The 266,353-nt window shown below is 39.8% G+C and overlaps 24 protein-coding genes across 34 annotated transcripts; 12 read left to right on the top strand and 12 right to left on the bottom strand.

Moving 5' to 3' along the window:
* Positions 1-2,575: 2,575 nt before the first annotated feature.
* LOC131974450 (beta-crystallin B3-like) lies at positions 2,576-4,006 on the bottom strand. The gene is made up of 5 exons (XM_059336760.1): positions 3,917-4,006; positions 3,479-3,597; positions 3,230-3,362; positions 2,939-3,081; positions 2,576-2,831 (listed from the first exon to the last, which is right to left on the bottom strand). Exons 1-5 carry the CDS (start codon positions 3,989-3,991, stop codon positions 2,576-2,578), a joined length of 726 nt encoding a protein of 241 aa, XP_059192743.1. The 5' UTR covers positions 3,992-4,006.
* Positions 4,007-6,033: 2,027 nt separating this feature from the next.
* si:ch73-138n13.1 (calponin homology domain-containing protein DDB_G0272472) lies at positions 6,034-37,425 on the bottom strand. 2 transcript variants are annotated; one of them, XM_059337578.1, is made up of 13 exons: positions 37,254-37,425; positions 34,776-34,938; positions 31,333-32,669; positions 31,132-31,222; positions 27,027-29,828; positions 23,786-23,911; positions 11,586-11,701; positions 9,158-9,317; positions 8,888-9,044; positions 8,551-8,684; positions 7,869-8,011; positions 7,691-7,778; positions 6,034-7,599 (listed from the first exon to the last, which is right to left on the bottom strand). In XM_059337578.1, the coding sequence occupies exons 3-12, from the start codon at positions 32,652-32,654 to the stop codon at positions 7,703-7,705; spliced, it is 5,127 nt and encodes a 1,708-aa protein (XP_059193561.1). In that variant the 5' UTR covers positions 32,655-32,669; positions 34,776-34,938; positions 37,254-37,425; the 3' UTR covers positions 6,034-7,599; positions 7,691-7,702. The 2 variants fall into 2 exon arrangements, with proteins under 2 accessions (XP_059193561.1, XP_059193560.1); XM_059337577.1 differs by having other exon boundaries at positions 34,776-34,869; positions 37,254-37,423.
* A 791-nt stretch (positions 37,426-38,216) lies between these two features.
* rnf10 (ring finger protein 10) lies at positions 38,217-46,231 on the bottom strand. The gene is made up of 17 exons (XM_059337611.1): positions 45,646-46,231; positions 44,667-44,851; positions 44,354-44,559; positions 44,182-44,272; positions 43,883-44,067; positions 43,624-43,760; positions 43,203-43,357; positions 42,754-42,885; positions 42,394-42,646; positions 41,892-42,025; positions 41,564-41,681; positions 41,359-41,460; positions 41,122-41,259; positions 40,928-41,019; positions 40,733-40,790; positions 39,485-39,649; positions 38,217-39,380 (listed from the first exon to the last, which is right to left on the bottom strand). Exons 1-17 carry the CDS (start codon positions 45,803-45,805, stop codon positions 39,307-39,309), a joined length of 2,385 nt encoding a protein of 794 aa, XP_059193594.1. The 5' UTR covers positions 45,806-46,231; the 3' UTR covers positions 38,217-39,306.
* A 942-nt stretch (positions 46,232-47,173) lies between these two features.
* Positions 47,174-49,092, bottom strand: pop5 (POP5 homolog, ribonuclease P/MRP subunit). The gene is made up of 5 exons (XM_059337376.1): positions 49,024-49,092; positions 48,799-48,941; positions 48,230-48,379; positions 48,041-48,124; positions 47,174-47,739 (listed from the first exon to the last, which is right to left on the bottom strand). The coding sequence occupies exons 1-5, from the start codon at positions 49,041-49,043 to the stop codon at positions 47,633-47,635; spliced, it is 504 nt and encodes a 167-aa protein (XP_059193359.1). The 5' UTR covers positions 49,044-49,092; the 3' UTR covers positions 47,174-47,632.
* A 2,250-nt stretch (positions 49,093-51,342) lies between these two features.
* unc119.1 (unc-119 homolog 1) lies at positions 51,343-58,525 on the top strand. Its single transcript, XM_059337515.1, has 5 exons — positions 51,343-51,682; positions 52,989-53,102; positions 55,055-55,163; positions 55,279-55,451; positions 55,593-58,525. The coding sequence occupies exons 1-5, from the start codon at positions 51,448-51,450 to the stop codon at positions 55,703-55,705; spliced, it is 744 nt and encodes a 247-aa protein (XP_059193498.1). The 5' UTR covers positions 51,343-51,447; the 3' UTR covers positions 55,706-58,525.
* Positions 58,526-59,150: 625 nt separating this feature from the next.
* Positions 59,151-61,331, top strand: c7h12orf43 (chromosome 7 C12orf43 homolog). Of its 2 annotated transcripts, none has more exons than XM_059337875.1 (6): positions 59,151-59,307; positions 59,578-59,608; positions 59,866-59,964; positions 60,281-60,369; positions 60,487-60,550; positions 60,628-61,331. In XM_059337875.1, the coding sequence occupies exons 1-6, from the start codon at positions 59,190-59,192 to the stop codon at positions 60,989-60,991; spliced, it is 765 nt and encodes a 254-aa protein (XP_059193858.1). In that variant the 5' UTR covers positions 59,151-59,189; the 3' UTR covers positions 60,992-61,331. The 2 variants fall into 2 exon arrangements, with proteins under 2 accessions (XP_059193858.1, XP_059193856.1); XM_059337873.1 differs by having other exon boundaries at positions 59,152-59,307; positions 60,463-60,550.
* Positions 61,332-61,476: 145 nt separating this feature from the next.
* hnf1a (HNF1 homeobox a) lies at positions 61,477-68,156 on the bottom strand. Its single transcript, XM_059337872.1, has 10 exons — positions 67,513-68,156; positions 66,364-66,563; positions 66,070-66,250; positions 65,243-65,445; positions 64,804-64,946; positions 64,570-64,711; positions 64,297-64,485; positions 64,101-64,219; positions 63,929-64,013; positions 61,477-61,674 (listed from the first exon to the last, which is right to left on the bottom strand). The coding sequence occupies exons 1-10, from the start codon at positions 67,815-67,817 to the stop codon at positions 61,544-61,546; spliced, it is 1,698 nt and encodes a 565-aa protein (XP_059193855.1). The 5' UTR covers positions 67,818-68,156; the 3' UTR covers positions 61,477-61,543.
* Positions 68,157-74,733: 6,577 nt separating this feature from the next.
* On the top strand, positions 74,734-95,206 carry msi1b (musashi RNA binding protein 1b). Of its 2 annotated transcripts, none has more exons than XM_059337557.1 (15): positions 74,734-74,982; positions 75,276-75,316; positions 75,826-75,907; positions 76,060-76,144; positions 82,201-82,242; positions 84,069-84,161; positions 87,146-87,194; positions 87,675-87,757; positions 87,834-87,951; positions 89,773-89,853; positions 91,209-91,265; positions 91,609-91,671; positions 91,857-92,011; positions 93,909-93,954; positions 94,043-95,206. In XM_059337557.1, exons 1-14 carry the CDS (start codon positions 74,924-74,926, stop codon positions 93,948-93,950), a joined length of 1,050 nt encoding a protein of 349 aa, XP_059193540.1. In that variant the 5' UTR covers positions 74,734-74,923; the 3' UTR covers positions 93,951-93,954; positions 94,043-95,206. The 2 variants fall into 2 exon arrangements, with proteins under 2 accessions (XP_059193540.1, XP_059193539.1); XM_059337556.1 differs by having other exon boundaries at positions 94,038-95,206.
* A 1,823-nt stretch (positions 95,207-97,029) lies between these two features.
* LOC131974458 (transmembrane protein 233) lies at positions 97,030-98,721 on the top strand. Its single transcript, XM_059336771.1, has 2 exons — positions 97,030-97,188; positions 98,581-98,721. The coding sequence occupies exons 1-2, from the start codon at positions 97,030-97,032 to the stop codon at positions 98,719-98,721; spliced, it is 300 nt and encodes a 99-aa protein (XP_059192754.1).
* A 3,064-nt stretch (positions 98,722-101,785) lies between these two features.
* On the top strand, positions 101,786-108,384 carry prkab1b (protein kinase, AMP-activated, beta 1 non-catalytic subunit, b). Its single transcript, XM_059337160.1, has 9 exons — positions 101,786-101,913; positions 102,013-102,151; positions 102,485-102,632; positions 103,777-103,946; positions 104,037-104,130; positions 104,272-104,386; positions 105,231-105,364; positions 105,483-105,551; positions 106,240-108,384. The coding sequence occupies exons 3-9, from the start codon at positions 102,486-102,488 to the stop codon at positions 106,315-106,317; spliced, it is 807 nt and encodes a 268-aa protein (XP_059193143.1). The 5' UTR covers positions 101,786-101,913; positions 102,013-102,151; position 102,485; the 3' UTR covers positions 106,318-108,384.
* LOC131974728 (phospholipase A2, minor isoenzyme-like) lies at positions 106,844-109,955 on the bottom strand. Of its 3 annotated transcripts, none has more exons than XM_059337164.1 (5): positions 109,825-109,955; positions 108,289-108,391; positions 108,005-108,158; positions 107,789-107,916; positions 106,844-107,115 (listed from the first exon to the last, which is right to left on the bottom strand). In XM_059337164.1, the coding sequence occupies exons 2-5, from the start codon at positions 108,323-108,325 to the stop codon at positions 106,991-106,993; spliced, it is 444 nt and encodes a 147-aa protein (XP_059193147.1). In that variant the 5' UTR covers positions 108,326-108,391; positions 109,825-109,955; the 3' UTR covers positions 106,844-106,990. The 3 variants fall into 3 exon arrangements, with proteins under 3 accessions (XP_059193147.1, XP_059193149.1, XP_059193148.1); XM_059337166.1 differs by having other exon boundaries at positions 108,005-108,155; XM_059337165.1 differs by having other exon boundaries at positions 108,289-108,365; positions 109,825-109,843.
* Positions 109,568-112,563, top strand: LOC131974729 (phospholipase A2 GL16-1-like). The gene is made up of 3 exons (XM_059337167.1): positions 109,568-109,697; positions 112,047-112,180; positions 112,345-112,563. Exons 1-3 carry the CDS (start codon positions 109,591-109,593, stop codon positions 112,461-112,463), a joined length of 360 nt encoding a protein of 119 aa, XP_059193150.1. The 5' UTR covers positions 109,568-109,590; the 3' UTR covers positions 112,464-112,563.
* Positions 112,511-116,360, bottom strand: asgrl1 (asialoglycoprotein receptor-like 1). Of its 2 annotated transcripts, XM_059337162.1 has the most exons (8): positions 116,298-116,360; positions 115,712-115,786; positions 115,542-115,634; positions 113,898-113,984; positions 113,759-113,809; positions 113,532-113,671; positions 112,881-112,996; positions 112,511-112,777 (listed from the first exon to the last, which is right to left on the bottom strand). In XM_059337162.1, exons 2-8 carry the CDS (start codon positions 115,782-115,784, stop codon positions 112,624-112,626), a joined length of 714 nt encoding a protein of 237 aa, XP_059193145.1. In that variant the 5' UTR covers positions 115,785-115,786; positions 116,298-116,360; the 3' UTR covers positions 112,511-112,623. The 2 variants fall into 2 exon arrangements, with proteins under 2 accessions (XP_059193145.1, XP_059193146.1); XM_059337163.1 differs by lacking the exon at positions 116,298-116,360 and having other exon boundaries at positions 115,542-115,625.
* A 3,939-nt stretch (positions 116,361-120,299) lies between these two features.
* Positions 120,300-122,814, top strand: LOC131974805 (cytochrome c oxidase subunit 6A, mitochondrial). The gene is made up of 3 exons (XM_059337282.1): positions 120,300-120,459; positions 122,244-122,389; positions 122,507-122,814. Exons 1-3 carry the CDS (start codon positions 120,360-120,362, stop codon positions 122,594-122,596), a joined length of 336 nt encoding a protein of 111 aa, XP_059193265.1. The 5' UTR covers positions 120,300-120,359; the 3' UTR covers positions 122,597-122,814.
* A 1,361-nt stretch (positions 122,815-124,175) lies between these two features.
* On the top strand, positions 124,176-128,064 carry LOC131974890 (uncharacterized). Its single transcript, XM_059337388.1, has 7 exons — positions 124,176-124,568; positions 124,681-124,855; positions 125,681-125,751; positions 125,839-126,009; positions 126,091-126,188; positions 126,268-126,327; positions 126,412-128,064. Exons 1-7 carry the CDS (start codon positions 124,553-124,555, stop codon positions 126,553-126,555), a joined length of 735 nt encoding a protein of 244 aa, XP_059193371.1. The 5' UTR covers positions 124,176-124,552; the 3' UTR covers positions 126,556-128,064.
* Positions 128,065-129,704: 1,640 nt separating this feature from the next.
* On the top strand, positions 129,705-140,874 carry hps4 (HPS4 biogenesis of lysosomal organelles complex 3 subunit 2). Of its 2 annotated transcripts, none has more exons than XM_059336535.1 (12): positions 129,705-130,151; positions 130,583-130,673; positions 131,810-131,953; positions 132,055-132,162; positions 132,287-132,403; positions 132,771-132,865; positions 132,940-133,012; positions 134,491-134,606; positions 134,732-135,353; positions 138,573-138,699; positions 138,829-138,855; positions 139,036-139,147. In XM_059336535.1, exons 1-11 carry the CDS (start codon positions 130,120-130,122, stop codon positions 138,852-138,854), a joined length of 1,551 nt encoding a protein of 516 aa, XP_059192518.1. In that variant the 5' UTR covers positions 129,705-130,119; the 3' UTR covers position 138,855; positions 139,036-139,147. The 2 variants fall into 2 exon arrangements, with proteins under 2 accessions (XP_059192518.1, XP_059192517.1); XM_059336534.1 differs by lacking the exon at positions 138,829-138,855 and adding an exon at positions 139,428-140,874 and having other exon boundaries at positions 129,708-130,151.
* Positions 140,875-141,111: 237 nt separating this feature from the next.
* si:ch211-170d8.2 (uncharacterized protein LOC571755 homolog) lies at positions 141,112-144,509 on the top strand. The gene is made up of 3 exons (XM_059336536.1): positions 141,112-141,884; positions 143,111-143,255; positions 143,353-144,509. The coding sequence occupies exons 1-3, from the start codon at positions 141,458-141,460 to the stop codon at positions 143,699-143,701; spliced, it is 921 nt and encodes a 306-aa protein (XP_059192519.1). The 5' UTR covers positions 141,112-141,457; the 3' UTR covers positions 143,702-144,509.
* A 1,046-nt stretch (positions 144,510-145,555) lies between these two features.
* On the bottom strand, positions 145,556-154,234 carry mlec (malectin). Its single transcript, XM_059336537.1, has 6 exons — positions 154,005-154,234; positions 153,366-153,588; positions 152,689-152,867; positions 152,250-152,426; positions 150,200-150,257; positions 145,556-149,411 (listed from the first exon to the last, which is right to left on the bottom strand). Exons 2-6 carry the CDS (start codon positions 153,565-153,567, stop codon positions 149,164-149,166), a joined length of 864 nt encoding a protein of 287 aa, XP_059192520.1. The 5' UTR covers positions 153,568-153,588; positions 154,005-154,234; the 3' UTR covers positions 145,556-149,163.
* A 3,099-nt stretch (positions 154,235-157,333) lies between these two features.
* cabp1a (calcium binding protein 1a) lies at positions 157,334-168,778 on the bottom strand. Of its 3 annotated transcripts, XM_059338202.1 has the most exons (8): positions 163,701-163,870; positions 162,584-162,769; positions 160,020-160,050; positions 159,107-159,250; positions 158,909-159,018; positions 158,716-158,790; positions 158,547-158,619; positions 157,334-158,180 (listed from the first exon to the last, which is right to left on the bottom strand). In XM_059338202.1, exons 1-8 carry the CDS (start codon positions 163,839-163,841, stop codon positions 158,155-158,157), a joined length of 786 nt encoding a protein of 261 aa, XP_059194185.1. In that variant the 5' UTR covers positions 163,842-163,870; the 3' UTR covers positions 157,334-158,154. The 3 variants fall into 3 exon arrangements, with proteins under 3 accessions (XP_059194185.1, XP_059194183.1, XP_059194184.1); XM_059338200.1 differs by lacking the exons at positions 162,584-162,769; positions 163,701-163,870 and adding an exon at positions 167,838-168,778; XM_059338201.1 differs by lacking the exon at positions 162,584-162,769 and having other exon boundaries at positions 163,701-163,836.
* Positions 168,779-171,846: 3,068 nt separating this feature from the next.
* On the bottom strand, positions 171,847-178,002 carry asphd2 (aspartate beta-hydroxylase domain containing 2). Of its 2 annotated transcripts, none has more exons than XM_059337558.1 (4): positions 177,699-178,002; positions 175,455-176,648; positions 174,891-175,004; positions 171,847-174,702 (listed from the first exon to the last, which is right to left on the bottom strand). In XM_059337558.1, the coding sequence occupies exons 2-4, from the start codon at positions 176,317-176,319 to the stop codon at positions 174,572-174,574; spliced, it is 1,110 nt and encodes a 369-aa protein (XP_059193541.1). In that variant the 5' UTR covers positions 176,320-176,648; positions 177,699-178,002; the 3' UTR covers positions 171,847-174,571. The 2 variants fall into 2 exon arrangements, with proteins under 2 accessions (XP_059193541.1, XP_059193542.1); XM_059337559.1 differs by having other exon boundaries at positions 177,703-178,002.
* Positions 178,003-180,117: 2,115 nt separating this feature from the next.
* ggt5a (gamma-glutamyltransferase 5a) lies at positions 180,118-188,328 on the top strand. Its single transcript, XM_059337300.1, has 12 exons — positions 180,118-180,390; positions 180,747-180,874; positions 180,962-181,057; positions 182,304-182,490; positions 182,591-182,751; positions 182,993-183,139; positions 183,350-183,480; positions 185,104-185,288; positions 185,549-185,640; positions 187,008-187,114; positions 187,295-187,405; positions 187,489-188,328. The coding sequence occupies exons 1-12, from the start codon at positions 180,215-180,217 to the stop codon at positions 187,633-187,635; spliced, it is 1,668 nt and encodes a 555-aa protein (XP_059193283.1). The 5' UTR covers positions 180,118-180,214; the 3' UTR covers positions 187,636-188,328.
* A 3,648-nt stretch (positions 188,329-191,976) lies between these two features.
* On the bottom strand, positions 191,977-206,273 carry lrrc75ba (leucine rich repeat containing 75Ba). Its single transcript, XM_059338213.1, has 4 exons — positions 205,717-206,273; positions 201,310-201,438; positions 200,267-200,379; positions 191,977-192,870 (listed from the first exon to the last, which is right to left on the bottom strand). Exons 1-4 carry the CDS (start codon positions 205,996-205,998, stop codon positions 192,264-192,266), a joined length of 1,131 nt encoding a protein of 376 aa, XP_059194196.1. The 5' UTR covers positions 205,999-206,273; the 3' UTR covers positions 191,977-192,263.
* Positions 206,274-213,373: 7,100 nt separating this feature from the next.
* ggt1a (gamma-glutamyltransferase 1a) lies at positions 213,374-221,083 on the top strand. The gene is made up of 12 exons (XM_059337547.1): positions 213,374-213,546; positions 213,652-213,782; positions 213,874-213,963; positions 214,348-214,540; positions 216,131-216,291; positions 216,478-216,627; positions 217,079-217,215; positions 218,003-218,190; positions 218,307-218,434; positions 218,886-218,998; positions 219,091-219,204; positions 220,937-221,083. The coding sequence occupies exons 1-12, from the start codon at positions 213,374-213,376 to the stop codon at positions 221,081-221,083; spliced, it is 1,725 nt and encodes a 574-aa protein (XP_059193530.1).
* A 2,037-nt stretch (positions 221,084-223,120) lies between these two features.
* anapc5 (anaphase promoting complex subunit 5) lies at positions 223,121-235,367 on the bottom strand. Its single transcript, XM_059337862.1, has 17 exons — positions 234,837-235,367; positions 233,985-234,064; positions 232,984-233,087; positions 232,626-232,869; positions 232,331-232,397; positions 232,060-232,161; positions 230,882-231,072; positions 230,723-230,804; positions 230,533-230,625; positions 228,474-228,655; positions 227,710-227,845; positions 227,475-227,549; positions 226,178-226,299; positions 225,979-226,086; positions 225,632-225,779; positions 225,353-225,515; positions 223,121-225,250 (listed from the first exon to the last, which is right to left on the bottom strand). The coding sequence occupies exons 1-17, from the start codon at positions 235,032-235,034 to the stop codon at positions 225,030-225,032; spliced, it is 2,316 nt and encodes a 771-aa protein (XP_059193845.1). The 5' UTR covers positions 235,035-235,367; the 3' UTR covers positions 223,121-225,029.
* Positions 235,368-266,353: the final 30,986 nt, after the last annotated feature.

Here is a 266,353-nt window from a genome sequence, read left to right as displayed (position 1 = left end):
TACCAATGTCGCTGTCACAGCTGGCAATTACACAAGCTACACCACAGTACTGGTTTAGGCTGTGATCACAAAAGATACACTTTTCACCCTCTGGCAAAGGATGTTTGAGCCAGAAGTGATTTTTATCTATCTAAAATTTTAACCTTTACCATTCCTAGAAATACAGTATTATTACTATACTACTATTATACTATTATCCCTATTACTAAAGAGTTTAAGCTCCTCTGCACATCTGCTAGTAGAAGTATTCAGGTATGGGTCTAGAATTACATCTTAGCTGATCACAGCTCTGCTGTGTTGCAGCTCCAGGTGTGTGAAACTGACCTTGCACCGACCTCGGTGAAGAAGTACAAATACCTGTATGCAGGTAAAATACATTTTAAAAAGTACCCCAGCTTCCTCTGGTTCTTTTAGTTGTTTTTGCATTTAAAAAAACATCTGCTGGCAACATTCAACATACGTTTTTAAGAGGCTAGATCTGAAAAGTTCCACCTCCTGTAGACAATTGTACCTCATAAAATACAGGACATAAACTGAGTCATTGTTTATTGTTTATTGAATGGATCCCCATAAGCTGACGCCTTGGCGACTGCTAGTCTTCCTGGGGTCTCTAAAAAGACATAGAACATGACATACAAACAACATAAACAAAAACAGTACATACAATAAAAAAAAACAATAACAAACACGATTCATACATAAATGCAATACTGTTAAAAAAAATTGTACATTCATATTTACCCGACAAATGTTATACTGTAAAAATCGTTAATTCAGATGTCTATGGTGTCAATATCAGCTGTATACACTTATAATTCATCATTTCATTAGAGAACATTTAAAAGGAAGGATCATCAGGCTACAGATATAGCAAAAAGAAATAAAGTAAGAAAAAATAAATCGCAACATATTAGTAATCAGTCATATGGTGGGCGGCATCAAGTGTGTCTTAAGTAATTTTTTGAATGACAATTTGTTTTGCGTGATAGAGATGTGAGGAGGCAAAGAGTTCCATGACATTAATTAACAGACATAAATGGCTCAGTAAACAGTTTGGTGCATTCAAATGCAGTTCTGTCTTTTAAATGAATCTCATATAAGGCACAAAGTGGAATGTGTTTTTGTGAGAAGAGTTTGAGAATTACTACAATACTCAAATTTTTAGGCAAATTAATGAATCTTAGTGATGGAAGACATCTTATGTTTTTTCCACTTCATTACCTTAAAATATCAGTTCAATAGACAAAACACAGCTGTGTATGATCATGCCACCTTATCTGATGAAGGTCAGGTCTGAACCTACTATCACTGTTTATGAAGAATATGTAAAGCTGGGCGTGTATCGAGAGTTCTTTAAAAATCAGCTGTAAAAATCAGCTTCATGTTGTTGTACAACATGTTTTGTTTCTAAGTGTTTGAGTTCATGTCAAGAAGCCTTTATGCTCCAGTAAAAAACTCAGATTTAAATGCTTGGAAAGTGATACTGGAGCCCAAACTTAGTCCAAACTACACTAAGAGAATTACAGGAATATATAATAATCCACCTCGTTTGTACAGTATGTAGTGTAGACTGACTGAAAGCCTTTCTCAGAGCTTCCTTCTTGTGATCCAGTGTGGTAGACATTAGTAAGCTACAGATGTGTTCACAGCTGGCAAGCTGCATGTTTTTTGCAAGTATGAGCAAGTTCATTACTAACGTGAGAGAATCTGAAGGTTAGGGAGCACTGCAGGAGACAGACGAAGACATATGCATGTTAAAATGCAGGCCTGTGTCAGTCTACTATGTTTTTAATAACGTTATGAAGATATTTTGGAATAGTACATCATCTACTAAATAATAGCTTGCATGTGCAATTTTATGTCATAAAAAGTAATAATGTCTGCAGATAGAATCTATTAGGATCTCAGCTCATTATTATCAGAAGACTTATATTAAACTTACCAAACTAAACTCATAATTGAGCAATTTTTACATGAGTATTTCAGTTCCTAATGTTAACTTGGTGAGCATTCGTCATGAGGATCATCAACCATAAATGCACAATGATGACTATGGAAGGGAATGCAGTGCACTCTGTTTTAATAGCAAGCAAGCATACATAAAGTATGACATCACTTCCATTGCTGTTAAGCAGATGCATATCCACATATCACTGAATAAGTCGTGCTCCTAATGCTGCATGAGGCTTTGAGCTGTCTGGCTAAAATGGGAAAACACAAGCAGTAAAAGTGGCACGCATGACTTGAAAATAAATTCAGCTAAAAACACATCTGCAGTTTATCTTAAGGAAAAATATCTGCCAAATATAGGCTACATTATTTCCACACGGATGTCAGTTCTACATCTCTGATTTTCCAAATCTTTAGCATCTCAGATAACGCCATTTCCACCTTGACTTACAAATATAACATCACCAACAAGCAGCGCCAACTCCAGGTCAAACAACTTTTATTTGCCACTGAAACATAACATGGCACTCCTCATTGGGCACAAGCAGCGTTTGTCATGGTTAGGTTAAGGCAGAGGGCAGGCACTGTCGGCAGCGTGGGTGGGGAGGCTGCGGGAGGATCCTGTTCAGCTGGCTCCAGCTGTGGCGGGTGGGGCAGGAGGTGCTGGGGCGGGGTCGGGGTCGGGGCCGGGTCCTGGGCCGGGAGCTGGAGCTGGGTCTGGGACAATGAAACAGCCCCTCTTGTGCCACTGCATGTCCCGCACACGTCTGACAGACTGGATCTGAGGTGCAGGGGCCTCCCAGTCGTTCCAGTGCTTGAAATCTCCTCGCTCAAAGATAAATTGGCGCCCCCTGTAGCCTGGGTACATGTAGCCGACCCATCTGGAGGAAGGGGAAAAGTTATTTGCGGCAGGTAGAAGAGAAAAAGAAGACAAACACAAGAAAGGAAGTGACATATGGATCAAAGGGGAATGTAGGGAGGTTCTTACGTTCCGTTAAGAGCCTTGACGCTCGCCACACGATCCTGAAAACCATGGCCCCACAAACTGGGCACATCATCATCCACAATCTCCATCTTTCTACCAGTAAATCCAGGGTTCTCATACAGGTGTAGCTTGTGATCTGCACTGTCCTATAGAGGAGAAACGGACACACCGACAAGTCAAATGTCTGCAGTAGATGTAGATTAGATCAAACAATGAGTTTGTAGGGAAGTATTGTGTGGGAACATTTATAGAGTTTTATGGCTGCAGTGTTTTGTATTGAGACTAATCACCCACCACTTTAAGTGGCCTTAGAGATAAGAGGGAGTAGCTGTTCTGACTGTTGGTCCAGGTGTCCCAGCGTGGATACTCGCCCTTCTCCAGAATAAACTGCTCCCCTGTGAAGCCATGCCGATCATAACCCGCCCAGCTGAGAGGAAAAATAACATGGAAACAAAAGCAAAAGGAGTTTTAGTGTACTGATAGTATGATGAAGTTATCTAGGAAACTATTTTTTAAGCAATTAATCACTGAAGCACTACTTACGGTCCTGACTCAACTATGACAGATCCGACCTTCTCCAGTCCTTTCTCCGTCACATCTTTACACTCTGCAGAAAACTCGGCCTTGCAGCCCTGGAAGTTCTCAAACTCAAACAGCAACACCTGGATCACACAGAGGGGTCATAAAGTGGATGTTTACCAGCATGGCAACGATACAGAGAGAAGTCATAGGGTGTGGTTTGGATAGAGGCCGTTAGAAAGTGGCTTATAATGTTCAGAAAGACTTGTGCTAACACTCTGAATGTTCAGATGTCTGGTCACACTGGATCACACCAGATTTTTAGGGATTACAGCAAGAAGAATTTGTAAGCCTGAAAAGTTGTCCAGGAGAAAATGTGTAAAATATATTAAATTAAGTACTGTATGAATTAAAAAACTGAGAACCTTAAACCCAGAGATTTCCACCTCTGTTCAGATGTACCTTATATGTGGCTCCAGCTCCACCCTGGCTCTTCCCAGCAGCCAGCTGCTCCGGGGCACTCTGCTGCTCCGACATCCTCCTGATCCACTGCTCCTCCACTTTGTGGCAGCAGCACACACACAGACAGAGCACCATCCATCATGCATGCATATTCAAGCACACACACAGGAACAGAAACAAGGAGGGAAAGCTCAATGTCACAGCTGCATATTATAACTCGGCCTTGAATTGGAGGATTGTATTCACTTTGACCCAAAATAAAGGAGCAATAGTTTGCCACAAATTCTGTTACAATTCTATTAACTGATTATGGTAGAAGGATTTGATCACTATCCCTTAAAGTACAAACCTATTAGTCCTTTACAGTAGGTTCCATTACAATCCATGATACCAAAATCATCCAAACCTGTGTCTCCACTTGTTGCAGCATCATCTAACTCCATTGCATTGGATTTATTACAGCGACTGTGTCCCGAGTGAGGTTTTTACCTGGGTATGCCTGCTAGGAAGTGGTACTGTCCCTCTTTTTCGGTGCCACTTGGTGTTTGGTGGGGTTGAGCCATTAGAGGGCAGGGACAGGGGGGGTATTTATGGTTTATTTCTGGCCACAACAGCAGAAAAGGGGGAGCTGTTGATACAGCAAGTCTGTCGCTCACATTGTGTCCGTAACGCTGCCTCTCAATAGGCAGCTGTGTTGGCACACGCTGCCCTGCCTGTCCGCCTGGCTGCCAGTGAGCACTGTGTGCGGGCACAGGGAGAGAGAGCCAAGAGGATTCAGCAAACAGCCCCGCTCAGCACAAACACACACAAACATACACACACTCTGGGACTACACCCAGTCTCAACCACACCAAAATGCAGCACACTTTTCTCACAAATTCGGGTTAGTATTATCAGTAGTAGTGCTGGAATGATTAGTAATGATTAGTCGATCAAAAAATATAACCGAATATAAACGATTTTGGCAATCGATTAATCGTTAGTCATTTTTCATGCAGAAATGAAAGAAATTGCTGTTTTCAGCCTCTCAAATGTGGAGGTTTTCTGCTTTTTGTTTTATATCATTAATTAATTCATTAATTATCCTTAACTGCTTATCCGAACTTGGTTGGCAGGGAGCTGGACCCAATCCCAGCTGACATTGGGCGAGAGGCGAGGTACACCCTGGACAGGTCGCCAGGCTATCACAGGGCTGCCACATTGAGACAGACTCCTACGGGCTCTTAAGAGTCATCTATTTAACCTATGCTGTATGTCTTTGAACTGTGGGAGGAAGGCGGTGGACCTGGAGAGAACCCACACTGACGTCAAACATACGACCCTGTGCCGACCACTACAGCACCACGTAGCCCTGTTTTATATCTTATTTAATATCTTTGAGTTATGGACAAAACAACATTTAAGGACATCACCTTGGACTTTGAGAAATTGAGATGGGCATTTTTAACTTTCTGATATTTTATAGAACAAATGATTGATCCAGCAACATAAAAAATTACCAGCAGATTAATCCAGTGGTTCTCAACCTTGGGGTCTTGAGCCCTAAGGAGGTCGCAAGATCATTTCTGGGGGTTACAAGGTGATGTGGATAAAAAAATAAACATTTTACAACATACTTCAACAGTTTTGTTTAATTATTACTGTGTGGATTTGGTAGAATTCATGCTTTATTAAGATTTCTTTATTTATCAGGGTTACGGTTATATCAGGAAGTCTTGCATCACAGAAAGAGTGCATAAAAAAATCCAGTGCTTAAAGAGAAACAATACTAATAATCACTCAAATTCAGCAGGGGGATAGCATTGCTGTTTACGCCTGTTTGCAGCTCTCTCGTCACTATTGTGATGAGGGGTCACAAACACACAGTATTCTGGGGGGTCACGACACATACTACTACTGGATTAATCCAACAGTAAAAATTATTATTTGCAGCTCTGGTCAGCAAGATCAAATGTTTCCATTTTCAGTTTTGACTGTTGAGTAAGCCTGCAGTGGTTTCATCTAAAAATGTCCAAACTCAGCACACGCAGCAATCACAGCAGTACCAGGATGGAAACGGAGAATGGATGTCTTAATATTCACAAAGTCAGAGAAACACCAGACAGACACATTGAAGCTCAAGTCAAGTAAATTTTATTAAGAATGTATTCACTTTAAGACACTGGCCAGTACAACACAGTGCAATATACATCTTTACGTTCAAATAAAAAAAAAAAAGACAAAGAAGGACATACAAAATAAACCCTCAAATTTCATGACAAAAAGTATGTCATGTACAAAGAAACCAGGGACGATCACTCCGAAGACTCGATCGACACATTCACTTGCATTGCGTGAGCACTCCGACAACACAGGAGACGAGACATGGCCGACAAGAGGGGGCAGAGGTCAGTGCTGTAGTGCATCAAGTGACAAAGTGCTTTATAGAAGCGCAGTGTGAGTGGCTGGATGGCAAACATGAGGAGGAAGAATACAGTGGAGTTGAAAAGCAGGTGCAAATTCTTTTTTGGAGTATATAGAGTCATTATAACAACGTAGTGAAAAAAAACATCCCTCCACTGGAGTCAATACCCCGACACTCTGACGCCGGTCAGTTTAAGCAAAGCCTGGTTTGATAGAAAAGATTGTGCATGCACATTACTGGGGACAAAATTGAGGAAAATTGCACATTCGTTGGGGAAAAAACAGGAGTGTTTGAGGGCTGCAAGGTGAACGTATGGCTTATAATGAATGCTTACAGCTACAATCATTCAACCTGTTGAAGAAGGAAGACAGGCTATTTAGTGTTTTTCATATAAAAGATTGAAGAGTACTTGTGCTGACAAGGAGTGTTCATGATTGACATATGCAAAGTCACTTGGCCAAAAGTCCCCCGCCCCTCTTCCACAAAAGATACTGAGACAAACACATATATACAGTATGCAGCAACTGTGACACTGTTAGGGTTTGTGGAGTGTAACAAAGTCTACTGTAGTGATGCATCTTTCAAAACTAGCTCTGTCTCTGTTAAATCAATGATAATACAAATATAACATCTCCTGATTACAGTTACTAACATGATATACACTCTCGCTGGCAATCAAGTCAGCAGTGATTTGTTCAAGAAGGAAAATCATTAGTGTCTGAAATGTTATCCTATGGCGATGCTTGTGTGACTCCCATCAACAACCTCCACTGACTGATAACACGCATGTCTAACGCAGACACAGCCAACTCGTATAAGTCGGGTAACTAAATACAAACATCTTGAAGAGGAAGATTGACTGTCCTCCAGCAAGTCCAGGGTAAAGAGGCATCGTGGTCCCACAAGTTAACCATTTCCTGAAAGGCCGCCTGACAGGAAATAATTGCCAATAATCGCCTTTTCTCCTCCGCCCCAAACGTCACCTGGTCCCTATTAAAGTGTTCATGTGAAGAGCCTCCTTTGACAGGTTCAAGCTTGAAATGGATAAAGCAGAGCAGCCTGATGTGTTTTCCTCCTTGCTTGTTTTTCTTTTTTTCCGTAAGACAGAGACTCTCCGTGAAAAAAGGCACCATGCACATTTATCAACCCAGATGGGAAGAGAACAAAAAAAAAAAAAACTGAAAAAAAAAATACATCAGCAGCTGTAGATTCACCTCTCCTACTCTCTGGGTCGAACGTTAAGGCTTCTGTTTCATATAGATTAATCTGTTAAGGCAACCTAGAAGAGAGCGTGAGAGGATAACAGGTGTCAAAAGTGGAAATAATTGTGTTATCTCTTCATATTGTTTAATATAAGACAGTATTCTCACCTTATTCATTTCTTAGCTCTCATTTTCATACTGACTCAAGCGTTTCTTGGACTTCAGCTCTTTCAGCCACTGGGGTGAGTCTTCCCCACTACACGGATAACACACAGACAGCAACCTAAATGCAGGGACCAGCAGATAAACAAGTTCTTGTCCACAAAGAAAAACAAAGTTCTCTTACCCATTCTCTTTCCCACCAGGTTGGGGCAGCACACGCGCTGCTCTGGGAAGGTAGGGGGACTTGGGAGAGCGAGAAAGCTGAGAAGGAGAGGGAGTAGGTCCATCGATTTGATTGTCAGAGTCACCCCTCTTCTTCAGCTGTGCCTGACAACAGGAACGGGACACATTTTGAAACTTTTTAAACCCCTTCACTTCACAAAGACTAATACTGGGTTTATGATTTTAAATTTTTCAATAATATATTTATGCATATGGCATAAAAGTTTTGGCATGGGTGTGATGTTTACCTGTTTTTTATTTTGGAAATTCAACCTCTGCTTCAGTTCTTTTTTTTTTTTTTTAAATTGGACACTCACAAAAAAATAAAACTGTGTCAAAGTTATTGCTAATGTTAAACATACCTCAGACTGTGAAAAAATCCCCCGTTAGCATAAACACAGAATATTTAATATTTTCACGATAAAAAAAATTGCATTGTTTAAACAACAAGGGTAAATTCTTGAAAATTAATGTTTTTTATGACCTGGACTGAATTTGGTTAGAATTCTGACCACAGTGAATATGGAGAATAATATTAATATGTCATTATATGGAACAAGAATTAGGAATAAAAAATAAGAAAATATCACTAAATGTATACAATAGATGATAAGAGAGGCCAAACCAATGGGAGGGGGGCTCACTTTTAAAGCTGAGGTGTCCATCCCAGGGAACAGGGCGACCCTCTGTGGCTGAGAGGAAACAGCAGCGCTGGCGTCTGCTCCTTTGGCCTGCTCCTCTGAGTCCGAGTCATCCTCCTTGCTCTCGACTTTTGCCTCTGTCACAGGGAGAAGACATATTGATCTCATAAGCGAGCATACAGTTAAGTGTGTTAAAAAGACATACGAGATGGGGACAGTTAGACATTCGGTCCTCTGTTTTCTGAGAAGTTAACAGTGTATTTGGACAACAAAGATAAACTTCTGAGTTCATCTGATGGAATAGAACCAATCAAAATTGTTGCCCGTCTTTGGTGCTAACCTGTGGAGTCTCTGTAAAGCCAGTCTTCAGTGGCTCCTTCCTCTGACGGGGCAGCAGTCTGACGGGCAGCTCTGGAGGGTCGTGTCCGCGGGGCTCGTTTCTTACCCAGCTGGGCTCTGGAGCGGAGAGCACTGGTGTCTAACAGAACGGCCGGGGCCTGGACATCAAGACAAGAGAGAAATACATCAGCCAACGCGTATAGGTATAGTGTTAAACCTTACTATTTGATTAGGAAACATCTTAAAAAGAGCAATGGATATGAGAGCATACATCAGGGAAAGGGAGTGGCTGACTCTCAGATGAGGGATCGAGACCATCCAGAGCATCAGTATCCAACAGTGAGGCAGGATCTCCTATCGTGTGTGGGGGAGTGGGCTTCTTCGGTGAGGGGCTGAGATTGCTTTCTGAACTTGGAGTTGCAGGAGTGAGGCTGAAATAAAGTAAAAGGGAAAAAAAGTATTTAACACCTCTGAAAACAACTGTGTGGTTGCTGTAACCACAGTTACAATCAAGTAGAGTCTGAGTCATACGTTTCCTTTTGTTGACTTGACTGTGGAAAGCTGTGATTTAGCTGACGCACTGAAAAACAAACTGCAAGCCTAGACAAAAGTGATCTATATAAAAGAATACATGTAACAGACTACAATTTTAGGTTTTTTTTAAACAAATCTAAATTGAACGACTATCCATTGTTAATGGTGTTGGTTAATGTTGTGATATTATTTTCTGACCACAGGAGGTCAGTGACAGATTGCAGTGTAATGTGAGGTAACTGCTGACACAGAAGAGCAAACTGTCTGTGTTATTGAGAGTTATTTTAACTTTTTATCATTAAGAACAAATCAACTGCTATAACATTTATTGTCAAAAGGCGGTATTTTACTCATAGATACTTCCTAGTTTCATTAATATTTCCATAGCACACTTCCACACCAGAGCTATAGTATAGAGTTTCTATACATTGCCATGTTAAACATGAAAATCTTTAGATTCTTTTGGACTGAGACAATTCTTTTCTATATTTAACTACTTTAATATTCGTGTTATCGGGTCTGAATTGAGTGTAGATACATTACATATACGAACCAGTATTACAGTTGTGCCAGTGGTCTTAAACACTTGATTGATTCTGACTTTTTAAGCCAACAAATGGTAATGTTAGACTTCAGTGTTATCTTAGTTGCACAAGCCTACAGCCAGATTTCAATTAAGTCCAGTTTAATCCCCTTGTTATAAACCACTTATTTGGAAATTAAAAAATTACCTTAATCATTTGTTGTTAACAAGCATTACACTGCATATATTTCCCATTTCAACCTTTACTGACTTTGATAACCTAACAGGAACCTAAAGGACCTTTGGGTTTGAAAAATTAAGCCAATGCAGTTCCTTGTGTGGCCACTTGAGGCGGGCTCCAAAAGGGAGTAAATCCTCACTGACATGTTTACAGTCTGGTGTAAAAACATTTTTTGGTCTCTAAAGCCTGATTTCCACCGGGCGCGTTACTGCAGCGTCACACATGACGTTGCAAATAGGTAACACTCTAATCAATGAGAGCATTTCCACCGGGCGCGTAGCGTAACGTTACTGCAGCGTCGCGTCAGCGTCTCTACGCGAGCATTAGGTAGGACTTCTATTTCTCCGCGAGACGCTGCCAAATCGCGTGAATCTCAACAGAGCAGATCACACCAGACAGGAAGTCCGACTCAGAATCAGCGTAAAACACTTCCGCCCCTTTCAAAATAAAACACAGTACGCAGTTCATGCAGCCTAAAACTACTTCACATCAACATTATGTTATGACCGGGGCACCAGATCAGCAATCAATCAATCAAAGGGTCGGCAAAGAGGATCGGCGACACGGACGACAAGAGACTGATTGTTGAAGTGGAACATCATACAATCATTTATGACATAACATATTGTTTTTATAAGGATAGATGGTCAGATCAACAGATCTTTCACCTCAGAGAAGCAAAGTAAGTTGGTTTTTGTTGTTGTTGTTTACTTTATACACACAGTTTATCCATAGACTGTATAAATAGAGTTTAAAGTTTAGCACGGGATCTTGCGGTCTCCCGTATGGTCAGGATTATCGCGTGATCTTGTTATCTCGCGTGTATACGGCTGGCTCGCTAAGCTGACGTGCTGCTGCTGTAACGCGCCCGGTGTGAATTGACAGATGCAGCAAAAAAGCTGTGGAAACGTGCTGCTGCTGTAACGCGTCCGGTGGAAATCCCCAGTAACGCTAACTTCCCCATTCAAGACAACTATGAGGCAGGTGAATTTATATATAACCTGCTTGTTTATTGCAGGTGCATTGCTGCTTTGAGTGACAGGCTGCTGTCCTTACAGTTGGCTCGCTGCTGCATTCAGCTCACCTCTGCTCCACCTTTTTGGCCCTTTTTAGGATTAGCCAGGAGTAAGGAGGAGTCAGGCACTGCCAAGATGACAACAGCCAGAGCAACAGGAGCCACACACTTTGAGCTCCATTTCTGCTCTTTGGAAATCTATAGTTGACGTCACAAAGACTATGTCCATATTTTATACAGTCTGTAGCTAACCATAGTTGCATTTGCATGCTTTGTTGCAGTGCTATGAACAATTATGATTCTTTGGGAACTCTGAGTACTTGTGTACTTGTTAACACACTAAACATAAATAAACACATATGACATCATGACAACAGTGTGTTTACCTGTCATCAGTGCGCAGCCCCGTCTCCCAGGTCCCATACTGACTGTCAGTGTCACGGGCGGGTGTTCCCTCCTCCGTCCCCTCCTCTTCACCACTGCCACTTTGTTTCTGCTGCACCTGAAAGCAAGAGGGAGAGAACAATTACTAATGAATGAGAAGGAATCAAACTGGATTGAGTTAAATAACCAACGAGGTTTAAGAGACACCAATACCAGCTCTTATTTGACATCTATATCCTTGTAAAGTTTGGTAAATATTTGTCAATTTATATTTTTATTGCTAACCCAAGTTCATACAGTAGGTAGTTAATCAATGTCATCAGTGGTACTGACGTGCTGTGCTGCTAATAGAGCTTCATCATGTAAAGCTTGAGCAGCCAGCAGTGGTACAGTAATGAAAAGGTGAAGGGATGAGTTAATGGAGACAGGACCAGAGTGGGGACAAAAAACGGAGATGGGTGGGTGGGTGATTGAGTGTGTGTTTGCTGTCTACTGAACCATGCCTCTTTTAATGAGGCTGGTACAGAGGACATACTGTCTCAAAAGCACACAGGGCTCACAGAGGCACGCCTGCGCATGAACTGATAACCCTGGCCTATATAGGAAAAAACAATAGAAAATCCTTCTGTCCTCAGATGTTGCCTGAGGGGTGGACGGAGAAATGTGATACACCTGGCTCTGTAATTGCCCAGGTTTGTAGACTATGAGAGCAGTTCACTAGTGATGTTTGTGTGAGCTGGGACAGTAGATCAGAGTTCTCATTCTTAGAGCTTCATGAATGCTATCCTTGTTTTCTTTGTGTACGTGAGAGCAGAGATACAAGTCTACTTGAAAAAGAGCGCAAGAAACACAATGAGATGGAGAGCACATTTGAGGTAGAGTGTGACTGTGATACATTTGGATAAAGGGGGTAAAACATGGCTGAAGAGAGTGAGAAAAAAAGAACAGCAGTGCAGGATGTCATTCATCAGCTAAGCCTTTCCTGACAGGAAAAAAAGAAGAGAGAACGGTGAGAATGGCATTCAACACCACTCCCTGCAACTGAGAAAGCACTTGTTCTCAAGTTCATCCTCTTCTCAAGGATTTACGGCACTCACACTTTTCATGTTGACATCACAGGGTCGCACCACTTACCCTTTAATACACACACTTCAGAGTCCTGCTTCCACTAACAATGAACAAAACCTCTCATCCAAATCACTGTAGGTGGAACACTTAACCACATACTCCACTTATCTATTGATCTTGAGGTCATTTAAATGCTAATTTAGCTAGATGTGTAAAATGGCCAACAGAGAGTACCACAGTAAGTCTGAACTATAGAAACATGAGCGATTCATTTACTGCCATATCACCAGAAGGAAAAGATCAATAACACATCTATTGCATTGGTGCTGTTCTGACAAATGCAGCCTTGATGATTTTTTCATTAACAATGCGTACAACATATTGTGGCCCAGAAGTAAATGTAAAGTGCTAGCTGGATTGTCTAGGGGCAGAGTATGTTTGAAAAGAACGATTTCTTATGACATGTTGTGGGAGGGCAACATTTTTTAAAGCTGTTCCAAGCGACAACAGGAGCGGTGTCACAAGTCCCTTTCAAACATGCACTGCAACCCTGAACATATCTAGAGTAGACATTTCCTGGAGTAGCTGTATGTGAAAAAAAAGTCCTATGGAAAGTAATGTCCTGTTGAGCCCATGTGTGAATAGAGCAGGTCATTGTCCAGGTAATTGTAAGCGAGGGTGTGCTCATAACGTTTCTTTTACGATGCCACTGGCACAAATAATAAAAACAAATGGGCGAAGGGTCATATACACAAAGATGCCAACGATGATAATGATGTCTGATGATAAGAACTGAAAGCCAAATCCAAGAAACGGCAACAGACTGTTAATGACGAAATGATGAACCGCTGTGTGACTTGCACCCCACACCTAAAGGAAATGGAATATTTCCCGTCAGTGAGAAACCCGCCTGACATGGACAATCTCCTGTTGTATACTATACGTATGAAAGGGAAACTCCAGCTGTAACCTGATTCTCTGGACAGAGATAACATCTATAAACCATTAAAACATATTGCTATGGGGGCAATTTTCAAACAGTCTCCCATGAAAGGCACTCAGAGTGTTTTTCTTAGTTGTATGAACAACAAAATGACAGAAAAAGTTGTGGGAAAAATTCAAACCCTGACAACCTTCTCACCTCAGCACACCTGGTCAGTCTTTGTGTGAAATGGATTAGCTTGGTGAATTGTTGGTTTTGGAAAATAAATTGTTGGAAGCAGCTCTCAACAGCTAAGGATCTCACCATCCGAAAGGTGTGGGTGAAGGAGGTTTCAGACATTGTTTAACCATCCGACAAGTACTTCAGTTAGAGCATACTAGCTCCTTGAAGGTCCTTTATTGTAAAAAGTGAGATTTCCATGTCTTTCGGATTATCAAGCAGGTCTAGGTCCTGTATCAATACCGTGAAAGAAATTTCTTCCATAAGGTTGTGATGATACAACTTTACCATGCAATATATAGGTAGACAGTGCCATTGTCATTTCTTGGCTGCAATGATGGTGCAGAGACACTAGAAGACACAAAAGATCCAGAAACACTCACCAATCAGATCAGACTGGGCTTTTTTGAGAGGGAGGCTTAAAGAGACAGATATTTAAACAGAATACAGACAGACAGTGTGAGAAAAAAAAAAATTGAACCTGAAAATGAGCATATGTCCCCTTTAGCAGTGTCTGAAAACACAGCAAAAGTGTGACGGCTGCTGCAGACAATTTTTGTATTTATCACAAACATACCATCATGCCAATTAAATATATAAACTGAACAGGTGGCAGAGGTTGAAATGCTCACTCAGTTCCAGCTGGATACCTCTGTATTATGTCATCCTTCACTCTTCTACCTGTCACTGCACTCTGCAATCACTGTTGTCAAAATGCCAAAAAAATCTTGAAACCAGCTCTCGTAAAATACTGGTGGTAAAAATTTCAATCCTATGTTTGCAAGTGTGTTACTCAACCTAAACCCGCCCAGAACACACCCTCACCTCATCAGCATAGAAGACAAACATTGCCTTTGCAGGAACATGTTGAAGAGAGGTGCCATTACAGAGCAGCTAGAAGAAAAGACTTATGGCAGGCTGCTCAAAGCAGAAGTTGTAAAGCCCTTTTAGAGGCCCTTTCATAATCTCATAGCATTTATTATTCAGTAAAATAGAGGCTTTTAACAGCACTGAATCTCAATTTGATTACCTTCTCTTTGGTGCAGTCTGCAATAATCTACACGCAATGCCATGTTAGACAGGTTTATTGGCCAAACAATACAAACAAAAAACTTTCAAGCACTAAGATCAGTCCAATTGTTCCGCTGAAAGGACACTCACAGGTGCAGGCTCTGCTATCAACCACAAACATGAAGAATATAGTTCTCAGTGAGGAGGCTTTACTGAACCAACAGGTCCAGTAGCAATGATTTATAGTTGTCAGGAGGAAGGCTTTTCCTTAATAACATTAGCAATAGCCAGCTTCGCCGAGACAGGAAGGGTGTGTCGGGGGAAACAAAAAAACAAAGAGCGGATGAATGGAAGGATGAAGGAGAGAAAGGGCTGATCACTACATAAGGCTGAGTGATAATCTGAGGAGGAAGGGGCTGGAGCGAAGCCTTGGAAACTACTGCTTGATAACACACTGATCGCCGGGTGCCACACATAACCTGACGACACACTCACACAGGATGCAGAAACAGCAGTCTATGGATCGGTCCAACCTCAACACTTAAATGGAAAGTGACATATTGCATTGAAATGGGAAGGGCTCTGTTGTAAAGCACCTAACAGATGGTCTTACATCAGAGCTGAGAACACAGCACCTACTGCAGATATAATAAGTGTGTTTACATGAAGTCAGCATCAAAGACGCAAGCTTATAACCCAATTAAAAGCACTGTAGAAGAATGAGTGTGCAATCTAGGATCCCAATCAGTGCTGCAATCTTTACAGTGTGAGCTGAATCAGACCTTGCAAACCATAGAACTCTCTGTATGATTGTGGTATCAGCTAATCCAAGTTATTGTAAATCGGATTTGACATGACCGTCTCCATTAACTGACAACATTATACTTGTAGTACGCCACCACTCCCCATTCTCTACTCATCTGCTCTTATCAATCTGGCCAGGGTGGAGTGGGAAAATATTCTCTATATGCACTCATGCACACAGCAGTAATCAATATCAATATCCTACAGATATTCACAACAACTGCTCCCGAGGGCGCTAATCTCTTGTCAACAAATGGGCATTCTAGCCGCATGTCAGAGGGCTTACATTAAGGCGAACTCTGCTAGGCAAACCCAACAGCACTGTGTTATTCTTTCATTACATAAGTGTTTCATACAGACTCAGGGTTCAGTGCTGTACAAAGCGTTCAGTAAGAACAGAAGGAAAGAATGTAAAAACCTGACTTGGCTTAAAAATGTTACTCAGAGAGCACTGGACCTGACTTAAAGGATTATTCTCATTTATTTCTGCCTGGTGTTTGTTTTTCTGGTTTCTAGCTAATGTTTGAGTTTAATTTTTGCCTCTTAACTGTCAAGATTGATTTGTCTCCAATTTGTATTAACTTGTCTGAGTGTGATTTTCATGTTGTTTAAGTAAGTTTATATTTCCCCTGATGGGATAATAAAGTTTCCCATGACTTGTTTTTTTTACAAATATTATCGATACATTTAATATTATACGATTTTAATGCTCCCTGAATTACCTAAACTGATTGTTATCATAGGTTTAAGGCTTATATCGATGTGTATCTACTAGGGTTTTGTGATATATTACAATTTTTTTAACCCTACATCATCAACCCAGCAAAATCGACAATGTCTGATATATTTGCACATGTTTGCGGTGCAGCCAAGTTGACTGAGTTAGATCTGAAAAATAGCTGACTGTACTTGCTGTCTCTCAGCTGTTGTTGGCCTCTTTGTACCACTAAGTTACAGAGTTTGCCACCCAGTCTTCTTGAACAGCCAGACCTATCTCCAAACTTGTTCGAACACTGTGCCAACTGCCCAGGGACTCACTCATTCTTCGGAGGCAGACCATAAAATCAGCAAAATAAAATAAATTGCCAATCACCAAACCCTAGTAACCACCACTCCTGACACCAGGCAGGTGATTTCAAAGCCTGGTCAATATTACACGTTAGCAGATCGTTGTAACATAACATCTGATATAACGCAAATGTCAAGTCAGAGTTCTTAAATTGTTTAGAGACTTGGAAACCTGTCATCTTGCATACTTATTTAAAGTTATGAGTGAATGTTGGCAAACCGATGTCTCAATCCAAGTGTGTGTGCCAATTCAGAGATTTAGTAGGGCAACAATAAACTCCGGAGATGAAAAATCTAAATATTAATGACGTTAACTAGATATTGGCTTATGGCGTAACAACTTTATTGGCTGGATTTCTGTTATTGCGGTCACTGCATGGCACAGGCTCATGCAAAAAGCACACAAATAAAACCATTAATCACTTTCAGCTGTCAAACACTGCTCAAGATGTCCATTATCCATGGCCGTGGTAACACACATCAGAGCCACAGGAGAGACCATTCTCTCTCAGCATCTGTGAAAGTGGCAAGTTTTCACTAGTATCCATTGTCATAATGCAGAGACCCACATAATAGTTCAGACACCAGAAGCATATTCCACTCAGTCTCTATTTCTGGACATAATAACTGGTTTGAACAATTTGGAGCTCAGGTAGAAATGGCTAATCCCAATTTCCACAGTCTCTGCCTCCTCCTATTCATTTACTGGCAACATAGAAACTGACCATTACCATTCAGCCATTATTGACCTCTTAGTGTCATTCGACCACTTAACACTGTCACAGTGGGGAGCTACATTGCTCCCAGAGACCACAAACACAGTAAGTGATGTCTAAGGCTAACTAGGACATGCCAAACCAACTGACAGCCAGATGGATGTCATGAAAACACCTCTTATCTTTAGGAGTTGTGACTCATGAGGTGTAGCACCACAGTTCAGCAAACAGGCGTAACCCAAAGATAGGAACAACTTCACTGTAATGTATCCGTATCCCTACATGGATTTCTAAATCTGTCCTTTATATAGAGTAGAGAGCAGGCTGGATTTCAGGGTGGAGACAAGTGATAGAAAGGAATCAGATTTATGTTCTCTTAATGAGCTAACAGTTATGGTAATACAAATACTTTTGTAGAATTTCTACTTTTCCTTCTTTTGTCAGTCCTTGTGCCTAATTTTATCACACACAAAAAAACAAATGATGACCTGGTGAACCAGTATAACAACAGCTTTGCTAAACAAAGAGAGACGGAAAAAGAATGGTTTACGTTTTGCCAAGGACAACATAAGGATAAGTGCTGAAAGCATAGAAAGAGATAGATGAGAAGCAGCAGAGAGGCAGATGGATAAGTTGTTGACATGTTTGGATGGAGACCAAATAGTTGAAGAAGGAGCAGCTGTTAACAGTGACATCACAGAACTGCATGGACATTGCTGCAAAATAACTTGAATTCCACTTGTTCTTTATTTAACTTCAGCAGATGTTGAAGTGATACTGCTGAACATATAGTAGACTGACTATGGTAACAAATTACTTAAGTGGCTAATACTGCTGATTATAGTTTGTGATTGGTATCAGTGGTGAAATATGGTACTGGTGCTTCCCTGGTGTGTGTGTGTGTTTGGACTTTAAATGTGTGTGTTGTCTTACAGCAGTGGGGGTGTTGGGTGCGGTGCGCCTGCGTAAGGACAGACGTTGCTGGCTGCGCAGTGAGAACCTGCGGATGGACTCCCTGCTTCTTGAGGCCAGGGAGCGCAGGGAGTTGGTTCTCTTGAAGTCCCCGGTCCCGTCCTCTCCCCGGCCTCCCCTCTCCACTGACAAAAAGCCGAGCGCCCCATGCAGGGAGCGGCGCACATTTCCTACCCATCCTGACACCTGAGTGTGGGCCACTGACAGCTTGTCCCCCAGATACTCCATCACAACCCACTACTGGCAAAGTCCTGCTGTGTCAGAATTAAGTCTGTGAACTGGGCTGTGACTCTTGTTATCACAGCAGCAGGGACTCATCAGAGTCTAGTTATGCTGGAGAGGCAGCAGTCCAGAGACAGTGTCGTGGGTATTCACTGGTGTGTGTTGCTGGGTCAATACTGCAGCAGCGAGGAAGGTGACAGAGAGAACAACAACACAGCTCAGCCGGTCCAAGGTGGCGATGCTGATGGCGTCTGCTGCTTACAGCACTGCAGCACAGATCATGCCAGTCAGTCTCTGGACCATAACAGGACTGAGCCTCTCCTAGTATTCACTTCTAAATGGTCTGTCTGCAGTGCAGTCCCACTGGAGCCGTCAGGACTCTGTTTCAACTCATCACTGTCAAGGCTCCAGCCTGACGGCCTGAGCTGAATTGTGAGGCTTTCTAATGTCTATTTCGATGCGCACAAGATATGCTGGCTATGATGTGGCACACCAACCAAGTGGGCACATAAAGGTTACCTAAGGCCAGTACTTACTATTAGTTATGCAGGACACTACTCTATGAGACAGCCTGAAAAATTGCTGCTCTGTCTTCCAACAAGTTTCTCAGCCATGTTTTTCTGGCTTTAAGCACAAACAACTACTCAAGTGCAGAAGTGACGAGCAATAATCACATCCTCAGCATACCATTTATGTTAACACAACATTCAGTTATCTCTTTTCAACAAATAGGTCAGGTGAGTATAGTCTTTTTTGTTTTTTTTAAACAATCCTCTGTGACACCTCTGCCAATTCTCCAGGTGGGAGCTTCAATGTCCGGATCCAAGCCTCAATCACAGCCGACCTGACAGCTCTCCCAGAGCTGATGATGATGCTGCTTTTCCTCCAAAACAAGGTCCAGGTTATAAGTTAAAAAATCCATTCATCTAACAAGACTACATTCCCAAGGTGCCCGATACTGTGTTACCCTTTGGCAAAAAAGCTGCTAGGAGAAATGGTGCAGGACAGCTGGTGGCAAAAGGAAAGCTGCTGTAGTCATTCGTATTCCATTAGAAAAACCAAAGGGCAACCAATGCAGTGCCAAACAGAGGAAACAGGAGAGAGCACTGTGGTGGGGAAGTCAAATCCATAGGAGAAAACAGGAACGGAGTGAAAATGTTTCCCTCCTCGCCTTTTTCTGCAGGTATGGGCAGGTAGGAGAAAATGCGTCAGCAGTGCTGCTCTCTGCACTCAGCGCTATAGGACTCACCGTCAAGGAGAAACTGGGTGGAGAGAGGGAGTGTGGAACAGAGTCAGGGAGTGAGAGAGAGAATGGGAGGTCCCTGATACAGAGCGGGAGGGAGAGAGGAGAAGGAGGGTGATATATGTTCTGCGGTGCTCTATCGCTCCAGTCTCATTCAGTTGCAGGGCAAGGCAGTGAAGTGTCACAGCCAGAATTGAAAAGCATGGAAACAAATGTTGAAGGAGGGATGAAAGATATAACATATTGGATGCGTTGCTGTTACACAGCATTTTCTTTCAAAAAAGACGCTAGAGAGAAAGTGGGGGTGACAGAGTGTAATACAATCTTATCGGAATGAGCACAAGTGCATGATCATGTTAAAGAGGGAACTATAAATAGATAGATTGGGCATGTATGAGAGAGATGAGTGAAAGGGCAGGTGCGGCTCTACCAGTGAAGTGAGAGTGTGTGCTCATTAACCAGTTTGTCAGCACAGTGGAGCCAAAAGCTAGAATCACAACAGTGGAGTGGATGTTTGTTTAAATCTCGCTTAGAGTCAAACTCATGCAAACAACAGAACAGACTAGAAAACACTTCCCAACTTCCATCTTTAACAGGTCTCTGTTATATGAACTGGTACCCTGAATAAAGCCACAGCAGGATATTCCAGATACACTTCAGAGAGTTAACCTCAGAGCAAACTGGGACAGAGGGCTCATAAAAGCTGAATCCCTGTCCACATATGCCCCCTACAGGTAATCTGATTAACATTTTTTGAAGTGCTGTGCTTAAGGCAATTCAGCTGTGAGGTTCTCAGTTTCCAACAGCACACAAACGGACCTCTCTCACGTACTCCTCAGCCTGAAATGGCTGCCTCTTCCAGGGTACCATTAAGGACAAGGTGACACAGCCTGAATAAGCTAAATTACTCATATTAACCATGAGTAACCATCAGGTTACAGCAGTGACATCAATGTTTTTACTTGTAGCAAGTGGTACCAAAAATTTGTTGTGATATGATTTTAAGTTTAATATTCTGTCTCAAACCTCAAAATTACAACATATATATATATATATAGATAATATTTATCTAAAATAGCATTTATAATTCATTAAAAGTGATTGATCCTTTAGATGATGGCACTTGTCCACAAAAAGTGAACTTTTGCTGGTTCCAGCTTCCTAAATTTGAAGATGTGTTCCTCTTCTCATTTAAAAAAAGAAAAAGAAAACTAGAAATACAACATATCTAAACTGTTGATTATTAGAGAAAGAAAGCAGTTTGACGACGTCACTTTAGCCTACTATAGTGGGTAAATTGCATTATTTTCCATCAACAAAGACAACAATTCACTCATTAACTAATCCAAAAAGACTTTATAATAGTTGATGGCGAAAATAATCACAAGCCTTAATAAAAAGATTATTTTTTATCATCCAAACATTCATCAAACATGTGTACATTTATCATCAAGCATGCATTGATTGCTAGCTTACATGAGAGCTGACAAAAGAGTTCGTACTGATTTTAACAGAATGATTAAATCAGAATTAGCCAATACAAAGACAATTTATATCTCAAGATGCGTCTTATTCCTGCTCCCAATTTCCCTAATATTCCCTCTCCGCAACTAAATGTCACTTACTGGGAAGTGAGTCATAGCCGCTCATCACTTCCCCTCTTCTGCTGACATCATCAATCTGTGCGCAGCCCCAGCTAGAAACTCAACCAGCGACCAGACAAAGGAGATGAAACCGGATGCAGCTAAAGTACATACAGCATGCTGTATATGATAACAACCTATTCTCAGTATTATACAAGAGTATGTAATAAGAGAGTTGTGCCATCACTTACCCAGAGGCATTGTGGAGTCAGGCAGCATGACCAAATGTACAACACAGCTCTCAGCCCGGTGCCCATCACTGCTCTGCCCCACTCACCAGCCTCAGACCATCCAACTTAAACCAATGACGTCACCACACAACTATGATCTCATCCATGTGAGTATGAGGAGCTTCAGCCACAAAATAAAACATAGGGAAATTAATTATATCTCATATCTTCTAACACTGATGGATTTTGGAATTAACCCTCTGAAAGTCACAAAACAGATTTGAAAGCTTAAAATAATGATATTTCATCAAAATCACTTTATTCTACAGATCATTTAAAATTTAACCCAAAATAAACTGTTAACATTAACCAGATCCTGTTTAAAAAAAACATTAAATTCTGCACTCCTTACAGGAATAGGAAACCATGAAGGAGTGAGTTTGAACAAATGTCTGTATTGAGAGCAAATGTAGACACACTGTTCCTGCAGTCCGATAAGTGATCATATACACCCACCGGCCACTTTATTACATACACCTGTTCAACTGCTCGTTAACGCAAATATCTAAAACTCAATACATTTAGGCATGTAGACATGGTGAAGACGAGCTGCTGAAGTTCAAACCAGCATCATAATGGGGAAGAAAGGTGATTTGAGTGACTTTGAATGTGGCATGGCTGTTGGTGCCAGATGGGCTGCTCTGAGTATTTTACAAACAGTGACCTACTGTAAATGATGTCTAGGCTTTACAGAGACTGGTCCAAAAAAGAGTAAACATCCAGTGAGCCTTGATGGCTTGTTGATGCCAGAGGCCAGAGGAGAATGGTCAGACTGGTTGGAAATGACAGAAAGGCAACAGTAACTCAAATAACCCGGTTTGCAGAAGAGCATCTCTGAACGCACAAGACATCCAACCTTGAAGCAGATGGGCAGCAGAAGGCCACCACCACTTTATCAGGTGCACATTTCACCTAATAAGGTAAGTGTGTCAGTACTACAGTAGTGTGCAATGTGTAAAATGACTAGACCATGGTTGCTTAATTTTAAACAAATATGAGGGGGTTAATTCCTGGTCAACAATCCACACCAACAGTGTTCATTAAAAAGCAGATGACTCACTCAGCTTATTTCACTGAAAACAGCAATGAACAACTACATACACTGACACCAGGAAGAGTGACCACACTGAAACACATCCACTAGGTGGTGGTAGTGACCTTAAACTCACGGTGACTTAATGTGAGCTCTGTATCATGCAGTGTGCAATTATGAGACACAATAAACTGTACTTCTGGTTTCACAGTATAGGCCCTACAATTACAGTCTCAATGACAAAGAGCCAACTGAACCCAACCCAGCTTATTAATAAACACTGCGCCTGGTTGAATGAAGATGATTTATCTGCGTATGTAATATGTATAGCTGCCAATATGCAGACATATTTTAGCTTCTCCGTTTCAAATTGGAAGAAATGGATGATAACTACAAGGTTAAAAGTTAGAAATAACCAATCAGCGCTGAGGAATACAGTCATACAAATATGACGTGTCTCATGGCTGCAGGCCCATTATCATTACAGGTCATTTCACTTCACAGCTTTCCCTGAGCCGTGCTGACAGGCTCCTAATAAACGAGCAGTGAGAACAGGTACTCATTAACCATTTGACTAATCCAATCCTGAATTACAGGCCTGAGAGGGTGCTTGGCTGCCACTCACCTGGAACGTGACGTGGGATGGGTGGAGGTGAGTCTAGAAGGCCGTGCCATCAACATTAGTCACCGACTCTTTACTACCTGAGCACAGCAGCATTCAGCTGCCAGTCAACCGACTGCATTCCTCTGACTTCAATACTGTCTGTCTTCAATGCACGAGACACACACTCTCTCAAAGATGAGCGTAAAACACACACTGTACAATGCAAGTGCACACAGATTTCCCTCTCTGTCTCCACAGATCTGTGTGAGAAACAGTCCTGATGAAAACAGTGATTAAAATAAAAGGCTCACAGCCAACCCTAAAACTGAAGTAAAGACTCAGACAGCAGTTTCTCATCTCTTCGAGTTCCATCTTTCATAGAACCCATTCGTGCTGTTAGAGAGGCAGAACTTCAGTCTGACTCACCCAGCTGTTGAGGTCCTGCTCTCGGTGGGCGCTGCGGCTCCTCATCCTGGAAAGGCTTCCCTCCACACCACTGGCTGAAGGAGCTGATCGTCGAGACACACTGCGGGATCGCATCCTGTTCAACTCCTAACACACACAGGAACCAGAGTTATCTCCATATCACCTTATACATATGTTTCCTGTTTACTACCATGCTTGGTGCTGTAGTGTAACGTGAATCTGTGAGAAATATTTATATACCTCATGGCAAAACAAAGAAATTTCCCCCGGGGATCAAAAAAGTATTTTTGATTCGGATTGAACCCACTCAGAATTACATTCAAACTTTTAAAAAAAGTTTTTCAGGTGCCAATTTGTTACTTTAATGGGTTTATTTTATCTTTATCTACACAGTGTAACTGCAAGTTGGACACCTTATTAACTGGTGGAATATTTTATTCAAAATAATAGCAGTCCAATGTGACTAACCAGATTAATCCAGGTTTTTAGTATATTTTTTTTATTGCTACATGGCAAACAAGGTACCAGTAGGTGCAGTTTCTCAGAAAACCAACAAGATCCAGCATTCATGATACGCAAGCTCTTAAGGCTGTGCAATTGGGCAATTAGTTTAAAGGGGTGTGTTCAAAAAAATAGCAGTGTCCGCCATTGACTTTACAAACTCAAAACTATTTTGTACAAACTTTTTTGTTTCTAGGATTTAGCAATCCTGTGAATCACTAAACTAATATTTAGTTGTATGACCGCAGTTTTTAACTGCTTCACATCTGTGTGGCATGGAGTCAACCAATTTGTGGCACCTTTCAGCTGTTATTCCACTCCAAGATTCTTTAACAACATTCCACAATTAATTTACATTTCTAGGTTTTGCTTCAGAAACAGCATTTTTAAAGTCAGCCCAAAAGTTCTCAATTGGATTAAGGTCCGGGGATCGGGCTGGCCACTCCATAACATCAATGATGTTGGTTTGGAACCAAGATTTTGCTCGTTTACAAGTGTGTTTGGGGTCATTGTCTTGTTGAAACACCCATTTCAAGGGCATGTCCTCTTCAGCATAAGGCAACATGACCTCTTCAAGTATTTTGACATATGCAAACTGATCCATGATCCCTGGTATGTGATAAATAGACCCAACACCATAGTAGGAGAAACATGCCCATATCATGATGCTGCACCACCATGCTTCACTGTCACTGTGTACTGTGGCTTGAATTCAGAGTTTGGGGCTCGTCTCACAAACTGTCTTGGACCCAAAAAGAACAATTTTACTCTCATCAGTCCACAAAATGTTCCTCTTCTGCACATGCCTTTTTTTAACAGAGGGACTTTGCGGGGGATTCTAGTAAATAGATTAGCTTCACACAGATGTTTTCTAACTGTCATAGCACTTACAGGTAACTCCAGACTGTCTTTGATCATCCTGGAGTTGATCATTGGCTGAGCCTTTGCCATTCTGCTTATTCTTCCATCCATTTTAATGGTTGTCTTCCGTTTTCTGCCCCGTGTCTCTGGTTTTGCTCTCCATTTTAAAGCATTGGAGACCATTGTAGCTGAACAGCCTATAATTGTTTGCACCTCTTTATACGTTTTTCCCTCTCCAATCAACTTTTTAATCAAAGTACGCTGTTCTTCTGAACAATGTCTTGAACGACCCATTTTCCTCAGGCTTTCAAACTCAAGAAATGCATGTTAAACTGTTGGCTTCATCCTTAAATAGGGGCCACCTGATTCACACCTGTTTTTTCACAAAATTGATGACCTAACTGATTGAATGCCACACTGCTATTTTTTTTAACACACTCCTTTCAACTAATCGCCCAATTGCACAGCCTTAAGAGCGTGCATATCACGAATGCTGGGTCTTGTTGGTTTTCTGAGAATCTACTACACCCACTGGTAACTTGTTTGCCATGTAGCAATAAAAAATATACTAAAAACCTGGATTAATCGGGTTAGTGACATTGGACTGCTATTATTTTGAACACTACTGTATATACCTCCTGTATAAAACATGTTGAGATTAAGTTTTCTAAAATGTTATAAAAAATCTAAATTTGACATCCAGTAAGCTTGTGTTGATTGCCGATCAGATAATATATTTGATTGATGGTCTTTTTAACTTACTTAAAAATGATAAATAATCTCTAGAACTTGCATCCTACTGTGCACATAGAGATGTTTCTGTTGGAGCTGCAGTCCGCCTGCTGAGCCCCGTTAATCGGCACGAGTGACGAGTAAATCTTAAGTCCTTAATTACAAACCGGTTTTGCTGTCTGTTCCATGGATCTGACACCTCACACCTCTGTTCTCCATATGCCTGCTCACCAAATCTTTGCTCTCCATAGGAGTAGTTAAAGTTATATGATTTGGATTGTAATGTTAAAGTTAAGATAATTATGTCAAACATAACGTGATGCTGTTGTTGCACCAAGCATAGACACACTGACTTTTAAAAGGCAGCTGTTGGTTGAATAGAGGACATTGTTATATCTTTTTTTATGTCTAAGACTAATGCTGCATTCACATGGATTCAGGCAGACAGTAGACAGACAACACCTTTTAGACAGTTGGGAATGCCATCCATATTGTACATTTAAGTTACTGGTATTCTCTGCCTGCCTCACCTAATTTTACTGTCCTACTCTCATCCACTAAAACATTATCCATTGCCGTCTACTGTCTGTCGGAAGCCATGTGAACGCAGCTTTGAACATCCGGGCATTTCTCTTGTGTGCTGTGATGTTAACTTTGCCCACACCCTCCTACTCTTGCTGTCGCCTGGCGATCAGATCCTTTTGTTGATCTCCAGTAAACATGTTTGGATAATATGAAAATAGAACCCAACCCAAGTATCCAGCGGACATGCAAAGCATGAAGATAATTTTTGTTCCATGAAAGAGAAATGGCAATGCTGGAACAATAGTCCTTTAGTTTGCAAGACCTGTTCATTAGGAACTGAGAATGATTTCAGTTTTATTTAAATGATTTTTGGTTGACATAAAACATCACATCATGGTGAAAATCAAGCATTCTAGTGGAGTATATGTTAACGAAAACAAATTGAGATCATAAAAAGTTATTGGTCAAAACTAATCATTTCCCAAACTTTGTAGGCACCCTGATCTTTAGGGGATTGTTGCTATAATAGTTTGTGGCAATATAAACTGTATTATAATGAATTAAATAAAAACATTTTATAGAATGTGCCACGGATATTATTTCATGTAGATCTCCAGCTCACCTGCGATCCCTGTGACCTCCTGTGGCTACGGACCTCCAACATGCTCTCTTGACGCTGTGGCTCCCTGGGGAGCCATATCTGCTCTGCAGGAGCGCTGCTGGAGACTCCACCTGGAGAGCCTCCACTCTTGGCCTCTGTCCGGGGAAGAGGGGCCAAGCGGAACTGCTCATCCATCACAGCAGACCAGGGCCTCTGTGGAGCCTGGAGCCGCTCCCCCTGCCTGAGGAGGAGCTGCTCTGGGCTCACTTTGTTGGCATGTTTTCTTGGTTCAGCCATAGGTTTGTCCACAGACATTTCAACAGTCCGCAGCTCCCACGGGTCCTGAGGAGACGTTGTCCACACTGGGCTTGTGAACCCTCCTGAAGTCTGTGAGGGCACCTTCCAGCTAACATCTACATCAGGTGTAGGCTGTAATCTAGCTCCAAACCCAGCGTCTACACCCTGAGTAGCAGAAACAGAAAACAAGTCTTTACTGGGGGAGAGCTGAGCTTGAGATGTGAAAGAGTCTATGTCGAGGATGGCAGGTTTGTATGACTCCTCTGCTCTCGGAGACGGCTCCTTCCACCGCGTTGAAGGGTCACTGCGCTGAGGAGATGCCTTTGAAAATGGGTCATTTCGGAGCACAGAGTCCAGATCCAACACTTGAGGCCTGAGAGCTGAGGACTCCAACCTTGCCCTCTCCTGTTCCTCTCTCTTCTGCTTTAGTCGCTGCCTCTCTGCTTCTTGCTGTTTGGCTATCTGTCTCATTTTCTCTGCCTCCTCCCTTTCCATCCTCTCCCTCAGTCTGTGTTTCTCCAGCTCCAAAATTTGTTGTCTGTCCCTCTCTGCCAGCTGCAGCTTTTCCAACTCCAAGAGCTGTCTTCTCTCCATCTCTTTAATTCTATCTAACTCCTCCTTCCTCTGCCTCTCCTTCTCCTGTTCTCGTTGTCTCAGCCTCTGGTTTTCTAACTCCTGTCTCTCAATATCTAGCTGTCTCTGTCTCTCAATATCTAGCAGTCTCTGTCTCTCCTTTTCTAACTCTCTTTGCCTCTGTCTCTCCAACTCTCTCTGCTTTTCCCTCTCCATCTCTCTCTGGTGCTCCTTCTCCATCTCCCGCTGTCTTTGCCTTTCTTTATCAAGCTCTTTCATTCTTAGCATTTCTTGTTCTAATGCCATCTGTCTTATTCTCTCTGCCTCCTCTCTCTCCTTCTTCTCTTTATGTCTCTGTTTCTCGAGCTCCAGGAGCTGCTGCCTCTCCTTTTCTTTCTGCTTCTGTTTTTCAAACTCCAAAAGCTGCAATCTCTCCAGCTCTTTAATTCTCTCCAGCTCCTCCATTTTCTGTTTCTCCTTTTGGATTTCTAGCAGATGCCTTTCCCTGTCCAGCTCTCTCTGCCTCTCTTCCTCCTTTTGTCTTTGTCTCTCTCTTTCCTGTTCTCGCAGTTTCTCTCGTTCAATCTTCCTCTGTCTCTCAAATTCTCGTTTTTCTTTCTCAAGTTGCCGTTGCCTCTCTTTTTCCTGTTCTCTTAGTCTTGCTCTCTCCAGTTCTTTCTGTTTCTCAAGCTCTAACTCTTTCTGCCTTTCCAGTGCGCGCTGTTTCTCCTCAAACTCCAGTTTCTCCTTCTCAAAGGCTTTTTGTCTTTGCCTTTCAAATTGTCTTTGCCTCTCCCTCTCCTTCATTCGTGCAAATTCTAAATGTTCTCTTTCTATATCCAGCTGTCTCTGTTTTTCCTTCTCAAGCACTTTTATTTTCGCCATGTGTCTTTCCGTCTCCTTTTGTAGTTCTCTTTTCCTTTCATCTTTCATCATTTCCTCCGTTGTCTCTTCGTCCGACGCTGACCTTATCTCCCTGTGCGACATGTGGCTCCTCATCAGCAACTCATCAACTTGAGCCTGAGAGGTTTTTCCAAAAGCTTCTTCTGATGATGGATTCTTCCTCATTGGAAGAACCTTCCCTTGAGAATTGCCCTGTGCAGACCTCACAGAGAAATCATCAAAGGGTGCAGTCATGTCCCCCATGTTTGCTCCTGTATCTACAGGAGAAACTGGCTCCTGTATTTGTCCAGTCAGAGCAAAGTAGGTCGCCCTGGGCTTTGGCTGTTCTTCCGCCTGCAGCATTTTCAAACGTTTAGGAGCAGCAGCCACTTCCTCCTGCTCGGCCTCTCTCTGTCTTTCTTGACCCATGGCCACTGGTCTTTCCCTTTGGGATTCCTTAAGCATCCCTGTCTCCACACCTGCCTCTTGCTCCAGACCTGCAGAGTTCCACTTCGGCAAAGCTCCCACTCTCAGGTATCGAGGCTGGTGTTCCGGCGTCATAGCTGACGCTGGTTCGGTCCTCTCTGCCACCGGCCTGCTGCCTTCGGAGCGCCGTGAGCGTAGTGTCATGGCCTTATCCTCCCTCTGAGCTGATGGGATGTTCTCACTCACTGCCCTGTTCTCTTCCACTCCCTGCACAGTGTCGAAGGCATGCGAAACCCGCAGAGGACTTGATGGTGATGCAGGCTCTCTGTAGGTGGCTGTGACCAGACTTCCCTCATCTTCTGCATTTCCTCTCTTAAACGACGGGCTGTTGAGCGAATCGTTAGCCTTGTTTACAGGCTTGCCCTCCTCCACCATCAGCACACTGTGTCTCTCCACAACATTTTCAAACAAGGATGCTCTCACTGTCTGTACGTCTCTGCTGGGACCACTTTCCTTGGAAGTGGCGCCAAACATCTGTCCTGTCTCAGGCATTTCAGGCGTGGAGGCCTTTTTGAGCTGCTCTGGGGAGTCTTTTAAATCCTCAAAAGTCTTCTGGTCACTGGGGGTGATAACCGACTCTTCAATCTAAGGACACACAAATGTATACTGAGAATTGTCAAGTGATAACAGCAAGCTTGCAACTTAACATCCATTTATTCATTTTCTTTTTCACATTTTGAACACAATATGTTTCAACAAATATGATCTGACAGAAATAAAAGCTTAAAAAACAAATGTGACTTGAAAACATAACAGAGGAAAAGCCCTTGCAAGAGTTAAAACGATTGAGTGAACTGTCGGAGTAGAAATGGTATCCCCTTTGTTGGCCTCATAACAGTGGGTGTGGTGCTGAGGTGGTAATCAAAGCCTCTCTGTGTTGACCTTTTCCCAGTGATCTCCTCTCTACGTGTTTCATAACCGGCAGCCACCGGGGATGATTAATGTGCCGGCTGTCTTAGGTTTCACAGCTTTGTACAACTGCAGCAGTGACAATTCTTTTTTCTGCCGTGCCCCATTTCCTCTAGGGAAAGTTTCTTTTCAACACAAGACAGACAGTGGATCTAAACACTCTTAGTTTGTGAAAGATGTATTTCACCATGGTTTACCAATTCATGTTTAATTTTCTAGTAGTAGTAAAACACACACAATATTGTTCATTCTGTCAACTTCCATCTCATTCAATCTGTTGTTCTGTCTTTTCTTCTTTTTGCTTTATACCTTTGTTTTTTATTTGGCAAGAGATGACAAGAAACACAATGAAATGCAACTCTGTTTAGAGGATAACACATGAAAGCAATCACTGTTTCTGTTAAAGCAACTACAAGGAGTTTTAACTTTTTATGAAACGCTTTTAATTGAACTTCTATAATTTTTAAATATGTTTACGAGGCCAGCAGTGACTGCCTAAGGGACTGCAATAGAGCACAGGCGAAACACAAGTCAACTCTGGTCACTCATAAAACAATGGAGAGAATTTGAGGATTTGAATGAAATCTGATCCTGACCCTCTTCCTTTTAACATTTGGCTTTGATCCAGTTTCAATGATGTTAGTTGCATTTGTTGAGCAAATCAAGCATCACAAAGCTTTCTACAATTATAAGCATGATGACCAACAAGCAACAAGGGAATAGACAGCAGTTTGTATAAAGTTGAGACTAGACCATCACTGTGCATTCTACCAACAGCTGTGTCAAAAAGGAAAAACAGAATTTAAAACTAGAATAGCATGGTCCCATTTCCAGGATTGTGAGGGCGTTCTTCTGAATTCACTGCATTTATGAGCTTAAAGTTGTAAAGTTAAAACAACATGGACCATATAAAGAAGACTATCTGTATATTATTGCTCAGAGCACTTGATAACTGTACAAAGCTTAGTCCCTTTCTTACCCTCCTCTGAGGATCTTTGATGATGTCATGGTAGTCTGTTGCCTCACTGAAGAAAACACTGCCAGTGTCTGGCGACCTCTCGGAAGAAAACCTGATGAACATATATCACACAAAGACAATAAGCCATGCATGACAATGGAACTTGTGGACAAAGACATGGGACAAAAGCAAAGCTGAGGAGACATAAAGAGCCGCTCTTACCTTTTAGTCAGGTCAAGGGGTAAGGGGCGGGGCTTCAGTGGTGGTTTCACAGCAGGGCCCTGGGTTGGTGTTGTGTCCTCTGTCAGCTGCTTGATAAGCTGTTTGACACCCACTGCTGGCTCGGGTTCAGGGACTGGCTGCACTGGAGAGTGAAGTTCTGTCCCTTGGCCTGTGACACCTGTCCCAGGAGAAGAGGATGAATCGAGGAGGAGACTGATTCGGGACTTGATGCTAACTGCAGGCTTATCCTCACCAGTCTCTTTCATTTCTTCTGTATTTTTGTTTCTTTGGTCTGAGACACCTGGATGAGCTCCACCATCAGTACTTTGTGGTGTGGTAGCCTTAGGGGTTTTCTCCTGCTCTCTCCTCTGTGGCAGTGCCTTATCCTCTGGAGTGTTCTCCTTAGTGTTTGCTTTGGGAGTTTTACGGTGCAGTGACAGACCGATTGACTCAAACTTGGATGTGAGATCAGCTGAAAGCGGCCGTCTTGCCCAGCGAGGTGCAGGAACTGGTTTGTCTGTCTGGGTTGGACTGTCAAGAAAAATGGCTGACACAGGTCTGGGCCTGGAGCCTCTGGGCTGTGGCCGCAGTGTTACTTCTGCCACAGCATTCGCCCTCTCCCCTTCTTCTTCCTCCTGCCCTACCTGAGCAAGAAAACCCATGGACTTGGCTCTGGTAATGGAGGGCCCACCTCTGCTGGATTTCATCTGGTCCTTCTCATCTTCATTTTTAGTGCTTCCAGACCACTCTGCTGCAGGAAGTTGTTTAAGACTCTTGGAATAGGCCAAGCTTGATGAACCAGGTTTTGGTCTCTCTGCTGCTAGAGGAAAAATGGGTTTACTGGGGTCTTCAGGGTCAAGAGGAGGAGCCGGTTTAAATGGTTGGACTACTGGCTTTGTTGTTTGTCCAGTGTTCAACTTATTAGATGTTTTAAAGGAGGTAGGGGAAGGTCGGTTGGGGTTGGTTGACACTGGCCTGGGTTTGCTAGTGGGAACTGATTGCTGTGGTTTTGGACTGCATTGAATCTCCGGTTTGTATCCAGGAAGGCGAGTGGACTCTGGTCGGGGTTTGGGTTGGGGCTTAGGAGCAAGTATGGGCTTAATAGTGGTGTTTCTCTCCACAGTAAAAGGTTTGGGAGTGAGCCGTGGCTTGGGGCCTGGGACAGGTTTGTTAGGTTCTGGAGTCATGATATGGGTCTGGCTGATGGGAGGCATCTCGATGTGGCTTTTATTGCTGGAGTCGGTCAGGGGACTCAGGTGAAGACGTCCTCCCACCACTGTCCTCCCTACCTCCCCTGTCTGAACTTCTACCTGTGCAGCCATGCTCTTCAACAGCACCTTGAAAGTAAAAAAGTCAATTTTATTATTAGCCTGATAGCACTCACAATATCTAACCTTTACTGTGGACTTTGTCTAGGGAGTGCCTTACACTGCAGTACAACTACACAGACGAGTGAGTAAGATATTTACACAAGGTTATTGATCACTCTAGCAGGTTAAAGCACAGGTAATGCTGCATGATACAACTAACAAATTACTGTTTTTATCATCAATCAAATTTTGGCATTTTGACAGGTCACCGTATGAAAAGCATAAGCGTAAATAATAGAATTAATGATGGCTGAATTCCATCTAGTTGCTTCAGTTTCATTGTCCTGGTATTGTGCATTCTGCTCACTGTCACACTGTCATGGCTTACTGGGACACTTGAAAAGAACAGAGCCATCATTATTGTTGTAAGTAGCACATGCGCCTTTCCTTCTTCAACCCAGATTCAAAAAAATGGGAAGCTGTGTAAAACATCAATAAAAACAGAATGGATCACATTCAGAATCACTATATATATATATATTTACAAAAAACAAAAGTTGCTCAGTTTGAACATTAAAAATTGTGCTTTTGAAATGTATTCAATGTAATGTAGGTTGAAAAGGATTTGCAAATCATTTAATTGTTGTTATTTAAATTTTACACAATGGCCCACATATTTTTGGAATCAGGGTTGCATGACAAGTCAACAATAATTTTTGTTTCTTTTTTTGGATGACTTCATTTACACTTATTTGAATGGAATCCTCTGGACACAACATTCATGGAGTGGTACGGGAGTCTCTTGAATAAATGATTAGAATTTCCTATAAATAAGGCTATTTTCACACCAAACATTTGCCTTATCACAGCAGATAAAACAAAGCTGAAACTAATAATATTAAGGATGGCTCAGGTCTGTTAAAGCAGTGGTTCTCAGCCAGGGATTTCAAGGATCCACACTTCTCCTTGAAGAAGTTCCAGAAAAATAAGAATAGTTTATTTTCACTATTTAATTCACTGCAGAGAGCCTAACATATGAATAACTATTCTAATCAAAGGTGTAATTTCCTCCATGCTTATCTCCTCAACTGTACTTGACAACTACAGAATTCCAGTCTTAATCATATTGAATAACCTAAATATTTTCAGATGGACCTAATGTGTATCAATTAAGGGGTCTTTGACATGAAAACGTTTCAGAAGCATTTAAGTGTCCCAGTGAGCCACCATGCTAATGCTAGTAATCATTGCGGTTATTAATTACATCTGTGCTTTTTCTGCAATAACGTATGAGAATGTCTGATGTAAAAAAGGGCTGCGGTTTCAGCACCAGTTGCATATTGATTCACTTCTGCTGTTGTGCATATTTAAATGTATTCCTTTTATTTTTGCATAGACTACATTTGTTTAGCTACATACTTTGTATATTTAGTAGGTATGTTAAAACCAGTTGACCTATGTTTTGTTCACATAAAAAATGTAATTGAACATAGAGCCTCTTTTGCTTTGTCTTTAGAATATTCTGTACTTGCAGAATGTGGTAGACATTTTAGCCTAATATACAACAAAACATTAGTAAAGCCTGGAATCAGTACAATTACTGGCTTTAGCTGACATAAACTGGTACAGTACAATCAGGACTGTGTACCTTTAAGGTGGATCCCGAGACACAGGAGGGGCTGGACAACCGTACAATGACGTTGTTTTCGTTTTCATGTTGTAACACAGGCAAATCAGGCTCAGACAGTGAATGGGCTTTCCACAGCAAACTCACACCAGACTGTCATTTAACTTTGAGCTCCTCCCCTCATGAACTTTCATATGTATATCTTGAACTGACTTTCCAATCTAAAATCGGGTAAAGTGATAAACGTGAGATAACTAAGATCATCTGACTCTGCTATTTTGGCACATTGTGACGATAATGAGTTTTATCAGTTGTTTCTATAGTGAAAACGTAGATAGAAAACATTACAACTACAGTACTTGTGTGTTAGCCCTTTAAGAGACTCCTTCACAGCTGATAATGCTTTCCACATGTTGCAGTGTCGAAATACACTTCACTATACAGACCAGCAACAGTTCTTTTGGAAAAATTACATGCTGGATTCAACTGATGCAAGACAATCTTACCTGACCAGATGTCAACCGTCTGCTGTCGATCTCTGGCTTTTGCTGTGACCAAGCAGCGATGTCATATCACACAGGAGGAAGGAGTTGGAGGAGCCTAAGAGGAACACACTTTGTGTCAAAAAAGCACACAAGCTTTCACCCGTCAACACTGCTGCGATTAAGGCTGTGGAAGACAAATCACAGCAGAGCTGCTACGGGCTGTCCAAATACTTTTCACTGTGGTGTTCTCACGCCTCCATACAGAAGCAAATAGATGATAATGTTTACACAGACCAGACATGAGTAAACACAGTCACACCCTTCATTTCAGCTGATGGCATAAGTCCAGACTTAAAAAACAACAAAAAATGTGAAGAAAGTCATTAACTTAATGCTGCTCAATGTTTACCTTTTCCTGTTCTTCTATTTGCATTATGACCTCTATGACTGCTCACCTGCCACTACTCACACACTCCTCATGATATCTATGTAAATTCAATCTGTGAATGTTGGAATTAGAAATGATAACAGCACTGTTTTATGCCCTTTTCTGTGTGAGCCATGGATTTCTGTCTGTCCATTTTCTGTGCACTGCATTTTATGTACAAGTTTCAACCACCTAGGTGCTAATTGCATAATTTTTATCGATAAAATAGCTGCATCAAAAATGGGAAATTTCAAGGAAACAGAGTGACACTGAAAAAACTCTGAAAATGTGACTTGTGCAGGCCTAATAGTGATTGAAAAGTTGAAAACTTGAACTTTAGATGTTGACAGGAAACGCCTTCGCTAAGATGGAATGCTAAACATTCACTGCGATGGCGGGTCGAGCAGCACAGCAGGGATTAGGAAAGTGTCTGCCTTATATAGCCTTAGACATATGAGTATTACACAAAAGACACTACTGAATGCCACAAACAGCAAAAGTCAACAAGTCTAATATCTGCATTATTTCTGGCATGTGGCAAGCATCTTTAAGAAGTAGGTGCATTAAAAAGTCAGAGACATGGCTTTGATTCTAGCAGGAAGCAAGTACATAAGGGGAGTAAGGCTCAGAGTGTTACTAGCAAAAGATATCAAGTCAGCAACCTGGTCCAGCCAGTTACACAGAGGACATTTCATAACATAGCCAACTTCATGCCAACTAGTCTATTAACAACTAAAAGAAGAACTACAGTATTTCTAGAGTGAGTTGTCACAGAGTGTACATTCCACAAACATGCAAAGTACCACTAGCAACATCCAAAGTCATAAGATCAGTTGTCTGCTGTCATTCAAGAACTTCATGTAAAGTTTGACCTGTCTTTAGTATTTATTTTTATTTTATTCAGTATGAATGGACATGATCCAATAGATAAGGTAAGGTTTATAGGGTTTTTTTCCTCTCGAATGAATGTAAATGTGCCACAGTTAACCAAAAGGCTATATTTAATGAGTATTTGACAAATCCTTCATACATACATACCCAAAATTAGATACAGCGATGGTATTTTATACTTTCTGGCTAAATCAAAATAACGTTAACCTACGACACTCGCTGATTTTAACAAATGACCCATGTACATTCATTTAATACATTTCATAACGGCTATTTCCACTGAAATAAGTCTGTCTCCGTCTACAAGTTTGCAACAAATGTTAGCTCTTCCTCCTGTCCTGTCCGCTCACCTAACGTTAGAGTACCTCGTATCGCGGACAGTACCCGGTCCAATTGAGCAAAAGACATAGTTGGCCTGCTCATTACAGGAGTGCATCTGGAGTCAATCTATTTATTGAAAATACACGTTTATTTACAGTAATAACTTTATTTATATATCATATGTAGACAAGCTGAGAAAGCCAGTTGAAAGTGCATTCATAGCAGCTTTCAGTGTTCCATTTATGTTTCTAGACCATTTTTAAAATGTGAATTTTCTTTCTACAATGAAAACTATTACTATTTTTAATTTACATGCAAATAGACTGTTTTGTACTTTTATTTATTTTTTTCTGCTGATTTTGTGTGTATAAATGGTAAAAAAGAAAAAAGAAAAAAAGGTACATTTCCATAGACACATGTGTCTTTTGTTTGTATTTTCGGTTCCTGGCAGCTTTATACTTTGTTATTTAAAATAAAATGAAAAATCTGACTGATAGCCAAGTTTTTGGCGAGAAAAAGGAGCCTTGCATGTGAAGTAAGTACAGACTGAAAGATGCTAAACAGAGACATAAATGAATGCATAGGAAGTTGACAAATTTGAACCAAAATCTCCTGGACTTCACAGGTTTAAAGCATAAAAACTACCCTCAAGCACTGAATGATCACGACGCATTGAGAATAGACATAGAGTTTAACTTATCTAATAATTCCGGAGACTTTAAATAGGAGGAAGGGATAAACGCATCAACAGCTTGCTGCTGGCTAGCAACGGCAAGCTAACAACTCAAGACTCGCAAAATGGAAACACTGACTGAACCTGTCTTTCTCTTGATGTTTGATCCAAACTGGAGACAACTTACCAAATGAGAAAGTCACTTTGCCTCTTCTTTTGTCGAAACGACTTTAAACACGATATGTCTCTCCAACTTAGACGAATAATTACGAGTCGTGACAGTTGGTTTATACAGCGGCTAGCAGAGCAGCTAACTTAGCTGGTTTAGTTAGCTGGCTGGCTATCCCGTCTCAGGTTGCAGTGTTGTTGACAGTCTAGACTAGACAGCGCGGAGCAAGCCGACTGACTGGTTAGCCCCTAAACCAGTGTCAAGCCAGCAAGCACCACAAATGTCTTCCGGTTACTACTTTCAAAATAAACTACAGCACAAACGTAAACTTAACTAATATTGGAGCCAGTTATAAAGTTAAGTTAAAATTGGTATAAGGACCAAGACCATTAACGGTCGTTGAAATGTTCATATGTCGATGAAGTAAGTTTTAATTTACAGGACATTTCTTTAATTCCCAAATTACCCCTCAGACGTACTCATATTTCACTTCCGGGCTGAATTTGGATGACTTGACGCATGTTTTGCTTCTACTAGACTGGATAATGTGATTGGGACAGAATTATCCCATTCTACATTAATCGTAATAATGGGCAATTAAGAAGAAAACTTAACATTACTTGACAGTTTAGAAAAAGTTAAATGAAACAAATAAATAAAATGCTAATGACTTTCTGAATGATGACCTTATGGTATACGGAACCTATATAATTAATGTATTTTAATAACTTTATGCATGCTATTCATGCCCGATCATGCACCTGCCCGATTTAAACAGGCATTTAATGTAAATGCTTCGTCTACGGCTGAGAGAACTTTATAACAAGGTTTTAGATTAGGCTTGTCAAGACTGCCCTCATGTGGAAAAAAATAAAAAATGCATCACAGGATGGCAGCAACTGTCTTTATTTCTGGTGACTTCTTGGGTTTGGTAATTCTTTATTGTTTAGCCTCGAGCTAAAAGCAACATCAAACAGTCAGTTTCTTGATTGTGCATAATTGTTTATTTAGTTCAACAGACTAGTCATGTTCACTAGTCTTTAAACTTGCTCAAAAATAAAGGTGAATTAAAGAACCCTCAAACAAAACAAATTTTCAATCCACTTTTCTTCAGGTTTCCAAAGCATTCTTTAAAACATCAGCAATTCTCCAACTTCACACATTTTCAACACTGAAATTAAACTGGGGGAGTAATGTTAAAAGTTAGTTAACCTTCTAAAAACGGAATATGACACAGAGGAGAAACTAAATGAAAGAAAGTGCGTATTTATGGTTTAACCACACAGGATATACTGGAGTTCTGTTGAACCAACAGACCTAATCTCTTTAATACAATACTGTGTTTTCACTTCCTCACAATGGTATTAGAACATCACATATTCATGTTATTGTTACAAAAGGCCATTGATGTCAATCCCGAAATCTATTCTGTTGAAGTGTAATGAAGTACTAACCCAAATTATTACCTGTGATGAACACTGAAATGTATGTTTTTATCCATTCTAAGTGGAGGTTCCACATTGATGTCTGAGCACTGAGCATCTTGAAAAAGATGTAAAAAGGTGCAACGTACGTGCAGCTGGCTGACTGCTACTCTTATATAAAGCACCAGTATTATCTTATCAATACTACTCATGGATCCTAGACGCTCAGAGTCAACTTCAGGAAAGTTGGACATCATATAGCAACCACATGTGATGAAAGTCTTGTATCTGGACACCCTAATAGCCAAAAGCATACATGAGATCCATCAGCTTGTTATATCTTGTTTTACTGAGCATCTCAGCAAATGTTACACATAAGGCGTTAAGTGCAACAGGAGGTTGCTGCAAAGCTTTGACCTAGTTGCACAACGCAAAAATTATGGAAATTAAACTGAAGACATGCCACCCAAACAATGGCTCAAGCCCATAGAACTATGACTAAAAGCAGCATGAACTTTGGCTACACACTAAAACCTTTTCTCCATAGCTTATCGTTCCAAGAAAAATCTGCATGGAAGTAAAAACACAAGCAGTGGGAAGATCAACTCAAGAAACATGAAATTGGATTAAATGAACTTCAGTGTTGTCTACTTTGTGTGAACCATGGATGTGCTGAACAGAAGTTTCTGCTTTTTCTTTTTCTTCTTGCCTCCTTTTTCATCTAAAAGACAAGACACCGAGGATGAGTGCAAGTTTTAAAACAGCTTAGCTTTAGAAAAATGAAACTTAAATTTATTAGATACATTTAATTGATAGATGCCAGACCTGGTACAACCACAGGTTGTGGAGGAGAAGCTTGACCACTGTCCAGCTGCAGAAGTGCCTTCTCAAAGGCCTGGCTGAAGGAGTTCTGGAAGCTGGGAACAGGGACTCGGTCCGACCCGTCACTCTCTCCATCGCTGTCTGCTGCTGGGGGCGCGAGCAGTGTATCTGCATGGCACAAGACACAACACTGAGTTCAGGAAGCCTTCAGGGAGTTGCATTGCTCAACAGCCGTGAAAAAACAGGCTTTACAGGAAATGCACAATAATACACCAAGCTCCAGTTCTTTCTCCCACATGCCTATCAGGACCTGCTACTTATACCAACTGACACAAGCACATGCAAGTACAGAGCAAACTATGAATATACAAATTTATTATTTTGTGAACAACAGCTTAACAGACCATTTAACAAGTCAAACATTGTTTCAGGATTAGTTTTATGATACATTATAATAGATTTTTCCTTTCATAACCAATTTAACATCTCAAAAGTGGCTCCTGGCTTAAGAAGAATCAGTCTGTTTGCTTTTTGCTATTTAGTGACAGAAGGCAGAGAAGAAAGGGCAGAGAGGGGAAGACATGCAGCACAGGGCCCCGGCCAAGACTCAAGCCTGTGCCACAGTGATAAGGACTCAGCCTTAGTATTACATGCTCTACCAGTGAGCAACGAGTTAATCAAATTTAATTTTAACATTTCGGTCACTAAAAATGTTTAGAGCATTCAGTTGTGCTTTTCTTGACCGGGTCTTGCTAACCAAGCTCACTAGCTAGAACTATATAAGACTTAGCATTTGCTATTCTAATGGTACCCGAGCCTGCCCTGCAGTTAAATTGTAACCACCCCAGAACCACAAAAAAAAAAAAAAAAAAAGGATTTAAAAAAAACAATGACCAATTCAAGCTTTAAAGTCCACAGACCAATGGGTGACTTCACAGTCGCTGCATGTACACGGTTATTCCGTCTTTATGCAGCCCATTATCAAGAGCCAGTCGGCAGTTGTGCATATTCCAAGCATTTCTTTAAATGGTTTGTTTAGATTAATCTAATTCAGGCAAGTATTACAATGCTCACAAAAAATGCAGGTGCATAAATGAACTCCTGTCCAGTGAATTTATAATTTTGTCATAAACTTATATCACACATTTGATACAAGTATTCAACGTTTTTAAATCAATGCCAACTTTAGCTTTTGCTGTTAAAATTGTTACTTTGCATTTTCAAGTCATCACATCTACAATGTTATTCTACCTTTCTTTGGAGTGATCCTGGGCCCAGCATCAGCTCTGGCTTTCCCATCTCTTAGCATCTATACAGGACACAGGACCATGTCAAGTGTTGGCTCCAACATTAGCACTTCAGTTATGTGATGCACTTCCCTTATGTCAAAAGCAGTCTCCGTGTATTATAGTGCTAATTTGGCATTTGCATATTTGCCATACACACCTGTGCAAAGGACATACAGTGGGAGTCATCCTCCACACTACCCACAATGGGTGAAGTGCTTTGTCCATTCAGACTTGGGAACCTAATCCCATCTAAAACAACAGAAGCAATGCTCAACTTAGTGTCCAAATGCTCAAGCATAAATAGCCACAGATTAAATTTAAAATAAATTGCAGAGAAGGAGCTGCTTTTACCAGAGGAAGGACTGCTGCTGAGGGGTGAAGGGGGAGCAAACATGAAGTCAGGCTGCACTGGGGGGCTGCTGTAGTGAGGAGGAGACCCGAATGCTGGGAAATGATGAAGGTTTTCCAGTCCAATATGCACCTCAGGATCTGGCGGACATATGATTGCAAATACAGTTACACATCTCTCATCTGTGTACATTATCCTGGAAGTATGATTTCACTTGTGATCTGATCAGCTGTACTTACATTTACCCTGCTTCTTATTCTCCTCGATTTCAATTCGCTTCTCTCTTCGCTTCTCATCCCTCACTTTCTTCTGCCTCAGACGCTTTCTCTTTTCCAAGTCATCTAGTGGTGTGGAGGAAAATGTATACAATACAACAGTTAGTCTATGAAATCCCTTTGCTACAACTGTAAATTTGCATTCTGAAAACAGGCAAAGTGTTCTGACCTGCAAATGTGTCCAGAGTTTCTTTGGACAGGATTGGCGGCTGTAGAGATAACTCACAGATGCTGAACTCACATGTGAGTGGCAGATGAGCCAGATATCGATGCCGACGACGGATATCCTGCAACAGACCCGTGCATTAAAAATCAGTTGAAGCAAAAACTGTTTCCATTTGACTTAAGCAGACTAACAGAAAGGCCATTATAGACTGTAAAAGCAGTTTTAGGTAGAAAATGACTGCCTTAAACTTGAAACGTCTGCCACTTTGTCTACTCATGTTCACCAAAATGATCAGAATATTATGTGATTAGGGTCTCCTTGTTTTGCTGACCTCAGTGACTGTGTGTCCCACAATTTCCACCACTGTAGCAGTGATGGAGTCAGGACTGGCCTCCAAGCTGCCGTATTCACGCAACAGACAGCGTACATTCACAGGATGCAGGAACATCTGCTGGCAGTCATCAGCTGGAGGGACAGACATTGGAGAAGGAAGGAAAGTTGATGAGGAAAAGTTTGAGTCAACACCGAAACTTAAGCGTAAGAGAAGAAATACGAAAAGCCTTTACAGCCGAGACAAACAGGCTGCATCTATTTAAAGGTCAGACTCCTTTATTGTTCAATGACTTAATGTACAAGATTTTCCAGCTATGGTAAAGTGTGTTACTGAATTATAATTCTTACAAACCACACAAGCTTTGTCAGCTTTGAATGAAGTAAGTAACATTTCCCTCACAGCAGCCAAGCTTGACGCAACTTAAAAATCAACTTCTGATGATTTCAGTGTGCCGGAGAAACCCTTTTAGGCCAAGGCAGGACAGCAGGGAATCACCCACCTTGGTAGAAATAGTAGTAGGGTCCGTGCACCACACTGGTTGAAGGGCGGGCTGACTCTGCCTGGGTGGCAGGACTTCCCTCATCAGGCTGGGGCTCTGGGGCTGAATCCACGATAGCCTCTGGAGGCTCCTCCAGCACACTCTCCAAAAGGCTTTCAGGGAAGCCTGGCAACTCTGCAGCGGCGTCCTCCTCTGGGACCTCTGCTATCTCTGCCACTTCGTCATCAAATGCAGAGGAGTACTGCAGCACAGGCTACAAGGGAAAGAGACAGGCACCTCTTACTAATCATAAGGACAAAGCAGTAGAAAAAAAATCTTCACCAGTTGATACAAGGTTGTCAAGAATGATTTTAGACTGACCTTGGTGCTGGTGCTGCTGTTAGTAACCACTTCCTCCACAGGAGAAGAAGGTTCTTCCAGAGTCAGAGAGGACAGGTCGAGGTTGTCCACTACACTTGCCTTTTGCTGCTTCAGCAGAGTTTCCTCTCGCTCCTAAACCAAAAAGACAAGCAGTTAGAGATGTGAATATCAGTCTACAGCTATGCCTGTTTTTATTCTGAGTTAAAGAGTAGATTTCGTATTCCAGCTGGAGACATGCAGGACAAAACATAGATTGATTTTACATTCAGTGGAAGAATAAAACCTTACTTGTTAACTACTTTGAGTGTTTGTCATGCCTGCTTGATTTGTATATTTTGAATGACACTCATTTCATATGGTGATTGTTTTCAAAACTATGTACTGTCTATTGCTACATTTATGACTACAGACAAAATAACCTGTCACAAAGAGGTTAAAGCTTTAGTGACCTGCAAAAGACAGAGGGCGCTCTGGGTAAAGCACCCGTGGGCATCCTCTTCCTGGTGCAGCTGAGACTGCAGCACAGCCTTCTCTTCTGCCACCAGGCTCAGAACCTGCGTCGGGGAGGTCAGCAGCAGCTTGGAGTATTGGCTAAGACTTGCATCTAGAAAACATGCGTGAATGGAAAGTAGGGGAATTAACCTCTTTAGGAGTTATACATATAGAAAACACTGAAAAGTGGAAATGTTTATTATTTCTTTGTATTGTACCTCTCTTGTATTTCTGAGAGATAAATTAATCCATCAATACAACTTATTTGAGGACATGAAAAGTCTGTATGTAGAAGGCGCTATAGATTTACTGTAAGACATATAAAATCATAATGAAGACCATGATATTTCAAGGAAAATAAAGATGCTTGTTTCTCACCTCCAAAGCGAACAGGCTCCTCCACCTTCACCCACTGAGAGCTAGGCATGGCCACCAGAGCCCCCTTCTCCCTCCGCATCAGGCGCATGGTGATTGTGTCACCAACCACATACTGCCTGGTCTCCATAGCAACCACACTGCAACAAGAAACCAACCAAAACTAAAAAAATGTGCCTGTATGTGAAGACATGTACACCTCTTTCACTGCTGTTATTTACTTCAGAAAGAGCCTACAAGGCTTTATAAATATCTCAGTTACCTCTTCAGGTCTGCAGTTTGAACTGCCTCATAGCAGATGGGACACTTGGACCAGGTCTTGTCACTAAGTGACAGGTAGTGCAGCATGCACGGCCAGCAGAAGATGTGCCCACACCGAGTGATGCGGGCTGCCAACGGAGGGTAGAGGCAGATCGGGCAAGACGGCACCTCATGACTATAGATGCGCTGTAGACAAACACAAACAGATCATCGTTCGTGGAACAGTATTTAAATTAATGCAGACTTTATTTCTTACACGTATTTACTGGCAGTACAGTTCAACAGATGACTGATACTCACCACTTGCTGTACACAGTCCCAGTTGACCAGAGTGTCTGGATCAGTGAAGTGAGCCTTGTAGTCCTGGTCATCAGTCACCACAAACTGGCAACTGAAACACAGAAAGTCAGTTAACTCCCACATGTTAATGTTCTCATTTTTATATTATGTATTATTTGGAGAGGCTGCTTACTTGGCCTGCAGAAAAAGCTCCTTGTTAAAGGGCTTGTGCTTGTGGCCCCATTTGTTTCGGCGGCCCCATCCGGAGTGGCCTCCATCTCCGATGCCACTGTTACCTCCACGGGGTTCAAAGGTGAAGTTTAGCAGGTGGTTGAGACTTATCTTTTTCGGTCCAGCAAATTGAGCCGGGCTAAACTCGGCCCGGCGTGTCTCTGCTACCTGGAGAGGCAGAAGTGGGTAAGAATCTGTATAACTGATGCTGGGCTTCTTTTCAAAGTTCAAACAAGATCTTTAATGAGATCTTCTTTAGAAAAATAAATACCAACCTCCTCACGTCGTCCTCCACCTGCAACTCCATACTGTCGTCCTCCACCTCTCTGAGGGGGTCTCTTGTCAAAATTCTTGCTTTTCTGTGAATTGGTGTGGCGAGGGCCTTGGAAACTGTCGGTTTTAGGAAAGGTGGGCTCACGCTTGCGGCTGTACCGCCTGGAGCCTCCATTATTTTTACTTTCTGGGGAACACACACACACACACATATATATATAAATATATACATATATATATATATATATACAAAATATGCACAGAAATAGTATCCTATAACATTTTCATTCTGCTGATGCCTGACTCTTTACCAGAAAGTACTGGACTAAAACAGTAAGTAATATGGGAAACTTTGTTATCTGGTTTCAACATGTTGTCATACTTGATTAAATCAGTTGTCATTAGTGCTAGGGCTATATACACACAGCATATTCTACACCTAGGACACAGGTCAACCTCTTTAATTTTTGTATTTTCTATCTTCAATGTTAGGTGTTCTACATTTTCTTAATCCAGGAACAACTTCCACACAATTTTAGATAACATATTTTGACCCTGCAAGCAATGGGAGAGGTATTCAAAATATGCATCAGACTAATTTAAACATACAAAAAACTTGTAAACATCTAAAGAGTGGCCTTACTGAGCGGTCAAACTTTATTTTTGCAAAAGTTAATTGTTAAAATGGGTCAGGTGTCTCTCTGCATCCATGCATATGACAACTGTGCTGCACAAATGCAGGGCGAAGGGTTACACAGACAATGCTGTGTGCAAACATTACCTAACGTTACGTTACAGTTCTGACTATCAGAGGGCCAAATGTTTTGACAGCGACGTCAGCCATACCAGATAAACACGCTCTGCGCTACTGCTAGGCCCCAGCAGGCCACAGGGCAGTGAGAGTTTAGCTGTAAGTGCAGATATTGGTTTTGACAACCTCAAGTGACGTTTACTGTATGTTGTGTATTAATGGGTTTTCACCTGTTTTGGGTTTAGAATCGCCCGGCGGTGGGCCTGTGGAGCTGGAACGGGGCGGAACCTTGGTGTTGGTGCTGCTGTTGGGGTTTTTCTCCATGTTTTTCTCCGTGCAGTGAGCGCTGGGGCCGAGCTCCGGGTAGAGAGCTGCTGAGCTCCCTAGCATCAAACAGAAAAACGAAAGGGGAAAGCGGGCTGCAGTGAGTGCGGGTCAGGCGACGAAGGCCCTGATTCATTTCTGTCAAACGCGGAGACCCCATCACGGCGACATCTTCACAATAAACAACCCGAAGAAAAAATAGAGACACGATTTCGGCGTCTCAAGTTAACTAGGTTGTAGAGAGGACGAAAGCTCGCCACGCGGGGCCAAGACCCCCCGAATTTAAGTCTTTTACACGTTAAGGAAACAAAATGCCCTTAACAAGGCGTTAAATGTTTTCCAAAGGATGGAAAACGAGAAAATTAAGAGATTTTGACCAAAAAATATATCCGCTACAACGAGCTTGTACTAATGGCGACGGGTCGCCAAATAGGAACCTGCGAGACCCGGATGTTTCTTCTATTGAGTGCAAAATCTACTTAGTAGAGGCCCGGCAAAGCATTGTGGGAAATGTAGTCGTAAAAGCGTCGCCGGCTTATGTAGCTTATAAACAGTCTATGGTAGCTACAGGCAGAGCCGTTGATTGATTGAACTCTCTCAACGGCACTGGGTACAGATACAACCATCGGTACATTCAAGTTAAATAGGATAACGTCACCATGTTAAAATAATCGCCTAACTCATTTTTTCAAGTTTCGGAAACAAAAAACTTCACCAAAAGTGTAACATATGACATTTATTGATCATTTCACTCAAAAAGGATGTAACAAAGGATGGATATTGGCATAGTAATAACACTGTGTGTAAATTATGTAACTTAAGAGAAATAAACGACTTAGGCAATTTTTTGAACATGCCTTTGTGACTTAAGCAAGATATGGTAACACTTTTTGAAGGTATCTACCTAAGAGAAGCCTGTCAGAAACATGACATGACAAATATCATGAGCATTAATGTTACTTCAAAGTGTCATTAATGTTCCTTACACATCCCATGTCATGTTTACGACAGGCTCATGTCACTCTTATGTAGACATCTTAGCGTAAAGTATTACCATATCTTGCTTAAGTCACAAAGGCATGTTCAAAAAATTGCCTAAGTCACATTTTATTTTGACTTAGGCATAATAAATCCGCTTAAGTCACACACTTGACATAGGTCATTATCCTAAAGGGGTAAAATCACATGATCTGATCAACTGAGGATGTAGGCGATTTTACCATAGGTGGCTGGCGTCATGAGGAGATGATTCAGGCAAAAAAAACAATTTTGACATTTGTGACGATATGGTAAATAAATAGATCGCCTAATATTAAGCCTATGCTAAAAAGACAATACTTTGTCAGCTGATATTTATATAATCTTTAATAAACTATTTTACAATTCTACAATAAGTGTGTACAGAATTTATTTTTTGGGGCACCACAAACACGGTATCTTTCAAAAATAGTGCTTTAATTTGTAAACAATATACACATGAGCACAAAACATAGAATAAATACAAAATAAGTTCATTGAAATATAAAACTTTTTTTCCAGACTCAGCCTGTAGTCTTGCTAAGTGATTGCAGTTTTATTTTTTAGACACTCTCAAACTGAGATAGTAATTCAGTAACAGCCTTCGGTCTTCTGAAGCTCGAACATGCGACCTTGCTGTTAAAGGATATTCATACCCTATCAACCCAAATCATGTGTATGACCGAAATTATAATGTGTTCCCCTGTTGAGGACAGATACAGTCAGTTTTCTTTAGTAGCAAGTTGACTGAGCAGCTGCAGCAGTTAACCATATTTCCACAGAGTTGGGTGAGCATTTCTTTAAATGCTTCATATCTTCCTTCCAATCAGTCCTGTAACAAATAGAGTCTGCTGTATTTTACTGCATGTGGGGAAGTCACTCTTCTTCATCTTCCTCAATCTCTGATTCCTCTTCAAATGCTTCCTTGTTTCCTCTAGTTAAGGAGCAGTCCAGTATGGCTTTCTGAACCTGCTGTTTTTCTTCTGCAAATGAAAAGAAAAGAAGAAACTAGTCACATGGAATTTTTCTTTGTCCACCTTGTATGCAATGTGTTGTATATAAGATGTGCCTCCAGCAAAATAACTTTTAAAATATCTTGAGTAAACGTAAGCTTCAATGCATTGTCTAAGATACATGTTAAGGAACTGGTAAACACTTAATTGTAATTTTAGGTTCAATTTTTGAAGTGTGAGCAAAGACATGGGCAAATAAATGAATGAAATGGACCACTACTGACTGTAAGTTCTTTATGAATATTATATAGTGTTCTATTAAAGTCCTTACCTTCATTTTTACATTTAGGGAGCATTCGGTGGAGCTGCTGGGTGTTGTATCGGATAAGAAACTTCTGACATGTCCTAATTGTTCCTAGAAATGAAGACAAACACTTTTTTATTGGTGTTTCATAAATATTTAAGATTATAAAAAGGTATGTCTGATTCATTATGAAATGTGTGTTGATGTTTTTCTTACCTCCCACATGCAAACAGTTAAGAAAACATGGGATTATCTGCCCACGATTTTCAATACTGGTAATGAAAGGCAAAGCAGACCAGAGGAGTTTGTAACACCTTTTGGGGAAACGCAGGAATACTATTCCAGTGTGAGCATTCAGATATTTCACTAAAAAGAAACACACAAACAGAGAACATTAAGAGATCAATTAGTACCACACTGCACAGAATGTACTGTTTGATAAGTGATTATTTTTATCTGATCACGTAAGAGTTTAAAGAATGGTGATATATACTTAATATTCCTATGCAAGGAAAACAAACTGCATCCGATGTGTTTTCAGGAAATTTATACCTAGAATTTAGAGTAATTGTCTACAGGACTAAGCTCACCTCATGTATCATTACTTAAAACACAGACCCCAGGTTCAAACTGTAATATTATATTAGTTTTAGTTTTGACTGTACGTTGTCTGATTAGTTGTCTGTATTTTTTTTATTTTGAACGCAGCACTTTTACTGGTAATGCAGTATGTTTTTTATTTTTTTCCAAGTGAAATGATCTAAGGCAATCTAACCACTGTTTACCAGAGAATCTGGTGCTGCAGAGCGCTGCCCCATAGTCCCCATGTAAGCGTGCCACTGCTGCCTTCACTGCCGCTGAAACAGCTCGGTCATCCAGCAGCAACAGGCGGCTCCTGTCTGTCACGTTGACTTCGCACAGTAGATACCTACAGTCATAAGACATTCATTCAGAAAAGAACGGTGAAGACACAAAATCTGAGCAAATAGTACATGAAAACCACATTGTACCTGGACTTCACGCGCACCATCGCAGCACTTCTCTTCTTCCGTGGGAACTTCCGTCAACAAAACTATCTACCACCCGGAAAGTTCACTAGCGCCACACGCTGGATAATAATGGTAATGGTGGGTGTGCTCGACACTATACACCGGGCAGCCCGAATTCGTATTTGGCTACTCAATAATACACACTGTTTTCCTAACGGGAAACAAAAACACTGAATGGTGATATCTTTCAAACAGACGGACGAGATGACGAATGAAAGCTTGTAAACTGAACGCAATGATAGGATTCAGCAAAAACACTCTTAACACTTGTTAGAAATGATCTGTTATTCTGTCTCTGTGCATGGGGATCACTATCTGATTGACTAGGTCACTGTCTGTTCATACGTACTTCACTAACTGCGTGTGTGCCCTCTCTCTATGCATTTATAGATTAATCATGTAAGATGCTTTTGATACAATGGTCATGTACTAATATTGTTTTAAAACTATGATTACTCTAGATGCATTTATTTTATCTGCCTAAACTTTCTGTGTCCTATTTAGAGTAAGATTCTATAATCACAAAAATATATAGTTTACATCTTATATCTTATGTGAACATTGCAAAATCTGTGTCCCCACTATCATCTCTGCAAGTCATAACAAGGCAGGAGGTTGTGTCTCAAAAGTTGTTCTAGGTCAGGTCACGGACTGGGTGTGCTGAAGCAGAAAGATATTTATTTATTTATTTATTTTAATATCAAACAGCAATACAATGCACAGTTACAAAGAAGAAGAAACGAGTTACAGAAAGATAAACAATGCAAAAAAAAATTTGAAGTAAATAATATTTAAAAAAATAAAATAGAAGAATAATTAAATGGAAAATAATGAAACAAAAACAAACAAATAAATAATAAAATAAACAGACGCAATATTACATGTTAAAGACATTAAATGCAGTGCATATTTTGGCAGTCTTCACAGCTTTTTTGTTTTGTAGACAGGAGAGAGTTGAGATATACTGTTCAAACTCTGACTTCAACAAAAAGAAATTTGTTTTTTTACTTGAAAACTTACATTTGTGTATATGGTATTTGGCAAAAAGAAAAAATAAATTTATAAGAAAATATGCATCCTCATCCTTCTTCTTGTGATCAAAACAGCCAAATATGACATCTTTATAATGCAAAGTAAAACCAGTGAAAATCTTTGTGATAACAAACGAGGCAATGTCCTTCAAGAGTTTGTATGTAAATTCACAAGACCAAAATAAATGTGAGATAGTTTCAGGGTGCAGATCACAAAAACCACATGAAGCAGAAAGATAACGGTCTTCTCTGCTTGGTGACATGATGTGTCCACAATATTGATTAAAACTGACTAAAATGGTTCGAGAGGGACGTACCTTCTGAAGAGTTCTACCTACATTCTGAGTAAAACCTCTTTTAGGAGATAAAAGAGGGTTCTAGGGACAGAAGGGGGGTCCTGACTTCATGAACTGATCCGCCTTAATCATGTGAATCAGGGAAGTGTAGTTTGAACCCAGAGACTCTGTAACTGCAAATTGCTTGATGTTTTGTTATAAAAAGTTATGTTAAACTGAGAACCTGGGCGTCTCCTGCTCATCATTCCCCATCAAACGATCTGCGCAGAGAAATAGGTGAGAGGATTTACTGTTGGAGTCAGATAATTTAATTTTAAAGGTTTCCTCAATGCATTTCTCAACACACTTTGTACGAAACACAAAACGAAGGCGAAACGGGAACATCTGGGCTTTAAACCACTCACACCCCCTTGGTAACTATGACAATGGAAGAGGGAGATAAAAGGGAGACATTAATACAAACTGAAAAGTGTAGTAGGGGAGGCAGGGTGTTATGGTGATAATAGAACAGAACAAATAATTATAAGTAGCACAGTAGGTTAAATAACACACTTAATATAATAGGAAAACATGCAACTGGTCAGTGTAATTGTGGGGAGAGGGAGACAGTAGAACATGCGGTAACAGTGTGTCCTGAGTATGAAAGGGAGAGGGAAAGGATGGAGGTAGGGATGCAGAAGACTGCTATAAGACTGAGGATACATTTTCAAAAATATAATAGAAGGTTCCCACCTTCTATCTAATCTAGAGAAGGGAGGAAAATCCTTCTGAGATTTCTTGCCATAACTGGACTAATTCAAAGAATATAACAGAAGGAAAGTATGAAAGAAGTTAAGTCCAGCAGATGGCGGTAAATGCAACGAAAAGGATGCCAACTGCCAATAAACACCAAAGAAGAAGAATAAGAAGGTAACTATGACAATCTACATCGTTCTTAGCCAATCGCGATCTTACTTTTTCGTCTCACATACACGTTTTACGCCATCTTGAAATTATAACCGCAGCTCAAGTCGCTCCCACAGCGAAAAGCACAACAACTCCGTTCATTAGAGCCCGTTATGAACGGTTCACGAAACAAACCAGCAACGACAGTCAGCAAAGGTGAGAAGGACGCAGACACCGGCTCAGAGACGAACCACAAGGATAGAAAGAGCGGTGGAGGAATGCTGAAGAAGCTGAAGTCGAGGCGCAGTCAGACGGATAAGTGGCCTGTGGTCACAGAGGATGAACTGCGGGCTTTGGGAAGAGATATCACCCCAGACAATGTCCTGGGTCTCCGGGCAGTCACGGAGGGTAAGTTATGTCAACGTTAACTTGATCTTTGTCGGTTAAATCTCACAGCTAATAGGGAACCAACAATGCTAATTGGGGCGAGGTGACGAGTTTTACGTCAGTTGACTAATGAGTATACTAATTTAATGATATACTACTGACTGTTAAAGTGGATAAACCAAACTAGCCCTTCTAACGTTATTTGTTTAACTATGTTTTGAGTTGGGCATCTCTAACTCTTTTGCGTTATCCAGAGAAGTAGGATGTATCCAGGGGCGTAGCAAGGAATTTGGGCCACCCAGAAGGAATTGATCAGCATATACTGTTTGGTTTCACTGACTTTCCTTTTGCAAAAGAAAAACAATATTATATCATCAATCTCATGATACAGTTAGCCAAATGGCATATCCATAAATGTCGTTACGTTAATCAAAAACCTCTCTTTCTTGTCTTTGAAAATGAAACCATACAATATGTTAAGTCTATTAAGAAATCTACCAACATGAAAGCTATAAAAACGTATGTACACGTTACAATGTTTTTGTATGAAAGCTTGCCTCTTTATTGTTGAAACTCCCTGACGGCGTTTTGTTGGTGTATTGTCTTGTATTGCACCATGTTGCTTTAATAAAGTTTTTTTTCTAAAAGGAATATTGATCAGGGCCCTCTGTCCTTTAAGCTGAAGTAATGACTTTTTTGACCACTGAGGGTAAGACGAACCAAATGTTTTAGTAAATACATGAAACCAAAAAACAATAAAAACTTGCAGTCATGTTTCCATTCACTTAACATTAAGCTTTATTTTGGTCTATTTTTTATTTTTTTCACCCCTTTCCCTTTGGTCTCCTGGAATTGTCACTACCTTCGCCAGTAACTGGTTTTAGTCAAACCCCAGGGTCTGTCATTGAACACCCAGTCCACAACAGTTGCAGCTAATGCTTAATACCTTCCATTGTGTTTCGCCTTTTCCCCAGACCAGACAACAATGGCATTACTTCCCTTCTCCCTCACAGTGCTTTGTTGAAAAGCTGGGAGCCTGAGTTATAGCATTACTCACCACTAGTGCAAGGTGCAGGAGCCAGAAAACAGATACTACTGAAACTCTAGTTGCTTATCGAGGGCTATCTCTGTTCTCGGAAGTAAGGGTGAGCCTTTGTGCTCAACAGTATTATATGATTTACATCAAAATTCATCTTATACTTATTGGTAAATCTAATTAAATACCAAAGACATACCTCTGCTAATGGTTAGCTTGCTTGCTGTCAGATAATGGACTATTTTAGTGTTTGTCTTAAAATGAACTCACTCTTTTATTTCATGTTTTCAGACTATCTGTGCAAACCTGAAGACAATATCTACAACATTGACTTCACACGTTTCAAAATCAGAGATCTGGAGACGGGAACAGTGCTGTTTGAGATTGCCAAACCTCCTAACAGCAGTAGGTGACATATTAACTTCTGTCTTTTCTCGATGCAACCATTTACAAAACACACAAAGTCTGTCTCAGGGAGATTTGTCTTATTCAACATGACAGTTTCTTGTTCAGCTAAAAAACTGTAAAGTTCTTTGATCTGTATTATCACTGGAAAGCAAACTCTTTCTAAGTTGATGAGTTTGTAGAAGCGGACGCAGCAGTCAGTTAAAGTCTACATGTGTTTTACAGACAACAAAGCACTGTATCACCAAGCATGAGAACGGCAGTCGTTATGTAAAGCTCTCATCCCATTGTCATATGCTCTCTCTGGTTTATCAGCAGAAAGTCCCACAAGAACAAGCAATGCATAAGCAATGTGTGATTTTTATTGCTTCCTTTTTTGCTTTATTATTGCTCTTACTTATTTTTAGAAATGCTGGTGAATGATGATTTGAATAATTATTTGATAAGACAGAACATTTGACATAATGTTGAGCAGTAACCTGTCATAGATTTCATAATGTGTATCTAGCATAATCTTCTTTATTGCACCTTTTCAGTAGCCTGGGAACCAGAATAGTCTGTGAGCTCATGTTTAATTTGCTCTGGCAGATAAATCAAAGATTTCCAGCTGACCATGCCCAGGTTGGGCCAATCACAGCCGTTATCCAGTATGGGTCGTGTATGAGAAGATGATTGACAACCTGCATAGCCTGTACACAAAATATGTTATGATGTCATCGGGGACACTATGGCAGGCATGAACCTAGTTTAGTGAAGAGGAGTGTTGTTGAGGCATTTTAGAGAACCACAAAGATGGCTCGAGCTTTCTGTTGAAGTACCATTGATGCTACACGAACACAGCTCATCTCTGGATGCTGTCACCAGGGCTTGAAGACCTCCGGCACGGTGCCGGAAATCTGGCTCGGGATTTTTTTTGGTGTTGTTTTATTTTTTTTTAATCATGTTTAAAAAAAAAAAAAAAAACCCTTACTTAGTTAGATCTGGGTATGACCGGGGAGGGCGGCATTACGGTGGATAGCGTATAGCCTGCCGGAAGGCGGCTCATCGGCGAGCGTTTCTTAGACCCACGTCATTACTATTTCTCAAGAAAGTGACTGGAGACAAATCCAGCGAGAAACAGCGATCTGTTTGTTTACAATAAGCACCGGACACTCGGTGCGCAGTTAGCGCGTACCGTTAATTCACGATCACTATATGATCATTGGAGACACTGTGCATAATAATTAGCCATGCTGCTTTGTTTATGATCATTTTCTGTGCACAGTTAACGACGGCGAAAACCATACGTCACCTCCAGAGTCTCTAAATCGCTCTGGGGGCTAACTTGTGGAGACACGCAGAGTGAGCGGACATTTGAGAGGGTGTGGCATGAGACTTTCCCGGTGGTAGTAGAAACACGGCTATACGGTCCGTGCGTGCGCTCTCCCACATTTCCACCGGGCGCGGAGCGGCTCCGCCGCGGGTTTGCTCCGTCCTCTGCCCGGCGTCAGTCCCCACCAGGCGCATAACGGCAGCGTAGCGAGCCAGCCGTATACACGCGAGATAACGAGAACACGCGATAATCCTGACCATACGGAAGACCGCGAGATCCCGTGATAAACTGTGCAAAAAATAATTTGGTGCCCTCTAGATGTTTGCTCTCATTTAGCTCTCAAAGTGCACAAAATAGATTCATTGTACTTAAAAATGTACAAATTTTCTCCCGGGGGGGGGAATGCCCCCGGACCCCCCTAGATGGTTTGGTTCGATACTTTTAATTGTCAGTACCATATCATTAATAACTTTGATCTGGATCTCCTTTTAACTGAATGCTAATATTTCATCATACATGATGCATCAGAGCCCCCCCCCCCATGCATAAAAAAAATTCAGGCACAGGAATTTCTTCTGCTTCAAGCCCTGTGTCACTCTTTCAACAAATGAAAGTGAGCTTAACCATTTTTCTGTATAAGGTCCTGCGGAGGGTGAAGAGGAGAGTGGAGATGCAGACACCAGTGCAGGTCGCTTTGTGCGATATCAGTTTACACCAGCCTTCCTCAAACTGTGCACTGTTGGTGCAACGTAAGTAAAGGAATCATAACATTCTGACCTGTAATAACTAAAAGCATAGAGATCAAACTTTTATTCCACCTGAATTATAAATGTTGTCTTCCCTCTTTCTGTTTCTAAACCTCAGTGTGGAGTTCACAGTGGGAGACCGGCCCATTAACAGCTTCCGTATGATCGAGCGGCATTACTTCCAGGGACGCCTTCTCAAGAACTTTGACTTTGATTTCGGTTTTTGCATTCCCAACAGCCGCAACACGTGTGAACATATTTATGAGTTTCCACCGCTTCCAGAAGACCTCAGTGAGTTGTTTTTGTTCAGCCACTAATTTCAAAGCTGTTGCATGCATATTTTCACTTAATAATACATATCTCAATCTTTGTTTCTTTTGTGTTCCATGTGTCCATTCTTCCCATCCTCTTTTCCTTCTTCTCCCTGACCAGTTCGTCAAATGGTGGCGCACCCTTACGAGACCAGATCAGACAGTTTCTACTTTGTGGACAACAAACTCATCATGCACAACAAGGCAGATTATGCCTACAATGGTGGTCTGTAAAACCCAAAGGATAAAATGTTTGCAATACTTCCCAGAGGATTGATTTCCTGCATTACAACCATTCAAAAGCTTCTTGTTGGGAAACAGAAGTATTCTCTCCTTTTGTGAACATTCCACCGAACGTGACAACATTCTTCAGGACCAACAGACCACATCTGCCTTCATATGAAAACATGGATCCATTCATCAGTACCTCATAGAGTTCGGTTTCTGGGACTCTGAGGAATGTTGGGTCAAATATTTCTCTGTTAAATCTGACTGAAACCTTTTTGTTCTGTCTCTCAGTTTGTCATACAAGTATCATGTTACACTTTTGCCTTAAGTTTCTTGCCGTCTCTGCTGGAAAGGGACACTTTTAGTAACAGACCTCTCATGGCAAAGCCTATAGACTGTGTTAGTTACATAACTTCATTTACATTAGTATATAGATGTTATCAGTCGACAATTGTGTTTCCTGTATGGGAAAGCGAGCATTAATAGATGTTTTACAGTATTGTTAGTCATAGATGGTCATGTAGCACAAGTTGACATTGTTTGAGTTTCATTACTTCATTTAAGGAGCAGTGTGTAGGATTTAGGCAGATCTACTGACACACATGGAATGTAATATTCAGAATTGTGTTTTCATTAGTGTATTATAACCTGAAACTAAGAATAGTTGTATTTCTGTTAGCCTAGAACAAGCTCTTCATATGTACATTGGGAACAGGTCCTCTTCCATGGAGTCCGCCATGTTTCCCCACCATGTTTCTGCAGTAGCCCAGAACAGACAAACCAAACACTGGCTCTATAGAGGGCCCTTTATTGTTTTTACATTAACTGAAGGCCACTGTAGGTTCTCCTACATGCTTGGAAAGGGAGGTTTGAGTGGAGGGATATTCAGTTGCTTGTAAGATGTAACCTCACTGCTGCATGCCACTAAATCCTACACACTGGTCCTTCAAATATCTACTATCAGTTGGGAGTCATTGGGACTGTTGGGACGTGTCTGATATTTAAGCTTGGTGTCTATTTAATAAGGAACATTTGGTGGAACAGTCTTCTCTTTCATAGGACTCTTTTAAAATTAAAATTAAAATCAAGAATAGCATGGCCTATTTGCCCAAAAAAAAGAGTTTTATACCAAGTCCTACCTGACTGTACTGTGATTGGCTAATAAATCGTTGCCTTGATGTGTCTTTGTGATTGCATGCTATGCAGATTTGGAGAACTGTGCTCGGCTTGTTTTCTGTAACCAGTGTAACATGAAAGCATGGTGGATTTGGCAAGCTAACCAGCCAGCCAGTAAATAAGTAAAATTTAACAACTTAATGTTTCAACCAAACAGTCTTGTTACATCGTAGAAAAGCACAATGCTGACTCCACATAATCCACCTATCACAGCACATGCCTTTTCTCTCATTTCAGTAGACTTGAAAGTAAGCCATAAGCTCATTAAAAAATCAGGGGAATTGGTGTTAATGACCAATTATCTGGCAGCAGCATGAGCTTTCCAAAGCTGTGTAAAGAGTATGTTGATGAAGCATCAAGTTGTTCATTAAGCCATTTAGCAGCTGGCTAGGTAGCTAGCTAGCTTTTGTTCTTTCGTGCTGTGGTGGTTACAGAAAAAATGTTGAACAAAGCTGTAACTGATATTCTGCACTGCATTCAATCACAAGGATGCCTTGAGGCAACAAGTACTAACCAATCACAACACAGAAGGGTTGGACAGGGTTGTAAGAAGTAAACACTGTTCACCCTGCTAATATCTGTTACAGTTTTTACAAAATCATTGGCTACAGGGTTTTGTCTTCCTGGTTTATCCACTCCAGTGTGTAAGCACATCGTTATTTAATCCCTTGAGGTCTGTCTTCCTGTTTTTTTTTGTGTTTTTTTTTTGGCACAACAGCACTGTGAATTCCACGCAACAGAGGTTGCCCTTTTTCTCTATTAAAAAATACCCTGTTTTAAGAATTATACTGATAGTTTGCATATTGTAGCCCATTTACTACCAACTGTGTCTTCCAGTCTAAATATCCACTGTGAATAGCTAGTTCCATTTCTCTGATTTTCATATTGTACAAACATGAATGGAAATAAGAGGCTGTCTGAGTGGCCGGAAAGAATTCTAAAACCTTGAAAATGGTCAGCATTGCTTTGACGCTATTATGTAATGGAGTTGAGATCATGCAAAACCACTGAGGCAGTCTGGAAGTAATTTTCAATTCACAAATGGTGGTTTTACTGAACTTTGTGACATTGATTCCTTGTGCCTTATATCCAGGTGTTCATTGTTGGGTTGTTTTTTTATGTAAGAGAACCTCGCGCATCATCCAGCTGTATGGCAGAAACAGCATTAAGCAGAAGGGAAGAGATTCCACTCTGTGTTGCAGTACTGCCTTGTGCAAAATGGGTGTCTTACATTCATATCTCTCTTATTTACTTCTTACTCTTAAGATTTACCAGTTTATGAAGCCCATTAAGTGTAATATCAGGCACCTACTTTGACAGCGATAGCCTTCGCTTATGAACCTATACATCCTCAATTCTTTTGTCGATTGGACTCAATGGATCAATATGTAGCAGCACTGGTGTTAGAGCTGGGAAGACTGCAATTTGTTGTAAAATCAGATCATATAATTGCCTTGAGAAGTGGGTACACTTTGAATATCTGCACAAAAATACTACATGACTGACCCAAAGAAAAAATGTATGGATCCACTCTGTAACCCGTTGCATTGACTCCTGCTTTTATATTGGCTAATTTTTTTTATTACAAATGATACATTCATGTCATATCAGATTTATTGTAAATAAAAATGGACTGCTTAAATTTTAAAAGCTAGTGCTCATTCTTAGTAAAATTAGGGATTTCTTCTAGCAGGCATGAATGGTAAATGAATGATCTATGATTTGATTATGTGGCCCGTCCACGACAAAAAGGAGGCTTTATATATATATATATATATATATATATATATATATATGTATATATATATATATATATATATATATATAAATCAGCTGTATGGGTGCTTCATGAAAAGTTATTAAACCAATACAATCTTGGATAATTGTAGCAAAGTGAATATTTTGGACATGACATGAATATGGCATCATAATTTCTCATAGTTAAAGTTTGCATTTAACTCTGATAACCACGACTCGACGTAAAAAAAAAAGAAAAATCTATAGCATTGTTTTTATTTTTATTTTTTCTTTGAATGACCAGTTTGCACAGCTCTTGTTTTCGGAGGTTTTTGACTTCCTTGTAAAGTAAAATGAGGATTTAAATAGAACTACCGTGACTTGTTTTATTTTTACTCTAATTCCGTTTTGTTCAAACCGTTTGTTTCTCAAAGTTGTATAAAAACTCATGAATAAAAGAACAAATTTGAGGAAAAGGGTTATTCATATCCACACAGTTCTACTTGACGAACAGACTTCATTACCCAGAATCCTCAGCTCAAAACAGACAACACCAGCGGCACGTGTTGGTTTTATCATGGCGGCCCCCGCTAAAAAGATGGTTGGTGTCTCTGACGACTCTAGCAGTAGTGACGACGAAGTGCTTAAAAGGTGTCAGGAGGCAGTTTGGGAAACACGAAGTGACAAGAAGAAAGGTAGACGTTTTTCTGTTATGTAGAAGTGTGAGACGAAGTGAACATTTCTGTACAGACTGATATAAAGTGCTACGACGGTAGCCTGGTGGGGAAAAGCCCACCCGTGATAAATCCAGGTACTAGTAGGCTACATGACTGTAATAAATGAACATTTTTATTGGACTGCAGAGATCATTGACTTAATGAGCATGCTACTCCATTAATAGCGGTTCTTACAGTATCTTATAAATGTATTGTTCGTGTTGATAACTGCTGCTGTCTTTGCTTCAGATGGGGACAGCAATGTGCAAAAGTCAAAGCGGTAAGCCTGTCAACATAACCTTTAATTATAAAACATCATTAGGAGGGAAGAAGAGCTAGTGGATAATAGTCTCTCTATCTGCACACAGTGTAATTAGTCTATATAATTTACTTTCCAGCTTCTGACAATAAGGAAGTTAAAATAGTTACAGAATCCCATTTATACCTAAAATAAAAGCATTGTTATGGTTTCAAATGCATTGAAATAATAAATACCAGGATTAAAATAAACTTAAATATTGTCTTTCTCTTCAAAAGTGTTGTTGTTGCTGACCATGAACACGATGGCAATGAGCTCCAGGTCACCCAGGGGTTTCGAACACACGTCTCTAAGAAGTTGGGACAGCTTCTTGACAGGTCAGTAGTTTGACTGCAGGGCTCCAAGCCTTTAACTTTGGTTGTCATTTAGCCTGACAACTGACCTTAGAGAAAAACATGTTTGAAGTATGACCTGGACGGTAAATGCATTTGGCCCAGCATGCTCAACATACACCCCAATAAGTGACACATCAAGTAGTTAAAACAATAAGTAAATGTACAACCATATTTTCAGTCTGGCTGATGCTTGTTTGCCAGCCTAGCAGTGTTGAATCCTTTACTGTCTAGATTAATTTATAATTTTAATGCAACAATCTTATAATTCTGTGACTTATAATGTGCCTGTAACTGTCAGTTCCATTACAGTGATGAAGGCTGAAACTTTGTCCTGTGCGGAATCAGTGAAATGTGCTGCTGCTGCTGCTGCTGATGATGATGATGAAGGTGAGGTGGCTTTTTATTTTTGCTGCTTTTATGGGATTCTGCTATCTTCTCTCTAAGCACCTGCTTATCTGCATGTTTCCTTTTCTAATTTAGGCTTTCGTCTGTTTTCTACGTCAGTCCCGGGACGGATGGCTGATGATCCTCCAGTCCCTGTGAGGCGTCGGCCTGCACCCAGCTCAAGGTTGTTATTATTATTATGTTTTTAATGAATTTGATTAATTTCTTAACATTAATAACACGTTCTTCTGTTGGTCACAGTGACAGCGATAGTGAGATGGAAACGAGGCTGAAGGAGGCAGCGGTGTCCCTCAAAGATCTTATGCCCACATTGTCAACGCCCCCCACACTCTCCACTCCCTCAGCAGAGCCTCCCTGCTCCGAAAAAATCAAGAAAAAGAAGAAAGTAGTAGAGGGAGAGGAGAGCCATGTTGTTAAAAAGAAAAAGAGGAAACGGAAGCAAGAAGAGAGTGAGCAGTTGGACTATGCAGGTTCTCCTCTTAATCAGTCAGGCAATCAAATAAATGGTAAGCACGGGGACTCAGAGCAGGAACACACACAAGTTAAGGTAAAACGGAAAAAGAAGAAGAAGCAGCAACCCACAGAAGAAGCAGCTTTGAACTGAATTTCTTATGACCAATCTTAGACTGTTTCTGGACGTTACTTTGTTATCCGGTCTGCCATAGTTTGTCACAAGCTTGAAATATATTTCCCAAAAGATTTAGAGGATATTTTAGAAAGCTGTGTGTTTCAGAACATATGATGAAGGTATACAGTGTATACACAAAAACGTTTTTTTTTTTCATTAAAAAGCTTTTTTTTAACTTTGTCATGAAAGACATTCATTATTGTGAAAAAGCGTTACAAGGCAGTGACATAAAAAATGCAGGTAACATGCGGTTTACAAGTTTCAACTTAATGTACAATTTCCTAAACGTTTTAATAAAAATACATTCTGGTGTTGATTTTTCAGTTGATTGTTGTATCAAAAGTGAATCTTCTCTAATGACAATCCTTGTTCGTATTACAGTTGGTAAGGATTTCAGCGAGTCTTTGAAGCATCAAAGCTGAATCGTCCCTGTGGCCCCCGTGTGAAATTTACACCAGAGGTAGCTGTCCATCCACAACGCCCTGCGACCAGCTGATAGTGAGGAGACACAGTGTTCCCAGAGCACCTTTACTGTGCAGTAGAGACCATTTGTGTAGGGATGTAGGAGCTGATGTCTGTTGGTGAAGGTGAGAGCAGGTGAGACTGATGACTTTCTGTTGTCTGAGAGTCAGGATACAGCTCCAGGCTCTCAGAGGAAGCTGTTGACAAAAAATAGAAAGTTGTTTATCTGATCTGGAAAGCTTTTGGCCCAATTGACTTATTTCCAGCACAGGGGGAAATATATTACAAAGACACTTCAGGCAGCTCTGTAAACTTTAAGGTGTTAATCTATGCAGTGTTGAGGGTGCACGGCAGGCACGGCTTTGAACAGTTTTACATCTATATAATACTTATTTTATACATGATAGTAGGGCTTTGTGTTTGTGGGTGTTTCTCTTTCTCTTTAAGTTTGTGCCTGAAATAGTCGGCAAATTGGCCTGTGTCTAAATTGTCAAAACTATTATTACACACTCACCAGCCACTATATTAGGTACACCTTGCTTGTACTGGGTTGGACCCCCTTTTACCTTCAGAACTGCCTAATTCTTCGTGGCATAGATTCAACAAGGTGCTGGGAAAATTCCTCAGAGATTTCGCTCCATATTGACATGGTAGCATCAAGCAGTTGCTGCAGATTTGTTGGCTGCACATCTATGACGCAAATCTTCCATTCCACCACACCCTAAAGGTGCTCTGTTGGATTGAGATCTGGTGACTGGAGGCCATTGGAGTACAGTGAACTCATTGTCATGTTCAAGAAATCAGTTTGAGATCATTTGAGCTTTGTGACATGGCATGTTCGCCTGCTGGAAGCAGCCATCAGGAGATGGTACACTGGTCATAAAGGGATGGACAATGTCAGCAACAATACTCAGAGAGGCTGTGGTGTTTAAACCATGCTCAGTTGGTACTAAGGGGCTCAAAGTGTACCAAGAAAATATCCCCCACTACCACCAGCCTGAACTGTTGATACAAGACAGGATGGAGCCATGCTTTCGCGTTGTTTATGCAAAATTCTGACCCTACCATCTGAATGTCGCAACTCGAGACTCATCAGACCAGGCAATGCTTTTCTAATCTTTTATTGTTTATTTGGTGAGCCCATGCAAATTGTAGGCTCAGTTTCCTGTTAGCAACAGGAATTGCACCGGGTGTGTTCTTCTGCTGCTGTAGCCCATCTGCTTCAAGGTTGGACGTGTTGTGATCAGAGATGGTCTTCTGCATACTTTGGTTCTCAACGGTTATTTGAGTGACTTATCTTTCTATCATCTCGAACCAGCCTGGCCATTCTCCTATGACCTCTAGCATCAACAATGCATTTTGGCTCACTGGATGTTTTCTCTTTTTTTGGCACCATAAATCATGTCACGTTCAAAGTCACTTAAATCACCTTTCTTCCCCACTCTGATGCTCACTTTGAACTTCAGCAGGTTGTTTTCACCATGTATAAATGCCTATATGCATTGGCTGTGTTAAAGTTGAACAGGTGTACCTAATACAGTGGAAGGTGAGTGTATAAGTGCTGCAAGAGAACTAGGACCTCAATTACACAGAGACTTCTACAATATACAATATAGGGCTCACACACTTCTGCCCACTGTAATCAAGCAAAATCTGTTGAAATGTAGAAGCAATGAAGAGGAACAAGGCGACTTGTATCACCACTAACGGAGGCAAAAATAATAATCCATTAAGCTATCTGCCTGGGAAGGCGGTGTGGAAAATATAGTATTTTTATTAACTACTTTGAACAAAATGGATAAGCAAAAATAACTTGGTTATTATATTAATTTTGTTTATTTTTTGCCGCTTCAAATCCAGTCTAGGAGGCGGCTGTAATACTACATGAGAACCAGAAACAGATTTAAATTTATCTCTTACTTAGCTGTGAGACTGTAAAAGAAAACGTTGCGTGCAATGAATTAATTTCACTCAAATGACAATACATGCATGCATGGGAAATGGCTTTCTTGAGAGAAATGAGATGATAATTTCCACTGTTATGCCTGTTTGTTAAATATGTAGCTTATAGAAATAAAATAAGTCTTCTATTTCTACAATGTTACTAGAGCCAGCAGTAAAGACTGGTAAAAGAAACAAGAAAATCAACAAGCAAAGCAAATAAATGTTTTCCCAAAACACTATACTGCTCCTTAAAAATTTGTGGGAGAACTTTGTTGAGCTTTTGATGAAGTTTAATTAGTCATTGTTGGTTCCAACAAAACATTATTTCAGAGCATTACAATTTCTCCAATCCATTGGATTAAGCCTTGCTTGATTGTGTCATACGGAATAGTAAATATGGCTCCTAAAAACCCCAAAAAATCAATTATAGGTCCCTTTGAAATGGACATCATCCCAAAGATGTGGTAGTAGGACGTAGATGTGAAGCGTGTGTTTACAGCTGTGTACCTGGCACAGGTGTTTGCGGCTGCAGGTGCAGAGATTCTTCTTGTAAAGGCGGGTCCGTCTGTTCCTCAGGATCCACTGTTAGAATCTACCAAAACGAAAATCAAAGACAGGTTTTACCAAAAAAGGATTACTTGTGCTTTAACAGTCCAACCAACCCCTCAGACCCAGTTACCTGTCTGACAGCAGTGAGGCTGGTCAGCGTCCCCAGGCTGCTGCCGCTGTCAGCGATGACCATGGCCTGAGACAGCAGACTGGACGAATGATACTGAGGCGAATCCGACTTGTTGTACACTGTTAACAAGGAACAGGTGGATGAATATTTCCTCAGTATAACACGTTAAACTCGTCGTATGTAGCTGTGGCCTTACTGTGACATGGCAGCTGCGCCATGGTTGCCATGAAGGGATTGGCCCCAATGTGACTCTGGAGCTGGTGTGATATTGGCTGCTGGGTAGAGGCGTGAAGCTGCTGCTGGAATGAGATTGGCTGGAGGGTGGTGAAACCGCCGGCTACATTGTTGATGACAGGCACAGTCTGAGGCTGTGTGGAGGCTAAACCTGTGGATCACAAGACACTGTTCTCAAAATTTTTCTTTTTATTCATAAAAAAAAAAGAGAGGAAACTAGAGAAGGGGATGTTACCGATGAGAAGTGAGGACTCCCCCAGGCTCATGACGCTGGGGAGTGATGCCATGATGAGGCCCTGTGAGGAAGCAGAGGAGGCGGACAGACTGTGCAGGGAGGTCAGAGTGCTTACTGGGGGCAGTGGGCCACCGCTGGACACCTGAGAACAACCAGAGGACAGCATGGTCAATATAGCAGCAGTACATACAGATAATCTGCAATATAAACTAGGACCATTGCACACGCTCTCACCAGCTTGGGGTTATGTGTCTCGAGGAGTGTGTGGCTGGGCTCCAGTTGGATAGGACTGACCACCAGACGTCCCACTCTCTCCCCTGCGCTACCTCTGGCTGAGCTCACGGCATCACACAGAATTTGGTGGCTGTATTTCACACCTAGAAAAACAAAAAGCCAGGCCCCATCAGGTTGACGTTTTACGCATTTTTTGGTTGATGGCTTCCAAATGCAGCATGACGTAAGTGAACACTATGAGCATCAGTACCAGAACCAGCACAGTCATGTTGACAAGAGTTTCCTGGTTATTGTATTCAAACCAATAGATCAAAAAGACGAGAGTCTTGAAATCCAGCATAGGCATCAACAGAGCACTTACTCGCTCCCTTTTTTTATTTCACTCTTGAATTTCAATTCACCACTCTTTAAGCTTGCCTGAGCATGGTTAGGGTATTACCGTGTTCTGGACTTGGTGGGAGGTTGGGGTGAGAAGAGGAGGCAGATTGGTTGGAATAAGGTGTGTCAAGAGCCAGTTTGTGACGGAAGGCCTCCTCTTTGCGTCGGTTGGCGAACCAGTTGTACACCCGGACTTCTGTAACCAGGTTGGAGCCCAGGCCGGCAAGCTGGGAGGGAGACACCCCTCTCTGATGACACTCTGCCCTGGGGGTGGAAGAGCACGCTGATACATACACTGTCTCTTTTGAGAGTGTGGCTTATTGGTATGTTTCTACCATAGACTGTATAAAATTAGTGGATGTAGCCTACAGATCTGAAAAGCCTTAAATTCTTTGTTATGGCCAGCAGGGGCCGATTCCACTGGTTGCAAGTCAAATTGTATAGAAGTCTATGAGAAAAAGACCCAACTTCTCTATTATTATTATATTACCTCAGTTATCCTTTTTTCCTAATGAGTTTATGGTCTCAATTGCTAGTTTCGGATCCTCTTCAACACAGCATGATGTTAATTTAGTAAATTATGGTCCCATTTTGAGTGTACTAGATGATTAAACAGGATGTTCTTTGGGCCATGGCTACTTTTCGATAATGTAGCTCGATTATTAGCTGCCACAGCAACATGTAAATCAGGTTAGAGCTGTAACAATGCTTATCTAAGCACCATGGACATTTGGGTGTTGTCTGTGTTTTCATCTTGAAACTTTGTGTTTTCAGTTCATTAAAGTTAATGCACCTAAAAATTGTCTTGTACAACAGTGTTAGGTGTACTAAAAGACAGCACACTCTAAGTGTCATTTTTCCGAAAATCCTGTTTTGTCCACATCTCACCTGTTACAGTCCTCCACTAACCCCTCTCTTTCCTCCTTGCTGGGGTTCTTCTGCCGGTCATAGGCGTGGAAAAGGATCTGCAGAGATGCGGGACCCCATTTGAACCTGTTCCTCCGTCCTTTCTTGGTCTCCTCTCCTTGCTCCTCCGCAGATGCAAGGCCATGTTTGGCGTTGGTGAATTCTGAAAGGGAATGGTGATTTTTTTAATTTCTCATTCTCTCTTTTTATTTCAGTCTTATACCTGCGATACGTGATGCATGTCTAAAAGCACAACTGATGGCCTTGTGTACTCACGCTGACTGATCTCGCACTGCTTCTTGACATACCAGGTGTACAGAGCGGCTCTCTTCTGGTTCTTCATGGGCGTGCCTTTGTTGAGGTGCTGGGAGAGATGGGACTGGTTGAGTCCTGTGGACTCCACCACCTCTCTCTGTGGGAGGTTGTGCTGCTGCATATAGCTTTTCACCATTTTAGCAACGTGCCAGGGGTCCTCCCTATTACATAAACACATTTTAGTATACTAACCCACCTTACATTCATGTGTATTTATATTTGAATGTGACAGGAATTAGTCCCTATTTCCGTAATATTTGGGTATTGGGTATTACAGTTTCCCTTTCTAGAAAAGTGTTTAACACTCTGTCACAACATTAGACACAAAACATGGCCACTCAGAGGGAAGTAGAGGGAGGCTTGTTGACAGAGAGAGATAAGAGAAAGCACACAGGGGCAAAGTCCAGCGCTTTCAGATCAGTGGAGGGGAAAAACGTGTAAAAGGTTTATGAGGCCTAATTTAACGCTTTCTAACAGTCAGGGCAGAGGCAGAAAGAATAAACAAAATTATAAAACTCTGACTTTATGAAAAATTCTGCACACAAACAATCTTCAGACATTGCTGTGCTGTGTAAAAAAACCCTGAATAGTATGTAAAACTTAGTATTACCATTACACTCAGTAACTAGTCTGTACATGTGCAGTCAGTGTATATCCTAAATGTCAGAAAACTTGCCCAAAAAGATGTAGAAATATCACCCATGCCTTATGTAAACATCGCCTCACAGGACCAGCCCTGCTCCATTAATCTTCACCTATGCATGTAGCTTATTTATTAAGAAATGGCCAGAGAATAATGATGGGGTGGGTAATTAGTAACTAGCAAAGGAGGAACCCTCTTTAAATTCGCCTCGGAAGCCAGATTGAAGAGAGGGAGAGAGGCAGACAGAGAAGCAGGAGAAGTAAGGAGGATTTGGTAGAGAAAGGGAACTGAGCTAAAGAAGAATAAAGACAAAAGTTAGAAAACTCAGGTGCTTAGTTTTAATATACAAGAGGGGGAATCAAACACAGTGTTGATGAAGTGGTCGAGGCTTTTTTTAATATATACCCTTCAGGTGTGAGTATGGCAGATTAAGGTGATTTTTCTGTTGGAGTTTGGGGTTTACTTACTGCAGTAGCTGGTCAACTTCAGCCCTCAGTTTGGCCGTCTCCTCAGGGGAAAGCTTCTCCAGCTCTCGGAATATAGGCGGTGGGAAATCCATTTCTCCTTCCTCGGAGCTCTCTCCATCCCCCCTCTCTCCCCCCTCGGCACCAGCACTCGCCCTGTCTCGCTCCAGTTCCCCTATGGCTTGGACCAGGACGTCCCGGGACAGCCCAGATCCTAACAGGGCCCAGACCAGCTGCTGCTGAAGTGCGGTCAGACGGCTCGGCTTCCCCTTGGCCGCCCCAGCCCTCTCCTCTATCCTCTCTTCCATTGCTCTGATGGCTTACCTCGCTGCCGCCACGCAAACAAACACTTTCATGTGCAAGCGTAAACCTCAGCCAGACAGGCAGCGTTGGGCCTCATTATATTTGTGGTCCCTCTTCAGATAAAAAGAACATATGCCTTCATTTTTCCAGTGTTGTATTTCCTCCCGATGTGTCCTGAGCTGCCTGGTTTTAGCTCTCCACCTGCTGTTTTGCTTTCAAAGGTCAATTTTCTTTTTTTTTTTAACCTTCCTCCTTTTCACCCCCTCCTCCTTACATGCGCCCTGTGAACTTTGTCCCCTCTCCCTCAGTCCCCAACAGTGACCAAAGTGCACTTTAAAAACAATAAATAAACTTGAGGGGATTTTGCAGTTGCATGCAGGCCTGCAGACGTAACAGATCTGCTCTTAAAGCAGAGCAACAAGACAAGTAAAGAAAACAACAGAAATTATGTGTGGCATATTTATATGTGTAGATATTTTAATTTCATAGTAAAACAGACTTTTGGGACACACAGAGAGGCTCTTCTTATCATTTTGTTTGAATTATGGATATTCCAAACTTAAATGCTGAAGAGTGTAGTTAAAATGTAACAATAAGGTACACACCATGAGAGAAACTGAGCAGAAATGTGGCTTGGTCTGTCCTACATGTCACTAGAGAGCGCTGTTGTGTCATGTTTACATCTGAACGACCCAGTTTCACCATGTCTCTGTAATTAACATTAGGGGCTGCTGTAGCATAATGTGACAGCTTTCCTGTTACAACTTGAATGGGCTATTAGTTTGCATATGTTGAATTATGTGTGTATGCAGGTTGGTATGTAATACATATGTAACATGCAATGGTGGAAGAACATCCCAGTTATTTATTTCAGTAAAAGTTTTCAGCCACAGTCTAAAAATTCTCCAGTATAAGTCCTGCATTTAAAATCTTGCTTAAGTTAGACTACAGATGTATGATCGACATGTACTAAAAGTATCGAAAGTGAAAGGAAAATTCTCTACTTAAACCATAGCATATTATTAAAACACTTAAATGACTGTGTAAATAGTATTTTATTCTTGTAGAGCTTCTTTATACTTCTTTCATACTTTACCAACCATACGTTACCAACCTAGAGTTCAGGCCACTTCCAAAAGGTCGTGAGATAAAGATTAGTGTGATAGGAAGGACAAATTTTAAAAAAGTGCTGTGACTCAAATCTGTAAACATTCTTTGGAGTGTCAGTATTTTTTGGGGGCCTTAAACATTGATTTAAATTAAACCATGTGAGACGTTAAGAGGGGAAATGTCTCTTTGTTGGAACTGCTTACAACTCAAAGATATTTGAGATGTGACAAGAGGTCCCCATTGGACACTGCTTTAATATAAAGGCTCAGGAACCACTGGTTTAGTATTTAACAATGTATTGTGCTTTATAAGCATATCATGTTTATTCTGTAAAAGTTTAATCGGCAAGGAAACTAGTAACTAACTCTCATGTTACATCATTGGAGTTAAAGTTGTGTTTAAAGTAGAAAGTAGCGTAAAATGAAAATACTCTGTAAGTACAACTACCTCAGAGTTGCACTTGACTACAGTACCAGAGGACACGTACTTATGAGACAGAAGGCTCCACCATCTCTCTCACATTGGAGTAAAACAAGTAGAGTAAACAAGTAGTCATTTTGTGGGTTTTTTTGTCTACTTAGTGTGTCTTTGTACTTCTTTTTGTCTCTTTGGTGTTATTGTGTGTGTGTGTGTGTGTGTGTGTGTGTGTGTGTGTGTGTGTGTGTGTGTGTGTGTGTGTGTGTGGGGTCATTTTTAGTCTTTGAGGTTATTTTGTGTCTCTTTGTAGTCGTTTTGTGTGTTTTTTGCAATTTTGTGTCTCCGAAGTTGTTGTTTTTTGTCTCTTTGGGGTTATTTCTGTGTGTATGTGTGGGGGGGGGGGGGGCATTTTTTGTCTTTAGATGGGTTTTTTGGGTTTTGTTGTGTCTCTTTTAGGTTACTTTGTATCTTTTTGTAGTCATTTTGTGTCTCTTCCTGATTGGTAGATGTGTTTATCAGAGTGACATTCTACAGGTGAAGGTGGCACCCCCCAGGTGCCAGGGGGGTCCTGACCAGTGTTGAATGTAACTAAGTACATTTACTCAAGTACTGTACTTAAGTACAATTTTGAGGTACTTTACTTGAGTATTTCTATTTTATGTAACTTTTTACTTCTACTCCACTACATTTAGCTGCCAGCTTTAGTTACTTTTCATCCATACTACACGGTGGTGTAGTGGTTAGCGCTCTTTTCTATTCCAACACTGGTAACATCCATACGCCTAAATGTCTATAGTTAGCTATTCTCACTTTGTATTTATACATTGTATTTTGCTCGTTAAGCATTCTGTGATTTCTTTTTGGTTTCAATAAGTGTTACATGGATATACTACTGTTATCACTACTATGTTTTTATGTTATAGTCCATTTGCTCACTTGTTATTTATCTCACTGTTTAAGCTTTTTTCCCACTCATCTACACAAAAACACATTTTGTTCACTTTATGGAGATGCTTGAAGGATCTGGCAGTCTAAATGTCACACAATGCAAGTATAATATACATTGTGTGCAGTGGAAGTTGTTTTTTTAGTTCCCTGATGTTATTTTTTAGTAAAAGGCCACTGTGAGCATAATTGTTGTCTTAAATCTTCCCCTACTGGTGGTGTTAACTTCAGAACTTTCTCCCTAAGCAGTACATGCCGACTTCTCTATGTTGAATACTATTTTTTGATTTCCGAATTCAAGATTTCTTTGTCTTTGATCCACTCTCTTGTTTTTTGTCAAAGAAAGTTAACAAGACCGAGAAGTTGGAAGTGGCCTGGAAAGGAAAGAGGGCAAAGTGAATGGGAGAAAACCTTTGAGAGTTAATGTAGTCCTTTATCTTTTCTCTCTTTTCAGTGTAAAACGCTCACTTTCTCTGCCTGGATCACCTTATACCATTCTCAGGTTCAGCCTATCAGCACCTTTTTGTGTAGAGCTCTTGTTACCCCACCCCACCCTTGGGAAGATGGCATTATACTGTATTTGGAAGGGTAACAGAGCTCCCTCTATCTCCCTGAGACATGCCACTGACCTGTAATTAAGTCCCATTGTACTATTCAGAGGAAACTCCTCACCAAAACGGACAGAGGGCAATGTGTGTGGATTTCCAACAGCTCAGATACTGCAGTGACTAATGCTCCACCACACAAGCCGGGTTTATCAAAATGGACCACATGCAGCACACATTAGGGCTTGCATTTTCCCTCTCCAGAGAACTCAAAGCTATGTTGATTGATAATGAGATACAATCCACACTGTCCATCTCTCATTAGTGAGCCTTTGCTGGCTGCTTCGGTCTGTGTTCTCACCGCTAGCTCTCTCTCTTTCTCTGCCTCAGCCTAGTGCCCTCCTCCCTCCAGCCCCGTCCCCACCATTCAACCCCATTGATCATGCATGCAGAAATTTAACACACCCCTTAATTCCTGTCCAAATAGCCCCCTGTCCCACTTCCAGAGCTTCATCTGCTCATCTGCAGAGGATAGAGTAGGCCTGTGTGTGCGGGCAGGACACTGGCTACAGCTCTCACTGAGGATAAACTGCGTTAAAGAGGACAATCACAAATCTAAATCTGTGCCCAAACATCCTGGGTTACACACTCTGATATGATATGTTGCTCTGATATGATTGTGTTTGTTTTGGAGACAAAACCAGCACTTTAAGTGTGTTCTAAGTCTGCTCCAGACTTTCCAAACTTTGCACCAAACTCAGAGCGTCGGGTAGGACAGCACCCATTTTACATTTGCCGTAAGTCAAAGCTGTCTTTGAGTTGCTCAGGCTATTGATTGGCCTTAACACTGGTCACATGTTGAGTCAGTGTTGAGAAGATTAGCCAGAGCTGGCTTTGGTACTAATTAAATACTTAAACCCCAGCAATGAATGAGCACACAGCACACAAACCTCCTGTTATACCACATCACATAAGCTGGTTTGCAATATGGAAGGTGTATAAAGACAGACAAACACATTGTTGCTTATAATGCCCAGAGCTTAAAACCAGGACACTGATATGAATCAACGCTATACATTCATGTAAAAGATATTAACGGGAAGCCTTTCATTGGTGAATTAAAAAGATTGTTAAAGTTATTGCAGACACACTACAGAAATATGTGAGTATATTCTAGGAACAGTGTGACCTCATGTTGACTTTATATTGTTTAAGGCTGCTACTGGAATTGATAAGTCATTTTTGTTGGCCAATAGTTGGGAAACTGATTCACTTTGTAACTTGTCTAACTTTTCCACTAACACTTTAAGGACAGCACAACATGTATTAGGGTCAGCATGGTCTGTTTTGAGCAAAAGTTGTTTGTAATATAATGTTGTAATAGATTGAATTATTAGCACATGATATTAATATCCTGACAAATACACTTATTGCATTTACATGTGGTGTCTCATAATGTGTCATAGATTTCTGCAAGACTTTCGTTGTAATCTTTCTTTTTTAAATACCTCTCAAACTAATTATATTACAAATGCAGATTAGTTCTTGTGACTTGTGAAATTGTGCCTGTTAACACTTTATCCGAAATAAAGACAGAAATTGTGTCAAGTAAATCACAATTGGCCCAAATGTGACAGGAAGTTATTAGATTCTGCCTTCATAATAAAGGCTTTTTTATATATAAGAAAAAGCAGCACGGTGAAGTTGAAAACTTCTGGCTATTAGAATCAGTTCTAAATGACTTATGATTTTGATTTTCCTTTCAGTTCAAGAGCTATTTGTAAATATCTTTTGTCTTTGTAATTAATGTTTTATCATTTGAAAACATTTGTTTTTAAGCTACTTTTTGAAAAATCCTGTATCAAAAAATATTTTCTTAATATGAAATATTTTTTAATACTATTTGGATTATATTTGGGTTTGTGTTAAATGTTTTGCATTAAATGTATTGAATTTATAATTGCATTATCCAAATACACAGACTAACTTAAATTGTGCTCCACTTAAAGCGGGCCAAATCTCCAACATGACATAAGAAAAAAAAAATGGAATTGGGGATGTTCCGTATTTTGTATTCACCCAAAACGTCAATTTAAAACATTTTTATATTTAAGGCCTGCAGCAAGAGTGCAGGACTAAACATCAAGATAAGTTTATTAGCAGCTATGCAGAGCATAAGCGGGTTGAATACCTAACCATAACTGTAAGTTATCTCACATTAAGTAAATAGAAATCAACAGTGATATTTAAGGGACTTCATTATGCTTACTTCCAGATTAGTTTAAAAATATTTTAGCAATAAAGAATAGAATTGTAAAATACAAATTCTGCATGCATTCATTCACATGCTATTTAGTCGATCCAGTATGGCAGGCAGGTAACTTTCAATTAATATCAGTAATCATAAATTGTAAATGAACTGCACTTGTATAGTGCTTTTATAGTCAGAGCAACCACTCAAAGCAGTTTTACAATCAAAATAAGTTGGGTTTTTTTTTTTACACATCTTTATAGAGACTTGTAAGGTCTCTATAAAAGACTTAGTTGCCTACTGTAGTAGTAATAGTAGTAATCCATCCCTGATCATGGATGGATTATGAAATAATGGGCCCCTGGGCACAGACAGGCAAAAGTCCCCACCCTCTTTACAACATAGGAGCAAGACAGATTTTTATTGTTCTTTACCATCTTTATGCATTACAACTCCCTCTGTGCTCATTTTGAGGCCTATTGTAGTTGTTTGTGTCACTTTGTGATTGTTTTGGTCTTTGTGTAGTTACTTTTATTTCTGTAGTGTTTTTGACCCTTTTTGTAGTCATTTTGCATCTTTTTTTGTTGTTGTATCTCTGTAGTCATTGTGTGTGTCTTTGTAGTTGTATTGTGTCTCTTTGTAGTTCAATCTCTTTGTAGTCATTTTTATGTTTCTTTGTGGTCATTTTGATTCTCATGACACCGGCCACCTATGGTAAAATTGCCTACATCATCAGTTTTTTGAGGATCAGATCATGATCAGATCATGTGATTTTACCCCTTTAAGATAATGGCCTATGTCAAGTGTGTGACTTAAGTGGATTTATTATGCCTAAGTCAAAATAAAATGGGACTTAGGCAATTTTTTGAACATGCCTTTGTGACGTAAGCAAGATATGGTAACACTTTATTTTTATAGTGTCTACATGAGAGTGACATGAGCGTGTCATAAACATGACATGGGGTGTGTATTTTATACAGGTCATGTAATTTTACCACTTTAAGATCATCACTTCTTTGACAATTTGCCACATTCATAGGCATCAGATAAGAACCCAGCAAAGAAGAGATTGTTTAGTTATCAGTTTAGTTTATCAGTGTTTTATTGTTGATACTAATATTGGTAATACTTTACTCTAAGGTGTCTACTTAAGAGTGACATGAGTGTGTCATAAACATGACATGGGATGTGTCATGAACATTAATGACACTTTGAAGTAACATTAATGCTCATGATACTTGTCATGTCATGTTTCTGACAGGCTTGTGTGACTCTTATGTAGACACCTTCAAAACCATATCTTGCTTAAGTCACAAAGGCATGTTCAAAAACTTGCCTAAGTCATTTATTTCTCTTATGCCAATAGCCATCCTTTGTTACATCCTTTTTGAGTGAAATGATAAATAAATGTCATATGTTACACTTTTGGTGAAGTTTGTTGTGTTTCCTGCAAAACTTGAAAAAATGAGTTAGGCGATTATTTTAACGGGATGACGTTGTGAAAAGTGAAAACCGCACCACTTGTTTTTATTTTTTTTATTTTGAAAGGCCGCAGCGGAAGCGGCGTGGTTGGCAGCTTCAGCCTTGGTGCCGGAGCCGCGTGCCTTGATGGTGGGATGAGAGAGAGAGAGAGAGAGAGAGAGAGAGAGAGAGAGCAGCGGGACTGAGTGACTGGAGGAGGAGGTGGAGTCTGTCCCAGCCTGCATCTGGCCCGCTCCCCTCTCTGTCACCCCGGGCCAAACCCGCCCAGCTCCTCTCACTCACTCTCCGTCTGTTCTCCCGCACGGCTCGGCTCGGATACACGCAGCACTCACTCACAACACACAGCGAGGACACACACGGAATGGAGACGGAAGGGAGCCAGAGCAGCCTGTCCACCACGGACTCCCCCCACGACCCCTGGTAACGAGAAAACTAACTTTAAAAAAAAACTCTTTTTCCTACCTCTGCTCTTAGAGCTCACACACAAACCGGCTATTCTGCGAAGGGACTCTGGTGCGCAGCCAGACTCACACACCTCCACACAGAGAGCCTTCATGTAAAATCAAAGATGAGACACTCTCAAATTCTGTCTTCACCTCTAGGGTTACACTTTCAAAACCTCTTACTGTGTAGGCCCATAAGTATTAAACTAACTGAATCGTCCCTTGATGAATTTGTAAATTATAAATTATATTTTCTCTTTTTTTCCACAGCAAAATGTTCATAGGTGGACTCAGCTGGCAAACAACACAAGGTAAATCTTTTTCCACCACTAAATGCCACTATGTGTTTAAAAATCCTGACATGAATCAAATGGAACTAATAGAAACTATTTTGGAAAAAAACATATTTCTTAATGTTTCTATTTGTTTATATTGCATTTGTTTATTTGTTTAATTTTTTTTTAGTTTTGAGTATGAATCCTGCTCCAGAATGAATGCACCCATTCAGAACTATCATAGGCTGAATGAGTGATTCTTAAAAGCGAATTAAAAAGCATGAAATTTGATTACGGAGTGTGTAATAAGACAAGAATTTTTTTTTTGAATTGTTATTCACTTTAAAGTTTTTTTGAGTACTGATCACGAGTCAGTTTATCTTTTAAAAAATGCATGAAGTTTGGTGAGGGAAATCTCAGCAGTGTGAAAAAGTTGTACTCTGCAGCCAAACCGCTTTGCTACTTTTGTATTAAAAAGTTGTCATTTCTTGTTAACCGTTTGATTCATCAATGTCTTCTCTCCACCTTGTTTGCTTGTTTCCCAGAGGGTTTGAAGGAGTACTTCTGCAAGTACGGCGAGGTGAAGGAGTGTATGGTGATGCGAGATCCGGTTACTAAGCGCTCGAGGTGAGGGAGCTGTGAGGCCGGCTTCTCCGCCGAAGCTGAAAGTTTATCTGACCTCCGTGATTCCTCCCTGCTCATAACGTATCATTACATGTCAACATCAGTTTCTGTGTCATTAATACCTTCTTCTCCCCCTCTCTCCCTAATGTCTGCAGAGGGTTTGGATTTGTCACCTTTGTTGATCAGGCCGGCGTGGATAAAGTTTTGGCCCAAACCAGGCACGAGTTGGACTCAAAAACAGTGAGTCCTCTGTATTTACTTCCCACCACCCACTAATCCCATCGCTCAGTGTTTGATTAGTGGATTTTCCAATAATCCGCTAGAGAGGTGTATCATTGCTACATTTTAGTATATTTACTAAGGTTCCACTATGCTGATGTTTTTCTAAAACTGCGTCTGTGTCCGCTGCCACACTTCAGATGAGAGTACTTTTACATGTCAGCAGTCAGACACATGAGAGAGTGTGCTCTCTCTTCAGCCAAACAGGGAATAAAATGTTACTCAGTGTCAATTTCCATAGAAGCAAGGGGGAACCGGACAGAGCTGCTCTCGCTGCCAATCTTTGATTTAGAATGAACCGAAACTTTCCTTCTGCTTTTTTCTGTCCCAAGGGGGAGCATTGACTCCCCAAAAAGTTTTTCAATGGAACAAGCAAATGCAACCTGAAACCATCAAGGTGTGAAAGCAGCAACAAACAAACTCCTCGCTGCTTCCTGTTGATCTCAGGAAGAATAAAACCGTGAATGTAGCCATGATAAATCCAGGGCCGTTCACTTATGTGAATTGTAACTTAAAATGCATTAATCGCCTGTGTTGCAGTGTGTGTGTGTGTGTGTGTGTGTGTGTGTGTGTGTGTGTGTGTGTGTGTGTGTGTGTGTGTGTCTTTTTGTCAGTAATGAATGTGGGCCGGTCTGGGAACAATGTGGCCCGTTGGTAGCCATAGGGACCACTGCCCCCACCTCTCCACTGTGGGAGTGGTGATGGCTGCTGGTTAGTCACTGTATTGAAATGAGGGGAGGCTATTTCTTCCTTCCCCTTTTGTGCTCTGACCGATGCACCTTCTCAAATCTTTGGAGGATAAGTGGAGGTGCTGGAGAACGGAAATGGAAGGAGGGGGGAGAAAAACAGCTTGATTGCTTTAGAAAGTTACAAGGAAATTCTATATTTTTTATTATGAATCCAGAAGTAGTCGGAATGGAAGTTTTAAGTATTTCCCTGGTCTCCTCCTCCTCAGTGCCCTATATGGCTGTAGTGTCACTTGCAGGCACAACAACCATGACAAGTAGCAGCATCATGGTTGGACGCCACTAACTCGCCATGGGGTTTGTTTCCATAGTGACCCCCCCTTCACAGTTGAAGAATGGCTCTGTCACAAAAGAAAAAAAAGGAGGATAACAATGCACATCATTTAAAATAAATTCTTGGATATTCTTGGATACTTCATTCTGAGAAGCGACTTATTAAGTGTATTTATGGCAGACTCCAGACATGACAATTTTCTCTTTTGAAATCTGAGTTTCTCCTCTTAACTTGTGCGTGTGTTAACGGCGCACAGCCTCGTGGGCCGCAGCAGGGCCTCCTGTGGCTGGCAGTTGGGTGTGTCGGTGGCGTTTGGTGGGGGCTGTGGCAGCCTCAGAGAGTGTGTTTGGCCTGGAGAGGGCTCAGTGATCAGCCACAGGGGTTGGATGGTGAGTAGAGTAGGCCTTTTTAGACTGCTCACCCTGCCCCCCTCTCCCCCCCCCCCCCCCCCTCTCTCTTTCTCTCTCTCTCTCATGCTAACAGGTTATCCTGTTAGAGAGGGAAGAGAAAAGTTCTCCAGTGGCAACAGAAAGAATGTGCCATGCTGTGACCGACTGAAACGCTCCGGCACTGGAATTAACGGAGCTTTGCACAGCCCAGAGGCTAAAGAGCAAATACAGTGCTGCAGAGGAATTTATTGGTACTTATTGTGTTGAAGGACAGATGCGGCCCGGTTTTGACCAGTATTGGAAGGCAGGCTTTACTGTGATTTATGTAACTGCTGCTCTGTTAGTTGCCCCTCTGGGTGCCCTCCCAGCTTCCTGCTATCTGTAAAGTTAGTGACGGCCGATGCAAACTGTACCTTTGCGGGACAAAGTTTCCATTCAATTGCAACTCCAAGGTGCACAGCGGAGAGGTTTAAAACAAAGCTCTTTGCAGAGCTGCATCAGGCACATTTGTGGCCCCCGTTAACCATTTCCATGCTGACCTGAGTGGAAAGAAAGAAGATGAGGGGGGAAGGCAGGATAACCCCATCTGTGATTAGTATAGCTCTCCTAACTAATAGGATTGAAGTCAACAAGCTTGAGTTCTTCAGAGATGTTGAGTGCTGCCCAATCGGCATGTTGCGTTAAGTGTGTTCGCAGCTCAGACTGTGACGGGCAGCGCACTCGACCAACTGTTGCATAGCTGGGATGTAGTTGGTTAAAGGGGATTGCCCTGATTTCATAAACCTCTCTTGGAATTACGTTCAGCTTCTTCCCTGTTACCTCGCTGTGAGTGCACAGAGGTTAGGCCTCTGACACCTTAAAGTGACTTCACATGTCTTTATATAGAGGAAAGTTAAAGACGCCCTCCAGACAGATTTTATGACATATAAAAACACTCTGCTTGGAATAATGATTTGTGTTTGCCTTTTTTCCCCCTCCGCACAAAAGTAAAATTACCTCATTAAAACTTCTCCAAAATATTAATTACTGGACTCAAGACATCTCTTACTTCACAAACAAAAGTCTATTCTCAGTGTGTGTGTGTGCACTGGAGGTTCTGAGTTTCCACATCACACTTGTGTACAGGGCCACAGAGTAGTTGTGATGTCACAAATTTTGCCTCTAAGTAATAATCTTTAAAGGATAGTTTGGATATGTCTAAGCTGGGTTGTATTGGAAGCTAGTAAATGTACTGCTGTGGATGAAAAAATTAACAGTTTCATTTTATCCACCTATGCTCTCTTCAAAGCTACCAGAATCCTACGTAAAAAAACAGTAATTTTACCTCACAGACCACAGGAGTTACTGGTCTACTGCTGCCTTGATCCGTTACTTTTAAAGAGTTGGTTTGGAATCCTCAGAGACACAAAATAACACAAGAAACTAAACTATCAAGGCATCGTTAGACCAACAGCTCCTGTGTTCTGTGAGCCAGAATTACTGTTTTTGTCAAAGGAGTCTGGTGGCTTTGAAGAGAGCATATGTAACAGCTTCTGTTTCACCCACATAAACTTAGTAAAGTAGTGAAAATACTGTAAATATAGCTTACACTTATCAACTGATATTTATATTTTTAGGTGGGCCTTATTTGGGCGTCTAACATATGTTTAGCTGCTGCCCCCATCCACAGCAGTACATTGCTTAGCTTCTTGCCTGTACTCCTGCCTGTTTCTCCAAACTGGGGGCGTGCTGACCGCCAATTACTGTAGGAAATACACATTCTACTTATAAGTACCTCATATAACCCCATTTCAAAAAATCCCACACTATCCCTTTAAACTCAGATTTTTCGGTAAGTACAAAGAGGCATCCCATCTCATCAGATGACTGTAAAAACACCCTTTTAATCAATTTCAGCACAATGAAGCTCAAACAACCTGGTAAAGTGACAATAATCCAAAAACATTTTTCGAGCGGACATCTCTTGACTTTGCAATGATCAACATTTTTTTTCCTCCACAAAACAAACCAATTTCATTAATGCAGCCACTTTATCTGTTTAATGTCCACAATTTCCTCCCCACGGATGTGCTGTGTGCTGCCATGTGTTTGATTTTGTTTGTTTGTGTGTGTCTGTTTGTTTTTGAATGTGCACAGGAGTGTTGGACATCAGGAGGGTTGGTGACCGGAGGTGACTATCAGAGTAGTCTAGCCACCATAGAAACTAAACAGTAGACTCTGCATCTGATCCTCCAGTCTTAGCCTATAGTCTTCTCACTCTGCTCTCTAGAAAAGAAATAAAAAGAAAATAAAACTTGCGGTGAACTTTTATTCAAGTAGAAACAACACTGTTACCCTTACTCTGGTAAACGCATGTGGTTTACCATAGAGGCTCTAGCTCTCTACTGTAGTTCAACTCTACCCTCTCATGGTTGCGGACTAATCTTAGCGCTGTACTGTCTCACCATCTGTTAGTGTAACAGCAGTACAGTGTGGAGTAGTCTAGTTGTTCTCTAGCTCTATTAGACCAGCATAGACTAATATAGACGTCTCAAATTCCAATTTTACAGCCTGTCTATGATTGCATCCTCATGGCATGGTGTTGTTCTCTCTCCAATCTTTGTTGACATTCAGTGGGCTCGACCACATTATGTGTCAGATTGCTATTGTTTGTTTTCATAGTTGTAGTGTTAAGGTTAATATGAAAAAAAGGTTAAGTTGGTGCTTTTTCCTTGGTGTAAATGTAAGGAGCTGCAGGGCACAGGACGATCCGGATCACCTAAAAGCAGGAGGATGATTGGTTCCTGTTGTTGTCATCACTTCAAAAGCAGAGGGAGGCACAAACAAACAAACACAAACAAACAAAGTTGGGCAGCTCTTGCCGTCTGTGTGGTTTGATTGACAGCTCCCTCTCCTCTGTCCACGTCTGGCTCTCCTCTCCTCTCCTCTCCTCTCCTCTCCTCTCCTCTCCTCTCCTCTCCTCTCCTCTCCTCTCCTCGCCGAGGTGAGGTGTGTTTGTGATTGTAGTGCCCGTGTGAGATTCCAGGAGATCACATGTCACATGGTTGTGACGAGAGAGGCAGGGGGTTCACTGGACATTCCCAGGCATTCCACCTGAGCACAGCTGCACACACACACCACTTATATATGTACGATCGCGTGCAACTCTTACATCATTCACGAACTAGACTATAAACACAAGCAAGCATACGTACAAAAAACACAAACATAGAGGCACAAACACACACTGAAGGTTGTATCCTTGTTTTTATCCTATTATAAATATGTGAAATAATATTTCACAGTAAACATCCAAAACAGATGTACAGCAACTAATGAATAGTGGATATTTTGTTTCACCCAAAGTATGAAAATAACATTTTCTCATTTACACCTCAGAAAGTTTTGGTTTTCCTTGCCCTGGTTTTTGATCAAAATCAACCATTGTTTCGGAAAAGAATCAAGACATTAGGTGTGTTTCTATCCACCTGTTTCTATCAACATTTTTAATTTGCACGTAAAAGCGCAGAAAATTTTGAAAAAAAGAAAATATAGCAAAAAAGTTTTTACACTTGGCCCGAGGTGGAAAAATTGGTGCAATGGAAACAAATTTAGCGGATAATTGATGATGAAGCATGTAAGAGGTGAAAAAATAGCGGCAGATTAAATGTGCAGTATGTAATTTTCTACTCCTCTCCAAAACAAATAGACCCAGTGATTTAAATCAATAAAAACACTGAATAAAGCAGTTTCACATTAAAATCTGTGTTTCTCCGATACTGTAGGCACAGAGGTAGAGTTGACTTATGCTTGCTCAGCTTGTTTCCCAAAGAACTAATATAGTTAAAACCACCAAGCTCTATGAATGTGGCTTAAAACTGGATAAAAAGTCAATTACTGCGTCCTTTTCTTCTACAATGCTATAATTGTTTTCCTTTGGAGAACTGGCCTCACACTGCTTATCTCAATGAACCGACTCCTAATAATCGCATAAAGCTAATAGATGGAAACAAGCATTCATTGCAAAATCGCAGATTTCTCGGTTTAATTTGGTTAAAGTTTTTAATTAATTTGGATGGAAACCTACAGATTGTTTCTGGAGAGGGTTGTTCCATTCTTTTAAATAAAACCAAACTATCATTTTATTTGACTATGATTTAATTTCTGGTTTATTGTATTTTCTGTTAGCCAATAACTCTTTGATTTATTATCACCTACTGGATGTTAAATGTATTCCCCTTTATGTCATCAACTACTACACACATGCACACAAATGACCACCTAATGACTGCAGCGCGTTCATACACAAAGTCCTAACCTGGTCTACTGTTTGAAACAGTTTATTATGAGAAATAATCACCAGTGTGTATTGATTTGAGAAGAAAATGTGCATTTGATGCCAACTTCTTCCAGATTTTCCCTCTGGAGGAAGCTAACATGATTTTGACATCATTGCTTTGATTTAGGATCGGTGAGTACAGGGTGCAGGATAACACGGATACATTACACCGTCTCTGATGAGTGGTTAAAGAATGGGAGATGAGGGTGTGATTGCAACAGGTTGCTGGTTCATCTATATCACAGCACAACACTAACCAGTCCTCTCCTTTTCTCTATTCTCCCCTGCAGATTGATCCAAAGGTTGCATTCCCTCGCAGAGCTCAGCCCAAGGTGAGTCAAAGCGTCTTCTTGTGTTGGTTGAATTGTTTGCAGCAGGTTAGTGTGTGTGTGTACGTCTTATCCGGGCTAATGCCTTGTAATCTGATGAACATGAGCAGCGCTGACATCACTCAGCCGTTACGTGATTGTGCGCTAACAAAAACATTCACAACTTTAGAGACAGTGTTTATTGTTGAACCTACAGAAATGACCGTATTGTGTTTCAGGTACGCTGTGTCCTGATCTCAGCCGGTTTGTCTCTTCCATTAACATAACACGCTGAGAAGTAGAAAGCATGAGCAAAGTGTTCACTAGTATGCAATTATAAATTTATCTACACAAAGAACAACATGAATCATTGACATTTCTGAATCTAAGGTTCATGGACAGTATCATCCCATGATGCAATACATGATGGAAATGAAAATGAATCATAGCTTAAAAAATATAAAAATAGGTCAGGCTTGCAGGAAACAAATAAATGTAGTGTTAAATTAAATTAAGCGCTTTATCTTGTATTTCTTGTATGCTTACTAACCAAACACTGTGTTAAATTGTATATTGTGTAGTGTTAGTATGACGTCCAACATGGTGCCTCGTATCTGATTCCTCACTTACTTCTAAGAAAATTGCATCCACTCACAGCAAGTTAACAACAAGATAAATTGCACCTAGATTATTTACATCATATATATATATATAATATATATATATAATGTTGTGCAGTTAGATGCTGCTCGTCTTTCTCTATGTGAGACTGAGCGAGTGTTTGTTCCAGCCAGGATTTGTTTTGTGTTCAATACAGGAAATAGTGCTAGATTGTGTGTCAGCAAACATTAAACACAAAACAGATTAGGTAACATTAAGAAAAAAAATGAATTAACATGTTTTGTCAGTCTGTCGGGGCTTCAGGGGCAAAGTGACAGTGGTTTTAACGTGATTCTCTTCAAGCCTCCCCCTCAAACACACACATACGCCTCACAGATAAATGAATATTAACCACGCTGCAAGCAAACACTTTCTATTTAATTCCTCTAAACAATAAATGACTCAGTGATTATTTATTGAGAGTAGGGCTGTCACAATATTAGATTTTCCCTCCACGATTATTGTGGCCAAAATAATTCACAATAGCAATGTAATAGCAATTTCCATAAACATTCAAAACTAAAAACGCTCACGCTCATATGAATTTTAAACTGTGTTTATTTAGTTTTGTGCCTTTTTTGGCAAATTAATTACACTTAAAATATGAGTTTAGGGAGGCACAAAGAGTGACCATAACTGTAACTTCACACAATATTAACACAAGTGTATTATTAACATGATCGCAGTATTTCATCTTTTGAATACCGCAGTTATCATCAATACCAGTTTATTTAGGGAAATACAATTATTTTTCTCTTTGTGAATACACCTATTGACCTGATGACTCGATCTTCACTAATGTTCAAAAATGTGTGTAATTACATTTTCATTCTTGTTGATAATCAGAAAATTATAAATACAATATGCCCACAGTTTTATTGTTTTCCTTTTGCAATTTGCAAAGAACGTCTTCTGCAGTTTCTTATCTAAATGAACTTTTAACGAGAGGATAGGGCCTATTGTACGTGTTTATTCAGTGTAGTAACAATTACAGCAACAGTAAAATATGTTACTGAGTAATGTACATTTGGCTACATTTGACACTCATAAAAAAAGACGGTTTATTTCAAAGTATTAAAGTGGAAGAGTTACCTACAATTGTGTGAAATTATTGTAATCCTTTAGGATGATAAGATGATAACAGTCAGTAGAAAAAGAAGTGTTCATCAGTTCCTTTTCTCCACTTACAGTTAGTGACTCGAACCAAGAAGATCTTTGTGGGAGGCCTGTCAGTGAACACAACCATTGAGGATGTGAAACAGTACTTCGACCAGTTCGGGAAGGTGAGTGATGTTTAAGAGAGCGTTAAAGTTGTTGGGATGTGGTGAAAATGTGAGACAGAACATCAGCGATCTTGATCTGAATGAATACGAGGATCATTTTGTCAGTTATAATGAATTCACATAAGTTTGTCTCGTTGCTTTTAGTGCAGAATCAAATCAACAGCTTAGGAACACGTAGTAGCCCAGCCGACTCTGATTCACCACTAATTCTCAGAGAAACCCTCCACTTTAAATCAAGCGACCGCCTTGAAGTGAAGGGGTTACTGCGAGGAGAAGGAGGAGGAGGAGGAGGGCGAGAAAGGAGGGAGAGAAAAACGCTTGGAGAGGGTAGGAAGGGAAAAATAACGAGGCTGAGAGGCTCCGGGAGCAGCAGGCGAAGTTAGGGGGACTTGAAGAGGGAGCAGGGAGAGAGAGAGGGGGGAGAAAAGTTTTGTAGTGAGTGTGTGGCGATGGTGAGGAAGGAGGAGGGATTATCAGAATCTGAATTAATCTGATGTAACAGCTGCTCCTACCCACAACCCCCTCCTGGCCCGTTACCGTGGTGACCTGGCTTGCCCATTGTCCCCAAGTAATTCTGTGGGTAAGGGGGTTTTGTTCTGAAGGAGGAGGGATGAGGTGGTGTTTGGGGGTGTTAGCATGAGTGTTGGGTGGGGGTCAACTCAGGAGTTTAGCCATAATATATATAACGCTGAAAAAAAACAACTTATCACACACCATTCATTTTTTATTTGTTTGTGTTTTCTTTTAGTTTCTATATAAAGTTTTGTTCTTATATTCTGAGCACTGTGACAGACATGAGGCAGAGCATAGATGATGGGCTGACAAAGGCACCGACAAGGGAGGGAGGGTCTGATTGAGAGAGGTTTGCGGAGGTGTAAGAGAGGGAACTGGGGCAAAGATGGGGTTTGAGGGGGGTTTACGGGGGCTATTATGCTTCAGTACAAAGCTAGACAAATATTTTAGTTTGTCCAGAAGTTATCTACATACTGGAAGTTTCACACTCCTAAATGTGTCTTCTAGTGTGAAACCGAACATCCTTAATATGTGATTTTCTGTGAGGTTTGGTTGGGCAAAATAAAGTCCACAAAACAAACAAACAAACAAACAAAAAAATCATGAAAAGTTTTTAATCAAATCGCAAGTGGACAATCTGCACCCCGAGCCCTTGAAACTTGTCAAAGTCACACATGTGAAGACTCCATTTTAGCCGCCGCGTTTTCCACGGCACTTTATTTTTCAGTGCCAAAGGTTTGGCCTCGAGTTTCCCCGTGCTCCCTTCTCAATCATAACGTCTAGATGAATTTTGCCGAGAGAGATATCGAGGGATGGACGGTGAAATGTAGGCTCCAGCCATCCATGGAAGTTCCTGATTAGACTGCCTCACTGGACCTTTTGTGTCCCGTCCTGGTGAGGACAAAGGAGCGCGGAGAGGGATGGGCAGGGGATAACAGGGAAGATGAGAGGTGGAAAAAAAAGGATAAGAGGGAATATTGTCCGGTGGTACGCCATTAAAAATGCCTGGTGTTTGAAATATCAAGCAATGATGTGTGTGATGTTGTGATGTTTTGATTGGGGCGATTCTGTTTTTGGATTTTCTGGGATCCTGTTTGTTTCCCTTAAGTTTTATTTTTAGTCAAATGCAGTCTTCTCTCCACACAATTGATCATTTAAAAATGTGCAGTTTCTACTGCCAGGCCTCTTTGATAAAAGTCTCCACTAAACGTCAGAAATATAGAGTGCTTTACCAGAGATAGAGGGTTGAACATGTTGCAGGCGTGGAGGAAATGTCAGGCTGGAAGGAAGCAGTGACTCGAGAGGCATCAGAGTAACAGGTCCCCTTTCACACTGACACTCCTCACTCACCTTTGACCTTTCTGCAGGCAAACTGCCCTTGGGGGTCCACATACACACACACACTAGCACACACTCACACTGTGAGTATGTGACTATGACAAATGATTCAGTGGACTATATCCAGGAAACTTATTATAGGGCACAGATTAATTTACCAAATGTTTATTTGGACCTCTGTGAGCAGACTGGGGCATGAACATGTCAGCTTTTTACAAGAGAGAGTGAGAAAAACAGCAGAAGAGTAGGTCAACTTTGACATAAGAAGCTCACTTTGTGTGTGTGTGTGTGTGTGTGTGTGTGTGTGTAGAATAGACACCTGTGTCTTTGCTCTATAAAGGGAGGCCGGGCCGGAGGGAGAGGTCAAAGGGAGAAGAGGAGGAGGAATTATGGCTGACTGTGCCAACAAACAAAGCCTCCGGGCCTCTTTGTTCTCCCTCTCCTTTTGTCTCTTCTTTCTCCTCCCTTTCCACTTTGACCCAATCCTTTTTTCCTTCTTCTTTCCCTCTCTTACAGGACTCAGTGCTCTCTTTCACCATATCTCCACCTGTCGCTATTCCTCTCGCTATCAGCTCTCCCCTCTCATCGAGTCTCCACCTGCCCACAGGATTCACCTTTCTTGCTTGTGACTGGCTCTTTTTTTTTTTTAGTTTCTCTCTTTGCAGCCCTCTTTGTCTCACTGGCACTCTCCCACTATTCACAAAGCATATTTGATGTTGGCCCGAGCTCTTTTTATATGGACTTTTTGTACAGTTGCCATGGGAATGTCAAACTTTGGAGGGGGGAAAGGCGGTTGATTATGGCCTCTCTGTGAGAAGGATTGTGACCGGGACAGTTTAGCAGCAAATACAACTTTTCATGCCACCCATTATGTCTGATAGTCATACACAGTGGCAGGGCTTGTTGTACTGTATTTCTTCATATTTTCCCGTCTTTGCCCCCCCAGGCCTCGTCTTCGTAACCTGTCGCTCCTCTCCACTCCTCCCCCTGCCTCCCTCTCCCCCCTCCTTTCTGTCCATCTGTTGCTGAGCCTCCCTGCAGAACTTGAGAAGGGCTGAGGTCAGGCAATATGCCGCGTGGCAAGAGAGAGAGAACGCCGCCTAAAAAAACTGTCTTGTTTGTCTCCCCCCTAGGTCGACGATGCCATGCTCATGTTCGACAAGACCACCAACAGACACAGAGGTGAGACGGAGTAAACCAACTTCCTGTCCGTTCAGTCCCTACATCTCTCCTTCTCTTCGTCGATTTACTACTCTTCCTCCAGTCCTTCCAGGGTATCTATTGATCCCCCTCTGCCCCCCCACGGGCCTCCTTCCTGTGGGCTGAGCTGGAGGAGACGAACGGGGCTAGTCTAATTAGCCAGTCCGTTAATCTGGATCAGGATAAAGCCTCCTTAAGCACCTCCTCCCCACCCTGGGACTGATCGATTATGACAGCCTACCAGCTTTGCCCGGGCCTTCTGGCCAGGAAGGGAGGGAAAAAAGGATGAGTGCAGGATAGCAGTATTGAAAGAGAGGGAAGGGGGGCAAATGTGTTAAGCGGCTATTACAGCGCTGATTACTGGAGACTATTAGCTGCACTGCTGCACAGAAAGGCCTACTGTCTAAATCCACCATACTGTGTGAAATATTCTTACCCATGAACTCGCTTTGTCCTCTCCAGGGTTCGGCTTCGTGACGTTTGAGAATGAGGACGTGGTGGAGAAAGTGTGCGAGATCCACTTCCACGAGATCAACAACAAAATGGTGAGCAGCGTGATTTGCGAGGAACAAATATCACCAGAAAGTAGAAGTACTGATGTGACTTTTTGTCTGGAAACAGGTGGAGTGTAAGAAAGCTCAGCCCAAGGAGGTGATGTCCCCCACGGGCTCAGCCAGGGGGCGCTCTCGTGTGATGCCCTATGGAATGGACGCCTTCATGCTGGGCATTGGTATGCTAGGTAAGATAGTATTGATCAGGACAGGAAGGATGTGGCTGCATACATGAGCATGACAATAAGTATTCCAGCACTGACTTAAAGGTCACATGGGGCCTCATGGGGAGAGGGATGACCACTTTACTGAGCTGCACGACGCAGGCCTCAACTCTCTACCATACATCCTCCATCATCTTCAGAAGTGGCATAAAAACTGTTTTGTAGAAACTGTTTACAGCTGTTATAGTTGCTTATAGCTGTTAGATATTAGTTATATGCAGGGTTTTTTATTGCATAGTCTCGCCTGCAGCCCATAATATGTAACTCTCCAGGCTAATAACAGCATGAAGGATGCAATGTCCCATTCCAAGCTCAATCATGTTTGATTACATATATGAAGAGGGTAACAGGGCTTATGCATAAACCCTAACAAGTTCATGATTATAATTTTTTTTTTCAATTTTCCTGCAATTTAAAAGAACTTGAACTATTTTGGTACATAAAGTAAAACTTACTTAAAGTGAATACAAACCTCAGTGCAGCCTTTTATCTGATCCGACAGCAAACTGGGCAGAGGCATATTAAATAAAGCAATACAATAAACAAAAATAAAAAACAGACTTGTTTAGCTTACAGTGCATCATGTTTTAAAGTGTAACAAGTTAACTGGATCAACGCTCAGTTAATTACTTTCTTGACGTAAAGGCTGTCCTCTCTGCTATCTCATTAGCCTAGCTACACCTTCCACTAGTACTCAGCTAATGTTATCATCCGAGGAGGCGGAAGGAAACAGAAACTGTGTGATGGAATTGGGGATTACCTTTTTTTGCGACCACAAAAGGAATACAGTAACATTTTAACAGCATCAGATTGCTTTTTTAAAACTAAATAACCGATTACTTGAGTTGTAAACTAATGTGTTATCCCCAGTGGCTTTTTATCCCTCCAGCTATACATATACATATACTATATACTAACATAACATTATTGTTTCATAAGTGTTCAAAGTGTTCTGAAAAGTTTGTTCTGAGTATTCTATTAATTTAGTTTTGGACTTCCACAAAGTTTTGGGACTCACAAGTGACAGGCTGGTTCCTACATTTCCCACAATGCGACCCCATCCAAATTCCAGGCTTTCTATGATCTTTTTGACATCTTCAGGGTTTTTTTCTTATTATTTTGGAAATCTCCCTCCGCATTTACAACTGTTTTTTATATCAAACTGACTATTACTCCTTATGACAAGTAAACTGAACCTCAGATGTAAAATTAGATTGGAATTCATTGGAATGGCCCTTTAAAAAAATCAGCCATCCCCATTGCTGCGAACATTATCCTCTACAGTAGGGCCCACTCATTAACAGGTCTTTATTGTACTCACAGTAGTCGGGACCTGTGCATATGAAACTTAACTTGGCACACCAATACTACCACCTACTGTTGAGTCTTAGAACTGCATCCCTCTTCAATGTTTCATTGCTTTGATGATTAGACAGTACAGATTAGTGGATATGCCACAAAAAATGCATTTAGCAGTGCTATCTTCTTGTGGTGCTTGTTAAAGACAACATTGTTGTTATTCCTATAAATGTTGTTCTGAGGCCAGCTCTCCAGGTGCTGTAGACAAAGAGAATCTGTGTGTAATGTGCACTGCTGAGAGTGAAAGACAAGACAAAGACAGTAAGCTGTCTTTGTGAAGAAATCCAGACCACAGGTGTAGAGTATCACAGACTGTACCAGGCCTCACTGTTGGGGGGCAGCACATCCACAAACCTGTTACTCACTTTGTGCATATGGTCTTTGTGTTTACAGTGATCCATGTTTACACTGATTGTGTTTCCACAGGTTATCCAGGCTTCCAGACAGCCACCTACACCAGTCGCAGCTATGCTGGCATCACTCCTGGATATACCTACCAGTTCCCTGGTAATCACAGCTCACTTTCTGCTCCTAATAGACTCTGACTCATTTTTTTTGTTACATTCACTGAGAAATAGATACAGCCATATTTAGTTAGCAGGTGCAAGTGTTCATCGTTGTAGGTGCATGGTTGATGGGCGAGACATAAAGCACAGACACTAAAATAATCCTCATCTCTCATAGTGTATACACACTTAAACATACATTACATTTAGGGGTGAAAATAGAAGTGAAATGAAAGATAAGCCTGTTAAAATTAAATTATCTTTTTTTCCCAAGATTTTTTTGGTTGGATTTGGATTTTTTAGCTTAATTAAATAGTAAAAAGAGAGAATGGAAGGGGGAGACAGAGGGGAAGACATGCAGCAAAGGGACCTCGGGTCAGATTCAACCCTGGGTCCACTGTGGCAAGAACTCAGCCTTAATGGTTTGCAGTTTTTTGACAAAAACAGAACCACACTCCTTTCAGCCATTTTATCTTGCAGAACAAAAGAGACGCTGCCTTATCCGTCTAAGTTTGTTTGTGTTACTGGGTCAACCTTTAAAACATCAAAGTCTCACAATCCGTATGCCAACAGGCTGACAGTCACAATGCTTAAATGCATAATAATATATAATAATATTTACAAGGTTCACCATGATAGTCTAGCATGTTAGCATGCTAGCATTTCCTAAATAGCTCTAAAATCAAAGAACAGCTGAGGCTGAAGGAAACGGCCTTAGACTTTATCCACTAGAGACCTTGAATATCTGAGCAAACATCACATAAATATACAGTTATACCTGCAGCACAGCTAAATATATACTAATATGTGCAGCAGGTGAACATGCTGTGGAGATGATTTTGGTGTCAGTGCTCGTTTCTGTGGATCAATAAACTTATGCAGTGCAGTTGTGTGTTGACCTGACAGCAGACACACTGTCACAAATACAAACATGTTTCCATAGAAGCACATGGGACACTGTGAGTGTAAATGACTGCTTGTAAATATCAGGGAGTGGAATTGCATCTCCTTAGCAGGTGTACGAATGTGTGTGAACATGTGTGCAAAAAATGTTTTACAAATCGTTGAAATCAAAGCACACTCTTGCATTGAAGATATTATTTAGTTTGTATGACAAAATTGTTACATTTGCTGTATTTCTTGCACTTTAAAAATGATTTTAACATCACTTTATTGACTATAAATCCATCCTTTAATTCCTGTTTGCATCCCTGAATCCTTGTGTATTCCAATATGTGCTGTCCATACCTCCTGCCGTCACCTCGGAGGTGTTTCCCTGCCTGTGTGTGTGTGTGTTTTGTCCTTGCTGGCGGTGGTGGCGTGTGTCTCAACAGCACTCTGATGTTTCTGTTTTAGAGTTCCACTTAGAGAGGACTCCCCTTCTGACTTCACCCCACCCCCCTGAGCTCACAGGTCAGTCAGTCCCTCCTCTGGACTTTACAAGCAGCATGTTGTCAGTCTGCTACACTCTTTGGATTGCATGTTTGTGTTTGTCAGTCCTCCTCGGTCTCCATCTGAAGGCAGGATTGCTGACAGTAATGAGGATGGTTTCACTTTAAAGGCTCCCTGCAGTGACCTCATCAATATTCCTTCTTTTGTTTTTCATATCATCATCAGCACTGAAAGTTTTTTTATTTGCATGTCCTTGATCATAAAGTTCCTGGGGTCACTGGAGTGAGACTTTAAATCTGTGTTATTGTTATGTTTTGGCACACCAAGAACTTTAACCTTGATCTTTGCCTTTCCGTCTCTTTAGCCATTCCTCTGACAGCATATGGACCAATGGCAGCAGCAGCGGCAGCAGCGGCAGTAGTTAGAGGTAAAGATATTGCTAACGTGTGAAGTTAAAAGGATAGAGAGAAGTGTGTTCGTATGGGGTGCAGTAGTTATCCATAGTCAGTGTATTACCTATAGTAGATAGTCATTTATAGATGGTTCAAAAAAGTGGGTATGCATATGATCGGTCACATGTAAATAAAATTGATGTTTTTATATGACTTCCAGGCTCCACCCCGTCTCGCTCAGCTGGATTTTTAGGTACGAGCAGCCCGGGGCCGATGGCGGACCTTTATGGAACAGCCAGTCAGGAGTCAGCTGTCAGCAGTTACCTCAGTGCTGCAAGCCCCGCCCCCAGCACTGGATTCAGCCACGGCTTGGGGGTAACTCATCATCTCTACTCATTACTTTATCATTTTAGGAACATTGACGGGGAGAATTCACATAAGGATTATGCAGCTTTTGCATCTGTTAAAAAATGCGCAAACAAGGCGAAAACAAACTTATTCCCAAATCCTCCGCCATGGTAGCCTGGCTAACACCAGACTATTCTCAAATGAGGGCTAGTCTGGCAACGAGCAATGTATTTTTCCGTAGAGGAGGTGTGGTTTACGATCCTCCAGAGCCGTTTATTGGACGCTTAGAATGTCTATCAAAAGCGTCTGTAGGTAGCTCTTAGCCAATCAGATCAGTTATACCAGATGACGTAGTAGAGCAACAGAAATGGATGTTTGTTGTGTGTGTGTCTGTGAGAGAGTGTTGCTTGCTGCTTTGCTTCTCCAGTTCTCGCTTTCTGCAAGATTATTTATTTTCACGCTTTATTCCCCCTCATGTCATTCAGCCACACACATCCACTGATTTTATGGGCAATAATCAAGCTGCTGCGGGCCTCTCGGCGGCTCCGCTGTCCGCGGTAGCGGGGCTCTTAGCCGTTAGCGGCTATTAGCTATTAGCGGCTATTAGCCGCTAACGGCACTAATAGCCGCTAGCGACGCTAATAGCCCCGCTACCATAACGCCGGTGATCTCAGCGGAGCCGCCGAGAGACCTTTCGCCTTTCAACTTTCGCTCTAAACTATTTAAAATACCATCTACAGCTAAAGAGAGTTTCGAGTCTGCTGGAGGCATGTTGGATCCGGAAAACTACAAGCTTCCAAGTGCCGAGTAGTACGCGTCATCGTCTTGCCGTCCCTCCCCGCTCTGTGATAGGATCCCTAAAACAGGGCTAAGATCTCCCTCTAGTTTCCAGACTCCGCCGCAGTTCGAAATTAAATTCGAGCGCGCAAGGCAGTCTGGGTATACCCAGGCTACCGCCATGGCTGAATTACACCCCTAACTGCACTGCCAAGCAAACTGCATCTCGATGCTCCGGTTCAATTTGAATGTATTTCAATGAAAAAAAGTCAAATTCACAAACACCAGCACTAATAGCCACACGCAGTTAGAACAAAATTATAAGCGTCTTCAGAGAGCTGGTGGTAAATGAAGCACATTTATCAGGACGAATATAAGGTAGACTCAAACTTGTTTACTTTGGTATTCAGTGACAGGACGCTTCTCTCAGCTCATCTACATGTCATTTTTGAAAATACATAGATTTCTGGCTCTTGTGATGTTCACAGCTGATGCACTCACATGTGCGTTATCTTTTGAATGTGGTGAAGAAGACAGAACATAAAATAATATTAGGTCCTGACCGATTGGGTGGCCTAATTCTGGAAATTAAAACAATCAATGGAGATGTAAATGCTCACTGCTTCTCTCTTATCTCTGAAGACACACTTATCTTTGCAGTTAAATTCAACCATTAATAAAACAGCATAAGGCCAGCCCAAATACATGTCCACTTTGGAGTTATTTAGGGCTTCACCCCTCACAACCCACACTTTAACCTGTAGTGCAACCATACTCTGCCACATTGCGCTCATCTTCAAAACTTTATGATGTTTTTTGCACTGTGATATAATTAGTGCAGTATTTTCTGTGAATAGGACCTTATGAAGGGGCAAATCCATTCTTTGTGAATTCGCTCCTCAGTTCTGTGTGAGACAAGTTTCTGACCCCATTTCTCATCATAATTCGCTGTTTACAACAAGTGTGTAATACACATTTCCACCACAAGAGGCTGAATTGCACCACTATAAATTAAAACTCACCCAGAAGAAAATATTAACGTTTTTGTTATGAGTATGATATCAACAAAGACCTACCGAAACTTATGTCCACCTGATTAATTGTTTCTGAGAATAAACTTGATAAACTTGTTTGCTTTCTTCTGCAGGGCCCTTTGATCGCCACGGCCTTCACTAACGGATATCACTGAGACTGTAAGTCATCATCTTGTTTTAAACATGTAAGACTGTAAGATGCGACTTAGCTGTGAGTAACCAGTTGATTTTTATTATATAAGTGCAGAGCTGTAGACTGAGAGCTGGAAGGAGTTGAAGCTGATTTGGAGCTGATCTGGCCTGTCTCTGTCCAGTCCACCTCTCCGGCTTGGGCAGCTGAACCTCCACCCTGGTGTCAGCCTGAACCCCGCCCACCCTACTGACGCCTCGCTAAACTCCACCTCCTGAGAAAAAAAGAGTGAAAAAGTTTATCACTTCATGTAATAGCAACACATACAGATGCTGTATTTTTAGTGTTTTTTTCTGTCGTTATGTTTCACCTTGCTGTTTTTTGTGATGGCTGCATTGTTTCTTTATCTGTTTTGACTGTGTTTTTTTTTTCTTTCGGGTTATTTGACCTCTGAACCTGATCTCTCTGAGATAGGAGGAGAAAAATCTCCAGGTGAAGCCTGTTTGAAGGTTAGGAGATGTAATTTGTACTGGAAAACTGTATATTTGTCACTAGTTCATACTGAATTTTAACAAAACATTTGTGATTAATACTATTTCTTGACATTGTGTCACAAAGTGTATATCTTGGTAGGTTTTTAACAAAGAATTGTTACACTAATAATGGTCAGACGACAAAGGGCATTAGTCGCAGTTACAGAATAGGCCTACATGAGCTGTACAATTTTGTAAAATATTGTAAATATGACTGGTTTCTGGGGGGGCTCAGCGATTGTTTGTGTGCGGGAGGTGGGAGGCTTTTGGAGATCAATCAGTATGTGTTGGAAAGCTTGACTGTTGCGTATCATAGTTTCACATGGAGGTCAAGAACATGTCTGTCAATATTAGAGCAGCCACATACTGTATTCCTCTCCATTTTTTAAAGGATGTGTCTGATTGTGTTAAAGTTGCCTCGGAGTGGAAACACTCTGAGGAGAGGAGGAGAGAGGCTGGAACAACACTTTACTTTTGGGGATAAATGGGTGTGAAAATGCTCCTCTATCAGGAGAGGGACAAAAAACATGCTGTTTTCTTACTTTGTCATATTGTTGTTTTAACTGTGATTTTCAATATGTGATGATTGTTTGTGAAGGAAAATGAAGGAGTAGTAAGCATGAGCAGTCATGCACAGTTAACACTGTTGTGACTGATTCGCTCTGCAAGTTGTGTTGATGTTTGCGTGAGCGCGTCATGGTTTTATACACATTGGGTTACAATGTGTTGGGTTTTTTTTTCTTTTTTTTCCTTTTTGTTTTTGGGGCGGGGGGGGGGGGGGGGGGGGGGTGGTACCTCAGTTGCAAATGTGAAATTTTAATCTGACTTTTTTATTATTACATTAACATTGATGTCAAAGTGTGGATGGTTGAACCTTTTAGAAAGGTGGCTTTTCCAACAGGAAAAGGGGGGGTCTTATTAACTCTTGTTTACCTGTCACCTCCCCCCCCGATCCATCACTGCATATCCACTGGAGGTCACAGGCTGTAACACTGTGGCCGCTCTTTTTAGACCAAAACAATTATGTTCAGAGCTATTAGGACGTTGCACTGGCCGATCACGATAAATGTGTTTTCCTTCGAATGTTAGCTTAAGAACAAAGCACTCTCGATCTACGCAGTACCAGGTTTTACATTTTGATACACTCGCTCACACTGCTGCGGGCTACCACGGTAGTTCATTCTTTGATGCTGTTTTCACTGAAAAATAACAATCTTGTCAACACTGTAACATTTTCTGATTTTCTTTTTCCTGTCATGTTTATTCCTTTGGAAAAAAAAAACTTTTTAAAATTCCTAATAAATTATTTTAAAACATTCCATTTATGCGTCCTGTTTGACTTTTTTTGCATTCAATTTTTTTTTTCTTTTAATGAGGAACAGAAATGTAAATTTGTCTAAAAAGACAAGAATGCGTTTCACATTTGTTAAGCAATTTTTCTATCTGACAAAGTTATCGAGGTTTAGGATTTTTGGCATCACTCTTTTGCATTAGATAGTGCTGTGTGGCCTTCTTCACAATTTGGTTTAAATAGTCTCAGATTCATGTAAGGTGAGAGGCTTTCACACATTTCCATGTCACATATAGTAGACACACCGACATAAAGTAACTCCATTTAACAACTGCTGATTTTATGGTTATGTATAATTGTATAAAAAAATGTATGTACAAAATAAATATACACTAAATTACGATAAATGAATAGTAAACTAATATACAAATATACTAAATTGTTATGAGTGTTTACTAATTTACTTTAATGTTGTACTAAATGAATACAACTTTTAATGATACATTTTCTAATGACTAATAACTTGTGACAAATTATAAATATATACAAAATGCGTATACATTTGTACTAAAATACTGTACATTTAGTATAAAAATATTACTAATTTGTGACAAATTATAAATGTGTACTTCTATGAATGTGTACTAAATTATTAGAAATGTACTAAATTACTGTTAATTTTGTATAAAAATACAAAAATGAATATTTGCTAATTTACTATAAAGTTGTACTAAATTAATACAAATTTGTACTATACATTTTCTATAAAAATATTTTAATTGTGTCAAATTATAAATCTGTATAAATGAATAGGCACTTATACCAAATTACTATAATTTCTTAATAGATTACTATGAATGTGTCCTAAATCAATACAAATTGTACTAAATTACTGTGAATGTGCACTAAATTATGATATATAGATACTACAAATTTGTGACACGTGTACTTAATATACAGTTTGTATTAAATTACTCTAAATTTAAAATAAATTACTATAAATATGTACAAAGTTACAGTACACTTTGTAAGTAATCAAAAGCTAATAATAAATATTAATAAATTAGAAAATCATAAAATAATCTGATTTGATTCCTCAGTAACAGCAGTGTGCAGTCTACTGTGATTCCAGCTCATCTCTCTCTGCTGGCTGATTTCTCTCTTCCATCATCACTGCTCCACTGCCTCCCCTCCCTCGCCTCCACCTCCATTCTCCCAGTGTCTCAGCTCTGTGCCTCGCCTCTCTGCTTTTACTGTCTCGGGGGGGACGGCAGCCGGTCATGGACACTCAGTCCTCGCTGGACGGGAGGGCTGACCACCTGAAATACGGGGAGGCTCAGGAGACTCCCCCTCTGAGGAACTATCTCTGTCTCACCATGTTCACCTGTTTTTGCCCTGCATGGCCCATCAATATTGTGGCGCTGGTTTTCTCTCTGTTGGTGAGTCATACAATCCTGAGAGTCTTCAGTTTCTGAACTTTCTTGGTTCGTCTTTATGAAGGGTTACAGCATGACGTACTTTGTTTTTATGAGGTTTCGTTTCTGCAGGCAGTAGATAAAAATCACTCAACAAGTGTCACGTCATATTTGATATACATAGATTAGAAAAGCAGGGACCAATGGTGGAAACATGGTAATACTATGGTATTACTACATGTCAGGCCTGAATATATAGTACATTAACACTTAATTGGCATTTATGTCTTGTCTATCTATGGATCAAGCAGCAAACATGTTATATATTGCTGCAAAGGACTCATAGCTGCACTTATTGTGATTTAAAGCAGAAATATACTTCCAGTCAGTGGTGAAAAAAGGATTCAGATCCTTTACTTCATTGAAAGTATTAATACCACACTGTGAAATTACTCCACTACAAGTAAAAGTCCTGCATACAAAACATACTTAAGTAAAAGTGCAAAAGTATCAGCATCAAAATGTACTTAAAGTATTAAAAGCAAAAGTACTCAATATGCCGAATGGACCCACTCAGATTGTTTTATATATATTCCAAATATGTTATTGGATTATTATTATTATTGATGCATTTATGTAAGCAGCATTCTCATTTTCTCAAGGTAGGGCTCATTTTAACTACTTAATATACTGTTTACTGAGGTTACATTTGTAAACGTGTCATGTTTTTTATGTTAGATCTCGACCTGAAGAGTAACTAAAGCTGGTAGCTAAATGTAAAAAGTACAATATTTGCCTCAAAATGTAGTGGGGTGGAAGTGCAAAGTTACATCAAATGGAAATACTTAAGTAAAATGCAAATACCTCAAAATTGTACTTGAGTAAATGTACTTAGTTATATTCCACCTGCTTCCAATTAACTACCAATTGGCAAACCATGTATGGTTCCATGTATAACAGCTGACTTTAATGTTTTATATGGTAAATACATCTGTGTTTCTATGAGAGGAAACCCCTTCTACAGATTTGACAATTTGCCACAGTAGTTTAAGTGTAAGATCAGAGCAGCACATATATGTTGGTCTCCAGTTTTTGAGCTATCTGAGGGGAGGCGGAGTTTTGTTGAGTCAACGTGCCAACAGCAGCTGTTGCATCGTTGTAGCTGTGAGTAACAAGATGAGGCATGAAGGCACACTGTTGCCATTGCTAAGGACATTGGCATCAACACAAATATGAATTAGAGATAACAAGAAAGGCAGGTGCAGGGTGGGGACTTTGGATGCAAAGAGAAGGGAATGATTTCCTCTCTAAATGTTCAGACACATGCTATTGGGGGGCTTCTTGGCTTATTGACACGGTGGGTGGGACTTCTTCACAGTACATGTCCATCCAAAGAACATTTCACTAACTCTACAGGCCCAAAAGAGCTATGACGAAGAGGACTATGATGGCTCCAAGCGTCTGGGTCGGAAAGCTCTCCACTTAGGGATTGTTTCTTTTGTCATCGGCCTTGTGATCGTCACTGCGTACACCGTCGTGCACTTTACCACGGTATGAACACAGCAGATACATGGTGCAAAACATTCAAGCAAGGATAGAGAGATTTCAAGTATCTTTTTCCTTCGCAGCACATGGTGTAACTTCTTGGAGAGGAAGAGGAGGTAGAGGAGATGATGGAGAGATCTGCTCCACAGGATGCAAAGCAGCTCTGCTTGGATCCAGGTTTTTTGCAAGAGCTGGAACTGTACTGCTGAATACTTCTTCTAAAATCTTTGTTTCAGCTATCATGTAAACTAAATCACAATAACACTTTTTTACAAATTGCAAAGTTAAAGGCATAAGATCCAATATTGGGCTTTACTGTAACTAAAGGCCTTTAATGGACTGTCCACTATATCTTATTGTTTACCGTGTTTACTGATAAAGGATTGCTGATATATTGTGATATAATCTTGCATGGCATGTTGAAATATTGCTTTGCTTTACTGAACATGTTGTGGATATAAAAAAGTAAAGTAAAATTACATGCAAAAAAACATGGTTTACTAGACAAATTCAAACTGTATATGCATTTTGAATGGAAAGGAGTTTTATTTTGAAATTTATGACACACGCTCATACATCCTGAGATTAAATAGAAATTATTTCAGAATGGCAGATTTCATTTCTTGAGCTGACCAAAATGTATTTATAAAGTGTCAAACAATGACACAATTAATATATTAGGACAGAAATGCAATACTGTAACATCCAATACTAGTAGAAGCAATCAATAGTATGATACAGCAACAATCTGGTAAAATACTGCGCAATAGTATTGGTCCAACTGGCCTCAGTTCAAACCCAATTTGGCACCTGTTGCTATTTTAATGAGTCAGAGGGATCATGTACTCTGATATGTAATATTAACACTGTTACAATGCTAAAAATAAGAGCACATAATCTTCAAGATGCCTAGTAATCCCGCACACTAATTACAGAGAAAATCAAAGTTTAATCATCATCTTATCAAGGTGCCGTGGTTGCTCACCCCCGTGACCCTGGAAGTGTCTGCAGTTCTTTAAATCCATGATTCGATTTGGATTTGAAAGCAGCTTCAAACATCTTTCATTTTAGCAGCGCAAAAACACAACTGTGTGGGCCTCCAGCAGTATGGTCTGCACTATCTGCCTTTAAAGTGTCTGATCCTCCTTTATCTTTGTTTTTGACATGTGTTAGTAGTTCCTGGTTCTCTGTCTGGTTATCATAAATGTTTTATACCAGAACACTTTTGCCCAAAAACTGATGATCAATTTATGGTTGTATGGTCGGACTGCAGCCATCTGTCCCGGACACTCATCACCATGTCAACTAATCAACACCTGCTAGTGAGCTGGATGAGACGACAGGGGAAGCTGCTGGATGGGTGCAGTAAAGCCCAAAAATATATTGAGGACAGGAAATGTCAAGCAGAGGATTCTCCCTGCCAAATCATCAACTTTTCTTCTATTTTAGGGGAGGGCTGTGTTTGGAGTATCTGAGCAGATATCATTCACAGCCTTCTTCCCTGGGTGGCAGCCTCAAGGTCGCCACAGCAACACAACAACTTCCTGATAGAAACCAGCTGAAGAAGCAGACCTCATCTGTTATTGATGAGGTCCACCTCATCCAGTGGAGGTTTTTTTATGGGGAAAAGGGGGGGAATTTGATGAAATTCAGTAGTGCCATTATTATTGTTAACAGTCATAATAACAAGCTACTGAAACAATGATTGCAGGTAGCCTACTGTAGCTCTTCTCTCCAACCCGGAGATGAGAAAAAGGTTGACCTTCCAACTTTACCAAAACTGAAATACTGCTGACTCTCGTTTTTTGTGTGTACAGTTAGAGGCTTTAAACTTGAAACACATGAAACAGGATAGCCGTGAGAATGCCTCAGAAATCAGTGTGATATGGCACAATTACACTCTCCTGCTGGGCAGCAGAAATCTTAAAGGGCTATCCTGACTATAGTCTGTTATACAGAACTCTCACTGTAAGCAGTACAAAAATAAAAAAATCTACGAGTCAAAATAGTTCTAAAATACAATACAACAAAATAACTAAAAATGAATATGCAGACCTTCCTCATTAGGGTACATGTAAAAATACATCAAACACATCTTGGTGGGGCCAAGATGTTATTCTGACAAAATCATCTAGACTGAGTATTTGAATGTTTTTTTAGGCCTACAGATGCAAATATAGATGCATGTAACACACAAGCAAAAAAACAACATTTTGAGAAAAAAATAATTTTGAATAGCAAGTATTTTTTCCTGCTTTCCTATTCTGGCAATGTCTCATTCTTATGCTGTGATAAGACCAATCTCGAATCGTATTGCCACCTCATCTTACTCGCGCAAGTTGGATAACAAACACGTTTCTGTCTTCATAATATCATAATCAGCTTGGTGAATTTCACCACCTTCTTCTGGAACTGCATGTGGTTGACTGCCTCTACTACATGCTACATACAACCCAAAATAATTGGATTTTGTTGTGATTAAACTGCAAAAAAAAAAAAAGGTGCCAAAAAGAATGAGAAATATGCCGCAATAACTACATCATGATCCTGATTTTTTTAAAGTCAGAATTCATGCTTTATCAGGTCTGTCTGCAAGACAGCAAGAAAACAACTTTTAAAATGTTAGTTTTCTGAACGGGGTTTCGATCAATCAAGGCTATGCCATGCAGGAGAATCTCACAGTTGGACTTTTGCAACACAGCTTCATGCGAATATCTGGCAAATACGTGAAAGACCGAATTTTGCCGCTTCCCTCGGATTAGGAACCACTGAATTACTCCCATTCGGGATATTTTTCTTTGTTTTCAATTTCTTTGGATTCTTTGAGAAATAAACCTGTTGTGGTCGTTTCTATCTCCTTGTCCTGAATGAAGTCTTTTTCCTGTGTCTATTTTCACGGTCGAATGCTGTAAATGCAAATACCCATTTGTTGTAAATCATCCAACTTACTCGATTTGCTGTTATTTTATAAATTAAAGTCGGATATCTGTATGCTATTCGCTTCTAAATCATTCGCTCACGTCACGACAGTATAATCGCTCGGCAACAATCGGGTTAAATTTTAACTCTCCCTGAGCTCGCGGACAGGAGGCGGAAGAGGTGTGTTTTCTTCACCAAACACACACACATACACAGAGGTTTCAACTTAATAGCGAAAACGCACAAAGTACAGCTGAGACCGGGAGACTAGAAGAAGAAATACAGGTAGAAAAAGGGAAAAGGAACAAAACAAAAAGTTGTGTTGAGTGTTTATGAGTTTCCAGTGAGCGGGAAGGTGAACTCTGCCCCGCTTCATGTTTGTAGTCCGAGAGGAAAACTTGTGCAGTCCAAAGACGGAAACAACAAGAGCTGCAGACGGTTTTACACAAACAGATGTGCACGAGACCAGACACCTCCGTTTGATAAGACTGCATCCAGCCAAACCTCACCTGTGAACATTTAGGTAGGTGTTTTCACACTGCTGTTATATTATGAAATAAACGCCAGTTAACTACATTTTCCAGGGGTCATATGACAGAGGAGCCGCGGTGGTGACCCAGGGACCACTGTGCGGCTCCTACTTATTGATGCACTAATAGCTCTTTTTGCACTATACCTGGATTGTTTGCTTTTATCCTTCCTGTAAGTAGCTTTGGATAAAAGCATCTGCTAAATGACTAAATGTAAATGTAGTGGTCTCTGCTCAGCGTGTCCTCTGGAGGACATGCAGAGACTTGATCATGATGTGTGTGTGCGCGTGTGTGTGTGTGTGTGTGTGTGTTGGTGTTTGATGCAGGATGGGGAACAGCAACAGTGACCGGTCCGGCGGGGGCCAGGGTGAGAGGTCATACAGAGATGGACAGCAAGGAGGGAAAGAGGCACGTCCCAACATCCTGCTGGACAGCACAGAGGACGGAGACCTGTTAGAGAGAGAAGACGCAAAGGTATAAGAATAATAAGTTATATCAGAACTGGTTTCATGTAGTTTGCTGTATGCTATAAAATCATTCCCATAGATACAGTTCATCTTTGTGGGTCCACATTAGTGTTTTGCATGTTTTTGCAAATCAGTCATAAACAGCATATTATTCATTTTAAGTAACTGTTTAGATTGATTTGCACCAGACAGTAAATCGTTCATGTTGAATCATTTTTAGCTTTTTATTTTGCCCAGTACAGCTAATAACATTTGTGACAGACACATCCTTAAAAAAGACATTTTTGGAAAATGTTGTTGCTGCATTCAGGTGCTGGTAAGAAAGCCCAGCTATTTGAAATTTTAGAACCACTTGCCAGAGGGCATTGCCTTCACATACAAAAATCAGATCTATAAGACAAAGAAAGGGCAAAAAGGAGGTCTTATAAGGGGGATAATGTGAATTTGATTCCTTGCAATAAAAAGCATGCTGTTCAACAACCTGGAAGGTGTTGCAGTTTCCTGAAAGAATTAAATTAAGAATTTACGGAACAATCCCATCTTCAGGAAACTGAACAGAAGTCACAAAATACTGATGAGATATGGCAAATTGAATTAAAATTTTAAAGCATTAGATAATTAGATATTATTCATTATGGTGCTATGAACGTAGTAGGCTGTACTCACCCAAACAAAGATTTAATGATAATAAACAAAATGAAACGTATATAAATTTGAAATAGGTGAAATTACAATAGTATGCAAGATCACAGCATATTATATATACAGTGTGTGCAAAATGTATATCATAGATATAGACAAGGTCGTACATTCTGTATGCATGGCCAAAGTCATACATCTTGTATATAAACCTTAGGGACAATCATTAAAACTACTCATCTAATCTATCAGTTAACATATGTAGCAAACAGAGTTTGATTTTTACAACTTACCTAAAACTCCAGACAGAAATCACATATGAAAAAGTCCAAGAGCTTTATGTTTTCTGTTTGTTCTGTTTTTAAAAAAGCATAAAATCACACAAAACAGTCGACTCCATCTTCAGCTCCCTCTCAGCTGATCGTTCAGTCAGGAAGTGTTGTGGATCAGATACAGAGGCTGAAGGTGCTCTCATTAACATGACAACAATACATTGATATCATGCTGCCCAGGCTCCACAGGAAATACAAGAATTTCTGGCCTGGCAGCAGGACATGGAGAGTGAAATCAAAAGTCCCACCCAGGCCAGACAGACCATGTTCAGGTGGCAGGGGGCGGCCAAAGAAGTCTTCGTGTCCGGTTCTTTCAACAACTGGGCCACCAAGATCCCTCTCAACAAAAGGTAGTTTGAATCCTGCAACTTCACAAGATTGTACATCTGGGATCTGTAAGAACTGATGGAAGTGTAACGCATGATGTCTTTTAAACCTAGTCAGAAAAACTTTGTGGCTATAGTGGATCTACCGGAGGGAGATCACCAGTACAAGTTCTGTGTGGACGGTCAGTGGACTTTGGATCCTACAGGGGTGAATGAAAGCTCAAGTTTTACAGATCAGCGACTTTTTGTATAATATGCACACATTTTATATTACCACTTACTTGTATTTTTCCATGCCTGCTCTGCACTCACGTGTCTGTATCAAATTTCTGTTTACACTCTCTGTCAGGCTGTGATGACCTCTAAAACTGGCACAGTTAATAATGTCATCCAGGTGAAGAGAAGCGACTTTGAGGTGTTTGATGCCCTCAGGATTGACTCGGAGGATTCTGCAGACATCTCAGGTACTGGCACCTGTATTTATTGATTAATAACTACTTTCAGGCTTGGCCAAATATTAAGATTTTGGCTTTAAATATTCAAATATAGGCCATATTATAAAAATGACTTGTATTACATTGGGGTGAGTGATTAATTTTAATTTTTTGTTCAATTATGATTTTGGCTTCCAATGATTATGACAAAAAAAATCAAGATGAAATTATTATTACTTTGTATTGTAATATATTCATACTTTTTTCATATATTGTTTTATTACATTCATTTAATTTGTTTGTTTTTCAGTTGAATTATAATTAAAGTTCAAGAAAATCCACTGTTAAATAATAATAATAATAATAATAATATTAAAAGTTAAATAAAAGCAGAATGTTTCCAAAGTCACTGAGCAATTGTGTTAAAACAATTGTGATATTGTGGGAGCATGTAATAGACGAGATTGAGGGACTTGAGTTTAGTCTGTTTACTCAGTAATGTTACAGCTCTGGCATTTCACTCAGTCAGCACAGTTCACAACTATCAAACATACTAACCAGCCCACCAAGCTGAAAGGTAGCTCTCCTGTAAACACTCCTCTTCATTCTCTTGTCCCGTCCTTAAAGGGGCAACAGCCTTTAGTGAATGTCTCTGTATTGTGGGTCACCACAATATCAAGATTAACCAATACAATATGTATTATGATTTTTGCCATAATAGAGCAGCCCTTGTGTGACACATAATCAGGTGTAGTAAAGCCAATGCAAATTATAAAGTTTAAATAAGTCCTAAAATTTTTTAACAAAGTCATCTTGAAGAATTATTTATTGTAATGTTGCAATGATTTAGTGTCGTGTGATCATTCTTTCCCAGATTTGTCCAGCTCTCCTCCCGGCCCCTACCTTCAGGATGCATATGTGATCAAGCCTGATGACAAGATCAAACAGCCTCCTATCTTACCTCCCCACCTGCTGCAGGTGCTGCTCAACAAAGACACAGGTGTCTCTGTAAGTACAGGCTCCATGCTGGAATACACGCCCGTCTCAATGCTACTCAGCAATGTAGAAACCTGTTACCACAGTATGCAATTCAATGAAATCCATCCTCTGTCTGAATCCTCGTCAGTGTGACCCGACGCTGCTTCCAGAGCCCAACCACGTGATGCTCAGTCACCTGTACGCCCTGTCCATCAAGGTAACAAATCCTCCTGGTTTTTCTGTTGTCCCTCACAGTAGCCGTGTTTCCATTAAAGTTAAATTAAATTTTGATAAGGTCACATTAAAGAAAATGCTAATTAGGAACGTTTCCATCAGCTGGTTTAGAGTGAATAAATGTACTTTGGTCAGAAGATGGCAATGTAATGTGTTGCTGTAATCCGCCAGTAAACTGTAGTAGAAGAAGAGATAATGCAGAAAGAAAACAGAAGAAGAGATTGAGCAAGAGAGAAAAAATCTAGCGAGCATAAAAACTTTAATGCGTTTAATGCATTTTTGTACGTTTTTTGGGAAATTTTGGTGGTTCCATCAAGCTTTTCTTGTGTGATTCTTCAAAATGTAAATTCATTGATAGAAACACGGCTAGTGAAACCAAGGGGATATTATGGAATAAAAAATATCTATCAGCACCAAATGGATATATGATGTTTGTGTTGGTCTGTGTCTCTGGTCTCCATAAAGGGATTTTTATTTAGCTTGAAACTAAAACCTAATTGTTGAGAGTTTTATTTACTAATTTCTGTCATTATTCAGTATGTTAATGCTGTCACTGACATTTTTCTTGCCAATACAATTTCACAATGAAGTCTTGGAAAAAGTCAAACAATTTCTGTTTGATCACTGTAAACTTCAGCTATAAAACTTATTTCCTTGTCATTGTCTTTTAGGACGGGGTGATGGTCCTCAGTGCAACGCACCGATACAAAAAGAAGTATGTGACCACTCTTCTCTACAAGCCGATATAATCTACACTATCCAGCATCTGGTTTTGCTCATAATTCATCTGGTGTTGTACACCTCTGCAACTTGGATTGTTTTGCTAAATCTGTTTTTACATGTTTTTATGTATTGAAAATATTTCAAAGTTAAACTTGTTGATTGATTTATGATGTAACCATAACTAACTACAACCTAGAGCTCACTTTGTTATAAGTTAGCATCAAGGAAAAACTCAGAGACATGAAAACAGCAGGTGGATGTTTTTCATATTTTCACTCAAACCTCACTTGACCCAGATGTGTCGCTAGATTTTTAGTTGATAAAGAGACTAAACACATGTTGCATAAGTGTGCCTGAACTTGACAAAGCCAAAGCATTGTGTGTTTCTTTACATATACTGTATAAGTGACCTGTAACTGTAAGAAACAAGGAAACATGGGTTATGGAAACAGGGTTATGGCGAGATAAGCACAGCTGCGACCTGTGCTACACACGCTCTCCATTAGTGAGCAAACAGGTATGAGGACTCAGAGAGGTTGAAATCCAACTGAACTTGCCTTTATTGAAAGTGATTCCTTTATGCAAAATCAAACTCCCTTTACATCCTATTTAGTGTAAAAAATTATAAAGAAATTAAAATGTAGGAAGAAATCTGTCAGAATTCCAACATTTTCTCATGTTTTTTGTGGGTTGTATAACTCAGTTGACACAGTGGACTTTGGGATCCACGTTCTTGTTTTCAGGGTTGTATGAGGTCTGAGCAAAGCAGTGAGCAGCCACCCGATCGCACTCACACACAGCAGCCTGGCACTTATTGTTGGACGCTGCGGAGACAGAGAAGAGTCAGGAAATGAACAGATAGCTAGCCGCTCAACAAATCGTCAGTGTGAAAGTACTATTGTTTGTTTGTAGTGCAGGTACTCCCAACTGCAGGATTCCTGGCTGTGCTGGAAATCAAAAATGCTTGAATATTATCATGGTGCTTTCAAGTACTTGGATTTGAATTTGAAAATGCTCGAAACTGCTTTAAATTTAAGATATATAGGATGCCAAGTGTAGTTGCTGTCATTAAACATAGATTTGGTTATGCACAATAACATATAATTAGTTGCGAAAAAGAAGTGAAATGATCAATACCATATGTACAGTATATAAATATGTACCATAGCTGTAAGATTAAAAAAAAGCTTTAAAATGCACCATGAAAAAAGTGCTTGAATTTGACTTTGGAATAGGTTAAGAAACTCAAACCTCAAACCCTGGCTGTGTGATGCCTATATATAGCTGTTTAAATATAGTTGTTTAAACGTACTCACTCACCGGGCCACACATACAGCCTTGTTTAATTTTCTCTGTTTGCAGTAAAGCTACAGTCTGATATTGAATGACTGCTCTCAATGAGAGACCAGCTGAAAAAAATCAACAGTCCAAAGTCCTTGAAAATATGTTAAATCTGATGATAAAATTAGTGCCATCAAAGTTAAGTCACAGTCTTACCAGAGCAGGTCACTTGTTGGTTTGAACAGGTGAAATCATAAACAAGAACATAGGGAAGGTCAGCAATAGCCGTGCATCCAGGAGCCTTTCTGCTTGCTTCATAGCATTTATCATGAACTTTACAGCACCTAAGAATACAAGAGGAAAGTTTGCACGTTTAGGAAAAGCTTACTTTTCTTTCATTTAAATTTCAGTCATGACTGTAAACAAATTTACATGTCCAGTTCATCAAGAGGGCTTCCGGTTCCCCCGAAGCCGCACCAGCAGCCGTACTCGTTATACTTCAGAGGGTTAACTCCAGGCTGAGCGCAGCTGATCAGACTCCCAAACTGCCATAAGGCCTTCGGGTGTGCTGCTGCCATACAGGCTGCTGAGGCAGTCAAATAAGAACACATGATGAACAAATCAAGAAAAAAGGAGCAGTAAAAATATAGATAGAGAAGTAGATGAGAGGCAACTATTTACGATAAGTGTTACTTTAAGGATATGCACAGTCTTACCAGTGAGAAGCAGCAGCAGAGGAGCTGTCAGATTCATGGCTTCAGTCAGGAAAACACAAGTTTTGGTGCAGCCTGGTCTTATATGACAGGAGGAGAGGGAAAACTAGAGATAAGAGGGAGGGGTGGGGGATGCAAATGAACGGTTGCCTAACAAATATATATATTATATTTCCAACCTGACAATTTAATTTACCTGCTATATATGCTATGCTATATATATAAATTAGGTCTTATCTTCTGTCTTCTTATCTAAATATGTGCTTATTTGCAAACATTTTCAAAACAGAAATCTAAACATTGGATATATTCCAACTGTGTTTTGGATGTTTTCTGTCTACTGATCAACATTGAGATGAACATGTAAAAATAGCCCAAAATCTTAGTGCAGTCTTTCAAGTGTTCTTTTTGTTACATTCAACATTCAGGTTGCAGTTCTGAAAGCCTTGTTCATTCTGTCAGTAGCAGAAGCTTTCAGGCAACTAAGGTATCCACAGGAAAACAACATGACAAGGTGGACAGGGACTTATTTTTTCTGCCCTCACAGGTTCAGCAGGAGATTTCCTTCCAATTTCCTTTTTAATTTTCCACAAAGTGTTTTAATTTCCTTTGGTAAAATTCCCTGATATAGTTGTTCTTTACTTTTTGTCACTCTGTCCTTGCTTGCCTTTGCTTTTCCCCTCTTTAAATAGAAAATTTAAAATAACTTTCCATCACACAGCTGTGTAAATAACTCACACTTGCTGGAGTTCCCACGACTTTCCACTGCACGTAACTCAAAACACAAAAGTTGTGTCAAGTGTGTTGACACAAAAGGAAACAATATGACAACAATGACGGAAAAAATAAACCAAATATGACTAAAAAAAAATAAGTAAAAAAGCATTAGTGTGTGTTTGCATATGAATGTGTATACGTCAGTGTTTGTATACACAGTACTCCACACATCCATACCTACATATTGCATAATGTATGGAGGCAGAGATAGTGTGACTCTTGGCAATTGGCCAAAAAAAGGACCACCTCTCATGTTAGGAGTCAATAAAATGCTTTAGCTTTACACTCCACATCATCACCTGCAACATGCTGCTGACTCACTCCCTGCTCATCCTCCTCCTCAGCCTCCCAGCCCGTGAGTATTCCAAAGTACTAAACCTCCCAGGATCACTTTGAGATTGTGCATCATGTCTGATTGCATCAGGGACGTTTTAATTTCATGGTGGTTTTGAGAGGGACACTAGCTTTGAGATGTCTCCATTGTGTCCCGTAGTGCTGTGTAACCGAGCTGTGTGGCAGTTCAGGGACATGATCCTCTGCACTGTACCTGACAGCTGGCCTATTCTGGACTACGCTGACTATGGCTGCTACTGTGGGCTGGGGGGTTCTGGCACACCTGTTGATGAGCTTGACAGGTAACCTGATGAAGCTGTATGTCCTTTTTTGCAGGTCCCTTCCTAACCCAGAACACATCCAACTTAAAATCCCAAAATAATTAAATCACAGTTATAAAAAAAAGCATCAAAACATTTTCTGACTTACCTCTGTGGTGTTGTGCCATGCAACAGTTTCAGTTTTATGTGCAAAGGTTGTGAAATATCCTCCTCTGAGACTCCTGCAGTCACTCCAAGACAATGGAGGTGGATGGAATGTTATTTGTGCTGCTCAAAGCACTGAAACATAGTACATAGTAAGTTTTAATAGGGTTTCTTCAGCAGAAAAAAAGCTTTGGTATATACCTATTATCTACTATATTTTACTTCTTCAATGTGTACATTAGCTAGCTTTCTTTGTCGCCTACAGTATGATATTAGACCTATGTTTGTGTATGTGTTAATTTTGGTTTGAAAAAGACATTTAAAGGTATCACCTTGGACTCTGTTGAACTGTGGTGGACAAAACTCAGTAGTTTTTTTTTATATTGTATTATTGGTTTATTCTATTAAACTAAGCTATAAACCATAAATATTATTAAATTAATTTTTAGTATGTTGTATACAAATATGCAAAGAGGAATGCCGCCTGTATGGATGTTAATGTTATTCAATGTCACGTCTTTATTCAATCCTATAGAACAGTGATTCCCAACAGGGGGGGCTCGACCGCCCAAGGGGGGCGCCAAAGATCCACGGGGGGTCGCAAAGCCCTCTTGATTTTAAGGGATTTAATAAATCTAATGTGTTAAATATAGATGAGTCAGCATTTAATTCATGAGTGGGACAAACCAACTTAAATGTTTATTCATTTATTTAAATAGAAAAATGACTATAGATAAATTTAAAAATAAAGGCTATATCATGAGAATAAGGACATGTGGAACATCCCTCCTGCAGTATACACAGGTAACCTCACCTAGTGGTAACCTCACCTAGCGGTAACCTCACCCAACTGTAACCTCACCTAACAACAGAAACACAGAGCTAATGGAAAAATGGCGAAGTGTCAGGGAGACGAAAATGCTGAATATCTCAAAAAGAAAAAGAGAGGGTACCATGAAAGTCACATTGAGTTCGGCTTCATAGAAGCAATGGACAATGGGGGGGTCGCCATGGTTTTCAATGGTAAAAATGTGGGTCCCTCAAGAAAAAGGTTGGGAACCACTGCTATAGAACCTAGTCCAGGCACAAAATCTGTCAAAACTGACAAACGAAGAACATCTGCAAGCCCAGCGAGCTGCCATGCTTCATAACAAGGAATCTCTATAAACAACTATCTGAGTAAGAATGCAGACTCTGTAGGTAAAGGGGCCATATCTTGGTATTGGAAGCACTGTGGTTTTCACTTGTTGATTGAGTATTGACCAATCATGTTTAAACAGGGCTTTGGTAGAGTGCTGGTAAACAGTCCATATGGAGAGCAAAATAGGCTGAAATCATTGGACAAATGCAATCTAAGATGCTAACATCTGACAACAATTTAGCTTTTTATTAGCTTAACTATCATAGCTAAACTATCTACTTCTGACCCGGTATCTCTGAAGTCCAACTCTTTTGTCACATCTCAAGTTGGCGTCTGTTATCTGTTTTCCAGATATCTGCTGACTACACAGGAACCCCAGTAATATTGGCCCTTGCTCCCAGAGGCTAAATGTTCGTCAGACAATAGCTGACGTGTTCTGAGATTGTAAAAGTAGTAACTAGTGTGCACTAGGACCCATCATAACTACCATACACCAATGAATGGACATCTTAGTATTCTTTGACACTTTATAGAATAAAAAAAAAAGAATCAGAAAAGAAATCAATAATGTTAATAAGCATTAGTTGTAGCCCTACTTAAATTAACATTTCTTAAAACTCAAGAAATGATAAAATTGAACCTTAAGATAGATAGATAGATAGATAGATAGATAGATAGATAGATAGATAGATAGATAGATAGATAGATAGATAGATAGATAGATTGATTGATTGATTGATTGATTGATTGATTGATTACTTTATTCATCCCCGAAGGGAAATTCCGTTGCCACAGCAATCCGGTATTTAAGTACAATAAAATACAATAGAATAAAATGTTGAGGTAGAATAAATAAAAACAACAAAAGAAAAAAACACAGAACAAGGACACTTAAGAAGTTAAAAAGAAGATAAGTTGGTAGGTAAGGTACAATGGCAAGATAATGGTAATTGTACTGATGATATGATGTTAATAATATTATTGTAACTAGACAGCATATAATAATAGTAGTGGGTGAGTTCCTCTATTGATATATGTAATGTAATGTAATGTAATGACCTGTTTATGCTGTGTGTGTGTTACAGATGCTGTCAGGTTCATGACCAGTGCTACAAGGCTGCCAATCGGCATGATGAATGCTGGCCCATCTTAGACAACCCCTACACTGAACTGTACAGCTACAGGTGTGACGAGGCCAGCAAGACCGTCACCTGTCTGGGTGAGTGTTAAACAGCGCTTTCAAACATTAATTTTTGTGATTACATTATATTAAGTTACATTTTTTCAAACTAAAATTATATTTGGGTAACTGACAGAAAAATAGGTGTTTTTTGCTCTCCTGATCCTTCACTGTCCTGCGACTCTCTTTTGTCTGTCATTTAGAACGCAACGATCCCTGTGAGAAGTTTATCTGTGAGTGTGACAGAGAAGCAGCCATGTGCTTCGCCAATGCAGATTATAATGAAGAAAATGCCCACCTTCCTAGTGCCCGCTGCAAGTAAGCAGAGGGACTAAAGAGTGTCTTTATTAAAGATTCTTAAAACAGGTGTCATTGTATTCATCATTACTATTTTATTGTCAAACCAAAACCTCACAATATACTGTGTATGCAAGGCCTGCATGTTGGTGAGGCTTCAGTGATTCAGACAGGTCTACTGTCTCTCATGCCTTGGCTTCACAGATGTATCGATAGTCCAGGCTACAGTCTGCGTCATTCCACATCTTGCGTTTGCGTATTCGAGAACTGTGAATCTGCCCACAGTCCTCTCCGTTCTCTCGATAGTCCCAGTCATCAGGCTGACCTTCATCCCAGAAACTAAACACAAACAGAGGAAGGAGGAGAAACAATTGACATGTGACACAAACGACCATTTGTACGTAGTTCTGGTAATTTTTTAAGAGCTTTAAATTTTTCTTACGTCTTGGTTGAACTGAAGTCAGTTCCATCCACCCAGCTCCAGTGTCCCTCATGTCGTCGCTCCACAAGTCCAACCCAGTAGTCATATCTGATTTGAACTATTTTCGAAATGTAGTCCTAAAAAAAAAACAGCAACAGCTTATTTGAGGCCTTTGTTACTGATACTGAGAAATGTTATGCTGTGCATGTGTGCTCCTTATCAGGGCCCTGTTCCTGCATATTCTTACAGTGGAGCCTCACAGTGGCGATGAGTCGGATTTATGGGTATACTATGCTGGATTTTCCTGAAGAAAAAAACCCCAATGTGTAGATTCATACAAAAATAATTCCATGTGACCCACTAGAAGTATGTAGTAGTGTTTGTATCTGAGAGACCCTGCCCTGCCTGTACGTGTCATTTCTTTTCACTTTACTGCATTCAGAATGTGTATGGGCATCAACCTTTTGCCACAGTACAATAAAAATTGCGAATACATTACAATTTTTTTTTCTAATTTAGCAAGATGAAATGCCAAGCGGATAAGGCTGATCAACAACAGAAATCTGGGGTTGGTTTTCACTTTTTGTTGAGCTAGAGAGGAGGGGTCATGTCTGAATGTTTTGTTAATAACAGGAGACGGTAATTCCCGCATAGTATGCCTTTAAACCTCACCAGTTCCTCCACACTATTGAAAACCAGCAGGTGTCCTCCATGTGTTTGGCACTGCTTCTCTGCACTGCTCCAGGTCAGGCTGGTGGTGGATATCAGGTAGCAGTTACTTTGGAAAGACACCCATCCTTCCCTACAGGTTCCTGGTTTGATGAAGATTAAGGCAAGTCAAAAGACAGGGAGAAACACTGAGTTCTGATTTTGTCAGTATAAAAGGATTCAGTGTTTACCTCTGACTGGGACAAGTTCCGGCAAGGGAACCTCCGGAGTAAATTCTGCACCTTTAATTTGGAAGCAACAATTATTTTTTTTTCAAAGTTGTACTGAAGGCATCAATTATTCATTTTTGTATACTAACTTTTACCTGACCTGAGCTGTGTGATGCAGTTGTGCCTCCATTGATGATTCTCTTAATGTTGAGTTTGACATCAGTGATTTCCTTGCTTAACTGGGAGACTTTGAGATACAAAACGGTGTTATATGGTTAGACAAAGAATATTAAATGGGTACACTGTATTAAAGATGCAGTAGGCCATATTATTTTATTATAATTTTAGTCAAAATAATTTATTTGATATTTTATTGAAGGATTCCGTTTAAGAAAAATGTGCGGCTGTCTGTTTCTGTTATTGTTCACCCATTTCAATTTATTTTTTAAAACAACCATAGACTGTATCTAAAGATGGACTTCACTTCCTCCAATACTATACTGCAGTATAGCAATCAGCCTCCAGGGGGCAATGGAGGTTGTTTGGTGTCACTTTTGGTGAGCAGTCATGCCATTTCTAGATATAGTCTATAAAAACAACTCGTCTCTGTTCCTCTCGCCTCAATCTGTACACCCTGTCTGAACTGTGCATGTGCAACTCTAATGAGTAAGAAAAGAAATGAGATGGTGCACTCTTAGCTACTTCTGTCATCAGCTGTGGAGAAAACAATGTGTTTAGTTGAGGGAGTTAGGGATTAAGACACTTTTCAAACAAGCTTTAACCTCTTCTGGATGTAGTCTGAATGATATCTGTGCCAAAACAATGTTAGCTAGTTTGCTAACAAGCTAAGTTGCAGCTTATGGAGACAAAAAAAATCAGTACAACTAGAAAAGTGAAAAAAATAACTAGTTAGCTAAATAACTAACGTTGGCTTGGTATTGCCTACACTCAAATCCCTCCTCAGACTGAAATTCAAACAAAAACTGAATCTATGTTGTTTTTTCTGGAGCTGATCACAACGTAAACCAGTGAGCCATCTTGCTTCCTTTACATTAAAATTTGCCCAATGTTTTTCTTGACAGGTTATGCACTAACAGTAACAGCCAACAGAAGCAATACAACATCAAGCACGACTAACAACGGGCTAGCCACAGCAAACATTATGCCCTGGAACAGAGTAAAGTATGGCTAGCTTAGTTAGCATTGCAAAGTTATCAATTAAGACTTAAAAACAATTTAGCTTCTAAATAAGCTTCTTCTTTTTACAGTCTGATGGGGTAAATGATGTCAGTACAATATTAGCTACTTTGCTAGTTTAGTTATAGAGACAGTAGAGTGTCAGTGAAACAAAAAAGGCTAAATGTGAAGAGGCTAAAGACACAGCTCTTTCGTAAATCTCACATAATTGAAATGGATAATGGGGAGTGATAAAATGGGTGTTAAATAAAAATAAAAAAGATCTATTTGCACTATTTGCACCGTCCTTGTACACTGCCTGACAGCACCTACGTCCTGTTGAACTCAAGTTAACCCCATGGCACTTACTCCTGTTGGCTTCTGACTAGTTTGAATGAAAGCGTCCACTGAATGAATCGTTTTGTGAATTAACTAGTTAACAAACCAGCTAACCACAGCAAAGTTACCTGGAACATATTTTAAGTGTATAGTCAGCTATCTCAAGCCCAGTAATGCATGAGCTGTGCATTATTATTGTATCTTTTCGTAGGGAGAGATCAGCAGAGTGATACAAGACAGAGAGACAAACTTTTGACAAACAGCTTCACTGGATAGTTTAAAGTCGTACATTTTACCCCAGTGACCATCAGCAGAATTAACAGCAGCACCACCAGGACTCCATAAAGGATATACACCACTATCTTCTTCATACCTGCAAACACTGACAGACATGTTAGTTTATAGTTGAAGGTGAGAGAAATTATTAAAATACAATGAAATGACATGTACATGTTTTACCTGTTTGTGCAGCCATTTTGGGCTCTCCATGGCTGTTATCAGGCGATCCAAACTGGTGATAGTCAGAATCCATTACTGAAAGAGAGCAGATCCTTTTTGCAGTTAATAGAAATTAATATTTCTAACTATATTGCTTTTCATCATTTAAAAGATGAAATAAAAGGTTACGGTTGATGGTTGAAGTGCTTAGATCATTCTGAGATTCTCAGAAAATAAGAGGTCAGCTAAATCTCCATTGTTTGTTTTTAAGCCGAATATGTTAACTATTAACGGCTCAATAAATAAAAGACAATTCTGCCTATAATGGCATATACTTGACTGTACAATAACGTAGTAACCTATATATATATAATACACATACAACAGCTAATTTTCCTAAATGATTTGATTTCAAATTCTAATTATGATATAAAACAAATCGTCTTTTATATCTCCACTCTTCAGAGGATGTGATGTAAAAATATTTCAGGGTGTTATTTGTACATGCATGACAAAGTAATGAATGCACATTTCTATAAATGTTGGAAAGAATTATTGTAAAGTCATTTCAATAGCACACATACAGCACTGAACATTTATCGCTTACCTTAATCATCCAGAATATCTCTGAATGTCTCTGGTTGGACTCTGACCGTTAGATCACACAAAGTCCTCCCCTTTAAAGAGAAACACTTCTGAATTTCAATTACAGAAAGTGCATTTTTATGTGCCTACAAACAGGTTTTTTTTTATCATTATATACTGTTCAATAACCAAACCCATGAGAGTTTAGAACAGTAATTTGAAACGTATTGTGCAACTCTGGTGAGGTAAAGCAGTGAGAATATTCTAAATATATTGACACTTAAATTGATATTGCAATTGTTTTTCATTGCTTAGCTTCTGTGTCTTTTTTTCCTGCCTGATACTCCAAACTGTTGAAATCTATGGAAACGTCATACAATTTCACCCTGAACAGTGTTAACTTCAGCTAAAAAATGTTTAATATCGGTTAGCGCTCTCAAGACTATCAATATCAATATATTTATCAATATCTATCCATCTATCTATCTATCTATCTATCTATCTATCTATCTATCTATCTATCTATCTATCTATCTATCTATCTATCTATCTATCTATCTATCTATCTATCTATCTATTGTGTGCTAGCCAGTTATGTAACATTACAGTGCATGAGGCAATGGTATACTTCAGCCTCTTGTGGTTGGAATGAGCATTAGAACAACAAACACTTGATCTTGAAAAATTATCCTCAATCAAAAATCCACCTGCATTATTTCTTTATTTATGACACAAAGCAACTTGTAAAACTGTAATGATTTGATGAGGAAGGATGCAACCAGTGCCACAGAAGCTCTCTCTGTAAAAATACAGATAATGTACAGTAAGTATGTGTAATAAAATATATCTGTAAAATCACTAGTTAAGTAACACCGTTTTACTTCAATTTGATGTTGTTTTGTAACTGTTTACTATTTCTCTTTTAAAATTTGTTTTTACAGTTTTTACATTTGAAATTACTGTAAAACAAAAGTTTTTGAATGATCCTGTAAACAAATCTATATTTTCCCATTATATCAACTTATGGATTACAACCTGTATTTTTAACTGCATTTTCTTGAAATGTACTCATTGTAGAAAAACCCCAATGTAAAAATAACATTTTTTTTTACAGTGTATGTAAGCAAACAGACATGTGGATGCAGACGCTGACAGAATCACTTACAGAATCCTGCTTGCCCGTTTCATTTCAATCCTTTGTGCAATATTAAGCTCCTTTTATATCCTATTTTGTGTAAAGAATTGTATAGAAATTATTTAAGAAATTAAAATGTAGTTTAAAAAAATGGTCAGAAATCCAACATTTTCTTGTGGGTTTTGTGGGTTGTATAACTCAGTCGGCACAGTGGACTTTGGGATCCTTGTTCTTGTTTTCAGATTTGTGGCCTGAGCAAAGCAGCCACCTGATTACACTCACAGTTTCCATTAGTCTAAATTTGACCCATTATTCGCCAACATATCAGGCCTGTCTTGTTATGTCTCTAGTTGGTGTCTCATGCCCCGTGTCACAGTTGTATTCATCCTGCAGGTAACCGTGTGTAGATCATGCCACATCATGTGTTCATTTCTTTCAGATTTGCAAATCATCCCACAGTCTTCTTTGATCTCTCTGTTGTCCCAGTTGTCAGGCCCACCTACTATATCCAAGAAACTGAACCCAAACTGATGTAGTCCAACATATGAAAACAATCATTTGTTTGTACATTTGGTCTTTAAAAAAAACAAAACTTTACATTTCTCTTACATTGGGATTGAGTGGAAGTCAGTTTTGCTCCACAAATCCAATCCAAAAGCTGTATTTGATATCAGCAATGCAGTCCTAGAAATAAAAAGATAGCAACAGGTCATTTTAGGTCTTTGTTGATTCTGAGAAATATTATACTGTGTATGTGTGCTCCTTATCAGATCCCTGTGTTTGCACATTCATACAGTGGAGCCTCACAATAGCAAATGGACAGCTCTACTTAAATGGAATACAATATTCATGATTATGTTTTCATTAGTGCAGAATCACCTGAAACAAGAATCTGTGTCTTTTTCTTAGCTTAGAGAGGCTTTTGCGTTTTTACATCACCTGAATGCTACTGTAGGTTCTCGTGCACCAACAAGAATGGTGGGGTTCTGCAGCTTCACATTAAAATGTATGGAACCAAAATGATGTAAACCTCACCAGTTCCTCCACAGTATAGGAAACCAGGAAAGACATCCATCCTTCCCTACATGTTTCTGGTATGATGAAGATTACGACAAGTCAGAGAGAGCCTTTTTCAGAAAAGCAAGCAAACACTGAATTCTGATTTAATTGATATGAAGAGATTCAGTGTCTACCTCCAACTGGAACAGGTTTCACCTGAACAGGTGAGGAAATACTTGCAAACACTGATGGGTATTTTTCACAGTTTAGGGTGACATCTAAAATTGTTGATTAAAAAATGGAATGACATGTACATGTTCATGAAGTTGCTCTGTGCTCTCCATGGATGGAGCTGCTATCAGATGACTGAAAGGGAGCAGAGGGATGTACCACAAAACAAGTTCAACAGAGCCATGGTTTATTTTCCTTAGCTGGCTCATCAAACCTGGGGCACCTATCAGTGAAAATGCAATGTTGGCTAACAGTTTGCGTCACCAACCCAGAGTTTCTTCTTCAGGATCTGTGCATCTAAGGGATGCATTGCCGCTTATTTATATTATTCTATTTTTTATGTATTAAAGTATTTTTCTATTTTTCTTACTGGTATTTTTAAGCTTTGTAATGTACTATTTTTTATTTTCTTCATAGCATTTAAAAAAAAAAAAATACTTTATTGTAAATAGTTTGTTGTAATAAAGATGTCTTATCTTGCCATAAAAAAGGGGACATTTAGTGCATCATTTGACTCTACTGGACAAACTGATCGCATTCTGCACACATCTGTTAAGAATGTTACAGCCAAAACACTGTTGCTGCAAGTGCAATTTTTCATTAAATATTAATTGCAGCTTCCTTGTCTCTTCATTTTACGGTGTGACTTTTTTCTGAATAACTTTATAATTTGGGTGAATATTTATTACCTTTTATTCTCACTTTTTCATGTGTGACTTTGTATATTGTAATTTTTTAGTAATTCACATGGTTTTCTTTTTTAGGTTTTTAAATGTTACCTATTAACTATGCATGTGTTGTAGGTTGTGCTCCATCTGCTGCTTTTGATCTTTTTTATCTTATTTGATGAAACTCAGCCGTGACTACTCTTTAAAAACTCCACTTACATTCCTACACTGCATTGCCTTGTGTTGATGTTTATAGTTTTCCAGATTTTCCTTGAATCATGGACTCAGAGTGACAGGAGACTTTTCCCCCCAATATATATCTTTATTGGGTTGTCAAGACATAATACATACTCAATCGGTAAGGGTACAATTCACCCATTTCCCCCCCTTTTAGAACCCCACCCACCCCAAACTATAAAGTCACATTCACATAAAATAAGCAAAAAAAAAAATAGTAATGATAATGAGCAAATACAACTCTCTCCCCCTCAAAGAAAAACAGGAGGGTTGAACAGTAGCCAAATAAACAATAACCAAAAAATTGGAAATACATACATAAATAATAATAATAATAATAATAATAATAAAATAATAACAACAACAACAACAAATAAATAAATGAATAAATAAAAATGAATGAATGAATGAATGAATAAATAAATAAATAAATAAATAAATAAATAAATAAATAAATAAATAAATAAATAAATAAATAAAGGGACATTTGGAGTAGGGATCCAGAATGGATTGGAAAAGACAAACAAAAATTAGCTATAACAATTTGTATATGTTGTGCCTAGAGTTCGACCAACAAATCAACACAACAAAAACAATTACTGGTCATTTCAAAGGTATATCAATTTATCTTGATTAGAACCATCTATCCTAATCATCTAAGGATGGAATGGACTCAATTCGGGAACGTTAGAGAAATTAAGAGTTTCTGCAGTTCACAGTCTCGCCGCTTGATGACGCAGTGGAGCTGTGTGGCCTGCACGTGACATCTCTGTACAAAGTCCTTCCGGTCTCTCTGCGGCTCTCAGAAAGGAAAATGGCGGCTCTCGGACGCTTGTCTCAATTGTTGCTCAGGTCTTCTTTGACCCAGTCCCGGCGTCAGCTTTCAGCTGCTGCCGGACACGGCGAGGACGCAGGTAACTTTAAAACCTCATGTTAATTATGTGGTTGTATTTAATGTAATTTCTTTACGACAACTTGAGACGCTTTGACTGTGACCTTGCTGGGCTAACGTTAGCTATCTTAGCATTAGCATAACATTGGCTTTTAGACATAAAGACACTTTCATTCCAGCCTGATACATCCTTAAGACAAACACACTGTCGCTCATGAGTTTTAGTGTAGCCTAAGTTTGTTGTAGTTCATTATTTACATGGTTAGGTAGTGGAGCAGTGTCACGAACCTGCAAGCTAACAAACTACCGAGTCCTATCAGGTCAATGGGTCCGCAGAAGGCTGACTGTCTAGATCTGTGTTCTATTCAGTACAGAACGCTATACAGAAGTAGAACAGTAGTTAATCTAAACTAATTCGTGCGCAAGATAACAGCAAAAACTTTAGACAGTGGTCAGAAATAACACTAGCAAGAGTAATTGAACAGGATCTTCATGAGCAACATAAGATTAATAGGGTATTTTCCGTATTTTAGTCTTTATTAATTATTAATGCTAGGGACAGACAGAAGCCCTTTGAGAGCAGAGAGTTTTGACTATGGTTTAGGAAGGTCACACTAACATGACTTGAGACAAAACAATAGAGCTGTTTATTATTAATAAGGAACACCTTCACTTTTCCAATCTTACTTTGTATTTAATTTGTTGGCTATTTATAGACCTTGCAGACCCTTGGTTCACTCACAAAAGTGATTTCTCTTGGGCAGAAATTGGCAGAGCTGTAGGTGTGTACGGACTGTGATTGAAAGATCCTCACACCTGTTAAGAATTACTCGGACAATTTTAATCTCATTTCTCAAAAGTAAATTGAAAAATAATTTTAAAAAGAAATCATGCACCTTTTCACTATGGAGTCCTAAATGTTTTACACAATCACATTCACTGAATCATGAAAATACTAACTTGTCTATTGAATTATATGAAAATGGACATGTGTTAGACCACTTTTAAATGTAAATCTAATTAATATTATGCAGTAAAAAGGTCAGATTAGCTATACCCACCCAGCTACTGGTGGGATACTACTCGTATATTTTAAATGCAGATCAAAAAGCTTGGAGTTGAATGTCACCTTAGTTGACGCCAACGTAAGTGGCTGAATAGTGCCTCTGGCCTGCATGATTACCAAACAGCAACATCTATTCAATAATGTCTAATATGATCTCCCCATCAATGTATACATTGATTGCTGTTTTTAGAATTATACGATTATGTTTAGATGTTGTGCATTACACATGTCAATGCTGTATATTGCACAGTGATTGTGGAAGCTGTGCTGCACTCCCCTTTTCATTGTTCATCTACTTTTATAGCATCTATTGGGAGTGATTATAATGTGCATCACAAAGATCATTAATTCAGACATGTCTTTAAGTTTTGAATGTTAGGACTGGCCTTTACTGGGAGGCAAGGGATTAAATGTGGGAGCGCCCCACCATGATAACATTTTCTTTTAAAAGCCAACTCGGCTGTGTCAATGTTTAAGATTGTTTGTATAATTTCAAACTTCATTGTTTTCTCTGTGCATCTTCATGAGTGTGAGCTCCCAGAGCTGTTAGCTGGTCACATGCCACATTTCAGATGTGGAATAACATTAGGTCTCCTAACTAACATTTATGCTGTCCAACATTTCCTGCTTTGTGAGTAACAAGTTAAGTCTAAAATAACTTTAAACCTAGTACTCTTTGTGTGGTAGTATTTTTAATTGCTTTTTCTGTAAAATTAATCGTTATCAACTTTCTCTTCCAGCCAGAACATGGAAGATCCTTACTTTCGTGGTTGCTCTACCAGGTGTTGCGGTGTGCATGTTGAACATGTACCTGAAGGAACAGCAACACCATGGTCATGAACAGCCAGAGTTTGTCCCCTACTCACACCTTCGCATTCGCAGCAAGGTCAGACTTTATGTGACTAAAATAATTCACTTAATTTTGTTTAAAAATGATCATGTTACTTTTATCAATTTTTACACTCCTGTTTTGCCTTATTTTTGTCATTTTTTTTCCCTACAGCGTTTTCCTTGGGGAGATGGCAACAAATCCCTTTTCCACAACCCCCATGTGAATGCCCTTCCTGACGGCTATGAGGGTCACGATGAGTAGTCCCTCCCTCCAGACCACATAACTGGCACAGGGACCAGTCCTCCATCAGCGTTTGTTACTGGACCACACTTCCATTTACAGTTTACATTTAATTTTTGTTGTATTTACCTCTGTGCTCTCAACACGGAGCACCCGAACCAACAGTTACTCTGGACCATTAAACAAAATGTCAGACTGAGACTAAATTAACATAAATAAAGTAACTATTATTACCTCAATCCATGTTTTGTTTGTTGTGCGTGTTGATGTGATGGAGTGTTTCAGGGTTTTCACCTTCAAAGTATTGTTTAAAAAAATAAAAACACGGTAAATATTTTTGACAGGTCATAGGAGTAAAATCCCATCAGGGTGGCTTTAAAATCTGCAGCACATGACACACTTCCTTTTCTGATCCTGGCTTCAGAAATGGGAAAAACTCCCCCAGATATCCCTTTTAACAGTGGGGGGGAATGAAATAAATCTCAGGAGGAGAAACTGAGCAGGGATGCCTCTTTGAGTAGAAATGCAATAGATGTGTGTACAGAATAGACCAAACATCCAGGTCCACCATATGACATGTTGGGGAAACGTAAGTTAAAAGAGAGGGAGGCACACAGAAGTGCACTTGGGACACAAACAACAGAGGGTTATTGAGAAGCAGTGGCTTTCATAAAGTTAACGTTATTCTCTTCATCAGGACTACCAGTTTAAATCATAAATTGAGACTACCAGCTGGCCAAATAATGAAGGAAAATGCAACTAATTGAAGGTTAATGCAAAAAGATGAGATTTGATTAAGATGAACAAGTATTATAAATTACCTGTTTGCGAAAGGCCCTTTACTATTTTTGAGTTGGGAAAGCACAGGTGATACCATTAAAACACTAACGATGGCTTTGTTCTATGTATTCCAGTGAGCATACACAAAACTAGGAACATAAAATGAAAGCCAGTAAATGGAATTCAACCATCGTGAATTTCATTATTTACAGTAAAAGGCCTTTTGCTGATGCTGTGGCATTAAAATACTGCATAACGACAGAAACGGGATATTCCAGTGGCCCTGGGGCTTGCTGACTTCTCTTTAATGCTAGGGACAGACAGAGGCCCTTTGACAGCAGAGAGTTTTGACTGGAGAATATGGTTTAGGAAGGTCACACTGACATGGCTTGAGATGAAACGATGGAGCTGTTATTAATAAGGAACACCTTCAATTTTCCAATTGAAAATATAGTGAATTAAATGGAGGTAATCAACAAACCTTGTGGTGTTACATTTCAGTCACAGTATGAAAAGCACAGGTGTGTTTAATACCAGTACATTGAGCTGCATTCCTTTTAGGGTAGGCCCAGGTATGTTGCATGGTGGCTCACTGGGACACTTAATGGAACTTATTTAATGGTATCATTTTCACCTGCACCTTTCCTACTATGGCATGTCCAAATGTGCTGTGAAAGGGATCTATAACCTGTTTTTCTTAAAGAAAAAGCACCACAGTAAAGCCCAATATGCATTTTATACAGCAGGCATTTTGTATCATTGTGTCCTTGAATTGTCCTCATATGCTATTTCAAACAATAACTTCAGTAATTGCATACAATAACAATGGTTAATATCAGTAGCCTATGATACGCTCGATCGCTTTCACGTGACGTGCTCTTTGTTACAGACTCCACCTCTTTTCTGTGAACGCGCTTTAAGCCGAATTAGAAAATCCTGGGTTAACAAAGCTCGCTGATATCCATCTTCATAACACCGGTTATCTTTCCCCGTTTCCGTCGCTTTGATGGCTGTTAGTTAATGTGAAGCGTGCTCTGACTACCTGTCGCATTCGTTGAGCTCGGATTTGTCTCGTTTGACGACCGTGGGTTACGATTTGATTACTAAATCTAGCATTGAAACATCTCGGATAACTGCGCGCACCCGCGCCGCCATAAAGGGGAGAGCAATCGCACGCCGAAACAAGGATCACAATCCATGAACACCGACAGAGGTGAGGAGAACCTGTTCACGAGTTCATAATATAAAATACCATACAACAACAATGGCATTATTGACTCATAAATATATTTTCACAGTTACTTTATTTCCGTGTGTTTGTATAGATTTCCAGATGATGAGGAAAAACGAGAGAGCACATTTTTTCAGCTCTAAAGAGCAGGAACTCATTTTGAAGTTGTATGAAGAAGAGAGAGAGATATTAACAGCCAAATCCAACACTACCAGTGCCTCTAAACTGAGGGAGGAAGCCTGGCAGAGGATTGCTGATAAAATCAATGTGTAAGAAGACATATTTTCAAGTGTGGTTATTTAAATTGATTTTATGTTCCAGTGAAAGTCGTCTTATATTTCAACATTCCAGTATTGTCACCATCGCTGACACATGAAAATTGTATTAGTGCTGGGCAATATTTCAATATGATGATTTATCCTCTTTATACGGAACCGTATCGTTTTGAAAAGATATATAGAGATATACACAATTACATCTAAAATCCCTAATCCAAAAAAGTTGGGATGTTGTGAAAAAACGGAAACAGAATGCATAAAATTCAGAATTCAGTGTATATTAAGAAAGAATAAGAGTTTATAATTTTAACGCAAGATATGTTGTCTTTGGACAATTTTCAATTATGTATGTATGTATATCAAAAAGGATTTGTTTTTTTTACTCAATGTTCCAAATTTCTTGGAAAATGTTTCATGTCAAACTATTAGAATATATGAGAATAACCCTGTGTAGTTAAATCAAACTATTATGAATAATATTAAACTTAATATGATTACTCTGTATTTGTGTGTATACGTGTAAAACATAGTTTATATTTTCTCAATTATTTTACTTAAAACTGTTTTGTTTAACTTTAACGTTAATTAAAATAGAAAATAAGACATACTTTTAATTCAAGTATTTAATAAAGACAGGAATATACAAACATATAATTTACCATGTGTTCATTTCATAGAGACCATTAATTTATTATTGAATTACCAGAAAATATACTATATTGTGATATATGCTGTTATCAAGATCTGAAATGACCTATATCGGGTTAGAAACCATATCGGCCAGCACTAAATTGTAATATTTGTCATGTTTCCCAGGGTATCGGACAGCGGCTACAAAAGGACATGGCAGCAAGTGAAAGTCAAACATAAAAATATTGTGCAAACAGGTAGCCTCATTATTGCACCTTTACATTTCCAATGATAGCTATATTTTCTACGGTAGTGTTTTATCTCTCAAATCTATCCATACACAGCTAAAAGAAGACAGGCAGAGGTGATGAGGACGGAGGGCGGGTCAGCAACCCCATCGCTGACCTCTGCAGAGGAGGATGTGCTGCAGCACAAAGACAGGCTGAGGGTGGAGGTCCTCCCTGGGGGGGCCTGTATAGAGCCACTGACTGGATCTGACAGCTCGTTTATAAGTGGTAGGAGTACTTAATGTGTGATTAAAACCCATTCAGGAGTTTCTCATAATCTAACCCAATCCTGGGCCCCGCCCCCCACAGTCTCAGGCCACCCTGTCCTCCTCCTGCCTGTAACAAAGACAGAACCAGAGAGCCTGAGCGGAGATGAGACAGACGTCAGTGACACTCAGTTTGAAGGGGTAAGTGCTTCTTAACATGTCATTTTGAGGGCTTTGTGTTTGTGAATACTAACAGACTGTTTTTTGTTTTTTTTTGCAGGATGTGCACAGCTTCCAGGAGAACTCAACGTGTGCTATGACTGGTGGAACAAGTGCTAAGGTAAGTTTAATGTGTCATTAGTGGGTAATAATGACAAGGAGTGAAAACAATAAGAGCTCATGTGGTGTTTCATGTATTTCACAGAGGCAGACAGAAGACTTAAGAGCCCTCTACTGCTGTTACCTCAAGAAGGAGATAGAGAACCGTGAGCAGCTGATGGCATACAGAGCACTAAAAATGAGGAAGATGGAGAAAGAAATTTTATTACTTGATAAGCAACTCATGTGACCATGTAAAGGAATGTTTGTTTTTTATCTTGTCTTATAATATGTTGAAATAATATTTGCTTCGGTCACATCATTTGTCGTATAAACTCATATGTTGGTTGGGAAGTTGGAATGGTGGGCAGCAATATCTCCTGCATACTGGCTGGACTAAATCAGCAACAATATTTGGATTTTGCATAATTAAAATGTTAGTTTAGAGGATACTTTACAGGATAAGGCAACAGAACAGGAGTGTGAGGTCTATGCTGCTTTTACTCTCACTTCTGCAGACCTTGGTTATAACAAGTGGTTATTTGAGTTACTGTTGCCTTTCTATCATCTCCAACCAGTCTGACCATTCTCCTCTGACCTCTGGCATCAACAAGCCATCAAGGCTCACTGGATTTTTACTCTTTTTTCAAGCCATTCTCTATAAACCCGAGAGATGCTTTACAGTAGATCATCAGTTTGTGAAATACTCAGAGCAGCCCGTCTGGCACCAACAACCATGCCACGTTCACGAGTCATTTAAATCGCCTTTCTTCATCAATCTGATGCTCGATTTGAACTTCAGCAGCTCGTCTTCAACATGTCTACATGCTTAAATGCATTGAGCTAAAAGGAATCTCAATCCTGTCACTCTGTTGCCCCCAAAAAGGTTCGAGGCCCATGGCAGGCGGAGCCGCTGTGTGAACTCTTTGCCCTGCTGGAGGATTCCTTTACCACATGAGTTACTGTGCATTGACACACTTCCTGTACTCCAGCACATTGGATTTTAAATGAATGATTTAAACAATGAATGGCGTAAAATTGAGGGTGCTTAACTCCACATCACATGAGCAGGGTCATTTTCTGACACAGTACTTGGACGGCTCAACTATAAGAAAGTCATTATATTGCATGTATGGTTGCTAATCCAATGCATTCAATGACATTTAGAGGTCTGGAACTGACATTATCTTCTACGCTGAGGCTCTGCCACACCTGTGCTGCTGCCATTTTTACTTCATGTTTATTTGAGATCAGGTGACTAACTTGGGTAGTCGAGACCAGTTTTTGGTGGCCTTGTACTATTAGGACACATTGTGGTCAAGCAGACATAACTTTGATTATGTAAAAACTGGTTTCCCCAGCCAGCAGGATATATGATACTTTATCCTCTGCATTAGAAAAAAATGGCAATTCTAATCTACCTGTACATTTACACTGTGAAAGAGCTTTCTATAATGTCTCTTTAAAATAACTGGCATTGGTTGATTTTCATTTCAAATGTATTTATTTTAATGATCAAATGTTTGCCTTATGTTACAATTGTATGCAAGGAAAGAACTGAAAAGCATTGTTTTAAACCTCAAATCTATAATTGCTCTTGAATTATTCAAAACTAACCTTTGTCATGTTATTATGTTTAGTATAATTATGAATTGCTGTATTTAGTTTAGAGTTTTTTGTGTTTTAACATTTATTTTTGTATGCAAAACATTCATGTGTGAAATGGAAGACATTATAATGTATTTCAAAGCTTTTGAAATCAATGACTGTTTTTTTCCCCTCCAGTTTGTTCAATATGCTCTACCATGGAATAGATGGTAAAAAAATATATGTTTTTTGAACAGGAGTTTTGGTAGATTTTTAATAATTCTCTGATTTCACTGTTGACTTAATTTGTGAAGCAGTTTTATTCTAGAGAGGCAGCTCTATTGAGAAATCGTCAACTGACTCCCACAGTCCAGCTCTCTGTATTTCCATGCAAACTGCAGGTTTCAGTCAGAGGTCTGCAGCCTCCGCTCTGCAGCACAAAGTGCTCTGCTCACATGCACGGAGGTTTGGGTAAATTCAAGATGGCGGGCCGTTTAGCGATTTATTGATAACACATTTCACCTCCAGCAAGTGTATCTGAGATATACAATTAAATCCTGACTTCAGATTAGCTGCTACACAAATGCAGGTCTGTCTAGCGAGCAGCTGCCTGCAGTTTGATCGCGCTTTAATCCAGCCATTGGCTGACTGAGCTGCGCGGTCACGGTCAACATCTGAAGCCATCCTCAATCGAGCATTGAAAATAGGATTCATCATGGCATCAAAGCGACAGTAAACATTCTTTATTTACGCGCTCTCTCGTGCATTTATAGTGCCATATATAGCCATGTCAGCAAATATGTGACATTCCCTCTATATAATATGGCTGGCGGGGTGATTCTTTCTTGATCAATAATTAAATTGAGGCAGAATTATAATGTAAACAATCTAAGTTTTTGTCTCTTTATAGTTGGTACAAATCTCTCTTTGGTTCTGTGTCTCTCTGTGCTTATTTTAGATCTCTTTCAAACATATTAAGACTCTTTGTAGTTGCTGACACTTTGGGCCCCTGGGGCTGTCCAGTAATCCATCCATTTATAATTATGTGTCAATAACCCTCATCTAGTCACTGTGAATTATAGTCTCGTTGTTTTGATAGAGCTTTTTGCAACACCAGAGTCTCCACACTGGGGAGGATATATTCATGCTCCACCTAAAGAAACATAAAACCTCCAACTGAAAAAAAAAAAAAAATGATGTTTTAAATTGTTGAAATCATGACAAAAACGTTCGGAAGTGGATTGGGGCCGAGTATGTAGTTTCATTTTGCAGTTCGAGAAAAAAGTCGACATGTTGAGAATAAAGTCAACTTTTTTCATTAAAAGTTGTAAAGATATTCACAGATTGACCCTGTGTCAATAAGTCATCAGAGAAATGGAACGTTTATCTGAACAGTTAGTTAAACTGCAAGCTACAACCTGATTTTTTTTAATCAGTCATAAAATGAGCAATTACCACAATATCACCACATTAAGTCTATTAGAAATATAAATAAGAAATAGTCAGTCAGTGACTTTTGAATACCAAAAGCCCTCAATAAATACAATACCCAGTAGTAATGTATTTAACCTTCTGCTGTGAGTGTAGCTACCATGTGCCTTTGTGGTGCCTTTTGAAATACATATAAACCTATATTACACCAGAGTATTACATTTTCAATAGTAGATCTGTCTGACAGAAGATCATGATTTTACATAGAAAGCTGCAGATTGAGGTAGCCGAAAGTAAAGTTGTAGTTTCACATTAAAATGCAGCTTCCACAGTAATAGGTCATTGATAATATAATATAACAAGCCTTTTACTTGTTATTATTCCTCAGTAAAATGTAAACCTATTTCTTCTACCGCTAGGTGCTTGTATGACTGGTTGTGTGTTTGTAGATGGCGCAGTAGTTTGTCCCTGTAAGCTTGCCATACTTTCACATGACTTCCACTACGTGACTGACCCGCATTCCTCAATTGGCACTAGCTCTGTCAGACTGACTCACTTTAGAGGCGAATTGAACCTATACAGTGGATGAAAACATTATCTGCAGTGTGCTGTGATACGTAATAGCTGTTTTTGTTAACTTGTCCGAACAGCTAGTCGTCGGAGGATTTGTAACATTTCAGCTAAAATCTTCACTTCTACTTTTTTGGCATCTTCAGCGCGTCGGGTAGGAAATACATGGATACAAGATAACTGATGACTGAGCTACATTTAGCTTTTTCTGGGCTTCGTGTCGGTGATGGCTGAGCTCATGCCGCCAGAATCAAGAAGGTAAGATGAGCTGAGACTCGTTTCTGGTTCAGAGACGAGCTGTTGTCTGCTGGAGTCTGCACTCACCTTCACTGTCTTTAGTTGGTGAAATCAATCTACCACACTGGTGTTTTAATTTTTTTTAACGTGAAATCTTCCGTCCTATTAACTAAAATGATGCAGATTATTAATGCAAACCAAACATACATGTTTTGCTCTAAACCTGACATGCACATTACAGGACATTCACAGGTTGTCCAGTCTATTCTGGCTGCAGATGTTTCTGTTACACCTGCAGCATCTCATATGCTGGAGCTTCACAACAACTAGTGCATGTTTGGTGGCTTTTTCTTATCAAGTATTTGAATAACACACTGCTGTGAAACCTCTCACATCTCTGTGTGCTTTTTGGAAAGATAAATACAGAATTTTGCCATTTGTTTATTTTGCAGGTGTAATTATTTCTTCCTTTATGATGGAACCAGAGTCAGAGGAGAGGGGGACCCTACAAGAGAGGGAATCTGCTACTTCTACCCTGAAGAGGTTTGTCTCCTAGAAAATGTTGTGAGTTTGGTTGTAGCAATTAGGGAAGCACAAGATACTGTATGTCAGGCCGATAAATTCTGTTATTATGTGTCATTCTGATAATGAAATGAAAGCTGATAAATACAGCTAATAATAGAAAGCCAAATAGCTTCGATTTGCTTTAACAGCACAGCACCTATACACTCTGATACAGCAGGAGGGGATGTGCTGATCAAGTGCTCCCAATCTGTGTAATTTAATATTCAATATTGGGTATCTGCCCATAATGAGTCAGATCCTTCTGTTTTCCTAGATACAGCTGCACTGGGCAAAATTCAAGCACATTGCAGTTATTAAAGTCAATCATATGTATATGCTAAACAACTAAATGGCTCTGCTTTGCATAAGAAAACTAGTCCAAGGTCTTGCTAATTTTTTGTTTTTGTTTTTTTACTTTTTCAGTCTTTATTTATTTTTACAATGTAACAAACCCTCTTTTTGGACTCTGTCTTGAGGGAATTTCTCCCTCCCCCTCCTCCCTTGACATGGCTGATTTTTACAGATTATGTCAAAGTATTTAATTTAAAGGCAAAATGCTCTATAAAAGCCAAGTATAGCACTGTGCAAACGTTTCAGGCAGGTGTGAAAAAATGCTTTCAAAAATAGAAATGTTAATAGTTTATTTTTATAAAAATGAACAAAATGCAAAGTGAGTGAACAGAAGAAAAATCTAAAACAAATCAATATTTGGTGTGACCATCCTTTGCCTTCAAACCAGCATCAGTTCTTCGAGGCATTCTATCACACCCGCCTAAGACTTTTGCACAGTACTGTATGTTTGTGAGGTTGTTTTTAGATGTACCTTACTTGAAGAGTAAAAAATGTTGTTTGTTTTTGTTGTGTTAACAACAGTGATGTCAGTAAGATCAGGTCAGAGCTATGGAATGTGAAATCACCTGTCTCTACCTTCATCTTTCCTTCCCTCAGATGTGCATGAACTTCTTTTTAAAATGTGAAATCATCAGTTCACAGTATCAGTTTTTAAAAATCCACATTGTGCATCCCTAGTAGCAATGCTTCATTCCAATGTGTCTGTATTTAACCCACAGTTTCTAGTCCTATAATCTCAGATTTGACCATTGTATTTCTGTCAGACTCCTTTAGATAAGCAAGAGCTGCTCTGTGGTCAGCTGGCTGGTGCAGGACGTTGTGTCTCTGAACTCTCCAACTCTCCTGTTCGCATACTGAGGCTGCGCCGCAACAAGTTTGCCATCCGTATGAAAGGTGACTTCTTTTGGGTGAGTAAGCACACAGGTGCAACTTTTTAAGAAGTTTCTGATTTTATTTTTTACCCTGAACATGAGTCTTTGATAGTATTTCTGATCTCTTTTTCCCCCAGGCTCTGGGCTGCTCAGTGGAAGTCCCCACCGTTAGTGTCTGTGAACTCCTGGATCAGCTCATAAACCTCTTTTGTTTCTACAATGGCCCGGTCCGACAAAGCTACCAGGTGACTTAAACCATAGTGGTCTTATATCTTCCTTAAGTCTAGTTTTTCCCTGACGGATTAAGATTTATTTCTAAACATCATATAAATTGCATTATAATTAACAGAATTCTCTTTTGCACTGCAGCGGAACAATCAGGAAACCCTGGCTGCTCGGTGGGCGCAGTACCTCTCACACCTGCAGTCAGGATCCTCAGAGCTTCAACACATCTTCAGCTGCTTGAGAACCATTGACTCAACTAATGTATGTACCAAATGTTTTACATTTTAACCTAATGCTGCTGTCAGACAGGATATGACTGTCACAATCTTGTGTGGTATTGTGTAACTTCTCAGTGTTTCTTGGCAACCACTCAGAGGCAAATTTCTGCACATTCATTGCCCTGAGAGAATAAATTCAGATGCGCACAAGCTGCCAAGCAAGGACCGAAAAATCCAGCATAAAATTTAAATTGTGCTTTAAAATAGCACATTTTGTGAAATCCCACTGTTGTTGCAATTTTCTATCTGAAACATGCCAAGTCTATCACATTATACAGTAGGTGACATAAAACATTATTTTCCCACATTTACGTTTCTGTGCTTTTAATTATTTGGATTTTTGTCCCCAGGTTGACCCACTTCTCTTGCTCAAAGCTGCCCTCATTCTTCAGGCCTGTCAGCGCTGCCCTCTGGTGTTAGCAGGCTGTATTCTCTTCAGAGGAAGGTGAGCTGACATTTTGACTTTATCCACCTGTTTCTGTAAATAAAATGTGACTTTCCTGCCTTTTTTGTCCGCAGAGTTGTAAGCACACAGATGTCTCCAGGTCTCACAATGAAGGTGGCAGTTCATGAGAGTGAAACATACACAAAGGTAGGACCAAATGCTGTCCTAAACAGTTGTGCATAAAACACTTGAAAGATGAACTAATCACTAACCTTACACGTTTCTCACAATCTTTTTGCACCCACTTTAAATGGGCTAAATAATGGAAAGGAAAAGTAACCCCTAAAGAAATACTTCCCCCTTAAAATGACCGTTTATATTCCGATTACTCACTTTGTGTTGCCTTAAATTCTTGAGGGAAACTTTATTTTTCTTGTGTGCCTCCCTGGGCAACTGAGAAAGAAAATCTTGATCAACGTAAGTAAAATGGGGCTGCAGTTATCAGCAAGGTTGCATCAAAAGTGTTAAAAGTCTCACATAACTCGTGCAGTATAATCCAAGTTTAATTTAAGTAGTCGTATACTCTCTACTTCCCCAACACGCCTGAACTAGCATTGAAGGAAGTGGTTAAAGTGTTGTAGGAATTGTACTATTTCTGCAAAAATGCATGTGTTTGGGAAGTCCTGAGCATATGAGTGGGTACATGACACTTAGACTATATTGCATGAGTTGTGTGAGAGATTGTAAATGGATGTTTTGATTGACTCTGGCTGTTAAAGTTAATTTTATTTATCAAGATTTTTTATTCTTATTGGGACAATTCGTTTGCCATGGAAGCATGCGAGAAAAACAAAGGTAAATTCAAGGTAACATAAGGGGAGTAAGAGGAGCAGGGAGCTTGAAACCCACTTCAGTAACCAGTCATTTGGACTATATTAGTGTTTGATATTAAAACAACTATTTTGGCCTTTTCATGGGGGACAGCCAGGCTATCTGTGTCATCATATATGGTATGTCACATATTATATAATGTATTAAGAATTACATAAGGTACTCCAAATTGTATTTGTATTTTATATATATATCCATAAAATTACATGTATATTTTTATTAAGTTAAATAAATACATCAGTAGTGAGTTTATATATATATATATATATATATATATAATATAAGTAAATATGTAAGTAATCACATTATATATTTAAAATTAACATGGTATGTACTACATTTGTATTTTGTAAGACAAAGATAATTGTTAATTACAACTATATATTTGGATACGTTTATGAAAATAATCAAATAAAATAATGTTTTTGAGGGTTCTAGCTATAAGGAAGCTAGATAAGTTAGTAACATTGACTGATAGAAACAGGGTGTCAATCTTTTATTGTGTTATGCTTTCTGTTTATGTGTGTTGTTATTATTTTCAGTATTGCCATTTTGTTTTCTTTATTACATGTTTGAAATACATTTAAATCAATCAATCTATTTCCAGTCTTTATGCTGGGCTAAGCTTGGGTTGCTGGCTCCACCTTGATATTCACTGTCACCCCTTTTCCACTGACTTATCTCCGGTTCTTGAACCAGTCCTGTAAGGAGTTCTTAGAACCTTGGTGCTGCTAATGTTGAACTAATCCTTCAAAGAAAAAGTCTTAAGCTATTTTTTTAAAATTTCGGCTCAGAGACCCAATGGACCGAGCGCCTTCAGCTCATTTGGCGGTGCTGTCAGCTCCACTACTGTGTTCCTGACTCTGTCTGAACATCAGTACCTGCAGTCTGCTCCCATCGACAAGCACAGGTAGCGTCTGCTCGAATTGGTTTCACTTCCTGTGAGAGAGGATATGACTCACACTACCTCTTTAAGATGTTTGTGTTACATTTCCAGAAAATTCTGAGCGTCTCAAACTGTTTTCTTCCCTCCAGTTCTCATTCTACTCCACACAAAAACACCACCATAAGGAAGATGCGGCTTTCAAGAACGTTATCTGACACTCCCTCCACTGAGTCAGAGCCATCTGATCCAGGTTCCTCCCAGTCCCCCCAGAAGGTTTCCTTCAGCCCTTGCTTGTCAGACAGCCCCGTGTTCAGCCCAGATCCATCCCAGAGCTCCGCCAATCCACTTGAGACTCCTTTTTCAAACGGAAAGCACTCCAGTGAAGGTGAGGAGGAGGCTCTGGAAGAGTCATATTATCACAGTTTTCACAGCAACGGAGGTGGAGGCAGTCCGATACATAACGAAGAAGACAGCTCAGTGTGTGGAGAAAACTCCCGTCTGAATGGAGTTGGAGGTGGAGACGCAGCTTGTGGGACAGTGTTTGGGAATTCACATGATGAGAAGGTTTGGGAAGAGAGCAGCAGAAGTGGCTGTGAGAGAGTTCAGGAGGCAGAGAGAGCAGATCCTCCTCCCTGCTCTAGTGCTTTTGAAGACCCGGAGGAGAGTCCACTGATCCCCATGACCCTGTACCTGCACCGGGTTAAAGGCCTGGTCCTGGCTCTGCTGGTGGAGCCACACTTCTTGAGTGACACGGCTTCTATGGAGGAAGTGGTGAGAAATGACCCTGATAACCATTTCCTCTCTTTTGAATGATCTTGAAAGTGTGTGAGCATAAAACTTCTCTTTAGTTTCTTTACAAATACAACAAAAAGAAGCTTGATGTAACACCAAGAACAGCAACAAGAATCCAATAGGATAGGATAGGATAAGGTAAGATAAGATAGACCAATAGTTGGTTCAGTTGCAGCAGCACAAGGACAGAAACTGATACAGTGTAGAAAGTAACAGAAATAAATAAAAAGAGGTACAAAAGCTTAAATAATAGGACAAATTGTCAGTAATGTGATTAATATCTGTAGAGTAAACAATTCTATGTAAACACTATACAATATATATGATTAAGTAATGGTTATTAGTATTTGTGTGTATTAATGTATCAGAATATAATTGCAGGAGTTAATATAACATATTAACATAATATGGCACATTATGATGGTATAGGCTATAAGAACAACCCAGATTCCAAAAAAAAGTTGGGACACTGTAAATTAGATCAGAATGCATTAGATTCATCATGAGTGTATAAAAGTTTTCTGTTTAAACATTAAATATGTTGTCTTTGAATTTAATTTTCACAGCGTCCCAACTTTTTTGGAATCAGGGTTGTAGTATGAGGTGTAATTTTATAAAGCATAGTATAACATTACATTTTGTCACCTTACCAAAATAATGGCCTTTAGTGACAAAATTGTCATGATGCAGGCCACCAGTTTTTTGTGTTTTCTGAAAAACATGAAAAAAATGACAAAGGCCATTTTTTAGGAGTGTGTTGATATGTAGTCTAATAAAACAATGTAACGTAGTGGACATTCTAAAATGCATGCCTCAACATCAGGTTGCCATCAGAAATTTTTTGACCTTTAGTTCAGTGGCAACCACTTCTTAACATATAAAAAAATCCTGCACCACCAAAAATAGGTCTGTGTTGCAGTAGTGATATTTGAATATGATAAGGAGACAACGCTGCACATGTGCACGGGCATCTGTTTTAAAGACATTGATGAAGCTGATTAAGTTGTTGTTGATTGTGGGGTGAAAAGTCTGACAAAGCTGTCAACATCATAAATAAATGTGCAAATTGATTCAACTGACAAAGAACCAACAAAAAATGTATTTGTGAAGGTTTGGATGGTGATGTATCCTGACATCTTTGAGCTTTGATACTGCAAAGCCTGAACAACACACACCTCAATAACATGACACATCAAGTTCACTGGCTCACGGTAGCAAACTGTTACACTTACTGTGATAAAGCCTTTATTCTTATATGTCACACTTTTATAATTAAGCTGATGTACAATAGTGTTCAAAATAATAGCAGTCCAATTAATCCAGGTTTTTAGTATATTTTTATTGCTTCATGGCAAACAAGGTACCAGTAGGTGTAGTAGATTCTCAGAAAACCAACAAGACCCAGCATTTGTGATATGCAGCTTTAGGCTGTGCAATTGGGCAATTAGTTGAAAGGGGTGTGTAGCAGTGTCTGCCGTTGACTTTGCAAACTCAAAACTATTTTGTACAAACTTTTTTGTTTCTAGGATTTAGCAATCCTGTGAATCACTAAACTAATATTTAGTTGTATGACCACAGTTTTTTTTATAACTGCTTCACATCTGTGACAACATTCCACAATTCATTTACATTTCTTGGTTCTGCTTCAGAAACAGCATTTTTGATGTCACCCCACAAGTTCTCAATTGGATTAAGGTCCGGGGATTGGGCTGGCCACTCCATAACATCAATGTTATTGGTTTGAAACCAAGATTTTGCTGGTTTACTAGTGTGTTTGGGGTCATTGTCTTGTTGAAACACCCATTTCAAGGGCATGCCCTCTTCAGCATGAGGCAACATGACCTCTTCAAGTATTTTGACATATGCAAACTGATCCATGATCCCTGGTATGTGATAAATAGGCCCAACACCATAGTAGGAGAAACATGCCCATATCATGATGCTTCACTGTCTTCACTGTGTACTGTGGCTTGAATTCAGAGCTTGGGGCTCGTCTCACAAACTGTCTGCAGCCCTTGGACCCAAAAAGAACAATTTTACTCTCATCAGTCCACAAAATGTTCCTTCATTTCTCTTTAGGCCAGTTGATGTGTTCTTTGGCAAATTGTAACCTCTTCTGCACATGCCTTTTTTTAACAGAGGGATTTGCGGGGGATTCTTGTAAATAGATTAGCTTCACACAGATGTCTTCTAACTGTCACAGCACTTACAGGTAACTCCAGACTGTCTTTGATCATCCTGGAGCTGATCATTGGCTGAGCCTTTGCCATTCTGCTTATTCTTCCATCCATTTTGATGGTTGTCTTCCATTTTCTGCCATGTGTCTCTAGTTTTGCTCTCCATTTTAAAGCATTGGAGATCATTTTAGCCTATAATTGTTTTCCCATCTCCAATCAACTTTTTAATCAAAGTACGCTGTTCATCTGAACATGTCTTGAACGACCCATTTTCCTCAGGCTTTCAAAGAGAAATGCATGTTCAACAAGTGCTGGCTTCATCCTTAAATAGGGGCCACCAGATTCACACCTGTTTTTTCACAAAATTGATGACCTCACTGATTGAATGCCACACTGCTATTTTTTTTTTTAGCACACCCCTTTTCAACTAATTGCCCAATTGCACAGCCTTAAGAGCTTGCATATAATGAATGCTGGGTCTTGTTGGTTTTCTGAGAATCTACTGCACCTACTGGTAACTTGTCTGCCATGTAGCAATAAAAATATACTAAAAACCTGGATTAATCTGGTTAGTCACATTGGACTGCTATTATTTTGAACACTACTGTATAACTGTACACTGTCATTACTGTAAAACTCAGTTTCAGCTACCAAAAGCTGAAGCCTGAGTGCACTGTTAAAGGTATTGTTGAGCCCCATATGCATATAGTATTGTACAGCAATGTAACAGAATTTATTAGCCTATTAAAGATAATATGGTATCATATGATAAAGCAAAATATATTACTGATAAGAATATATGAGCAGTATTATGAGTTGTATAATCAGTCCAGCATAGAGACATGTAGAGGAAGAGGTGTGTGTGTGTATTTGTGTGTCTATATGTGGTTATAGTTTCTGGTATCTGCTGCTGTCTGATGGCAGCATGTACAAATGTGTGCCTGAGCATGTTTTGTGTGTGGCTGAAGTGCACTTATTTAGCCATTGTAATGCTAACATACGCCTCTGCCTTTATGTCCAGTATCACAGCAGCCTGGCGTCACTCAACGGACTGGAGGCCCACTTGAGGACCATCTCTCCAGGGGCCCCAGGGGCTCCAGGACCCTACATCTTTGCCCATTTTGACAGCATTCAGTGCACGCTGACATGTGAGGCTCCCCTAACCCTCCGCTGCACCGTGTCTCCTCTCCTCCTTCACCTCTTCTTTGCATTCATCTGTACTCACTTTGCACCTTTTCCTGCATTTCTAAAATCTCTGATAATTCTGTCTTTTCCAGTTTCCCAGTTTTCACTTTTCTTCTAGAGTGAGTATCTTCTGCCTCACCATCTCTACATGGGGGGGGGGGTAGTTTATATTTGTCTTTGCATGAGCTAACGGCTAATTAGTAAGACTGTGATCAGCATTCTTTTGTGCAGCAGACATGCCTGTCCAGGTTAATGTGCCGCTGTGGAACTGAGTCTCCTGTTATTGTGTGTCTCTGCAGCCAACCTGTCTGGTCGACCAGGGGGAGCCCCGGAGCGTCCCTTTGTCAGAGCCACATCACTTCTTCACTCGCATTTCTGTAACACTGAAACTCTGCAGGAGGCTATTATCAGGTCAGTACGGCAGTGACGTGGTGATGGTGCTGGTTGGGGGGTTTCTCGTGCATTTCATAGCTGGTGGAGTCGGGGGTGGGGGTGGGATGTGTTACTTCATCTTCTCTATCATCTCTTCAACAATCCCTAAATGTTCTTCCTCTGGATCACACTCCCAACAACTCACATTTACAGGAAAAGAAAGTTCTATTGTTTTTGTCTCTTTATGTCGCTTTGCTCTTCAGTGTTGCATGTCACCATCCTGCTTGCTTGAAATGTAAATGTGACATTCTCACCGCAGGAGTGCTGGAGCTGCAGTGTATGGAACCCGCAGCGTGGCCCAGGAAACTTACTTCCAGCAGCACGGGGGATCGCTGAGGAACTCCGGCATCCCTAACCACCAGGACAGTGCTTTCTTACTGCCCAGCAAGGCCCGACACAGACTGCTGAAACACGGAGTTAACCTGCTCTGACGGGACGCCAGTGTTCAAGAGGAGCTTGATTTTGTTAAAATATGAAGTGAGTAACTTTTAAATCAACTCAGAAATATTGAGAATCTGATTTAAAGCTTCTTCTGTTTTGTCACTGCCGTTAAGGTTCATGCAAGGTCTTGGAAGTTCGAAAAATGCTTACCGTTAAGTTTTCAAGATTAGGAATATGCTTGTATTTCAATATACTCCTTGGAAAAATGCTTTTCAAAAAAATGCTTTTCAGCATAATCCGTTGCAGATTTTTGATATTTAAAAGCTGTCTGTTCGTTGACACCATTAAACAGTCACTCATCTGTCAGCGTTCATAGAGATATAAGTCCCTTGTTGATCCCTTATCCTGGAAGTTAGAAGGCATTAAATAATCATAATCAAAACATTGAAAGTTAATATTAACAGCTGGTAAAATAAACAAGTGGCAATATACATTGATAGCTCTGGGTATAATAAGGAATTTTGTGAACTTTATTTTCACAGTTACATTACTTGTAATTTAAATGTGACAATAAAGGCATCAAAAGCCTGTAAAGTTTTGGTTTTAGCACCTTGAAAGTGCTTCAAAAGTGCCTGAATTTCAATCTTCTTTATAAAGAAAAGCCTGTTCCCACAGCAGATTGTGTGAAGTTAGCATAAACTGTGCTATGAAACCTTATGGTACTCACATTTATAGCAGAACTTTTTCTGTAAAAAGTTTAATATTCATAAACACCAGAGAGGAGGGTTAGTAAATTAAATTTTGTTTACAAGGTTTTTAATCACAGTTTCCTTTATTTCTCTGCGTTTTTTTAGCTCAACTGGTCACACACACATTATTTTTTGTATCCAAGCACAATTTTATTTCTTATTATAAGCACTTGTTTACACACATTTTCCAACTTTCCAACAGATATTTTCTGTTTAGTCACATCCTTAATGCGGCAAATGTATGTATTTATGCATTTATTAGGAAATTTAGATTACAGCCAAATTAAACCTTTATACTATATAACTTTTGTACAGAATCATGCTTTCATTGCTGCACACACTGTACAAGTGTATTAGTTTATTTCACAGATATATAAAAAATAATCTCAAATAGCTTTTATAAAAATGTCTATTTATTGCAAATCAACTGCGTTATAACTATTTGCCTTTAGGTTTTTTTTTCATTGAAAGTGTCGTTAAAGAAAGTCTGTATTGTGCAGTTTGCTCTGAAGAGACCCTCTGTGATACACTGTAGTGCATTATTAGTGGAATTAAATGAATACATGATCCTCTCACTGTTGAGTCTTGTGAGCTACTTTTGTAAATGCTTGTTTAAAACCACAGGGGCTACACGGTCTTATTAGGGCCATCAGCGGCCTGCATGTGACCCTGCAATCCTGACCCCATTGTTTCCACCTCAGGCTTAATGCGTCGTTTCGAAATGGTTACAACTGGGCCCAAGAAGGACGTGCGCGAGGCTATTTAAAAAAGCCAAACGCATTCATAAAATGTTATTATTCATGTTCTGTGCCGATGTTTCTGCGCTATATGTGTTGTAAATAAGGAGGTTCTTGATGTCCCAGATATGGAGTCATTAGAGTCATTAGCTGAGTGGCTGAATTTGAATGGTTGGGGTCGGCGCTCTTCGGGGCGCCTCATTATGCAGGCGCATTAAAAGGAAGCGATGGGGGGCAAATGGGTGGTTAAGGGCTCGAACAAAAAGAGGGGCAGGGACTGTGAGGAGGGTCAGGATTCAAATTCTAAGTGGTAAGATGTCCCCATTGTCAGTGGGGTATAAAGCAGGCAGATAGAGAAGGTTGGCACAACAGAGAAGCTACCCACCAGTGAAGATCATACCCCAGGATTTAGAAATATCACCATGCCTTCCTCGCGCAGCATTTGGATTGCTCTATTTCTCCTCTCGGTGATGACATGTGACATTGGAGTATTTGGTCGCGCAGTAGACACGCTGGAGTTTCTGTCAAAGCCGCTAAAAGCTGCAGATGAATCCTCCAGGGCAACTTTACGCACGGACGCGTCGAGGCGGGGGAGACGCGGGGCCGCGGAGACGCACCGGGAGCAATGCGCAGAGCTGGCTGCGCCTTGGCTGGATAACAAGCAACGAGCCCCCGAGGATAATGCAACAGTACTGCAGCTCCGGGTTCGGCCTTTTTCCCCGGGAGGCTCTCAGGGCCTGGTGTTCCCAGGGAAGTCTCTGTTCAGCTTCGTGCGGCGGGTTTACCGCTGCTGTCAGGAAGGAGTCAGCTGCAGGAGCGTCAAGGGGATTCAAGGGCGCTTGAGAGGAGGTAAGACAAAGTAGATCCAGATAAAACTCATGCCATGTCACAAACTTTTTACCCATACTGTAGAACCATAGTTGGGAGGTAACTTAGAACATTCAAACAAGTACTGTACAGTTTGAGGTACATACTAGAATATTTCCATTTTTTATACTCCAGTACATTTAATTGTCACCTTTAGCTACTAGATACAATTTCAGATTAATTATACAAAATATAGTCAATAAAATGAGCTCCAGCTTTACTAGGTGTAACATTAAAGAGAAGGATGCAATATTGTATCAATAGTTATAATCTAATAATACAGTGTATATTATTTTGAAATTGGCCATTCTGCATGAGTGCTTTTAGTACTTTAAGTATATCTTTGATGCTGATAAGTTTGGACTTTTACTTGTAAAGGAGTATTAGAATGAGTATTTAAACTGCAGTGTTGCTACTTTAACTTGAAGAGATCGGAGAACTTCTTTCACCACTGTGTAGAACTGAAATTTGTTGCATTTAATTTGGTAGACATGCTGATTTAAAGACACAGTGGTGGGCTTAAGAGCTCAAAAAGGGAAGATCGGTACTGTAACCACAGGAACTGATGTATGCATAAGTAGCCCGATAGATCATCAACAGGGCTGTGAGGCTGCAAACCTACAATTGTGACTAATTCTTCCATTGCGTCAAAACACGAATGTCATTACTTACATTTAGATTGCATGTAACGTTATTTCTTGAGCATGAAACGGGCTCATTAGATTTGGTATCAAGATATCTACAGCATAAAAAGCTATATGCAAATTGACTTACATTTCCTTTGCTTGCCAGTTAACCTGCAGAGAGGATAGCAATCAATGAGAGCAGAAAAGAGATGCAACATCAAACAGACATACAGTATTGAAAGAGTGACACTGCAGGAATGTCATGAGCTGCAGGAGTGAAAGCTGGAGTGCTTGAAAAGCAGCTTGGAGGACATTAATGGCTTGATTAAGCAACTGTATAGAGGACAGTGTTATCTGCATATAAATGAGTTTTAGCTGGCTTAATGTCCCCTCCAAGAAGTGTTGAGATGTCCTGCTGACAGATTAACAAGGTATTAGAAGTGAAAACGCCTCCGTGGTGGAGATCCCATTCTGATCCCTGCAATTTATGAAACAAAATGCATGAATGTATGTGCTGCTCCGAAATGCTGCGTCTTAAACTGCAGTGACTCTGACAGACTCCTGACTGCTCCTCCTCCTCAGGCACAGATGTGGAGTTTCTCCTCAACAGGGAGGTATTATCGTTGACGGTCATGAGGGCAGAGCTGCACCTCCAGCTGTCCAACCCACAACATCTGGACATCCATCCTGTGCTTTCATCTATGGCAAAGCGAGACCTTCCTACAAGGTAAAAACCAATGCATCATTTCAGTGTAAATGCCTCCAACGACACAAAGTTGATGGTTTCTTTGAGTGTTAGGTTGTAACCCGGTTGTTTCTTTTAGGTATGCTCTGTGGTCACGGGGCAACACAGTGGAGCTGAGAGTAGATCTGCTGTTCCTCTTCCAAAGTCTGCAGGAGGCGGCAGGTGGTGCCGGAGGGGGTCCCAGCTTGGTGAACATTCGGCGGGCAGTGTTTTCTTCCAGGGGGTATCCACTGGGAGAAAAGCCCGCTGCTCCTGGGGCTCTGCAGGACACCGATGGGGATGTGAGGGGGGATGGGGTCGCCAGCCCGCTGCATGCTCAGGAGCTGGGCCTGGTCCTGGGCTGCAGTCAGGCTGGATCGGGGGTGTCCTGTGGAACTGGTGGTGTTCACCTCTCACACACACCTTTCATAGCTCTGTACTACAGATAAAGTCCACCTGAGACTGGACTTTGCATGGAAACATTTAATCTATTTTCTAAAGGACACACAGCCTCAAAGCTTAAAAAATGATGCACTTCTATGTCAAATCTATTAATTTATAAATGTTATTATTGGGTAAAATATATATACGTTTGTGAATAGTGAATATGATATACTGTGACTTTATGGAGTCAGTCTTTGGTTATTAAAGCTTAATCTAACAATGCCTTGTTACATAAGTGTGTGGACACGTTCTGTTCGGCTGACTTTGTTCAGCTGTGCTCCTCTTTTGGATATTCTGCTCCCAACACCTTTTAGATATGTGCTTCTATTTAAGGAGGTTTTTACAGTTGGTGTGAAAAGGTGGAAAGAGCAACACCTGGGCAAACAAAGGGCCTGCACATGTGGTGTGACCCTGCTGAATTTAGCTCTGGATTCTCTGCTCATTCGTCAGAAAAAATTGTTAAACTGGTGAAATCCCTGGGTTTTTAAAGTCTTGGGCATCGCTTTAAAAACGTGTCCCTGATGTCCTGAGAGAGCACATATGTCTGCATAAAAAGCTGCCATAAAATTATATAATTTTGTTTTCCCACTTTCCTGAGTTAAAGCTTTTAACAACTTTTGTCCTGATTCTAACTATGAAATATTCATCAATTTTCAGATTTTTAACCCTTTAAATGCTAGTTTGTTTGCAATTTGTCACTGTTGTTTTTTATCCAAGAAAAAACACAAAACAGAATTATTTACTGAATGCTAAATTTAGTAGATTTTTATTTTTCATAGTTTGGGAAATATAAATTATTAATACAACATACATTATGAAGCATTTTGTGTCCTCTTTTTCCCCCATCAAAGATTTTCCACTTTCACAGTTAAGTTTTACAAATTTTATTTCATTTTCAGAACTTTTTTCAATGCCAGTTTGTTTACATCATTTTAATGTAACGAAACAAACAAATAGAAAAATTATTTTCTGTACACTAGATGTGAGGGTAAATGCATTTTTTCCCTTTCACAGTATGGGGCTGGGTTATGTCAATGATAAGCAACAAGGTTGATTTTGATAGGGTTTTTCTGTATAGTGTCAGTTTAAAAAACTTGTTACCATAGGACAAACATTTCCCCTTAATGAAACTACTTAAATTCCAATATTATTGTTAAATACTACATAACTTCCAAATATTTATTACTTTTCAAAATTTTAACCTTTTAATGAGTTTCGTTTCATAATGCTGTTGTTTTAAATGAAAAAATACAAACAAATGTCATTTTAAAAAAAACAACTAAATGCATGGGGGAATTTATATTTATTTATAAATCTGTGATATGTAAATGATTAGGAACAAAACTGATTTTAATGCATTTAATGTCACAATAATAATGCAGTATGAACCTGGTGGCCATAGGCAAATATGACAGAATTCCTAATCTGGTTTTGAAATGTAAAACCAAAATTTCGAAGCCAAGACTCATAGTCTCATAGAATAGACTAATGAGCTTATGCTGTAATGGCTGTAAGATCAATAGCTTTTAATAGGACATTTCTGAGTCTGTATTATGGCTACACAGTTCACTGTAAATTTACTGGAGCACAAAAAAGAAAGAAACCTCACACCCTTGCCTAAATGTTATAGAAATTAAAACTATTAAAAAGCCAAAAATGTCCCTAGTAATGAACAAGTTTGGTTGCGTATTTCCAAAATGCTTCACACTTGAGATGCTGATGATTCACAGGAACAGCTCTGTCATAAGACCGATCAAATTAGTCACAAGGCTAATGTCAAATACCAAGTAACCTCCATAAGTACTCAAGAAAACTCTGTTTCCTTATCAGTGTCAGAGTGGAAAAACAGCAGCACCACATTCTGATAAAATAGCACATTTATTAAAAAGAGACAGCATTTATCAGCATTTGTCATTTTGCAGATATATGCCACATCAGAGATCAGGGGTCTCAAATACATTTCTCAGTCCACCTGTTGCTGCCTACAGCCCCCAGAGGAGCATTTACTCACCCAGCACATGTATATCTATACAGTAGGACTCATAATAAGCGCACACTCACTGTCTCACACACTCGCGCTGTGTGATCGGTGGCTATCAGACCTTGTTGTTTGTGTGTGTCGTGGTCTGCTGCCTGGACGATGACACGTTGGCAGATGTTCTGCTGTTCAAATTTGTCTCAATTTAAATTCATCTCACATGTTCAGTTGCTTTTGAAAATGAGAAAACAAGGAGAAATTGCAACAACTTAACTTAATTACAGAGCAATGAAAATGACTTTTTAGGATGACATGGCAGGGGAATAATAATGGGGACAACAAATCTGATGACAAGTCATGACATGTTTTCCTCCCTTGGTTTATTCACTGCTTTACCAGGAGAGAAAAAAAGGATGAAAGAAATGAAGAACCTTAAGTGTCACATTTTGACACCGTGTTTAAGAATTTGGATGGTATGGCGGCAATTCTTTGGTTCTTGTGTTAAAAAATACAGAGCAGATCTTCATTCCACTCTAGTTCATTCAAACTGAGATGTGCTGACAATAACAGGTCCAAAAAAGCTGGAGAGGAGCTAAATACTGAAGTGCTGGACAGAAACATTTCACACAGTTCTTTTACTAACCTTTCCTTGTGTTTTTGACTGGCTTTGCTCCTAGAAAAACTGAGGTTAACGACAGACTTGAGATATTAGAATTGTTCTGATTGTGTGGAATGAAAATCGCCCAGATATGTGTTTTGACATAAGGGGGAAAAAAAGAAAAGAAGCCAATCAGATATAAGCCAACAAAAGAGCAACCTCAAGGCGAATGATGGTAAAGCACAATGTATTCAATAATTCAAGGCAACAAAGACAAACACAAAAAAACAACATGATTTTAAAATACATGAGGCAGTGCAAAATGTCACACCAATAAAATATTAAGTTTTAAAAACTCAAAAACAGAACAGATCCTGAGGAAAAAAATTCAACATACAAATCCAAGCGTATTATAAAATATCTCCAGATCAGCCCCACTCTGATTTAAATTATATAGAATAGAATGGAAGATCCCATATTTTCAGACATAATCTCATTTATTTGACTTTCAGACAGTCAGTTCATCTGGCTGCCCATTAAATTTCTTTTATACTCTGTACCAACAACCGTTCCTCCCCAGAAGAAAGGCCACAAAGTCTTCCTCAAGAGAAACAAAAAACAAAAATACCCCAACACCCCAGCTATAACACAAAAGTGATGAGAACAAAACGGTTGTCACACGATCAAAAAAGTGTGATTTTGTACCTTATATACACACGCAACTGTGTGGACTTGCAGAGGAACAGAACACGATGACTTTGGTGCTGAATTGAATGAAGTTTTTGCATCTTTTCAGAGGGAAAAAAAGGTGCTTATGTCTTAAATATGAGCTTGAAATAAAAACAAACAAAAACAACAAAAAATCCCAAAACCGTCAAAAACTGATCAAATATTTCTTCTTGCTCACCATGAATCAAAATGGGAAGGAGAATTGAGGAGTGAGGAAGGATCCACAACACCTGAATTATTAAACGTGTTTCAAGTACTGCATATGGCAAAAGCAATACTGGCAGGGGGTGTCGCAGGACATTTAAGACGCATTAGTGAAACAGGCAAAGTTACAAAATCGTCTCGGAGTAGAGCTAAGCACTTAAGGGAGGTAACTAGATACATAAATAGGAGGGTTCACAACACAACTCCACTAAAAATGAAGAACAAAGCTGCTTTTCAGACCGCATGGAAAGCAAAAGCTGAGACTAAAACACAGGTGAGAGGGACTCTGATAACGTGGCCGGGTAGGAAAAAAGGCTCAAAGATAGATTCAGAGAAATAGGTTTGCCCCCAGTTTGCGCAATCAATTCAAGGACAGGAACAAGTAGCTTAATTGCACTGAAAAATTCACACTGAATTAACAAAATGTCCACATTAAAAAAATTAAGACAACAGATTTGAAAAGGCATATTACAAATGTGGAAAATGCAATAAATGATTTATAACAACTAAACATTTGATTTTATGCTTATTATTATTATTGATGTGCTTTCTCATGAACTTGTGGAACCACACAGAGCAACTGTGGGGATGTATGAGACGAGTGCATTGACTGGCACAGATTCTCACGGTTTATTATAGAAACACTGAGCTGCAGCCTGTTTGTTCATGGCCCGTCAGAGTCAACACAGACATTTATGACAAAAAACAAAACAAAAAAATGATATCTTAACTGTCCTCCCAGTCAATTCTCAATTCAATTTTGATGAGTGGTGGTACTGTATGTCCAAATATATCCAATTGGCAAAGAGGCCTCACAGAATTGTATTTTGCAAGCTATTTATCAAATTAAACAGGCCACCAAGTTTTCCTTTTCTAACAAAATAAAAAAAAAAAAAAAAGACATTCTTTGGTGAAACCAAAAGGCAGGCATGCATACGTAATGAATAGAAAAAAGGCAAAGATCACAGAAAATACAGCGACGTAAAGATCCTGACTCACTTGAGCCTAAGCGTTTCACAGCATCAGCTTTGACTCTGGTGGTTAAACATTCTCACTTTGTAATGTTTCAACCTTAAAATTGATCCTTCCTTGGTAAAAAAAAAAAAAAAGCAAAAAAAAAAAGCAAAAAAAAAAAAAAAGGACTTTGAATTTGGGATCCACAAAGCCAAATAAGTCATGCATTACCACACATAACCAACAGATTGTGGAAACTAATCTGTGTTTATGTAAAGGCAAGCCGACTTAAGACAGCAGACAGCAAACAACCCTGCAAGCTACACAACTGGTTCAATGCAATTACTTTCTTCTCTTAACAACTTATGGCGAGTAGATGATGGCACGTCAACAAAGGACTAATTAGTTCTGAGTGGAAAAACCAAAAACTGAGTAAAATGGGGGCCTCTCAAATGGCAGCTGTATTTCCACTAACCTATTCTGTTTAACCAATTTCTAAGCAGCACCACTTCCAATTTGAGGGTAACATGTCTGACCAGATGTGGAGCAGGAGTGTTAAACACCCAGTACAAAACGATGCTTTAAGTTTAGAAAACGGGCCCAGATCACTCGCTCCTGAGCATCCCATAGCTGCTGAAATGTGGTTTCAAACCGTGAAGACTGGCATCTGTAAATCCTGCGCAGTCTCTGAGTGGAAATGACTAACATTGTTCAACAGTGTCCGCAGAGGTGGATGCGAAAAACACATTCACAAAGAAGCGCACAGCACTCACTTCCTACATCTCCTTTTTCTTTGCTTCGCCGCGAACTGGCTTTCCGGAAAGTTATTGTCTCTTTTTTTGTCCTGCGTCATCGAGATTTTCTCCGAGCTCCCTCCTGTGTGTATGCCTTTACCTTTGCTGCTGTTGTCACCTTGACCCCCCCTCCCCCACCCCCTCTCTCCCTCTCCACAGTCTCACGTCCGTCTCGTCTGTTTCACGTCCCCTTCGATTGCTAGTTGGAGCTCACAGCCGACAGAGGCAGAACAGTGTGGGGATGAACACCCCGAACGCCACCAGGATGGGAAACATTAGGCTGCTGTTGTCTGCTGCGTATGGGTTTGGTGTTCGGGGGCCGGACTGGACCCTGTTCTTGTTACCTGCTGGGAGCTTTTTCTTCGCACCCTCCTCGCCTCCCTCACTTTCCTCCTCGTCATCCTCATCTTCCTCAGGCTGCTTCCCCAAGCCAGGGTGAGGCTCAAGTTTTGGCACATCTGTTCAGTAAAACAGCATAGAAGAGGTTAGATCACATGGTGCACTGTATAATGATACGGTTACAAGTTCATTTCCACTATACGGTTTGGCTTGACTCTGTATTAGTACCAGGTAGGGCTGCACAATATCTATCTATCTTTATATATTATATAGGATTTGGGTTTGTATGATATGACACTAGATATCTAGATATAGATTTTGGATAGCGTAATATGGCATGAGTGTTGTCTTTTCCCAGTCATACAGGCTAAATGACAGTAAAATGATGTCATTTTCTGAACTAACCAGACTGTTATAGCTGTTTTATTACTTACCTTAACCCACTTTGTCATCATATTGACATTACGGATGACCATTTATCCAAAATCCCATTGTGTAAATATATTTGTAAAACCACAAATACTCAACCCTACACTAGTAGTGTACTAGAAATTTTCATTGCAGATAGCAGGCAGACAACGTAATTGGTGTTCTTATCTGAACAGATGCCACATGGAAATGCAGTGGCACCATGCAAAACAACACTTGTGTAATCATTTCCCCAGCAACCACACAGAAAAATTGTGCCACTTGTTCGGTGTGGTTTTGTAAGCTACTATTTAAAAACATTTTTTTTTTAAAGAGTTCTTCCAAGCAAGGTGAGTTGACTACCATTGTGCTATACCATGCAGTGGAAACTACTGTACTAAAAGTTGCATCTCTGGTTGAGCAAAAAGTTGTAATCTGATCAACATACTGAGTTTTTATGCTAAATGGTAGAATACATGTTATCAGTCTCTGGACTCACTTTCTGTTGTCCCCTTCATGACATAGAGAGCGCAGACCTTGGGGTTGTCATAATAACCCTGAAACAAAAGTAAGTGAAAAGAAAGGTGATTTAATAACATACAGGAGAGATGATGAGCGTTGTTTTTAACAATCTTTATCAATTTCAGGAAACACTGAATTATTGGATGGAGCACCCTTAAAGAAGTATGGTTCTCAATTTGACACAAACACAACCGTTAAAAATGTATTCCTTGTTTCTCATCCCTTGCTTTCTTCTAAATTTATCCCAGTGTGATGAAAGAATCAACATTCGGTGCAGGTGGGTTTCTGCTGAACAAGTGGACAGTGCAAAACAAAAACACCTGTGCTAGATAGATTTTGTCATTTCATTGTTAAAACTATTCGTTTGCAGAAATAGTGGACGGTGTGTCCCACTTGTATATTTCTAAAAGAGAGAAAATGCAGAGAGGGCCAGGGATCTACGAAAAAATAAAAAGAAGAGGAATGAGGTCACTGCAGAAAAACTTTATTGAAGTATGCCACCCTAGAAATTTAGCCTACAGCCACATGTTCAAACCCACTGGCAAAGTCTTTCATTTTGTCAAAAGAATCCAGGACTTAAAAGGAATACTGATACATGCATTATTCCTATGGCTTGCAGCAAGTTACTTTAATAACAATCACTGCCCTCAATAACGCTTTTGGATTTGGACATTGTATAGAGTAGCTCTAGTTTATTTGTTTTAGTCATAGTTTGAGTTTTGCAGCAGAAGAAATTAAACCTATGACGATGAACAAGTCCTCCACACTCAATAAAAAGTAAAGCAAATGGTAACAGAAGTACAGTATCACAAGGTGCTGTATTGATTGCAAGGAGGATAAAAAGCAAAATATAATACACATCAGGTTGTGTCTAAAAATTAGAGCACTGGGGTTGGATAATGTAAAGGGGAGACATTCAAATATAATTTCTAACGTGGAGATTTTAGATGCATTACCAGACAGTAAAATGTGAAAAGGAACAAAGACACAATTATTAACCTCATTACAAAGATAGCAATAAATAATAAGCCATCTATTTGTTCAGAGTGACTGATTTATGGCCCGCATAGCTTATTCAGAGATGGGCTACAGGCGCCACAGCCATCCCACCTAAACAGCAGATATTTTTGGATATCGGCATGTCCTTTCCTAAATCACAGGAAATGGAAACAAAGGCGAGCAACCACTAACTTGAAGAAAGGCTAAACAGCGGAAAATAGAAAACCGGATTCAAAGACAGTAGATGTTTGTTGGGAACTAGAGAGCAAAGTTAATTGTTGCACTACATGACAAGTAAACAAATACAATCAAATGTGAGAGTGTCGTCAGTCGTTTCCATGGCCCACACACACAGCAACTGCCTGTCAATGGCGCATTCAGGGTTCATTATGGAAATGTTCACAATGGAAATGTGCTGTTGATTTTACATTGTGTTTGAATAAGAGTTACTTTTCTATCAAGTTATGATGGTAATTTTCCACATGGCTTAAGGCTGAACTGAATGCCATCATATTAAAAGGAACAGCTGATATCACATAGCCAGCCTAGATAAGATTTTGAGTCAATTCAGTGGCCTCTAACTGATATCAGACGATATGTCCATTTTTAATCAGTTACATTTATATTAAGCAATTGGTGTAGCAGGACTGTCGTGACATAATATTGACTGCATAAAATATTTACAGTTTTATTTCTCAATTGAAGACCAAATAACGATTTGAAATTAAGAGGTCTTCTATGATTTTTGATACAAATTCACATGGCTTAATTGCTTCTAAAAATACTGTCTCTTTAATTGCTTCCTCACCAGAAGGTTGGCACGACCAGAAAATCAACCAAATAGCTATTACTGATTCAGGGCCTGGAACTGAACCAACCTGTTTGAACTGGATCAACCAATTACAAAAGAAGCTGTCAAAGTGTTTTATAACTGTCAAGAGTAAAACAAGCAAATTCCTGACTCCCTCTGAAGGACAAAAGCATGAATAAATCTCCCAGCTAATTTGAAGGAAAAAGAAAAAGCTTACCTTTACAAACTCCACAGTGAGCTTGCCATTGAAAGTAGAAACCTCGTCTTGCACGCTCAGCTTGCCACGTCGAATAGAAAAAGACACAATCTCATCGTGAGCAGTACTGTGACCCACTTGCTCAAAGATATCCAGGTCTTTCACCACTGTGTGGCCATTTAGACGGACGTCAAACACCTAGAAAAACATATTCCCAAATTAGCAACCACATACACAGAGCTTAACATTCATTGTGCCATCAACAGAATACATTTATGGTTATTCAAATGGCCCCCAGACTACTGTCCCAACATCAGTGTGTGGTGAAATGCATATTAAAAATGAAAAAAAAACACCATGCCTTGCTCAAAGCATACATTATTCATTCATACTTGGAAGATGAAAAAGACGATTTTAATAAATGCACACTTGAATACGTCTGATTCATTGGACCCCATACCTTTTGCTGTGATTGGGCGAAGTAAACTTCTGCATACTTCATTACTAGTATATAGTCTCCTTCCTCTCGAATGGGGATATCATATCCAAAAGTGTCCTCATTGTAGCGCTCTGTCTGATACAGTATCTGGTCATCTGGATTGGAGCGCAATATTGGCAGACGCACCCCATAATCAGACGCTACAAAGGAGAATAGCATCAGGTTCAGTGTGCACTTAGCTCACAAGACCACATTAATAGCTGCATTGCTGGAAAACTGATCCAATTTTAAGCCAGGCAAAGCACCACATTGCGCAAGCTCTGACCTTTTCCTGCACTCGATGAAATACAGTGCCCTTCTGTCTCAAACTGCAAGTTACCACACTGTTTTCACTCCAGCTCGCAATTACAGTATCTGTGCCTCATAACTGGGGCCAAGAATGACTCTCAATAGTCAATTTGATCATATCATCACCTGCTTCCTCTCCATGCTGAGAGGGGCGGAGCTGTAGTCCTCTATGCTGACTCCTCGTTAGTTTGTGGTTACTTGCGGAAGCCAGACCATGCAGAGGTTTCTGCTAAAAATGTCTGATTCTCTGAGGATCAGATTTTACCTTCACAATGTCATTTCTCAGCAACACCTTGCAGGTGTAAATGCAGGCTCATTTTAGCAGTTAACCGCAATTAACATCGACTTACCTTTGCCAAGTTTCCCTTCCAATGGGTCCTTTTTGAAGTGAATGCCGTGCGAGTCTATATGCGATTCACCCCCGCAATTTACAGCCCAGATAACCCGTTCGGCCAGGCTGAGGCCCCCGCCGTCCGCCCAGCACTGCTCTGCCAGCAGCGACAGCACCGCTGCAACCAGCCCGGCGACGAGCTGCGCCGTGACTCGCTGCATTGCCACACACAGGGAATGGTCCTAAAACAGAGACACACAGCTTCGGTATCTTCTTGCTTGCAGCATTATTCTGTACGGAAGTAACCCTTCCACATGTAACTATAACCACATAAGGTTAGCTAGCCCAAGGAGCTAGCCAGCTTGTATTGGTGACATGCAATATGATATCTGAGTTAGCCAGCGTGCTAACGTTAACAGCACCAATACCGGCAGTAGCATGAGCACAAAAAGCATACAGAGAGCAATAAATACCAGTGAAATTATAAACAAGTATCCTATCTTGACAAATTCATGATATACCGCGTCTGTATTAATTAGGTAAACTGAAATGTAAGGAGAAATTAGCAGCGAGTAGTCGGTTTGGCTAGCTAGCTAACCTACCTGTCTAACCAGAAATACTTGGTCTATGAGAGTCCGGCTGAGCTAATGTCTCTTACCTTCCCCTTCCACTAATGTCCCGAAAATCTCTCTTGCCAAAGTGTGAGATTATCTCTGCTAACACAATCTGACCAGGTGCCTAGATACTACAATAACTTCACGGTGAGCAGATATTCTCAGTTGCTGGTGGCAACAGCCTGCTACACTGACTTTCATTCAATGTGTGCATCCACTAACATTTGCTCTGCTGCGAGCAACCAACAGCACAGAGCAACAGCAGGAGGCGGAGCAGTGCTACCTAACCTCAGAGTCCCCAATGAGTGACGTATAATCTGTCCAATCACATCCCGCTGTTAAGCTCTCCTGAACCATTCAACACTATTTCACATCATAACCCAATCACACCCTGCTTTCTTATAACAATGTACTTTGAATGCACTCGCCAAAAATATCATATCGTCACACTGTTAAAATAATCGCCTAAGTCATTTTTTGTCAATTTTTTTGCCTTAATCATCTCCTCATGACGCCGGCCACCTATGGTAAAATCGCCTACATCCTCAGTTGATCAGATCATGTGATTTTACCACTTTAACATAATGGCCTATGTCAAGTGTGTGACTTAAGCGGATTTATTATGCCTTAATCAAAAATAAAATGTGACTTAGGCAATTTTTTGAACATGCCTTTGTGACTTAAGGAAGATATGGTAACACTTTATTTTGAGGGTGTCTACATAGGAGTGACATGAGTGTGTCATAAACATGACATGGGATGTGTCATGAACATTAATGACACTTTGAAGTAACATTAATGCTCATGATACTTGTCATGTCATGTTTCTGACAGGCTTGTGTGACTCTTATGGAGGCACCTTCAAAATAAAGTGTTACCATATCTTGCTTAAGTCACAAAGGCATGTTAAAAAAAATTGCCTAAGTCATTTATTTCTCTTAAGTTCCATAATATACACACAGTGTTATTACTATGACAATAGCCACCCTTTGTTACATAATTTTTGAGTGAAATGATCAATAACTGTCATATGTTACACTTTTGGTGAAGTTTTTTGTGTTTCCTGCAAAACTTGTGTAAAAAATGTATGCCCGTGTTCCAGCCTTGTTTGACAGAGGCTGGCAGACTACCTTGTGTCTTTTCCACGTCAAGGGGGGTTATGAGAATTTGTTGCCCCGAGTTTAGGCAGCAAAATGAATTTGCACCTACCCCCCCAAAATCTTTAATAAAAAGGTATAGCCTGACGTTTATATCGTGGATCTAATTAATTCAATCTTTTTATTTTATTTTTATTTTTAGGTGAGTACATGGCTAAACCCAGGGCAAAAAAAATCACTGCACTTATGACACCACCAGCATGCAAAAAAATGGGATATTTGAAAGTGTAAAATAGTAGATGGTGATTGTACTTCCATCATTTATTGTTATGTTGTAATAAAGTGTCTTCCTTTGCACACTGATTTAATCATTCATCACTCCAAAACCTACATGAGGGTATTTGTTCTACTCACACTGGAAAAACAAATATATCTCAACAATCTATTTCCTATGGTACTATTCAAAGGAATTCAAACTATAGAAACATGTAGTAGCCTAATATTACACGTGTTCTTTAAGAAATCCTCACGCCCCCCTTTTTCCGGTTTGGTATGGTCCGCGTCTTAACCAATCACAACAGTCCAACGCAGCGCGCACACGTTGGACTCGAGAGTTGACCAGAAAGGAATGAATGAAGATAGTTGCTATGGCAACAGCAGTCCCTCTATGGATGACAGGTGTTTCATTAGTTTTTTTGTTTTTTAGACCTACCTAACACAGTTTTGGCAAACATACGTTTGAATACCTCATATCCTTAAAAGGAAGTATGCACATGGCCCCAATATAGTTACACTGTTTGCTCCAGCTGGTACTGTAAAAATGTTTTATCAATATTTGCAATACATTTACAGCAAACACCTTCAAAGTCATAATGAAGCCACAAAGTACTTTGCATGAGCATATGCACCAAAATTTGTTGCCCACAGCTTGCACCAATGTTTCTCTAGAAGACATGTGGCCCACAGGCAGCATGTACTGTAACAGTGCAGTTTTATCGTGGGTGTTGCTGTGCCTGAAACAATCTATTCTTTCTATTTGAAAACTACTTCTTTCACTGAGCATTTTAGTATTGTCTAAAAGTAGTCATTTTAACTCATTTACCCTTTCTTTACTCAGGTATTCATGTGTTGCCAAATAGTTTTAACTGAAGCACAATAATGGAATAGATTTGGATAGAATAGACTATTTAAAATGAGTTTTTCCCATCAATGTGTTTTTCAAGGTTTTCAATAACTAAAATGATGATGTAGAAGTAATGAAATAAAATCACTGCAGTTGCTTGCAGAATAAATGCGTGTTAATACTGTCTGTCACTGTTTCCAAAATAAAGCAGGGGATCTGTGCTTAGTGATATGTGTAATGAATTAATATGTTTGTAGTATAAAAAATAAAAGCAAAATAAGTCCATGTCACACAAGGACACAGTAGGTATTTACAGTTATTTACATGTGATGACTTGCACAGTGAAGGTTCTGCAGTGTTTCTGCAGGTAAAGCTTATCCAGCCAGCAGTCTTCCCAGAGACATGTATGAATAATAGATATTATAAGGAGGTTTGTCCTCAAGACATGCAGTGACAGCACACAGTGCTACTAATATACTGACGGTGACATTTTGACATAGGCCTTATGGACAAATAGTAAAATATTAAGATGTAAAGCATGACATTTAGGATCCATTCTATAGACTAAATACATACCTGTATACACCCTGTCTGTGGTCCATATCAAAACAATCTGTTAACATGTTTTTGAGTAGGCTGTATATCACTTCATGTCTAAATAACAAACTGGACACCACTCTCTTCCGAAAGTTTCAACAAAGAATATCTTCTCTGTGTGCTGTATTCATTCAAGTGTAAGTTGCAAAGGATTTGCAAATCATTTTGTTTTGCTTTTATTACATTTTTCACAGCGTCCCAACTTTTTAGGAATCACTGTTGTACTACATTGCACCTATCTTGTCTTCTTTGGAAACATCACCGCAGAAAAAGGGGCTGATATGTAAACACCTTTTATTTTTTTTTACAGTTAACTTGGCGAAATGTTTTGTTGACTTTTGTTAGACAAAAAATGCAAAGGTGCATACTGAATTTAATAAATTTCTCTCTTTGGCATGCATAAAAATTGCTTTGACGACACAGATGTGTGGAATGACCACAACTACAATCATATTGACATTTGACAAACAGTACAGGTACAACATGATCACACCCACTGTAAATACAGTTCACACATGTCATTCCTACTGTATGATCACAGGTATGGCAATAAGGATTTTTGAAAACAGACATTACTTGTTCCCAAAGCTAGATTTTAGGAATTTAAACCTATGCACACTGAAAGACATGCTGCAAACAAGAGTTGTGCATCTTTGTAAATAGCTTTTCAACTGATCTGATCTTAGACTGTAGAGAATAACATGTATAAAATGTATTTCACAGTTTTGTTTCTCATTAATATCAGAGATTTGCTTCTTCAGTTGTCAGACAGTGATGTTTTTATAGGACTCGACTGGCACAGTGAATGATCACAGATGGTCACACAGTTACAATACAGGTGTTATATTGCCACATGGGTTCCTGGTTGGAGCACCAATGTCACACAAAGGACATTCCACTTACAATTTCTAATATAACACATACTGTGTGAAAACGTACTGAAATGTTCAACAGTGCACAGATCTTTTATATCTTTCCTACCAGCATTCACTCTCACATCCTGACTTTGTTGTACATCGAAGGCGAAATTATGCAAGACTTTTTTTTCTTTTATCACATAGATGATGAGACAAGACACCGGCAATCTATCCACACAGGAAGTTATTTAGTGAGAAGTAAAGTGCAAAAAACACAAGTTGGACAATCATCAGCTAGGCTACAGCAAATTCTGCCTCAGTTGAACTGGAGACTGTTTCAGGAAGAACACTTATTGTTTGAAAGTGTGAGGTGACTCCTCTCTCCGTAACATTCAAGGCTTTTTAATTCCAGTGTCATTCAGATTGGGATGGCTCAGGGATCTTAGCATGTCCTCTGGTGTACTTGGTCAAGTAAGAAGAAGGACACAGCTTCACATTCAGGACCGATCATTTTATGATCTTAGCGAGACATCATTCGTACAAACTCTGTGAAGGGAGAGGAGGAGAATGACAAAATGCAACAGTTGCAATAAACTCCACAGCATACATAAAGAGACCAGTCTGTAGGGTTTAGGGGGATCTAATGCTTGAATTGTAATACATAATTATGTTATCAATAGTGCATAACTACCAGAGTAGCCCAGAACAGGCAAACCAAACACTGGCTCTATAGAGAGGCCCTTTTGCATTTTTAAGTTACCTGACAGCCACCTTAGGTTCTCTGACATGCTTAGAAAGGGAAGGGTAAATGAAGGGCCTTTCAGTTGGCTACAATCTGCAACTTCACCGCTAGATGACACTAAATCCTACACACTGCTCCTTTAAATGAGTGGCTTGTGAAAGGTTATTTACCTTCAAAGTCAACAAGCCCGTCACCATTAAGGTCAACGTCCCTCAGAATATCTTCTACTTCCTTTAGACCTACCTGGAAAAACAAAGGTTGGCAGCAGTTAGTGAAGCACCACACTCATTTAAGAATGGTTCAGAGACTCTCTGTTCTCTCTCTCTGACCCTGTCTTACCTGTTGGCCCAACAACTTCCGCATTGCATCTCGAAGCTCAGATGTGCTTATTGCACCATCTCCATTAGTGTCAAACTGAGAAGAAAAAACAGCAAATTCAACATTCAAAATGTAAAAGTAAATAGTAAAAAAAACTCGAAACACAGCCAGAGGTACAGGAAGTAGTTATCTCAATTTGAATCCAAAGACTTACCTCTCTAAAAGCATCCTTTAATTCTTTTATTCCAATCATGTCTGCAGTTTCAGCGAGGAGTTTTGGACCCATCAACTCTACAAAATCCTCAAAATCAACATGACCTCCCACTTCAAAAAAAGAGATTTGGGAGTTTCAAACCACAATACAAGTTACAGCTAAATGCATGACATATAAACACACAAGTTAAGTCCTTACAGTTCATGTTTATCTGTTGACTCAGTTCAATCAGCTCCATTTCAGTGGGCATGTATCCCATTGTTCTCATACAGTTTCCAAGGTCTTTGCAGCTAATGAACCCGTCCTTGTCCTTGTCAAACTCTTTGAAAGCATCCCGCAACTCTGTTGAGCAACAACAGAAATATTATTAGCAAATTAATGTTATATTGTGCTAACTAGGACTTCTGAAAGGTTGTGATGTTGCATTTATATAGGTAGAACAGACCACCTTCACCCCAAAAAATTCCGTCCAGATCGTCTATGCAAGTAGCTTATTACGATCCATATATACATTTTTTGTGTGGCGGTGACCTCCTGTGGCCATTGTAATATTAGCAGGAGGAAAGATGAAGTGAGGTGACTGAGTAAAAGGATGACAAAGTCTGTGGAGGGATGATGTTGGATGGCTCACAGGACTTTCACTCAGGAGTACGCAGTTTGTTTACCCCATGCAACAAAAAGTCAATGTTGGGTTATTTTAACTTAACTGTTGGTTTTGTTGCATGGTTAGGTGACATCGTTACATCATGTAACACCACTTGACGAAACAATATTACAACATCTTCTTTAAAACCTAACCAGGTAGCTCTGTTTCACAATGTCCACTGTGAGAGGTTTCAAACTGCGTCTGTGCGACTGTTTCACAAATGTATCATTATTACTGAATGTTCACACATGTTGTTTATGTACATTACAATCATTCCCCGGCTGCAATGACAGCACAGAGACAGCAAAAACACTGACCAATAAAAACACAATTGGTGGGCTTAAAAAGACAGACAATGTGACAGAAACAATACCTTGTTTGAACATTAAAATGTGTAAACATGTTCCAGTAGAAAGTTATTTATGTCAGTGAACAGAGAGAATATCAAAGAAAGAAAGAACTCACCATCCATTTCCTCTGGCCGCAGCTCCCTGTCCTGTTAAGAAATGACATTTAATCATTGGTCAGTACAAAACCAAAAGCAGCCAACATGATCACACATCATAACAAACAAACCTCGTCTGTATATGAGCTACTTCCAAACGTACCACTGACAACGCTGTGACTCGAGTGACACCCAAACCTAAATCAGTGATCTTTTCCATAACAATCCTCAGCCTTTACGGTTAAATATGTTAACAGTACACTGAAACTATCTTACATCTTGATGACAAAACCTCCAAGTATAAATAGGCCGATCCCTATGAAGCATGACTGGAAACCATAACCCACCGAGTTCACAGAAGAATGCGACCGTTTCTATTTTTTTCCAGCGCTTGCTTACAATGAACGCAACCTTTAAAGGGCAGAGAGAGAGGCAGACATATCCCAGAGCCCTTAGGGGTTAACAGCAGGAGCAGTGAGAAGTCTAAACACAACAGAGTGTTGACGTCAGGCCCGAAGATCTGTCCGACCGGAACCACTGACATAGAAAACACAGGAGGCACTTGAGCCTGAGGACGCTTAACCAGCCGATCCAACATGTGTGATCCATCAGCGCTTCAATCTGTCAGCCGATCAGTCCATCACTGTCAGTTCATCTGGCATCATCTTTTACACTGACATGTCCCAGACCTCATCAATTTACACATGCAACTGTGAAAAAAACATCTATTTTCATTGAGACAAAATGTATGGCCACTTTTTTTTGCCATCGCTGTAGATTGATTGATTAGTAACCACAAGAAGATACATGAGCTGTGCAGATGTGGTTGTAGACAACTAACAGGAAGTTTTTATTAAAGTAAAACTTTAATAAAAATATTTGAGTGGAGACATGGGGAAACAACAATTCTACCTCCGTCTGAAAATAACAAAATCTCTTAATTTTATCTTTGAGAACAGTCTGTGAGAAAATGGCCCAAATTCTCACATGATTTATCAACAAACTTAACATTTTATGGTTCCAATTGCTAATTTCAAGTCTTCTTCAATATAAAAATGTATTTAGGAAAAGAGACAATAAAGCAAGGAATGCCTTAGGATGGCAAGTGGGTAACATGGCACATTGTGTTTTTGTCTTAGAACTTTGACCCTTTCACAATGTTTTCACTTCATCAAAGTCAATTTACATTTTGGTGACCTAAAATGTCTTGTTCGGCATTTGGTTGGACTTAAAGACACTCATTTTGAATAATGAATGTTCCTTGGTAACCAAGCTAGCCAGCTAGCATTAGCAGTAGTTGATAAAATAACATCTTTCCATTTTGAACATACGCTGGTTGCAAAAAACTAATATTGCGACTGCATTAATAATGCCTATCTCGAGGCTTCAGAGTCCACAAACCCGTGGGTGATGTCACGGTGGCTACATCCATCTTTTCAGCCCCTGTTTTTTTTTCTAGCATGCCAATTAATATACCAATCAAGGTGAATTAAAGATGCACCTTGCTAACTAAGCTACAGTAGCTCGCGTTAGTATCCTCCTCCCCAGTTCCATTTCATTTAAATATGGACACATCTGGCTAAAATAAACTAAAATGGTGACGGCCAAAGAGCAAACTCAAAGCTCCAAAACAGTAGTCCACAAACAAATGGGTGACTATGTCCACTTCTTATATACAGTCTATGCTATGCTATGGATGGTTTCTGGCTTTGGTGTTAAGCTAAGCGGCTGCTGGCTCCAGCTACATATTTACCAGTCCTCCTTAAGAGTGGAATCAATCTTATTATTTACCTCTTGTCAAGGAAGTAAATAAGCAACATGGTCTCACAGAAATCCGTGAAATAGCCACGGATTTCGCTTAACTCAAAATCCGTGGAATAGCCACGGAATCGCTCAAATTTCCGTGAAACTGACACGGATTTCGCTACAATGCAAGTTAATGACAGTCATATTTTTCTGGTGAGATCTTCACCACAAAGTGATTATGAACATTCACTGAGTGAATATTTAGAAAATAAAACATATATTTCTCGCTAGAAATGTGATCAAAATCCATTTTTATGCAGAAACAAAGTCAAAATATAAATTTTTTCACTAAAAATGAGAGAACTGTGAGAACCATGTTTTTTGTTCTGACCGCCGGAACCTTGAAAGTCACGTGACTTGGAACAAACCAATAGCCACGGGATATGACTGTCTTTAACTTGCATTGTAGCGAAATCCGTGTCAGTTTCACGGAAATTTGAGCGATTCCGTGGCTATTCCACAGATTTTGAGTTAAGCGAAATCCGTGGCTATTTCACGGATTTCTGTGAGACCAGGTTGAAATAAGACATTGCATTCATGCACAGGCTCCTTAACACCCCTGTAGTCATTTGTGAGCTTTCAGGCGCAGTTTTCCAAACCTGTGTGTTCCCAGTGGAGTGGGAATAAAAGATATTATGATAGAAAATAATTAAAAAGGGCAGCTTAGCAGTGAGTGTGGCAGCTCATTTGGTAATGATGGAAATCCTTTAAGTTAGTTATAATACTGATTAAAACAGACAGATACAGGTGAAAAGTATGTTTGTCCAGACTTACGTACAGCCTGCATGCATGCGGCCACGCCTTTACTCAGGAAGACACAGGTTTGCAACCGTATGTTGCTCACAAGAACGCAGTTTTGTGTCATGGAAACAATGGACTCCTGATAAGGCCCAAGATACCCTGCCTGGCCCATCTCCTCACAGGACACCACCCCTCTGAATCTCCTCTCAGCATCCTGGAGCATCTTTCCAGAGGGGTGCAGAGACAGTGTTAGAGATTTGTAGTAGCTTCCAAGCACAATGCAATAAATATACAAGTTAAAAGACGATTTGTAACACGCAATGTAAAATAGACTCGATATTCTAGAATTGGGGCAGTAGATTAAACCTAAAACCTGCACTTCTCTGTCAAAGTATATGTGTGTGTGTGTGTGTGTGTGTGTGTGTGTCTGTGTCTGTGTGTATGTATGAGAGAGAAACAATGCAGAAATATGAAAACATTGCAGAAAGGCAAAATGCATCAATAAAACAGCATGTTGCCAACTTTCCACTCATCATTCATAACAGTTTACGCGCCACATTGTAGGGACTGGCACCTCACACCTATACACTGTCACAGAAACAGTAAACATACTCAGAGGCAGAGAAAAGACGAGCAACAGCTCCACAAAATAATTGTAATCACAAAAGACATCATGCTCTGCGGACATGAGGACACATTTTCTTCTCTTTTTTTTTTAGGAAAGTCACTAATACACACCAAAGGTCTGCCATCTGAATCCATTACTCTAAAATGTTTTACAAAATACATTTGAGAGCCAACATCAGTTAGTGCAGTTTCTAAGTAGTTTCAATTCATAGTCACTTCCACCTCCAACATTAAATAATGTGGATCGCAGAACTCTAAACTCTTAGAATAATCATGTTTTTGCAAATGTTGGACAAAAGCAATGGGCAAAGATATCAAGAAAGACATAAATAATATATTTCTAAATGTTCTATGATTTTTTGCAATATAACTGACTTCAAAAACATCCACATGTGAGTTTGAGCAGATAAAATGAATGCAACAAACTCCACCACTGTCCAGTTTCATTTATAAATGCACCACAAAATCCATCAAAGAAATTAAGAAAGACAAGGTGTAAAAGTGCTTTGCACTGAAAACAATCTTACCGTTCTCATCGGCCAGTCTACGCAGTTTCCCATGCCAAAAGACAAAAAAGGTACTAAAAAGGACCATGAGGACCTTTTCTTTGTTAAGTTTGCAGTTTGGATTTTAAGAGGAGAGCACACTCTGGTTACAGCAAGACCCATGAAGACTCGGATGTTAACTCACAGATGGTTGAAAAAAGAGTGAACTGCACTGTACAGTACTGCACTGTCCAGAAGTAGATGTAGCAATAAGAGCAGCCAACCACACAGAAAGACAGAGAGAGAGACAGAGAGAGAGACAGAGAGAGGGGGGAGAATTAAGAGTGGTGAGGGTGAGAAACTGAATGAGAAAGGAAAGTGGGCCAAAGAGGGAAACAAAATGATGCTTATTAAAGGAAAAGAAGGGGACCCATTATATTTGGGATATTTTACGTGACACACTGACCATTGGTATTATATTATATCTATTATTATTATAATACAAAATATAGTTATTCTGATAATAACACTGACAATTCAGCATGGATTCACAGGCAACAGGACAAGATGAATTAGATAAGGCGTATGTGCTGTGACCTAAGAGGCAAGGGAGAAAAAAAGTACTGGTCATCCATTTTCTATATCTGATCTAAACTGTTTTCTCTCCTGTGTGTGTGACCTAAGAACAGGTGCAAAAGAAGATTTTACCAGGGTAATCTTTCTAAGTTCCTTTAAAAAAGACTGTTTGTTTCTACACTCAAATAAGACCCACAGGATGGTTTTCAAACTGAACGCCCTACCGGTGGCAGGGATGTCCTCACACGGTCGGTTGGAGTAAAATTAATTTTGACCTCTTTCCATGAAATGATTGTGACAATGTTATTTATTCTTGAGTGTATATCTTCTCAAAACAATCTCTTCCAAACAAATCACAATGAAAATGAAACCACAATTAACAGAGGACTGTGTCTGAAAACAGAATTATTCCAACTTTATTGGTGATCTTGTATATGAAATGATAACTGTTTAAAACATGTTGTTTTTAACAGTGTGGTTAGGTGAAGGCAAATAAACTACTTGCTTAGGGTTAGGGAAAAGGTACCTGGTTAGGGTTAGCCAAATATAGTTAAAAAGGTTTTAAAAATTGCACATTACAAAGGGAAGTTAAGTATGTAAGGCATGACGTAAATGTGTTGTAGCTACGCAGAGAAGTTAAGTTACATAACTGCAACGCTGACTTTTGATTTCACGGGGGACACAAACTTGGTCTCCTGTATCAAAGTCCTGTGTTTGACCAACCCACCCTATGTTGACTTTGTCTTTCTTTTCCATACCTTTGCTTCCGCATTTGCTTTTACAGCCCTGAAACTTCAGCCTTTCCAATTACTAAAGCCACTAGAGGGCTTGCTAATTGCAAACGTATTTATGGTCTCATTTCATGGGGGAGTCTCTGTAGCCCCTTTCATAGTGCCGTTTCATGCCGGGACACTTACGGCTCTATAACGTCTCGCCTCTACTATGAACGCACCTGAAGCGTGATGCCGGGATCCCACCAATTTTTCGCCTCCAGAGGTAGTAGCATAGGCGGAAAATTGGTGTAACTGTTGGAAGTGGGACCACTATGAACGGGCCATCGGGGAGAAGCGGGATATTTGATGTCGCTAATACATACCCACTTGGTCCGACAGTCATCAAATCACTGCTCACTGTGGCTGCCATCACTAACTTGGCACGGTGCTGCTGCTTAGTGTAAACAAACCAGCAAGCTAACTGCACATGTGGTGTCTGCCGCTGATCGTAAACAAACCGGCTTCGCTCATTGTGCACAGAATGTCCGCTGCTTGTTGTAACCAAACGGAGGTTGCTAACTGAACACATACTGCTGCAGCACATACATACTGTACTGCTACAGAGCTAACTGTGTAGCCTATTAGCACTGTGCTGCTGCTATGACTATCGTCTCCTCCCACTACCCTACCACCTCGTTCCGCGATGCCGGACTGTACTATGAAAGGGCACAAATAGCAGGCCTTCGCGGGATCACTATAAACGCCCTAAGATCTTTTTCTGGCAATATAGCGGGACATTTGTGGGACGGCACTATGAAAGGGGCTTGTGATACAGGTGGGGAAAAAAATGTCCAGGTGAAAAACATTTCTTTTGCCAAGAAAGTTGAAACTTGTGTGTGCTTATGTTTTAAAACTTACCTGGACATGAATGCTTTTAGTCCTATTTAGAGCACAGTGTAGTGTAAGCATTATTACAACAATACCTGGTTTAACTTAGAAAGATTATCCTGGCAAAACCTTTTTTTGCACATCTTCTTAGGCTATAAACACAGAACAGAATATTTTTTGGTTGATCAGAAAATCACATTTTTCTCTCTCCTGCCACTCAGGGCTTCCGTAAGTGTCAGCTATCCTGCAGGAGAATACAGTATTGCAAGCAAGTGACCTTTGCTTCAGGGTCACACACACATTGTGGGGTGTTTGCTCTTTCTAAGCGGTAAAAATCTGTACCAGGCAAGTTTACAAGAACACTCCGTAATGACCTATTTCCAGTCCCCTCACCTGGACTCTCACTCTCAAGTGCTAGACTAATTTGTCAGTTTGCCGCCGAGAGATTACATTTGAATTCATATATTGCACTTTATATTTTATGCATGTGGCTTTGTTTTTCCTGCCTTACACCCCCACACATCATCTTCTGCCCTGTGCAGGCGGAGACAAGGTCACTGTGACCTACAGCAGCCACATGGTACTGAAGACATCTGTTACAGGGAAATTTACATCTACGTGTGTATATATCAGCAGCAAATAAGAACACAGCTACATTAGAATATGAATAGAGAATATGTGTCCCTTTATGAGAGGTTTCAAACAATTCTCATCCCTGATCACCATCTGTTCACATGTATTTTCACTCTGGCTTGTTAAAACACTAAAAAATGCACTTTACTTTGACTGCAATGTTCAGACAAAATGCCAAAGATAGCATGTGTATCTCTCAAACCATGTGCTACATTTCTGTCCATTATTGAACTCCTCTCCATCTAGCTGTCTCATCAAAGACCTTTTTGAGGTCACGCTAATGTTTTCACTGAGCTGCTCGCAGACTGACTCACAGGTTATTTGCAGAATAGGCTTTCATACTATAAGTACAAGAAGATTTTTCTCCTGAAGCCACAATAGATGATCTCTATGTTCCTTTGCTGAGTCTATTTTACGGCTGAGAGCTTCCTAATTCAAATCACATCCTGATTCATGATCAGATTAAAGTCAAAGCACCGTACATGGCGAGAACCAAACGCTGACTTCTGAGGAAGAGGGGACAAACATGCCCTTGATAAACAACATAGCTTTGTGGGGATTTGCAACGTCAAACAGGTTTCTTGAGCAGACTTGAGCCAAAATTATGAAAAATCACACCGCTGATAAAAACCCAAGCAGAACTCTTTTCTTCTGCGTGAATAGATTTATAGCTCAAAATAGAGCCTCCATCACCTACAGGAACATCAAAGTGATTTCCTCCAAACACAACCAAACAATCGCTGCAGTGTTCCTATTTAAATGACGCAGGAACATGAATATATATCTTTGACCAGGCGCACATTAGCACATCAGTGATTCCCACCTCTCCATACTAGTACATTTCATCTACCCCGGCTCATCCACTTCAATAAGAAAGGCCTGCCTGATTGAGAGGCTCTGTAGGAGGTGGTGCTGTATTTACAAATTACATAAGAAATGGATAGAAGAAGCTTTGCCCATCCAGTCGGTCCTGTAATGACAGTTTTTGCAGACTGCATCACAGAGCACATTGGTGTGTATTGGTTGTAAACAGGACGTCTGCCACACTTAACGTTCATATTTGTATGTGCTTTTGTAGAAATACTATTGACAAAGTACAATTTTCTGCAAGTAAATTTAATGCATTTTATTTTTGGATGGAGGTGACAGTGGATGCATTAATGTGGTGTCCTCCACTCAAAATATCCATGCAGGCTTTTTATAAATCAGGTAAGTTTTGCATATGTTTGGGGTGTCACTGTCACAGCTTTCCTTGGCCCCACAATTTCCAGGAGCATCCCTGCACTCACACTAAAATGAATGTATCCTAATTATGGAGGTGATAAAAAACAGAAGCAATTGACAGATCCCCTTTATTTTAGGGCCTTACCTGCCCAAACAGTGAATTGAGGATAGTGCGTAAGTTGATATCGGATGCAGAAGAAGCAGCACTGGACCTCCGGGAGCGGCGAGAGGACCTGCTGGACAGCGGCACCAGGGAGCAGGAGGACGGGGAAGGGCTGCTGACCTGACCGCCGCTATTAGTCAAACTGACCCCTTTATGGTCCCTCGGCTCACACAGGGGAGCTCTGTCGTCGTTGCTGTCCGACAGAGAGGGCACCCTGGGGACCGGGCGGGTGTGTGTGTGGCAGCGACGGGGGGGATGCTCAGGTTCAGGTGGTCCTGCCGCTGCCGACGGTGGTGGACGGTCCTCCCGGTTGTGCTTCCTGCGGTGGTGGTGCCGGTGTGTGGGTTTGGATGACCTGCAGCGCTCCCTCACACCTCGGCCCGCCTCGCCGTTTGGTTCCGGCGGGTCTGGAACTTGGCTGTGGGGGGCATGTGACTTACACTTGCCCCGAGTGGCTGCATGATTACTACTACTGTCCTGGCTGCCGATCAGGGAGGGATGGCACAGGGGTCTCCGGGCGCTGATGTCGCACTCGGCCGACCAGAAAGACTCCTCGGCTTTGCTGCTGCCGCTGTGGAGTGCGGCGGGACGGTGGTGATGCTGGTGCTGATGCTGATGGTGATGCTGACTTCTCCGGCTCTCCGCTGTGTGTTCAGGGAGGTGTGTCGGTCTCCTCGCCGCAGAGGATGATTTCAGTAAGGAGGTCGTGGATTCAGATTTTGGAAAGGAGGAGCTCATTGCTGCGGATCTGGTCTGGTCTGTCTCGGCTGGTTGATCATCGACACCATACTCCGTTTTCTATCCATTGTCGACCCATACTAGCATAGCAGAGGCAGCCCGCCTTAAGTTCGGCTACATTTCACCACCTGATTGCTGTGCGGCAGCGCGGTCGGAGCGCGCGCAGACAGCTCAACACAGGGGCACACACGTCGCTGCAGAGCGCGTCACCTTTTCATTGATGTGGATGGCATCGTGGCAATGACGTGGGTGGGGACGGTAGTAAGATGTACCAGTGGTCGGCAAACTTTTCCACAACAAATAGATAAACATTACACAATCCACACACATGAAAACAGTCTCATGAGGAACTGACCTGAGATATGAGGCTTGATCAGATTCATTCTGGGCATAGACACAGCATCCATAATAAAATAAGATAGTAATAGCTACGGTCCCATGTCTATGTGAAGCCCATGCTTACTTTTTTAAAGTGGCTGCAAAGCTCCATTTTATTGTTTGTTATAGTAAGTGGTGTTGTGTTGTGTAATATTGTGCTTTTAACTGTATTTCTAACATGTTTTTTCTGTTCAGGGCCATATTAACCTGCTATGGGGCCTCGGGGCAAAATTGAGCCATGGGCCCCCATTGCCCCCCCACCCAAACTAACCAGTAATCTTTACTGAAATTACTTGTACCCGATTGGATCATTTGACCGATCATTTATCGTTGACCTATTATGCAAATTTTCACTGTCGGATTTTGGGTTTCTACTAAAACATGTTAACATGCTTTAATTATATATTAAAAAAAGCCCCCCCTCATAAAAAAGCCCAATCTGCTCTGATTGGCTTGCAAGAAAAATATGGCACCTTTGTAAGGGTAGTTCTCAAGCCATGGGTGGAGACATTCAGATGGGGGGCCAAACCTGAATGGCTTGTTGAATCACATGTTTTCTGCAGGCAACCCACAAAAAACAGACTGGGTTGTGATTTTACAGTGTGTGGGTTGGTAGGCACTCCAGGTACCAAAACTTATCAGCACAAGCACTGAAAAAATAGTTTTTCATAATAAATTCCCTTAAAGGATATGCACCATGTTAGCATAATATCAACAGAAATATATGTATTTTTAGATTTAGATTTTGACACAGGGCCCCACTATAAGACAGGCCCTAAAGATTGGATAAACATACAGAAACCACCTAAAGGGCCCTATTCCAGTTCAGTTTATGTTTGTGCTTTAGTGATGCACATTATTAATCACTTCTGTAATTTATAATAACATATCATAACTCTCATAATTACAAGCTTTGTCATTAGTTTTTTAATTGTTTACTTCAAGGCATCTCACAGGTGTTCATGCTGTTGCTATTGTGTTTATTACGCCATTTGTTAATTATGTGAATTATTTGTTTTCTGTCTTCATTTTAAGAATAGGTTTACATTGCATGAAAAAAATGTATTATCATGTTATGTTAATGTTAATATTCTTTAATACGGCTATTTATGTAAGAAAGTCACCTCCTGACTACCTTTGCATTGTCATATCAGGCCACAATCCACATAGAAATGGTCCCTTCTATAATCGGTATCACTGTCAAAATCCCAAATTGGTCAGACTCAAATTTGAAATAAATTGAAGTCAAATTGAATTACTCTTCACCTTGTTTAGGGGGACTTACTGTAGGCCCGAGCCAGCTACCTATAGGTCCCTGGTCTCCATTACAGCTACTCCCACTGGACTTGTAATTACATCTCTACACTGAACATTATTATTTAATTTCTCTAAATTCTATGAGTTAGTGATGTCCGTGCATAATCCTTGTACATACACATGTATACCTGTATGAGTTTTGAATTGTTCTCCGCTCCTGCCGTGCTACAGTATCCTGCTCTCTCTAAAACACACAAACAATGCTGCTGTAATTAACATACTGTGTAATATTATAACAATATAGCCTACTTTAATAATTCAAGAGCTGTGACACTGAAACAAACAATTCAGTGCCCATAAAACACACAGCTTATGAATACAAGTACTAGGGGCTTTTTTAAAATGAATTTTAAAAGTGTTATTATTGGCATCACATCAACATGTGCCTCCATCCACCAGAGCTACAGATGTAGTGATACCTGTGCACCTTTAGAGAAGCTCGTACATGATCAGCAGAGGTAAGGTTTTCCCAGTTAGGGATGCTGACTTGCTGTTGTGAGTCTTTCACCTCAGCTGTAGAGATATTAACCTATTTATATATATATATATATATATATATATATATATATATATATATATATATATATATATATATATATATATATATATATATATATATATATATATATATATATATATATATATATATATTACTACTGTTATTTAACATGATGTTATTATTGCCTCAGCATTTCAGTGCCTCTGCCTTCATATCCTCCAGAGGCAGTGTAGGTCTGACAACTGCTGAGGAAACAGAGCAAGGACAACATCATTGCATGCCTACGCCTCCCTGTGCCTCTATTATAAAACTGCATCCGGCTGAAAAGATGCAACGCAGTCTATTTTGTCCCCTCGCTTCATATTGCAGAGTGTATTATCAATACCAGGGTGGCATTTCTACAGAATACTTAATTATTTAGTGAACTACAGCTCCTGCAGTTTGTTTAAACCATTATTTAAGATTACTATGTACATTTACTCAAGTACAATTTTGAGGTATGTGTACTTTACTGGAGTATTTCCATTTTTTGCAACTTTATACTTCTATTGCACTACATTTTGAGGCAAAAATTGTACTTTTTACTTCAATACATTTATCTGACAGCTTTAGTTACTTTTCAGGTCAAGATTTAACATAAAAACATGAAAAATAAACCTCATAACAGTAATAAAGTAGTTAAAATTAACCCTTTTGTTACAGACTTAAAACACTGCTTACATAAATGATCCAATACAAATAATCTAATAATATATTTAGAATAAATATAACAATCTGAGTGGGGCCATTCTGTAAAATGGGTATTTACTTTTGATGCTTTAAGTACATTTTGATGCTGATACTTTTTTTTTTTTTAACTTTTACTGAGTAAGTTTAGAATGCAGGACTTTTACTTGTAGTGCAGTAATTTCACAGTGTGGTATCAGTATTTTTACAGAAGAATCTGAATACTTCTTCCATCACTGGTTAAATTAGTGAAATGGACTATGCACACAGTGAAGTCTTCCTGCTTTACATGTGTGATAAATGTGTAAAAGTGACACTTCTGACACCAGCTGGTTAAATAAGATACTCGACCATTTATTAAATGTACAGAAATACTGTTCAAAATCCACACAATAATGTGTTAAAGGACAAATTCTTAATCCTAATGTAAACAAAATGGTTGCCCCATCATACACTGTATATGTAAAGCAAATGCTTCGGGAATGACAGTTTTCATAGTGGATTATCAGCAATCTTGATATTATTAAACCTAATTATGGACAGCTCAATGTGAGTGTCTGATGTTGTAAACAGCTTGTAAATCATTTAGTAAACATTAGAATTGAATAGATGGGTATCTTGAGTTGTGATGGACCTGTAAAGCTGCAGAAGATTAAATTTCACTACCTTTTGTGCACATACATCCATGAAATGCTGTTGAAGAATTAAGGATTGTGGCTTTTAATAATGGGTACCATATGGCGCTGCAAAATCACAGAGGGATTGAAAATAAATACGTCACAGAACAACAGAGATAGTACTTCATAAACATTTTACAGAATCTACAAATTGAATCTATCAAAAATGATTTCACGGTTGGATTTTTCCAGAACGGAGAATGAAATGCACTCGCTTTAGCTGTAAATCAAGACAACACAATAGTTATAGCATTGAAGACAATCATCTCAAATCATCTCAGACCATTCCGTTTGTTACCTCGACCATATTTACAGAAATACAAACCTGATATCAAATACAACCAAATTACAAGAGTTTAGTAAATTTACCAAAAACGCTTCATCTGCAGTGTTACAGCACAGGCCGACTCACACAATTTGACCTAAAATGTGCTTATCTAACCATGTCTTGTGAAAGCAGGATTGATTTTTTTTCAAAGGGGAGCACAATAAACTACCACACCGGCAGGAGTCATGATAGAGACATTAGCTGCGTCTGTAAACATTCATGTCATGATTAACATTGGACCTCAGTTATCACAGAGATGACGTGAAAAATGTCTTTAATTGGTGAATGTTATCACACTGATAAAGCACTTTCTGCAATTCATTCAGTTTAGATATATATTAACAGTTACCAGTTCAGTCATAAAGGCCCAGTTGTGCATCTTGTAAGTAATTAAAATGACTAATGACTATAGTAAAGCCGGTAAACAACTACATACATTTGTTATCAAGTTGATGTATTTATGACGACCTTTTGAACTGTAGGCAGAAAACATCCAGCACAGAGGCAATGATACCTCGGCTTTATTTTAAAACTCCACAATCACTGAAAATATGTCACCATTCTGCAAGTAAGAGATTTTCACTCATTCATGTAAAATTGAAAACAGTCGTGTCCCACATTTTTAAGTGGGGGTTTTTGTAATGAAAAACGTGCAAAGTCATTGAGAATCGTGTTTTGGTTTGAATCAAAAGTGTGACTGGACATGTTGAGTAATATAAAAAGTTGAATGGTTAAATTTCTTAGCCCTTGCAGAAATGTATGTAGGTGTTAAGGTGAACTAAATAATTAGTAATATGTGTTAAGAGAGTGTAAAGTTATACCACCAATTCTTTACACAAACTGTTTTGGGTAGTGATCTGGGCGCATGAATGTTGACTAATGACTAATGCCTATGGAGCCATGCATGCTGTGAAGCATGACAGCAAGAGGGCATTATTGTTCGACTTAGAGCCATTCATCAAAACTGTAATGCACTTTGTTCTCTACTGTTGAACTATTTCAAGCAGCAACCAAAATAAAACTGATATGAGCTGTACAAAACATCTTATAAAGAAATCACTTTGCTCCAGAATTGGCCCAAAGTCACAGGGAAAAAAAACATATTTGATGGGAACTGCTTGCTGGGCACATTTTTTTTACTGTTCACTCACATAAATCATCTATATACAAATGCATTAAACATTCAATGATTCAATGATAATGATAAATGAGCTAATGAGCTGTCCCTGCCATGGTGTTAACACGAGCAGCTTATGAGAAAACAGGCCTTTGGATACAGACATGCAAAAGGCCTCACCGCCTCCCCTACATAGGACGAGACGCACAGACTTTATAGTTGTTTAGCCCCTTTTTTTCTTGTTGTATTTTGTCTCTTTGCAGTCATTTGGTGTCTCTTTGCAGTTGTTTTGGTCTTTCTGTTGTTATTTTTGTCTGTGGCTGCTTTTTTTTCTCCTTTACGTGTTTTGCATCTCTAGTTGCTTTGTGTCTCCTTGTCATTTGTGTTTCAGTGCAGCTGTTTTGCATCTCCTTTTAGTTGTTATGTGTTTAAGGTCATTACACATCTGTCTGTAATCATTTTGTGTATCTTTGTAGTGATTAACTGTCTCTTTGCAGCTGTGTTGTATATCTTTTTAGTCATTTTGTGTCTCTTTGTAGTTGTTTTTCTTTGTGGTCAATTTGAGTCTGTTCCTGGTTGGTTCACATCTTTCCTCTCAGTATGCCACTTCAGTAATCTATCCATGGGTGTTAAAACACATCACCAAAATGGCTGCATGAACAATCGTACTCCTATTAAATTCTAGGGATTATTTAAGTAGGTTCTTTCAAGTGTGGCTGTCTTTACAGGCAAAAACATGAAGAGGATGGATAAAAGAGGCCCAATGTTGAGTCATCTGCTAAGAACAGTTATGGGAGATATTGTTTGAGACGGAGAATATGTACACAGTGAATGTGAGAGCTGGTCTGGAGGCAGAAAAAGAGTTGCTCCCCAATCCTACAGACACTTCCCTAAACGCCATCTGTCTCTTGGTCAGACATGGTTTCTCACTCACACCTATTTCCCTTCCTTGTCTTCTAAGCGGCCTGGAGTAAAAATGTAGTCCAAGGCTTGTCTCTCAGCAGCGGCCACGTTGGGGTGCCAGAGGTCCACCATGAAGACCACCCTGGGGCCGTCCTCTGCGCCGCCTGCAGAAAAAATCCAAGAACACCATTTTGTCAGGATCTTGACGTAAAACCCATCACACTCACATAAAAAAGCCTCTCACTGACTTCAGTGATATTGGATTATACCATTTTTAGGTCAATCCTCCTTTAAGAAATGACTAAAAAGGGGACAGAGTTCAATAAAAGATTCTGTTTTAATCCCTTCTTACCCTCGTGGAAAGCCCTGTGGAGAAAGGAGTCATCAAAAAGCAGACAGCTGCCCTCAGACCAGCACTGTGGCTCTCCACCAACTACAAGCTCACAGGAAGGAGGCACTCTGAGACCTGCCAGAGAAAAATAAGATTGTCCATGTGTCATTACGGAACAGCAAAGCATTTCATGTAGCTAACCAATCTCCCAGGTGATATATCACAGACAAAATGTGTCTGGTATTATTACAGAAAGCTGTTTTAAGGCATCTTACGAAAGACCCTGTCTCCAACAATAAACATCACTATTTATAGCTATTTCGCAGTTGGAAATAGAACAGAGCTCAGATGCAGTGAAACAATAACAATCACATAAGCTGCTAAATTTCTGCCATCATGACCCAAGAGGATTTAGATTTCCAGTATTAACACCACAGCAGCTGATTCATTGGCCCTCTAGTTAAATATGCTTATTTTTTTAGAAATCATCTGCTGTTGTGTTATGCCTGAATGCACCCCGAGCCGCAGACATACATGACATGTTTGAATCCGTTCCAGTTCGCTTAACAGTTTACTCTCTCTTACCCAGGTGGCAGCGCAGCCTGACATTTGTTGGCCCGTAATGCTCAGTGATGAGAGCTCCAGGCGTCAGCACAGAGAAGCAGGCGTTTCCGAACACGTTGTTGGCAATGAAGGTGCGCAGCTGGCCCAGCACCCTCCAGGCCCTCGGACACCTCCTGACATTAAGAACCAGAGGGGTGCCTTGGTTGACCAGGTAGTAGGTCCACCACTGGCCGCGAGGAGTGTTGTTGGCTTTCCAGCCCGGCGGCAGGGAGGAGCCGCTGCGGGCTGGGGGTTGGTGGTAAATGCTCTCGAACTCAGCCAGAAGGGCGGGGAAGCTCTGCTCCAGCAGCTCCACATCATGTCTTTGTATTTCTCTGGAGAAGAAAGGGGCTGACGGTAGGTCTGGGAGGAAGAAGACCTCTGGCCTCTGGATGGTCGGTCGGCTGTTGAGGTATCGGCCTTGATCACGGACTCCTTTATGCACCCTGCCCATACCTGACCAGGTGTAGCGCTTGGCGTAATCCTGCAGGCTGTGATAGAGCCTCTGGTTCAGACTCTCTCCGGCGCTGGTGCATCGGAAGCACTCTGACGACTGGCAGAAAGCGAAGCCATTTTGCTCCTCCAGCATTGATCCGTGCTTCCCTTTCCCCCTGCCACGGCAGTCTGAACTCATGAAGCCACCCACCACTCCTCCGATCCGGCTGGGCCCAGCCAGATACCTCCCACGCAGAGGGCTGGAGCCATGCTCGCGGCCCACCCTGTAACAATACCACATAAACAGCAGCAGCACACACATGGCTATGGCAAAAGCACAGATCTCACACTCCCTTATAGACTGCATCCCTCCTGCCACCATCTCCCTCACATTCTCTAGCGACCACTCCATCTCGTTTCCTAGATTTGCTGAATCTGAAGTGGGGAACAAAAAAGTGCTGATGAAAGATCAGTTAACACGTCTTTTCTTGATCTTGATCGAAAGGGGCCTCAAACCACACACGGAGTCTAGTGTCAAGCAGCTCTTATCGCCCCTCCTATGGTAAACAGTCTGCTGATTTGATCTGACACACTCGCTCTTCAGTCCTAACATTTCAGCACTCTGCAGCGAGGGAAGGTCTCTCCTTGCATGATGTCTGGCTGTGCGGTATTTGTGCTGCTCCCTCTCTTGTTCTTTCAGACAAATGCAGACAGACACCGAGCCTTAGGGTAGTCTGTTCCCTGAAAAACAAAGACAGAAGCAGAGAAAGAGGGGTGAGGAGGGAGGATACTGTAACTGACATTAGGGGGGATGCTCAGATTGACATGGATGCTCTTTTTATTTGTGTGTTGGCAACTGGTACAAAGCAATTTGTTTTATGTCTGCAAAGCACATCCTCCTTGTCAGAGTTTGAGCAAATTCCCATCCTGTATGCACCACAAAACACACCTGCTGAAACTCACCCACACACTTCAAAATGACTGCACTCTGTACACACAAACACACTTTGAATTTCACACACTCCTGTACTGCACTGTATAAAACCATGAGTCATTGGCACATTGCTGCATTTAACACAAATCTCTGCCTTTTATATTTTTTGCGCACCACGCACACAGGCGCGCGCACCAAACAGTGAATTATGTAAACTTAAACAGTGTTGATGCCCACCCACATGTATAATTGGCATTCATAGGGTGCTCAGCAAGAGCTGCATAAATGGATCCTCGGGGGGAAGGAGGGGGCGAGCTATAGCCTGTGTGATCGTATACTGTTTTAGTAAAAAAAAAAAAAAAAAAAAGCAGGCTGGGTTATATGAGCATGATTATATAATGATAATGGACCAGCAGCCAAAACGCGAGGAGTGCAATGCGTCAACTGTGATCAGAACTCCACGATGCTCTCTCACCAAAAATGGTCGGGTAATCCTGCTCCAATAGATCCTCCCCTACATCCTGTCTGACAGCATCAAGACGCCCCCACATCCCCCCACACACACTCCCGCTGCTTTCAGGACACACTGACCATCAAACCCAACCACCAAGCCATCCAAATCACACACACCCTGTTTGATTCCTCAATTGTTTCCATGTAATCTCGCCACCAGAGCTGCTGCCTCCACCAGCCAGGGCCAAGCTGCCATACAAACTGATGACCAACATATTGATGAGCTAGCGTTCAATAAGCCGCGGAAAAACAAAGCAGATCGCAGTAAACCGAGCTCGTGTTTCCTCGTCTCGAGCTACGTGGATGTTTGGTGCGTTGATTCGTGCACAGGTTTGCATCCATACCTACTCAACATTCATGACTGTGGCCAGTGGAGAGGAGAGGCGCACAGGTGTTTCTCCAGGCGAAGCTGCGCACCACTGCAGTGCACAAGGTAGACGGATATCAGTCGCCAACATCATAGGAAATATCTCCAGAAAGCACAAAACAAGTCCTAACTGGAAGCGACAGCCATCGTGCAGCGGAGGACGATAAGACAGCTGTCCCCCGACGGTCTGTCCCTCTGTCTGTCTGTGATGGACAGCAGCGTCGGATGGGCTTCAGACAATATTGTTGTAAATACTGAAGCTCCACCAGGGAAGACACCCAACATCAAGCAACCACAGGAATGCGCAATATTATTTCCACTTGGGCCTTTCAAAATAAGAGCCTCAGTGAAGCATGTTGATATTCAACTAAAAAATCTCCAACAATTTATAGCTAAAAGTAACAAATAATACGAAGCAATAAGTCTTCATAGCTATGTCTTCTTAACTGATAACCCTATTTAAAAATATTGACCACAATTTAAAGCGGCACAGGGTCAAATATCCTGAGTTTTACTCTCCAGTAAGGGTCAAGTTGCAAACCAAGCAGCAACCTCCAGGGCTGAAAAATGAAGCCAACACGGAAGTGTCAAAAACTGCAGTTCCTCGCCTGACTGATTCCAAAAGTGATTCAATCCCCATAGATCACCATGTTAAAATGCCCAACTTTACAGAAGAAATAAACATGTGCACAGCCTGGTACCACAGGTTTGGTCTCTGTACTCTTTTAAACTCAGTGTTCCCAGTTCTCTGTCAAATACAAGTAGGCTATTTGTATTTGTAGAGTCCACCATAAATCAAAATGTTTTGTCACACTTTCAGAAACCAACTGTTATCACATGCTGAGTAAGACTCTCCATGACAGGTAAACTGATCTTTTGGTTTAAAGTTGGGGGAATTCCCCTTTAAGCATATTACCAATATTACCTTAAGTAATAGGAACATTTTTATGGCACAAGTTTGTTCATGCTTTTACTTGCAGGAAACTTTTGCATCACCAAGGATTGCATCCATCATAACCAGAAAGCCTGAGTTCCAGGTTTAAATTCAGAGTTTGGATTGGGATGATGTTCTGGCTGCTTGGATTTAAAATATTTTGAGATTTTGAGCTTAAGTAGCAACGTGGCAGAGACCAATAACCTGACCAACCAGTTCGAAACCAAAGGGTGATGTCGCATGTCACTGCTCTTGAGGCCACAACTTCACTATATCTTTACATAGCAAGTATTTGCTACCAGCCTCTATAATGTTATGATTTTTTTTGTTGAATATAAGTAAGCTAGTAAACTAAATGCACCGATGGTTGGGTGAAATAAGCAATCCAAATACATCAACTTTGGCTCTGGACGTTTTTCACAATTTCCTGGCAATTTACAGACTAAATGATTAATCCATTAATTAAGAAAATAGCTGGAAAATGAACTGAAAATGAACAGAATTTGATAACAGCACTGCTAAAAGCCTAAACATTGTTTTTCAATCTTATGAGCTCAATTATTTTACTTTGAAGACGACATGCCCTTACATCCGGTAGTGCTCTGGTAAACTCTGGCTGACTTGACTCAATTAAGAGCCTCCCTCTTCCGTATGCCTCATGGCTCGCCCATCGACCACTGTTTGATACAACTGCAGACAGCATTTCCCAAGATGCATTGCAACGTGCCCGTGTTGCGCTCACAGCAGTGATATAGCAGTAGTCTGATAGTGACAAAAAAACATGATCAACAAGTTTTCGTACACGGGTCCAACTGCGGACCTTACTCCTGAGGACCCTCCACTCCCCCCGGTGGCCCTACCAGGCGCCTCCAGCTGGACCCTCTTTAACTGATGTACACATAGAACAAGTAGTACAGCAGTGATCCATGCTGAGTATCAATCACATAGACAGGCCCTGACTGATGGAGATGTGGTTGATAGCAGTAAAATGGTTGACATGTATTATTACGAGGTAGTTACCGGCAGCTGAGGTTATGACACAAGCCAGTTTGTTTCTGTGTTTAGGGTTCCATAGCTTACTTTTAGCCACCTGTGGCGAATAAAGAAATACTAACAACATTTTATTATTATAATATAATATTACTATATATTACTTTTTGGTTGTTTGCATGTATCAGTAAATTCAAACTATAAAGGCACTCTTTTGTTTTAATGTGGATCATTGTGCCTTTTTAATTCCTTATTAATAGCCTGCTTTTTGTAACCTAAGGGTCCACCCGCTGTGAGTGCCACAGACGTAGGTGAACAGCATGTGGTGTTTTGAGGTGAAACTCTTCAGCCATGACTCAGCAGTTGGGTGATAACTTTATCTCCCTCCTCTTGCGCTCCGGGCGGAGGGTGGAGCCATGCTCTCCATGTGCACGCCCCCTCTGATGGAGGAACTGGGCTCCAAGTCAACAAGTCAGTCAGCGAAGTTGTAATATTTAAGAGGAAATAACCTGAAGAAGGTCATGATGAAACTTGAATGATCCCTGCGGAGGTATTGGATAATATCAGCCATGGCGAGGTCAAAGGCGAGAGTGTACACTTGTTGCGCACTGATGCTGCTCTGCGTGGTTGCTGTAATTGTGTGTATTGCCGTGGTCGTGAGACGCAAAAACCCAAAGTGTCCAGAAGGCACTTACTCAACCGCTGCAGTGGCTGCAGACTCTGGGAGATGTTCACGGATTGGACGGTGAGTGAGTTTTACACTTATGTTATGGCTTCATACCATTTCCATTTGTTCTGGTCATTGAGACTCGTAAACAGCGCATATTACCCACACAATACACTATACTTTATGAGAAAACTTTTGATACTGTAACAGTGAAGATCTCAGGAGTGTGGTGAGGACGAAAATTCTTTAAAAAAAGAAAAGAAAGTATGCCTCGTTGATTTCTAAGTCTACAGAATATGTAATGGAGCCTGAATATGCTTTACATAACAGAAACATATGCAAAGCATAAACACAGGATTTCCGTACATGGCAGGTCCTTGTAGCATAACAGATAGGTTGCCATTGATGGTGATGGTGAGTGTGAACTCTTTCAGGGACATACTTCAACAAGGAGGCTCAGCGGTAGATGGCGCCATTGCTGCGCTGTTGTGCACCTCTCTCATGAACCCACAGAGTATGGGCATCGGAGGGGGGTCCATATTCACAGTGATGGACAGCTCTGGTAACAGCCACCTTCATTCAGCCTTCTGATACAGCACAGCTAACGGCTGGAGACAAAGTTGATTGATAATATCTTATCTATTCAAAGGCAAAGTGACAGTCATCAACTCAAGAGAGACCGTACCTGGGAACTTTACACCTGATCTGTTGAAGTCATGTCCCAAGACATTCCAGCTGGTGGCAGGTACTGCTCTGGCATAATATGACATCATCACATCATCAATTACTTTAGTGGGGATTTTTTTTTCCTCATTCTTTTGTTGTTGTTGATCTTGTTTGACTCGCTCTGACTCTTACTACTTTGCTCCTTCCTTATCATACTTGAGGAAACAGGTAAGCTCAGATATCCTGTTCCCTTAGAGATGTCAATGTGGTTCACATCTAGAGAACCTTATTTACCACATAGATGAAAGATTTATGTCAGGTCCAGGACTACAGGTCCTATCAGTCCCTTCTTGGACATGGAAATGTCTTTGTTTCTTCTTTGTCTGATTGTATGCTGCTGGGGGCCCAGCAGCTCTCAGCCAAGACCACACACACACACACACACACACACACACACACACAGGAGTCGTAAACAAGCTATTAATCCTGTTGCGACATGTATTTGTGAGCCTAGCTAAGAAGACCAGAAAGTAACTGATATAAAGAGAACATTATTAGACAGGGAAAAACTTTTTTTTGCCTTCTCTTGAATAAAATGGAACTACAAGTTCAAATAATGACCTGGTTTCTCAAGATAATCCACAGACCTTGTTGTAAGCATTTTCTCTGACTAGTGCTGATGCATTAAAGTGCTAAAAGCATTTTATTGTTGTTGCGGTTTAGGTGCAGCTACTGTAGTTTAAACTAGATTAGCTGGTACTTTAGTGGTTCCTAAACTAGGGGTCAGGGCCCCTCCAAAAGACAATCTTTTTTTTCTTTTTTAATATTGGATATCTCTTTCAGGCTTTAACAGTTGTTAAAACAAAACCAGGTTAGAATTTTCTCTTAGTTGGCAACTGTTTTGTGTTATTTGTAAGCGAAAGGCATAGCCTACATATAAATGACTAAAAAGCACAAAATTGAAAGTGGCATATGGAAATAGCACATTTATAGTACATTAGTAAATCAAACGTACAAAGAATACCATTCAGAATTTTCCTTTGAAAAAATGTATAGGTTAATACAAAAAGAATCCATCTCAATCATCATTTATATGACCCGCTAGAAGAGTGTGACCCTATACCCTGTCTCCGTTTTCTTTTCTTTTCTTTTCTTTTTTATGCATTCTGGACATTTTGGGGCATCACCCTTTGGGCATGAAGCTACAAATATTGAGGACACAGAACAGAAAAAAACACATGTTGAATGTTGTGTTTACACACAGTAAAAAACAGTTCCTGCATAGCATTTCTTTAAGTATAGAAGGTACTGATCTATCCACACAGGTAGCCAATGGATTGGGGTTCCAGGAGAAATTCGGGGTTATGAACAGGCACACAGGCTTTATGGGAAGTTGCCGTGGGCCACCCTGTTCCAGCCGTCCATCCAGCTGGCCAGAGAAGGGTTTCCTATTCCTCCGGTCCAAGGTCGATACATACGGCACATTGATACAAACCAGACCCAGCCACTACGGTACGAAAGACATGCCTTCAGTGTCTCAAAAATATAATAAGCACAAACTGAGCATTTCACTGTTGTACTTTAAGTGATTTTCTTTTTATTTGTCCTTTAGAAAGCTGTTTACAGATGAGAAGGGGAACCTGCTACAGACTGGTGACACTGTGAAGTTTGAGAAGCTGGCCGACACTTTGGAGATGATTGCAAAACACGGGGCAGACATTTTTTACACTGGAAAAATAGCAGAGGATTTAATCCGTGACATACAGGAGGCAGGTATTGTCAGACGTGTTTCATCATGCTCTCTCTTTTTCTGACCATTTTCTATCTCTGCCTGGCACAATGATCTAATTACAAATGAACAAATCAATTGGATTCTGTAAAGCACTGCAGCGATCACTCATTGACTGCAGTACGAGCTGTCTGGATCCATTAAAAGTCTGGATTATGTGAGGCTGAGATGTGTTTTGTTCAGTTCTGCTTAGCTGAACCATTTGTTTCAATGTTTTTTTCTTAGGAGGAACACTCACAGCGCAGGACTTGGCAGCGTACAGAGCTACAGTGACTGATGCGTGGGCTGTTCCTTTGGGAGAGTACCAGATGTACATACCCCCACCCCCTGCAGGAGGCATCCTCCTCAGCCTCATCCTTAATGTCATGAAAGGTTCATGCAGAGCTGCTGCTCATCCGCACTCTCAAATCTCATCATGGAGCTTGTTAGCTGTGTTCATGTGCTGAACAGAGAAATGACAAATTTATATGTTCATTGGTTGTTGCACGAGTTGTTGACCTGAACGTGGAGACTGAATGATGGTGTGAATATGAGAGGAGGTGGAATACACAGGCAAATACTAAACACTTCCTTTATTTACAGGATATAACTTGACTCCAGCATCTCTGAAAGGTGAACAAAAGACACTGGCTTATCATCACTTGGTTGAAGCTTTTAAGTTTGCCAATGGATTAAAGAAACACATCCGTGATCCACGGTTCAGCTCTGAAGAAGTAAGTTATTTTCAGTAGTTAAGTTTAGTTAAGGCTTATGGCTTATAACCAGTGGTGGAAGAAGAATTAAAATCCTATATTCAAGTAAAAGTAGCAATGCTGCAGATGTTGCTCACCAGCAGAAAGCCGAGACTCACTCTCTTTTTGGAACAAGCTTTGTCCACTTGGTGTTTTGCCTCATTATATATTTGTATTTTTGCGGTGCTGTGTCTGTCATTTTTTTTGTTGTTTCCTCTTGGATGTGTGCTTATGATCTGGCACCTGGTTGAGTACAGAAACAGACACTGCTCACTTTTAGTGTGTCTTAAATGATGATTGAGAGGGATAGCTTTTATACTAGTCTATTCTTCTTCTTGCACTTGTTTTTCAGAATAGCCATAGCTGGTTGAGATGGGGCTGATTTTAACTGTTGAATTTCCTGTGATTAGGTTTAATTCATAATAAATTCATGGTATTTTATTTGTTGATCACATGTTTTTTTGTAGGAAAAATATGAATGTGAAAAGTAACTACAGCTGTTCAATAAATTCAGTGGAGTAAAGACTGCAAAATTTACCTCAGAAATGTAGTGGAGTAGAATTTTTAATTATCATAAAATGGGAAAAGGGAAATACAATCACTTTAGTAAACACACTTAGTTTATTTCCATTATTGCTTATAATGGTCCTGGAACTAGTCTATACTACTACTATACAATTATGAGGGAACCTACTGGTCTAACTGTCAATCAACATATTAATATTCCTGATAAGGACCCCTCCTTAAATTGTTATGGTCATCTATTTAACACATGTGCCACTCATCTAAAGTAGGGGAGGGACGTATGTTAGGTCAGAAAAATCTAATGGTATTTTGTAACTTGAGTAAAAGGAATTTATTAATTGTGTTAATAATTAATTATAATGCTTTTGTAGGCCAATAGTTACTGTCAGCAACAACAAAACCCTCAAAAATGTCTTTGTCTTTTGGACCTCTGCTCTGTAATGAGTTGTCATATTTGACACCTTCAGATTTATAACAATTATGCAAATGGATGTTTGTAGACAAAACTATATTGTACAAGTATATAATCATCATGAATCTTGAGTGCGACTATGTCAGTTATAGGGTTGTCAAAAGTATCGATACTCAAAAAAGTATCGATACTAAAACGTTGTATCCGGATACGATACTCATTTTCAAAACTATCGAGTATCTGAAGCTTATTATCATAGTTGCAGTTTTTTTATTATAAATATTTAACATGTAGTTCTGTTCATTTTTACATGTTGCATTTTTCTTGTTAATGAAAATATTTCTGTTAAATTTTGGGGTCTTTTTTTTTTATCCTTGTGGTATCGAAAATTGTATTGAGTATTGAATATTTTCTTGAGTATCAGTATCGAGTTGGAAATTTTAGTATCGTGACAACCCTTGTCAGTTATGTCAGATATATCATTGTTTTCATATGGGCCTAGTTATTCTTATGAAAATACAAATAAGAGAATTTGAGCAGAAGATGAACAGAAGTAGAGCGAAAACAGGCACCGAGAGGGTTAAAAATTGGAAACAAGGATAACTTTACCTTTAAATTATGTATTTTTTGTTATGCATGGCTTTTTAAATGTTCTGTACTTTTCACAGATGGCAAAGAAATTCACAGAGGACAGCTTTGCCAAGCACATACGGAGCTTGATCAGCAGCAGTGAGACTCATGATCCCCAGTATTACAACATCACCCCCTATCTGGACAGCATGGGCACCACGCATGTGTCAGTGCTGGCTGACGACGGATCTGCTGTGTCTGTCACCAGCACCATCAACCACATGTCAGTATTTGAAGGCCTTCTGCTTCACAGTGAGCAATCAACCAACAAGTATTACTGTTTGTTTCAAAGTAGAGGATTAAAAAGATTTAAGAGATTAAGGAACAAGTGTTTTTGTAAAAGGAATTTAAAAGTAATCTCTCTTTCTATAAGACTCCAGTAATCACAGTCCAAAAGCACAGTTAGAAAGTTTTTAGAAGAGCATCTGTGTTACAAGTGTCACAATGTCAAGATCCAGTTAATTTAATGTTTTTTCTTAACAGATTTGGCTCTAAAGTCTTCTCTCCAAGCACTGGAATCATCCTGAACAATGAACTGTCCGACTTCTGTGGGAGAGTCGATAACATCTTTCCTGGTAACCACATTGGTCATTTCATTAAGTTATTTTTGAGTAATAATTGAGAAAGTAATTGTGTTTTCCTCTGAAATACATAATTTACAGTCATGCGATTGCACACAATACATAGAGTAACACACCCTTATTCCTGTGGCTCCTTCAGTTTCCCATTGCTACAGGGTCAAACACCTTGCTCAGAGGTATTTTAACAGTATTTATATACTGCAGGAGTGGAGAGAGTATCTGATTAACTGTATCTGAGACTCAGAATTAATGGTTTATGTTTTTGGTGGTGCTGTGTGGGGAAATCAAGCAAATGTAACTTCTTAAGATATACTTGTAATAACCAACCTCTTTTTAGCCATGCTACTGGCACTGCTAAGAATGTAAATGTTGGTCTGTTGGTCTATCCGGCCTCCACTTTGGTTCAGACAGATTTATCTCAACAACTGATGGATGGGTGGCTATTGAATTTGTGCTAATGAGCAAATGTTAGCATGCTATAACGCTCTGCTAGGACAATGAATGTTCAACATGAGGCCTGCTAAGCATCAGCATGTTAGCATGCTGCATGCAGGCTAGCTTACCTTGAACCTCAACCATGATCTTTTACTCAACTTAACCAGGGATAGTAGTTTCGCACCCATTGACAGATTTGTTTGGCTTCACAGAGCTGCTTGCATGGCTGTAGACTCCATGCTAAGCTATATGTATTTTCCTTGACTTCGATAGACAACATTATGAGATCAAGAAAAGATGTAAAGGAGTATTCATTGGACTGTGTTTCTAAGAGGATCCAACTGGACGTACTGTAGGACAGTGGGTTGTTATTGACGTGTGTTTGCTGTGGTAAAACTACAATGTTCTGAAGATGTACTAAAAGCACATCTTAGATACTTCGCCTTTTGCGTTGTTATCTTATGTTGTTTCATGCAGGTGATAAAAACATTGACAGCCGGATGTATTATAATACCTCATTACAAAGGTTGGACTTGAAACAAAGATACTAGTCATAAAAATGAAACCACATAGTTTTAATATTATCCTGGCCAGGGATCACACATGCAAATTAGCCAGCATATATAGCTAACTTTAGCCCAGCACTTGTGTGTTGCTCGGAATCTGTTGAATAAACTAGGAAACTAAAGAAGGAAGTAGTTTCTTTGTTCAACAGATGAGATCCACATCTGTCTGATGTCAGCTGCTGAACAAAGGTAAAAGGCTGAATAGATGCCCATCACCCTCAATACATGCCTGTGATTCACATCATTCAAACACCCTTCTTTGATTGCATTTATATTAATTTCCTTCTTGTCCTTTGCGCATTGATGAGTCTGAATCAAAGCTGTCTGTCCTGTCAGTTGAGGCTTTTGTTGTGTTGTCAGGGGAGCAGCCTCCATCCTCCATGGCCCCCGCTGTGCTGAAGTCTCAGTCGAGGACGCTAGTGATTGGATCGACTGGCGGGGGGATGATCACGACTGGGATCTCCTCGGTACGTGTCCGGGGCAATCACGTTAAGTGCCATTAAGATAAATTGCTGCAGACTAATGCCCCTCACTGTTGTCACAGCAAGCGATGTCTTCTCGAGTGTCTTCACTGTCCATAATCCATTCTGTACTCATCACTTTCCCATTTGCCAGATTGCAATGTATTTATTCTGTTTCTCTTCCAGGCTCTTATAAACCACCTTTGGTTTGGAAAGAGCCTCAAGGAGGCGATCGCTGCTCCTGTTGTTTATGTCGACTCTCAAAATGCAGTAAAGTTCGAAGGCGGCTTTGATAAGGTAATATATTAAATACACCAATTTGCTTAAAATAACACATCATGTTTGCTCAATCTGAGTCTCCTGTCCTCTTTGCCCTTCAGAATGTAATCGAGGCTCTGAAGGCTCTGGGACACAAACATGAAAATGCAACACATTTCTACAACGTCGTCAATGCTGTGGAGAGGGAGGACGGCTGCATCTGTGCTGTGTCTGATGCCAGGAAACTGGGCGAAGCAGCCGGTTACTGAGAACATGAGACGATGACATTGGATATGCAGGAGGGCCTGAAGGTTACAGAAACCTTCTGCAGCCACAAAACCAGGAAAAAGCTGCAGCAGATGGTATAAAATCACTGAACAAGTCTCTGAATAACAGGCCTCTTCAGCTGAACACTCACAGTTACATGTAGCAGGTAAACCCTTGACCTCTGAACAGAACTGACTGTAACAGTCACATGATGGATTTTAATGTGCACGAAGAAACAAGTGTGACTGTCTCCGCCTCGAGGGACTCTTCTGTTCAGCTCGTTTGTGCACATTTTCACACGTTTTTTATTTCACTTTTGCGTCTTTCTGTTTGAAACAATGTTTATTCATTCTATTTTTCACATCATGCCAGTGACATGATAACGTTTATACAGATATCTGAGACAAAAAATACATGTAGAAGGTCAATAACTTTGTTCATAGCTGGTATCCACACTCTTAGTACTGGAGTTATTCTGTCACCTTCACTAAATGATTTATGTTTATTGAATATACAGTGAATGAAATATAGATATAATGTATGATATTCAAATAAAATATGTTTTCTTACATGTTACATATGCTATAATGAGTTATATGTTAAAACTAAATCTGCGTTTCAGGATGCAAACTGTCCACACTCTAAGCAATTTTGAGCAATTTTTATGAATTTGCTATTTAAAAAAAAATAAAATTCTTGAAGCAAACCTTTCAAATGTGCAGATGTCATCATCTGCTCAATTTATAAACTGTATTTACTGAGTTCAACACCATAGGTTTTAATATTAAGGGAAGCACATTTATTATTGACTAATTGCTTATTAATATTAGTATTAATATTAGTGGTATATTGGCTCTTTTTAAGTCAATATAAATTACTTATTGATGCCTTATTCTGCATGGCCATATTTTACAATGATGGGAGGATAACTAAGAGTTTCCTCTCAATAACCTCCTTATTACTGGTTACTGATAGTATAAGGAAGTAGTTATAATCATCTTAATATGTTTAGCTAAATATGGACCTTTTTAGCTGATAGTACCACAAGAACATTAATTTTTCTCTTAATAACACCTAATGAATATGGTAAATGGACCTGCACTTATATAGTGACCACTCAAAGCTTTACACTACAGATGGCGTTCATTCACCCATTCACACACACATTCATTCTGGTGGCAGAGGCTACCCAAAACAGTGTCACCTGCCACCATTAGGAATTCATTCACACACCGATGAACGCAGCATCTGGAGCAATTTGGGGTTCAGTATCTTGCTCAAGGATACTTCGACATGTAGGCTGCCATGGTCAGGAATCGAACCATCGACTCTCTGATCAGTGAGCGACCACTCTACCAACTGAGCCACAGCCGCACATGTGGTCGATTCTTATGTAACAAACAAAAAACTACAAGTGTTAATAGTGTCCAAATAAGTCTAGATGAATTCTGTCATACTTATAAGATGTTCCCATTCAAAAGTGTGAACTTCTTCATAACTAATTCACTGGTAGTGAGTAAAACCCACACAGTTTCCCTTTTCTGAAGTTGCATCCTTTTTGCACTTCATAAATGTATTATGGCACACAACTACTGCAGTTGACTGGCCTTATTCTTAAGAGATGGTTTCAAGTTGTGAACAAGACCACATTTCAGAATGGGACACACATTATTTATTAGAAAGATGTAATTTAGAGTTAATTGGACAAAATTAACAGCAGTTTTTTTGTTTTCTTACATAAGAATAGACAGTTTTTTAAGTATTAACTATCAAAAAGCAATAATTATGAGGATACTGATGTATATATATATATATATATATATAATTGCTTTATAATAATATTTTATAATATATATATATATATATATATATATATATATATATAATTGCTTTATAATAACAAATAGAGAGCCAATATACTACTAGTAGTCAGCTAGTTAATGGTGAATATGTGTATCTACATGTAACGTGTAAGGTATTGAGTCACATAGAGCAGGTGGAAAAATAAGAAAAATAAATAAATATATATATAAAATAAAAGGACAAGATTCAATAAATCCTATGATAACAACTAACAACAGCAAGTGCTTTTTCGGATGCACCAAAGTGGCGCTCAGCCATTGATCGTGAGGTCACTGCTATTGAAATCTGTAAATCCATCCCTCTGTGCCATGATGTATTCTGAACTATTTGCGTGACTTCTCTGTGCTGTTTTTCATAAATTATTTTTCGTTTTTGTGCCGGAGCATGCAGCAGCTGGAGCAAGATAATCAGATCAAACAGTGAGTCATACAATCAGGAGACCAGTTTCTCCTCTCAGAGAAAGTTTCTGCGGAAATATGAGCCTCTGCTCAACATGAGAAATGTTTTCAATTCTGACAATAACGTAAAATAAATGCATTTCCTGCTCATTTGACTCAGAATCAGGGGAAATAATTCAACCCTGAAGGGAAAAGGTCGGATAATAAGATCCTGGTGATGTTTAGGGGGGTGGGCTCTGTTGCTGTGTCACATGATATTTGGACCTCAGGGGGTGTGACACTCACACTGAGCCCTGACCTTACAGGAGCCACCTGTTGCAAATGCCACATTACCATGTCTGGCAGCAGAAACAAAAGGTTGCCAGGAGAGGATCATGGGTAGGGCCTCATGCGATGACCACCCTGGTAAAACGGCGGCAGCTCAGGCGTTTCCCTGACAGCACACAGCGGCATAGATGATCTGCTGGCTCAGAAACAAGTACAGCACTTCCCAGCGACCAATCCCAAACAGCACGGCCCGAGCTGCTTTTTTATTGCCCTATTTGCACACTAATCTGCATAAATAAATCCTCTGTTTGTTTCTGTCAGCAACTACTTGTGACCCGAGCATTGCAATAGTTCAATGGACTCTTTTTATTGAGCAGATCTTCAAAATAAAACAAATCCACACGTAATTTCTCAGTTGGAATTGGTTCTTTTATTGGCAGTCAGTGTTTGGCATGAGACAAGTACACACAGGCTACAAGGAAGAATCTGACGTTGACACAGGAAACGTGAACTACAAGTGGACAGTGCTCTCCATCGTTCAAATGAAACATTCAACATTAAAATGTGTCCGCTCTGACTGCATTTTTACATTTACTGCACCACTTCCTGTTTTAATCCCATCAGCTGCGTCCCTTTTGGTTAACTGCTTTAACTCACAGCAGGAGGTCACTGCACTCCGTTTCATAATTAGAGTCATTATTATAATTACAGAGTCGGACAAAAGACGAAACACCAAAAACAACAACACAAATAATTACAGCAGTAATCAGACATTTTACTGTTACACACACATATAACACGCACTTAAACATTTATTATATATCTGGTGATGCAGGTTTGTATGAGCCTTCCATTTGGTCATCATTTCACCTTAAAGAGGTATGCGATCAGCTTTGTAATATATCTTATAAACAGATTATATGCTATGGAGAAACAGTAATATTTATAAAAAAAATAGTAAAGTGCTTTCAGTCAGTCTTACTTAATCATTATGTGCTACTGTAGACGGACTAGAACTAATAGATAACAGTCATGGCTGTGTCTCATAACAAACACAAGCCCACTGAAGGACTGTATCAATAAATGGCAATGACAACACATTTGTAGAGACCAGCGGCAGTAGGATGGGCTGCTCAGACTCTGTGGCCCATATTCACGCTTGGCTGTGGTGTCAGAACTGCACTGAAACACTGTGGTGATGACTACAACAGCTCCATAATTACAAAGAGGTGAATATCAGCATTTAGGCAAAGTACAAAAAACAATCAGTGACAGCTATCCATTGTTGAGTCCTACCTGTTGTCTTCTAAGATTGCTTTGTTCACCAAAAGTGCACAAAAATAGCCCGTGGAAACACAAGAGAACCATGTTTTGTGTCCTCATTTACATCTACACAAGGGCTTCGTGGGTATTCACAAGTGGACATTTGGAAAGGGGGGGAAAACGCAAAAAGTCTTGACCTAGCAGTTTTGCCGGCGTCACGTGACGGGTCGTCGGCTGTATAGTCTGTTGAACTTGTGTCATAGCTTTTGTTGAGAGATTAACAGAGAACACACAATGTGGAGCTAGGCCCTGCCTGCCAGAGATAGCCCCAGTCCTGGTAGAGAACCCAGAGGGATCCAAACTAACTCGAGTTCCACTTCAGCCGCCGCCGGGATGCTGCTCCTCCATCCAACCAACTGATCTAAATCTCCTTGGGATTGGCTCCTCAGCTGCCACAATCAGAGAGAGAGGGAGAGAGAGAGAGAGAGAGAGAGAGAGAGAGAGAGAGAGAGAGAGAGAGAGAGAGAGAGAGAACCGCTTCATTAACTCTTCCAGCCCCCCTCCAATGAAACCGCACCTTGTTCCCAAGAGCGCCATCCACCAACACAGTAAGTCCGCCTTCACTTTCATCTTGCGTGGGTTTAACTCGGAGATGGTTAGGAATAGCTTGGTAGCCGTGTCGGGGACGAGAAGTTCACAATGTGGGGAACTGGTTTCCCTCGTGCCTCAAAGGGTAACTGGGCTCGTGGTGTGAGGGCGAGAGGGCGAAGGAGGTAACAGAGTGCTGTGGGACGACGTTTCAACCACAGTTGAAAGACCCTCGGGGAGGAAGTGCCCCATCACCTCTCACAGTAGTGAAGGGTGAAGTCTTTCGAGAGCTGCTTCTCCCCTAAACTCCACGGCTCCAGCTCAAACTTGTTCCCCATGTCGTCCTCGTCGTCCTCCGCATCTTCCTCCTCCTCCTCTTCCTCCTCGTAGTGGCTGGGCTCCTCGATGGAAGTTTCCAGGTGGTAGCAGTAGGGCTGACCCTCCGTGTACTCGTAGATAGTTGGTAAGCTGCTCTTCAGGCTGCAGCGCCGGCGCAACGCCACCAGCAGCGGCTGAGGCATGGTAAAGATATCCACGTTGTTGCCAAGGTCGATCCAGGCCAGGCTGGAGAACATCTTGGGGTCTTTTAGCATCTCTGTGAGGTCTTTGAGTATAGCCAGGGTGAGGCGGTTGCCATTGAGAGCCAGGGTGCTGAGTTTGGGCAGCGAGGCGAGAAGAGGCAACAGAATCTTCAGGTTGTCGTCCTGGAGATCGGTGAAGCTGATGTCCACAGCCACCACTGTGTCTCTGTTGTTTTGGAGGTAGAAGGCGACTTGGCGGACATCACGGGTGGACAGGGGGATGCCGGACAGGTCTACCGAGTCGCTGGACAGCTTCTTCTGTAGGGTTGTCTTGAGACTGTTGGAGACAAGAAGAGAAAACGATTTCTTTACTCTTTGACATGAAAATACAAAAAGCAGTTTAGCTGCAGGGTGAAAGGATGTGACTTGGGAACAAGGCCCTGGTTTTATGTTGTGTTTCCTGTGTTGTATAAAGGAGGGGGTGACTGGGCCGGCATGGAGCGGAAGGCTGACACAGAGACTCCAGCATGGGGATTTACTAGTGTAAACAGAGGAGCCAAAACATCCGAATGAGCCAGCAGCTTGAGCTTAAAGCTCTGACGGCCAGGAGCTCCTTATAATGCACGGCCGGAACAGTTTGCTACTTAAAAGATCAACCATGATGTGTTTTAGAAAACGATATTTGGCTTCTATATTTATAAGACAGGATAAGGAGAGATTAATCTTTTGGAAATGCTTTGTTAGGATGATGTTATTATCTCCAAAGGAAAGAAGTTTTCTATCATGCTACTTTTTAAGTTAGTGAGAAAACCTGCAGACGGATTTGGGGGAAATGTGGTAAAAAGTAAAGGCAAAGTTGTTTTTTGGGTGTAGATTCAGAACATTTTCCCAACTTTGACAAGTCGGATATTTCTAAACATTTTCTATATTCTCATTATGAACTACTGCACAATAACCTCTTGTGTATGGTTGTTGGTACCATTTTATAATAAGGGTACAAAACATATGCTCACTCCAGCTCTGAGGTCTTTACAATGCCTTCATGTCTGTCAAATAATTGATTTCAAAATACTGTTGTTGGTTTATAAAGCTCAAGTTTATTTCTGATCTTCTGCTGCATTATGAACCATCTGGACCTCCCAAGTCATCTTGGACAGGTCTGCTGGAGAATGTTAAGTTTGCAACTCTGTTATTTTAAATCAAGGCTGAAGACTTTTGTGTTCTATGGGTTTCTTTAACTGCACCACAGCTTTTATGCTTGTATTTTATACCTGTCTTACGTTGTTGTTTTTTCTATCCTCTTGGCTCTTTTATGTCTTTTATGTTTTTAATAGTATTTAAATTTCGTTTAATGGAGTGTGTCTTTTGCTGGAATGTGCCATATAAACTCGCCTCAAGGGATGCATAACCCATGCATGATGATTTATTACATGCTGATGACTTATTGTATGTCATAATTTCCTGTTGCTCACCATTAATAAATGATCAATGACTTTATGTTATTAGTTCACACTTTTGTGTAGTCATAGTGAGCTTGTATCCAGCTACATAGGACAGCACATTTCAGACCAAAGCTTTTGATCAGCCCCTCTGAAAGCAGATAGGGTTGAATGTAAGTTGTGGAAAAAAAGTATAGATAAAATAAGTGGAGACAATGGTACACTAAATCCTAAAACATTTAGCAGGAGCCAGTCAGATCAGAGGCATTTTAAATGATCCGTTTTATTAAGTAACAAAGAAAAAAATGGTTATTAATGTATCATGAAACAGATTGTGGCTTGTGAGCATTATTAAATAGTGTTTCTGTTGATCAGTGTGTCATGCAGCAACATGTAGCCTAGATTTTTACATTTCTCAAACACTTTAATAAAAACAGCTTCATATAGAAGGGATGCACCAATATATCCAAGATATCTGATAGAGATTCAAATAACTGGATCTGTGACAATGGGTGTGATCTATTAAGTCCAATTCTATGTTCATAAACTACATACAATATGTATTGGAATTTTATTCCAATTTAAGTTTTGACCAATTTGTTTCTGCATCTAAAAGGTTAAGACGTGAATTATAATTCCTGCTAAATTTTTTAACCAAGTTGCTGGCATGATTTATTATTTTAATAATCAGCAATTCAGTAAATTGATATCTCTTTATTTGTTAAATTTTGTTCGACAAAGTCAGTGAAGCAGTGTTGAGGTCTTACACATAAAAAAATGATCCCAGATCCCATGATCGCAGTGTTAGTGACTTTGAATATGCTATCATAACGTTAGCTTTTTGGCTAACAGCTGAGCTAATGGGTTCTATGAGCTGAGCAGACTAGAAAGTCCTCCTGCTGTCAAGTCGTACTTAATGTTCGTCATATTTACTCGAGTAGTGAACATTTCATTGCATAAGAACCTCATGGGATGGTAATGATTGTTCCAGGTATATGTTTAAGGTGTTAACAGGGAGGTAGAGTTGTGGCTTGTGAGAAACTTAAGATTTTGATAGCGAAACCTATGATATTATGAATTATTTGGTGTGGGTTTTTTTTTGGCAAGTGACCATGGTAAACGTGGGTTAATGCCCTTCATGATGTCCATAATTAGAAATAAATGGCTTCCTTGTGGTCCATTAATTCCTGATAATGGACACCTTGTCAGGCATTAACCCTTACATAACTTATAGAGGGATCACATAAACACATTGTGACTTCATCATTTCTGAAAGTGAGCAGCAGGAATTTATAATACATAAATTATGAGTTAAGCATACATTAGGTGTATGTTTTGTATCCATGCAAAAATTATAGTATTTCAATGCAGATTAAACATTTTAAACAAGACATTTAGAGGACAGTGCAACCTTGGCTGAGGTGTGCTCTCTGTGGCTGCTTTATAGTTCTATCTTCTAATACTTTTTTGTGTTTGATACAGCATATTGAGGTGAATTATAAAGTGAATGACATTGTCATGTAATTGAACTACATTTTTTTTAAATGTGAGAATATTCTGTGCAGGATATTTGTGCCATCTAGTGCATGGCCTCACAGCACCTTTGAAAACCTCAGAGCCCTTTTCAGGATATTGCGTTATACATGCAGGATTTGAGGATTGACAATGTGAGCACAAGTGATGCTCTGATTCTTCTCTGTAGCATTAGCTATTACTTTACATTGCAGCTTGAGAGCTCATTTGCAAAAACCAACAACATTTGGATGGATTTCCCCTTGATTGCACAACAAAAACACAATTTATGATGAAAAATTGAGATATCTCAGTGAAACCACCCAACAGCAGCTTGATGAGTATATAAGAAACCCCAACATGATTTAGGAAAATAAATCAAAAGGGAGATTTCGCATCATTGTTCATTATTTACACACTCCCTTGCCCTTTTGTTCTCAGCCAGTCGTGTTTAAAGGTGCCCACCCTCCACCCCCGAGGATGCGGTGTGTTTAACTTGAGCTGTTACTGAAGTGGCCTGTAACGCTGATTCGCTGTCAGAGTGAATTATAACATCCTCCGGCGCCCAGTGACTTACTGTGACACCCACTGCAGTACCTGTCACTTGTCATGCTTTTAAGTGTTTTTTGGTGGTGCTGAAAATGGATGTGCCCTGAGCAGCATTTAGTGCTTCATTTTAGAATCAGGTGATGAGCAGAAACATCATCCTTTTAGAGCATTTGTATTAATCGCAAAAAAAAAGTAAAATGAAACCCACTCATGCAGCCAGGCTAAAAGAGAAATGAAGACATTTTTCAAGGCTGATGTATCTTTATCAAAGTCTGGTGAGCCACAGTCCTCTCTCTCTCTGTATTGTCTGGCCTTTTATATAACAGAACCCTCATCTTCTCCAGAGGCACAAAAGTCCTAATGGCTACGGCCTGGCAGAGGCACCCCTGCAGGTGCGAATAGGTTTTGATCACACAACTCCTGCCTTTGTCAAACAAGACAGACTCGTCCCTTTTGAGCTCAGGAAAAAAAATTGGATGTCTGATTCGCCCTCTCTGGAAGCCTCATTCATCCTTCCTCCAGATTAATCTGACACCAGAAAACAAGTGTGTTGCTGATAACTTGTTGTCTTTAGAACAGTGAACAGAACACTGTAAACAAGGTTCAGTTTGAATGGCAGAACCGAGTTCAGAGGTAAGGGATTAAAGGAGATTAAAAAAGAAATATGTGAATAAAGAAAAATCACTTTTAATATATGTTGCAGAGCGGGCAGAGAGAAATAAACCCTTCATGCTGAACTGGTAAACAAACGGCATCAACATTTTACTGGATGCTTGTCAATCAACATGCAAAATCAACTAATCTAATAAAAATCCATCCATTATCCATTAAGTCATCAATTAAATTGACATTGTATAATGAAGCTTTCTATTAAGTATTCACACTTAAACACAGAGGAAGCTCTGTTTGTCTCCACGTGTGGCTCATCAGTCTCCCTGTGTCATTGATTCAATATAATGAGGCGGAATTTGAATTCAGTGAGTATAAATGGAATCACTCTGATTATTTAATGACCAAATATTCATATTTGGAGGCTAACTGAGATGAAGTTAAATGCTATTTAGAAAAATAAAAAAAGAATTCATTTTGTGCACGTGTTAACAAGTGAATAGACAATAACAGTTGTCATAAAATTCCTATTTTATTTCAACTTTAAATAAGTATTTTGCAGGAGTTCATCTGCTCCCCTCCGGGCTATTATATTGTTTTGTTTTCTGCCGAGTCATTTACAGTAAAGCTTCGCTCTATTATTCATATCAGCCCTTTTGAAGCTAAACTACACCAGAGAGACACGAGATGAGCAGTCTAATCACATCTTCTCGCTGACATTTCATTTGTATTTTAAATTCATTTTCTGATGCGTTATATACGTGAGAGAACAGAGTGTGTAAGAGTGGCACACACACACACACATACAGACAGCCACACCACTGCATTGTCCTTCAAGGTGCAGGGAACCTCACAGCTCACAGACTATATCAGTAAAGGCAGTTCCTGCACATAAATATCACCTCCATATATTTTTGTTTGATGGATGTTTTGGTTGAAAAGCCACCCGAAGGAGCTGCTCCGACCAGCTTCTCCTTTCTGCATCTTATTCTGTATTTTTCTGAAGCTGAGGCACTCGGTAAAACATGACTGACGGGCCCCTGAGGAAGCTTTAACATAACGTTTATTCGTGAATATGCAAAAAAACCCTCATATTTTATAATGCGGTTGATTAAAAAAAGCAGCATCCACTAAATGATAGTTTTGGTTATTTTCATTCAGAGCACTCAGGTGACAAAGGAGCAGTGTAATTACGAGATACAAAAAGCCAGATGGAACAGGAAGATAGTGGTGTGAAAATTGCAGAGAAAAAAGGTCACCAAAGTGTTGGCAATTTTAACGCTCACATGGAATTACCCTTTAGGTGGGAGCGCCTGGGCAACATGTCTGGGTCACTGCTTCCATCAAGCTTATTGTCAAAGTCTTTCATTAAATGTGGAAGAAACAGAAAGAAAACATTTCTAGCAAATAAACTAGTTAGATTAACAGGATTAGTGAGATTCAGACATTAATTCAGCGTGGCATTCCACTCAGATATAAGGGTACAGTATTTAGAACGACTGGCGTTCTGTGCTAATGCTGGATAATGAAGGGATGAACAATCCGCTGGTATTAAAAATGAACTGAGCCGGTTCTGTTTCCTCTGAGTACAGAGAAACTTCTCAGAGGTGAAATTGGTGCATTTTTGCACAGATGAGGGCAGTTTGCCTGCAGCTCAACAAAGATGGCAGTTAAATGGAGGTAGAATCCACTCTAAAATGCTTTTCTTCTCAGTGTGGAGAGTACATCCTAATTAAAAAATAATTAAACATTTTGAGAATATGTTTAACTGCTTTAAACATATTTAGAATTAGATGAGAAGATGAATACGAGGCAGAAGACGGTTAGCTTAGCATAACGACTGAATACAGAGGGAAACTGCTAGCCTGCCTCTGTTCGAATGTCAGAAATAGAATATTTGTACGGATTAAAACAAGAAATAATGTGTTTTTAAGTGAGCTGTAGAGGCATTGGGAGGCAGATTTTGTTATCTTGTGACAGTACGTGCCTGTCACCTGAATATCTAGAAACAAGGGTGGTTTCACTGTTATGCTATATTGTTATTATCATTATTATTGTATTTTTTTAATTATATTATACTACTAAATTATTATTATTGACTATATTATACTGCTATTCATAGTGCATATACTTTATAATATTATGAATCTGTGGTTATTATTAGATGTTACAGCTAATGCCACCTGCTTTATCAGAGGAGGATGTAGTAAACACATGAAATACATAATAAAAACAGAATGGATTGACTTGGAATTGGGGTTGTGGGCCCAGTGGCCAACCTTTTTATGTATTTATTTATTTAGAGAGTTTAAAAACTTAGTGGATTTCCAGGGGGGAAAAAGTACTGCAGGAGAAAAAGAGGAAAAAAAAGGAGGGCTGACTTTCAACAAGAAAGCAAATAAATATATTTTCTAAAATGTCCAACTGCCTCTAACCTTCTGAACCCCTAAGAAACCACACTAAGCGACAATACAGTGCAAGCTGAGCTTCTTTTAATAACAATAAATAGAAAACTAAGGACCAAGGGAATATTTGTGTCAGTATTTAAATTCTTACACAGCTGCTTTTATAAAGTGTGTTTCCTATTCACAGAGAGCGTCAGCCTGGCCCTGTCTGGTCTCTTTCAGGCTGTGACAGGCATTTCTTCGTGAACACAGCGGCAGACGAAGCTGTCAGAGCATCTACTGTATTAATATTCAGTTTTAGGGTGGATTTTTGTTTTAATGATTCATGTGGCTCTGCTGTCTCAGCCAGTGTCAGACCGTCTCTCTCTCTCTGCAGGTTTACTAAGCTAACAACATGACTAAGTAAAAAAAAAAAATCCACAAGCCCTTCAGCTAGGAATTCAGCAATCGTATGAATGTGCACATTGTCAGAGATGCTGTCAGTGTCAGTTAGATCTTCTGGGCCGAATTAAACGTCCACTAGCACAACAAAGCCCTGCTCCACTGCGAAGTGTCTGATCCTGCCAGATCCTTGCAAATATGTCCTCACTTTCCTCTGATACTGCATGTTGATACCTCCGTCTGACTCATAATGAACCTGTCTCATCTCACCGTGTTCCCATTGTCTCCTCCACAATCCTGAGATTGTTTTCACCCTCTTAAAATGAACGGCATTATTCACAGCGTCTAGCCGGCTACAGAATAAGCAATTACACGAGAAAGAATTATGAAACTGTTTATGAAAAGGATTACCAAGCAACACCTGGGCACACAAAAAGACCTATTTGGACACAAGCTAATTCTCTATTCATCATTTTCAAATCAAAAGCTATTCACTCTTTCATAGATGATGTATAATTACATTATAACATAACCCTTGCAGCTTTTCTTCAGCAAACAGATGGACAGATTTGTTGCTGTGCCACTTTGAAGAGAGAGAGAGGCCGGTGGCGAAGCACATCCACCACATGGACCTTGGCACTTAAAAAAGGAAAGATGATTGACAGCTGTGGTTACCATAGCGTTCCCCTCAGGTCAGCCTGTGGCCAGCTCCGTCCTAGTTCAATGTCAGCTACAAAGATGGAAATCTCTACAGCTGAACACGGAGCCCGAGCCCTGCTCTCTGTTGTGCCGGGCTGCAGATTTATTACAGACTAGATGTCTGGACAGAAGGGCTTACCAGGCCTGGGATTTCCGTCTGGACATGCTCTGCCTCAGCCACTTTGAGTGCGGGGTCAGGTGGTAGATCAGTTGTCTGCAAATCTTATCAGAAGACTTTATGGTGTCTGCATCCTGGAGAACAGAGCAGAGAGATAATAAGAGGCTAACAGCAGTGACGCAGATGCTTTTAATAACAGATTTTCTGCTTGTCCGTGCAAGAAAACATCTCCACTATTATTTCAAAGTTACCCCAGTAACACTTTATGTTAAGGGTGCATGAATTAATGCATTAAAAAGCATGTGGTATATCGGTTGACCTATATTATCTGCTGATATTGGTCTGTATCTTGTTATCTAAAATGTACCAACCTGTAAGATCTTTCACATAAACAGAATAGAAAATGCTTTGTTATTATTCGCGATGCCTTGAGCTACTCCCTGAACAAAACACAATTTAGCTGCCTTGCTGGAGCAAGAAAATCTAATCACATGCAGTGTGCATTGGTGGGGGAAAAACACAGGAAGTACACAGCAGAGGTGAGATTCAGCACAGCCACTGGAAACACTGTCATCTCAGTTCATTAGCCATGTTGTGGCTGCTGGTGGCCATTGGCTACATCAAAATAATTCAATTTCACCAAGCTTGAGACATACTGAGCTATGAAATCCTTCTTTAATGTGTGGTTCCTTTCTCGATTGTAAGTTGGAAGACAAGACATCAACAAGTAACTCCAGTTTAATGAGGTTTCAGGTAGGAGATCTCCAGACATAGTTCCATGAATTTAAAGAACTGCTTTAAACAAAAGAAAATGAAGTATCCACAAATATCAAGGAGTCATACCAGCAGCTCCTATTTATAGCTGCTCAGAAGTAACGTGTCTGCACGATTTCTTTCATCCCTCTGCAGAAAAGTTGATAACATCCTCTGATTGGATTTTCATTTATCTTGAGAACTCTTAACAAAAGGAAACAATCAGGGGACTATTTTTAGGAGAAGGCTTTGTTTCGTAGAATACCAACATTGAGCTGAATCTTTGTGGAAGAACAAAAGAGTAAGCTGACCTTCTTAGGACACTGCATCTCTCGAGCCAGGCTCAGCAGCAGCTCATGCGAGATCGGGTCCACCAGGTTGAGGAAAGCAGCGTTTTTGTACAAGATGTCGTTGAGCGAGGTACCCTCCAAACCAAGATCCTAGAAAAAACAGGCAATATAAGTAGCATCATGATTACAGAGTATTAAAACCCCCCATCCTGCAATAATTATCATCAGGTATCTAAAAGTGTGAGTTTGGACCAGAGGAGAGAAATGCATTAGTAATGGAACCAGGGCCCTGCTGTGTCAAGGGCAATGTGACTCGAGATGGAAAGATAAAAGAAGTGTTTTGTTTGAAATATTCATTAAAGGAGACAGGAGCTTTTTCATCTACAGTAGGAAAGTGAGATCCAGAGAGAGTCACAGGGAATGCAGTGTTTTGGCATAATAATAACAGCATGGCACTGAGCCACACTTTCTACCTATCTGTATTCAGAATTGACCAGTTAACAGATCACATATAATCAGGGACTACTGGATTATGTAATCAAAAAAAAAAAAAAAAAGGAACTATAATTAGCCTAGATTACATTTAAAAAAGGTGCTAGGATATAGTTACATTGTCAAGGATTCTTGATAACATTTTTTATTCTATCTTTGAAATATGGCCATGTCAAAAGTTTGCCAGTTTTGTAAATGTTGACTATTAACTTAAAAATATATATTCTTTATTTTTATTCAGCTTTTTACAGTATCATTTGGACAAAAACTAGAACATGTGGTGTTTCGTTTTTTAAGAGAAAAAATATTTTTTTTAAATTACAATAATTGACATGTAGACGTGCAATCATACATGTACATATATACTTGCATACATATTGGAATAGATTTAAACAAAAGAGGGGTGTTTTGGGAGAATTTCTGCCATATATCCTGAAATGTATTTACTTGAAGTTTTCAGGTAGAAAGTGATTCTTTCCATTACAAAAATGATATTGCTTTTAAAGGAGGATTTCGAGATAATGGAGTTTGCTTTTTTTTAAATTTACATTGTGACAAAGTGAAAGATGATCATTTTGAGTTATTTTAAGTGTCCCTTCTCAATGTGGCCTTTAATTAAAAACCAGCAGCAACAAAAACATACACCTAAAAACAACACAGTGTATCTCGTTGTTTGTGTTTTTGTAAAAGTGTTTGATTTGACCAACTGTGAATGCTGAACATGTAAAATATATTTTGAGTCACATGCGTATCATTGCTGTTACTTCACTGCAAAGTAAACCTACCTTTGTCTTCTCATGATAATGAGTTCATTATCTCGTTATCTCGAGATAACAAAGCTTGGTTTCTCAACATAACTTGTGATCTTGAAATAAAGACATTAAAAAATAAATGCAAGCACTGCCATCCTTGGCTTCCGTAGTGATTAGACCCAACCTGTTATATAAAGTAGTCCTGACGGCTGGTTTAAAGGCAGTCTGTGAATGCAGTCTGTGTGAGTGTTTTGATACTTTCGCAGTATTTAGTAGCCAGGCCTGAGTACAGTCATGGCACCTCAACCTGCTTTATAATTACATTCAGACATGTAAATCTCACTTTTTACAGTATGGGGCCTTTAAGGACTGTGCACGCTTCACTATGAGGAGAATAATTTACTTTCAAAAACTCCTGAAAACCTCAAAAGGCATTTAATCCCCTGTATGGCTGTATTTTGAAACACACATCCTGTATGTATCTCTCTGACCACATTTAAGGTGCTTTTTTCTAGGTTTATAATACCTTTCAAGTCATAAAAATATGGCAATGGCGCTAAAATGTGATTCTGAATAAATGTGATTTAAAAGTTTGTGCAGCACATAAATACATCTGAAAAGAGGTCGGAACTGACAGCTGTCATGGCAGCTTACTCATAAATATGACAAATCCAAAAGGATCTGTGGTAAAAACAAATCAAACCAACTGAAAAAAAGATTTTGGATGACCTTTTGAGTGTGGTGAGACAAGCTGCTGCGTGTACTGAACTGTACAATCTGCCTTCATCAACATGTCCATCCACGAGGTCCTAACGAGACAAACTATGACAAGCACTTGCACAGCCCATGCAACTTTAATGAGAGAAGCAGGCGCATACAATGCACACACACACCTGCACATGCACGCGTTTCTTTTCTCTCCGACACAATCGGCATTGATTGTAATAGACAGTTTGAGTGGGAGGCTGGCAGCTCCACATTACTGGCTCCCCTTTTAACAAGGGCAACAGTAAACACAGTCTGAACCCAAGGCGGGGGGAGAAGCTGCTTCTGCCCTTCTGAGAAACAAGGTATAAAAATATCTCCCTTCTGAGTTTAGACACGATCAATTGTCATGTGCAAGCGCGTGAAGTCATGAATCCTTCCCATATCTGCGCCAGAGCTCAGATCTTTCTCATATCTGGAGCACAGCTCGCTGTTACACACCAATTAAATCGGCCACGAACTCCTTTTGAATTCAGAGAAGACAATCTCTCAGATATCTGCCTGTAATGCTGCGAGTAACGGTAGAGTAAGGCTCATTTAATAAACGTGGAGCTCATTTAGGAGGAGTAAGCCCATGTCCCCTGTGATGTGGCTGTCATGGAGCCTAGGCCAGCCAGTTTATCTCCTTGGCTTGATTAAGGAGGTTCAGCTCTCTCCTGTGTCAAGGCTTCAGAGTAATTAACACAGGATTGGCCGACAGCTAAAAGACAGAGGGGGGACCAGAGGACAAGCAAACAAATGAGATCACCAAGGCTGCTGTCACATCTTTGATGCACCTACATATTCTTTTAAACATGCTTTAATGCCAAATATCACACAGCCGGTGAGGAAAGGCTCTAAAAACAAACCTCTGACTAAGATCCTTTACTCAGTGTAGTAGAGCTGGAGATAGTCCAACACATTCTAGGTCACGACTACAATACCTACTTGTAACTACTGTCACGATCAAGTGAAGACTGCATCACACATACTGCAACTAAAGCTTTTTGAAAAACAATAAGAACAGCTGTGTTTTTTGCTTTTCTTTTCATCAGCAAAAGCATTAGTAGTCCTTGTGTGAAATTCACAAGAGCCTGACCCACATATCAGATGGCCGATGTTATCGACTGATATTATCCTATCACAGACATAAAAATTGGTATTACTGTATATGTTAACTGATATGTGTTCATTTGTTTATTTTTATTTAAATGGTCAGCAACTGAATTATACTGAACATACAGTACTGTGTTTATTTATTTATTTATTTATTCTTTACTTTAATGGTTATCAATTGGCCGATAGTGATCACACAGTACATTTTATTTAGCTTTTTTTAATCTTCATTTTCAGTTTTTATACCTAGAATTGGGTGACAATGTAATACATTGTTTGTATAATGTATAATAACTAATAGAAGTATTTTTAATATTTAAATATTTTTAATAATTAAATACAAATTTACATTTTTGTTCCTATTACTTTTTAATAAAGTTATTTGTTTGAGAAAGCAAGAATTGATTTGGTAGTGAATTTCTCTCCTCTAAAATTGGTATCGTTTCCAAAGATCCCATACCAGTAGGGCTCTAAAAATCACCAAAAATTAGGTGTCATTAGGTTTTCACATGACTACAGAAACATGCACAGTTTTTTTCCTGTGACCTTTTTATAGGGTTAATAAAACCTTTTGGAGAAGAAGAATATTTTGTATTGTGGAACACAGTACTCCAGGGCTTACACTGTTGCTGCTGGAGCACAGGCCATTACAGAGAAAGAGAGGGGGAGAGAGGGAGAGAGAGAAAGAGGGAGAAAGATTACAAGTTGAGAGGAACGGAGGGGGGGCAGGTCATTCTAATATGGGCGTTAGAACAGCCTAAGGAGAGGTGGAGGAAACAAGGACAGATGTGGAGAGAATGAGGTGGTGGATGCAGGGATGGGGCTGTGGAATCTGTATGCAGATCCCATCCAATAAAAATTAAATGTGGGATAATGCACTGACAGTTTGAACATTTCCTCATTTAGATCAGATGTCAACACAGAGCATGTTTCCCCACAGTGAGAGTGAGCGCTGTGGTGAGTCACACGCTGTCTGCCACTGAAATAATGTGTCATAGGTACAACGCTCAGTCAGTGGCCTACTTTCAATAAAAACAAATGCTCCTGGAAGTGGCCATGCATGCAGGGTCACTTAAGGAAGGAGGAGAAAGGGCTGAAGAGGGACTGGGGGTCAGAGGTCAGAGGCCAGGGGTGCAGGAAGGGATTAAAGCACCTGTGGCACTGAAAGGTTCAGGACAGCAAAGTGCAATCACACATATGCCTGTTCCCCATCTGTTGCTTTTTGAGGATGTATAGCTGCATGAGCATTAAAGTGCACGTACTGCACGTAAACAGGTCTGACTTCCCCTGCACCCAGGCCGAGCTGCGTGCAGTTTGTCCTTACCTTCCTCAGTAATTTGAGCACGTCGGTCGCCTGCTCTATCCTGCGGTCACGGAGCAGCTTCTGTATCTCTTTGATCCACGCCACTCGCCTCATGTACGGGCTGTGGTTGGTCCTCCGCAGCATCCCAGGCAGTTTGTCTGATTTGAGCATCAGTGCAAACAGAAAGTCCCCGCCGCCTCGGCTGCCCCTGTCGCTCTCTCCGGTGCCATCCAGAAGCTTGCGTCGCTTTTTGGAGAAATTCTCATTGTCCAGGCTGCTCTGCCTGCTCAGTCTGGAACCCATGCTGTTGTTGTTGTTTTTTCTACAGATTTAGGCGACGTTTTAGTGTTACCAAGAGGACAAACCCATGATCAGCCTCAGTTGTTTTTTCAGATGCTCCGAAAACAGCGCCGTGTTGTCTGGCGCCACGTCGCAGAAAGACTTGAGGTTCCGGGTGCAGAATAACACAATATTCCAGTCTCATTTATCTCCACTCACTCACGCACCCGTCACGCATTTTGTTTCCTCCCTTTAAACCGCGGGCTACGTGCGCCTGGCTCAGATGATGAGGATGCTCCGGCTGCTTCATCCTCCGGCCGTCTCTCTGCTTTACGCTGCTGTTTAGGTTTGAGCAACGTGGAGCGTCCGACCAATCGCAGCATCCGGTGCCCGCTACGCGTCTCTCCTCCCCAGGCTTGAATTCCCCCTCTGCTACAAGCAGCTACAAGGCAGAATAACAAGAAGGGATGTCAGTGTTTTTCTATTCAGGCAGTCATGCGACCAATGCACAATCTGATAAACAATCCGAAGTCCTCTAAATCACTAGAGTTTCAGGTTGTGTTTGAGGGTAGTCAGTATCCTTCAGAGGAACTCAAAGTTTCTCTCTCTAGTTGCCCAAATATGTGTTTGCCATTGGCCTTGTACAAATATGACTTTCTTTTGGCAATCCTGTTGTCAGTCAGCCATTGCACGAGCTGCCAAACCATGTTTGCATCTGTCACAACTGCACTAAGTCATTGTCAGTCTTTGAACAAAATCCCATGTCCCAGAGTGTGTTTCTGTCATATGAATCAGTATCTTTGTCCAGAGACCCAAAAGGGTCACTGATGGGGGACTGTTTTACTTTACCGCACCCTTCACACCTGCACTCCAGAACAGAACTTCTTCTTCTTCAGCCAAGGACCCCTTACAAGACCAACATTATATCGGAGACCTCCCTCATATAAGACCCTAAGAATAATTTGATAAAGTATGTGTGTGTGTGTGTGTGCATGTGTGTGTGTGTGTGTATATAGATATATAATATTAAATATATTCTTGTGAGTAATATATTTGCTGGATTGGAATGTAATCTATGAACTATTATAGATTTGAAAATTAAAAAATATCCTTTGAACTATTAAAGCTTTTTTTAACAAATAAAATATCAGAAAATTTAAATGAATGTATCTAAAACTTTTTAGGTACCCCTGGCAGAAAGCATCAGACCCCACATTGAAAACCGCTGCTCTAGGAAATTGAATAAATGTGGCTCTTCCTCCTCATGGGGTCCAGTCGTATCAAGTGTCGGTTTGTGATTGCGATGTAGCCTGTTTTTATTTGTCAGTTATATCATTATGGCTTGAAGGACTTTGATCCTGATTTGACCTCACTTTCTGGTATGATTCAGGCCTAGCCTTATTTATTGGAGCGGGGTGGTTGATGCTTTCTAATAAATATTACCACTGCCTGCACTATATCTTCCCTGGACCCAGCCTGCTGCATATTTTCCTAGAGGTTGTAATTATGATTGTCTGCCATCCTTAATTTAATGCATCACCCCCATGCTACTAATTTGTTTTGTCGGAGCTTTGACTCTCCAAGCAATACTGATGAATTAATTAATTTGAGAACACATGCTAACCACAACTGTCCTTCCTGCTTTGAAGTTGTTGTTTGATTTTGAGATTTTTTCATGTGTGACATTTTTTTAACATTGTTTCTCAAAATATGATACATAATCCAAAGGATCTTACAGTATGATCAATTAAACCACTGTGAGAATCAAAGGTTTTAAACCTTCTGCAATGTTAATAGAGTGCTAGCACCACTGCATACTGTGCATAGTGTTCTCAATCTGTCCTTCAGGACTCCCTAAGGGGTCACAAGATGAGGTTTGAAGGGTTTATGAGATAAGGATGGAGCATCTCTTTTACAGATGAAGTTTAGTTATCATGAGGAGCACTAAAAACAGCTGTATAATATCCTCTGTGATTCTGGAGGGAGGAAAGTCCTGCTGGTGTCTGTGTCTCAGTTGGTAGATTGGTCGCCTGTCGATCGGTGGTTTGATCCCCGACCATGTCTACATGTCGAAGTATCCTTGGGCAAGATGCTGAACCCCAAATTGCTCCTGATGCTGCATTCATCGGTGTGTGAATGAATTCCTGATGTGCTGAGGCAACATGTAGGGTCGCCTCGGCTGTATGAATGTGTGTGTGAACGGGTGAATGAGGGCTGTCTGTACTGTAAAGTGCTTTGAGTGGTTACAGAGACTAGAAAATCGCTATATAAGTGCAGTCCATTTACCAAAGTAAGGGTAATCTTGGTTGGGGCTTGAGATTTTTAAACAGAAAAGCTGTGTTACAACTTCCTACCGCCATGTGTTCGAGGTGCTAAAGGGAACATTTAAAAAAAAAAAAAGTACTTGGTTAAGTTAGGAAAAAAGTTAGGGTATGTGCGCATTCAGACGCAAGTTTAAATAGCTCAACGTTGATCTGGGTTTTACACGGGACGTTAACAGCAGTGTCCTGGGTTAAAGTCCTTTTTGTGGTTCACCCATCCTTCAACCCTGACCTCCTATCTTCATAGACTTTGTTGCTCTTTATACTACATCACACTACTTTTGCTTCAGCCATAATTAATATGGTCACTAGAGGTTGCCTCCTAATAATAAATGTAAATATAAGTTGTATATAAGTACATGTGGAAACAACCTAGTTGGCCATTTTCGATTATTAAATTAGGCATAAATGCCCCACACATACTACAAGCATGTGCAGCCACTTTCATCTGAAGGTCCTATATGTGAAAAGGGAGATTATCTTATTATTATATAGCAGGTCTATAGGTGCTACAAAAATACTGTAAAAGTATAAAAACACTTGATCAACAGAGAAATGCTGGCAGTCTGTATTAGGAAACAGTGCCTATAAACAAGCCATCAGGACTTCCTTATGGTTGTGATATAACAACTATACTATAAGTAGGTGCAAAGTGCCACAGGACAGGAGACGACCAATGACGAGTCATTTACTGTATCTGTGCAACATGGATTTCGTCACTAGCAGCAGGTACTGAGTCTAATAACTCAAATGTGAGAAGTGAACATGAGCACAATTAGACAGTAGGAGAAACATGTAACATGTTCTAGTAGTCCTCCAAAATACAAATATGAACGTAAAATGAGCATAATATGACCTCTTTAAAGGGTTCACAAGCAAAGTTTGGCAACCTTTGAGTTTTTATTTCACCCTCTGGTCATCCACACACAAAACCCACATCTAAAAACACATTTATTCATCACTGAACCAAGAGAGAAGAAGTTGAGCCTGTTTTTAATGACCCCCTATCATTACAGGACTGCAGCCAACCATAAAAACACATGACATCACCTCCTTTCCCATTGTGGCCCTCTCTCTGCTGTAAGTGTTTCTGCAGGCTGCATTTCACCTGTCACCAAGGAACAACAGCAGTGCCTGATTTGATTTGCTGCTGAGTGTACAGACAAGCCTTTCCTTTTATTGTGTGAAACAATTGGAGGGAAACCTGGTGGGTAGGACTCTATCCCTTCCAGCAAAGTCAAAATGAAACCTTATAAGCCTCTAGCTTAGGGATAGAAATATGAACAAGCTCAAGCTGATATTTCATAAAACAACCCCCATGCAGTGACGAAGGCTGAAGGAAGGCTTTTGTGATCTGCAACAAACAGATATGTAATTGTTGTCTTCCGCTATAAATCAGCTCTGTCCATTAAATAAAGTCCCCTCCTTGGGCGGCTCTGAACCTGGGAGATCCAGAACAGGATAGTAGTGATTAGATTTAGACACAATCACGGCAGCAGCAGCAGAAGCCCACAGGCTCCTTTGACAGTGCTTTATCAGTGTGGCCCAGCAACAGGAGTGCTTGCTGGATTAGCTAAGGTACCACAGAAGGGTATTTGCTGTTGAGAAGCCCCTGTCACAGACACTGCCAGCGTGGACCTGCGCTGCCTGGTGAAGGCTCAGGCATCTCAATCGCTCTGAGGATGCCTGCAGAATAAGCCAAATAGACTGTGACACAGCTACTGAGCATGGCAACGCTGCCGGCTCAGCCAATCACACAGAGCCCCGAGATGATGGGATGAATGCTGCTGGCATCCGTAAACAGATCGCTCTCACCTTCACTTTGCTTAGCCTGCCAGATTGATATCAGAGTGAAATGGAAGGTTATAGAGGACTAGAAAGAAAAACTCAAGAGTTTCACTCTAAAGTGAGGAAAGGGAGGCATCCATCATTTGAGAAAGTGGCATCTAGTTTTAAAAAAATGAATTGAATGTGGAAGAATTCCAAACCATCTTGCTTTAGTGCTACCCAGGCATCTTTTCTTGCCTGGGTCCAGAACTTTGAATTGACCCACTCCAGTTCATTGCTTTGTCTGCAATGTGATTTAGGCCACACACAGTTGTCGTGATCGGGGAAATTAGTGATGGAGACCAAAACATTTTTTTATTTCTGTCGTAAAGTTGGGAATTTTAACATGGGGTTCAATGATGATTGACTGCAGTTTTCGTCATCTCTGTGCCAACTTACTTTTCAGCCCCGGAGGTTACCGATTGGTCTGACATCATGACATGCGGTTTTGTCAGTTAAAGAAAAAACAATCAATACAACGAGTGTTCTAGGGAACTAGGGATTGGCCGATCAACATCATGGGTGAGACTAATGCCGATGTCAAGCTGTTGTTACACTGTTGTTGTTTTACTTCGCTCCGCTCCACTCTTAAAACGCAGGAGACAGTATGTTAGCATGGCTAAGCATCAGTGTAAACATAAAATTATGTTGATGATGATGTGGACATGAGCCATGTTTCCATTAGGGTAAAGAGTGCCTGCTGGGAAAGTGTCCAAGAGGGATTTACAAGACTCTGGAGGTGACGTATGGTTTTCCATTGGTTGCGTAATAACTTAGCGTGACGTCGCATCCACAACCACAAGTATATATATATATATATATATATATATATATAAAAATATATATATATATCTATGCGGGAGACACGCTGAACGTAAACAATAAGAAAGGAGACGCCGAGATGGAAGGAGCAGAGCTTGCTGTAACAGCATGCACAACAACTATGGCCGCCGTCGCTAAGTGTTTACCGGTGTTTGTTGTAAACAAACAGAGATTGCTATGTGAACACATACTGCTGCAGCACATACACTTACTGCTACAGAGCTAACTGTTAGCCTATTAGCACTGTGCTACTGTGCACCTTGTTCCACGACGCCAGACTGCTCTATGAAAGGGCAGAATATCACGCCTTCACAGGATCACAATGAACGCCCTAAAGCGAAGAGCTGGCACAGATCTTTCCAGCAATATAGCAGGACATTTGCGGACCGCACTATGAAAGTGTCTTATATTTATTGTTGCTTGTGACTACTCGCTACTTCGCTGGCTTTTAGAAATGGCAACCAGGCTTTTTTCAGGGGCGAAAAATGGCCCTGCTCTTCGACGGAAATCTGTGAGGAAACAATGTCAGAATATAGATGGAAACAGAGTGTAACAAGATGGCAACTCGAAAATTTCGTCTGGGGAAATTCTGAAAGGGCCAGGGAGGCTACTGCCGGTGTGTGTACACTATGATGAGATTCTTCAGAGATTTCAAACAATTAATACTAGTAATGTTATGATACTATATTATATACAAGGAGCACACCTACAACAAGCATTCCTTTTCAAGTATTTATTTATACAGCAACCTATGCCCTTTAACCTCAAAATGTGTGTGTGTATGTGAAACATGTGTATCTGGAGTGTGTGCGCTTACGCGCACATTTGTTTGTGTGTGTAACTAAAATCACATAAAGTTACCTGTGTGTGTGTGTGTGTGTGTGTGTGTGTGTGTGTGTGTGTGTGTGTGTGTGTGTGTGTGTGTGCGTGCGTGCGTGCGTGTATCTGTAACTGTAATCAAAGCATCAAAGGCTTTGGGGTCGACCAATCAGAGCAGAGCAATCAACAGAATTAACAGCTGTGGAATCTTCTAGCACAGTGACAGCAGCCAGAGGTGGACAGACTGGAATTTCTGGCCTCGAACAAAAAGCATTTTTGGCAAAACCATAATACCTATCATTGATCCGACTTCACTTTGAGTGTCCTCAATTCTTCCTGAACAGCTACATATGTTTTTTTGTGAAAAAATGAAGAAATAGCTTTGTAAGAGCGATCTGAAAAACTGTTAAATATGCTTTCCTACAGAAATCTTCCTTGCGTTTTTAATATGGCTGTCAATGAGGCTGTTTGTGGCGCATCTGTGCGTCCTACGCCCAAACTATAACTCTGACAGCTTTACCAGAGGATTGTGAGTGAGAAGACAAATTTTCCTACGTTTCTATGTATAAATTATTTCTGTAGAGTGGAATTTGCGGCCTGGAGCGCAGTTTTCAAATTTATTTTTTGACAATTTTTTCTCTCCCTCCGCACTCTGGCAATGATGTCACACACTGTGACACGAACATTCCATGCAATACACACCCATTTTAATCTCAGAATTTCTCCAAAAATGATCATGGTCATTGAACAGGGATTGATAAAAAACTGAAAGAAACGTGCATTAATACACCAATACACAATCTCCAATTATTGTTCTTTTTCGCTCATTTTTTTTGGCCGTCCCATTCACATCAATGCAAAATTTTGGGCAGTTCATATTCTGTAGAGAAAAGTAATAGCGCACCGATCCCGATCAAACCACACATTCTGATATATAATTCGTCCTGCAACTCTTGACTTGTAGGACTAGTAGCGGGACGAAATTGTGGCCGGAAGAGGAAGAAGAAAAAATCCACAGTATAACAGTAGTGCTTGGTGCGGTTGCCCCGTGGCCCTAATTATTGCTGATATTAGGCAAAAATGTTTCCAAGAGGTCAGACATAAAGTAGTTACAGGGGAAAGCTTATATGATCTATGCCCTCCACTCCACCCGTCTTCTTCCATGAACCTCTCTCTTTACATGTGTCTATTTGTCTGCCTGTAAAAACTTTTTATTTATAGATAAAGCACATGCTCATTATCCACTCTGACACCTGAGCTGGGATTACGCACAAGTTCACATCATCACCAATGAGTGAAGCTCCTAACTGTAAACACCTTGTCATTATTGCTGACACACACTAAGAATCACCTGAACGGTCACCAGCTCCCTTCTTCTCTCTTCTCTTTTTTCATCAATCTATGCAACACATCACAGGTAAGTGAACCTTGAGCTCTACCTTCTTCACAGAACATGATGCACTTTTTTTTCCAAATTGTTATTCAGGTCTCAAGGTTTGGCTTCTGCTCTGAAAGTGACGGGTGATGTCTGGAGAAGAAGACACTTGTTTCTGTCCGAGATAAAGGATCCTGTCTGACTGTGAGGTGTGTTGATTTTCCCGAGCAGGAAAATGGTTGGGAAGTCCATGATTGCTGGTCTGGTGGTCCTTCTGGTGGCTGCAGTGAGCCTGTTCCTTGGGGTGTTCATGGGCTTGGGGAAGAAAAACACACCTCCCCCCTCGGACTACTTCTACTCAAAGGCTGCTGTGGCTGCTGATGCTGGAAAGTGTTCAGAAGTGGGGAGGTAAGATGACTAAAATCTCCAAACGTGACATACAGTGGTACACTCTGTTTCTGCATGTGTATATGCAAATGCCACCTTCTACTAAATGTATTCTCATGTTCTCAGGGACATTTTGAAGAAAAATGGTTCCGCCGTGGATGCTTCTATCGCTGCCTTACTATGTGTCGGCCTTTTGAACGCTCACAGCATGGGCATCGGAGGAGGGCTCTTCTTTGTAATCTATGACGCGACCACAGGTGAGCTGTGCATCATAAGTTACAACTCCTCAACAAAAGTTAACTGAGCAAAAACACAATCAGCAACCTGTCCTCATTTCCTGCTCAACAGGGAAGGTGGAAACCATTGATGCGAGGGAGACAGCCCCCATGAACGCCACTGAAGATATGTTTGGCAACAACACCAAGCTTTCTCGAACAGGTACTAGCCTTGAGCTGTTGGAACATTTCCCAGGCACAGAGGAGAAAAATATTCACTCAGAGCAGATCTGACTATTGTGTTCTGTAAAGCTGTTGCAGCTACTGTAACTTGACTCTCATGTTGTATCAAAGCTAGAGAGAGATTTAGAGGATAAATATTCTCGTCTCAAATCTGTAAATCCACCAACTCTTTATCTGTCTATCTTCCCTTACACCTGCTGCTAGTTATATACAAATAAAATACTAAATCTGAATGTGTAGAACAATGTATCTATAGATGTCTCAGTGTTTTCTTAGTATCCTGGTCCTCTAGTCAGACAATGAACAGAGAGAAAGAGCTTACCAAATTCAAAATCATCATGATACTGCTGTTTCTGGATGACAGGTGGACTGTCCATAGCCATTCCCGGGGAGATTCGTGGGTACGAGATGGCCCACAAGAGACATGGCAGGCTGCCATGGAAGGACCTGTTTGAGCCCAGCATTGCCTTGGCTCGAGATGGCTTTCCTATAGGAAAAGCTCTGGCTCATGCCATCTACAAGAGCAGAGATTCCATTCAAGGAGACGCCAACATGTGGTGAGGGTCAAGAGTCTTAAATTAAGCAGCAGCAACAGTAGTTTGATGTTTTGGGAAATACTGCTATTATATTTTTTTTTGCTGAGAGTTAGATGAGAAAATTGATACAACTCATGCTTATACATTAGATTTGATACTACTGCCAGGCGAAAAACTTAGATTAGCACAAAGAGGGGAAACACTTAGCCAAGATCTGTCCCAAGGTTAAAATAAATAAATAAAAACAACAAACAAAAAAAGCTTAATGAATGATGATCATGATTACATTTTAGAAGTGTTTTGAGAGATTTTTTGTTAATCTTTTACTTTGGACAAAGGCAAGCAAGCTGGTTCCCCTGGTTCCCATCTTTACGCTAAGCTAAGCTAAACCTCTCCTGGCTACAGCTTCCATGATAGAGTGTGGACACCTGACCCAACACGACAGGACCTGCCCGGACAATAGTATAAAAGTAAACATAGTAAACGTGACATCAACCACTGGTTTGTGGACTACAGTTTTAAAGCCTTAAGTTATTTTGACTGTTTCCATCAAAAGACAACATTTGGACGAGAAGTTGGAGCTGAGGAGGTGGATTCAAAATGAACACCCCGTTATCCTTTGAGTTTCTTTAAGTACAACCAAATGCTAAATAAGACATTTTTAGGAAATTGTTTACCGCAGATGGGCTGCATGGTGGTGTAGTGGTTAGCATTCTTGCCTCACAGCAAGAAGGACGCTGGTTTGACTCCGGCTCTTCTGAGTGGAGTTTGCATGTTCTCCCTGTGTCAGTGTGGGTTCCACGGCTTCCTCGCACAGTCCAAAAAAATGCACCTTGGTTTGACTGATGACAAAAAAATGCCCATAGGTGTGAATGAGAGCGTGATTGTGTGTCTCTATATGTCAGCCCTGTGATAGTCTGGTGACCTGTCCAGGTGTAACCCGCCTCTCGCCCAGTGTCAGCTGGGATTGGCTTCAGCCCCCAGCGACCCGAGTGCGGATAAGCGGCTAAGGATAATGAATGAAAGAATGAATGTTTACTGCAGAGTTGCCCCCTGCTGGCCATTAGAGGTTGCAGGTTAAAGGCACTTAACATATGTTTCTGCCTGCCATTCCACAGCTTCAACAGCTCCCCCATATAAATAGAAGTATGCAACCTGAGCTACACAAACTCAGTTGTTGAGCTTATATTACTGCATCAGGCTGGAGTTGGTTTGGACAGAAAAGAAACAAATGCCCGTCAACTTTGGATTTGGCTCCATTACTACTCTCCCGGCCTTGGGTTGGTTCGGACAGAAAGTGTCTGTAATGGCACACTATTCAATGCATGGATTATAAGAATTGGATATTGGATTTAAAGATGGCTGCCAATAATTGTAATGAAAATTGCTTTTATCACATTAAATAGACTGACATGTATCAATCTTCTCAATTAACTCTGCCTGTCCCTCAGATAGAGGTTTGTTGCCGTCTGCCACAGTGGCCTTTTTAAGCTACGACTCAGGGGCACCAAAGCAAAACAAATTCTACTAGTAATAGCTTTAAATCTCTACAGATTTCAACGCCTCTACAATTTAACTGTTTTTTCTCCTTTTTCTTTTATCATCTTCCAGTGAGGTGTTTTGTGATTCTCAAAAAAATATACTGAAGGAAAATGATATTATTAGATTTCCAAAGCTGGCCGACACATACCAAAGAATAGCAGAAGAGGGGCCTGATGTGTTTTATAATGGCTCAATGGCACGGAGCATCGTCGAGGACATCCAGGCGGCAGGTCTTATATTGTTTTCTTTCTAACTACACTGTTGACTTTGAAGATAGTTTAACTGCACTTTACAGAACTCAAACGATTAATTAATTCTTATAAGACTTAATGGAAATGCCACAATTTTTGGCAATCCTTAAATTGAGCATCATTCCTCATTTTAAATTCACCCTGACACTTCTGTGCTCCTTCCAGGAGGGATTATCACCCTGGATGATTTGTTGGAGTACCAGCCTGTGCTGAACGAGAACCCTCTCAAGCTGAACGTTGGGGAATACACCATGCATGTCCCAGACGCCCCCTCCAGTGGCCCTGTGCTGGCACTCATACTCAACATAGTGGATGGTGAGCAGCCTGGCCAAGTGCTTGTGCAGCCATGTGGAAGAAAGGATGTCAGGTTTCCCCAGGTCGTCCCTGGAATGTTTCTCCGCCTGTTTTGGAAGCAGAAAACAGAGCTGCGACTCAGTTCTGCTTGCCAAATTTAATTCACCATCAACACCCCATCTGCTCAGGCAGAGAATCTTTAGTCATGCTTTAAATAAAAAGTGGCATCATTAATTTCAAATGAAGGATACGATTTAATGTGTTCATATATAAATCTGGAGGAACACTGTCCAATATTCATATTGCTGAAAGCGATCGTGCTGCTGAATTGAGAGTTCACAGTTTAATGACCTGCCACTGACTGAAATGGGTTTGTAGCAACAATGATGGAGAAGACTCATTACCTGATTAGGCAGAGAAAATGTGATTCTTCATGGACTGCAGACATGTTTTTCCTGTGGATATTTTGCAGGGTACAACTTCTCAGACACAAGTGTGTCTACAGCAGAGAAAAAGACTCTGACGTACCATCGAATCGTGGAGGCTTTTCGTTTTGCTTATGCCAAGAGGAGCAGACTCGGGGACCCACGTTATCTCAATATTACTGATGTAAGCCTTCATGTTATTATTATTATTATTATTATTATCATTATTATGCGGCAGAGCCATGGTGGATTGTCAAATAACAAACCCCTGGGCATAGACATGCAAAAGGCCCCACCACCTGACTTTGTAGATGTGTAACCCCTTTTTGTTGTTGTCTCTTTGTGGTTGTTTTAGATCAATTTGTAATTTCTTTGGTCTGTGTTAAGTTGTTTCGTGTATCTTTGTTGTTGCCTTGTTTAGCCTCTTTTTGGTCTTGTTTTCTTTTTATTTATTGTTGTTACGCATCTCTCTAATCATTTTGTGTCTTTGTATTTTTTTTAATAGTTATTTTTCGTCTGTGGTTCTTTCCCCCCATTATTGTAGTCTTTTTCACATCTGTCGCTTTGTAGTAGCTTTGTGTCCTTGTAATTATTTGGCTCTTTTTTATAGTTATGTTTCTCTTTTGGTCTTGCAGCTGCTTCGCATCTCTTTGCTGTTTTTTTGGTCTCTGTAAGTCTTTTTGCATGTCTTTGCTGTTGGTTTGTTTCTTTGTGGCCATTTTGACTCTTTTCCTGGTTGCTACAACTACATCTTTCTTTGAACAACATCTTTTCGGGGGAGGGGGGTACTCAGTATGATCACAACTTTCTCCTGGTAGCCAATGTGCAGCTCTACAGGGGCAGCATGTGTATTTAGTTGGATTTTCTGTGTTATTACAAAGTCCAGGACATGTGCTCTGCTGCTGTTTACCATTTATGATCGTCATGACATACTGTTGTGAACTTCTACTGACTGTTATTGCTCTCCTCAGCTCATCCTAAACATGACCTCAGACTATTTTGCTGACGGCATAAGGAGTAAAATCACAGACGACACCACTCACCCAGACAGCTACTATGAGCCAGACTATTTTGTCCCAGACAACCACGGGACGGCTCACCTGTCAGTCATAGCTGAGGATGGAAGCGCTGTGGCAGCTACCAGCACCATTAACCTATAGTAAGAAGTCTTTCCTTCAGAATAAAACATTTCCTGAACCGGTTTCTCATCAGCTGATAATAACTGGTGATTTTATGCTTTGTATCGCTCATTCAAAAGCTGTTTTATGTCCCCAGTTTTGGTTCCAAAGTCATGTCTCGATCAACTGGAATAATTTTCAACGATGAAATGGACGACTTCAGCTCTCCGTACATGACCAATGGGTTTGGAATCCCTCCTTCACCGAACAATTTCATTCAACCAGGTGTGGCTGGACTGAATTATCACATTTGTATTAGCTACACCAATCCCCTTGTTTAGGTTATGACTTTTAGACACATGTCTTCCTTGATGGATAGCAGTGGTTCTCTAAATTAAGCCACAACACAAAGAGGATGACCCTTTCTCTAGTGAGGATGATGCAGAGGTGATGCTTTCACTTGTTCCTACATTTGTCATTGTCAGGATCTCTGATAGCTGTAGCTCACTACCAGCATCCTCCTCCAACATTTTAAAGCAATAAGCTCCTATTTCCAACCTCCCACTGTGGCTCACTGCTGTTCTTTGGTTTGTTTACACTCATTTTAAATATGTGTCACATTATTGTGGCAGTTTGAAGCTGTTACAATGTTGCATGTGGACCATTAAACCATAAGGTATAAAGTAAACATTTATCCATTAAGCAGCCGTAGCCACATTCCGTTTATGTGTTGCAGGCAAGAGGCCGCTGTCTTCCATGTGTCCTACTATCATCTTTGACAAAGAAAACAAAGTGAAAATGGTTGTAGGAGCGTCCGGGGGCACAAAAATCACCACAGCTACTGCCTTAGTAAGTCTGATTCATTCTCACACATCGCCTCTACCCCACAAACACAGTCAGTTGTGTGAAAAATAAAGGCTTGTTTTTTCTGGCTGAAACAGGTCATCCTGAACTCCTTGTTCTTCAACTATGATCTAAAGAAAGCAGTGACTGAGCCACGAGTTCACAATCAGCTCAACCCGAATATGACAGTAGTGGAGCAGGGCTTTGAAAAGGTGGGTCACACACTGAGGTGTATGATGTAAAACAAAAATAAGTACTTATTTTAATAAAAAACACAGTATTTTACAAAGCATACAACGTGATTTTTGACAGATTTCCTTCCACACAGACAACCATTTATTTTTAATTCATGTTCGTATAAAAATTTAAATTGTAAATACTTAAAACTTGGGATATAATGCCGTCATGTTTGCCTAAAGTCGCTGAGATTGTATCCCTTCATCGAGATGCACACATGTGAAATATCACAGGGAGATGGTCATTTAAAGAAATGGGTAATATGTAAACAAGACTACAGTAAGAGTCTACAGCCATGCCAGCTGCTGTTTAGGCTAAATGCTAAAGTCAGTATGCTAACATGCTCACAATGAAAATGCTATGGTGCATGCTAAGCTGGTAATGTTTACCATATTGGAGTGTTGGCATACAATCATTTTCTACCGTGATTCAGAAGAAGTTTGTATTTACAAAAAGAAAAGTTTATCAGTTTGAACATGAAACTCTTTAAACTCTCCTGCGCAGAGGGAGGAAGCGTTACAATTAGGCCAAAGATTTATTTGAGCCAATGGCTAAAATTCATGTTTGAGCCTTCATCTGACAGGTAAATCTTCTAGTTTCTGCAATTGTGCTTGCTTAGAATGTGGCTGAAACACAACTGAAACTACATCAGTCTGAAAGAACAAAAAGTCATTTGGGTCTAACCCGAGGATTCATCCTCTGGGCACTACGATCAGTATACTTTTTTAATTACAACTACAGTTGGCAATAATAATAAATAAAAACCCAAGTGAGCTATTTCTTTTATATATTACCCATCTTGACCAAGTTTAAGACTGAAGTTGATTTGGGGATTTACAATAATTCCACACTTGTGGCATACATTAGAAAACAATAAGAAATGTTAAAGGTACTATGTGCAAATTTCAGAAATCCTTGTTTTTAATGACATCCTGGACATTGGCCAAAACAATGAGATGACATACATGAGACTGATAGACTTAAAAAAAACATTAGTATTTGTATTTGGACCATTGGCTCCATGATACTAACTAGCTTGCTGTTTGCAAATTACTTTATCAACTATAAAGCAGCCATCACCAGATCCATGCTGAGTAGCTAAGCTACAGCTAGCTGGCTGCCCTTAGCTTTGATCAGCTACAGTTGGCTGTTCCTGCCTTGCATCCCTTTTGGCTAGTAGAAAGAAAGTCTTAGTTATACACATGCTCTGGACCGTTACATTGTTTTTTTGTTGGATAAAATCAACACCATTTGTTGTAATACTCAGGTCATTGTTAGCTAGTGTAGTAATTTAGCAAGCTAGCATATATACTTACATACCTGTATACTAGTATTTAGCTAGCAAGGAGGTAAGCTAACACCCTGTTGCATTGTCGGGGCACTGAAGAGAAGCGTGGATAAATTGCTAGCCAAACTAGCTCGAGTGCTTTGCAAAGAAATCAGTCTGCAGGCAACCAAGAAAGTTGGGGAAGGTTTCAGTTTTTAAGTTATGCTTCAATGCGTTCACACATTACACACAATATATACCAAAATATATGGCACAATGTAACACTACTAATAAATGTTAATTGCTTCACATAGTACCTTTAATCTTGCACAATGCATAATAAATGACTATAATTTATTGACCTCTATCATGTACCAGTCCCACCTTAACTTCTTACTAAACACTTTCTGTTTGTGTGTGTAATGATGATACCGTGACAGAGTGTTCTGGAGGGTCTGGTCCAGAAGAACCACGTAACGCAGCTGCTGCCAACTCCAGACTCCGTGGTCCAAGCGGTGGTGCGGCAGGGAGAGCGCCTCTGTGCAGAGTCTGACCCCAGGAAAGGCGGCTATCCAGCAGGATACTGACCGTGACTTCAGGACCTTCCATGTTCCTCTCAGTCTGGAAAGTCTCCTCAAAGACACTCGGACAGAGCCACAATACAAAAGGTGCCTGCACTGAAGACTCAAGCAGTGTTTTAAGCTATGGAGACACAGCCACCACTTAACTCAAGCATGGAAAATGACTCCATTCCAAAACCTCTTTTACTCAAACTCAACTATTCAGCATTACATTTCATTCTCTGGCATTATTTTTGAGTTTTGAAGTAAACTAAGAGGTTGCACCTGGTTCGACTCCTGTATCATCACTACTGGGTACTGGTGATGTTTTGGGGAAGCCCCAAACACCATCTTCTTTATATAATAAACTTATTTTTCTGTATGACACAGTATCCAACAGATTAAAAACAAGTAAGTACCAAAAATTAGGCAAATAAAGGAAATGTAATTAGGATTCATCACCATGTATTTTAGGTAAGAATCTGAGTGGTTGTAGGTTGTCCATGTAGTACTTTCATTTATTATACTGTCTAAGGAAAAAGCTATTGTGAATAATCGGACAATCTGTCTGAGAAGGGGGGGGTGGGGTAGGGGTGGGGGTCATTATGTCAAACTGGTGAAAAACCACCAATTAAAAACTAGACCTATACCAATTAAAAATAAGGACACCTCAGGTTGTTTGCCTGTTCTACCTAAATCTTTCTCCAGGTGTAAGCTGATCCTGAAACGAACATTATTTAGAGGAAACTGACCGTGTTGTTTTCTACCGTGACTCGATAGTGAAACTATTACTTTTGAATTGTAAATGTTTAATATCGAGTAGAGGTTAAGTGAATGTATAGTGTATTCTGAAAAATACATTTGCAGATATATTTTTCTAAACATGCATTGTTCTTATGCCATGTTTGTTGCCATGCTTGTTATTAAACATTTTGAACAAAGATGTTATATTTTACCATACGGACCCTCTCTGGGTGTGCTGTTTTTGTAACTGGAATATTAGGCCTGAAAGCTCTATATATTAACTTTTTATTATTAAGTTTGTGGCTAGCCAGATTATGTTGTGGTACAACCCAAATTCCAAAAAAGTTGGTAAGTTGTGTAAAACGTAAATAAAACAGAATGTGACAATTTGCTAATTATGTTTGACATGTTCAATTGAAAACTGTACAAAGACAACTTATTTAATGTTTTATCATATTGACTTCATTTTTGTAAATATGTACTTATTTTGAATTTGATGCCAGCAACACGTTCCAGAATAGTTGGGACAGGGGCAACTAAAGACTGGGAGAGTTGTGGAACTAAAAAAAAAACGCAACCATTTTCACAGATAAACAGGTTAACTTGCAACAGGTGATAGTATCATTAGCACTGCATTAAAAGCGACATGATTGTATAAAGGACATTACTACAGGGGCTCGGAAACTCTTCAGAAGTCTGTTGTCGGTAAACACAGTTTATCGCTGCATCTACATATGCACATTAAGACTCTACAATGCAAAGAGAAAGCCAGATATCAACAACATCCAGAAACACCGCCAACTTCTCTGGGCCTGAGCTCATCTGGGAAGTGCATTGTTTTTGGAAATCATGGACATCATGTACTGTGTGTTTAAGAGGAAAAGGACCATCCAGATTGTTACCACCACAAAGTTAAAAACCCTGCATTGGTGATGGTATGAAGGAGTGTTAGTGCCAATTGCATCATGGGTAACTTGCACATCTGTGAAGCCACCATTTGAGCTGAAAGGTATATACAAGTTTCAGAGCACTATCTGCTGCCATCCAATGTACTTTACGGGGACATCCCTGCTTATTTTCAGCAAGCCACATTCTGCATGTGTTACAACAGCATGGCGTAAAGGAAAAGAGTGGAGGTACTAGTCTGGCTTGTCTGCAGTCCAGATCTGACTTGAAAATGTGTGGTGCATTATCAAGCGAAAATACAACGCTGAGTGTTGTTAAAAGAAAATTTGATGTAACAAAATGGTAAACATACCCCTGTCCCAACTTTTTTGGAATGTGTTGCAGGTATCAAATTTCAAATGAGTGAACATTAAATGTATTTTTATTTTATTTTATTTTTTTAGAGTTGACTGAATATATGTCAAAAAGGATTAGCAAATAATTGCACTTTTTTTTAATAATGTTTCAGAAAACTTCTTTGAAAAAAAGGGTTGTAAATACATTAAATCCAGGGCACATACAGCAAAAACAAAAAAGTAGCTGGCACAATGAATGTTCAGCATATTTACCTGATTAATGACTGAAAAGATTAATCAGTCCGAAAATTTGTTTTCAATTTATTTTGCCGAACCTATTAATCAATTCACTGCTCCAGCACTAACACGCTTAAGGACTGAGGTTCAATTACGGTCAGTGGAGGTAAACAAAACGTGTGCAGGACTCAGGACCCCTGAAGAGGCTGACCCTGTTTTACTTTCACTGTCCAGTGAGTTTCAATCAGTATTCAGCAAATAGCTCCATTCATGTGTGCTCTGTGAGAAAATGAAAAGCCAAGTAACAGCAGCCTTTGGGTAAAAACCTCAACCTTAGAAATGTCATCTCTTTGTCATTTAGAACTTTTCTGAACTTCTTCTCAGCAAAAATCTGTTTTTTTCCCAGGTATGAAAGAAATTTAATATCTCACAGATGGTAGAATTTTCTCAAACTGTGTAAATTGCTCTGCAGCATTAAATGCAATTTGTAACCAGCAGCATCAAATTCAAAAAGAAAGCCTTCTGCTGTAAAAGGTTCTGTGCAACATGATGGATAATAATGAATGGCTCGAATCTTAAGACTTTTTAGTTGACAGCAGAAATGGAGCGCCATACACTACACTGTTAACACACACATTCCTTTTATAGTGTGTGCTGAAGGGCATGCTCTGCTTGTTGTAATCAAGATAAACGTGTAAATACAGGTAGCATATGGCCCCGTGCCTGAAGCCACATCACAACAAGCACCAGTTGTATAGCAAGACTATTTACATAGGACACAGGCCTGCTTTTACTACGCACCACTGTAATCCATCTGTTTATACGTTAAATGACATGAAGCCAAACATGGCACTTTAACTCAGGCAACAGGAACTTTCAGGAGGCCTGCACAGATGGTTAATGGGACACAGAGAGAGAGAGAGACTTCCTGTCAACTGAAGGCTTCAATACATACACCCTATTGTAGAGATTCTTGTGCAGCAAGATATGGACACCTTTAGATACTACTGAAAGTACAACTCCACCACAGAGATGTCCCCACTACAGAGACAATTATTCCTATACTTAAACTGAAACAAGTTGTTTATTTTCTTGAAAGAAGTGCAACAAGTAATTGATTACAGGCCCGTCAGGACACCGAAATGTAATGTTATCGAGCAAAAATCGTGTCAGACGTAAGTGGAATACAGATACAGTATCTGCTGTTATGTCATCTCGGGGTCCATTACATTATAAATGTGATCACGATTTCCAGCTTCATCTGTATTCTCCTGGAGAAATATGAATCATCCGGGCCACTGAAACACATTCATCTTGTAGCTAACTGTGATATTACCCTCATTTATCAAAAAGCGACGGATAAATCGGCACCGGCTGTGACAGCTCCTGATAAACCTTTGGACCACGCCGTCAGAAAGGCATGTTATATCTGTCTGACAAACCTGGACTGTTGCTGTGGTTGAAGTATTACAAAAAACACATGTTGTGTTTATCATGAGGCCATCATTCAAATATGGGAAGGGCAAACAGCTCTGCCAGTAACTCAGTCTTATTTACGACTAGTTTCCTCTCCAATTATTATCCAGGCATTGCGTGCAAAGAGTTTCACAATTACCCAAATATTTACAGACAAAATGATTAAGTGATCACAGAGCAGGACAGAGCTTCATCGCCATCTAGTGGTGAGCTGCAGTGACTCAACTCAGCAGGTAGAGGAGGTGTTGCGTCCTTGTGAGTAGCCGAAATGACTCTTATAGTCGCATGGAGACTGGTGGTGCTGGTGACTGCAGCTCCTGGTCCAGCAGCCGGAAGAGCATGGCACTTTTGTTGCACTGCGAGGTTTGACCCAGAGAGCGGTGGAGCTGAGCCTGCATGTAATGGACGTCCCGCAGCCGCTCCTTACAGCTCAGCTTAGAGAAATACGCAGCTGTTTCATTCAGCGTGTCAACAGCAGAAACCGCCAAATGCAAATCTGCAGAGAGAGAATAAGCAGTGGTGTGTAAATAGAGGTTATGCATCCACACAACACGATGAGATATGGATCAGTGTTCAGCAGGTGGCCCGGGCCTCTAACCTGCTTGCCCTTGGCCGTTTGGCCTGAACCCAGCCACCGCCATCTGACAGCGGGCTGTCAGCAGCAGGGCTCGGCCCTTGTCCATGACCGATCCGTGGGCCAGAACAGGCTCAATGGCTTCATGCAGAACGCTCAGAGCGTGTTCAGGAACACCCAACATCAGCTGCAGCAAGGACAGAAAACAAACAACGCTGATGTTACTTTGCATAACCACCAGCCACACTTCAGAAGAAAAACGCTCTGATGACTTGCATGTATGGGACTAGTGTTTTGGCTGACCTGAGTGAAGGCCAGGTGAAGGATGGTCTCTGAGGCCAGGGACTGTAGGTGGTGCTGTCTAGCCAAAGCCAAGGCCTGCAGGAGGAGAGGAAGAGCTGTGGAGAAGCCAGACGACTCCCAGTGGAGCTCCGCGGTGGAAAGCATAACCCTGTATGAGACATAAACAAGCAGACGAAAAAAAATTGTGGCGCGGCCCGATCCTCAAACATCAAAAATTAAATATTTATGGTAGCCCTAAAATAGGTAAGATGATTCAACTCCACAAATAAAAACCTAAGTCTAGGCGAGTTCACCCTCCGCTGCATTCAAGGACGCATGATATCAGAAATAATGACGTGTCTTTCTACCTGATGACCACCTCTGTACATTTAGTCTTCTCACAGTGCGCCTGCAGCCGCTGTAGGATGCTGTATGCCTCAGTGCTCCGGTTGAGAGCCTTCAGAACTTGAGCTTTCCTGTCAGCAGAGACACAGTTATAGCTATGACACAAATAAACGTATGAGCAGTGGTTAAGACTTGAACTAAAGATCAGCGCCTCGGCATTACCTGTAGAGACCTTCTGTTTTGTTTAAGGCAGAGATGGCTGTGACGAGTGGTTCTGCCAAATGGTATTTCCCTTCGTTCATGTGTCTCTCAAACTGGATTTTCAGATCACACAGCATCCAGAGCTGATTTGGAGATTTAGGTATACAGAACAATTCAGCTTTGCATGTCAACAATCAAAGAATAAAGCAAGCAAGACTCATACCAAATTGCAATCACTAAATATTTGGTCAAAATACATATTGAAACCCACTGTTACAGACAGTTCATGCACCCAAAACTCACTCAAATGTGATTGGTCAACACTTCTAAACGTGACCTTGCTTAAACCATAACCCAATATATCATGTGACATTTCCCAGCTGCTTTCTGTAATTGAAACATTTCTATTTTGATAAGCTGAGACTCTTGATGATTAAGTTTGTTATTCTATGTAACCAAACAAGGTAGTAGCTAAATCCTGCTAATTACATTAGCATAGCACAGCAACTGTCATTTCTATACATATACATATTAGATTAGAGTGAAAGTCAACGATCACAGATTTAAATGTACTAAATTGGAAATATAATGCATTACATTGATGTGAAATAGCAAAAGCAGACAGCCTGACACGAAACAATAAATAAATACATTTAATCTCTATGAAGCACGGAGTGTAAAAACAAACTTGGTGAAATGGACAAGAAAACTGAAATACCGGTGGCTTTTTTTTGGCTATATACTGCATTTCCCCCTGCATTTAGTTAATATTATCCAATAGACAGAAAGAAACATGATCAATTATCATATGGGTTCTATGGAAATTATTTTTTTGGCTTAAAAGGCAAAATATGCAAGATTTTTCTGAAAAACTGTATATAGACTTAACTTTGTATATGAAATAAAAATAATCCCTCTCAATCATCACTGATGAACCAGTACAAGTGTGTTGTAGTGTCTGCAGAGTCCCTGCCTTCTGCCTCAGTTTTTTTTATTTATTTTAATTCTATTTTACTGTGTTTGGGATGCATTGACACAGAAAAAGCCAAGCAACAGTTCTTTGGCTGCCAAATGTGATGCTGCAGGTGGTACACTGGGGTGTGGTCTGGCAACTGGGTGTTAATGTTGATAACAAGGAATACATTCTGCATGATGTGCCTTTGAAAAAGCATCCAATAGAGGTATTGCAACTTTTTAAAAATACAGCCTGACACTTTGCCAACTTGAAAACTTTTCTCAACTTTACTCTTTGTGCAGTTACTGTTCTTTGCCTTTGTAGGGCAGCACTGAATAATACAGTATGGTTGCGAGAACACACCTTGGCATGCTGTGAGTGAGGAGGAAACTGTTCTTTCAGATGCTGGAGAATCTCTGAGACTGCACAGTACAGACCCTGCAACAGAAGCAAACATACATGTTGAACTCTCGCAAGGAGCTGGGAAAAAGACCTGATCAATGTTTATTACCTCCCTGCAGTGCCGGGTCAACGGACTAATGGAAATGCAGCAGCGGGAGCAGAGAGCAGACGGATGAGATCAAATCAAATGTGTTACCTGCTCAGCGTGCAGCTCGGCCAGGTGGCACAGGGCCACGGCGAACGCCTCTGTGTTGTTCTGCTGGACCCCGAAGTTGACTGGCTCCAGACTGCTCATGTTGAGAAGCAGCTGGGCCTGCTGCAGAGCCATGGTGCTGCATGAGGCACGGGCACAGAGAGGACTTAGAGAAAGTGCTGGTCATGCAGACACTTCAGAGTAATTTACTTTTAAACCTAAACTTGTTTTTTATATCTATACTCATAACAAGCTTGTGTCCTAAATATTAAACAATGCATAAGAACATGAGACATTTTGGTAACGCTTTATATTAAGGTCCTTGTAATAACCATGAATTAACAAGTAATAAGGCCCTTGTAAGTCCTTACAAGATGCTTATTAACATTATTGTGTGTTTATAAGCTTATATAAGTGTTAATAATGGCATTACAAACACCCATAACCCACCCATTATGTCTTTGCCATGCCTTTATTAATCTTATTTTGTTTGCTTATTGATATTAAAATATTGATATAATATATATATATTGCTCATCTATTATAAGTTAACTATAAGTTAACTATGCTTTTTGCAACTACCGGATCTAAAGCCAGAACAATGCCTTATTACTTGTTAATTAATGGTTATTAAGGACCTTATTATAAAGCGTTACCGACATTTCCACCATGTTATAGAGAGCTGTTTAACATGAGCACAGTCCACTGTCAGTGACAGTGAACACTACTGACAACTGCATGTCAGGGTTGCGAGCCGAGGAGCTCACCTCTTGCCGTACATCCTCCATATGGATGTAGTTTGAGCCAGGCTGATCTCAATCAGCTCCGACAGACTGTGCTTCCAGTGCAGGATGTCCGTGTCCTTCAGTGCATCCATTAGCTTGTGAGCTGTCTTACCCTGTGTCGCCCCCTGCTGGACCAAAGACTGAATGCCCAGAGATGCCAGGTACTACAGCAGAGAGGATTGATGTCAAAGATTAAACAAATATGCAAGTAAAATGACAGGTGAATGATGGCTCTATGTTGCTTTTATGTGTTTGCTGTGTTTTAATTTGTAATCTTTCCTGTGTGCGATTTTTATATAAGAATACTTAAAGATAAATGGTTCAGGACACAAGTAATGAATAAAAGCCCGAATTTTATGCGTAGAAACAGCTTTATATACTGTATAATTACATTTATATGAAAAACACCTCTGTTATAGTATTTTATTATTGAAAATAAGATTTACTTTCAAATTTTCTGTTAAAGATTTATTTAACAATGTAGCATTTACCTTGTATGAGCCTAATGCCTAGAACTAAGAGTACCGGTATTTTCAAGCATTTCTGTGCATTTTAGAATTATCCAGATGATTTGTAGATTTGCAGCAATGTAGTACAATCAATCAATAAAATTAAAGTGTTTTTTAAATAGGTCTTCCCTACACAACATTATTTCAAATAAAATAACATTCATTAATTACATTTTTTTATGATTTATAAAATATTTCAGTTTCCTTCTCTTTGGAGGCATCTAAAGCCATTAGCAGTAACTGCAGGTGAGATTTTTACTTGTTCTTCAAGTTTGATAGTCTGTAGTCTTTGTCTGCAGAAGAGGATTAGGGCCAAGTAGAATTAAAAAAAATGAAAATGAGCAATATGCACTTCGAGAAAAAAGTCAAAAAGTTGAGAATATAGGTCTTTTTGAGTTGGGTAAAGTAGCATGCAGGCTACAACCTGATTTTCCTCAATACGTCTAATATATGTCTAAAAAGTTCACATAAATGACATAAAAGCAGATTTTCTCAAAACAATAGTTGTATTAGCTACTACCAAGAATAGCTCCTTTGTGAATAGGGGCATTTTGGTTCTACGACACCATGAAATATCGTGGTTATTGCTCATTTTATGACATTGATGAAAATCAGTCTGTATCTTGCAGTCTACCGAACTGTTCGGATAGATGTGCTGTTCCAAAGATGACTTACTGACACAGGAACAACCAATCTGTGAATATCTTTCCAACTTTACCAAACTCAAAAAGTTGACCTTATTGTCGTCATTTCGACTTTTTTCTCTAATGCACAATTTTTTTCTTTTACTTGGCCCTAATCCTCTTCCGTATTTGTCTCTTTGTTCAGCCAAAGTAACAATTTACTCGCAAGGGCAGCAGAGAGAGGAAGAAACAGCACGCCATTCACACACAAGTGAATTGAAGAATAAAGTATTTTTGACAGAGCTGAAGAGCTGATTGATCCAAACAAAACAACAATGCAGAACAAATTTCTGATCTATGTTGTTCATAAGTGGACTTTAAACAGTATTGATCTGTCTGCGGGCTACAGCACAACAAGGTATGAAATAACAACAATAAACCCAGTCTGTAATACTGCAAAATGCAAACTCTTTCATCAGTGGGCCATTATTGCCTCAGTCACCATTATGTTATCTCATTCGGTGAGAGAAAGTAAGTTAACACACATTTATCACAATGAAAATCTTTGAGATTATTATTTAAAGGAAAAGCCACTGCAGACTTGTTCTGATGGCAGTGTGTGAGTGTTTGGCTGAAAATGAAATGCAACAATGTTTAAAATTCAGTCATGAACATATATAATGTTGTCGCTCTGGTAGATTTACGGCACAATTTATTAATTTGACAAATGTTTTAATTCGTTTGCTATGTGATGTTTTAAGGGCCAAAATTAAAAGAACAGCTTTTGTGATGAGTTTTTTCTAACAGAAACCATTGAGGAAATTGAGCCAAAGCAATTAAAAACTAATGATGATAATGAACAGCCAGCCACTTTAATGACTGCATTCTTAGAGCTCATGTTGCACTCACTGGCAGGCAGAAATGGGCAGCCATTTTCACTGAATCCTCAGTTAGCACAGTGCTGTCAGATCCCTTCATCTGTTCCAGTGTGTAGAGCCAACTCTGACGTGGGACACAAATAGACAGGCAGAAATAAACAAAGGCACACTTATTAAAGTCAGACACAATGCAGGACGTAAAATAATAAAAAGTACTTTACCAGACAGTGCTGTAAGCACACGTGATCGTTGGACTCCTGGGCAATACGAATAGCCTCCTGTAGAGCCAGATCAGCCTGCTGACTGAAGAAAAAGAGAGAACAGCTTTATAAGCCATGTTTTATTAAAATACTCTCTCAGCTACCAGCTCTTGTACTCACTAGTGTCCGAAGCGACAGTGCAGGCTCGCCAGGTTGAGAGCAGCATAGCGGAGACTTCGGCCATAACCCTCGTCTCCATTACTCTTTCCTTCATTTCCAGACAAGATGAGGCGGTCAAAATAATGCAGCAGACTGTGGGCGGAGAGGAAGATGTCCTGGACTCTCATGCTGTTCAGGTAGTTTAGGTAATGCTGAGAAGAGAGTAAAAATCACAGAGCTGATAAAGAAGATATCCCCCCCTCTGGTAGACATGTTGACCCTGTGAACCCTACAGCCCGCCGGCAGGTCTTAAAGGCATTTCTTTTTTGAATAACATGACCAAAATTCCACCATTTATCATAGCCAGAAACTGTAAGAACAGAAATGATTGCCACAAATTTCTAACAGTTAATGTGTGGCAGACGCTTCTGTTTGAAAAGGTCTCAGTTTAAAATAGTGATATTTCTTCAAACTCACTTTATTCTTACTTAAACTATTACCAAAAATAAAGCATTTGCATTGACCACATCTTGTAAAAAACATTAAATGCTCAGAACAACTGGGAAGCCATGATTGATCAACATGGGACCAACAGTCGCATGGCAAAAAAAAACAAAACAGTAATTTTTCAACTGAATTTCAGGCTGTTTACACAGAGCAGAGAGGAGAGGACAAGAGATGTGATAAACATTTAAAAATATGTATAGCATGTGGAGTCCCCATTTCTGGTAACACTTGTGGGCATTTGGAAAAACGTTAACCTCGACAGGTTTAATTTTATTCAAATTTTTCTATAATAAATGATCAAACAAATTCAACCTTTTTTCTATGATTTATGGCATTCTGTTTTGTCTATGTTTTACATAGCATCTGTACTGTAATGTACTGTTGTACATTTAGATAAAATCCTGATGCAATGTATATGGGACTTCTAACCATAGCTAATTTGCAGACATTGTCCCTGGTTAGGCTTTTAATAAATAAAACACACAACAATCACGACAATATAGGCATAAAAACGCAGATATAGCAGATACTGACCAGCAGTCACACAAAGAACCACTATAAACAGTACTGCACAAAGACATTTTAAAGTTCTTCTTCTTCTAATCGTAATTGTGCTGCTTCCACAGACGTGCAGGTCTACTTGGGGTTCAGAGGGTTAATATTATAAGGAAAGTTAAGTGAATGGAGCTCACCGCCTCAGCAAAATCTGGGTTAAACTTGAGCATGTTGTTGAGCTCTTCCTGCAGCGCGGCGGGCTTCAGAGCTTTGTTCTCATCGTTCTTCAGAAGATATGCCTGTGGAAAACATTTTCAAATCCCTTTAGCACTTCATAAAGCACATGTAGGTTTGATACAGGATGTATAGGATGGTTACCATTTTACCTGTCGTGTTCAATCTGCTGGTTTGAACAAGATGGTCCTAATTCAGCTAAATTCATTTTGAGCCTTGATTTAAAATACTCACCTGTCTTGCAAGAAAGTATTCTGCTTGTTTCTGTGACAGGGGACCTTTGCTTGGAGTATTGTCATTCCTGGTGAAGAGCCAAAATAAGAAAATTTAACGAAAAAGTCCTTCCTATTGCCGGGCTGTAGAGGATAACAGTTAGGCAAACACAGACAGTAAGTACATTTCACAAACTAGTAGGTGCAGAGGCAAAAAATGACTTGAAAAGCGAGGTTTAAACACATGGATCTCTCCCTTAATAATAGAAGATTTTCCACCAAATCAAATGTTTCAATCCAAGAAAAGCACCACTAACCGAAGCTCTGACTCATGCAGCGGGGTGTCCAGCTCCTCCCTGTCTATCCTGTCCCCTACAGTGTCCTCAGTGCTGGTGAGGTCCATGTCAGAGTCGTCAGCCACCAGCACTGGTAAAGCCACCTGCCCGTCGGTAGGCTTGGCGAAGTGACTGTGGTAGTAGTGCTGCAAGGACTTGTACAGCTTGTAGACCTGACTGAAAGACAGCTTGTTGTAGGCCAGAAGCATGTGTCTCATAAAAAGACCTACAAAACAAGGGAGACATACATTAATGCAAGTCTTCTTCATGAGAACATTAACATAGATGTTTCAGGACTTCCAATCAGACTTTAAAATGTCCAGTTAAGTGTACTACTCACCCACAACACTGGTTTTATAGGCCTCTGAATCAAATGCAGTGAATGGAAGAGTTGAAAAGAAGTTCTCCATGTCTTTCAGCTCTCCATCTGCCATTTCATGCAGCCTTTGAAAAAAAACCCAGCATAAGCGACTAGACTTGTCACTTTTTTTTAATCACTTTATTTTCATCGATTTTTCCTTTTCAATAAAATGAAATGTATACAAAACCGTATAACAAACACACAACATCAACCCATGCTCAGTCTGGATTGCCTTGTCTCTACAGATTGTTCCTGACAAATCAGTATTTCAGTCGTCATTCTGTTGTTGATTCGCTAACATTGTCCCTTTCTGCCATTTCTCCCAACATCGTTCGCCTTGAACTCTTATCTTATGAGCCAACTGCTCCATGACTTATACTCCAATCATTATTTTCAGCAACTTCTTGTGTTGGTGGATCTGGTCTGTACCATCACTTCATGATGGCATTTTTTATCTGCTGCTAACACGAATTTGAACAAATATCTGTCATCACATGACACAGTATTACCAAAATACAAGATAATATGTGACGTAGTTAATTGTACCCCAGAATTTAACAATAACCAGATTAACATTCACCTAATATTGTACAATGTCAGGACAAAGCCAAAATACAGCCAATACACCAAGTTTTTTTTTCTCCATTTCTCTTTAACATATAATGTGTATTTACATTTCTCTCCATTATTTGCTGGTATAATGTCAATATAACTTTATATTTCTTTGAATTGCAGGTTCCAATTGTGATAATACATTGTCTGTGACCGGTTATTGTTATAACAATAACAAGCACTAGTATTGTATCTGTAGCTGTGATCGACAAAAAGCTACATTACAATAATGTGGTATAATTTCCTGAACTTAGGAGACCGTGACAGCACCGTAATTAAGCAGTAGTGAACTTAATATTGATTCATAATATAGTTTAATGTCTCCTGCTACTGAGTATATAAATACAGTTTCAGATTGAAGCAGCTACCTGAGTTTGACGGCATATGCAGTCTGAGGACAGCACTCCTCCACAGTCTTCAGGAACTGGCCGAGGGTCAGGTCTGGACCCTGGTGACACGAAAAATACAACGAATGAACCACCTGCTACAACACAGCGGTATGCAAGATATATATCGTCACACTGTTAAAATAATCGCCTAACTCATTTTTTCAAGTTTTGCAGGAAACACAAAAAACTTCACCAAAAGTGTAACATATGACATTAATTGATCATTTCACTCAAAAAGGATGTAACAAAGGATGGCTATTGTCATAGTAATAACACTGTGTGTAAATTATGTAACTTAAGAGAAATAAATGACTTAGGCAATTTTTTGTAAATGCCTTTGTGACTTAAGCAATATATGGTAACACTTTATTTTGAAGGTGCCTACATAAGAGTCACACAAGCCTGTCAGAAACATGACATGACAAGTATCATGAGCATTAATGTTACTTCAAAGTGTCATTAATGTTCATGACACATCCCATGTCATGTTTATGACACACTCATGTCACTCTTATGTAGATACCTTCAAAATAACGTGTTACCAATATTAGTGTCAACAATAAAACACTGATAAAATAAACTGATAACTAAACAATCTCCCTCTAGCTCTTCTTTGCTGGGTTCTTATCTGATGCCTATGAATGTGGCAAATTGTCAAAGAAGTGATGATCTTAAAGGGGTAAAATCACATGATCTGATCAACTGAGGCTGTAGGTGATTTTACCATAGGTGGCTGGCGTCATGAGGAGATGATTTAGGCAATAAAAAACTATTTTGACAAAAAATGACTTTATTATTTTAACAGTGTGACGCTATGTTAATAAAACCAACCTGCTGCAACGGTAGGATGAGTTTGTTCAGTCGTCTTCTTTCTGGTAGTGAGATTTTGGATGCAGTCATGTCGTAAAGCAGCGCCAGGACGGAGATTTTATACGGAGTCACCCAGTCTTTGATACCGAACACGTTAGCATGGACCACCCCGTTCGTCATCATAGGGTTGAAATACAAACTTTCATGCACACTCGCCATTTTGACAGCTTGCGTTAGGCTACAATGGAGAAAGTCGCAATTTTGTGGTGCACTGGATCAGCATTAAGTTGGCGGAAAGAGAAGTTAAAGACAGCCAGCAGCCGCTGTTAACCACAGGCAACAGCAACTAGCTCACTAGCTAGCGTAGCAAGTTTATTAAATTTAAGTAAAGTCCCGAGAAGACTGCAATAATACATCAACCATTCGTCTCAACTAGTTTGCAGATAAGGTATCTTACTGACAGTGAATGCTCACTTCGGTCTTGTCAGGTATTTTGGAGTATTTCAAACATGTTGACAGCCGCTTTGTTTTCAAACCGCCCTCCTTCTGTCCCCTGAAAAATACGTCATAGAGACAGTCTTTTTTTTTCTTCATTGAACTTTATTTCACGCTTCAAGAGTAGAATGACAAAAACAACAACAAAGAAATAAAAAAATAATAAACGCATTGAAATATGGACTTTCTGCATGCAAATGTCGACACTGCGAGCGATTTAAACACGCTATTCCAGTAGTCACGGTGAGTATAACTATACTTTGAAGGTCTTCACCGGAAGTGGATGATGCTATTCTGCCTGTCTTTACTACGGTAGCTAAACCCCGTGTTTTTGTGGGCATGCTGATGAAACTTTGAACCATAATGTTTTTTGAATGTAATGTCACAATGCAATTTTGGTCGGACTTGTGTTCTCATGTCTGACATGTTAACATGTCATACTGATTTTCCCTAAAAGATGTTATATGTTATCATGAAAATAAGAAGAACAAGTGTCTTCAGTATTTAGTTTTTTTTTTTTCATTTTATTGGGAAAATATTTTATTCATAAGCAAAAATTTTCAGCCTCCAAGCCAACCTTTCCTCATTTTTTGGTTGAATTTAAATCACTTTATAAATCCTTAGCCCTGGTTAAAAATAAAAAGAATACACAATTTTTAGATTACTATGAAAATATATTTGATGTACTCTCTGGCATTTCATGACATAATGATATTGTATTAGCTATAAGTATTTATTCATTTATTATTTATTTTGTTTTTTATTATTTAGGTTCTATCTTATCTGAGACTTTGGGAATATATTCTGTAAATTGATTTATTTCATTATTGACTTTTCGTTTTTGTATCTGTGAAAGATATAATTTGTAAATTTGACATAATTTGTAAATTGAATATTTAAATAAAGCTAAAAAAAAAAAAAAGCTAAACCCCGTGCAGTAATTGAGTTAGGGATGGGCAACTGGAGGCCCGGGGGCCGTATACGTCCTGCACCCTCACTTGAAGTGGCCCTCAGTACAACTACATGCAGTTAAGCAGTGTAAAAATACACAAAATTACTTCTTGCAATGAATGTTGGTCTGCTGTTCTTGCACTGAAAACAAAAAGAAATCACAATAAGTGGTTATTTTTTAATTTGCTTCAAACCTTTTGTTTTCCTATTTATACTGTTATACATGCATTTGAGCATGAAATATGTTTTTTTGTTTCTTTTTTGGGGCATTTTGTAGCTTTTTTTTTATTGACAGGAGAGATATTGAGAGTGAAAGGGGGAGACAGAGGGGAAGACATGCGGGAAAGGGCTCTGAGCCGGATTCGAACCCGGGCCGTCCGCTTACGAGGACTGGGCCTCTGTGGTATGCGCTCTACCAGGTGTGTCACCGGGAACGCCTAGCATGAAATATGTTAAGTTACTTCACTGTAAACATATTTAAAATTGCAGTTACATCATATCTGGTTAGATGCACGGTCCTATATGTGGCCCTGTGGTAGTGTCGATGAAAAATTGTGGCCCCCTCCAGCATTTAAGTTGCTCCCTGAATTAAGTTTAGTTATCAAGTTATGTGTGAATTGCCCTCAAGTGGTCCCAGTGCGTAACCCTGACTACTTATTTACCTATTTAAATTCAAATGTTGAATGCCTGATCCACTTGCTGGTTTCCAGAAGAGTATTTTTGTTTGAATAAAAAACTACACCAACCTTCTGTGGTCACAATTTGCAACTACACTTCCTCCATGTTTTGTAAAAGTTTTATGCTTTCACCGAGAATAACATAGTGCTATCGTGTCAACCTTGTTGTTAGGGTGTGTTCATCCTTTACCGTATACACCGTATACTGTCGTCGTCTTGGCCACTAGAGGGCAGAAAGTTAAATTCACTCATACAAACTTCACCAGCGTCAAGTTAAACATAAGTAGGTCCAATACTCTGTGAATATAGCTGTTGTTGGTAGTGTCTCATTTGGCAGATGTCTGACCGTCATGGGGACATTAGAGAAGGCGCTCTGTCTGTTTTCTCACTCGTCCTCCAGTAGCCTAATATGGTGGTCACCTGGTTGTAGACCTGTACAGCTGTTCTCAGATCAGCGTTCAGCAAAGACAGTGGACTCAAAGAGGAGTCCACATTTTTATGAAGTCAAAGACATAGGGCCAAATTTCCGTCCCTAAATCCCAAAGTGTCAATGTTTGAAACATCAGCTGTGGTATTCTGGACATTATCACCTAGCCTACAATACAAATCAGAGGTTCTTTTAAAGCTCTGTCTGCATGCAGGTGCTGCTGCCTTCGCAGTTGCCACTGATATTACTCCTGCAACACAAACTAACTGCATAATTGCTCCTGCCTCTGCTAGTACTTCACTTGTTTATTCTGCTCATCTCCTCTGTTTTCCTCCTTTTAGTCAGATAAGTGCTGTAACTCTAGAGACTCTAAGGGGAAATTCTGTGGATAAAAACCTCCAAAACAACCTCATGAAGACCTTTGGTACATCTGTCAAGGTAAGAATGTAAATAAGTGCCAATCCCTTGCCAATATCTGAATGTTTCTGTTGACTTTACAGTAAACAAAGACATTTTTAGGAGTAGTTGCCCCAGTGAGAGCTGAACCCTGAATCTCTGCAGTATTATAGTTTATGCAGACCTGTTATGTCTACAACATCTCATATTTTGTGCTGTATTGCTACTCGAAGGTCCTCCACAGAGTTTCACCAAACCCTGTCTGTGGGTGGACAGGAAACACTTTGTGGCTGATTTACTACAAGGGGGGTTGCATTAAAGAGTAACAGCCTTAAGATAAAAGCTTTGTCAGCTTATGTCATGATCACATCTTTCAGCTTGTTTTGGAGTTTAGAAAAGTCAATGCATCTTTAAAAGTATGTAAACTTTTAGTTAAAATAACAACAACCAAAACAACAACAACAACAACAACAACAACAACACACCAAATGATAACAAGTTTAAAATTCAGTGTATCGGTGATGTACAATACCTAACAGTGTAAATACACTGAGTGTACAAGCTATTTCTTATAATCAACACACAACTATTACTAGACCTCTCTCATTTATAGAATGTAGCTGGTGATCTAAAGTGTAACCTTCCATGTGCAAATATGTTGTGTGTGTTACAACAAATCAATTACAAAACAATTTGCATCCCCTAATTTCCAGTGTAAACGGTCATCATACACAAATGTGGGGCCCAACAGTCTCAGGTTATTTTTTTTGCATTTACTTATTCAAAACCATAAATTATTAATTTATAAGTCATTAACAAAGTTTTTACATCTACATATGTGAATGTATTTACTTATGTGGTGTACCACAATACTCCCATTTTGAAATAATAAAGCAAAACAAAATTAGGTATTAAATGCTGTGAATGCTCTAACTTCCGAAAGTAAGGCCAGAAGTTAGCAAATGAGATCACCATTCACCATGTTTATTTGTTCCTCACTCACCGTACTAAACTATTGCCCTCTCTGCATTGGGTGATAAAGTTTGGCTAAAGTATTATTTAAAAGCATTACTCTAAGAATGCTGCCTTTAAATTGTGTATATTGTCATACATTCATTTAAAGAAACGATTCCTTCAAGGGTGCAGAGGAAACACCTCCTGTATGACATCACATCAAGATATACAGTCATGGAAAAAAAATATGAGACCACCATTGTTTTCTTCAATTCATTGTTCATTTTAATGCCTGGTACAACTAATGGTACATTTGTTTGGACAAATATAATGATAACAACAAAAATAGCTCATAAGAGATAATTCAAGAGCTGATATCTAGACATTTTCCATTTTTTTTTAAATAATAATTTTGGGTATTATCAAGAAAACCTTATAATTCTTCTAATCTAATAATCTAATGTTTTTTTCCATGACTGTATGATGCAGCACATACTGGTAATATCAAACCTATAATTATGCACACATTTGCACGAGAAAGTTCTGGATTTAAAAACTTTGCATGCCATAATTGACATATATAAATTCATGCATCGATCATCAGTCATAGAAACACAACCTCACTTACTGTCGGGCTAATTGGAGAAGATGACAGGAATGAAATAAATTGGATAAATCCAATGTTGTAGTATAAATACAAATCCCCGTCTACGTATAAATTGTCTGTATCAGTAATGTTATGAGGAAGCCTCGTTATGGGATGTGAACAGGTTGTGTGGGTTGAAAGTAGCTGACTTTTCCAACAATACAATAGAATACTTTACCCAGAAGATGGCAGTATTGAACTAGCAGCTCAGACAGTCTGGTTCACAATTTGATCTCATCTGGAACAGGTTTGAGAGGGACAAGAGACAGTACACACAATGTGGCCCCCTCCACCCCCTCCATCCTCCCCCCCACCCTCTCTGTCTGCCTGTCTCTCCCTCTCCGCCTCTCTGGGAGAGGTGAAGTCAGTAGATGGTGCACAGTGACACCTGTCAGAGCTGATATTTTTTTGAGAAGCTTAAATAAATTGACTGTAAATGCCTCTGTAAATACATGAGTCACTGTAGGCTAACATTCCCAACTGTAGGATTTTATATTCAAAGGATCAGCACAAACAAACTTGTGTGTCGTGTGTTCAGTCTGAGAACTGACGTTAGCTTCCAGGTTTACATCAGCAAAAGCATTTTACTTTTACATCTATCTGCAACCCCGGTTTCAAAAAAGTTGGGATGTATTAAATGTTGTCTCAAATGTAAGTAAAACAGAATGCATTAGCTAGTCCTTTTCCTCAACAACTATAAGCTAAGGCTGAAAATGTCTTTTCAAATTGTACTTACCATTATAGGAAAATATATTTATTCAAACACAGATTTAAGTTACCCCCATGCATGTATTTTTATTACCTGCTATCATTTCTGTAGGTGTCACTTCTTTATGGATGCTGTATTTTTGAATCGGTTCTTTTCTGTGTTGAATGCAACAGCTTTATAAAAATAATAAAATATATATTAAAAAAAAATAGTTGAGCTGGACATGGCTTTATTACCAGCTGGCTCATCATCAGTCCCAAATACTTTACACAAGTGATTTCTCAGAGTTATCTTTACAAGAATAGTTCGATATTTTGACAAAATGTGCTTATTCCTCGCACAGAGTTAAATGAAAATATTGATACCACTATTCTGTATAATGAATAAACACCTACCACCAGCAGCCAGTTGGTTTCCAGTCTTCATGCTAAACCAAACTAAGTTAACTGGCTGCTGGCTATAGTTCATAGACTGTATAAAGCCAGATGTGACCATATTTGGGCACTGAATTGTAACCACACTCTTTTTTTTTTTTTTTTTTTTAACAATGTTTTTATTCGTTTTCAAGTTTTACAATAAAATTCAAACAAACAAAAGTAAATGATAAAATACATAAAGAATGCAGAGCAGAACCCAAACCTTCATACACACACCCATTCACACCAGGTAGATTTGCACGAAATCATATAGGCTTATGTATACATACGCACACACATACATACACATGCATGCATTGCACACGTATGCATATCTAAACAACATGTACATACATATATTCTTATAAACACAACCATATACATACTTATACATACATGTAAACACATACACATAATAATAATAAAGATAATTAAAATTTTATGACCCTATTTTCCAGATGCTATAATGTTCAGATATGGTTCCCACAATTGTACAAATTCCTTCAGCTTTCCTTTGGTAATGTAAGTCAGTCTTTTCAATCCAATGCACTCTGATAGTTCTTTTTTCCATTGTTTTATAGAAGGAGCCTCCATGCTCTTCCAGTTCAAGGCAATAGCTCTCCTGGCATACAAAAGTCCGAAGTCCAACACTTTAGTCTGTTTCTTTGTATGTTTATAATCCTTGGGATAAATTCCCAGTATACAACGTTTTGCACAGAAGGGAATCCTGACTCTAAACACCTCAGACATACAACCACACTCTTATTTGGACAAGAGGGTGGCACGACCTTTCTGTCGGGCCAGGTACCCCACAGCAAACACTAAGACACTAGCTTGTTGCAGTTTACCTTAATGGACCAGAAACACTCTGTGAAAACATACAAAAACAAGATCATAGCTATTTAAATTTACACAGTGTCAAGTATATGCATTGCTACCACTCTAAAGCATGTCCTGCTTTATCACCTATTTTACTCTAAATGGGACCATAATTTACAGAATAAACACCATAATGTACTGAAGAAGACTTGTTTACTGTGGTAATAAATCAACTAGGAAGTAGGGTAATTTTTTCATAGACTTCTATACAATTGGATTTCTTCTTGCAACCAATGGAGTCACCCCCTGGTGGACAAAAAAAGAGAGCAGGTTTAAGACACTTGAGTATTATCTTGTCATCTTTCTGTTAAGAAAGTGAATAATCATATTTCCCTACCAGTAAAACTATACAATTTTGAGGTTTGTTGCTCATGAGTGTCAAAAATGTTTGGGGATTTATTTAAAAAAAAGAAAGAAAGATAAACACACAGAAAACACACAACAACCTTAAAAACATTAAAACATAAAAAAAAAATGTGATCAAATCAAAAAGAGTAAATGTGAGAAAAAATACCTTCTTCATGCAATATTCATTATAGTACAGAAAAGAGGAAAAAATGAAATAAGGAAATAGTACTATCTCTCAGGAAATTACAAAAGGAAATAATCTTACATTTTACACTTAATCTACTTTTTATTAAAACTTCTTAAGAAAAAATGCATTTACCTCATAACAGAAAATGATTAATTTATAAGCACACTGGCATATAGTCAGATCAAACATTTCTGTGTGACTATGTAACATCAGGTAATACCTCCTTTCACTGTCAAACAATGAAGCGACATATCACCTTTTAAAAGTATGTTCTATTAAAGGAGCTATATTGAGACACTGCGAGGGCACAGGTTTGCTAATGGCTAGAACTTTTCTTGTGAAGATCATATCACCCCTCTTACATAACTACACTTGTCACCAGCTTCTACATAACTTTCTCCCTTCATTAACGTCATATCTGTCTCCAAAGAAGTTTAGAACTTCTTTGTTATCTAAGCCACTGCGCTTTTCCACTATATCCCCTCCTCCATTTTTCTGTGGCTACTAATAGGAAAGTCAGTGAGACACTGTGCCCCCAGCCAATCTCGCTCTACCTTGGATCATGGCCTTATTAATTAACATATTGAACTGCTCCATTTTCAAAAGGTCATTTCCTCTACCATTCGCAATCCAAGGATTTTTGCATAACATATTCTTACATAAAGACAGCGATGTCCTTCCAGTCTTTTTTTCTTTTGAATGGCAGAACTTGGGATGCCTTTTCTTCTTTTCAAGTGCGTTTGCAGCCTCAGTCTGAGTGGGCTTTTCATTCGGTGACACCTTTTAATCATGGTGATATACAAACTGTGTGATTGCATTTTTCTCCCGCCTCTCCGCTGTGTTTGTCTGACTCTTAAGCGTGTGGAATAAATTACCAGAGATAAACTTATTGTGCCTCGTGTGAGAAATGACAGACCTCTGTGTACGCTGACCCTGACTCAGCTTCCTGCTGCTTACTCAGTGTCTCTAAATGGATTAAGTTGTCAGTTGGACAGCCCATCTGAGATTTTTAATATCCAGCCTGAGGTATATCAAGCAACCATCTGCCAAATGGTATCAGAGGGATTTACTTCGGTTTTATTGCAACTTTCTCTCCCTCTCCTCCTTTTCTCATCTAAGATATGGTCATGCCCTCTATGATTCCTTGAGGGTGTTTCACTTGTACATTAATAACACATTGAGGAGAGCGAGCAAAAATATATTCTGTGAACTCCAGAGCGAATATTACGTCTTATAACTGCAATTTATGGCATATGTGATGTAGCGAAATTAAGTCCACTTTTACATTTATTAACTTCTTCATTCATTCATTTCGCAAATGTCTAAATTCTAGGCTATTTTTACATCTTGGCAGGTTTCTGTTACTATGTTTTTTCTACCCGAGAGAGAAAAAAAAAACCCAGCAGACTCTTGACAACTTAATGGATTTGGGAAGAGACAGAAAACTGACCGGAAGCTTATTGACCTTAAGCGAGAGGACACAGGGCTCACTAGAGCGTTAAGTGACACCCACCTTTCCATGTATGCAATAACCGCCCATTTCAGCCTCTTTGCAGGCATTCAATCTCTTTGAATGGACCTTGAATTCCTCTATCCATGGTGCTGAAGTACCATCCATAGTGCTGAAATTTTAAACAGTGTTAGTATCGAATGAAATGAGTGACGGTGCAGTTGGACCTGTTTCATCACATCAGGTATCCACAGAGAGAAACATGTCAGTTGTTTGTGTGTGTTTGTGGATTTCCTTCTCTGGGAAAATGTGTTTGGTTTGTTGAGCCTGTTTATTTGCACTTGTTTGTGTATCTGTGCTTGTGCGTATGTGTGTGAGTGGGTGTTTTTTATCCCACAAAAAGATCTTGAAACTGTTGCTGCTGGTCGTGACGGAGCCGTAAACCAAAAAGCCTGAATACACAGAGAAAAGTTTTCAGCTTCCGCTACGGACATTATAATTATTTGGTTTTAATCAGAGAAAATGGTTTGCTTGGTCTATTAGGCTCATTGTGTAATGCCTTTAATTCCAAGAGGAAAATGCAAGCATCCTTAAACACTATTCTATACCAGTTTTATCGGCACAGAGAGGGTCTGGGTAACTATTAAATGCATAACAACTCATTTTAAAATGGGAGAGGTGCATTTTCCACATTTGTCTTTTAAAATGGTGCAATTTGGTTTGGTTATTATAATATGGTAAGGCTTTACAATTCCTGCAATTTCCTCAGAGTTTCCCGAGATGCAGTTATGAGACAGTACTTATGGAGATAATACTCTTGGAAATTACCATCAAATTTTCTGAGATCCAGGAATTTCAGTAGTATATTTAGCAGGGGCGGAGCTATACATTCAGGGCTCAGTCAAAAACTGGGGGTGGGGGGAGGGGGGGTTAATTTATGGCAGCTATATGCAATTTTTTGATAGAAGTATGATGAATCATTTAAGAAAAATGTAATAGTTGCCAAGGAAATAAATGATCCCGTCGAGCTCACATCCTATTTTGTATCTACTTGTTCTCCAACTGTCTTCATTATTCTGAAACCAAAACACAACAAATGTTGAGGATGACTCATTTCACTCCTGCCACCTAAAAAGAAGCAAACATTGACTGATGTAACTATTTTTAAGTTACATAACATCGGCAGGAGAGGAATTTGGCATAAACAGAATTGCTACTATTGAAACCTATTTTTGTTTTACTATGCTGGAGTTCCCATATTGTTTAGCTGACTCTGAATTGAGTTGTAGGCCAACAGTAAAACATTTAATTGATTTTCTTACAGCGTAGTAGTAGTAGTAGTACTAGTAGTAGTAGGATTTAACAACCCCCCAATGTTAGGGAGAACCAATACAGTATATGGCGATATTTCCCCAATAATCCAACCTTTTGCTCCATTGATTTTTCAGAGTAGTCAGAGAAATTGCAAGGACATAAAACAAAGTTAAATTAATGTTTTTAAACCATAAAGATTTGAGGCTTTTGAGGAAACATTTGGGACCAGGGCCCCAGAAGCCTCCAGCCCTGATTTTTTTGTAGTTTCTAAGCTGTTGCTGATTTCCAGAGGATTTATCATTAAAGATCAGTTAAAACCTTCCAGCCCCTGAAACATGGCTTCATAAGTAAAGTATTTCTCTATGACATTAACTATTCATGACTTAATAAATAACAATCAGATTTAATCTGCTTCATCAGGACTGCGTGGGTGTAGTTTGATCTGGTTTGATTAGCAGTTGATGCACAGAAGTACGGAACATCACCTTTTCCCATGTGAGCCCCGCCCACTTCAAACCAGCGAGCAGAAAGAAATACATGAATCTCACTTGTGAAATAACCCAAACTGTTTGGCTGGAACATAGTAAGAAGCTGAGGTTAAATAAAGGTTTTAGGGCTTTTAAAATTGTCGACAGCATGCATTTGAGTTTTCTTTCTTTTTTTTTAAGATTATTTTTTTGGCATTTTTATGCTTTTTTATTGATAGTGATAGAGTGAAAGGGGGTGATAGAGGGGAAGACATGCGGCAAAGGGAGCTCAGGCCGGATTCGAACCCCGCTCCGCCACAGCAAGGACTCAGCCTTAGTGGTATGCGCTCTACCAGTGTGAGCCACTGGGACGCCCCATGCATTTGAGTATTTGCAAATATATGATTTAAAAATAAAAAAAAATAAAAATTTTTTTTTGAATCCTTTCAAACTAGCGTGTTCATCTGTTTTAACAGCATCTTCCCTTCCTCTTTCTTCTCCTCCCTCCCTCATTCAGTCCCCACCTCCCCTGGTTGAACTGTACATTTTTAATAACAATTTTCTACAAAAATAACAGAAACATAATGTCATTAAGTTGTTTTTATTATACCATCATCAAGCTACATTATAATAACATAAAACAATTGATTTCCTACTTGCAGATACAGTATTTTTTTAAATCACAAAGTTGCAGTAATAGTTGGTCCATTAATTGTACTTGAAATATAGTCAACGAAGCATCATATCCACTTAAGTGGACAAAGAATTGATCAAAATTTTCTCCCAACGTAAAACCAATACTTGGAATTTTAACACTGCATATTCCTCCTTAGTTGTTACTTGATGTTACCAAATTGTAGATATTCCAAGATATTCCAATTCTGGCCTTCTGTCGGCCATCTTGGTTTTGAGAAATCTGTTTTGCACTTGGGCCGAGCGCAACACATTACATTCTGGCTACTTTTCCTCTTCCACGTCCTTGCCCACGAGGAATGAATCATCATAACTGTAATGAAACATAAATAACAATTGAGATATTCTGAACAGGAGAGGCTGAGTTCAACTATTAACAATCTTCCTCCAGAATTGCAGACTCCACCTTTAATAACTGAGGAAAAATGTATATGTTGATATATGTTTTAAAAAATTTGTTATTTTTGTATTGTTTGGTTTTTTAATTGTTCATTTGTAATTAAAAACATCACAGAAAGACAAATTTAACATGTTTACACCGGCTGTATATTTTGAGCTAAGCTTTTGAGGTCAGATTGATTTAGTTAATTCACAGATTCCTTTTTCTACAATTCTACAATTCTACAATGTCATTTAGTAGACGTTTTTATCCAAAGCGACGTACAAATGAGAGTAATACAACACAAGCAAGGACGAAGTCAGGAAAACATAGCATATTTCTACAAAATAAAATATCATATGAATTCCTTTATAGATCAGCTATGAGGCTATAAAGTGAAGTGTTAACACACAGTTTTTAAGATTAATCTTTAGAAGGATGTTCATTTTCTTCTGCTGTATCTATTGGACAATGTAATAATTTAGATCTTTCTCTCTCAGTATAATACAGTAAGCTGCGCTGACACTAACTCCATGTCTGCAGTAGATGGTGGAGAAGCATTAGACATAGCATCGTATGTGTAGAAGTCACTGGAACTGAGCAATGAGAGATACTGCAGGCAAATCATAGCTTTTCAGCTCCACAGAAGCGAGCTATTTGCAATAGTCGAGTTTGTTTTAATCCACTGTGAATTTTTCTTGCATGAAATATCTCAAGGACACCTTTATCAGCTCCCACCCACAGATCTGCACTCCCCTTGTCTCGCAACGCTCAAGGTAATTTATTTAATACATTGCAAAATCATTTATCATTCTTAAGGAGTGACAAGAACAAGGCAGCACAGCAAAAGCTACATGATTCTTCACAGTAATAACAGAATTCTGAGCCTGATTAGTTAGTATCTCCTGTCTTGCAGTTTTAAAAGCACTGGGGGAGAATAAACATCAGGGATTCTCGCTATGCAGCCATGGCAACTCAGGCATTGACGGTAATCTCTCTCAGGAATGTGTATGACGGTGTTCAAAGTGACTGAGGCTTTGTCAGGCTTCTCACAGTTGGAGGTTAGCTCAGTCTTTATAGTGACAGCTTCACATTCATAACGTGTAGAACTTTTGTTCAGTTTTATATTTAAACATGAAGGTTTTTCTACTATACAAACGTTTCACTGCACAAACCTTCTCAAAATAGTACCTGAGACCAAGTGGCGGGGAGTAACTAGTCACATGTCACGGCGTTCGGTAATGAAATTACAAAACGTATTAGAAACATACTTATAATGCATTATAAAATCATTTGAATGCATATTGTTGTTTTAATCTTAACAGATTCAAAAGCTTTTTATTAAAAGACGCCTAAAAGATCAAGTGTAACACTCCATGATTGCTGCTCACTCACATCTCACAAGGATTATACTCCTTATAGTTGTAATACTTTATAATCTAATCACGTCACTGTTATAATGCAATATAATGTGACTAGAAGTGGTCTTCGGGTGCTTTAAGTGTAGTCATGAAATTCTTGAGGTACAGGCAGAAATAAAACAATACAAGCTGGATATAAGTTGCCATAAATGGTCATTTTTTTGCTTTGAGTAAAATGAAAAAAATATCATGAAATCTGCAAATGCAACATACAGAGTGGGTCATAGCAGAAACAGAGTTCTACAATCTGACTCTTCTGATTGATGCACATTTACATTCACTAGTATAATGTTACCCCAAAAAAACTTACTCTACAGACTCACTATAAATGCTAAAATTTGAAATAATAGATAATACCTGAAACAGTTTCTACTTTACCTGTATCTGTATGTAAGTATTATAAGTGTTGTCTTATAATGTATTATAGACATGGGCTTGTAAAAAGAGTCAGTGAGTGACCTGCACTTTTATGACTTTTATGATACTTGACTTTATTTGTCATTTATTAATTATTGTTATAAAGCACTATGAATATTTATGAGTGCTGTTTATACTTACTATAATTATATAGTACTATAAGCATTGTAATAGATTATATTATAATGCATTATAAGTGTGTTTATAATGCATTATAGACATGGACATCATGCAAAGTGTTACCAAAATATGTAATTAAATTACAGTTACTATTGAAAATGCTTGTGATTACATTCAAAAAAATCTATAGGTAAAAAACTTATAACGGAGAAAATAAGATTAATTCTGTTGCTTTGCACCTTTTGACATATTTCTGGATCTGGTCAGCAAAGCTATTGGGACAAATTTTAGTGAAACACCATCATGGTGAGGATGTCTGTAAGGAGCTGTCTCTGCATCCAGACAGTGTCCATTCTGTTGCACTATGCAAATCAAATGGATGCACATTGCTCCAAGCTACCTGAGTTTAGCATGCCTGTGACTAGCAGGGCACGCCGAGAAAGGTCATCATGTTGTCGGGTAAAAACTTTTTACTCTCCTTACAAGGAGGCTATGTTTTCACTTCAGTTTGTCAGCAGGAATATGGAAAAACTAATGGACCAAACTATTCATGAAACCTGGTGAAAGTTGTGGAATGGGTCAAGAAAAACACAACATTTTGGAGCATATCCAAATCACAGGGTAGATATATGAATTTATTATTTTTTACTTTCGTTAACACTATTATGCTACATTCACATGGTGACGGCATAATCACAAATCAGAATCAGAGACAGAAATTGCTGTTGTTACAGTTGCTGCTGTATAAGTAGCAGAAATAGAAATAAGTAAGTATGTCAATAAAATAAGATTAAAAAAAATGTGCTATACTAAATATAGCACACTTTTAATAAACAAGAAGTCTTAAATAAATAGACATATGTACAAATATGTATTTATGTAAGAACAGTGTAACAAAGTGACAGAAAATAACAAATTGTACATGATTTCTATAGAGAGGTTTGTTCCTGATCATATTTCATGACTGGCTTGATCCATTTCCTTTGCCCATTGACAAACAAATACTATTATTTAACTATTAATTAAATTCTCTGAACAATAAAATACAACACATCTTCTTTGTAGCATCTATGTTGTTTATGACCTACGGCCCATAAACACCACAAGGTCAGAAAAATGACTTTCCAACTTGTAATGGGACAATCTGATCTGAGGGGCAGCATGTGAATGCACCATTGGCCCTGGCGGAGGAATGCACCAAACATTTGTAAGAAGAATAATCAAATGAAATAAGTTACATTACTCTGTTGGAGTAACTAAAGTAGTTATATTACTGATTACATTTTTTAGAGGGCAATTAGTAATCATATCACATTTCAAAAGTAACCTTCCCAACACTGTCTGAGACAAAAAAAAAGCACACCCACTATAATCCTTTAACGCTTGTTTGACTAAAATCTATCATCTCTGAAATATCCCTTCAGTGGAAATATGTGAGGATGATCTTCACGCCTGCTAAAAATGTTTGGCGAAAATGCCCTTAAATCAATTTTTCTAGCTATCAACGCTCATGCTGCTCCCATTGTCCTTATGTCAGGATGACATACCGTCTCACCTGTCCAATTTCAAGTTGACCCATCGGATATCATTATGGGTGGCCCGACAAGCGTGAAGCTGTCAAAGAATAATTGATGCCATGGAATGGGTGGTGCTGAAGCTATACATCATCTGATCTCCACCAAGTTACCTTTTTTATGATAGAACATTACAGCATATAATAAAGCGGCAGGATCCGGCTTTAGCTTGTCTGCAGAGATGCCTGCTGTAATTGTAAATGATGCTGGGGAATATAACATTTTGCATTGTATGCCAACATATTTTTCATGAAAGCCATTCGTGCACTTCTGTTAAAGCAGAAGAGCCAGTTTTTTACTAAGTACAACGGCTCTTCAGGTAAATTGCCTACACAGTCACAACTTACAAGTAGCTGTTTATGGTTCTAAATGTCATCCCCTGTTGCAGTCCTCTACAGACTCTTGTTCTGCTGTGCCAGCATCCCTGGGACTGCCATTAAATGGAGCTGAGCCATTGGAAATTATCTCCTCTTTCTGCTGATGAACTAATTGTACTTGTATGCTGTAATAACGCCATTAAAATGTAATACACTCGGGATCATTACTTCACATTTGATATAGCTGTGTGTTGCAAGACAAAGAAAGAAAAAACAAGTGCTTCAGTTACAACAGTGTTTACGCCTGTGATGAAATCCACTTTTCAAATCAGGAAACTGTCTCTCTCAGTGGAATAAGTGACTATAAAAGGAGGTGTGTTTTTCTTCTTCATTCTCCAAAATTGTCCTCCACGGATACAATAAATAATCAGATTAAATAGAAAACTGAAGTATTGCGCTGTAGAAGTACAGATAAGCATTAATCTGAGGTGTGTGCAGAGAAGAGCCACATCCAGCTGCTAGAAGTGAATGATACAGTGCTGTCATCTCAGTCTTTGATGAAAGATCTTTCATTTTCTTGGCCACTAATGGGAATTCTCACAGTGTCAGTGAAGGCCTCATTTCAATTTCTGTATTTAATTCATCATATAATTTCTTCAGGGACAAGATAATGGCATGTTTGCCACAATATTCATCCATTTAGGGATTTTAGATTGAAATTGCATTAATCTATCCTAGCTCGGTCGGGGAGATGAAACTGACTATTTCAGGAAACAAAGGCAAACACCGCACACCTACTTACCCTCCAACACGTTCACACAGACTTACACATATATCAAGTGAGCATGTTTTTCTTGATTAAAAATAATCAGTCTTAAAAAAACTGAATAAAATGTATTTTCTTTTCCAAAGCTGGCCAGATACTCCATTAAAGTACATTCATGCCTTACGGGGCCTTTGAACAAAGCTCAGATGGAGTAAAGGGATCAGATCGTGGTTGTAATAAAGTCCCAGGATTTTCACGGTGCAGCTTTAGTGATGGTAGCAGTGGGGGAGGGTCCTTGCCAAGCCTAATGAATTTAGATGTGAAGAGACTTTGGTATTGACTTTAAATAATTAGTCAAGATGCAATAGCACAGCAACCTTGGAGCAATGCACCTGGATAACAAGCGATCAAACAGCCCCATCCATCCACACTTTCCTGTTGAAACAGGCTGCTACCTTAAAGCACAAGCTCATTAACTCTTCCAGACATTGTTATGTACTCCCTCTTTGATACTTTGCAAGTGTGTTCAATTACTGTGTGCACGCATTAATGCCATGCTATGAACATGGATCTCTTCTAGCCCTGTCAGATGACTTCAAGGACTTCTTCATTGAGATAAGGCAGCATTCATTCATTATCCTTAACCGATTATCCGAACTCGGGTTTTGGTGGATCTGGAGCCAATCCCAGCTGACTGGAGGTCTCCAGACTATCACAGGGCTGACACATAGAGACAGACAATCACGAACTCATTCACACCTATGGGCAATTTAGAGTCACCAATTAAACCTAAGGGAGGAAGCTGGAGGACCCAGAGAGAACCCACGCTGACATAGGGAGAACATGCAAACTCCACACAGAAGAGCCGAAGCCATCATGTTAACTTATATTGATTTTAAGATCGATGATATTTAACACTACTGATTTTTATAAAAGTTCATATTGTTACAATACATTTTTCCAGTTGAGTTTACATTCATACCAACAGACATAGGGGGTTGAAAAATTAAGCCACAGCAGAAGTGCTAAAAAAAACCCTGCAGTTTCTCAAATGGCTCCAAAAGTGAGTAGACCTCCATAGACGCCTATGTTGAAAACATGTTTGTTCAGAAATAAACATGTTTACAGCCTGGTACAACAACCAAAAGCAGTTTGGGTCTCTATCGCCATATTAAGGCCTAAGGTCATGCATAATTAACCACAACAGTTTATCCTTTACTTTTAGCTAAAGGCAGCTGTATGGACTTCCCTGCCGGTTTACCAACTACTTATCTGGAATGCCTAAACACATCATGTTGTGTTACAGCTGACTCAAGTGAATATATATTTTTCAAAAATAAACAAGTTGAGCTACTCCATAATCTTTCCTTCTACCCCGTGGCAATTGCAGAGGTACCCCCTAAGGCACAAATATGCCTGGTTGGAAATAACTGATTTAAATAAAATGAAGGGTGCCGTTCTGTCTAGCACTACTTCTATCTGCTGTAATGTTGTACCATAGCTCTCACCAATGAAACTATTGGAGTCATTTGCTACAGGTTTAAACAACATTGTTCTCACTGTCCCTGTATTTTCTTTGAATAAATAAAAAGCATGCATTACACCTTTTAAAAGGTCATAACATGAAGACCCATTCAAATCAAATACAATTGGAGTGCAATTTATTCTGAGGCTCTTATCAGTGAAATTATGCTGTTTTTTTGTTTAGGGAATCCAGGTGCAATCACTGAAGGGGGTGGAAGTGAATCTGTTTCTTAATTTATTTATGTAAACTTGGCTTCCCTCCAGTTGCAGCAGATGATTTCATTTGTCTGAGCAGAGTGCCTGATATAATAGGATTACAATCTGGCTGTTGGAAAATTGTCTGTAGACCTCTGTGTTTCTGAAGGTTTGAGCAGGTCTATTAGCCCATGATGGCATCTTCATGTTTTCTATTCTCTGGCTTCATCTGGCACTAAAGTATAAATGATGTCATTAGCACAAGTGTAATACTTACCTCTAAGGTCAATGATGATCCTGTTCAGTGAAGTAACCTGGTCATTGATTGGGACCATCCAAGCAAAAAGATGTTTAGTCATTTGAAGTTAAGGCATAGAGGTGTTTTAGGCTCTTTAGCTGCTAAATGCTCTTCTTTATTCATCGGCTTATCAGAGCTTTTTTGGGCAACATTTTATGTTAAGGGTACATGAATTATCATGAATTCATGCATGCCTTAATGCAAGTGAAATCATTCATTTATTCATGTAGTACTTCATGAGCTATCAGGAATGTTCAAGAACAAACATTATCTCATGCATGAGTTGCATGCAAGAACAATATGTTAATTAATGCAGCAACTAAGGTATCTTAATCATCCTGATTTCTGAGTTATAAATGATGTTCATGTCTCCTTTACATGAAAGGGATCAGACACAGCACTGTGCATTCATTCTGTTAAATTCCAAGTGCTGTAATCATTTTTAGCATTTTTTAAGCATTACTTTTTTCGTGACATGTTTTTGGCCCATCAAATTAAGTGTTGTCAGTCTTTCAGACTGATAAATAGTGGCGTATTAATCATTTGTTGCATTTGAATCAATCATCTTTATGGCCCTTCAAATAAAATCAGCACTTTTGCATTCAGGCATGGGTTTGTAAAATTACAAGTGTAAATTATATCATCATTTTGGACTCCATTTCTATTATCAATACTAGTTAGGAAAAGACAAGTTTTATGTGTCACATTGTATTAGTTTAAAGCTCACAAATCATTTAAGGCAAGGTATTCATAATATTTCAAAATTTTAATCGTTAATTCAAAGAACGCACATTTCCACATGCCTTGTCAGACTGAAAGCAAAAACTTTTTTTAGCTAAGATACAAGATAGGTAAAATATTATAAGGAGCAAATAGTTAATACATCATTACTAATCACATGTTATTCATCAAGACTTTATTGACCACAAAATGCCACAGATATGATGAAGTAATGAAAAAATAATTTTTCTTCTTAATCAAGATTAGAACACTTGAATTCCACAGAATACCTGTGCACTGTGACTGGTCCGTTTTTCTCGTTTTACTGTTTTTTGTTTAGCCTGACCCTTTAACTACAGATTTAGCATTTAGCATTCATTAACATATTGTTCTTGCATTACCTCATACATGCCATAATATTAATTCTTGTACATTCTTGATAGTTCCTTATTTCTCATCCATTAAGTCATGCATGAATTAAAGATAATCTATGTACCCCTACTGTAATGTGTTTTCCTGTCTGGAAACTAGACAAATGAGTCGCAGGTCAGAAAACCAAAACAAGACGCTTAAAAAGGCTAAAATGCTCTGTAGAGCTGGCAGGAACTACAGGACTGGGCGATTATTCTCTGGAGGTTGGTTATTATATGCAATACTTTTACATTACTCATAGTCATTTGATCTATAAAAAAGAGACAAACTGCAAGATAGAGTTTTAAAATGTGTTATATAACTTATAATAACTGCAGATTAATGCTGAACTTTGAAGATGTAGAAAAATGCTCAATTTAAATGGCGACATCATTATTTCACTCTCAAGTTTCCTCTTGGGAGCCCTTTTACCAAACTGTTCGTGTGTCAGAGGCTTTGGCTTTTCAAGAGGATGAGATTTTGTTTTTTTCCAGCCCCCCACTTACCCACTAATGAATTCTTCCTAATCCTAACCTGTTTCCACGTACATCCTGGCCTCCACCCACAAAAATACCAAAAATGCACTACCACTGTGCACCTTCCACTTTTTTATTCCCTTTATTAACACAGTGTGTCTCTCTACCAGTCACCGTGCACCCTTACCAGTGAAGCCAACATGGAAATGAGGTTCGGTAGACAAGTCTCATCAAAGGGCTCGTGTCTCCGAGGCATATTCAGATGAAAGTATCCTTGGAGACATTCGGCAGCTTTAGGAATGTCCTCGAGGTGGGATTAAGGACAACTTCATTTCACACCAGGGACTCTGTCACACAGGGCTCCACATGCTGAAGTTTGACAACTCATAATCTATTATTCAATATATGGTGTTCAAATACATTTGACTGTTTTAGACACTCAATACTTTTATATAGCTGAGGGAAGTTGTGTTAATGTGGACCCTGCAAATTCAGGGGTGAACATTACTCTGTTGTATTTCTTTCTATATCATAATTATTCCAAAATGACGAATCTGTTATATGTATTATGACTGAGGGGTAAGAATCTGCATTTCATTCAGCAAGCCTTATTTGCTTGTCTTTGTCAATGTCACTTAAATTTGTTTGGGTGCTTATTCATCTTGATATGTTTTTTAAGCATTTCAAAAAAGCTAAGCAGTTTTAAATGCAATGCTTCAGCTATTTTTTGTCTGCAGTACACTCTACATAGCACAATGCCACATAATCCTTGAGCAAATACACAAGTCAAAGAATATCTGGAGGGATCTGGCATATACCTTTATGTTAAAATTAAGCACTGTTGTCATCTTACAAGCAACACACTGCACAGGGCTGCGCATGACTGAGTGCAGTGCAGCGAGTACCAAAGGAGACAGGAATCTGCATTTTATTCCCTAGGCTGCCTATTCTGAAACACAAGCACACAGATACTCAAACAGGGTGAGACCCAAGGAGCAACGAGGGTGAAAATATCTTGCAGGGGGGAGGATATGACATGATAGACGCGCTACGAACAGAAATGAGGTGCAAATGGAGGAAAACAGCTTGTAAGCGCTCGACTCTAAATAGACTGCGGGGCTCGTTTTCTATTTTCTGTTTCGCTTCCGTCTGAACTTACAACACACCATGAAAAGTTTGTACTGTTTCATCTCGGCAGACACAAATCCTGGATGACATGGAAAATCCATCCATCGGTGATTAGCGGTAGTGATGCAAAGAGTCGGCAATTTGTTCTTTGACTTTAGGCCCCGACCACCTACACATGAGCCTAGCACGACTCCTCTCTCTCTCTCTGGTGTGTCTAAGAGCCTGCTGAGAGCTCCCCAAGCACTACTTCATCTAGGAGGATGTCAAACATAATGTTGACAGTTAATGTGGTCATTTGGTGCATGGCTGGCAGTGATGGCTTTTCAATTAATACAGCCCAAATGGCAAAAATGCTCAATTAGCTTTAATGTATTCTACTCTCTGATGAATGCTGTGTAAGTGGATGAGAGAGAAGTAATTTATCTGCTGCTTTTTACCTATAATGACCTAACCTAAAGCTGCAATGTTCAGCAGTGCTGTCGGACCAACTTTTTTTTTTTTTTTTTTTTTCGTTTTCGTGCCAACCTAAGCCTCGGACATGGTACGCACTGTTGTCTGAAAGACTAACTGTTCTCCCTCTGGGGCGGTGGAACGGACAACAGAAAGCTAAACAGAAAGACATGGTCGCGGAGCCGAGGAAATAAAAAAGGGAAACTCCAGCTGCAGCACAAAAACTTCTTATACCCGCACAGACAAGAGGAACAGATGTAGATATACTTGTAAATATCAAACACTGACAGCCTTCAGAAGCCATGTGAGACTGCAGGCCCCCAGAGCGTTGACTACAATTGGATGGCACATGCTGCTTGTGCTGTATTGAGTTTTCAGTTATTCTTCTTCATTCTTTCATCATGTTGGCCCTTAATGTGTGTGCTGTAAACAACAGAGATTTTAGTATGAAAATGTCCCTGACCAAAGTTGTCCTCACTTTTCATACAGATTGACATGTTTTTTCTCTCTGAATATGTATTCCCCGGCTTTGGCCAAAACAGCAACAAGCAAGTGTGGTGTCTATAAAACTCAAGCTGGGTAATCCCCAAACTGCCTCTGAGACCAGTCTTCAAGTCTGCCAATCTGAGTTGGATTAGACAGTGCTAACAGGATTGCCTTGGAAACATGATATTAATTTTTGTCCTCAAAAACAGGACAGCTACACTTCATGTGCCGCCGCTTCGGGGCTATGCACTGCAGATGTCGAGTTGACTTTCCCCCTCTCCAAAGTGTCGACCAGATAGAGTTCTTCTCAGAAGGAGAATAATTCAATAAAATCAGAGAGACTCTCGTTCAGCATTAGTTCCAGATGTTTGGCCTCAGACGTTTGGATTCACGCTGACGGTCTGAGTGTGTGTGAGCGTCTGTACGTGTGCGTTTGTGTGCCAGTCCGTGAGATTTATCTGCCGGTGCAGCTGAGCGAAAGCCAACAGCAGGTGTGAGATTATGGTTCTCTCTTATTTTGAGGTGAGCAGATGTGGTGCTATTAAAGCCTTACCAGATACAAAAGCTGCTCTTTTGTATCACTCTTATCATCCGTCTAATCACGTCTAGGACCCCAACATGAAACCAGGCAGCTGGGACGATGGCTGTGTTTAGACACAGCTCAAAAAGTTACTGCTCACATTTGTGATGGCATTTAAGGAAATTCTTGTGAAGGACATCTTAAAGACATTTCCTGAAGATTTTCTTAAAGGGAAACACTTGTGATTTTCAGTTATGGTGTTTCTGCAGAAAGCTGCAAACATGCTAAAAAAGTATTATACTTGCAATCTGTTTTTCAGCTGATACAGTATACTCAGATAACTTGTTGCACTGTAAATTCGCTAGCTTCTTTTCGTCCGAACCCTGTCTCCTAAAAAGTTTGTTATCATAGATTGAAATTTCCAATTACATATATATTTTCTCCCAGATTACGGTCGCAGTTTTACACAAACAAAACTACTTGGTTATGTTAAGGAAAAGACCATTGTTTGGTTTAAAATACATAAATGGTAAAAATGGTATCATACAGCAGTCTCCTCAGTGAAAGTCTGTGTTTGTTTGCAAGACATCAAGTCATCTGCTTTCCCTCCTCGAAACATAATTGATATTGCAGTTTCATGGTCGGGGAATGTAACTTTTAGGAGACCAGGCTGTTATTCCATGAGGCTAAGTGCATGTTCCTAAATTAAGAAACATATAACTTTATAATAAAACTTTATGCTTAAAATACAAGACACATATTGTCAGATTATTAACTTGATATTCACGTTAAATTTTAGCGACATTAGTATTCCTGTTTCATTCATATTCACTCTGTTTTGGTCTCCACCACGTTCTGAGGTCAATGGCTCTGTTGCATGAAACCACTTTGCACTAGCTAGCAAACATTAGCATAACTCTGTCTTTTATATTAACATTAACTATACTGTTTCATTCAAACTCACCACCTTTTGTTGCCTCTTGTCGTTGCTTGGATATTTAATTTCTTGCTTTAAAATTAATATTTTCATTGTTCTTCATTATTATGTATGTCAGTTAGCTTGCCACATCTTCTGCCTTCTTTGGGTTATGTGATTGTACTTTACATATTGTTATATATATATATATATATATATATATATATATATATATATATATATATATATATATATATATATATATATTGTCTGTTCTTTTTGGAGACACTAACAATGACTATAATGCTGTTGAGTAGCCTAGTGTTAAAGGATATATTTTGTGTGAGGGACAAGCTTAAGTTTGGTAGTGTATGCAACCAGGCACAGGCTCTTTAGCTGCTAAATGCTCCACTGTGCTCATCAGCTGCTTGCTAACTTTGTCCTATAGGTATTGTGCAGTTGATTTTTTGTTTTTGTTTGTTGTTGCTGAGAACAACTTCCTTGAAACAGCACTGTTGAGAGCGTTGCAGGCTGCAGTACAACAATTAGCTAAGATGCTAATTTGTTTCATGGAGCTCATGAGAACTACAAAGTAGGTGATCATTTTCTGTGGAATTGTCACATTGTTTTTATATTGTTTTTGTATGATGCTCAAATATCCTTTCTGCACAAACCTTTAGGAAGCAGAAATATTTCTGTGATTATCCACTAGTACCTTCAACAGCAGTATTTAATCAAGTAAATCAGAGTTGAGCTGTGAATCATAATTCTTCTGACTAGGGACACAGTCTTCACTTTCTGTTCTTAAAAGTGCCATTCATTCGTCCATAAGTTATCTACCAGCAGCTGTAGAAAAGGCTGATTGGTGCTTCATCTCAGACAGATTTCCTCTCCGCCACTCTGGCACCGAGCAGCTCGCAGAGGTCTGGGCTCAATGTTCTGGTCATTAGTTCAAGACCATTGACTTGATAATCTCACCTGGGAAGGACAGGTAATGGTTCCTATCGGCGCAATTATGGCTACTCACACAAACAGCTATTCGTACTTGTCATGTACATACCTGCTCAATTTCTCTGACCTCGGGAGCTAAGTGGTGGAGTCTGACATCTGGCAGAGACCTCAGGGCACAGTCACAAAACACTGTCAGGTCCCTTCCAGCATTTTCTAAACTTTAAGAAAACCTTCCACACAGCTTGAGTCATGCACATCCTAACACTACTTCTAGTTTAATCATCTCTTCCTTTTTACTGTCTAACTTTGCAAGCAAGCTTTTTTTTTTGCAGTCATTTTATTTTTACATTTCCATCGAATGGTGGTGTCTAATGAGCATTGTGTGATATTTTATCATCATTTTATAAACCACCAATGACAACCAGCAGTGTCTGTTTCATTATACAACCCCCAGGAATGAGATAATAGTTCATTACTGCTCTCAAGTGTTTGTTTAACCTTTATAGTGTTGGTCCCTATTATTGTTGTTATATGTTTATGCCAGGCTTGGCATAAGTCTTTACATTTGCAGGCCTATTTAAAAATGTGTTGGATATTTTTTAAATGACATCCAATGAGCATACTTGCCGATTCCCCCCATAGACTCCCAGTTTCCTCCCAGGGTCGCAATTCTCGTTGGGTTGTATTCAGGTGGCAAACTCCCGGTCTGAGTAGTGAAGCAAACCCGCAAGCGCTTTAAGCCTGCAATCTTTCAAAAAATCAAACAGGGGTCGCCAACGGCCGTTCCAAAAGAACTCCGGTCCTATCTATCTCAATACAAAGTGAGACTACTTCTCATTTGATTTATAGAAAAAAATCTCATTGGAACATTATGATCTCAATTGCTAGTTTCAAGTCTTCTTCGAGACAATATGATGGTAACTGTGTAAATAATGTCAAATATTGTCTCTCCCGGTTTCAACAAACAAAGCTGGCGATGGACGATTAAACACAAGAGGCTCAAAAAGGCTATAGAACTTGCATGATGCCTGTAATTTCCACTAACTCTGTGTTAATAAGATATTACTTGATGATGTCTGTTTTCCCTGCAAGTTACCACCTCTGTGCTCGCCACACTATTCTTTTTTCTAATATTTGTTTGTTTCCCCCTGAAAAACACAATTACAAAGATATCCAGGATGGTATTGTGACATTTCACAGGTAAGTGTTGATCTTTCTCACAACCCACCAAAAGGTCACGTCCAGTGATAAAGGTTTTACCACAGTGTAAAGCATTATTCTTGGCGAACTACATCAAGACCCCAAAAAAAATAAAGGAGAAAAAAGGAATCTGTCTCGTCACTTGAGGCTGAAAATAAGACTCCCCTCCATTTCTACTTGAGACAGTTTAAGTGCTGGGAATGTTAAATTACATACTCAAGCCCTGTAATACCTATCCCACCAGTTAAGTAGATTATGGTAGATTAAATGTATTATTGTCTTAAAAATGTTTTAATTTCATATTTTCTACATAAGGCTAATCTAAAAATTAGAAGACAGATCATTTTGTTGAGTTTAGGGAAATAACAAGGTCCCGTTTACATTTAAAGTAATTTAACTGGTGACACTATAAAACTAACCTCCCTCTCCTCCTAGACGGAGTGCGCTATGCCTTTCCAACATGACTGAACCTTAAAGAACCTCCAAAATTGACTCCTGCTCACTTCAGTGCCCTACATTTCTCGCCTTTCAAATGGAATGTTTCGGATTTGATTGATTTCCAACTTGATCTATCTTTGCACCTGTACTCACCCACCTCCATCAACTTGGCAGAAATGCAACTAGAGAGCTATTGATTTTCGTATAGCCCTGAAATCACTTAGAAGAGGATATACGCTTTGCTCTCACTGTACCAAAATAATTTTATCTCTCCAAAATGGTTTCCTATATTCTCAATTTCACAAACCCATTTAATTCAGGGGAACATTACTGTGGGGGGAAATTGAACATGGGCTTGCTGCGCCCGAGTCAATGAAACTTTAAGATAGAGAGCCAACATTTACAGTGTGTTGAAGTACTATGCACCCCACTGAGATCAGTGACACTTTTAATGTATAGCTGGTATTATAGGTTTAAATGGTTATTTACAAAAGAACTGAAAATAAAGGATGACTTGGTTCACACAGAAAGATTGCTGCTTTCATAAATACATTGTGTATTGTAATGAATGTAGTGAAATTTCCACTGGAGTTAATAACGGGAGTCTAAAATATTTACAATATGATGTAGTGGCCATACAGTGTCTGCTATAATCAGGAAGATTACATCACAGTTCGTGGACACAGTGTTTTTCATAAACCAGATAACATATCATCACGGATTCTAAGTAGAGCCTGATTGATTTATAGATCAGTCAGATTTAACGGCTGACATTGGCCTCTCACAAATATCAGTATCGGCATAAATGTTGTACGATATGGACAGATATGAAAACTTTATATCAAATATAAGGCAGAAAAATATGCTTAAGGTTGTTTAAAAAAAGTGTCATCACATAGTTTGTCCAGCAGAGCACACTCTGGCTAAAAAATGCTATTTGTAATTACTAACCACCTGCTCCAAAATTAATAGCAGGCAGTATTTCTCCTTATGTATGAATTAGTAAATGCAGTGATGACACATGTCAAAATTGTGTACAGTCAGACACGCCATAAAGCTTGAAATATCCTCATGTCGGGCTAGCTGGTTAGCATGCTAAATTGGGTCTCTGCAGCATGATACTAGAGACACTCGGGTGATCATGTTAGTCTGGCCATATCTTACAAAATGAACTATACAAATAGTAGTGTAACAGTAATGTTACATGAATGTTTACTGTACTACTTGGATGATATATTGATATTGGGATTTTTCACTCCCTAATATCAGCATCAGATCCAAAAATTAACTATTTCTTTGGGCTCTAATTTCAGGATCCATATTTTTGACCACAGCTTTTACACATTTTCGCACTGAAACGGGATAAAAAAAAGGCCCTGCTCCAACATGACAGAGCATCATCCCCAGCTCTACTCTTTGTGTCAAAGTCACCTTTCGTGTCACAGCTTCATGGAAAGCTGCCCAATGATGAGCTGCCAGGTATTAAGCATTTTTAATCTCACTTAATCTCCCACGAGTTTCATCCAACCTTCCACTTTCAAGGAGTTAAAACTTTATGATTTGTGATACACGTTTACGATTCTCATCTTTCCTTCCTCGTCCCTAAGGTGACATCAAGTGCGCATTTTCCTTTACTATATATAGACTTACTGTGACAGAGAAGCAAACGACCTGGCATGCATGGACACCATCACGTTCTTGATTATTGAATCTTGCATCTCATGCAACACTTGAGGTCCTCGCTGAAAGAAAAATCAAAATGGATTAGCAGTAAATTAGATTGAGAATAATCCCATCTTTTTTCATCACTTGGTGTTTTGTGTGATGCCCCGTGACCAAATATGTCATCCTCAGACATGAAGAGAGAACCAGTAGCAACTGCACATTAACAGCACAATTCTAGCTGATTTAATTCAACAGAGCTGCGTTTACTCTGCACTAGACTGATCCTGTTATCCCCTGCACTAAACTGTGCCGTATACAAAGCTATGTACGACACACATAAAACATAAAGAGGGCACACGCACAACCACCCACAAACCAGAGGGGTCCTTAAACAACTGCAGATGGTGGTCTGTGAAGCCTATAAATCAAATAATTTGTTCATTTTCATTCCAAACAATATTACTTCAAGGAGATATAATTAAGTAAATGGATCCTAAAAGAAATTAAATTGTTCAACAAAAACAGACGCAGCCTTTTCCTGCAAGGCAAAGCAGATCCACCATCTTTTTCTTTATCTGTCTCTCCTCTGTCTTTACCTTTTACCCTGATAACATAGACCCTACAAGAGGCCACACATGTCTGCATGGCAACAGTGGAGATTTATGTATACTGCCCATAGGTCAACTCAGTCTCAGATGCAATTGAGAAAGTGGATACACCACTGGCAGGGAAGCACAGCGTGAAGTCGTTCTTTAGATGAGTGAAAAATGTCACAGAAAAGGTGACATATCCCACACAGGTTATGACGGTGGAGATGGTTTTGCATAGCAACTTGATATAGCCTCTGGGTATTCCAAATTTTCTGTGCAGCAACTTTTTCATGTTATGCTCATAAGGCAGATAAGGCAACCACAGGAAGCACAAATAGATATTTTTTTCATATTTCCTCTGAATTAACTGAAGCATTTCCAATGTCATAGTCAGTAAACAAAAATAACCAAAATAGATTTTTTATGTTGCTTGTTTTGTTTGTGCTGTATAATGTGGAGGAAAATTGGTGCAATGTTCCTCTGCTCTGAAGTACGGAGAGCTATTTGAATTCCTGCTGTGCATAATTATGATGGATGTGCATAGGTCTGGGTGGCAGTGGAGGCGGTGAATCTGTGTGTGCGTGTGTGTGTGTGAGGTGCAGTAGATGTCCACAGAGCCGGGTAGCTGATGAGCTGTTACTCAGGGCAGACAGACAAACGCAGAGATTGTGTGGGTGATCTCTGGAGCTGACAGGTGTGAGAGGTTCTGTGAATCTTGTGTAGGAACATTTTTAATAGATACAAGACAATATAATGTGCCAGCACTCAAAGAGGACTGACAATTTAGATTTCCTTCCTCAGAGAAGAATGCATTTTTCCCCATTCATCCCCCCTTACCAGTGTGGGCATGAACAGCTGTGTAATGTTATTATGTTTTTTTGTGCATGGTGCTGTCCTTGCAAGTCACTGATGTGCTGCTGTATGTGTCTAAATCAGGCTGTTCTCATTTACTGTTTGTACTTAAACCTACCAAAAGTAATGTTCTCTAATTCATATTCATGTTTGTGGCCAGCCTCAAGTGGCCATTCGCAGTTTTTGGCACTTCCACGTTGGCTTCATTTTCCTCTTGTTTAATCATGGAAAGAAAGCTTTGCTTCACTTGTCAGTAAAGCTAACTGCTAACTGCTGCACACTGTAGCTGCGGCCAGCTAGTTAGCTAAGTTATCTCTACTGCCAGGTCTGGTGTTGGTCTTTACACCGCTAACACAGGAGCTTTGGACTATTATTAGTAAGTAATACTAAGTTTAGCTGGCTTGATATGGCTTGTTTTGTTGCACTTGCCGTCACTGTTTTTGATCATAAGTAATCCTTAACAAATGCACATGTACTGCTCTCCATATTTCGGATATGCTGCAAGGCAGCAGGGACAGAAACAAAAAATCCATAAAATATGATACAGTTTTACCTAAATTAGTGATGGTTAGCTGGTGGTGTTGCACTGCTGTAAAGCCACATCTTGCAGGAGATTTTGAATCTTTTATTTTGGGGTAATATAATCCATAATGTTGCTTTAACCAAGTAGTTTTGTTGCCCAAACCAAGCCAAGGTTTTCAGATTCAAACCGTTTACCATGTAAAACAGCAACCGTCACATAATTAAAGCAGCGACCATTCAACCGTTTCACAATCTAATAACCAACATCGTCATTTTTTGTAAGATATCATACAAAACAGTGCGTATGAGGAAACTTTGGGGCATGGAGGAAGTTGCTGCATTCTTTTTTGAGTGAACGTCCTTTTTTCCCCTTATCCTCCCGCACAAAGTACTTTAAGTGCTGATTTGATTCTGTGTTCATATTTTTGAAAATGTCTCTAAAGTTTAGTGCAAAAGTTCAATTAACCAGCCAACTTTTCAGCTTCACACTGGCAGAGAAACCCAACCAGTATGATGGGAGCACATTGTTTTAACAGCCACCTGAGCAAACATCAAAGCATTTCACAGTTATTGGGTTTTGGTATGGACACAGTGGTAATCCTTGAGATTTAACAACATCTTTGATGCTGCTTCCTGTGGTGTTTATGCACTGCACATCTCTTCTCCCTAGCCGAGTTTGGTTTTCTGTAGATGGCACTCTTTAATTCTTCTGTCAGCCAAGGCCACTGCTGCTGCTCATGCTAACTACTAAAGTCTTCAAGTGGGCACAAGTTCACCCACCAAAATGTTTTACAAATAACAAACATAGATAATCTTGTTACATTAGACTTTTCTCAATTAATTACTAACCACATGCAGGTATGAAGTAAAGGGTAACAAAAATGACACTGATTATAACATTTTAATCTTTTAATTAACAGGACACATCACAGTTTAAAGACCGCTTCATCTCACTTGATCCTTCGTTAGTGCACATACCACATATAATCATATGATGTGGTCACACTGAAAAAGTGACACATTGTGGATTATGGTGAAACAGCTTTGTGAACGCAGAAATAAAAACATAATGTTAAATCCTTGGATAAAAAAGTGTGTTTGATTTGTGGCGGCTTTCTGAAGTTACAGTTTGATTGACATGAATCTGCACACTTACTATGTCCTTTGAAACAGTCAAGTAGATCTGTTTGTATACTAATGGCAAAAACACCATTCTAAGACAGTTATCATGTAGTGAATATAATTGGTGTGTCTTGGGACACACTGACAGTATCCTTACTCCTGCATTGTATATTCAGCAGCACAGACACCTCTGTGTAAAACAGATGTGATTCTTTCTTTTTCACTTCAGAACAAGACCAACATATGGCTCCAACACGTTCTTTTCTGCCCGCATTTATATGAAGCTCATTTGGGAAATCACTGCCTGTTTTACCTTCTGTAAAACACAAAAATCAGTAAAACAGAAATTACCAATACGTGTGCCAGTGTTAATTAAATAAATATCTCATAATTAAAAAGCCATATGGAAAAAATCTATGGATTTTATTTTACCATTAGTGGTGGAGGAAGTATTAACATCCTTTATTCAAGTCACAGTCGCAATACAGTTATGTAAAAGAACTCCATTAAAGGTAAGAGGCTTGGATCATTAATGTCACTTAATGTTTAAGCCAAAGTGCACAAGTATGGTAAGAAAAACATACTTAAAAATGAAAAGTGCTCATTAATTTAAAAAAAATGTCCCCTTTGAAGAGATGTGTGCAAGAATTTAAGTCTTTCTTCCTGTATCAGACAGTGTGTATGTGCAAAGGCTCTTACTTGGCTGCTCCTGATGTAATTTATCATTTTGCGGCACCGATGCACCAGTCAACAGTCTCCAGCTCCCCTGTAATATGGGGGAATATTTGTGGTTCTGTGAGGCAAACAATTTAATAAATCAGTTCATTGCAGCACACGCGGTGCCCCTCGGCTTTACACACAAACCACATGCTCCAGCTTCTAAAGACTCCGAAAGGCGGCTGAGAAAACAACTATTAAACAGTCTCTGTGAGGAGGGCTAATTTCTAACTCCACAGTACATCACGACATTTGTATTCTTGCAACGGTGCTGAAGAAATATGACCCAATAGCTGTAACAACTAGACTTAACAGCAATTAAAATAATAATTTTGTGATGCATTTGCTTGTTCA

Source organism: Centropristis striata, chromosome 7 (genome assembly GCF_030273125.1).
Source record: "Centropristis striata isolate RG_2023a ecotype Rhode Island chromosome 7, C.striata_1.0, whole genome shotgun sequence".
NCBI classification, from domain to species: Eukaryota; Metazoa; Chordata; class Actinopteri; order Perciformes; family Serranidae; genus Centropristis; species Centropristis striata.
This window is presented reverse-complemented; position numbering and strand designations above follow the sequence as displayed.

Coding starts and splice junctions, on each gene's coding strand:
- LOC131974805 (XM_059337282.1), top strand. CDS start 120,360: ATGGCGGCTCTCGGACGCTTGTCTCAATTGTTGCTCAGGTCTTCTTTG. Junction 120,460..122,243: donor CGGACACGGCGAGGACGCAG/GTAACTTTAAAA, acceptor TTTCTCTTCCAG/CCAGAACATGGAAGATCCTT. Junction 122,390..122,506: donor ACCTTCGCATTCGCAGCAAG/GTCAGACTTTAT, acceptor TTTTCCCTACAG/CGTTTTCCTTGGGGAGATGG.
- LOC131974728 (XM_059337164.1), bottom strand. CDS start 108,325: ATGAATCTGACAGCTCCTCTGCTGCTGCTTCTCACTG. Junction 108,159..108,288: donor TCTGCTGCTGCTTCTCACTG/GTAAGACTGTGC, acceptor TGACTGCCTCAG/CAGCCTGTATGGCAGCAGCA. Junction 107,116..107,788: donor CCAACAAGTGACCTGCTCTG/GTAAGACTGTGA, acceptor CTGTCTCCGCAG/CGTCCAACAATAAGTGCCAG.
- c7h12orf43 (XM_059337873.1), top strand. CDS start 59,190: ATGGCGGCCCCCGCTAAAAAGATGGTTGGTGTCTCTGACGACTCTAGC. Junction 59,308..59,577: donor ACGAAGTGACAAGAAGAAAG/GTAGACGTTTTT, acceptor TCTTTGCTTCAG/ATGGGGACAGCAATGTGCAA. Junction 60,370..60,462: donor TGCTGATGATGATGATGAAG/GTGAGGTGGCTT, acceptor TTTCTAATTTAG/GCTTTCGTCTGTTTTCTACG.
- unc119.1 (XM_059337515.1), top strand. CDS start 51,448: ATGAACGGTTCACGAAACAAACCAGCAACGACAGTCAGCAAAGGTGAG. Junction 51,683..52,988: donor TCTCCGGGCAGTCACGGAGG/GTAAGTTATGTC, acceptor TCATGTTTTCAG/ACTATCTGTGCAAACCTGAA. Junction 55,164..55,278: donor CTGTGCACTGTTGGTGCAAC/GTAAGTAAAGGA, acceptor TCTAAACCTCAG/TGTGGAGTTCACAGTGGGAG.
- asgrl1 (XM_059337162.1), bottom strand. CDS start 115,784: ATGGATTCTGACTATCACCAGTTTGGATCGCCTGATAACAGCCATGGA. Junction 115,635..115,711: donor CAAAATGGCTGCACAAACAG/GTAAAACATGTA, acceptor CATGTCTGTCAG/TGTTTGCAGGTATGAAGAAG. Junction 113,985..115,541: donor GATGGTCACTGGGGTAAAAT/GTACGACTTTAA, acceptor TGTATCTCAAAG/TCTCCCAGTTAAGCAAGGAA.
- hnf1a (XM_059337872.1), bottom strand. CDS start 67,817: ATGGAAGAGAGGATAGAGGAGAGGGCTGGGGCGGCCAAGGGGAAGCCG. Junction 65,446..66,069: donor TTAGTGGAGGACTGTAACAG/GTGAGATGTGGA, acceptor TTCCACCCCCAG/GGCAGAGTGTCATCAGAGAG. Junction 64,486..64,569: donor GGAGTCCTCACTTCTCATCG/GTAACATCCCCT, acceptor TGTGATCCACAG/GTTTAGCCTCCACACAGCCT.
- si:ch211-170d8.2 (XM_059336536.1), top strand. CDS start 141,458: ATGCCTTCCTCGCGCAGCATTTGGATTGCTCTATTTCTCCTCTCGGTG. Junction 141,885..143,110: donor TCAAGGGCGCTTGAGAGGAG/GTAAGACAAAGT, acceptor CCTCCTCCTCAG/GCACAGATGTGGAGTTTCTC. Junction 143,256..143,352: donor AAGCGAGACCTTCCTACAAG/GTAAAAACCAAT, acceptor TGTTTCTTTTAG/GTATGCTCTGTGGTCACGGG.
- prkab1b (XM_059337160.1), top strand. CDS start 102,486: ATGGGGAACAGCAACAGTGACCGGTCCGGCGGGGGCCAGGGTGAGAGG. Junction 104,131..104,271: donor GGACTTTGGATCCTACAGGG/GTGAATGAAAGC, acceptor ACTCTCTGTCAG/GCTGTGATGACCTCTAAAAC. Junction 105,365..105,482: donor ACAAAGACACAGGTGTCTCT/GTAAGTACAGGC, acceptor AATCCTCGTCAG/TGTGACCCGACGCTGCTTCC.
- pop5 (XM_059337376.1), bottom strand. CDS start 49,043: ATGGTGCGCGTGAAGTCCAG. Junction 48,942..49,023: donor ATGGTGCGCGTGAAGTCCAG/GTACAATGTGGT, acceptor TTATGACTGTAG/GTATCTACTGTGCGAAGTCA. Junction 48,125..48,229: donor TAACTGTTTGCATGTGGGAG/GTAAGAAAAACA, acceptor CTTCATTTCTAG/GAACAATTAGGACATGTCAG.
- asphd2 (XM_059337558.1), bottom strand. CDS start 176,319: ATGGAGTGGTCGCTAGAGAATGTGAGGGAGATGGTGGCAGGAGGGATG. Junction 175,005..175,454: donor CAGGCTGCGCTGCCACCTGG/GTAAGAGAGAGT, acceptor TTTCTCTGGCAG/GTCTCAGAGTGCCTCCTTCC. Junction 174,703..174,890: donor CCACAGGGCTTTCCACGAGG/GTAAGAAGGGAT, acceptor TTTTTTCTGCAG/GCGGCGCAGAGGACGGCCCC.
- hps4 (XM_059336534.1), top strand. CDS start 130,120: ATGGCTGAGCTCATGCCGCCAGAATCAAGAAG. Junction 130,152..130,582: donor ATGCCGCCAGAATCAAGAAG/GTAAGATGAGCT, acceptor TTTATTTTGCAG/GTGTAATTATTTCTTCCTTT. Junction 132,866..132,939: donor TGTATTCTCTTCAGAGGAAG/GTGAGCTGACAT, acceptor TTTTGTCCGCAG/AGTTGTAAGCACACAGATGT.
- ggt1a (XM_059337547.1), top strand. CDS start 213,374: ATGGTTGGGAAGTCCATGATTGCTGGTCTGGTGGTCCTTCTGGTGGCT. Junction 217,216..218,002: donor GTTATCTCAATATTACTGAT/GTAAGCCTTCAT, acceptor TGCTCTCCTCAG/CTCATCCTAAACATGACCTC. Junction 219,205..220,936: donor TGGAGCAGGGCTTTGAAAAG/GTGGGTCACACA, acceptor ATACCGTGACAG/AGTGTTCTGGAGGGTCTGGT.
- ggt5a (XM_059337300.1), top strand. CDS start 180,215: ATGGCGAGGTCAAAGGCGAGAGTGTACACTTGTTGCGCACTGATGCTG. Junction 182,491..182,590: donor AACCAGACCCAGCCACTACG/GTACGAAAGACA, acceptor TTTGTCCTTTAG/AAAGCTGTTTACAGATGAGA. Junction 187,115..187,294: donor TCACGACTGGGATCTCCTCG/GTACGTGTCCGG, acceptor TTTCTCTTCCAG/GCTCTTATAAACCACCTTTG.
- msi1b (XM_059337557.1), top strand. CDS start 74,924: ATGGAGACGGAAGGGAGCCAGAGCAGCCTGTCCACCACGGACTCCCCC. Junction 75,317..75,825: donor CAGCTGGCAAACAACACAAG/GTAAATCTTTTT, acceptor CTTGTTTCCCAG/AGGGTTTGAAGGAGTACTTC. Junction 91,266..91,608: donor CCACCCCCCTGAGCTCACAG/GTCAGTCAGTCC, acceptor CCGTCTCTTTAG/CCATTCCTCTGACAGCATAT.
- LOC131974458 (XM_059336771.1), top strand. CDS start 97,030: ATGGACACTCAGTCCTCGCTGGACGGGAGGGCTGACCACCTGAAATAC. Junction 97,189..98,580: donor CGCTGGTTTTCTCTCTGTTG/GTGAGTCATACA, acceptor CTAACTCTACAG/GCCCAAAAGAGCTATGACGA.
- rnf10 (XM_059337611.1), bottom strand. CDS start 45,805: ATGCTAGGGAGCTCAGCAGCTCTCTACCCGGAGCTCGGCCCCAGCGCT. Junction 42,026..42,393: donor CTACTACTATTTCTACCAAG/GTGGGTGATTCC, acceptor CTGTCCCTCCAG/CTGATGACTGCCAGCAGATG. Junction 39,381..39,484: donor ACAACCTGTGGTTGTACCAG/GTCTGGCATCTA, acceptor CTTGTCTTTTAG/ATGAAAAAGGAGGCAAGAAG.
- LOC131974890 (XM_059337388.1), top strand. Junction 125,752..125,838: donor TAAAAATATTGTGCAAACAG/GTAGCCTCATTA, acceptor ATCCATACACAG/CTAAAAGAAGACAGGCAGAG. Junction 126,328..126,411: donor CTGGTGGAACAAGTGCTAAG/GTAAGTTTAATG, acceptor TGTATTTCACAG/AGGCAGACAGAAGACTTAAG.
- lrrc75ba (XM_059338213.1), bottom strand. CDS start 205,998: ATGGGTTCCAGACTGAGCAGGCAGAGCAGCCTGGACAATGAGAATTTC. Junction 201,439..205,716: donor TGCTCAAATTACTGAGGAAG/GTAAGGACAAAC, acceptor TGTTTTTTCTAG/GATCTTGGTTTGGAGGGTAC. Junction 192,871..200,266: donor AGACGGAAATCCCAGGCCTG/GTAAGCCCTTCT, acceptor TGTCTCCAACAG/TCTCAAGACAACCCTACAGA.
- mlec (XM_059336537.1), bottom strand. CDS start 153,567: ATGCAGCGAGTCACGGCGCAGCTCGTCGCCGGGCTGGTTGCAGCGGTG. Junction 152,868..153,365: donor GGAAGGGAAACTTGGCAAAG/GTAAGTCGATGT, acceptor TCTCCTTTGTAG/CGTCTGATTATGGGGTGCGT. Junction 149,412..150,199: donor CATGAAGGGGACAACAGAAA/GTGAGTCCAGAG, acceptor TTTACTGAACAG/ATGTGCCAAAACTTGAGCCT.
- si:ch73-138n13.1 (XM_059337578.1), bottom strand. CDS start 32,654: ATGGCTGCACAGGTAGAAGTTCAGACAGGGGAGGTAGGGAGGACAGTG. Junction 11,702..23,785: donor AGCAGGACCTCAACAGCTGG/GTGAGTCAGACT, acceptor TCTTGCTTTCAG/GTGCAGCAGAAACAAAGTGG. Junction 8,685..8,887: donor GCTTTACAGAGACTCCACAG/GTTAGCACCAAA, acceptor TCCCTGTGACAG/AGGCAAAAGTCGAGAGCAAG.
- anapc5 (XM_059337862.1), bottom strand. CDS start 235,034: ATGGCGAGTGTGCATGAAAGTTTGTATTTCAACCCTATGATGACGAAC. Junction 225,516..225,631: donor TTCACCTGGCCTTCACTCAG/GTCAGCCAAAAC, acceptor TCCTTGCTGCAG/CTGATGTTGGGTGTTCCTGA. Junction 225,251..225,352: donor AAACGGCCAAGGGCAAGCAG/GTTAGAGGCCCG, acceptor CTCTCTCTGCAG/ATTTGCATTTGGCGGTTTCT.
- cabp1a (XM_059338200.1), bottom strand. CDS start 168,593: ATGAGCTCCTCCTTTCCAAAATCTGAATCCACGACCTCCTTACTGAAA. Junction 158,791..158,908: donor TAAAGGATGCTTTTAGAGAG/GTAAGTCTTTGG, acceptor TTTTCTTCTCAG/TTTGACACTAATGGAGATGG. Junction 158,181..158,546: donor CGGGCTTGTTGACTTTGAAG/GTAAATAACCTT, acceptor CTCCCTTCACAG/AGTTTGTACGAATGATGTCT.
- LOC131974450 (XM_059336760.1), bottom strand. CDS start 3,991: ATGTCGGAGCAGCAGAGTGCCCCGGAGCAGCTGGCTGCTGGGAAGAGC. Junction 3,598..3,916: donor GAGCTGGAGCCACATATAAG/GTACATCTGAAC, acceptor TGTGTGATCCAG/GTGTTGCTGTTTGAGTTTGA. Junction 3,082..3,229: donor CTCTAAGGCCACTTAAAGTG/GTGGGTGATTAG, acceptor TCTCCTCTATAG/GACAGTGCAGATCACAAGCT.
- LOC131974729 (XM_059337167.1), top strand. CDS start 109,591: ATGATCCTCTGCACTGTACCTGACAGCTGGCCTATTCTGGACTACGCT. Junction 109,698..112,046: donor CCTGTTGATGAGCTTGACAG/GTAACCTGATGA, acceptor TGTGTGTTACAG/ATGCTGTCAGGTTCATGACC. Junction 112,181..112,344: donor CAAGACCGTCACCTGTCTGG/GTGAGTGTTAAA, acceptor TCTGTCATTTAG/AACGCAACGATCCCTGTGAG.